We start from the raw sequence: 213,197 nt of genomic DNA, 5'->3' as shown, positions 1-213,197 counted from the left end.
CACTAAGATTACAAGGGAAAAACAATTTCCGTTTTCAGAGGACAATTCTGTGCTCCCATTAGCTTTGCGTATTCATCCGTTCTTGATTATTGGTGTTAGTTTTCTTTTTCTTTTTCTTTTTTACTTATTTAAGAGAGGGAGCAGAGACAGAGAAAGCAGAGAGAGAGAGAGAGAGAGCACACAAGTTGGGAGGAGGGGCACGGGGAGAAGGAGAAGCGGTTCCCTGTGGAGTCTCCATCCTGGGACCCCCAGGCTCATGACCTGAGCTGAAGGCAGACATTTAACCAACTGAGCCACCCAGATGCCCTGGTTTTAATTTTCTTTCCCATTTTTATTAATATGTTAATATTAGTGTGTCACACCAAATTTCTTTAAAAAAAAACATTTTATTTGTTTATTTGAGAGAGAGAGAGCACAAGCAGGGGAGGGGCAGAGGGACAAGCAAACCCTGCTGAGTGGAGAGCCCCACTTGGGACCCTGAGATCATGACCTGAGCTGAAGTCAGATGCTGAGACACTTAACCTACTGAGCCCCTTCGGGCCACATTTCTATCCTGAAGAACCTGTCTCATTTTCTTTAAGTTTTTGTTGAGTAATACTGAGCGTCTACCTTTTTTCAAGAAATGTCCTTTGAAAAAATTACAGGGCATAAAGAAGAATGAAGGAATGATACACACTGCAACTTGGGTGAAGCTCAAGAGCAATACGCTAAGTGAGAGGAGCCGGGGCCAAAGACCACAGTGCACAATTCCACTAGTGTGAAATGTCCATGTAGGCAAATGTATAGAGTCAGAAAGTCACTTAGTGGTGGCCAGGGGCAGAAGGGGGCTGGAGTTGGGAGTCAGTGCTCATGGGTATGGAGTTTCTTTGGGGGATGATGAAAATGTGTCCTAGGATTAGGTAATGGTTATGGTTATACAACTTTGTGAATATATTAAGAATGACAGAATTATATGCTTAAACATACATGAGCCCTGAGAAAAGACAGTCAGATATACCAGTAGCCATCGTCTTGCTTCAGGATGGCAAACACACAAACAAACGTAGCCTCGCATGTTGGCAGACTGTATCAGATTTGGCCACTTTCTCCCAAAACTCTCATGGAATTGACAAAGAAATATGAACCACCATGTGGTCAAACTAAAAAAGACATCTTGCTTGCTTTGTCTACACCCATGACACTGCAAAGACCAGGATGAAATTTAGTTTCTGTGTCAAGACGACTGTTCATGTATCTTTTATGAGTATGTGTTTTCGAGATTATTTTCAAGGGACTTTGATTGATTTGTACGAAACCAGCCACATTGTCTCGTTTAATTTCCCTCGTGGCCAAGAGCACAGCTGGTCAGACTTAGCTCCACCAAACTCTGTGCCAAGCTACCTTTTCATATAAGGATGGAAATCCAACTTAGAACTTAATGGCATCATGCTTTAGCTATGTGGTGGGGAGAGGGAGGGAAGTCAGTTAAGAAGGTCAGTGAACATCTTCTACAGAGAAAGACTTTTTTGAACCACATAGGGAGGCACAGAACATTGTTTTGCTTTTTCAGATATTCCTTTGCTCTGAGACGCTAAACAGATAAATGTCAGCCAGAAAACATTTTGTCATATAAAGTTGGAAGTGCCTTGAAAGAAAGTGACTTTTTGTTGTTGTTGTTGTTGTTGTTTCCTGTGTCTACTATGAGAATATCAATTAAAAGAAGAAGCAATTAAAGAGGCTAGAATCTAAAGTCACACCCTCGGGTTCTGTTTTTCCACCTATCATTAACCAGCTGAGGTACTCTAAGAAGTCAAGTGGCCTTTCTAGACCTCGGTTTCCTTTTGTGTAGGAGGAGAGGCTGAAAAAAAAAATGACCTCTGAGTCCCCTCCTAGTTTTAACATCATGATTCTAGATGAGTAGTCCCTACAAAAGAATCTTTTTTTTTTCTTCCCAGCATTCTCAGCACACTGTACACCACACATGTGATGGACATAAGGACAAAGTGTTCATGTTGCAGAAGAATGTCCATAGTGATGGGCAGATTTCACACATGCCATGTAAGAGGTGCCACGCCATCACTGGCTTCTGCAGAAAGCCCATTGGGTCTTTAATGCACTGATCATTTTACTGAAGTGGACACATGCCAGGAAATACTGCAACCCATGGAGAAAATAATTTTATGACCTGGAAAACTGTTTGGCAATATAGGACTTGATTAAAAAAAGACAAAAACTTATTGGAGGAATTGGAAGTATGGACAAATTCTGGGATAAATGGCTATGAAGTGTAGAAGATGGTTGAAGTAAGATCTAAATGTAAATAATAATCAGATATGTATACTTTTTCCAGGACTGTATTGTTTTAGGAACACATAACCCTCATTCCAGATCTTCTATATCGATCTTGTAGGTTACAGACTTCATCTCCAACAACACTCTCAGGAAGTGGGGAAAAATGATCAACAGGGCTCTTTTTTTTTTATTAAATACTTTTTTGAGCTTTTTCAGAGTTATATTTATTATTCAGTTATATTTGAATGATTATAGCAGTAATATAACAACAGTTACGTGAAGATAGAACTGTTTCTTGCTCACATAAAGCAAGTTCAAAAGTAACTAGTTTAGAGTCATCATAGTGGCTCCACAGTGTCATCAGGACTCCAACCTCCTTCTCCTTGCTCCACCATCCTCCAGGTAACTTCATGGCCTACTATGGCTGCTAGTGCTCTGGCCATTACATCCACCTTCCAAGCAGCAGAAAAAAAAAAAAAAAGAAAGAAAAGAAAAGAAAAAAGGACTCACTTCCTCCATTTTAAGATTTTTTTGAAAAATAAATAAATAAAAAATAAAATAAAACAAAAAGATAAATAAATAAATAAATAAATACTTATTTGAAGTTCTACACGAAACATCTAATACATCCCATTGGCTAGAACTTGGTTATATGGCCATGTTTGGGTACCAAAAAAAGCTGGGAAGTGTAGTTCTTTTTAATTCTCAGTAGCAACAGACTTCTACTACTAAAAAGAATGACGAGAATAGATGTTGGGTAAACAAATATCAATCTCTGCCTTACCTTCCAAAACAAAAGCAATAGGGATCCCTGGGTGGTGCAGCGGTTTGGCGCCTGCCTTTGGCCCAGGGCGCGATCCCGGAGACCCGGGATCGAATCCCACGTCGGGCTCCCGGTGCATGGAGCCTGCTTCTCCCTCTGCCTGTGTCTCTGCCTCTCTCTCTCTCTCTCTCTGTGACTACCATAAATAAATAAATTAAAAAAAAAAAAAGCAATAATGTTCCCTTCCCTAAACAAAGAATACAGAGAAATATAAATATAAGCCCCTTCCTCTTTCCAACCTTATTCTCACTTCATGGTGTGAATTAACGTCTAAGTTCTCTTGCGTCTCAGAGGGCAAACTTATATATTCATATGCAGGGAGTTATTTATTTTTTATTTACATTGTCCTTCAACTTGTTTTTCCCATTTAACCTTCATACACGTGTGCATGCATATATATATATATATATATATATATATATACACATATATGTGTGTCCGTGTGTGCATATATGTGTATGTGTGTGTGTATATATATATATATATATATATATATATATATATATATAACAAACTTAACCTTTTTTATAGCTGAATAATCCCTCATGGTATGGATGAGCCATAGTGTGCCTTATTTTTTCAATTCACTTCCCTTTAGATGGACATTTAGGGTATTACCAGTGTTTTAGCACCACAATTAATACTGTAGTAAACATCACAGATAACCTTATATATTGATATTTTCAAATTAATAGGATAGATTCTTAATAGTGACCTCATAGTGCAGATGCATAGTTTGAATCTTAATGGATTTTTACTAGAATACTCTCCCAGAAGGTGGCCTGTGCAACAGGTCAGTCAGCAATATATAAGTCTGCCTGTTTCATATATCCTGGATGTTATCATTAAAAAAACAAAACCACATCAACTTAATGCTTGTTGACTTAATGTGTGAGATAATACTATTCATCATTTGAGTTTCCATGTTTCCAAAAGGTTAAGCCACATTTCATGTTTATTGATCTCTGTTTCTTTTTCTGTGAATTACTCTTTTCTAAATCCTTTAGTTTTTTTTATTATTTTTTATTTCTTTTTATTTATTTTTTTATTGGAGTTCAATTTGCCAACATTTAGCATAACACCCAGTGCTCATCCCGCCAAGTGCCCCCCTCAGTGCCCATCACCCAGTCACCCCAACCCCCCACCCACCTCCCTTTCCACTACCCCTTGTTCATTTCCCAGAGTTAGGTGTCTCTCATGTTTTGTCACCCTCACTGATATTTTCACTCATTTTAACTTCCAAAGAAAAATTTTGATTTTTTTAGCACTCTCTTCTGCTATCCACAGTGAACCCCTAGCAATATCTCTGATTTCTCCTTCAGGAAAGTTTTAAAGTTCCCTTCAATATGGGCCTTATATTCCCCCCCCCCTTTTATATTGGAGTTTAATTTGCCAACATATAGCATAACACCCAGTGCTCATCCCATCAAGTGCCCTCCCTCAGTGTCTGTCACCCAGTCACCCCACCCCCTGCCCACCTCCCTTTCCACCACCCCTTGTTTGTTTCCCAGAGTTAGGAGTCTCTCATGCTCTGTCTCCCTTTCTGATATTTCCCACTCATTTTTTCTCCTTTCCCCTTTATTCCCTTTCACTATTTTTTATATTCCCCAAATGAATGATACCATATAATGTTTGTCCTTCTCCGATTGACTTATTTCACTCAGCATAATACCCTCCAGTTCCATCCACTTCAAAGCAAATGGTGGGTATTTGTCATTTCTAATGGCTGAGTAGTATTCCATTGTATACATAGACCACATCTTCTTTATCCATCATCTTTTGAAATGTTGGAGAGGATGTGGAGAAAGGGGAACACTCTTGCACTGTTGGTGGGGATGTGAACTGGTGCAGCCACTCTGGAAAACTGTGTGGAGGCTCCTCAAAGAGTTAAAAATAGATCTGCCCTATGACCCAGCAATTGCACTGTTGGGGATTTACCCCAAAGATACAGATGCAGTGAAATGCTGGGTCACCTTCACCCCAATGTTTATAGCAGCAATGTCCATAATCCTTTAGTTTTTGTTAATGATATGAACTCTGTAACATATGTTTCAAATAACTTTCCCTTTTTTGCCTTTTGATTTTTTGACCTTCTTTGCAATAACAAATTTTTTTAAGTTTATATTTATTCAAATCTATCAACTTTTCTTCTATGGCTTCTGGGTTTCCTGTTTTACTTAAAAAAAAAAAAAAGTCTCTCCACTCAGGTTTATTCAAATACTCTTATAAATTTTCTTCAAGTATTTTTAAATGTTAAAATATTTTTTATTTTGTGAATTAGGGGACCTGAACTTGTTTGTGATCCCACCCCCCAGCTTAACAGGGCCTCTTGTCAGCACCATGTCATTGTTATTCTATTACTGACTTGAGATGTTACCTGGAGTTCCTGGGGGGCTCAGTCAGCTTGGCATCTGCCTTCGGCTCAGGTCATGATCTCAGGACTCTGGGACCCAGCCCTGTGTCGGGCTCCCCTCTCAGCAGGGAGCCTGCTCCTCCCTCCTGTGGTGCTCTCTCTCTCTCTCTCTCTCTCAAATAAATAAATAAAATCTTAAAAAAAATTTTTTTTTAATGAACCCATTCCTCCTCTGCCCAGCCCCCAGCAACCAGCAATACATTTTCTGTCCCTCTGGATTTACCTATTTTGTGAATATTTTATACAAATGGAAACTTACAGTGTGTGACCTTTTGTGTCCAGCATATTCTGTCTGGTATTGAGCCTAAACTCTGTCCCTTTCTGACAATAAATAATAATCAACTATGAATAAATAAATTAATTGGGAAAAAAGTATTTTCCACCTAAAAGATACATTTTCAAATATTATTTTGTGTGGAATAATCATTATCTAGTAATATCTTTTATGCTGCTTTACTCAATCGTGTATAAATAATACTTGTAAGAATAACTTAATTCCAAATACATTGTTAACACTGTAAGGCCTTGTGGTCACAGAAAAAAAATGTTTCAAAAAATTTCTATTTATATGACTTTTGAGGCAGAGAATATAAGATACAAAATTCTTTAAAACTTAAGACAGGGATTCCTGGGTGGCGCAGTGGTTTAGCGCCTGCCTTTGGCCCAGGGCGCGATCCTGGAGACCCGGGATCGAATCCCATATCGGGCTCCTGGTGCATGGAGCCTGCTTCTCCCTCTGCCTATGTCTCCGCCTCTCTCTCTCTCTCTCTCTCTCTCTCTCTCTCTGTGACTATCATAAATAAATAAAAATTAAAAAAAAACAAACTTAAGACAAAAAATATCATTAAATGGGAAAAGAATCTCTTAAGGTAAGTAGAACGAAGCTATTTACTCAAGGAGAAAGGGAATGATGTTAAATTTCCAATGGTTAAAGAGTTTATTTATATGTTTTGAATATAATATGGTAGGTGTTATAGTGCTCTGACATTTTTATCCCATGGAGATGCTTGAAATCATGAGGTTATAGTTTTATTTTTGTTTTCATGCCAGTTTTTACAGAAGGTTGGAAATGACATTCTTTGCAACCATTTAAGCTTAGGACAGAAAATTTTAAATAGCAGTTGAAAGGCATGCCTGGGTGGCTCAGTTGCTTAAGCCACTGACTCCCTTTTTTTTTTTTTTTTTTTAAGGAAGAGAAAGAGAAAGAGCACAGTGTGCACTGGGGAGGCACAGGGCAGGAGAGGGGGAGAGAGAACCCAAGTGGGCTCCATGCAGAGATGACTTGGGGCTCGATCTCACAACCATGAAATCATGACATGACCCCAAATCAAGAATCCAGACACTTAACCGACTGAGCCACCCAGGAGCTCCCAAGTGTCTGGCTCTTGATCTCAGTGGGGTCTTGATTCAGGGTCATGAGTTTAAGCCCTGCACTGGGCTCCACATTGGGTTGGAGCCTACTTAAAATTTTTTTCTAAAGAAAGCAATTTGAAAATCTATAAGGATCATCCAGAATTTTCTTTGATGGTGGCATTAGTTAACTCAGGTGTCCATAATAGAATATCATAGACTGGTGTCTTAAGCAACAGAGGTTTATTTTTCATGAGTCTGGAGGCTGGAAGTCTGAGATAAGAATACCAGCACAATCAGGTTCTGGTGAAGGCCCTCTGCCCTGCCTACCCATAGCCGCCATCTCTTTGTGTTCTCACATGGCAGCGAGAGACAGAGAGCAAGCTCTCTGGTGCCTCTTTTTTTTTTTTTTTTTAAGATTTACTTATTTTAATTTTAAAGACTGGAGAGGCACAGAGGGAGAGGAAATCTCAAGCAGACTCACCAGTGCAGAGACTTTGTGGGGCTCGATCTCCCAGCCCTGAGAGCATGACCTGAGCCGACACCAAGAGTTGGACACTTAATCGGCTGAGCCACTCAGGAGGCCCTCTGGTGCCTCTTCTTATAAGGGCACAAATCCCATCATGAGGATCCCATCTTCACAATCTTATCTAAACCTGATTACCTGCCAAAGGCCCAATCTCCAAATGGCATCAATTTAGGCTTAAGGACGTAGCATCTAAATTTTGGAGGCATGCAATTCTGTTCATCGCAAAAGGTATGTGAACAAAATAACTTCAGGGCTTTGTTCATATTGCCTGTTTCAGAAGAGGGCAGTGGTCAGGAAGAAGGGGCCCCTAGATCTGAGTGGCAGGATACAGATACTGCTTCTCCCCCTGCTTTTCCTCTCTTTTTTTCCTGGGCCCTGGGGGTTTGGGGATGGGGGCTTTCCCCACGATTCTGCTCCCAGCCCTCTGCTCTCTCCGTACATTCTCTCCCTTGGTGAGCTAATCCCCTCTCACATTCTCAGTTATTACTGTGTGAATGATTCCCAGAGCCCATCTCTGACCTTATTCCTGAGTTCCACTTCTGAACCTACAACATGCCTTGAATATTAAAAATTTAACCCATTAGAGATGTAATAATTACTAAAATTATTATATTTCCTTCTGTTTTCCCCTTTGCATATTTTATGGTATGTTCTGAGTTTTAACTAAGTCATGAAAAGCACAGGCCCAGTATCCAAAATGAGTTAAGACAAAATACAACAGAGAGCAGATTATCTAGTCATTTAAAATATGAAGCCTGACTGCACAGAATTATAAAGGACATTCTCGGGTCTATCAGTTCTCCCCATCCTAAACCGTCACCTCATTGTACGTGAAACCAGAAGGAACAAGTGGCAAAGGTGGTGAAGGCTTCGGGAATTTGTGAAATTTTAACAGAGTTTTGCAAAGCAATGTCTAAAGTGAATTTTATTTCTCTTTCATTCTGTGTGCATGTTTGAGTGTTAAGCTTGTTCTATGTGCCCTTGCAGCTACCAGGACAGTGATGTTTCCACCCACAACATTATAAATTGATATTATGAATAACTGATCTTTAAATGTAACCCACTAACGAACAGATGGTGATAAAATGGAAGATGCTCCCCCTCAAATACTCTATGGGAATCTATTCCATTTTTAAAAACTTTCTTGCACAAAATGTTCCTGTACTCATCATTCTTGAAATGAAAAAGAAAGAAACCTGCCTTCTTGACATTCCTTAGTGTGACTTTGAATTTCAGCTCACACCGAGTACAAGTTCATGCTGGAAGCCCTGCAAGCTATCAATAGAACTCTACTCACCCGCCTTATTTTAAAGCAGAAGCATGTTAAGCTCTCTAAGCCTCCTCTCATAAGACATACCCTTCATCTCCCAAATTAGTCCTGGTGCCTTTGCTGGACCCCTTCCAAGACTCAGATGTTCTTTTAAGCTTCATGTCCTACCACACACCATGCAGTAGACTATAAGCAGTGAGGGCTCCTTTGCCTCAAAATCTCCTTTAATTTATGAACCCTAACAATTTCCAGCCTCCATATCTCCTATCTCCTACTCTGTGCTTACGGTGCTTGTTGAAAACACAAAAAATCCTTCCTATGTTTGATGACTCTATATTATGTGTGCAATACATTTATTATTAGTAAGAAAGTAAAAACGAAGCAAAACAAAAAACAAATGTAACTCAGAGGTCCCTGACCTTGACCCATCATCACTTCCTATGAGCAGACCCTCCTTCTTACTATTTCTGGCAGCTGAAGCAGAATTCCTACCCTTCACAGTGGCTCCAAGGCTGACCCATTTTGGAAGGCTAAACTCAAAGACTTCCTCCACAGAGTCTTCTCTAATACTCCAGCTGGAAATTACCTCTGACTTCTCTGAGTACTTCATATACAGTCCTTGCATGGTAATGACAGTTTTGTTTACCTCATACTGTCCATATTTGTATGTCTTATGCTTAAGCCAGAGATTACAACCTAGTAGCCTATGAGCTAAATCCAGTTTGCAGATAAATTTTACTTGGCCCACATACTTGTTTCATACAAATACACACACACACACACACACACACACATATCATGTAAAATTTGAATTTATAGGGATTCCCTGGGTAGCGCAGCGGTTTGGCACCTGCCTTTGGCTCAGGGTGTGATCCTGGAGACCCGGGATCGAATCCCACGTCGGGCTCCCGGTACATGGAGCCTGCTTCTCCCTCTGCCTGTGTCTCTGCCTCTCTCTCTCTCTCTCTCTGTGACTATCATAAATAATAAAAAAATTAAGATATTTTTAAAAAATATGAATTTATAGCTTCCCTTGGAAATATTTGGTCCAGTTAGAAACACTATGGTGGAGCCTGTGGGGGCCAGCCCATTTATTTCTTGGGACTTTTCAGTCATTTGTGTTACATGCCTTGTCCAGATGGGCATTTGAACTTGCAATACTTTGTCTAGACTATAGTATTCCTGAGGCAGGATCTTGTTTTAATCATATTTTCAGCTTACAGCAGACACTTAGTAATTTGCAGCTGAAAAAACTAAATGTATCTGGTCTGAGAAGCAAGTCTTTTTTTTTTTTTTAAGTGACTTTGAGGTATGCCATTGGGATCCGACCAATTCTTCCCATCATAATGTTGTTGGAACTCCATCAGTAAGTATCTACTCACCTTCTACTATGTGTTGAAAACTTGGAGATACAAAATAAACAAGCAGCACCCCGCCTCATCACAGAGGGGACTGTTTGAGGTAACAAGCAATATACACATGGAATAACTTGTGAGCAAGAGATCATTGCAATTTCAAGGCCACACAGCCAAGCGTTAAATGGATGAGAGGCTGGAGCTAGACAGAATTGGGTCTAGATCTTGGCCCTGTACTTAGGCTCTTCTAATATTGAGCAAAGTATTTACCATCTTGGGCCTTAGTTTCCTCATCTTCTGCTGGCTGCCTTTCGAGAGCTAGGCTGGGATAATAAGAACATCTGCCTGTAGAGATGCAAGAGGATTAGACGAGTGAACACATGTGAAGTCCGAGGCACCGTGTCTGGACCTGCTGGGTGTTCTACAGGTGGAGGGGTTATCACTGGCAGTGAAATGATTCAGAATCACCGATGGTAGTAGATACAAGAACATTTCATCCCTTCACAAAATTGGCCAAGCCCTCTTTCCCATCCAGTCTGTATTATCAGTCAGGCTACTAGATTCTACTAAAAATATGTGGCTGCTTAATATTCAGATTTGACTCCTACAGTCAAAGGAGTGCTGACGCTGTGTGGGGGCATGATGGAAAGGATGAGTTTGTCCTTGCGAATCCCTTCACACTGTGGACATGTAACGGCCAGCCCTGAGTCTGCAGCTGCAGCTGCTATTTGCAGCCCCGGGGCCTCTGAGATGAGATTCTGGGGCTCAGATTTATTTTCTGCCCCATGCCTTTGTTTGAAAAGGCTCTGGTCCCGCTCAGCTGCCCTGACTGTTGCTGCTGTCCCGCAGTGTCCTAGTTTGCCTCCCTGAGTGAAGGTGTGCTTCCTCCCTCAGCTGTCTCCCAGAAAATTCAGAAAATCACTGTCATTATTTGTTAGTAAACATTTATAGTATCCTGGGCATCTTGCTAAGTATTTTGCATATATTTTTCTCATTTAATTCTCATAAAACTCTATGAGATAGGTAACACTGTTATCTTCATTTTAAGATGAGGAAACTGAGGTACAAGAAGATTAAAAATGTTCCAAAGCTCCCAGTAACAAGTGGAGCAAATATTTGAAAGCAGGTATATTTCCCAGAATCCATAATCTTTTCGTTTTTTTAAGAGTTATTTATTTATTTGAGAGAGAGAGAGGGAGCTCTTAAGTGCACGCAGCAGGCGGGGTGGGGGAGGGGGGCAAGCAGACCCCTCTGAGATCTATCTGAGGCTGATTCTGAGATCACGACCTGAGTCAAAATCAAGAGTCGGTCACTTAGCTGACTGAGCTAACCCAGGCGTCCTCAGAATCTATGGTCTTAATCATTAAACACTACCTCCTTAAATAAATTTTGGTGAACATCTTTCCTTTGAAAACACATTTCTTCTAAACCTCAGTTGTTTGATATTACCTTAGCATGACAAAGGGGGTGACAAAGAGGTTCCCTCTGTAGGTTCACTTCATAGATCTCCCAAACATCACCTGCAACAGTTCTTTAAGAACTCTGAATAGCATTTGGGTTAAGTGAGGAAAAAGGAGTGATGGATTAGCAAGGTCTGCAATGGACTTTCCAAATGTGTATCTATTGACTATGAAGTGGAAAGGTCTTCAAGTAAGAGTCTTTGTATCTTAGTTTTGAGGGAATGTATCAGGAGAATGATTTCATAAGTTAGGACCACATGTCAGACAAAGTCATAGCATCATCTGAATATTCCTGAAGGGTATATTGTCCTTAGTTTCCATCAAGCAAAAGAGAGAAACGTTTTCATATCTTAGGACTTTGTCAAGTTCTAAGCCTATTTTCTCTTTCTTTCTTTCTTTCTTTCTTTCTTTCTTTCTTTCTTTCTTTCTTTCTTTCTTTCTTTTTCTTTCTTTCTTTCTTTCTAGTGAGAGAGAGTGCTTGCATGAGCCTGGGATCGGGGAGAAGGAAGGAGGGACAGAGGGAGAGGGAGAGAGAGAATATCAAGCAGGCTCCATGTCCAGAGCAGAGTCGGGCACGGAGCTCATCTCACAACCTTGAGATCCTGACCTGAGCAGAAATCAAGCGTTACATGCTTAACCAACAGAGCCACCCAGATGCCCCAAGCTCTATGTCTTTTAAGAAAAAAAATGTATGTATCTTCAAATTATATCAAGTCCAAAAGTCTTTAGATATAAATGAGAAACCTATGCACATATCTTAAGAGCTGAAGAAACAAAATGCAAGCATCTGATCAGCCTGGTTCAGAGTTAGTCCCTGGGTCCTAGAGGAATTGAGTCCCACATCCAGCTCTCTGCTCAAAGCCTGCTTCTCCCTCTGCCTATGTCTCTGCCTCTCTACTGTGTCTCTCATGAATAAATAAATAAATTTTTAAAAACCCCTAGATCTATAATGTGCAATTACAATAAATTGTTTACTCCAAACTAAATTTCTGAATAATCTTTTCTGCATATAAAAGCCTCCAGCACCCCCTAGACATTCCACGTGTGAGAAGCACCTCTTACCTGTCATTTGATTCATTACAGTCTCTCGAGATATATAAGACTCCTATGATTAATCCTCTTAAAGGACCTCAATCCTATTCAGTTCAAGTCTATTTATTGAGCTTCTCCTTTGGGCCTATCACAGTAAGGTATTCAGTAATGGATACTCAATAATGAAAAGACCCAGTGCCTGCCCTCAAAGAGCCTACAGTTTGATGGGGAAATGGACACTAACAATTTACCTCATGGCAATTCACCATGTTACCACATGCATGGTTCAGGATGAATTGACACCTCTTCAATATCACCTAGTAGACTAGAGCTCCCGTTGCTGATGCCACTGTTGGTTTAGTATGATTGTTGGAGACACCATGAAACTATTTAAGAAGCCAGATATGATTTCTTTCATTGACTGAAGAAGACTCTGTCCCCACCTGCATGAAGGACTTTTTACAGTCAAATTTGCATTAGCCACACAGCATGGCTGTTGCTTCTCCCATATTCCTTACCAGGCTTAGTAGCTTTGCCATCAACCCAGCCATCCAAGCCAGAAAATTTGATTTCACATTGTCCCCACTATTCCACCAAGTTCTGCTAAGTCTATTTCCACCATAACACAGATCATTTGCCCTCCTGTATACAAAGGGAGATCATAACATTGCACATATAGATCAGGTCTGCTGTTACATCCATCTTTCTCTCTTTGTGTACGGTTTGCTTCCTAAAACATATTCCCAAGTAGAAGATCTACAAAGTCATATCCCGAAGTTATATTACATAAATTACCTAAACCTCGAATAACATTTTTAAAATCTTAACAGTTTGCATGTATGTGATCCTAGGTCCTCCACACAGGACCTGGGTTAGCAATCTCTCATGAAGTTTGGTCTATTCTATAATCTCAATTAGGAAATTAAACATTTTCTCCAAAGAAAGTTATAAAGAGAGAGGAGGTTCAAATATGGTATCTAAGAGCCTCTTAGACCTTCCTTTGTAGGGATTCAGAACTTTCCCACACAGACCCTTCTGCTCCTGAGGACTGTATGGATGAGTTCTGAACCTCTTAGGCTAATACCACAATACAAATATTTAAAAGCTGAAATTAGAACAACCAACTTGGAAAAATGCTTGGCAATATTTACAAAAGCTGAGTGTGACCCTGCAATCTCACTCCTAGTTACATATCCAACAGAAATGCATTTTTATGCACACAATAAGATAAATAACAGCATTTGTCATAAAGAAAACTGGAAATAATCCAATTGTTCACCACCACTGTAATGGATAAGCCATGATGACACACTATTGAGCAATGAAAATAAATGATCTGGGTGCATATTACAAACCTAATGCTAAACAAAAGCTGAGAGAAGCAAAAGACACAGAGAGAACATACTACACTCTTCTGTCTGTGAAGAACAAAACAGGCAAAGCTAACCTATGCCGTGAGAAGTCATAATGTTGTTTCTCATATAGATGCTGGTTACACCAATGCACTGTTTGTGAAAATAACTGAACTAGATATTTATAATAAATGATCTTTTTGATATGCAAATACTTCAATAACATTTTCTAAATGAAAACAATAGAATACAGTATCTTAGCTATGAAAGAAATCACCTTTGAGAATATAGAATTCGCTTCAAAATAATATAGGAAGCAAGGGGTGTATAGCATATAAACCAAAAAAGATTGGCTATGAGTTGATAATTATTGAAACTGGGTGATGGATTGTTATACCTATGGAATGAAGAAGGTTCATTATCAGATTCTTGTGTGTGAAGTTTTTGATAAAAATACAAAAAACAGAGAAAAAAGCTGACTACCTATCTCAGGTTACTTATAACTGGAAAGAGGCCTCCTGGAGGAAAGGAAATCACCTTTCCCCACTTTCTCCTAGTATGAAATCTTTGGAAAATGATAAGTAAAATTTCTGTATTCAACAGGATAAGATAGTGGGTTAATCAAAAATATCTGATAATTTTTTTAATGAAATGTACCAATGTTTTTATGTAAACTTTACAAGGGGACATTCAGTCATCAATCTTTTTGTGTAAGACTGTCTTTTTCTTTTTTAGATATGGTGACTAGAGACCTTTGTTATATTTATCACATAAATGACATTCAAAGGATATCCAACATTTGTTTCTCAAAAGCAGAGCCAAAACTTAGTCCTAAGTTTCTTCTAGATTATTACCAGTTTCTAAGTTTTGCAGTTTACGATTTCACCACTTACTTTGATATTGGTTTTTACAATTTGTATTAACTTATGGGTTCCGCCTAGGTATTACAGAAACAACTCTCCACTTTCATATTTCATCTATTCACTTAACACTTAAATTCCAATTATAAATGGCATAAACAAGTTTGAGAGCAAACAATATCCTTGATAAGGTTATCACTCCACTGGTAGGAGAGGTAAGCTTGTGTGGTTTAAGAGTATTCCAGGGTGCTAGGGGCATCAGTCAGCATGTGGTTCTAGAGAAAATAAAGAGAAGAGATTAATTTTGTCAATTAAGTGGTGTTGGATAAAGATAGTTAAGATAGTAATATCCAGTGGCGCCTGGGTGGCTCAATCATCTGTCTTTGGCTTAGGTCATGATTTCAGGGTCTTGGGATTGAGCCCCACATTGGGCTCCCTGCTCAGCGGGAAGTCTGCTTCTCCCCCTGCACTTCCCTCTGCTCATGTTTGTGTGAGCTCTCTGAAATAAATCAAATCTAAGTAGATAGATAGATAAATAAATAAAAATATTTTTTTAAAAGATAGCAATATCTATCATTTCTTGACTATTTAGATATGGTATCTGACTCAAGAGCTATGCTGAGCATTTTGCATACATTATTCCATTTAATCCTTTATTAAAGATTCTGCATTCATTATTTCATTTAATTCTTCCGATATCCCTGAAATCGTCATCGCCATTTCACAGATGAAGAAAACGAGCTTCAGAGAAATCGAACCATCATCCAAATATATAAATTTTTAGGACGTAGAAGAGTCAGAATTTCAACTTGTGTGATTCTGTTGCCAACACCCCCCCCCCCCCCCTTAACTGCTGTGGTCAGTGCTTCCTGTGTTCAGTCAGCCACGAAGAGCCAGGAAGAAATGGCAAGACATGTCCCCATTACCTAAGGGAGGAGAACTCCATTTGACCAGAAAAGTCCTCCACTTGAGAGGGTCACAGGCTCACATTGTGCAGGCTTACTAAATAGGGGACAGGGCAAGACATCAGAGGAAGCCAACTGTCTGGCTTCATCCTTTCTTAGGAAACTGGTCCTGAAGGAAGAAAAAGACCTTGGGAGGTACATCATAAATAGTAGCCATGAGGCACCCTCCATAAGACAAGTTCACTTTCTTTAAATAATTTCTGTGGGTATCTTTACATGAGTCAGATTCTCTTCTCTCCCCAACTGTCTTGGTTATATCATCCAGTTGCCCCCTTCTAAGGAAGGGAGGGTAAAAAAAACTTCAAGTTCTAAGCAGATGCTTGCAAGTTGCTCAGGGAATTTGAGATAGAAAATCTTTCTTTCAGATTTAGGTGGTTTGCAACCCTGCTATCCCCATCAGAATCTCCTGGAGAACTTTGAAAACAAAACAAAACAAAAACAAAAACAAAAACAAAACAAAACAAAAAAACCTGTACCAAAAAAAAAAAAAAAAAAAACCTGTACCAGGGTTTTCATGGCTTTGCTCAGGTCCACATTCAGATTTCAGAGGGGTGGGTGAGTCGGAGCTCCAGCATCAGGATTTTTTTTAATTCACATTTCCTGGGTGATTAAAATGCACAGCCAAGTTTACAGCCACAGGTCTCAACAGTCAGACTTTTGAGGATCGAGTGGGGTAGTTGATTGGACCAAAGGACGGAGTCCTACAGGTGTGGCTCACTTTTACCATGGGGGTGTTCCTGAAAGGCCACTGGAACTATAAACACCTCCTTGCTCACTAAGTTTATGATTTCAAAAGGCCGATTTTTTTTCTTTTGTGGCTGCTCACAGACACTCCAGTTTCTTTGTCAAGGAGCAATGATCTAATTAACAACCATCACTAAATTCACCAATAAAGCTCATATAAAAAGAAATCTGTAGCGAACAGTTTTGTGATTATTTTTTAAAGCCTAACACTGAGCTGTGTATAAAAAGTCATATTCTTTTATAAGTCATACAAAAGACCAATTTTGTCCTCCATTTCCTGTAAAAGTTATCATGTATCTTTCCTTTAAAATCGCAAGTTAGATAAAAATGGAATTTGGGTGCTGTCTCTGACTTACTATGGACAAGAAGATTTAAAACCATAATGTTGTAGCTAAAAAGGAAGAAAATACGGTAGCAAAACATTCTGTATTTTGTAACTTTTTTAAATGTGCGAAAATTCACCACCTCCTTCCCCTCCAATATCAATATCGTGATATTCCAGGTGAGGAGGCCAACATTATGTTCAGCTAACTTAGAACAAAGCAAAGATATTTTTGTATTTTACTAACCTACATCACCCAATTGTTTATGAAATACTCTGTTAAAGTTAAGATCCTAACTTTATGTTTTCAAGTTGATTTGAAAGGGAAAGAGGAGAAGGAGAGACAGAAGATTTAGGTATTTTTTAAGGACTATACTTTGCAGGTTATGCTGATGATAAGCAAACCCTGTGTGTCAAAGTATAAAATCATCCCCAGAGGGACCAAAGTGAAATTATCGCAGTGCTACATAGTGCAATTGGCCAAATGTGTCATAAATTGATATTTTCCTTTTCCTGCCAAACCCGAAAGCCCATCTTATCTATTCTGAGAAAATCCCACATGCTTGAATTGTTCTTTAAGAGAGACAAGAACTCTGTCGGGACATTTCCATATTTACAGAAAAGGGAAATCATACATTTCCGGTTCTCTCTTATGTTTCTCTTCAAGGTTTATTCAAGGTCATATTAATGGTTTTTTTTTTTTTTTGTAAGAAAAACTTTACATTCACTTTGATCAAAATGGCTTTTTTTTTTTAAAGAAAGTAAAGTATTAAACTCTTACACTGAGCTTTTCCGATATCTTTATTTTGAAAGAAACTGATTCCTATGCAAAACAAACTGATGTGTCATCACATTTTTTAAAAAAAAAATCAGAGTTTGCTGTTCCTTCCTTCCTCCTTGGGCATTTTAAACACGTGTATTTATAGGTTTAATGAAATGCATACTTGGTATATATTTATCCTGTCAACCCTACATACTTGAGGAGACTTATGGAGAGTCCTTTCTCAAAGCACAGTGAACTGAAACCGCTCTTCGTGACCTCTCGATGTCCCTGCAGCTCTGTATTACCCTCTCTTAGCTGAGCAACCAACACATGAGCCTGAAATTTTCTGAGAGAAAGGGACAGTTCTGCAGATTAAAAAAAAAAAAAGGTTCTCCCCTTCAGAATTTCCCAGTTTCTAAAGACAGAGAACTAGAGACACTGGTTTAGAGGCCCTTCTATGGGGGAAGATTCTTCATCCCAAAATAAACTCTTCCTGCTCAAGTTAGAGCCTCGGGCTTAAAGTCTCAGCGTCCTGGAACCAGAACAATACAAACATGGGCTAAGTGGAATGAGCCAGGAGCATTTGTACGTGATGTGATCATCGCTTTGTTAGTGCAGAGGCCCAGTGACGCACACTTGAGGCTGGGGGGCTCACGGGCCACATAAAGGAAGACCAGGTGCCCTCTACCGGTGAAGAAGCCCAGCACTTTCCATTTTTCCAACAAAACTCTGTCTTTTCAGACAATGCTGTGCATGGAAGCTGGTCATATGATACAGAAACTGTTACCCTGCGGTCATGATAAGCTGGAAAGGCAGTCATTACCCAGTCTGTGCTGGAAGCCTAACATTTCCATTTCTAAAAATTCACTCTACAAAACTGTGCATGAGCTGGTAAAGAATACATAAGAGGATATTTACTGTGGCACCATTTCAATGACGAAGAAGATGAGCCGAGGGTCCATAACACGAGTCTGATTGAATATATTATATGTGTCTGCTGCATGATGAGGAGGCGCCTGCGAAGGGACGTGTGGCCATCAAGAAGAAAGAAGTAGAGTCACACAGCTTGTCATGGAGCACCATGTCTGAGATACGTCAGGGGGGAATAAGAAAGTTGCACAATATGTTTATAGTGTGATCCTGTTTTGTAAATAATAATAATAATATGGAGGATTATTCAATAAAGTAGTGACTTTTTATATCATGCACCATTTGGAACCAGGATTTAAAAAAACAACACAAATGATTTTTAAAGGAAAATAATAAATTTGCAAGGGTTAGCTATGGAATATTTTCGTTTAAATTTTACACATTTCTAAAGTAAACGTGGTTTATGCCCTTTTTAAAAATGTTTAATTTACATATACACTTCCTTTTCTAGGAATTTATTGTACAAAAAACACTCGCATGAAATAGCAAAGACTATGCAAACTCGTGGAGCTATAGAACTATAGACATACAGAGGGGGAAAAATCTGACGTGATATAGAAAAGAAAAATCTAAACCACCTGAAATCCCACCACCCAAGTACTCATTGTGACTGGTGTATTTCTTTTCTTTCGAGATGGGTTTCACACTATTCCTTGCACACAGGTTGTACATGCTGCCTCTCTGCACCACATCACAGTGACTCTCAAGACTCCCTGGTTTTAAAGACCCTCGTTTTCATTTCCTCTGCTGCATCTTGAGGTGATTTCAAACACAGCAGTCACAGCTTAACCCTCCCAGCTCAGCTCCTTCTCTTTGTTAACCTCCTTTAAATATTGTTTTCATGCTGTCACTAAGGATAAAACTCTAGCATCTTCCAAAATAGAGACCAAGGAAACGATCAGATTTCTTTAATGCTCAACTCAGCATAATAACTTGGCTGATGGAATAAATACATGCTGAAGAATGGCACACAGAGCCTCGTAAATAAAGGGCTGCTTGCAAATATCAGGATTCTTGCAAACTCTGACCAATTAAGAAAATAAGATCCTTTGGTGAGATGAGACCAACCCGGAAGATTGACTTAATCTGGTTTGAATCTGAGTGAAGAACCCATGTAAGCCGCTAGGAAAACTTATTTAGAGAAGTACTAAGTCTGGCTTATGTACTTTCTCTTGAACCGACAGGGAGGCTCCTCGTAGACTTGGGAAAGCAAAAAGCAGGGGTTTATGCAACCCTGAGTGTTGACGGAAAATTCTATTCAAGTGCCTGGCTCGCCCGAGAAAGGAGAAGAGAACAATTGGGGTGACAATGACAGTGAGCTGGAGGCTTGAGGGTTTTGCTCCATGAGGCCCCACTGTATTACACTCTGAGTTATTTTGGGATGGTCACAAGAGTACTTGAACCCTGAACAAAGAACCTCTCCTTGCCTTATCCTGTTGCAGATGGGAGTGAAGTGCTTCAAGTGCCCAAATCTGAAGCGACTGTGAAACTCCAACCAAAAGGCTAGGGGTTGGGGGGGTCTTCCCCATTCTTGTGGCCTGCCTTTGTCCCCCAAAGCTACAACATTTCCAAACCCATTGAGCCCCATTTTCTCATGGCATTTTATAATTGTCTGCTTAAGGGGGCATTTGATAGGTCTGATGAAACAGTGAGGGCATCTGATACGGCTGGTGACAGGTACAGTAGAGAAATGTCACTAACTCTGGTTACACTTGCTTTTAGCCAACTTTGTCCTTAGAGCACTGCCTTGGGTACGAGTGGGAGTTGAATTTGGAAAATGAAAAAGAGCAATACCTAGAACACGCACCCAAAGTCATTTTCCCTTTCTGGTAAGCAATTCAGGAATACTCAAGCCTTCAAGACTTTCCTACAGGAGAGTAAGTTTTAAATAATAATACAGAGAAAAAACACTTTTAATAAAAAAAACCTTTTTAGTTAGTTAACATACAGTGTAATCCTGGAATGAGAAAAACACTTTAAGATAAAAAACAAGTGGGACACCTGGGTGGCTGAGTGATTGAGGTCTGCTTTGGCTCAGGTTGTAATCCCCGGGTCTTGGGATCAAATCCTTTAGGGAGCCTGCTTCTCCCTCTGCCTATGTTTCTGCCTCCCTCTGTGTCTCTCATGAATATTACAATAAAATACGATAAAAAGATAAAAAACAGGCCGTACTGTGGTTAGTTGGATGATATTAACTTCCCTTCAAAGCTCAGCCTTACACAATATCTGCTCTGGAAAATATCTCTGAAACAAGTTAAAAAATTGATCCCAAGCCCTCTAGATTAGTGCCAGTGACATGGAATCTTTTCCCCCTTCCTTCATTGGCCTGAACTTGACTAAGATCCCAAATGAACAAGGACCTTTCACCTCAGCAACAGACTTCCAGGGCAGTTATAAATATGGGCTCAAACTGCCCTCTTCGTGGGGTTAGATTTTACTTCTGAGACACGAAGTGCTGCCAGTCTCAGTGAGGACCTAGCAAAGTCTCTGCTGTGCTCTCCCTCTCCTTGTACTATATTGTGATTCTGTTATCCACGCTAATTACAACTCATTCTGGTGGAATTTCCTCCTAGCCCCTTTGCTTTCTATCCTCCTCCCACTCAGATTTAACTACAATGCTCAAGTTCTATTTCATCAGAACATTTCCTATTAGAAAACCATTCCCCTTGGGATCCCTGGGTGGCGCAGCGGTTTGGCGCCTGCCTTTGGCCCAGGGTGCGATCCTGGAGACCTGGGATCGAATCCCACGTCGGGGTCCCGGTGCATGGAGCCTGCTTCTCCCTCTGCCTGTGTCTCTGCCTCTCTCTCTCTCTCTCTCTCTGTGTGACTATCATAAATAAATAAAAAATTTAAAAAAATTTAAAAAAAAAGAAAAGAAAACCATTCCCAACTCTCTACTTCAAGAGGCCTAACGTCATACGACTGTGCATCATGCATGCACACAACCATCCCATGTGGAAGGTAGTATCGTCATCCTCATTCCTCAGAGGAAGGGACTCCTTTCGCCCAAGTTACATGGCTAGTAAGAGGTGGGAGATGAGCTCTGACTCTGGGTTGTCAGGAAAATATAAGCTAGCTAACACCCTCAAGTCTTTCCTTTTATCTTCCCCACTCCACATCCGTTTGTTCATATATATTGAGCACAGCTCAGTGATGTGTGTGTTGCTGATACAATTGTTCAATGATTCACGTCCACACATAACACTTAGAGATGTAAACAATAACACCTTCAAAGATATCAGATCATCCTACACGTATGAATAGAATTCATTCATTAGCTGTGCAGATTCTACCGTAGAGTAACATCCAACAGCCCGATCGACAAAGCAAAAAAGATATTTTAAGTTACATCAGGTGGCTGGGTCACCCCTTTCTCCTTTCCATCCTGGCAACCCACCTGCTGTTGTTGCTCATTCACATGCCTTTCCACTCCTAACTTGGTTCTCCTCTTCCATTTGACTCGGACACATTCCTTCCTGCAGGTTGCCAAACATCCTGGTGATGGGACAAAAAAAAAAAAAAAAAAAAAAAAAAAAAAAGTCATGTAATAGTATCCACAACTTTCCTTTCCTCCCTGCCTTGCCAAAGAGAATTCTTCTTCCCAAAGCCCTAAAGAAAGAAGGATTCTGGCTTGATGGGAGAAAATATGGGTTAATTCAAGGTTGAGGAAATGGAGTCAGAGGGTTTGCTTTCCCTAAAGTTCCTTCTTCGGTTAAATGATAACATCAAGTTGCTAAGTCTAAATGTCGCAAGAATTACATCTCACGATGCTTGTATTCCCATAGAAGGGTGCTAAACATGGTAGCATGGTGCTTGGTCAAAAAGTGTGTAAACGAAACGGGTAGAAAGAAAAAACAGGAAAGAGAGAAGAAAAGTGGGGCATTTGGAGGGGAACAGTTGGTTAAGCGTCTGACTCTTAGCTTCAGCTCCAGTCATGATTTCAGGGTCGTGGGACTGAGCCCCACATCGGGCTCCACGCTCAGCAGAGAGTCTGCTCAGGACTCTCCCTCCTCTCTTCCCTTCCCACATGCATGTGTGTGCTCTCTCTAAAATAAATAAATAAATCTCTAAAAAAGAAAGAGAGAAGAAAAGAAAGCAAGTATATTGCTAGCATTAGCAATAATGCAGTATACTGCTATACTGCTAATATTAGTATAGTATAATATTCGTATAGTATATTATTAGCAATAATAATAATAATTAGCATTAGCAGTATATTGCTAGCTATTAGCAAGTATATTGCCAGCAAGTGGCTTGGACTCCTGGAAGGTAGAGATACAATTAGGTGGAATTGTTATTGTGGTTGTTTCTATGCTTCTTTGAACTAGAATCCCTTGGGGGACACCTGGCCATGACCTCAGCTTGTGCCTAATTCTGTGCTAGAGTTAGTTGAGTAATAATGAGGTATTGAATTAAGATGTCCCTGGGTGTCACTGAATACCCAACTTTCTTTCTGGGTTTTCATTCCCCACAGATTTTTGCCAACCAACAGATTTGGAAGCTTGTTATTTACTAGTGACTGTGCAGGGCGAAAGAGGAACAAAAAATGCATAGGGATGATAATGTCATTGGGGGCATGACAATATAGAAGCGAACAGTCGCAGTACAGGTTGGCAGGTAGTCTGGTAGAGAAATGTACCCGCTGCCGGGCACAGTGGACAGTCGTTCCATCTTCTATGGAAAGAAAGAAATACTCAGGGAAAAATTTTCAGGGGAACCCTTGGAGGGTATGAAGGACATTCCTGACGGAGAAAGCAGCCAGGACAAGGGCACTGAGGCAGATGCGTCAGGCCAGCTGACCGGGCTGGTGCAACACACGTGGTGGCACCTGCACGCTGCCAGAGGAGAGACCAACAGCAGGCTGAGCCACATTCTGAGGGGCCTTCCCTCGCTGCCAAGGAACTCAGGCTTCCTCTATTTTTCTTTGTTTTGTTTTAATAACCAGACTTACACAGTCTTCTGGCATAGGTGTCCATGTGATCCTTGTTCTCCAGTCTCCTTCCGAGAGCACCTGCTTCAAGTGTCTCCACCAGCCTGTGATCAACCCTCTGGCAACACATCCTAAGGAAACTCTGTTTTGATAAGACAGCAACCGCAGCTTGATGAGAGCCCTGAACAGCTGGAATGTTCCAGAGATGTGCGTGTGTGAAGGGATGTGGGGAGAGACGTGGTGAATGTTTGTCCCAAGTCACCACAAAGCATAAGTTCTGTTGTCAGAGGATAAACCCCTAAGAAATTTCATATCTTATATTGGCTTTCAATGCTACACATGTATTTATACTGTTATGTAATTAATTAATGTTAAAGTAAAAGGTCAATAAAAATTTTTTTAATTTTTTAAAAATTTACTCATGAGAGACACAGAGAGAGAGGCAGAGACACAGGCAGAGGGAGAAGCAGGCGCCATGCAGGGAGCCCGATGTGGGACTCGATCCTGAGACTCCATCCCGAGACTCCAGGATCATGCCCCGGGCTGAAGGCAGGCGCCAAACCGCCAAGACACCGAGGGATCCCAATTTTTTTTTAATTTTAACTTATTTTTAATATATTTTAAAATTTAAATTCAATTAATTAGCATATAGTATATTATTAGTTTCAGAGGTAGAGGTCAGTGATTCTCAGGCTTATATGATACCCAGGCTTATATGATACTCATTATAGCACGTGTCCTCCTTAATGTCCGTCACCCAATTACCCCATTGCGTCACCCCCGCTCCCCTCCCCTCAGTTTGTTTCCTAGGATTAAGAGTCTCTTTTGGTGGGGTACCTGGGTGGCTCAGCAAGTTGAACATCTGCCTTTGGCTCAGGGTGGAATCCTGGGGTCCTGGGATGGAGTCCCACATTGGGCCCCCCACAGGGAGCCTGCTTCTCCCTCTGCCTGTATCTCTGCCTCTCTCTGTGTCTCTCATGAATAAATAAATAAACTCTTAAAAGAAAAAAGTCTCTTATGGTTTGTCTCCATCTCTGATTCCATTTTGTTTTCTTTTTCCCTCCTTTCCCCTATGATCCTGTTTCTTAAATTCCACATATGAGTGAAATCATGTGATAACTGTAAAAATTCAATAAAACTAAAGAGGCAAATAATTCTCTTTTTTAAAGAATTTTATTTCTTTATTCATGACAGACACACACACACACACAGAGGCAGAGACAGGCAGAGGGAGAAGCAGGCTCCCTGCAGGGAGCTCGATGGGGACTCATCTGGGGACTCCAGGATCACATCCTGAGCCGAAGGCAGACACTCAACCAGTAAGCCCCCCAGGCATCCCGAGACAAATAATTTCATGTTAAAATACCAACTACTAGCATTTACAATTTTTTTGACTTTTAGACGTTAATCATTTTTTATACAACTAATATAAAGCACACATGTCCTGTTCTTTTTCACTTAGCAGAATCTCATACAGAGTTCTCCATTTGTCGGTTCATTTGCTTGTTTATATTATAAATCATTGAGTAGTTACTACTACAAGGAGGATATGCATGTCTTACTTATCTAATCCTCAAAGCAACTCTATTGGTTAGATACTATTGTTAACCCCATTTCAAGATGAAGAAACAAAAGCCGGAAGATGTTAACTGACAAGCTTGCAGTCACATGGCCAGCGAGCAATAGACCCAGTAGTCACACACAGGCACATGCATACCTAGTTCTGGCCTTTGCAATTCTACTGCAATGTTCTCAGTACATTATGGTTTGCTTCATCCTCCCTAGTGTTTAGCTGTGTGGGTTTTCGATTGCATTGTTGGAAAAAAATTTATACAATTTTTTAATTTTTTTGATTTTTTAAAAGATTTCATTTATATTCATGAGAGACACAGAAAGAGAGGCAGCAACACTGGCAGAGGGAGAAGCAGGCTCCCGGCGGGGAGCCCCACGTGGGACTTGATCCAAGGACCCTGGGATCGCGATCTGAGCCAAAGGTAGACACTCGCCAATGAGCTACCCAGATGCCCCAATACAAATTCTTTTAAAATAAAAGGGGCCATAAAGAGGGGAGATGGAGCTATTTCTTCAGGATCTATTCCCAAAGTGAGTATCATTTATTCTAGGAAATTTGTTTATGAGGCTCAGCTCCTTTCAACAATGAGTCCACTGATTCTTGCTGCCCCCAGTTACCTCTCAACATATCGTCTGCTCATCAGTCCTGACAACAATGATGGATTTTCCCCTCACACTTCATTTGATTTTCTTTTCAAATCTCAGAAGAGATACCTGCTTTTTTTTACCACAAGCCAACCATACAATGAAAAAGTGAACGTTCCTCTCTGCAGGGTTTCCTCTGTGGCAAGTCTCATCATCCTCCCTCCATTCTCAAGTGACTAATAGTAACTGTTGAAACACAGCCTGCCATACCTTTCTCTGTCACATACAAATGTATTTATACATGCAAAAGGTCTTTCCTCTTACCTTTTCTAACTTGAGTGGACTGAGCTATTCTCACTGTATTGTGAACATTATTTAAAAAAAAAAAAAATAAATAAAATAAAATAAAATAAAATAAAATAAATACATACAGCATTATCTTAACTAGTATGAATATACCAAAAATTTTCTTTTTTATATTAATGGAATATTTTTGCTCAAATAATGCCACATTAAACATTCTTGTATAAATATCCTTATGTTCTGGTGCCTTTATTTATTCAGGAGAGACTCCAGAAAGAATAAAAGGGTATGAGTGTTTTTGATTTTAGTGTGCACTGCTCTGCTACATTTCTTTCTCTGAAAGTTGTAATAACTCAAAATTTTTGTTTGGTAACTCAAATTTTGAATAGCAATACATGGCAACATCTATCCCCCCATATCCTTGTCAACACTGGATATTACTAATATTTTTAATATTTCCCTAAATATTTCCCCCCAAAAGGGTATCTCATTGTTCTAATACACATTTCCATGATTACCAGTGAGGCAGAGCATCTTTTTAGGTATTTATCGTGTTTATTAACCCTTGAGGGAAGTTTCTCTTCTATGAATCCATTTTCATTTATAAACACTTTATAATGCATTGCTCTATTTAAGAATTCACGCAGGAGAAACAATAGTCTTTAGAAATCTTTATAAATTGATAAATGCAAAAGTGCTTATTTCAGGTGGAAGAAGAGTTATGAAGATGAATTGATTGTGAGGTGTTTCTATTTACCATTTAAAAATTTTTATTAGGGGCACCTGGGTGGCTCAGTCAGTTAGATGTCTGCCTGTCATTCAGGTCATGATCCTGGGGTCCTGGGATTGACCCCTGAGTCGGGGTCCCCACTCAGCAGGAAGCCTGGTTCTCCCTCGCTTGCTGCTCCTCCTCCACTCATGCTCAACTCTCTTTCTCTCTCAGATAAATAAATAAAATATTTAGAAAAAGATCTAGAAGAAATAAAAATTTTAATAGATATTACTCTGTGTGCACACATGGAGTTGTTTCTGTGTTCTCCTCTTCATTTTGCTCTTCACTCTGCTTTTCTCTTTCTTCTGTCACAGACCCAGTTCGTGCCCTCCCCATAACCCGTGGGCACTAGCCATTCCAGTGCATGCCTGTAGGAGTCATCTCCACTTAAGGGCCTGTTCTTGGTCCCCTGGAAGCAGGCCAAGTGGTGGGGAACTGGAAGATAAATACCTTAGCTTCTTCCTTCCCTCTGGGGAAGGCAAATAATTCTGAGCTGCTTCTGAGATGGTCTCCCAGAGTTCTCCAGTGTGATTGTCTCCAGTGCTCAATGACACACCATTATTGGCCTCCTCTCCCCTGTCTCTCTTCTCTACCTCTTTATTATTGCTTCCTCCAGGAATATCTACTTCAAGCCAGCCACTTCATGAAATGCTGGCCACATTGCCTAAGGTTCTTCTCCATATGAATGTAGTCCTATTTTTAAAAATTCTTTATTTCTGAAATTGTTGAATAGCATCAGCAAGTGCAAGCTGCACAAAACAGATGCTACAGGGCCCAACGTCATTTATAAGGAGGTATAATATTCAGATGGTGTTGGAGTGAACTCTAAGAGGCAGAAAACTCAGAATCTGCTCCTTTTCCCATTCTTTGCTAGGAATTTGGCAGGAACATGTCTATCCTGAGATGTTTCCATAATTAGTCCCAAGTTTACATTCCTTACCCCAGACCTACCCCAGGCCCATCTGCCAGTTAGGAACCCAAGCTGACTGATATGTAGGTTCTCAGTCACAGGAGATCTCAGAACACAGTGTTGATCTTGACTTCATGTCCTGTTCAATGGATTGTAAGGATTCCCCTCTACACACACACACGCACACACACACACACACACACACACACACACATTATCTAAATGAAGAGTCAGAGTACAAACTCCAGAAAATTTCTCTTTTAACCTGTGGGTTGCTATGGCAATGGGAGGGTAGCACAATTGGAGAGGAGCTTGTGGAAGTGACTACAAATGAAGCTTAAGTAATTTTCAAGAACATTTTCCTCTCTGAGTCAGGCTTAAGCAAGAGCATCACAGCTCCCTTGGATCCCTTGGCTTGTAATGAACACATTTTTATGTTCATTCATTTGATAACTTCACATGGTAGGTAATCAATCTACCATGGTGAACAGAAGGTAGAGTTTAGTGATGGGATGAAGAGTGGGGACATAGGGTTGAAGTTGGAGGTGGCTCCTGGTGGCTTCATACCATGTGTATTCACATGTCTGTCCCTAGAAGATCATTGTCTCACTCCTAGAAGTCTCTTAAACTTGGATTCTCTGTGCCTCAATTCCCTCTCTGAAATATGCACCGAAATTGAGAACTGGAACACCTTCTTGGGAAAAGATGAACCTGCTTTTGGGGAGAGATGATTATACCAGGAAGGAATAAAAAATGGTGTGTGCCAACAATCCCACTAAAGCTTTGGGAGTGTATCCCCGTGTTGGTATTTAAGACCACTTGCCAGAGTCACCCACATAGGCTTTCTGTGCTTCCTGAAACACTTCTGTCCCTTGGCTCCCATGACCAGTGCCTCTTCTGCCTTCCTCCTGTGTTGACATTTGCTCCTTTTTCTCCTTTGCAAGCTCATTACTGACTCTGGAATGATGGGAGCCCCTCACAGGTCAGCTCTCATTTTTGCTGGTTGGCACCTATTTATCACACAAATATCATTCTAACCATCAGTTCTTTGGTAAAGGGCTTTCCTGCTCTCCTTGACTAATCAAACCCCCTTGTGGACTGAATGTTTGTGTCCCTACAAAATTGATATTTGAAGCCTTAACCTCCAATGTGATGGTATTTGGAGGGGTTTGGGAACATAATTAGTTTTGGATGAGGTCATGTGAGCTCAGACCCCTTGATAGGATTTAGTGTCATTTTTAAGAAGAGGAAGAGCCCAGAACTCTTTCTCTCTCGCTGCCATGTGAGGACACAGAGAAGGTGGCCATGTGCAAGCTAGGAAGAAGGTTTTCACCAGAACCCAACCATGCTGGTGGCACTCTGATCGTGAACTTCCAGCCTCCAGAACTATAATAGATCTCTGTTGTTAAAGCTGCCTAGTCTGTGGCATTTTGTGGTGGCAGACTGAGCTGAGATATCCCCTCTTCCAGGCATGCAATCATGCTCCTGTCCTTCAGATGTCCTTACAGAGTCACATTTTTCAGTTAATTGGTGTGATTAATGAATTTCTTTGCAGAATTTTCTCCATGAATACAAATGCTTATTTCCTAAAGCTTATCATAATAACTGGCTTCACGTAGTGTAGCCGTATATCCCCCATGCTCAGGAGGGCCCCATGCTTGGTTTAATACTCTGCTGCCACCATCTTGAAACTCTTAATGCCTTTTGAACAAGGGGACCCGTGTTTTTTTTTTTTTTTCACTGGCCTCACAAATTATGTAGCTAGTCCTGCTTATCATTTTATCTCAGCACTGAGGACAGTGTCTGGCACATAGTAGAGCCTCAGTAAACATTAGTTGAATGAGTGAGCGAATGCATAAATAACCAACTGGTTGACTATAAAATCCCAGAACTAAGAATTACAGCCAGGTCTGTCTGATGCCAAGACCTATGCATTTTCTGCCTCCCCATATACCACTATGTGCACTTACATGTGGGGCTGGGTTTGACTAAATCTGCCCAAAGACCTTCCTCTCTCATTTATTTTCCAAATTATTTTCTCCTGGGGCATCTCTGGGGTAGTGTTGCAGTGGCAGCATTCTCTGGCATAAACATCCCTCTGAGTCATAGAGCAATGCCATCGCTAGGGGCCGGGACAGCTGCAGCTGTCAGGCATCTGTGAGTTACTTTGATGGCATGAAAAATATCTCCTGATTGGTTAAATCTACCTTATGTCCTGCCCCCAAATCTGTAGGATTGACATTTCCAGAGAATACTTTGATATACATACGAAAATAGACCATCTGCTGCTGAAGGGAATGGATCTTCTCAATTCAGTGAAGAGAACCCCTCATTTCAAAATTGATTCAGAGTTTATCTGAAGCTCTTTGGTATGTCTCTAGTCATACTTAATTAATAGGAGTAACGTGAAAGAATTACACTTGGGATCGGGAAGCTGGGGTAGTCCAGGAGAATTGATTCAGTTTAAGTAAGGGAATTTGCGAGTTGGCTTGCCTTCTCAAAGCCAAGAAGTCTGCCTCTATGGTTAAGTGCACAGCAAGATAGATTTGCAAAATCCTACCTCAAAGCAACCATCAAAGCTAAAAAGCTGGGGCCGCCTTTGGTGCAGTGCCCATGGGGCAAATATTTAGCTCTTTCAGCATTCCAGAGATGAACTCTATGCCCATAAACCATCCTCAAATGGCAAGCTGGGGAGAGGTTCAGGCTCAGAGAATTAGCTGGTGTGCTCTCAGTCATGCATAAATCACACCCTGGGTGAGGGGCAAGGGGCAAGGGTGGCTGTGCAAATGGATCAGCACTAGGAATAGCAAGGCTATTAATTATTAATCTATGAGAGACACAGAAAGAGAGAGACATAGGCAGAGGGAGAGGGAGAAGCAGGCTCCATGCTGGGAGCCCGACCTGGGACTCGATTCCAGGATTCCAGGATTGTGCCCTGGGCGGAAAGCAAGCACCAAACCGCTGAGCCACCCAGGGATCCCCCGAGGCCTCGCATTCTTTAAATAAAAATCTGACCAGTGCTTTTTTATGTGAGATTGTGCTTTGCTGCATTAACAATGTCCCTTACCCTATCACAGTCATGCCACCTTTTCTTCAGTTTGTCCCCTTGGAATTAAGACGTGGGGATGAATAACAAATCCCATCTACTCTGGGCTCCTTTGAAGGGTGGAGGCTATTATCTTTGGGATTGATAGGTTTAAAGGGCTGGAGGTTAGAATCTCAAGGGATCTTAAGTCTTCTTGGTAACCCTGCATACCCTAGGAAAAGTTTCCAGAGCTGTGTTCAAGGTCCACATGAATCTCCAATGGGGACAGAAGCACAGAAGCACTGTAGTACATTGGTCCATCCCATACAGATCAGGAACTCTCAAAGACCAATGCACTCTCCCTTTCTGAATCATCCCAAAAGAACTCTAGACCAGAAATGTCTCCTACCAGCCACTCAGCTCTTATATAATAGTTTTGATAATAAAAGCAAAGAAATCACTAGCACTTTTTCAGTGATTACAATATAAAGAACATATTCTACATGTGTAGACATTTTACATGTATTGATTGATTTACTTTATGCAACAGCTGTCTGAGGTATTATTGTTTCTCTTCTTTGACAGACAAGGAAACTGAGGCACAGAGAGTTATGTAGGATCTCTGCCTAGGGAAGGGACTACAGTGGTTTTCCTCACCACATTTTCAAGACTCTGTTGTAAGAGTTTGCAAAGGTGACTTGAAAAATAGGTTTCAACATAAGACATTTGACGGGGATGCAACCATTCAGTCGACCGCAGTGTTAATTGCCAGGCAGGGTTGTGTGGTAATTTTTAGATACTCCCCTATGAAGCCAGGCCTACATTTACTTCTTTTTCTCTGACACTCAATAGAAATGTTAGATGAAAGACTTGAAGAAATCTTTCAGACAATATGTCAAAAAGAAAAAGAGATGAAAAATAGGAGAGTACATGTAACATGTTAATAGTCAGAGTTACAGTAAGAAAGAACAGAGAAAATGAAGGCAAGGAAAGGTTCAAAGAAATAATTCAGGAACATTTCACAGACTGAAGCACTTGAGCTTCCAGACTGAAAACATCCATCAGGGATCTTGGGAAAGGTGTATCTCTAGTCCCAGACCTTAACACCCACTGCTTACACTACATCTTCTCTCAGGTATCGTCAAGGCATCACCAACTTCACAAGTCAAAAATTGCACTCAGGTTGTTTCTCCCTCAAATCTTGTTCTCTCTGTGCTCCATAGTTTGAGGAAGAGTCTGACCATCAATCCAGTTACACTGCTTAAAATTCTAAGAGTTATGACATCTTCCTCTCTCCTACTTCCTATATCCGTTGCATCTCTAAGCCCAGTTGGTTTTACCTTCTCTCTTTAAGATCCACCTACTTGTCTTCACATTTCACATCATCTCTTGCCTGGGTAATAGCAATAGTGTACTTGTCTCCCTACATCCTCTCTTAACTTTCTCTAAACTCCCCCCACCCTTTTCCCACCTTATATCTAATTTTCTTTTCTTTTCTTTTCTTTTTTTATTTAAGTAATCTCTACACCCAATGTGGGACTCGAACTCACAACCCCTTGATCAAGAGTCACATACTCTTCCAACTAACCCAGCCAGACACCTCTCTAGCTATATTCTTTTTCAGAAGGCAAATCTGATTGTGTCTTTCCTCTGCTCTTAACCAGAATGGAGATATATTGGTCAGACTTAAAAAATGTAAGAACTTCACTTTGTTTTCTGGAACAGTCAGTTTCTTCAGGGCTTCATGTATAAGCTGTGATCAAAGTTCCTCTATCATATGCTCTGCTAAACACCAAGAGAAACATGAGACCAAGGCTCACAATTGTTTGGATAACTGAAGAAAAGCAGCTAAAGGGAGGACCAGAGGCAAGAGTTAGTGCGGCTGTTGTTTTGGGTTGAACTTGATAAGAAATAAAAACCATGTGTAGCCCTTTGCCTGGTCTCTATATCTTAGTGTCCTGACATTCTATTTAATCATAATTAGAAAGAATCAAAGTGAGGTTTGACCCAGCAAGGAAAAACATCCCCAGGTTTTGGAGACCCAGTGACAACTTCCCAATGATCTTTTTTTTTTTTTTTTTTTTTTTAGAGATTTTACTTATTTTTTCATGAAAGACACACACACACAGAAAGGCAGAGACACAGGCAGAGGGAGAAGCAGGCTCCATGGAGAAAGCCTGATGTGGGACTCGATCCGGAGACTCCAGGATCACACCCTGGGCCAAAGGCAGGCGCTAAACTGCTGAGTCACCCAGGGATTTCCCCCAATGATCTTTATGTAACTATAAAGATGTCTGGCCTGACCTACTTCTAGCTAAAGCTCAGCCAGTCTGCCCTCACTGTTTCAGTGTCTGTCCCTGACCATGCCCCTGCTACTCCAGGACTTCTATTCATGCTATTCCCTCTGTCTGGAACGCAGTTCCTTGCTCTCTACCTGATTAACTCCTGCTCGTCCAGCTCTCAGCCCCATCAGCCCTTCCCTGGGGAAAATTTCCCTGACCAAGTCAAATGCCTTCCTCATAGGCTCTCAAAGCAATCCTTTCTCTTCTCAATAGCAATTATGTCAGCTGGCAATTTTATTTCTGTGACTATTTGGTTAACATTTTTCTCCCCCACTGGATGATGAGCTCACGGGGATAAAACCTGTATATTCTGTTTACTGTTGACTCCTCAGGACCTAGCATAATTTCTGGCCCCTAGTAAGTCCTCAATATGTATTTGTTGAATAAATGGATAGTCCAATGACTGCATCTGTCAATGAATGAAAAAATTAAGATTTAGAGACATCTAAAAAATATTTTTAAGTGGCCCAAAACAACTGTTGTAGAATTACTTCATTGTTTGTTCAAAACCTGCCATAAAAGTTACCCAGATAACAATTAATATATTGTGGTTCTTAGGACTTCAAATATAATCCTGTAATATTAATATGGCTTTGTAGCTGTAAGTTGTAGTTTCAAGAAGGCAAGTGCTATGTTCTTACTATAGTGAAGCATGGTTTCGGTCTCTTAAGAAATCATCAGAAAGCAAACTGGGATAATTTTATAGCTGTGCACCTAATTTTATATTCCAATAATAATATGGTATTGCTTATTTGGAAAATTCAGTAAGAATCTATTTGCAGGGGCGCCCGGCTGGCTCAGTTGCTAGAGCATGTGACTCTTGATTTTGGTGTCATGAGTTCAAGCCCCATATTGGGCATACAGTACAGCCTACTTAAAAAAAATCTATTTGCAAACTTAATAGTATAAGGAACTTAAAAATAATAATATAAGGAACTTTGTCGAGTTACAGGCTACCCATCTTTGTGAAAGCACAGCTCAAGATCAAACTCTTCCCTGATAACCTTTGAAGTGTGGTAGGAATTCTGGAGTGGCATATGATTTTTATCTTCGAAAAATGTCAGACAAAGAGTCCTTATTTGGAAAGCTCAGAGCCAGATCTTGTTGAAAGATTGCTTTGATCATTATAAGGGTGTGGTAAAATGGCATTTACTGAGTGCCAACTCTGTGTCAGGCAATGTACTAAGTGCTCATTTAACCCATGTATAAATTCTAAATTAAGTAGGGACTATCACTTCTCTCAGTTTGAAGCACAGAAGTTATGTAACTTTCCCAAGATTACACCCATAGGTACTCTGACTGTGAAGTACCCACACTGCCCAATACGGCGCTCACTGATCCATGTGGCTGTTGAGCACACGAAATGTGGCCAGTCAGAATTGAGATGTGTGATATGCTAGATTTTGAAGACTTAGTATGAAACACATATATCTCATTAGTTTTTTTCTATTGATTACATATTGAAATGATATTTTAGATAGGGTTCAATGAGACATGATTAAAATTAGGTTCATTTATTTCTTTTTCTCACGTAGCTATGAGAAAATTTTCAATCATATTCATGGCTTGTATTCTATTTCTATTGGACAGCATTGATCCACACTCTTACACTGCATTATACTGTCTTTTTATCCAGTAGCAAAGCATTACATTGTTAATGGTTGTATTTTGTATAGGCCTACTAGTAATGCAAATGAACTTTCAGCATGAGTAATATGGTGAAGATTGTGGAAAGAAACAGAGAAGAGAAGCAGAGATGTCACCTGAAATTACAAGCGGTAAATTCTTGAAGCAGTGAGACATGTTGGCCGTTGTCTTCAGGACATATAGCTCTGTAGCACTATGTGTTGTTTAGAATGCCTACTCATTTCTAGACTCTGTCCTGATTAAAGCCTTTAATGGGCAGACACCAGGGCAAACAATTAACATATTCTTTGATCCTTTGTTGAAAAAAAAAAAAAAAAAAAAAAAAAAAACCCAAAGCAAACCAAAATAAGACAAACAAAAATAACCCCACACAACACAACAAAACAAAACATCCCTCTTGATGATTTACCTTGGGGCCCATCAATATAACATTTCCCTCTACCTAGAAATGGCATTCATTCATGGATTTGTTCTTATATTCTCAGGTCAGATGAAATCCTTGCCCTTGATATTTTGAGGAAATACAGCCTCCTTCTCTCCCCTTTTTCAGACCCTAAGGGGCAAAGGATGTGGAGACATGGAGAGAGGAAGAAAGAAACAAGAAGAGAGGGATTCCAGATGAAGAGGGAAGAACCATGGTGGTCGCAACCCAGGGCACAAAAAGATCAAACTTTCCTTGTTTCTCTGTCCAGTGGTCACAACCCCTCATCACAGTATGAGCTTTGCTCTCTCTTCCTTATTCACCATGCTCCTCAGTACTTTGACTTGCAAGCCTCTTTAAGTTTTAAGTTGTTTTCATTGGAGTCTACAAAGGGGCAGAGTAATTAGCCAGGTTAGTCATGCAGGAATAGAAGAGGGTGAACCACAAACAACATGAGCCCTGATAACTTCAGAAAAATTTCTTTGTAAGACTTAAAGAAATGTTTCAGCGTCACAAGATGAAACTGTGATGCCTGAAGTGCTCAGAAGAATCTGAGATGTGAACATTGAGTTCCAGACTTGGGATTTTCTAGTTCTCTGAATAGGATACTCCAGGATACACAGTATGGGGCCTTCACTGGACAATCATTAATCTTCTAAGAACACTATGCCCAGGCTAAAGTTCCTTAAGACATAACTTAAGTATTTTTCTTTTTCCCCAGCAAGCCCCATGTGTTGGCTCAGCAGGCAATGGATGCTAAAGACAGAGCTGCTTAAAAAAACAAAAATTAGAAACTGCTCCCAACATAATGGAAAGTGAAATAAATAACAAACAACATATACATAGTATAAACAACATTAGCCTGATTAAGTTTTTTGATTTGTATATACATTTTACTGAGTCTTCATCCACTAGAATGTAACTCCATGAAGGCAGAGATTTCTGCTAGTTTGTTCATTGTTGTATTACCATCACCTAGAAGATGCTTGGCCCATAGCAAATACTGGAGATATTTGTCAAATAAATGAATAAATTAATATATAATTGGAAAAAATGCTTCAGAATGTTAATGAGATGGAGAGATTGTAGACCAACTGTATTTTTTCCGCATAATATTTTGCATTTTCCTATTTTAAAGCAACTATGAATTAGAATTAGGACAAACTAAAGATTAAAAGACTTCTGGACATAACTTTTAAAGGCAGGGCCTCCTGGGGGACTGGGTGGTTGAGTATCTGCCTCTGGCTCAGGGCGTGATCCTGGGGTCCTGGGATCAAGTCCCATATTAGGCTCCCCGGAGGGAGTCTGCTTCTCCCTCTGCCTGTGTCTCTGCCTCTCTCTGTGTGTCTCTCATGAATAAAGTCTTAAAAAAAAACTTTTAAAGGCATATTAGTGTGTTTAAAATAATATAGATATTTTTTAAAAGGGGAGGGTGCACTTGGCAGTCTGAGTCAATAGTGCATGTGACTCTTGAGCTCAAGGTCATGTGTTTGAGCCCCATATTGGGCATGGAGTCTACTAAATAAATAAATAAATAAATAAATAAATAAATAAATAAAGTAATATAGATATTTCTTCCTTTTTACTACATGTCCTGGGGCACAATACATGCAGGCCAAACTAAAAGACATTCAGCATAGGGGTGGCATTTTAACTGAAGACCTATGATGTATTGGGCACTGTGGACACAAAAGGCTGAAGATGATAAAGCCATTGCCCTTAAATCAGGTCATAGGGAAGAAAAGCTAAAGGAGTGGTATAAAGCTTTTAAAAAATCCTGGCAATTATATTACAGTTATGATTTTACACTATCACAATAGAACACATGGAGGATTTCTGAGGAATCAGGGTGAGTATTATTCTCATATTACAGAGAAGGTTGTGTTGCTGAGAAATTGATTACTTGCTTAAGGTAGTTAGAAAGTAGTAGATACACACACACCCAGATCTTTACATTGCCCTGCTTTTGTCAGCTTTCCAAAGAGCTGTCACAAGGAGGCTCTGCCCAGATCAGGGAGGAGGAACTCTAACTAGAAATTTGTGCTTTTCTAGCTAGATGTGTTATTTAAATTTAAATTAATCAAAATTAATTAAACATTAAACATTCAGTGCTTCAGCTCTATTAGCTATATTTCAAATGCTCAATAGCCATATGCAGTAGCTACTGAATGGGACAGCACACACAATAGGACATTTCCATAATCTCAGAAATCTTTATTGGATAGCACTGTTATAAATTCATTCTAATTGGTTTTGGGTAACAAATAACAAATAGCAATCAAATAATAATCAAACAATCCATATGAGTATGGATTATATGGGTATAACATATAATATTATGTATTCCATAGTTAAATAACTGTATTTCACTGTTAAATAACTGTGATATATAAGGCCTCATTTAGACCTCATAGCAACTTCTAGAGGAAGGCACTCTTATTATCTCCACTTGGATATAAGGAAACTGAGGCATGAAACAGCTCAGTCAAGAGCATATATCTAGTGAAAAGAAGTAGTTGGGACTTGAATGCAGCCCATCTGGCACTGGAACTGGTGTATTTAACTTCTGTCAGTCATTCTCAAAGTGTGGTCCCTGGACCAGCAGCATCAGCATCACCGGGCTTCACCAGACCTCCTGAATCAGCAACTGATGGGGGCGCACAGCCCTCTTCATCTTCACCAGCCCCCTAGCCAATTTGAGTGCATACTTGAGTCTGAAAATTACTGCATTCTGCTGTGCACCCTCATTTTTAAGCACCTCTGACCTACCCAGCCCTCTGCTGAGTGTTGGCTACTGGTGTGTCTTATTTTATTTTATTTTTTAAGATTTGTTTGAGAGCATGTGCACGTGAAAGTTGGGGGAGGGGCAGAGGGAGAGAATCATCAAGCAGGCTCCCTGCTGAGTGTGGAGCCCAACACAGAGCATGACCCCATGACCCATGAGATCATGATCTGAGCCAAAATCAAGAGTCAGACACTTAACCAACTGAACCACCCATGTGCCCCATTACTGGTGTATCTTAACTTGCCATTGTAAAAGAATCTTTAGCAGATTAAAAAGGATAATTAATTAACAGGTACTGAGCACTTACTCTGTGGTAGACTCGGGAGGCCATTCTCACTCAAACGGGCTTGGAGCCATCCTCTGACTTGTCTACAGTAACACTGTAGACACTGTAGTGTTAATGAGTGGTGGGGCAGGGATGTGAATCCAGGTTCCCAGCCCCAAAGCCCATCCCCTTCACACCCTTACTCAGAGAGAGGATGGAGATGTAACTCCTCATGTCCCTAAATGCAAATGTGTTTTCAAATTCTCTGCTGCTGGAATGTCCTCCTCATTGCTTGTCTCCTAAAAGACACCAACTCTCCCTTCTCCTACCCAAGTCATGTTCTATCCATTTTTTAAAGTGTATCCCAAGGGGAGGCAGGTGGGGGAATGGGTGAAACAAGTGAAGGAGATTAACAGTATCTTTATCTTGATAAGCACAAAATAACCTACAGAGTTATGGAATTACTATATTGTACACCTGAACCTAATATGACATTGTATGTTAATGATACTGGAATTTTTTTTTTTTTACAAAGTGTATCCCAACATAAAGATAATTTTCACATTGAAATATGTCTGTTCTAAACTATGCCAACCTGGGGTTCAGAGTTTTTCTACTCCTAAAGGTTTTGAAATAATAAACATTCATTCATTCATTCTTCTGTATAACAAATTATGAAGCACTTTCTATATAACAGGCACAGTCCTAGACAATGAAGATCAAACAGTGGATAAGAGAGAAGGCTCCTGTCTTAATGGGGTTTGTGTCCTAGTGGGAGAGACAGAGAATAGGCAAGCAAATCAATAGACACAATAAACACAGATTGTAAAAAGTAGAAGGAAGGAAATAAACAAGGTGCTGTGCTAGGGAATAAGCACTGGTTATTAGGCATAGGGATGACTTCTCTGAGAAGGTGATCTTCAGGCTGATACATGAAGGATGAGGAGAAGCCTGTCATCCAAAGAGCCTAGGAGATGGCATTCCAGATGGAGAGAACAGAACATGCAAAGGCCTGAGGCAGAAAAGAGATTAGCTGGTTCTAAGAACTGACAATTTACGGAGCATCAGGGGGTCCAGGGAGAGCTAAACTGAGATTGGAGATGCAAAAAGGAGCCAGGTCATGCAGGGCCATGTAGGCCAAGGGAAAAAATTTGCATTTTATTCTAAATGAGATTTTATGTGTTTGCAAAGGAACTGCATGATCATAGTACCTATTTAATAACTATTTGCTGAACAAATAAATAGGGCAAAGGCATTGTAAAACAGATTCTAGTAGGAAAAGCTCTATTTTTTCTTCTGAGAATAATAAAGTGACAGCTCTAATTTATGAAACACCTTTTATATGCTAATTGTGCATTCATCAAATGGCCCTCACAATAACCTGGTGAAGTGGTACTATTATTATCCCCTTTTTACATCTGGGGAAACTGCAATTCACAGACACAACTTTAACACATTTACTCAAGGGTTAATTGAATGCGTTATGTGTCAGGTCTCATGGATAATAAGTGGCAGATCTAGTCTTGAACTTCAGATTGTCTGATTCTGAAGTCCATGCTCTTTTGTTACATTCTACCCTGTCTAGTGAAAGTTGAAGAATTGAAAAGTCTATAATCTCCCTAGATTTGCCTGTAATTTGTAGGTAACAGCAAATACAAAATGAGAGCTGGCTAGATTGGGTTTAGAGCACACCATAAGCCTGTACTCCTGACCTTTTATCCCTAACTCGGAACACTCCTATGCATGACACCAGGATCTCTTGTCATGGGTGGAGACAGGGAGCTGGCCGGCTCCATGTGTCTACATTCCCACTTGCCGTCCCAAAGGCCCAACTGCCTGCAGCTCCCCTGCATTATGCCCTGATTGCTAAGTCTGGTCTGGCACAGGGACAGTGGGACTCGGAGGCCGAGGAGTTGAGAATTCTTGCTGGCCGCTTGTGAGGGCCAGATAACACAAGTGAGACGCTGGCATGCTAAAAAGAGGGAGCTCTATTTTGAGAACCTGTTCAAGTAACGTTTCACAGTGGAAAAATGGTGGCACTCTGCACAGGATGTGACCCGACAGGAGTTAGGTCTCAGGCGTCAGTGCCCTGGGTTTCTATTTTCATTGCTAAAACTTGCAATTTGAACCTGATAAGGCTGGCCCCTAAGAAATAAGTCAAGATTGGTATGAAATCTGGAAAAATTTCTGGAAATGTCATAGATCAAGATTGGAGGGTCTGTCTATTACATGCATCATGCCATCTACATGAGGAATACCATGAAGCTATTAAAACGATAACATGAAGCTCTATTTACTCACAAAGAAATATGTTCATACTACATTTTTCTGTATAAAGAGATGATTACAGGGTGTACACTATGGCATCATTTTGTAAAATACCTATATGCATATGTATATGTGTATAAAAAAGGTTTAGAAGGAGATATTTTTAAAAAGTAATTCTTGGGCCTTTATATCTACATTTTATGAACTTTTCACAAGGAATTATGGAGTATATGTGTGCAACCAGAAAAACAATGAAGCAATTATAATTTTGAAGAAAAAAGATGGTGATCAAAGGAGTCCTTGCCCAAGTGATTAAGGGTAATCCTGTGGGGTCAAAATTAGGTAAGAAAGGGCCAAAGTCCTTAGTTCATGCTTTGTTTCTAATATTACGAAAGAAAGTGCTCTATTCCCAAAATTATGCCAAAATTACTGTGATGATTACATATGAGATCAAGATTAGATGTGTAGTTTTGAGTTCAAAGAATATATAAAAAGTCAGTGAAGGAAAAAAGAAGAAATAAAAATTAATCAGCCATCATATCCACAAATTTATAGCCAGTTCATGGGAACTAATTAACATGGAAAGATTTGGCTGGAACCAGGACCACTATTTACATCGGGGTAAGAGAAGTCTTCCAAAGACGGGAAGCCCTGTGGGAGAAGAAACTAAATGCTGCAAGAGCTTTAGGCATCTTGACCATGAGAGTTAATATAACATACACATTGCAGAGAGGAAAGAAAACTTATCTCACCATGTGCCGGTGTCACATTCATCTGCCATGTTATTTTCTTAGCTCTTCAACTTAGCAGGAGGGTTTTCTCCTCTCAAGCCCCCCTTGACTGGATGTTCTGCCTAAATGCTGATGCATTTAAATCACATTACATTTTGAGTAAATATTTCATTAGAAAGAGGATCTTTTTCATTAATAATCTATGGAACATATATTAAATATTATGCAAGTATCATTTGTAGTACAAAATTCTCTATGCCTGGGTTATGGGTTGAATTGTGTCAAAATTCATATGTTGCAGTCCTAACCCCCAATATCTCAGAATGTGACCTTATTTGGAAATAGAGTTGATATATACTTAGTTAAGATGAGGTCATACTGTTTAAGAACATTAAGACAATAAATTTCTGTTGTTTTAGCCACCCAGTTTGGTGTACTTTGTTACAGAAACCTTAGCAAATGAATGCAAGAAGCAATTATCTTAAGGATATGTGTGTGTTAAATTCTACTAATAGGCATTTGAGTTGGGTCATCATATTTTCCTCCTTTATGAGGGATGTCACCAAAGCTCAAAGTGAAGAACATGCCCAAGGTCAGTCAAAGTTGGAAGTCATCTTCATGTTCTTTCTATATCTAGGTTCCTCCAGAAACTATTCTCAATCCAGTCCTTAGAAGGACATCACAAATGGTAAAGCCATTTATCCCAGGCAAACCAATCTGCTGAGGAGTGCAGACTTCTACCCATTAATATCAGAAAGAGTGCTGGATCAATTATTAAGTTACCAGGATAAGTTTAAGGAAGACTTTGTGCTTGCTGAGTTTTCTCCAAGGAAATAAAACCATTATCTAAAATGAAAGATCTTAGGGATTTATTAGCATTGATGGAGCCCCTCTCCAGCATCTTGCTTTTATGTTCCAAGTTTTAGTTCTCTTCGAGACACTTAGGACATTTTTGTTTGTTTATTTATGATCTATCTCTCCCTTCTAGAAAGTGAGCTCTATGAGAGCTGAGACCTTGTGTATCCTGTACCCCACTGCATCCTCAATGGTGCCTAGAGCATAGCAGGCTTCAATAAATGTTTGCTGAATAAACAAATCGATCTTTTCAATGCAAATTAATAAATAAGTTGGGCAGTTTTATAGGACATTGCAGTCAATTCTGTTGATACCAATTGTTTTTTTTTTTTTTTTTTTTTTTTTTTTTTTTTTTATTTATTTATGATAGTCACACAGAGAGAGAGAGAGAGGCAGAGACACAGGCAGAGGGAGAAGCAGGCTCCATGCACCGGGAGCCTGACGTGGGATTTGATCCCGGGTCTCCAGGATCGCGCCCTGGGCCAAAGGCAGGCGCCAAACCGCTGCGCCACCCAGGGATCCCGATACCAATTGTTAATGCTAGTGTAGGGGTAGGAAGATTTTTAACAAAGTCAAGCACACCGCATACTCTATGAGAGGCTGAGTGGTTTCTTCCTTCCCCCTATATGGAAGGATATAATTGAATGATTGCTCTATGTAAAAGTAGAAGAATCTACTATGATGATGCAGTTTGGGCTTGGAAATATGCCACAGTCAACAGAAAAGAAATGTTTCTACATAAGTCTAGCAAATTAAATTTCCAAGTTTATTCCTAGGCCTAATGATTTATTAGATCTTCTCAGTACCAGCATGATAGGTAATATCAGAGTCTCAATAGTCAGACAGACTTAAATTCCATCTCTGCCCCTTCTTAACTGTGTGACCACGGACCCAAAGTCAAATGACCTAAATAAGTTATTCAGTATGGAGGTAATAAGATAGCAAAAATATTTTTATGAGTTTGAATGACATATTCCTTCTGTCACTCAAGGGACATGATAGGATATTCTTGCTTTACAAAAATGTTTTTACATCACCCTGATATCATGTAGTCCCTACATATAAATGCTTCTAAAAATATCCATAATAAACATTGGGTTGTTTTTGACTTTGAAGTAATTTACATAAGGAAACCTAAAAGAAATACTAATTCCTTGTGACCAAATATATACAATTAATGGTTTTCCTTGTATTTGAAGTTATCTTACATATTTTAAAGTACAGCAATATAATAATTTCATTTGAATAGCCTGCAAAACACTAATGTCTCTTATGATTTCCCAGTGATTTTAATAAAAATGCCACACAAAATTGATAAACATGTCATTGTCTTTTAAGAAAAATTCAGTTAGTTTACAAAAAAAGTAGAATGAATAAAATAATGTAATAAGTAGATAGATAGATAGATAGATAGATAGAGTTTATGCCCCAATCTACCCAAAAAAGCTATAAAGAAGCAAGTAATAAATACACATAAAAGTGTGTTTGATAGGGGTGCCTGGATAGCTAGGTAGGTTAAACATCTGACTCTTGGTTTCAGCTCGGGTCACGATCTCAGGGTTGTGAGAGAGCCCTGCCTGAGGCTCTGCACTGGGCTTGGAGCCTGGTTAAAATTCTTTCTCCCTCTCCCTCTACCCCTCCCCACCCTGCTTTGGTGTTCTCTCTTTCTCAAAAAAAAAGTGTGTTTGATAAATAAAGATAAGAAAAAACAAAATAAACATATACAAAAGATGGATAACTATATCAGAAATCATGAATAAGGAGTGTTTATTTTATTTTATTATTTTATTTTATTTTATTTTATTTTATTTATTTTATTTTATTTTATTTTGAATAAGGAGTGTTTAAATGGATAAATGAAAGGGACTGAGTTTTATTGAATGTCTATGATGTTATGTTCTGAATTTCCTGGCCATTGTAGCAATAAGGAAGGAAGAAGAAGCAAATTAGTTGCAATCACTGCTTCTCAAACTTCCCCATTTAAGTTCAAAGAGGACGATTCCTGGGGTACATAGACTGAAATAATTCACCAGAAGTGAAAAAAATTGCTTTATGATTTAGTATAAGAATTAATGGAAATATTGTGTTCTATCATTAATACATTGAAATTTGTTTTAATAAAAAATAATTTTTCTTGTCCCTATCTGCATAGAATTTGTTCTTCAAAATGAAGTAGCCTGTTGATCTTAGCTAAATACCATATTCTCACAACATCATACATTTTCTCTTACTCTTAGGAAGTTAATATGTAGTTTGAAAAACATATGTTTACAAAACTCTCACTATCTGATTTATTTGTTAAAATTACTCAACAGTCGTTTTAAGTAAAAAAAAAATTAGGGCTGCCTGTGTGGCCCAGTGGTTGAGCATCTGCCTTTGGCTCAGGTCGTGATCCTGGGATCCTAGAATCAAGTCCCATATCGGGCTCCTTGTAAGGAGCCTGCTTCTCCCTCTGCCCATGTCTTTGCCTCTCTTTCATGAATAAATAAATAAAATCTTTAAAAATCTTTAAACAAATAAATAAAGTAAAAAAAATAAATTTAAATATAATGTATATGCGGGGTTATATCCTAATAAATAATATTAAGAAGAAATAGTTTGTAACTCATGAAGACTGAAACTCAGTCTTGAATTGCTCTTTTAGATAGATAGATAGATGATAGATAGATAGATAGATAGATAGATAGATAGATAGATAGATAGATAAAAGGTTATTTGAAGATGTTACTTAGTAAAATGAGAGGAAGCCTGAATTCCTATAAGTGGGACCCCAGAATAGGAAGGTGCAGGCTGGTAAAGTTAATTGATAATGTCTAAAGTTGGGAAACCAAGACATAGTAGCATTAGCATTTATTGAGACATGTATCATAAATATAAAAGAAATAGCTAAAAACATTATAAGTGGTTGCCTCTTAAATGGACCTGCGTTCAAATTGACAATGAGACACTCGCTAGGCAGGATGACTTTAGAAAAGATACTTAAGTTCTTCTGGTATCAATTTCTATAAAAGGGGGCCACTAACACCCACCTTGACTCATGGTCAAGAGAAAGGGAAAAGAGGGAGAGAGGAGAGAGTAAACATACTGGTGTTTTAGTAAAGCCTATCTTCTGGTCTACTGCTGTCATCCAGAATTGATACAACTGAGTGTCATAAGTAACTTGATTCAGTCGATGGCTCATATTGGGTCTTCCTCTCCTCCAGAAGCTGACACTGAGACAAGAATGTGAACGTTAATAGTCTGAAAGGTAGTTCCAGGATCCAGGTTTAGGGGAATGGGGAAGTGCAAGAACATTTCTCAGCGTTATTCCAACTATGGGATGAAGAAGCAGAGGGAAGTATCTACCAACTCTCATCTCATTGATTGAGAACTGCTCCTGAGGGGCCTTTAAGCCTTGAGCACTTCTAACGTACCCCTCACATTCTCAAAGCAAGCTCGGGCAACCAGAAAACGCTCTTGGGGAAAAATCAGTATTGGTTATCTTATATAATTGTAACTGGTTGATTATAATAATATAATCATTTTGAGTTCTTCAAACTTAATCCTAATGAAATTAGATGAAACGGTAACGTTATAAGAGCTCTTTGAACAAAGGAAAACAGACATGAACAAAGCCTCCAAGGCATGAAAGTTAGAAATTATAGACTTCAATTTATTAGATTAGCATCACTTATGGAAATATAAGTTAAAATTTTATCTAATATTTGGATAATTTAAATACCGTGCTGAAATTGCCTTCTCAGAAAGATAAGGAAAAGTTGTTCAGAGACTATTTAAATTCCTATGAGCATAGAAGTACCGAGAACAAAGAGCATTTTTGGAGATTAGCCAGGTAGGGCAAAGGTCTTTAAAAATTAAACTATACATGCTCTGATCCTTGTTACTGAAGTTAAAAATTCTAATGAACTTTTGTCCTTCTTTTGGCTGCCCAGCATCTGAACCCCATTCTATGTTTGGGGAATTTTTAGGCTTATAAGTCTCGATAGGATACAGAAACAGTCTCCCAGTATAAGAATTGAAAATTCCAGATAATCACTTTTCTAGTCTTCTTTGCAGTAAGTTATGGGCACATGACCAAGCATGAGCCAATTAGAAGTTCCCTTCCCAGAATTTGAAGGGAGATCTGGTGATTTATAGAAGCAAGGATGGTAGATAACCACCTATGATTGCAATGTCAGTTGCAGCAAGATCGTTTCTGGGGGCAGTAGTGGTGCTACAGTAGATCTTTTTGGTGACACACAAGATGACAGAAAGTGAGCCATCTAGTAATTGGTAACACTGGCAGTAATGTCCTCACTTGGCCAGATTTTTGATGCGGTTTAGGGCTTTATGTCTAACTGCTTGTTCTGCTTCCTCTGAAATTCTGTAAGCAGTGTTACTATACATCCCAGTGAATACTTCAGTGAAGTAAATCTTCAAAGCTGATTTCAGTTAGCTAAAAAGAAAAGAATTCAAAATTCAGTACCAGGAAGTAGGGTGTTGTCAGTAGCAAACGCTAAAAAATGTGGAATTGGCAATCTCAGACTTCTGAACCTGTATTAATATACTGTTGCTCAGTCCTAAGAAAATAAATCTTTTGAACACCTATTTCATATATGACCATAGCAAAAATAAACTGGAAGATTATTCCAAGAGGCAGAACTAGGGATCATGAAAGACATGGTGAAGGGAATTTCCTGAAGGGAGTGGAAATAGGATCCATCTCATTAACTGACAGGCACTTACTTACTAATCTCCCAGGCAGGAATCACACCATCCCAGTGTAGTGTGGATGAGATACGTGTTATGGGGAAGTTATTGGGAGTGGTTTTCTGCTCTTGCCCTTTCCCAGTCAGCCTTTATATTGTAGTCCATTGCTGAACCATGAAGAGCAAACACAGTCATGGATCAGAAGACACAAATGAGCATTTGTATGAATCATGTTTCTAGCTTCTGTAAAATTGATGCTTCAACGTCTGCCCTGCATGCATACGCCAGACACACCCGGTTCTGGACAACTCGGTAATATGCCTGAGTTATCTTGCCTTACCTTGCCTTACCTTGCCTTATCCAACGGCCTCCTGTGTCACCTTCTCCATCCCCTTCCAGAAGAAATCCTTCTCCTTGGGGTGTGATTTTTAAATGCAAACTTATCAAGCCAGAGTCTATACCCCAACCACTTCTCTTATAGGGTTCTCATGCTCTGGGCCAGGTACTATATACCCATCCTAAATACTCCAGGGCCAGATACCAAGCAATGAGGGGAAGCCTCTTTGCCCACTAAATTATTCAAAATAGTCAATCCTAAGCCTGTTAACTCACCTCACCCATTTTTACTTACAGAAACCACAATACAGCCTCTTGCCCACAGTTCTCCCCTCCATCTGCCTCATGACTGACCCAAGTGTTTCTCCATGTAGCCCCCTTGGCATGATGTATAGTCTTTGGAACTATGAGTGAAATAAATGATCTATTTGAAGGCACTCTTACCATGTCTAAATAATAATAAGACATATTAAAACTACATTATCCAACAATCCTGGAGTTGGATATAGTAACCTGATGAAACTTGATGTCACTTCCCCTCAGGGAGTACATGAATAATTTCAATAAAGGCATGAGCACCTTTTAAGTGTATGTAGAGATGTTGGGCAATCAAAGTGGTGGACTATAGCAAACATTGTTGATTTTCCATTCAACATCCTTTACTATCTCTTTTCAGGCAAAACACTAGTTTTATTCAGGTAGTCATCCTTCTCTACTGACTCAAGGGATCATGACTCTTTTCCTCTTTCAGCACTAAATTCCATTTGGACTGAGCTAGTTCACAGTGGTCCCTTTCCCCTTGCCAGTGAATGATTTAGGCTTGAGCAGGGATCCCAGGTATGGACAATAGGACATGAGGAAAGATGTTCTGGAGGAAAAATGTTCCCCTGATTGCAAAGAGGACACTGGAAGATGTGGTTCTTTCTGTTGCTGGACATTACTGTGCTGATAGAGATACAACTGCAGTAGTCATTTTACTCCTAGAAAACCCGAGGATAAGGCCAATGGCAAGAAATTATAACAAAAAACTCACCAGAAAATGAAGCCAGAATGATAATGTATCATGGTTGTGGCCCAATCTTCCTTTGGATTTCTTGATCTTGAGTTAGTACATTTTCTTATCATCTAAACCAGTTTGAGTCAGGGTCTTTTGTTACTTGAAGCCTGACTCTAAAACTTATATATGTGATCTTTCATCACATGACTTGCTACATTTTAATTACTTATGTAAAGCATGATTGTTAAATAAAATTTTATTTGTCCACTTATATCATAAAATGTTGATTATAGGAAATTCTGCTTGTTCACTTAAGCTGCAAGTGAACTCATTGGCCTTTTGTTGATTAATCCCTCACTACAAATCCTGGATAAGTGTGCTTATCAAAGAAAATCTTCACTAGCTCCCACAGTTGTCAGGAATAAAGCTATCTCTGACAGCAGATACAAACATTGTACAAAGCTTTGTCCTTGCACAATTTGCAAATTTCTCATATTTGAATCACATCTACTTCTTTGACACCGATTGTTGACTCATCAGATCATTACGGAAACATTCATGTGCTCTCTATATTTGGATCTCTGATTCTGGGGCCCACTACTGAAAAAAAAAAAAAAACCCTAGATGCTCTAGGATTCTTCTTCCACATTTAGTCCTTTATTTAACTAGGTCGTGGCCAAGCTAAGTCAGGACTGCTCCTGACAGATAATCCTTGAGGCAGTCTATTTCACACATTTATATACGCTTCACTGTGCTTGCCTGAAAAGCCCATACAAGCCCTACCTGCAGCCCCTTTTCTTTCTAGTAACTACCCACTTCTTTTAAGATTCATCCAGGGTTAAATTAAAGAGGCAGCCATCCATCAAACTCAAACTAATTCTTCACCATATTGCCAAGGCAAACATAGGGTATCCTCAGTATCTTCAGCTTTGAAATGGGGGACAAGAAAGTTGAAGAAATATGGTTTTTAAAAATATTTTCAGGGATCCCTGGGTGGCGCAGCGGTTTACCGCCTGCCTTTGGCCTGGGGCGCGATCTTGGAGACCCGGGATCGAATCCCACGTCAGGCTCCCGGTGCATGGAGCCTGCTTCTCCCTCTGCCTATGTCTCTGCCTCTCTCTCTCTCTCTCTCTCTCTGTGACTATCATAAATAAATAAAAATTTTAAAAAAAGAACATTTAAAAACATAAAATAAAAATATTTTCATTAACTTTCACCAATCTATGAAAAAAAGGAGTAAATTACTTTAAGCCTATTTTGTATTAATATCTTCACTATCAAAATACAAATTCAAATTCCATCCAGATTATATGCGTTGGGTAAAAATGTATGAACCAAAATATCTAAATATAAATTTAAAAAAAATTTATTTATTCAGAGAGAGAGAGAGAGAGGCAGAGACACAGGCAGAGGGAGAAGCAGGGACCATGCGGAGAGCCCGATGTGGGACTCGATCCTCTGTCTCCAGGATCACACCCTGGGCTGCAGGCGGCGCTAAACCACTGAGCCACCCAGGCTGCCCTCTAACTATAAATTTAAGTTGTAGTTATATGAATGTGTGTATCATTCCAACTCTGTGGAGGACAGGCATCAATGATGCTTGATAATAAAGGGACACTATTGGAATGCCCAGGTGGCTCAGTGGTTGAGTATCTGTCCTTGACTCAGGGCATGATCCCAGGGGTCCTGGGATCCAGTTCCGCATCGGGCTACTCTTGGGGAGCCTGCTTCTCCCTCTGCCTCTTCCTCTCTCTCTTTCTCTCCCTCTGTGTGTCTCTCATGAATAAATAAATAAAATCTTTTTAAAAAAATAAACCAACACTATCCATGTGAGTATAAGAATATTCAGGGTCCGTTTTATATTTATAAAGTCTGGAGATTAAAGAAATTTTAGGCACTTTCCTTTAAAAATCAGGAGCTGAATAGCAAAGAAAAAGAATAAATTCCTCCTATATCCAGCAATATTGATGAACTCCATAAATATATTGTGGGAAACAAAAGCAGATGCAAAAGAACACAAACTGTATAATTCCATTCATATGATATTCAAGAAGGTGGGCTTTGAAAGGGAGTGAGAGAACCCTGTGAGATGCTGAAAGTGTTCTGTGTCTTCATCTAGATGACAGTTAAGTGGGGATACAGAAGTCTGTACAGGTTAGATATAATTAATGTTGCTACAGTAATGCACTTTACATACTTTATATATGTGTGCCCAATCAACCAATAAATTGCTCTTCAGCAATTTAAAGTATTAGGTAAATCTTGGTTAAATATTAATAGAACTTATTAATTTACAAATACTGATAGAATTGAAGTTTCATGACAAGGAACCATGTCTGTTTCACTTAGCACTGGACACCTTCTCACTGGAGAAGAGTTTAACGGAGTCATTCAGCCAGATGACAGTGACGAGATGGAGGTGGGATACCATATCCCAGGAAATGAAGGACCATGAAGAGTCTAACAAGTCTCTCTTCCCTGTCCTCAGATGGTGGCAGGGAGCAACACCTTGTTTGAATTAGGGTACATGCCACACAACATATGGAGGGTTTAGTCTTTGAGCAGTTGGAATGAACATGTCTTTGTAAGGACTGACTTGCTTGTGAAAATGGCCTGTGGTCAGGCCACTTTGGGTAAAAGGCAGAGCCCAGATTTCCACCCAAGAGAAACCTACTCTCTAGAAAATACAAAAAAAAAAAAAAAATTGAGACTGACCAGGGGCTTTTGGGGCAATTGTCAGGATGAACCCCTCAAGCTGGCATTGGGTATAGGAGGGACTATGGAGAGAAGTAAAATGTTAATGGAATTTTATCAAGTTGTTGGCTGAATATGTGGTAAAACCTCTTTACCACTTCCTCTTTGCATTAAGTGAAATTTATGTTGTTTATTTACAGAACATATTTCTTTGTAGGAAAATGAGTGTAAATGCTGGGTCCTACTCTTAAGGTTTGCACTGATTGAAACTGTCTTAGTCCCTTTGGGCTGCTGTAACAGAAAACCATAAACTGGGTATCTTATAAACAGAAATTTATTTCTCACAGTTCAGGAAGCTGGGAAGTCCAAGATCAAGGTGCCAGCACATTCAGTGTCTGGTAAGAGCCTGCTTCCTAGTTCATAGGAGGCCGTCTTGTGTTCTCAAAAGGCAAAAGGGGTGAGGAAGCTCTGGGCCTCTTTCTACAAGGCACTAAGCCCATTTGTGAGAGCTCCATCCAATGACCTAACTACCTTCCAAAGATCTCGCCTCCAAATACGAGGGCACAAAAGTTCAGTCTATACCAGAAGCCCAGACTACATGTGCAGATGGCCAATAACATTGCCTTCATTTAGTCTGCCATATTTTTAAGAATCTCTGAGGGGGAAAGAGATCAGGAGGACACAAAGAAAAAGGGAAATGATGCAAATCAAATAGGGTAGGCTCCAGGAACTCTTGGCCTGAACTGAAGATGGCCCATGTAGTTAAACTCTCCTGTGTCACGGTAATACTGATGGAATATGTATGAACCTGCCAAGCAGGAAGTAAGAAACAGAGTTTCTTTGTTCATTCCTGATGGAATATTGAGAATAAACCATTGCTTTCAAGTTCTGGTTCCTCTCCGGATTTATTTGCTAGTCTCTATCCTTTATAAAAAAAAAAAATTTTTTTTTTCTTTTTCTCCAATTGTTTCAGCCTGGTCTTAAGCTGGGCTAGTTCAAGGCAAAAGGAGGTCCTGTTCTGAAGTTGGGCGAGAAATAACAAGGCAAGAGCACCTTCTTGTGGCTCAGTGGCAGGATAGCAAGAAATGTTAACTCCAGGATCTACCCTAGGGGAGAAATGCCAGGAAATGATTGGTGGGTAGTGTAAGCTTTGGAGTTCTATTAAGGTAGGTGGCACTTTCCTTAGATCATTTCTTTAATGCCATACAGTTACAGACCATGAGGTCAGAAGTGCAGAGAAAATACAGTTTTTAAAGCCATGAATGTATTATAGCACTAAGACTATCATATGCAATTATTTTGTTGTCAATAAGCCATCAGATATATTAGAGTGATTTGTTTTGTTTTGTTTTGCCTAAGTGTGTGACAGGAAAACAATGTTTAAATTGATATAGGTCATCATCTTTACTAGCATTGTTGATCTAGAAGTGTTGCATAAACAATAGTAAGAGCTAGGACATTATTCTATACTTTCAAATTGGGTCTCGAACATTTAAAAGTTTTTCACTGGCAGATTTTTTCACCATCTGTATAGATTACAATCTATTTAATAAAAGATAGAAACAATGAAATTAATTGTTTTGCCTTCTCCAGAATTTAAGAGAAAAATCCTGAAATTGGTCCTGATTTCTGATGCCAGGAAATCAGGAAATGTAAGAGAATATTTAGCAATCAGAGTGGCTTATCTCATGGTAATTGGCATATGTGCAATTATAATTTGCATTCCAGTTACTGAAGCTGAGAAAGCCTTGCTCAGGTTGAACATACGGTGAGTAGAAGATCTCTTTTTCTAAGAAATAAGATGGAGAGAGTCTTTGGAGAATGGCCTCACTGAACTGGTAAGTTAGCTTTCTCCGGATTTTGGTGATTTCCCCAGTTCTTCCATAATTCCTCAGTGCTCTGGCCATTTTCTGGTAAGTCATGGTCTTCCGGTTGCCTTTTCTTTTCCCCCAAAGTTGGGCAAGTTTTTCTTTGTTTTTTGACACAAACTGAAAGATGCCTTTGGTTTTATCTACCCACTGAATACAAGATGCCATCTCAGGATTGCACAGGGATTCATGAAGGTATTCGAATAGTCGGAGCTTCTTCCTGCCTAAAATGGAGAAAAACAACGTCAGACTTCACTGTGGCTACGCATAAAGAACATCCTCAGGAAGGGTTTGTTGAGTGACTACAAAATTCAAAGCTGCATTGGGACTTGAAAGTCAAAGGTCTGTTTGGCCTATTGAAGTTTTTTTTTTTAAATAAATTTATTTTTTATTGGTGTTCAATTTGCCAACATATAGAAGAACACCCAGTGCTCATCCCATCAAGTGCCCCCCTCAGTGCCTGTCACCCAGTCACCCCCACCCCCCGCCCTCCTCCCCTTCCACCACCTCTTGTTTGTTTCCCAGAGTTAGGAGTCTCTCATGTTCTGTCTCCCTTTCTGATATTTCCCACTCATTTTTCTCCTTTCCCCTTTATTCCCTTTCACTATTTTTTATATTCCCCAAATGAATGAGACCATATAATGTTTGTCCTTCTCCAACTGACTAATTTCACTCAGCATAATACCCTCCAGTTCCATCCACATTGAAGCAAATGGTGGGTATTTGTCGTTTCTGATGGCTGAGTAATATTCCACTGTATACATAAACCACAGCTTCTTTATTCATTCATCTTTCAATGGACACTGAGACTCCTTCCAGTTTGGCTATTGTGGACATTGCTGCTATAAACATCGGGGTGCAGGTGTCCCGGCATTTCATTGCATCTGTATCTTTGGGGTAAATCCTCAGCAGTGCAATTGCTAGGTCATAGGACAGATCTATTTTCAATTGGACCTTTGTTAGAGATGTTGTAAAAATTTTTGTACTGTCCTTCCCTGAAGAAGGAAGCCTAAAACCTTTATCTGGATCTCCCATCTATCTGTCAGGTGGTCTCTCTTCACAATTAAATCTTGACTACTAGTTTTATGTTCTATGTCGGAACAATAAAACTGAGCAAAATGAACTGCAAAGCTTAGTGGTTTTAAATAAAGAGAAGCCTCACACTTCTTTCTGATAAGAAAGCAAATCATTTGAAAGGGCTTTATTCAAATGAGTTAAGTCAAATGAGGTAAGGAATGTGAATGTATTTTGTAAGATGCAAAATAGTATTCAAATATAAGGTAATATTAGTGAAAATAATAACAAAGACAGGTAAACAACAACAACTGTAGGTCTACATTATGTGAAAAATAAAGATTAGAAAACACTGGAGTGGAAAAAGCCAAAACATCTTCATGACATTTTGACATAATTTATGAGCAATGACAATGGGCATTGTGACATTTTTCATTGCTGTGAAATAAAATGATACTACCAGAGTTTTTTTCTCGTTAGAAATACAGCCCTTTATATTTCAGAATGTCTAGACAGAAAACTTTAGGAAGATTTGCCATTTTGATTTTTGTTCAGTTGATTGGATGTCAGTGGACAACAGCCCAATTTGTGACTTGGCATTGGCCTGTAAATATGATGCCTTACCAGATCTGTCAGTAGCTAACACATCCATGGCCAAATTCCCTTTTTCCTTAGAGAGAGTGGAATAGTGGATTCTCAAAATGCTTTGAATAGTCTCTGGAGAGTAATACTCTTGCATCAGTCATCATTCATCCCAAAACCTCAGAGGTTTTTAAGATTATTTTTTTGCCTTATATTATCTTGAATTTACAAATTGAGAAATGGAAGGGACTTACCAAAAAAAAAAAAAAAACACATTATAAATTAAAGTCATAGTCTTAAACAAACACTGTCTCTTATCCCGTGGTCGAATCAATGATAATGGATCCTCACCTCTTAAAATTTACTTTCAATTTTGAAAAAAAAATTGTTAATTTTTATTAAAAGGTATTATGTGCTCAGAGTAAAAGATTCAAACAGAAGCACAAAGTGAAAGTAAAATTCCAGTCTATTCTGCTACATATTTTTTAAAATTAAAAAAATTTTTTTTGCATATGAACATATGCATATCTTTTAAAAATACCAGTGATATCATATTATTTTGCACTTTTTTTCCACTAAGACACATAAATTAAATCAGAGGACCAACACAGAAATTAGCTATAGATGGTAAAATACCCAACTGTTGACAACGGTTACTTCTGAGACATAGTATAGGAAGAAAGAAGAACACTTACACTTATTCCTTGTGTATTTCTGAATCCTTTGAATTTTTAATAATGTGCATTATTACTTTTAAGTTATGGAATTAAAAAGGTTTAAAACAAAAAATGTACTTTAGAGTTCTTTCTTTATCAATACATAAGATATGCTTTCATGTGTTTTAATAGCTATGTGTTCTGTTCTATGCATGTACTAGTTTTCTCTAGATAAAGAATCCCCAAATTTTGAATTTCATTCTGTTTCAAATGTATCCTTTTTTCAGATAGAAGATGAAACTTTAAGAACAGAAAATGGTGGATGATATATGTCCCATGCTGGCAAAGCTTCACAACATAAAACATCAATGAAAAGATAGAGACTTTACATCCTGGAGTGAGTCTGTATATTTAGAACTTTGTTCTAGGATACAGTATTCTAGGATGCAGAATATCAGAACAAAACTAGTTTTCAAAAAAAAAATTGGAAAAAATTTAGAAAGTATGATGAAGTATCATTTTAAAAATTTCACTATAAAATTATGATGCACCTTACACATCTCTGTACCTTATACAGACTAGGTAAGTTCCATTCTTTTACTACAACAACATTGCAAGGAATATCCTAATGTATATAGGGTACACACACACACACACCCCTTATGGTATCTTGAGAAATTATCCAGTGATAGGCTACGAGCATAATGTCTTACATGGGCTTTCTCACTTAATTTTCACAGCAATCTTACAGTGTTTGTACAATTATCATTATTTGTTCTTTGAATGAGGACACTGTGGTACAAAAGGTTAAGTGATTTTCCCAGGCTCACACAACTCACCCAGAGTTTACACTCAATCACTCAGTTACATAGTCTTTAAGAGTCAAAAGATATTAACATTTACATTTTTGATCCTTATTGCCAAATTGCCTTAAAAAACTTTGTGCCAAGTTACACAAGGGAGTCCTCCAAGAGCACATATACACGTGTGTGGCCCACAAGGTAGCCATCAGAGGCTACTATCCTGCTTTATCACTTTACTCATCTGTTAGGTGAGATCATCATCATCTTAAATTTATGAAATCGACATTTCAAATTTATGAAATATTGAATAGTTATGGGACTTTATTTGCTGAAAACTTAATAGAGAAGACAACTTCTATACCAAGGCTGTCACAATTAGAATAAGATTGCTAGGGATCCCTGAGTGGCGCAGTGGTTTGGCGCCTGCCTTTGGCCCAGGGCGCGATCCTGGAGACCCGGGATCGAATCCCACATGGGGCTCCCGGTGCATGGAGCCTACTTCTCCCTCTGCCTATGTCTCTGCCTCTCTCTCTGTGACTATCATAAATAAATAAAAATTTTAAAAAAAAGATTGCTAAAACTACTTTTGGAAAAGTTCCCCTTTCTATACCCTCAAATATATACACATTATCTTGAGTACAGATTTATTTGACTGGAGTGACACTTTGTAGCTTCACAACATTTCTATGAAGCAATAGGAAGGCTTCCCCAAGATGAACGGCTTAGAGTGGTTCAATCTGTCAGAGGTAAATTTTTCTTAATCTCAATATGAGAATATTTTGCAAATGCTGTTCTACAGTCAGATATGAAATACCTTTAAGGCTGCTTTGAAGAAGATTTAGTTCTTTTATCTATAAAAGGAGTAATGGATCCACATACCTTTTCCTCCCTTTTGATGGAGAACAGCAGGTTGTACCAGCTGGTTTTCGGGGATGTTTGGCAGAGACTGATGAATATTTCCTTCAAAATAGAGGTCTGCAGCACTGTTCTATATAAATAATGCAGCAGGATGTTAAGTGGGACTTTTCCTGTGGCCCCCAATTGATGGCTAAAGTCAAAAGCTGAGAACAAAAGGAGTGCTAAGCATCTCCCAAATTCTAAAAAGCACAATCCTCAACTGCAGCCAGATATCTCCCAGGGCACACAACTAGCCTCACACCCACATAAAGAGAAGACCAAGGAATGGAAGGTACTCTGGCTTTATGAAGACTTTCATATCATCCCTTCCCTGTGAGAAAGAAGATGGGGATGCTTCCTTCTTCTCCATAAAAACCCCCAGTGAGAAAGAAAATTTAAAGAATTATTAGTACAAAATTGAAGTGCCAGCAGAAAGAGGAAGATGGGCTTCTGTTCCTCTGTTGGATGCCCATCTGAGCAAGAGGAGACATGAGGAGAAAGATGGTAGCCAAGGGAGGGTAGAGCCAAGAGAGGGGGAGGAGGAAGCAGCCTGAGCTGTTACCATTGCATAGAGCAAGGATTCGTGGGTCTCTATGGATTAATTCAACAAAGGTGGACTTGAACCATCTTACCATACCCCATATAAGAGGACTTCCCAGAGGCCAAGGAGTCCCCAACCACAAGAGGCTGTGATACAGACTGAGAAGTATGAACTGAAGGAGAAGCAGGGTTGCCAGATTTAGCAAATGAAAATATTTGGCATGCTGTATTTTACCGGCAACCCTAACTGGAAGTAGAAGAGGTTAAGCTGGAACAAACTCCCTCTTCAAAGAAATGTCTTGTGGAGAGGCCCTAACAGAACAATTTAGAGGGTCAGGAAAAGGACATTTGACATAGCACAGTTGAAGGTAATGACTGAAAAAAAAGAAAGAAAGAAAGAAAGAAGAAAGAAAGAAAGAAAGAAAGAAAGAAAGAAAGAAAGAAAGAAAGAAAGAGAGGAAGAAAAGCCATTTCATATTTACTCTGCACCACGTTAAGACAGGTGGCAATAAGAAAGCAATATGGATGGTGCAGTCCAATAACCATCCAACTCTTGGTTTTGGCTCAGGTAGTAATCACAGGTTCATGGGATTGAGCCCTATGTCAGGCTCTGCGCTCAGCACAGAATCTGCTTGAGTTTCTCTCTCCCTTGTCCTTTGCCCCTCCCCCCACTCACTCGCTCTCAAATAAATAAATAAATCTTTCTTTAAAAAAGAAAACAATAAAAAGGACACATTAATAGAAAGATAGATGGCAGGGACACTTCGTTTGCAAGGAGTTATAACACTATCCCCGAGAGTTGGTCCAAGACAGGTGTAGCTAGCTCTGAGCTTGAGAAAGGAAACATCAGGTTAAGACAAGACTGTAGGTAAAGCCAATGCGGGGGAAGTTTGGGCTTTGCCCTATGGCTTATAGGAAAACCATCCTTTTTTGCAATTTTCAAGATAGATGAGAAGCAGTAATGAGAGAACCCTAAAAACACATCTTCATAGAGGACATTCTATGATGCTGGGCAATGACAAAGGGCAATTTCCTTCTTGACAGCATTGCTGGGAATCACCCATGCTGATGGTCAAGTCCACACCACTGGTCTGTGAGTGCTTGCACAGTCCCTGCTGTTGCTAAGCTGGGTTTCAGCTAGCAAAGACCAAGCGGAAGGCAGATGTGAGTAGGGAATTTGCCTGTTACTGGGAGATGGCCTTCTGGTACATGTACTCACTATTACTGTTCTCCAATTATAGACAGGTTCCTCTGTAGGCAGCACACCATAGCAGTTAGAATTTCCTCTGACATGAGAGCAGTGGTTGATGAAAGCCAGGTAATTTTTGTAATCTAATTTAAAAACAGAAACTGCAAAAGTCAAAGTTTATAATTGCATGTGTGCATGCATGCAATGTGTATGTATGTTTGTGTATGCATACATGCTCATGTATGTGGTTGCTCCATCATGTGTTCTCCACTACTTTGCATTTTTCTACATTTATTGCATCATGCTGGTATCACAGGCCTCTTACATATCCCATTTCCCTTACTGGAGCACAGATTTCTTGCAAGCAGAGATCCCATGATTTCTTTTGTCTGGGAACTGCACGCAGTGCCCTGTATAAATGCAATATGCAAGATACTTGCATTTCACCTACACTGTCTTCCCATAGTCTATAGGGCAATAGGTGAGGAATGATAAGAATATTTATTCTTAAAAGAAAAGAATATTTATTCTTCTGAGTAGAATATCTCTTTTATGGAGGAAGGCCTAGAAGATCAATAAGAATTAACTGAAAAGCCCGTTCTGAGCAGTTAAAATTATCTATTAGATAAATATCAACCAGACATGCTTAAAAGCAAATTTTAGGTGCTAGTATTCCTATGTGAAATGCCATTCTCTGTTTCTTTGCATTTTCATATGTGACACTTTATTTTTTATTTTTTTTTTTTCATATGTGACACTTTAAATTTGCATAGGCTAGGTAGCCCTGGAAGATTTTTGCCTTTGTTAGAATCAGTCCTAGATGCACTAATAAAAATGGTCTTCCCTTTTCTGATAATCATTCTTATGTCTGTGTAACCAAGAAGACTTCTGGTGTATCTGTGAGAGAAGGGCACTGACATCTTTACCTGGGGAGTACTGAAGATCTCCGGTTGAATGTTGCCTCAGTACCTCAAAAGCATCTTCAAAGGCTTGTCCCAGCTTGTCTTGTTCAACACAGGACTGCTAGAACAATAGGAGAACCCTCAAGTTATGAAATTATTGATTGAACTTAATTTCTCTGACATACATGAGGGTTTCTCACCCATAGCAGTATTGACCTGTGAGGTTGGTTAAGTATTTGCTGTGGGGAGTCTGTCATGCGCTGTAGGGTATCTACCAGCATCCCTTGTCTCTACCCACTGGATACCAGCAGCAGATCTGACCATCGAAAATGTCTCAGACATCACCAAATATATCTCAGGGGACAAAAATGAACCCTGATTGAGATCCACTGCTCTATAATATGTAGTATCTAGAGAACAGGATTAATTCTATAGTATTTAACATTCTTGTGAAACTTTACTAAGGAGTTGTAATAGCAGGAGACTGGGAAAAGGGATCAAGGAAATAGCTTTAATGAAACAGAATCTGAATCGCTGCTTAAAATGGAATGCTCCTGATTTCAAAAGCATGTCTCCAAGACTAAAATTAAACTTTTTTTTAAAGATTTTATTTATTTATTTGAGACAGAAAGGGAGAGAGAGAGAGAGCACATGAACAGGGAGAGCTAACGGGAGAGGGAGGAAGAATCTGAAGTAGACACCATACTGAGTATGGAGACCCATGTGGTGCTTGATCCCACCTCCGTCAGATCATGACCAGAGCTGAAACCAAGAGTCCAACCCTTAACTGACTGAGCTACCTAGGTGCCCCCAAATTAAACTGTTTTGCAAACCATTTCATACCCTTATAATCTGATCCATATATTTTATTTTCAAAAGAGGATACTCATCCTTCAAAGAGGATGTTCATCCTCCAAGTCATCCAAAGATTTTAAAATGCCAACTTACCATGCTTCATTAATATATATATATTGACAATTCTGAAAAAGATTAATAAAACAAAATTAATAGTGTATTTAATTTACCTCTGAATTAAAAGATATAATTTCTGAAAATAACTCTTATGAACCAAAAAGTACCATCTGAAGTCTCTTTAATGAGTACACTTTTTTCTTCTTAAAAAATTCCCTACAAACTATTTTTTGCTTTTTTATTATTACAAAACTGTTTTGGATGTTAAAATAGCTAGAGCCAATTACCTAAATTGCCTAACTTATAAGAGAATATAAACATAACTTGGGAGAATATTTCAAAATTCTTTTAAGAGAGTGCCTGGCTGGCTGAGTCAGTAGAGCATGTGATTCTTGACCTTGGGGTTGTGAGGTTAAGCTCCAGGTTGAGTGTAAAGATTACTTACAAATAAAATCTTTAAAAAAATGTGAAAATTCTGAAAATCAGAATCCTTTTTACCTTAGCATAACTCTCCATTTATAATGGTGATTTTTTTTCCTCCATCTTTCTGGTGTCAGCCTACTAATAATCTGGTGAATAGGCTTTTTCTCTCTTGAAATGTGAATCTACATTACAAATAAAATTTACCCTGTAAAATCCATCCGTTGACTTTCTAAAATCCTAGGATAGGAACCCTGGTCTACTTTCTTATCCCTGTAAATTAGATTTCGCTTTAAATAAACAATGATCACACAGACCCACGTTAAATGTTTTTTCCTAAAAAAAGATTTAAGTCCTACAGAACTAAAAACAAACAAATCTACATAAGAAAGCGCATGTGGTTGGTCCAACATTGCTTACCATTTTATTTAGCACAAGCAACTCTGTTTACACAAGTTAAGATTTACTGTGTAAGCACAGTGAGCTTACTCATTAACACTGCAGAATACAAAGAGATGATATAATCCAACACCCGATATTATTATACATATCCATCAATATAATAATTACATCAAGTAATATGTCGAACATTGAAATTCTGTTCTGCTCTTTGAAATCACAATATCATGTCAGTTACAAGAAAACATGAGAAAAAAATCCCTAAAAAAGGTAACTGTGTGAGATGATGGAAGTGTTAAGTAATCTTACTGTGGTTATCATTTCATAATATATTCGTAGGTCAAATCATCACATTTTTTCACAATTTTATATGTCAAATTATATCTCAAAAAAGCTAGAAGACAGCTTTCTAATGTGAGAGATGTTGAACAATTTAGCAAAAACTTAAAAAAAAAAAAAAAGAAAACCCATAAGTCATTGTCTGAGCTATGGTCCCTAATGAATATTATAAGTATTATGTATTTTCTAAAAGTCGTGTCAATGACTTTCAATTATGCCTCAACTCACAAGCACCGAAGCAAATATGAGTATTGTACTTTGAATCAAATACATAAATGACTTTGACTAAAATACTCCACAAAATTATCACAACTGTCACAACTGTTAAAAAGTAGCAAACCCAAAGGGAAGAAAAAAGCTCAAAAATGTTATTGATTACTTGAATCACTTAATATTCTTGTATCTGAACAGTCAACGAAAAACATTCTTTAGGCCAAAGGAGAAAATTATCACAGGGTATTTTGAAAAACAGAAGCTAAACACTTACCAGGAAGACACTTCAACCCTTCACGAAGATGTTTCATTAATATCAGAATCGTTAAGACAGAACTGTCAAGAACTCACTGGCAGAGTTGCATTAAATAGCTGTTTTTAAGGAAGTGCTACAAAAGGGGATTTTTTTTAAAAGATACAGTGTCCTCATGATTTCTATTTCATGATACAACCAATAGATACCACGGGCTATTATTTTGAAGAGACACATAAAAGTTTATATCCCATGGGCCAGAAGCATCCAGAACAATCCCCATGAATCCCCCACCCAGCACAAACTGCAATGCCTCTTGCCTCCTACTGCCCACCGGGAAACTCTGACCTACACAATTCTCATCTTTTTTTTTTATTCCTGGTTTCCACCACCCAGCCCCCACCCCTAATTCTAGACCCTATGTTGCCTTTCTCGCTCTGGACTTCCCTAATGGGTCTCTTTCCTCTCAAACAACTTCACTCATCCTGACCACCTTAGTTAGAGATCTCAAAGGCGTAGGCTCTTATCCTGGCATTTGAGGCTCCTCATTCCAATCTTAGCCTTATTTACCACCACTCGTTTAGGAGAAGGAAATAGAGTCCATGCTATGGTCTTCCGTCTGTCCTTAAGTCTTTCCTCCATACCTAAATCTAGTAGAGGCTCCCAAACAGTCAGGAATGGTCTGTGCACGGTGATCGTGATACACCTGAAGCTGCTGATCTGTAGAGAGGCTTGGTTCTCTTACTTAGCTAGAAGTTCTACTGGAGATGGGTTTTGGTAGTTCTGATGGAAATCACGAGGCGCTCCCTCCACCCATAATGTGGCTTTCCCAGTCCCTTCATCTGCCCAGTTACCCGTTCCATTTTACCTGTCCATCGGAGTCTGAACTAGCGTCCACATGTACCAGGCAGAAATAACTTTCCCTTCTGGAACACGTCTCTGTCCCAACCTCACCTAACCACAACCGTCTACCATTTTAAGAGATGTCACATTTCGCCAGGGGGAAATCCACCTAAGAATTTTTTGTAAACCTTTTGGGTGGGGAGAGAGATTTTCTGTTTTGCATTGTTGGAATCTGAGCTCACCTTTGATATGGGACTATTGTTCTAGACTATTTACTTTTTTGACCCAATTTGTTATGCAAATGTAAACACATCCCCTCTTCTGAAATGTAGATGTTATAGTAACTAGTGTATAAAACTGTAATCACTAATGTTGATGAGGTTATCTCTACCATTGCCAAGTCTACGCCCTCTGCTTTGTTCCATTTGATTAATTTATTTAACAAGTATGTATTTCTGAGCTTTTTTTCTCTCCTGGACACTATCCAGCGTCCAGGGACTATAGCCCTGAACAAAGTATAATGAAGAGAAATGATATTTTTTTTGAAATGATATTTTTTTAAAGCAAACTAAACAAGTGTTAAATAATGAGGACCAAGAAAATGATAAGAGAAAGGTGATAGAGAGTATGCAGTTGTGATGAATGGTCACGAAAGGTCTCTGAGGAGAGAATGTGTGTGAGCTGAAATCTAGCAACAAGAAAGAGTGAGCAAAAGAAATGCAGGGATGCAAAGATCCAGGGAAGTACCTCCTGGCAGAGGAAACAAGGTATTAAAGACCCTTAGATAGAAATGAGTATGGTGTAGTCAAGGCATAAGAAGAAAGCCATGGGAGCTCAACAAAGTGAGCCTGGGGGCTGAGAGAAAGGATCCAGATCAACTACACAAGCCAGAAGAACCAAAAAATATATCAAAAGAATCTAAAAACATTGCACATGACAGTAGTTGGCCTGCTTAGCTCCATTTTACAGATGAGCAGTCTACACTGAGGCTCAAAAAGGCTTCATGATTTTTCCTAAGGTCCATTGCTGGTGAGAGACAGTTTGCGTTGGTTCTAGATTTGGACCCAGGTAACTTCACGAGCACACTTTCAACGGCCACTCTGGGCCCTGTGTCTGCAGTTTAGGTTCCATTTGACCAGGCTTCTTGGTTTTCATGGAAGGCTCCATAGCACCCAGCAGATACTCACAGGGGTGCAAGCTTGATACAAATTTGGAATGAATGGAAAAAGTAAGTGAACTTTCTAAGCCACTATTTTCCCAACTGGTGTCTCCAAAGTTTTATTCTGCAAAATATTAATAAATGGATGTTGAAAAAGAACTGAGTGGTAGTGAGATTCGCTGTTTAGAGCTTCTTTAGCCAGACTTAGTTTATAGAGTATATGACTCTTGATCATGGGGTTGTGAGTTTCAAGCCCCACATTGTGGGATAGATTATACTTAAAAAAATCTGGGGTGCTGGGTGGCTTAGTTGGTTAAGCTTTTGGTTTCAGCTCACGTCATGATCTCAGGATCATGAGATTGAGCTCCATGTGGGACTCTGGGCTCAGTGTAGAGTCTGCTTGACATTCCCCCTCTCCCTCTTACTAAAAGAGATAAGTAAAATAAATCTTGAAAAGGAAATCTTTAAGAACTTCTTCAACCAAAGCAATGAGCACATTGATATTTTTTTTTTTTTTTTGGACACAGCCCAATATTAAAGAAGAGAAAACAGAAACAGAGTTTTGGGTCTTTGTAGGGCTGAGATGTAAAAGCACTTTCAGCAACTTGAAAAGATGATGCACGTCCTTTTTGCATTTTAGATGGCAAGGCTTCTATTCCTTGAGAGTCTACTGAAAGCTGGGAGTTCTGTCCCCAGGAGATTGCTTTCAGCACACATTGTCAGGCAACTCTTCAAGTAGGGCCAACAGACTTCAGTTTAGGAACTCCTGCTATAGTGTATTTTCAAAACCTTCTTATATAAGGTCTAAGTACTGCTTCTGAAGACATGTGTACCCAATAAACACACATACACAGAACATCTTTATTGAGGCGGACAGCAACGGTTCCCTGAACACCAGAAGTGAGCTGAGAAACAGGAGCTCAAAAGAGAGGATTCCTGATCGATGAAACCTCTTTTGCAGAAGTTCATTGTCCTGTGGTAACTGAGATTATTTTAGAGAATCTTAAGCAAGAGATGTTCTGAATTCTAATCATATGGTGCCAGGCTTCAGGTAGAAGACTGCATTTTCTGAGAAAAAAGAGCTTTATATATATATATTTGTTTGTTTAGTTTTGGGAGAGTATGTGTGTGCTTGTGAGTGGGGTGGAGGGGGGCAGCGGCAGAGGGAAAATCTCAAGCAGATTCCATGCTTGGCACAGAGCGTGATTCAGGGCTTGATTTCAGGACCCTGAAATCATAACCTGAAAAAGGGAGACTAAGTTAAAGCTTTTAGCATTTTTGCTGTTTAAATAACTCCATAGTTAAATAACTCAAAAATTAAAAATAGAACTACCATATAATCCAGTAGTTCCACTACTGGGTATTTACCCAAAGACTAGGAAAACACTAATTCAAAAAGATACATGCACTACTATGTCTACTACAGCATTATTTACAACAGCCAAATTATGGAAGCAGCTCAAATGTTCATCGATAGATAGAGAATCAATAAAGAAGATGTGGTGAGTGGTGCATTGGTTAAGCATCTGACTCTTGATTTTGGCTCAGGTCATGATCTCAGGGTCATGAGATCTAGTCCCCAGTCGGGCTCCGTGAGGGGTGTGGGACTTACTTAAAATTCTCTCTCTCTCCCCCTGTCCATCCACACTCCCCCCACTCCTGCTCATGCTCATGTGTGCTCTCTCTCTCTCTTTCTAAAAAAAAAGAAAAAGAAGATGTGGTGCATATATATATGGTGGAATATTAGCCATAAAAAGAATGAATTCTTGCCATTTGCAGCAACATGAATGGATCTGAAAGGTATAACTAAGAAATAAGTCAGAAAAAGACAAATACCATATGACTTCACTCATGTGGAATTTAAGAGGCAAAGCAAATGAACAAAGAAAAAAAGAGACAAACCAAAAAACAGACTCTTAAGTAAAGAGAACAAACTGAGGGAAGGTAGGTGGGAGGGACAGTGAAAGGTGAAGGGGATTAGGATGAGCACTGAGTAATGTCTAGAATTGTTGAATCACTATATTGAACACATGAAACCAATATCATGCTATATGTTAATTATATTGGAATTTTTAAAATAATAAAAATAACAAAGAAATAACTCCATTGTTTAGGAGATTAAAGAACTGAGTCTTTTTTTAAAAAATATTTATTTATTTATTTATTTATTTATTTATTTATTTATTTGAAAGAGAGAGCTAGTGAGAGAGAGCACAAGCAGAGGGGGTAAGGAGAAGCATTAAATTTAGTAAGATATTGGGGCACCTGGGTGGCTCAGTCTGTAAAGTGTCTGCCTTTGGCTCAGGTCATGCTTCTGGGGCCCTGCAACTGAGCCCTGAGTCCTGCTCCCTGCTCAGTGGGGAGCCTGCTTCTCCCTCTTCCTGCTGCTCTCCCTGCTTGTGCTCTCTGTCAAATAAAGAAATAAAATCTTTAAAAAAATAATAAAACTTATTAGGATCTCTGAAAACCTAATAAGCAAATAAGATTGCTAGATTTGGAAGAAGGTGCTAGAAAATTTCTCACATCAGAGTAGGTTAATTCATAGAATCACAGATTATAAGACAAAAAACTAGCCCTCACTCTCATTTAATAATTACTTACACTAGATTATTCTTTGAAATTTATTGAGACTTGTTTTGTGACCCAGCATAGGCCCTATATTTTTTTTAATAAATTTATTTTTTATTGGTGTTCAATTTACCAACATACAGAATAACACCCAGTGCTCATCCCGTCAAGTGCCCCCCTCAGTGCCCGTCACCCATTCCCCACCAGCCCCCGCCCTCCTCCCCTTCCACCACCCCTAGTTCGTTTCCCAGAGTTATAAGTCTCTCATGTTCTGTCTCCCTTTCTGATATTTCCATTAATTTTCCCCCTTTCCCCTTTACTCCCTTTCACTACTTTTTATATTCCCCAAATGAATGAGACCATAAAATGTCCTTCTCCGATTAACATATTTCACTCAGCATAATACCCTCCAGTTCCATTCACGTCGAAGCAAATGGTGGGTATTTGTCATTTCTAATGGCTGAGTAATATTCCACTGTATACATAAACCACATCTTCTTTATCCATTCATCTTTCGATGGACACTGAGGCTCCTTCCACAGTTTGGCTATTGTGGACATTGCTGCTAGAAACATCGGGGTGCAGGTGTCCCGGCATTTCACTGCATCTGTATCTTTGGGGTAAATTCCCAGCAGTGCAATTGCTGGGTCGTAGGGCAGGACTATTTTTAACTCTTTGAGGAACCTCCACACAGTTTTCCAGAGTGGCTGCACCAGTTCACATTCCCACCAACAGTGCAGGGAGGGTTCCCCTTTCTCCACATCCTCTCCAACATTTGTGGTTTCCTGCGTTGTTAATTTTCCCCATTCTTACTGATGTGAGGTGGTATCTCTTTGTGGTTTTGATTTGTATTTCGCATAGGGCCTGTATTGATGAATGTTCCATTTGTATTTGGGAGAATGTATATTTTACAATTATTGTACATAGGGCCTGATAAATGTCAGTTATATCTAGTTCACTGATAATATTGTTCAAATTTTCCATATCCTTACTGACATTTTTGGCCTGCATATTTTACCAGTTACAAAGATTACAGATGATTACAGAGTTTACAAGGAGTAATATCCAACTATAATTATGGATTTGTCCATTTTTGCCTTTAGTTCTGTCCATTTTTGCTTCATGTATTTTGAAGCTCTATTATTAGGTGCACAGTCATTTGGCATTTTGTGTTTTTGATAAATTGAGACTTCTATCATGTAAAATTTCTGTATTTCTTTTTGGTAATCCTCAAAGTCTACTTTGATACTAACCACACTAGCTTTCTTCTTATTATTTTTTTACTTTTGACATGTCCAATCTGTCTGTGTCTTTGTATTTAAAGAATGTCTTTTGGGTTGTCTGGGTGGCTCAGTGGGTTAAGCATCCAACTTTTGATTTCAACTCAGGTCATGATCTCAGGGAGCCTGGTGTCGGGAGGGAGTCTGCTTCTCTCTCTCCCTCCCCCTCTTTCTCTGTGTTCTCTGTCTCTTCAAATAAATAAATAAATCTTAAAAAAAATAAAGAAATGTAAGTCTACCATCTTTCTATTTGTTTTCCACTTGTCTTAATTATTTTTTGTTCCTTTGTTTCTTTTTTGCTTTCTTTTGGATTAAACAAGCATTTCTTTTCCTTTATTAGCTTTGTATATTTTGATGATATGTCATGATACAATATACTTCTGTAATTTTTGAGTTGCCATTATAGGCATTTCACATGTCATGTAAGAACCTCATCACAGTATACAGCTGAAGAACAGAGGTTTGAACTATGCAGGCCCACCTATACGCAGATTTGTTTTTGATAAACACAGTACAGTGCTGTAAATGGATTTTCTCTTCCTGATTGTCTTAATAAGATTTTCTTTCCTTTAGCTTACTTTATTGTAAGAAAACAGGATGTAATACAAAAAATGTGCTAATCAACTGTTTATGTTACCAGTCAGGCTTACTGTCAATAGTGAGCTGTTAGTAGTTAAGTTTTGAGGGAATTGAAGTTTATGCACAGATTTCCCACTACGTAGGGGTACTTGGCACTCAATCTCTGTGTTGTTCAAAAGTCGACTGTAATTTCAGTTATATCTCCTTCTATCCATTGTGCTAAATTTTTCATATATTTATTTCTACATATGTTATAATAGATTATTTAACCTCACCCTAATGCTATGAAGTGGTGTTACTATCTATGAGTTCTGATTCTGGCTCCTTATCTCCTATCTGTAAACTGGGGCAGCTTACTTACTCCAAACCTTTCCGTTTTCTCTCTGTAAAATGTGAATAATGACTATTTACCACATAGAGTTTTGAAAATCTAAGGGAATTCATGTAACATACATTCCACAGTCCTGACATTTCATAAATGCTCAACAAATGTTATGTCCTGCTTTATAATTATCCTCCTTCTACTGATGAAGCAACAGTGGCTCTGGGAAGCGAAGAGCCTGCCTCAAGGTCACAGGGCTAGTGAGTGGTAGAGGGGAAGGTTTTCAAACCAGTTCTACCTGACTCTGACTAAAGACTTAACCATTCAACCAGACTTGGCTTCCTTATCTATGGAGTGAAACTGAGACAAAATGAGAATGAGAATAAGAATTTGATAATGGTTGTTAAAGGTGCTGTTGAGATAGTACAGGAGAATAGTAAACATGTGCTATGCTAGCTGTGCCATCACCACAACTGTGCGCCTTCTACCCACCTGGGACCTGCAGCCTCGCGGGCAAGCTGCAGAGCCAGGACTCAAACCCAGGTCTTCCCTTGCCACTCGTCTGGTGCCCCTTTCTAATAACCAGGTAACACAAATATTCTCCAGAGTCTCTATATATTTACCACAATGAATAGCTCCTACCAGTGTTCATACCAATGGAGGAAACTCCTCTGATACAGGACTAGTGACAATCCACCCGGCTCCACAGAGAGGGGGACACAACAGATCTAGTCTCATGGTCTCTGTGGGGTGCTGCAAGGGTGTAATTCTCTGTTTTAACAAAATCCATTTACAAGGCTACAATGTCCTTTGTTATGAAGCAGCAGCAACTCATTGCTACAAAAGTTAACTGGTTAACTGATAGGAAACTGGTAAAGTGAGGTGGGTGGGCAGTGGGGTACTCTGAGTTCAAAACAGTTTGGGAAACTGAAGACTTAATGAGATTCCAAGTTACAGCTAACTGGCTCTAAGTTTCTAGAACCCATTGGCATGCATTATGAAATATATTGTCTCTCTATGTTGAATTTTTATCAGATAACTGAAATTAATAATGAAAATACTCAGTTTTAAAAATCTGTCAAGTGCCTGGAAAACACTACGGAGGCTCCTAAGGAAGTTGAAAATAGAGCCACCCTATGACCCAGAAATTGCACTACTGGGTATTCAACCCCAAAATACAAATGTAGTGATCTGAAGGGGCACCTGCACTCCAGTGTTCACAGCAACAGTCCACAGTAGCCAAACTGCAGAAACAGCCCAGATGTCTACAGATAGATGAGTGAATAAAGAAGACGTGTCCATATATACAATGGACTACTACTCAGCCACTGAAAAAAGTGAAATCTTGCCATTTGCATCTACGTGGAGGGAACTAGAGGGTATTATGCTAGCAAAATAACTCAATGAGAGAAAGACAATTATTGTATGATCTTACTCATATGTGGAATTTAAAGATCATAGAGGAAGGGAGGGAAAAATAAGACAAGATGAAATCAGAGAGGGAGACAAATCATGAGACTCTTAATCATAGGAAACAAACCGAGGGTCGCTGGAGGGAAGGGAGTTGGGGGATGGGTAACTGGGTGAAGATGTTAAGGAGGGCACGTGATGCAATGAGCACTGGGTGTTACATAAGACTGATGAGTCACTGACCTCTACCTCTGAAACCAATAACACAGTGTATGTTAATCAAATTTAAATAAAACTTTAAAAAAATTCTATCCAGTACCTTTGGTATGGTTAGTAAAGAGAGAAACCGCTCAAAGATCTTTTTCAGGGGATTCGCAATATTTTTTGCTCCAGTCTTTCACTTTTATAGCTTTCACACGATCTTCGTGATAGCCACCACACTCACCAGGACTGTATAACCTTCTGCTTCCATAGGGTTCTGTCATTCTCCGCTTTCTCTGCCGTATTACTTTGCCAGCTCCCAAGAGGAAAGGAAAAGACGCGTTCTCATATGTCTTTTGCTTTCCTGAAGCAGGTGGCAAAACAGTATATAACCCTACAGGGACCTTCAATGGGATCCCTGGGTGGCGCAGCGGTTTGGCGCCTGCCTTTGGCCCAGGGCGCGATCCTGGAGACCCGGGATCGAATCCCATGTCGGGCTCCCGGTGCATGGAGCCTGCTTCTCCCCCGGCCTATGTCTCTGCCTCTCTCTCTCTCTCTCTCTATGACTATCATAAATAAATAAAAATTGAAAAAAAAAACAAAAACAAAAAACCCCTACAGGGACCTTCAATGAAGGCCAGATGAATAAGTGCGGGCATTCTATCATACACTCGGGAAAGCCCAGGAGGCTCCCAAGGCAAGTCTTATAACCATTTTGCCGGTGAGGAAGCTGATTCTCAGGTCAGAAATCGCTCAGTGAGTTAGTGTTACCTGGATTTCAGGTCTCCTCATTTTTAATTCAGCTTTTTCAGATATCATCTCTGGAAAATGTCGGCAGATAGCAATATTGTCTTTTATTTTTTTAATTTTTTTCATGTATTTCATCAATGTCTCTTTATTTGCATATTTGGCTGACTATCCTCTTCAGGCAAATATGTAGGATACAATGCTCAAGTATCCTGGTTTATGGTTTGTGTTTAATTCAGGGTGTTGATCTGCTTCTGTTTTAATTATACACATCTTAATATGTTATTATAACCTCATGAAAACTTCTTTTCATTCTATGAATGGCTAGAAGTATATACACACTTGTATACATCCAGGACATCTGTACGTACAAAAACACCGTTAGCAACCATGTCTATAATGGAAAAGATCTGCAAACAACTCATATCTCTATGGAGAGGGAGAGAAAGAGGTATTTATATGCACAAACACACACAAAGATAGGTAGATACATACACACACGTATACACAGCGGGAAGAGAACGAATAAATTGTGGTATGTTTGCATAATGGAATCACATAGACGAGTGAAAATGAGTTAACTCCAGCTCAATGCAATGGCAAGGAAGAATATCGACTACAATGTTCAGTGAAAAAAAGAAAAAAGAAAAGAAAAAAAAATGTTCAGTGAAAAAAGTAAAACCTAAGAAACCACTTAAAATATGGTAGGGTTTTTTTGTATTTTAGATTTTTAAAGTTCAAAAACAACTAAATATGTTTTAAATCAGCTTTTCTTTCTTTCCTATTTTTTTCTTTTAACTGTCATTATCGATCCATCACCTATCTATCATCTATCTAGCCTCTCATCTTTCTATGGGGTGTGTGTGTGTTTGTAAACCAAGGGAGTAAATAAGCACAAAGTTTAGAGCAGAGGATACTCCTGGGAATGGAAAAGCAGGTAGATTGTCAAGGAAGTAGTACATCATTTATTTAAAATGTTTTAGTTAAAAAAAATAATAAAATAAAATAAAATAAAATAAAATAAAATAAAATAAAATAAAATGTTTTAGTTTCAGGGGAGGGGGCACCTGGGTGGCTCAATCAGTTGAGCTTCCGACTCTTGGTTTCAGCTCAGGTCCTGATCACATGGGTGGTGGGACGAGGGCTGCACTGGGCTTGGTGCTCAGCGTGGAGTCTGATTGAGATTCTCTCCCTCTACCTCTGCCCCTCCTGTTTGTGCTTTTTTTTCTCCCTAAAATATATAAATACACCTTTCAAAATGTTTTAGATTCAGGACCAGGAGATAAGTTAATGTATGTTTATCTTATTACAATGAAAGCATATATGCTTTCATGTGTTTCAAACAACATAAAATAAACTGAAATAATAAACAATAGACAAAGGCAACAAATGATATAAGAAAGTCATCTAACAAAGCCAATTCCAAAAAAGAAAATTCTAAGAAAATAATTTTGCTTTGATTATGAAAATACTCAGTAGTCAGTGTTGCACAGTCACATTTTTTAAAAGTCCTTCGTGATTTAAATATACTCTGTATACATTTATGACAGAAATTTAGAAATAATGAGAGTAATGAAGAGGTCTGACAGTTTAGAAAGCCAGTTCTGTCCCCCTCACTTCAGGCTCCGACCTCAGTGATGTCTCTTGTCTGAACCCCTACACTAAAAGGGAATAACTTCGCCATCAGGTAACACCACACTTTACATTCTGACTCTGGATTTGTGTTTGTTGACATGCTACTTTGGAGAAATATAAAAGCAGACCCACCTGATTAAATATATCTGGTAAGGCGGGACGCCTTGGTGGCTCAGTGGTGGAGCATCTGCCTTTGACTCAGGGCGTGATCCTGGGATCCAGTCCCACGGAGCCTGCTTCTCCCTCTGCCTGTGTCTCTGCCCCTCTCTGTGTGTCTATCGTGAATAAATAAACAAAACCTTTAAAAATCAATCAATCAATTAATCAACCAATCAACCAATCAATCTGGTAAGGCAATGAAGCTCTCTTATTTTTTGTTTAACAAGAAACCAAAAGGCCCAGTTATTTTTCTTCTGCGTTCATGGTGCCAAGTCCCACGGTTTCTGTGGAAAAGAAGCTGAAGGTTGTGTTGTCTGAGTGGAGGTAGGATCTGTACTACCCTGCCTGCATGTGGTGTGCCTGCCAGGATGGCCATGGGAGGGGAGGTTCGGAGTGAGAGTGTCCCAGGGCCTTGGGCAGAGGAAAGAAGTTGTGCCTGTTCAATTAAACAGCAAGGAGAATCTCCGCCAGAGAAATGGGTGAGCAGGAACTTCCAAAAAGGAGATGAGTCATTCAGGAGAGAAGGCTACTAACCCAGAAAACTCAGAGGAAAAAATGCCTGTTCTAGAAGAATCCAGAAGGAGAGGTCAAGTGCTTGTGGGGAAGGCTGTGGCTACAGTGGGGACAGCACTGGGGGAGGTAGCAGGATGCCCTAGGAGGGCATCCTCATGGCAAGATGCAGAGCCATGAAGGGCAAAAGGCAAAGGGCGGCGGGCTGGAAGGTTCCAGGAGCCCCAGGGCACAGCATCCAGGCCCACTCCACCTCCACAGATGGAGGGCAGCAGAAGGACCGGTGCACTTGCATGCCTCCTGAGGACAGGGCTGTAAGTACACACTTGGGGGAAATACGTGACCAGCTGCAGGCCAGTCTGGGGAGGCCAACACATGGACGTCGCTGGGACACCGTCCAGGCAGAAGCAGTAGCGGCCCAGAGTGGGTGCTTGGGGCCACCGGCTTCGTAGGAGGGAAGGCCCGGGCCACTCCTGGATTGCACTGGCTACTTGGAAGCATCGAAGAAAATGATTGGCATTTGACCTTTCCTGCAGTCAGACCGCAGTTCTCAATACTTGAAATGTCAGATATTTATTTATATATCTTAAATTTTTATGTATTTATTTAATTGAGAGCAAGCAAGAGAGCACAAGCAAGGAGGAGAGGCAGAGGGAGAAGGAGACTCCCCACCCAGCAGGGATTCTGAGGTGGGGCTCCCTCCCAGGACTTGGAGATCATGACCTGAGGGAAACACAGATGCTTCATCTACTGGGCCACCCAGGGGCCCCTGACAGTCAGGTGTTTTAGGGATATGGATTTGAGTCTATGCCAAGTTAGGAGCCTACCAAGGATGCCCATTTTGTTTTCATCTTCTCTGATGCCATTACAAACATTCGAGGGGGCTTGCTCTGGGGATGGGAGGCATTCAAACTTCCCCTCTAGCAATTTGGGTTGAAAGCCCTCAGGCCTTTACACTAGGCGTAGGTCAAAACCAAAGGTAGACTTGCTCTACGAGGCATAGTGGCCCAACTTTGTACCTGCCATTTCAATCCCTGAAATTGGATTAAGGCAGTCCTTCGTGTTGACATCCTTAGGCACTTCTCTGTCGAAGATTACATCATGACCTCAGATCACTTGTAGGTTGTGTCAAGTACAATGTTCAGCACACATTAAAGATCACTAGGCACACTGATTAGGCAACTTGAAGGAGAACCATAGTTCAGGACAGGAAACAGAGATAACTATGCAAGGGCTTCTGACACTGGGTTTTCAGCCCAGGCTTACAAATAATTTTAAGGAGATAAAACAGGAGGTTGAAAATCTCAGCAGAGAACTAGCAATTATTATTATTTTTTTTGTTAAAAGCAGAGTGGGGGTGGGAGCGTGGCAGATATGAAGGACTAAATAGAAATTCTAGAATGGAAAACCACAAATAAGAACTCACTATATCCATTCATGTTTTCTCTATTTTACAAAACAAAACAAAACAAAAAACCAATTTTGTTGACCTTTTCAAAAAATTTTGACTCTGTTGCTTTTATTGTTTGCTTCTTCGACTCATTCTCACATTTAACATGACCTTCCTTTATTCTCTTTGGAATTATTTTGGTTTGCTTTCTAATCTCTTATTTGAGATACGTATTTGTTTTTTTAAAAGAGATTTTATTTATTTATTCATGAAAGAGAGAGGAGGATATACAGGCAGAGGGAGAAGCAGGCTCCCTGCCGGAAGCCTGATGTGGGACTGGATCCCAGGACCCTGGGGTCATGCCTGCCCTGAGCCAAAGGCAGACACTCAACCAGCCACTCAGGTGTCCCTATTCAATGAAATGTTATGTAGCTATTACAATGAGGTACTTTTTATATCAATGTGGAATTCTAAGATATAAAATTAAAAGATGCACAATGCTGGTGTACATCAAAGAATTTGATAGTATTTAAAAGGCAATGTTAAATATTATATATGTTTACATACACATAGAATACCCTGGAAGGATGCATAGGATACATAAGAAAATATTAAAAAAAAATAAGTGTCTTGGGGAACTAACTAGGGGTTGGGCACCAGAGAAGGAAGACTTGCTTTTCACTATGTAGTGTTTGATACTCTTTGAATTTCTTTTTTATCATATATATCACCTAGTTAAAAAAATATAAAACCTTTTCAAAAATGAGAGGCTGGCATTTTTATCAGATAACACATGTTTAATATATATCTTCCTCCTTTATTCAGAAGAAATTTTTCACAATTTGTGATAAAAGAGGGGTTGGGTAAGAGTATACTTATTGTGATGAGCACTGAGTAATGGATAGAATTGCTGAATCACTATTGTACACCTGAAACTAATGCAGCACTATATTAACTATACTGGAATTTTTTAAAAAGGTACCGTGAAAAGAGGTAAGAATATTCCATTAACACATAGTCTCCATAGAATAGATATTCTTAGACGTTGACAAAACAAAAGAAAAATGAAAATCTTCTTTCTATATTCAAAAACTTGTTGGGTGTGGCCTTTAAAGGTTACATTTTTTAACAGAATTACCTCTTGCCCCAGGTTTATTGTTCGTATTCCAGAAGAGTATAGTTCTTTTGAAAAGGAGAGTTCAGTTGACAAAAGTTAAAATATAGCAAAAAATAAAAATAAAAAGTCTAAGAGACAAGAATCCATCAAAATCCTAGAGGAGAATAGAGGCAACATCCTTTTTGAACTTGGCCACAGCAACTTCTTGCAAGATACATCTATGAAGGCAAGGGAAACAAAAGCAAAAATGAACCATTGGGACTTAATCAAGATAAGAAGCTTCTGCACAGCAAAAGAAACAGTCAACAAAACTAAAAGACAACCTACAGAATGGGAGGAGATATTTGCAAATGACCTATCAGATAAAGGGCTAGTATCCAAGATCTATAAAGAACTTATTAAACTCAACACCAAAGAAACAAACAATCCAATCATGAAATGGGCAAAAGACATGAAGAGAAATTTCACAGAGGAAGACATAGACATGACCAACACGCACATGAGAAAATGCTCCGCATCACTTGCCATCGGGGAAATACAAATCAAAACCACAATGAGATACCACCTCACACCTCACACCAGAATGGTGAAAATTAATAAGACAGGAAACTACAAATGTTGGAGAGGATGTGGAGAAAGGGGAACCCTCTTTCACTGTTGGTGGGAATGTGAACTGGTGCAGCCACTCTGGAAAACTGTGTGGAGGTTCCTCAGAGTTAAAAATAGTCCTGCCCTACGACCCAGCAATTGCACTGTTGGGGATTTACCCCAAACATACAGATGCAATGAAACGCCGGGACACCTGCACCCCGATGTTTATAGCAGCAATGTCCACAATAGCCAAACTGCGGAAGGAGCCTCAGTGTCCTTCAAAAGATGACTGGATAAAGATGTGGTTTATGTATACAATGGAATATTGCTCAGCTATTAGAAACGACGAATACCCACCATTTACTTCAACGTGGATAGAACTGGAGGGTATTATGCTGAGTGAAGTAAGTCAATCGGAAAAAGACAAACATTATATGGTTTCATTCATAGGGGGAATATAAAAAATAGTGAAAGGGATTATAGGGGAAAGAATAGAAAATGAGTGGGAAATATCAGAGAGGGTGACAGAGCATGAGAGACTCCTAACTCTGGGAAATGAACAAGGGGTAGTAGAAGGGGAGGTGGGTGGTTGGGGTGACTGGGTGACGGGCACTTAGGGGGGTACTTGATGGGATGAGCACTGAGTGTTATACTATATGTTGGCAAATAGAACTCCAATAAAAAAATACAAAAAAATGTCTAAGAAACAGAACTAAAAACAAATTAGAAAGTTAAACTTTAAAAGAATCATGAGAGAAGCAATAGGGTGCAGGGCAAAGGCATAAACTTTGCAAATCCCTAGTATCAGCTGTCGAAATTTGGGTAATGTTTACCCATTGGTCTGTCTTCTCATCTGTAAAATAGATAAACTACCTGTCTTCCTTGGGTGTTATGGATCAACTGAGAACACACATCCCACAGAGTATTGAACAGGTGTTGATCTTCTCCTTTTTCCCTTGTCACATAGAAGGAAATATGGTGATAGAAATGCTGCTTTAATTTATTTTTAAAGTAGGTTCCACACCCACCCTGCAGCTCAATGCAAGGCTTGAACTCATGACCCTGATATCAAGACCTGAGCTGAGATCAAGAGCCTGACACTTAACTGACTGAGCTACCCAGGTGCCCCCATTTTTTTATAATTAGAAGAAAATGAGAAGATAATTTGTCCAAGCCATTTTATTTTATACTCTATATAACTGATTAAAATGCAAATGATTGTCAGGTGTTGTGAAAAGGAAACTAAATAATGTAAGAAGGGCTTAGTTGCCCTTTATTTCCCCCAATCTCTTTGCAGCAAGGCCAAGCTTATACAGTTGGTGGGAATGTGAACTGGTGCAGCCACTCTGGAAAACTGTGGAGGTTCCTCAAAGGGTTAAAAATAGATCTGCCCTACGACCCAGCAATTGCACTGCTGGGGATTTACCCCAAAGATACAGATGCAATGAAGCGCTGGGACAGCTGCACCCTGATGTTTATAGCAGCAATGGCCACAATAGCCAAACTGTGGAAGGAGGCTCGGTGTCCATCAAAAGATGAATGGATAAAGAAGCTGTGGTTTATGTATACAATGGAATATTACTCAGCCATTAGAAATGACAAATACCCACCATTTGCTTCGATGTGGATGGAACTGGAGGGTATTATGCTGACTGAAGTAAGTCAATCGGAGAAGGACAAACAGTGTATGTTCTCATTCATTTGGGGAATATAAACAATAGTGAAAGGGAATATAAGGGAAGGGAGAAGAAATGGGTAGGAAATATCAGAAAGGGAGACAGAACATGAGAGACTCCTAACTCTGGGAAATGAACTAGGGGTGGTGGAAGGGGAGGAGGGCGGGGGGTGGGGGTGACTGGGTGGCGGGCACTTAGGGGGGTACTTGATGGGATGAGCACTGGGTGTTATTCTGTATGTTGGCAAACTGAACACCAATAAAAAATAAATTTATTATTAAAAAAATAAAAAAATAAAGTTGAAACTTCTAACATAGCGAGTGGGATTGCTATTGTTCTTAGTTCATAGTTCGAGGAAGCCAACTTTATTTTTACTTCTACACGCTGTAGACAATATATTAACAGAAAAAAAAATCATGTGCCAATGTGGTTTAGAAACCAAAAGTCAGGAACACCTGAGTGCTCAGCTGATTAAGCAGGGGACTCTTGGTTTCAGCTTAGATCATGATCTCAGGGGTCCTAAGATCAGCCTGGGGTCAGGCATTGTGCTCAGTGCGGGGCCTGCTTGAAGATTCTCTCCTGTCCCCCCCATCACAGATGCATATGCTCTCTAAAATAAATAAATAAATCTCTAAAAAACACAAAAGTCAGAATTTAATCTATATATTTAGGTAAATATTATGAAAGTATACACTTGGAGATTAAATTGCAGACACAATATTTTAAAGCAAATCAAGATATTAGCAACTTTCCAAAAAGATAAGTTTACCTGTATTAATAAAGAATAGGTTTTTAAAATCATTCTCAAGAACTCCTCATTTATTGCTCTAACCCCATTACAGACAGCTCCTTCAAACATTTTCTAAAGTGTCAGAAGTGAAATTACCTTAATTCTTTGTTATGCTTCCTATGCCACCATCATCAAATACTTTGAGAACCTTCAATGTTTTTTCTTTCATCTTTTTCAATCATTTTCACACTTAACACAGTAAGAAAAAATTTCCAAGTCAATTTTCCCAATAATTTCATTCTTCATTTTAGCCATCATTGTTTTCCTTTTATTATTTTTCCAGATCAAGATCAGGAATTGCAATTTTCAACTCTTTTTCATCTGTGATTCAATGCTTGTCACATAAAAAAAAGGCTTCTTTAGCTTTTGACTTTTGTGATACATTCAGTTCAATTTAAAAAAAAATCAGTGTTGGGGTTCCTGGCTTGCTCAGTAGATCATATGACTCTTGGTCTAGGGTTTGTGAGTTTGAGTCTCACCTTGAGCACAGAGCCTACTTCCAAAAAAAAAACAAATCAGTGTTATTGAGATACAGATAAACTGAGGCACATTAAAGATTACAAGAGTCTATATGAGCAAATACTGATTTGAATTGGGCAGCACCAAATCAAAAGTGGTTAAAAGCACTCCCCTGACAGAAGCTGGGGGATAGGCCCTTAGGTTCCTATAGAGCAGATATAGGAGCAGAGCAAGGAAATGCTTTTAGTGGCTACAGCTTGAGCAGTTATTTTACATGAGGAAGTCTAGTTAGCTGTTTGTGATTGGTTGTTCTTAAATTTCATTCTCTTGGACATGAGTGTCTCTACAATTGACAATGTCTTAGGTTTTGGTTTGCTTATGTAGGTTATGAAGGCCTGAGAGTCACCTCAGTCCAATGGTCTCTTTGTTTAATTGCTTTAACAAATACAATTTACATACAATAAAATGTACCCACTTCAACTGTGTGCATTTCAAGTGTGTCCAATTGCCTCATTTAACTTTTTTTTTAGATTTTTTTAAAATTTTTATTATTCATGATAGTCACACAGAGAGAGAGAGAGAGAGAGGCAGAGACATAGGCAGAGGGAGAAGCAGGCTCCATGCACCTGGAGCCTGACGTGGGATTCGATCCCGGGTTTCCAGGATCTCGCCCTGGGCCAGAGGCAGGCGCTAAACCGCTGCGCCACCCAGGGATCCCGACTCATTAAATATTTTAACAGAGGTCTTAACCAGTGTAATAAGGCAAGAAAAAGGAATAATAAGTGTGCAGGCTGGAAAGGAAGCTGTAAAACTGTCTCTACTTAAAGATGATATGATTAGCTACATATGAAATACTAAGAAATCCATAAAAAGGCTACTGCTACTAATAGATGAATTTAGCAAGGTGGCAGGATATAAGGCTCATGTAAAAAAATCAATTGTATTTCTATATATTGGCAATAAACCATTGGATATTGAAATTTGAAAATAGCATCATTTATAATAACAATTTAAAAATGCAAAATACTTAAAGATATGTAAGACCTGAACACTGTAAACATTGTTGAGAGATATTAAAGAGGATCTGATTAAGTGGAGAGTTATATAATGTTCATGAATTAGAAAGCTCATTACTGTTAAGAAGTCAAATTCTCTCAAATTTAATTACAGATTCTAAGCGATGCCAATCAAAACGTAGCACATAACTTATAGAAATTGACAAGCTGATCATAAAATTTATACAGAAGTTTAAAGAATGTAAAATAGCCAGTTACACAAAAGAAAAACAATGTTGGAGACATACTATAAAGTCTCAGTAATCAATATCATAGTGTTATATTAGCATAAGGATAGACATAGATCAGTGGAAAAGAATAGAGTCCAGAAATAGATTTACACACACATGATTGATATTTTTAAAAGTGAATCTGGATGAATTTTTGGATTTTTTAAAAAGTGAATCTGGATTGAATTTTTTAAAAGTGAATTTGACATACAGATGGAAAAAAATAAACTCTGACTTTTATTTTATAGCACATATATAAAAATTAATTCAAAATGACTCAAAGATTTAAACAGATAAAACTCAAAAACTGCAATATGAAAATATAAGATTTTATGCCCTTAGGTTTGGCAAAGGTTTCTAAAATAGGATGCAGTATACACAGAGCCTAAAACAGTAAGAACTGATAAGTTGAACTTCACATAAATTTATACCTTGGCTCTTCAAGAGATCTTGAGACAATAATTACAAGCCAAGCCACGAACTGGGAGAATGTATGTGTAAAACTTATTTTCGATAAAGGACTTGTATCAAGAATATTAAAAAAAAACTTTAAAACTCAATAATAGACTAAAGCCCAAGTTTCAAAAGGATACAGAAGATTTGAACACATACTTCACTAAAGAGAAAATACATGAACAATAAATACATTAAAAGATGTTCAGCATCATTCATCATTGGGGAAATTCAAATAAAAATCACAATGAGCTACATCTACACACATACTAGAATGGATGTAATTTAAAAGATTGATAATTACTAAGTGTTAGCAAGGATATGAAGTAATTGAAACTCTCATACATTGCTGGTGGGACTATGAAATGGTATAGCCATTGGGAAATAGTTTGTTAGTTTCTTATAAAGTTGAACATGCACCTACCATATGACCTAGGAGTCATTTCACTCCTAGATATTTGCTCAAGAGGAATGAAAACATGTTCACACAAAGACTTGTATGAAAATGATCATAGCAGCTTTATTCATTATATGCCCAAAGTGGATATAATCCAAATTTCCATCAACTCTTGAATGCATAAACAAATTGTGGTATGGCCATGCAATGGAATTTTACTGATGAGGAAAAGGAACAGACTATTTTACACGCCCACTTGACATGGATGAATTTCAAAAGCATTTTGCTAAGTAAAAGAATTCAGATACAAAAGACACCACACTGTAAGATTCAGTTCATATGAAATTCTAGAACAAGCAAAACTATAGTGTCACAGACCAGATCTACAGTCATGTAGGGTTGTCCTCAATTTAAGAAATCAAGAGAAATGGTTGAGAGCTCAGACTCTTAAGATTGGAGACAGACTCCTTGGGTTGAAATCCCAGCTCTGCTGTTTTCCAAATTCAATTTTTCCTATGCCTAATATCAATAACACTAACAATGGCATCATGGAAATTATTTATGGTATGGCACAGAGGGGTTCAATAACTTGCCCAAGGTCACATAACACTAACTAACTGAGGAAAAGCCTCATCTTTATGGTGACAGTGTGCAGAGACAAATTAATCCTGACCCTCCTCTTCAAAACTTGGGAGTTCAGCAAAATTCAGTTCAACCCATTGAGTGAGCCTCTACAGAAACAGGACAAGACTTCCGTCCTTTGGGCCCTGCAGATCTTTAGGGAGTTGTATGAGGAAACAGCCAGAGTAGTTGTGCAAGAAAAATAGACACAGGAAAAGAATTTTGAAAGCTCAGTTATGCATGGATATGAGGTGAAGGTCTGCATGAGTCAGGAGAAGCCAAGGGACCTTTAAAACATGGCATTCAGAACTGTCCTCAGAAGAAGTTCTAGGTCCCTATTGACACTGCAATGGGGCCTGATTTATTCCCATATAACCATGGTTTAGTGGGAGTCAATCTCAACTCTGGGCAGCTAGTAGTTTTTATCTCTTTTAAAAATTAAGTTATGGGGGAGGGGGGCATCTTGGTGGGTCAGTCGGTTAAGCATCTGCCTTTGTCTCAGGTCATGATCCCAGGGTCGGATCGAGCCCCAAATCAGACTCCCTGCTCAGTGAGGAGTCTGGCCCTCCCCCTGCTCATGCTTATGCTCTCCCTCTCTCTTTCTCTCTCTCTCTCTTTGTCTCTGTCTCTCTCTGAAATAAATAAATCTATAAATAAGTCTTAAAAAAAGGTATTGGGAATATAGTATGTACCTAGCATTGTTTTGCACACCTTGCCCATGTTAAATCATTTATTCTGTATTTCCTTTATTAATCAGAAGCATCTATGCAGAAAAAGAGACATTCAAAATCTTCTTATCCTCTTTCAGAAATGATGATGGCTGGTTAGATGGAACAAATCTGTGGGGAATTGAAAATATGCTTCAGTATTTCTCTTGTATATAAGTGATTTTGTTTTCTCACAGCTAATCTGCGCTTGGCAGTGTTCTGATTTATAACCTATTTGTATCCCTTTTAAACACAATTTTAGTCTTCCCAGTTTGAGGTCCTCTACGGAACTGTTCTTGGTGATTCAGAAACTCTTCTGACCTGGTGGAAAGGAGATTTGGAAACTTTGCCATTTGTTTGCTTGTTTGTTTGGTTTTTTAAAGATTTTATTTATTCATTCATGAGGGACACAGAGAGAGGCAGAGACACAAGGCAGAGGGAGAAGCAGGCTCCATGCAGGGAGCCCAATGCGGGACTCGATCCCAGGACTCCAGGATCACGCCCTGGGCTGAAGGCAGACTCTCAACTACTGAGCCCCCAGGCATTCTGTTTGCTTGTTTTTCTCAGGTAGTTATATGCCCCCCATGCAAGGGAGGACGGAAAGCCTCCAGCATCTGTGGTTTTTGTTTAGTGTTTGATTTAGTGCATCTAATGCTTTGAGTGAGAGTGAATCTGAATGGCAGGCTTGGTTTTTTGGATTCTCACCCACTCCACCAGAGCCTTGGATTTCTGTTGCCATGATGCCTTTGCTCTCAAAGGAGACTTCCATTTCTCCTCGGTTTTTGTATTACCATGGAACTAGTGGTTACAAAAATTCAGAGGCCCTTCTGACTGCCTCACTCAGAAACTTTGTTTTTTCCTCCTTCAAAACCTCCAAGGAGGGAAAAAGCATAACTTTGCTTTGAAAAGCAGGCCTAGTGAATCAAAAGCCTTTATGATAAAGAAAAAGGCAATCACAGTTTGGATTCTATCAGTCTTATCTACAGTGAATTATATTTATAGCATTCTGCACATATCCTTGCCCAAAACTTACTTTTCTGTGGCCAGAGCAGTGCCTGGTACCACCCAGGCTATGAATAAATGCTTTTTTTTTTTTTTTTTTTTTACTTTCTATTATGAAATAAGTCAAAGTTTAAAGAATTGTAGGATTAGTACAGATTCAGCCATTGTAAAGGACTTGCTATATTTGCTTATCTTTTTTGCTTGTATATTTATGGATCCTTTGAAAGCAAGTTTAGATATCATGCCCCTTCATGCCTGGGTAGCTCCACGTATATGTCCTAAAAACAAGGACATTCTCTTACGTAACTGTGAGATCCTAGGAAATACATATTGGTCTCTGCCAACAGTTCCGGACACGGAGCTCCTGATACTTTTGTACATTCCTAAGTGATAAGAGCAGTAGGAGCATCTTTTGTTCTATTGAGGTGACTCTGGATGGACTCCTGGGTGGCTCTTGGGTAAGGGTAGCTACCAGAAAGACCCAGCCTTGATTAGGAGCTTGGCACCTTCAGCCCCAACCCCCAATTCCACAGGCGGCGGCGAAGGGCTAGAAGTAGAGTTAATATTTGATTATGCCCACTAGTGTGAGGTTTGGTGAGCTTCCAGATTGGTGAACATATCCACACCAGGAGAGTGACACACCCAATGCCATGGGGACAGGAGTTCCTAAACTCAGGACCCACCCAGGCCTCTCCTTGACTACCTCTTCATCTGGCTATTCATCTGTATCCTTTATCATATTCTTGAGTGAATTCATAAATGTTAAGTGTCTCCCTGAGTTCTGGGGAGCCTCTCTAGCAAGTTAATCAAATCAAAGGAGGGGGTCACTAGAACGTCCAATGTGTAGCTGGTTGGCTAGGTAACAGTCTGGGCTTAAGACTGGCATCTGAATTGAAACTTCATATGTAGGATTGACACAAGCTCTGGAAAAATAATGTCAGAATTGACTTAAATTGTAGGACACTCAGCTGTTGTCACAAAGAGTTTTTGGTGTGGGGGAGAAAGTCTCCACAAGTCTGGTGGCCAGAAGTGTTTTGTGCAAGCAGTGAAGGAGATTCACAGGGAAGAAACACATAGGTGGAAAACAGGTTTCCCCCTTTTTAAAAACCATGGTATAATCGCTCCATTTGGAAGTTTATTATTGTTATAATACTCATCGAATACATTGTTCATATTTCAATTTCACTAGTTGCTCTTGAAATGTCCTTCATAGCTTTTTTAAAAATTAAAGGTTCCAACATGGGACTTGAACTTACGACCTCAATACTTGGGAGTCATGTGTTCTACTGGCTGTGCCGGCCAGGCATTCATGGCCTGTGTAGCATTTTTGACCCCTGCTTCCCAGGATTCAATTCAAGATCACTGGTTGCACTTTTGGGTTCTCTTAACCCCCGTATGTCTGGCGGGGTTCCTCAGTCTTTCTTCTTCTATCACAGTACCAACATTTTTGAAGAGTGCTGGCCAGTTATTTCATGGGCTGTCCCTCAACTCAGGTTTTCTCTCAAATTCGGATCTTGAACTTTGGGCAGGGATGCTGCACGTGCTGTGTTCTCAGTGTGTCTCCTCTGGTTACACATGGTCTCAGTTTTCTGTACTACTTATGACATTAACAAAAGACTCTTCTACCGAATGGCTAAGTTGAGGTTATTTATCATAACACAAATGAATTTTATTATTCTTATCCTCTATTCTTTTTTTTTCCTCTATTCTTCTTATTAAAAACCAACCTGCTGTTCTTCAGAGCCTTACTCTGATGAATCACATAGGTGAGATTAAGTCCGAGTGGCTATGAGCTCAGGCTTTAGCACCTGACACATTGGCTCACATCTCTGATCCCACTTAGCCATCGTGACCTTGAGCAAATGAACCAATTCCTTAGTTTCTTCCTTTGGGAACTCATTACATCTCATTATGATGAGAGTATCTGCAGTTCATCTGGCTGTAATGAGGATTAAATGAAGCAGTGAATGTAATAATTAACCAGTGAATGTAATAAAGCACTTACTAACTTTTGACCTAGTACAAAGGAATTGCTCTATAAAAGTTAGTGATTGTTATTATTATCCTTAGCCCATACAATGGTAAGCACAGGCAGCCAGTTCTCCTGAAAACTTTCTCATCCTCTTTCATCATGGGCATGCGGCCATCTGATCAATTCTGGCCACAGGATTACAAGTGGAAGTGCCATATGCCACTCCTGGACTGAGGCTCATAGGACCTGCTGTGCTGCCTCCATCCCGCTTTCTCACTCTGCCGTCATGACCTTGGAGATTGCATGTTCCAGGTGGCGGGGGCGGGGGGGAACTATAAGGTGGAGATCAGTCACCTGGCACATATAGAATTTAAATGAATAAGAAGTAAACCCTTTTGCCTTAAGCCACTGAGATTTCAAAGTCTTTATTTTACTCTAGTAGAATCTAACATTTCCTTGATTAGTGTAAATAATGTCCACATAACATGTGAACAATGACTTGACAGTTATTCCAAGGACTACATATGTTTTCAATTCTATCTTTACTGATAGTTGATCTGTGTTACTGGTATTCAACAAATAGGTATTGAGCACTGACTCTGACTATAAGGCTGACTATTCTGGTAAGTGGCAAACGAACCCAGAGTTCTTCTAATCATGAAGGTAATAGTCTAGTGGGGAAGACAGGCATTAAATTGAATGATGACATAGGTAGTTGCAAATGCTCTGCTTGGAAGAAGGCAGAGTCCCCAGGTACTATGAGAGCCTGTAACTGAGAAATGTGGTCTGTCACTAGCTGGCTGAGCTCGGGTAACTTGGCCTGGCAGCTGTAGTTCTCTCTGTAGTGAGTACATTGGCCTTGCTTATCCTAAAGTTCCCTTGTGGCTCCATTATCATATATTTCTTGGTGAATTCTTCCTTTTTTTTTTTTTTTCTTGTTTGTATGAGCACTTTAAAAAAAGAATTTATTTATTTGAGAGAGAGAAAGAGCAGCAGCAGGGGTAGTAACAGAGGAAGAAGGAGAGGCAGACTCCACACTGAGCAGGGGGCCCAATACAGGACTTATTCTGGGACCCTGAGATCATGATCTGAGCCAAAGTCAGCCAACTTAACCAACTTAGCCAGCCAGGTGCCTTGTGTGAGCACTTTTGAAGTGAGGGGAAAAAAAAAACAACAAATTTTGCAGAAATGCTGGCTAGCAGATAAGGCAGCACGACTTTTTTTCCAACCACTCATTTAAATCTAATATTGTTAGGCAGCCTCTCTCAATGTTTTTGCTGAAACTTTGGAATAATGCTTACTAATCATCCTCGGGAGAACTTTGTGAGCCATGAGTAAGCAAGTTTCATTGAGTTAGAAAGGCAGGAGGCTTACATTCATTTAGCAAAGATGATCCTTTCTGGGGTAGAATTTAAAAAGTATCCATAGAAAGCTCAGGAGGGGGAAATATTTCTCCCTCTAGCTGCCCAAAACCCCGTATTATTCATGACTTCAGAAAATGTTTAAATGACAATGAAAGTGTTTACTGGCGAGAACATTTACCAATAATTTTTTTAAAAATCTGATACTTGAGTGTGAATGTCTTATAGTTGCTGGAAGTCACTAAGGGATGAACAAGGGAAAGAGCTAAGATTTAGAACTTGAGAGACTTGGGTTTGAGTGGAGAGATAAGTGTGCTCTAGGAGGGCCCATGCTGCGAGGCAGGAAAGACAACCCAAATGAAGGATCAAGAACAATAACTTTGCTTGACAATGTTGCCAAGGGCCAATAATCAATACCTGGCATGTTCATTACCAAGTAAGTTCATTACCTGATACGAAGAACCACAATAATGTGGAATACTGCTCTTACATAGTCTAAGGAAAGAAATATAGTCTAAGGACTTTAAGCAAGAGAAGAAAGGGGTATGATTTTTGCCCCCGAAATGACTGGAGATCTTTGCTATGAATTTCATAACATCTGTATAACCTAGTAGGTGTCAAAGAGGAAAAGGACAGAAAGAAATTAGCACTAACTTCAATTCATGTGACTTTGTTTCCCACGTTGATGCCAGCGAAAAAGCCAATACATAACTGCAAAATAACTTAAAAAAATACATGACTAAGCAAAACTGGCATTAATAAGCCAGTTCTTCTTTTCTGTAAAGGACTCGAAACTTGCTAACATAATAGGAGCAGTTTTCTCATGCCCAAAGCACCATTTTCACATCCCACATCTTGCCAGTTTGTTATTTCCTTCCTTATTGCCTAAAAGATTATCAGAAATTTTGAAAGGAGGAAAGAATTCAATCAAAATGCATGCAGTTTGTCCTTTAAGAATTCTCAGAGGACAAGGAGAATTTTAAAAATCAGAAACAATGGGTGACGGGCACTGAGGGGGTCACTTGACGGGATGAGCACTGGGTGTTATTCTGTATGTTGGCAAATTGAACACCAATAAAAAAATAAATTTATTATTAAAAAAATCAGAAACAACTGAATATAAGAGTGTTTTGTTTTGTTTTGTTGTTTTTGTTTTTGTGTTTTGAGAAGGTGAGGGACTTCGGTTAATGTTTTGTATCCTTAGGAGAAAATGTTGTATTCGTGTTAAAAGTAAATACGATTTTTTTCATTCATTGAAGCATAGTAATTCACTTTATATCATATTATTCTTGAGTTGTCTCAAATGTAACATCAGCATGTAGCCTGTAAGGAATTTAAGGAAAAAGAAAAAAAATTCCCCATAATAATATTTGTCTAGTTTTACAGAATGGACTTTGGGGACCCAGTGATTTTCCAATCTTTTTTCTTTCTTTCTTTCTTTCTTTCTTTCTTTCTTTCTTTCTTTCTTTCTTTCTTTCTTTCTTTCTTTCTTCTTTCTTTTCTTTCTCTTTCTTTCTTTCTTTCTTTCTTTCTTTCTTTCTTTCTTTCTTTCTTTTTCTTTCTTTCTTTCTTCTTTCTTTCCTCCCTCCCTCTCTCCCTTCCTCCCTCCCTCCTTTTCTTTCTTTCTTTCTTTCTTTCTTTCTTTCTTTCTTTCTTTCTTTCTTTCTTTCTTTCTTTCTTTCTTTCTTTCTTTCTTTCTTCTTTCTTTCCCTCCCTCCCTCCCTCCCTCCCTCCCTTCCTTCCTTCCTTCTTTTCTTTTTTCTTTCTTTCTTTCCCAGTGGAACTGATTTCTATAATAAAACTCTCATTTGGAAGGTCAACATATAAAACACATGAAAACTAGCCTGATTAGAGAGGAGACTAAAGATCCCAACCCAGTGTCAATCCAGTACTCATTTCAAATGAACTTTCTTTGCTTCATTACTTTATCACCAGAGTTCAGCAGAGGATCTGGCATATAGTAGGGCCTTGATATATATTTGTTGAAGGAATATATTATGTTGCCTTAGTCAATATCAAATAGAGGCTTGTCATACAGATTAGAAAATTTATATAAAAATAAAGTATAATAGAAATTATTATTTAGTGTATTATCTTTAATAGCAATTGGCCAGTAATAGTTGGCCTTAAATATGTTTCAGTACTTGGCAAACCCATGTGAATTACTTTTCATTTGAGAGGTATATTTTGAGTTCAACAGTGTGTCGTGTTGAAGTGAACTGGAAGGATCAAGTAGCTGCTGTCCACTTTGCCCAGACACTGTTCCCCAGTCCTTGTATGACTGGCTCCTTCTCATCTTTCACCCTTCAGGCTTCAGCTGAAATGTCACCTTCTTCAAGACCTTCCCTGACCCTTCTATCTAAAATAGTCCCTTTTCCCTACTTAGTTACATTTTATCACACTACCCTACCCATTTCCTCCATAGCATTTATTGCAATCTATACATAGCTTGTTTATTTATTTGTTAACATGCTAAATGCAACATGTTCTTCTCCTTTGAAGGTAAGTCTCCAGGACTTAGCACAGTGGCTGGCCTATCACCAGGGATCAATGATATTTGTTCAATGAAGGGATCAATAAATAATCAAACATGTGTAGCACTCAAGAACACACACCTGCGTGTGATGAACTTAGAATTTAAAAGAAGGGGCATCTGGCTGGCTCAGTTGATACTCTTGATCTTGGGTCATGAGTTCAAGCCCCATGTTGGGTGTAGAGGTTACTTGGTAAAAGGAGGGAAAGAAAGAATTTAAAAGGAGTTTGTGTTCAGGTGATGCTTGAAATGGCTATGGATGGAGAGGTTCCCCAACCCTAGGGAGGCAATGTGGAGAAATACAAGACTTTTAGGTCAGTTAATATCAGCTCCCTGCTGGAACACCACAGACCTACTTTTTTTTCCATCTATGATACTTATCCTCACTTTTCTCAGCTATAAATGACAATAACATCATTTTTGAAGTCCAATTAATAAAAGTCAATTTTGGGGTGCTTGGCTGCTCCAGTTGGAAGAGCATGTATCTCTTGATCTCAGGGTTGTGAGTTTGAGCCCAAATTAGGTTTAGATTACCTTAAAAAATAAAGTTTAAAAACAGAATAAAAGGGGCACCTGGGTGGCTTACTTAATTAAGCATCTGACTCTTGATCTCAGCTCAAGTCTTGATCTCAGTGTTGAGTTCAAGCCCCGCATTGGGTTCCTTGCCCAGTGTGGAACCTACTTAAATAAACAAGCAAATAAATTAGAAAACAAAATAAAACAAAAAAGTCAACTTTGATGTCCATTATCTCATCCTGAGCTAATGAATATAGTTTCATTAAATGGAATGAGCCACCTGGGAATATTTGGACTTTAGGTGAAGAGGGTCTACTAGAGATTTCTGCATGAAAAACCCAGGACTTCATAGAAAGACTTATTCCAAGGGAATTACTGGAGAAAAAAGTGAATTTTGAGTGTTGCATGTTGTTTATCATTCAGATTTGAAGGGCTTGTGCATCATGTCAAAACCAAGAACTAGATAAGTTGCTCTGACAAAGTTCTAGTGAAACTTGGTAGGAGAAGAGATGTCATGGTGTCTTACGTTGTGCAGGATAGCATGGTATGAACTTCTCTGTGTGATGGCATCAGAGGGTTCACATATACCTCTCATCACGTGGAATCTGAGAGGACATATCCATGGGATTTGCAGGGTGAGGGGCTGGATATCTTCCAGTCACATCTACAGGATAGAGCCCAAGAAACACTGTTCATTGATGTTAGTGAATTTCTACCTTTTCATTTCACTTTTCTTCCCTATTCTTCCCCAATAGAACATTTTGCCACTGTTTAAAAAGAATAAGATAAATTTGTGTGTATTGATGTAGCACATTTGCCAAGATACATTATTGTTAAGTGTAAAAGGATATAGAACAGTGTGAATATTATGCTATCATGTAGATTAAAGGAAGCATATATATACGGGCATACCTCAGAGATATTGCAGGTTTAGTTCCAGACCACTACAATAAAGCAAATATCATAATAAGGCCAGCAAAATGAAGGTTTCGGTTACCCAGTGCATATAAAATTTACATTTAACTATACTATAATCTACTAAATGTGCAATAGCATATGTCCTAAAAAACAATGTATAGATTCCACAAACAAGGAGAGGCTTAGGGGCACCAACCTCCATATAGTCAAAAATCTGTGTATAACTTGACTCCTCTAAAATTTAACTCCTAATAATATATTATTGTCCAGAAACCTAAATGACAACAACAATCAATTAACACATATTTTTGAAAGTTATATCCATTATATACCCTATTCTTACAACAAAGTAAGCTACAGAAAAGAAAATGTTATTAAGAAAATCACAAGGAGGGGTTCCTGGGTGGCTCAGTTTGTTAAGTGTCAGCTCTTGATTTTGGCTTAGGTCATAATCTCAGGATTGTGAGATTCAGCTGTACATCAGGCTCACAGGCTGGGTATGGAGTCTGCTTAAGATCCTCTCTCTCTCTTTCTCAATAAATAAATAGATAATCACAAGGAAAAGAAAATACATTTACAGTACTATACTGTATTTATTGAAAAAATCCACATGTAGATGGACCTGTGTAGTTCAAATCCATGTTGTTCAAGGGCCAACTGTACATACCTTCATCAATAAATACTTTATTGCTAAAAAATATTAACCATCACCTGAGCTTTCAGCAAGTTGTAATCTTTTTCTTGCCTTGATATGGACTACTGACTGATCAGGCTGGTGGTTGTAGAAAGTTGGGGTGGCTGTGGCAATTTCTTAAAATAAGGTGACAATGAAGCTTGTCACATTGATTGACTCTTCCATTTACAAATGATTTCTCTGTAGCACATGATGCTGTTTGATAGCATTTTACTCACAGTAGAACTGCTTCCAAAATTGGAGTCAATCCTCTCAAACCCTGCCATTGCTTTCAACTAAGTTTATGTGATATTCTAAATCCTTTTCTATAATGTCAACAGCATCTTCACCAGGAGCTGATTACATTTCAAGAAACCACTTTCTTTACTCATATGTAAGAGGCAACTCCTCATCCATTAAAGTTTTACCATGAGATTGTAGCAATTTAATCAAATCTTCAGGCTCCACTTCTAATTCTAGTTCTCTTGCTATTCCTATTCTATTTGCAGTTACTTCCTCCACTGAAGTCTTGAACTCCTTGAAGTCATGCAGAGGGTTGCAGTCAACTTTTTCCAAGCACTAGTGTTCATATTTTTACCTCTTACCATGAATTCTAACTGTTCTTTTTTTTAAAAAAAGATTTTATTTATTTATCCCCAAGACACACACACACACGCAGAGGGAGAAGCCGGCTCCATGCAAAGATCCCAACATGGGACTCGATCCCAGGTCTCCAGGATCACACCCTGGGCTGCAGGCAGCGCTAAACCGCTGTGCCACCAGGGCTGCCTGAATTCTAACTGTTCTTAATGGCAACTAGAATGGTCAATTCTTTCTAGAGATTTCTCAATTTACTTTGCCTTGATCTATCAGAGGAATCACTATGGCAACTATAGCCTTGCAAAATTTATTTCTTAAATAATAAAACTTGAAACTCTAACTTATTACCTGATATACAGGCTGCAGAATGGATGTTAACAGGCATGAAAACATTAACCCCGTTGTCCATCCCCGTTAGTGATTTGGGGTGACCGGGTGCATGTCAATGAGCAGTACTATTTTGAAAGGAATCTTTTTCCGAGCAATAGGTCTCAACAGTGGGCTTAAAATATTCAGAAAACCATGCTCTAAACAGATAGACTGCTTTTCAGACATTGTTGTTCCACTGAGTACAGGCATAGCACATCTAGCATAATTGTTAAGAACCCTTGGCTCTTCAGAATAGTAAATGAGCATTGGCTTCAATCTAAAGTCACCAGCTGCATTAGTCCTGAGGAAGAGAATCAGCTTGTCTTTTGAAACATTGAAGCCAGACATTGACTCCTCCTAAGTATGAAAGTCCTAGATGCCATCTTCTTTCAATAGAAGACTTTTGTCTACATTGAAATTCTGTTGTTTAGTGTAGTCAACTTCATTAATTGTCATGGTTAAATCTTCTGGATAACTTGCTGCAGCTTCTACATTGGCACTTGCTGTTCACTTTGCAACTTTATGTTACGGAGATGGCTTCTTTCCTTAAATATCATGAACTAACTTCTAGCTTCAAACTATCTTCTGCAGAGCACTGGGTGTTCTACTATATGTTGGCAAATTGAATTTAAATAAAATATTAAAAATATTTTCCTTCTGCAGCTTCCTCACCTCTGCCGGGCTTCAGAGAATTGGAGAGAGTTAGGGCCTTGCTCTGGAGTAGGCTTTAGCTTTAGGGAATGTTGTGGCTGGTTGGATCCATTCAGATCAGTAAAACTTTCTCCATACCAGCAATAAGGCTTCTTCATTTTCTTATCATTTGTGTGTTCACTGGAGTAGCACTTTTCATTTCCTTTATGAACTTTTCTGTTGCATTCACAGCTTGGCGAACTATTTGGTGCAAGACGCTTCACTTTTGGCCTGTTGTGGCTTTCAATATGCCTTTCTCAAGAACCTTAATCAGTTCTAGTTTTTGATTTAAAGTGAGACACATACAACTCTTCCTTTAAATTGAATGCATAGAGACCTTTGTACGGTTATTAACCAGCCTAATTTCAATATTGTCTCAGGGTGTAGGAAGGCCCAAGAAGAGGAAAAGACATGCAGGTTGGTGGAGCAGTCGGAATGCACACATTTATCAATAAAGTTGGCTGTCTTGTAAGGGCACTGCTTATGGGGCCCCCAACAATGACAATAACAACATCAAAGATCACAGATCACCATAACAGATATAAGAATAATGGAAAAATGTGAAGTACTATGAGAAATACCAAAATGGGACACAGAAACACAGAGTGAGCAAACACTGTTGAGAAAATGGTGCTGGTAGACTTGCTCTATGCAGGGTTGCCACAAATCTCAAATTTATATAAAAAAATATCTGCCAAGTGCAGCAAAATGAAGCACAATAAAGTGAGCTATGCCTGTATATGCATTTTGGAGGATATACAGAAATAGGTATAGTGATTAATTCTGAGAAGGTAATGCTGGGTATGGAGGTCAGGGTAGGAGAGAAACTTTTCATTTTTTACCTTTTGGCACTGCTTGAATTTATTATTATTTTTTGGATATATAAATATATGTAACTTTAAAAAAACTATGCATTGCAAATAATAAAATTAAAATTGAAAATGACTGATAAATTGGTCAGAACTTCCTCATATTGACTATTACTATCTATCCCAAATAAAAGGAAAAGAACATCATTTAGAAAATAATATATATTTTCATATATATACATTTATTTATAAGTAATAAGGAAATTTACTTTAAGTAGATCAGTTTCTTTCCCAGAAGCAGAAAACAAGAATTCTGCTTAAGAAGTCTGATTCTAACACCAAAGAGCTTGGGATCCAATCTTAGCTCTGCCAAATACTACCTCTGTACCCTGGATAAATTACTTAATTTGTCTAAGCTTAATTTTTTTTGTCTTTAAAATGTTGGAAAATAACAGTATGTATTTTATAGGGTTGTTTATGAAAATGGAATGAAGTAAAGCAGTTGAAATGATCAGCACAGATCCAAAGTAAGCATTTGATAAATTGTATTAGAAAGTACATACGATGAAAATGAAGGGTAACAATAGGAAAAATTCATGGAGGAAGTCAATATTTGTTTCCCTTTTTGAAAAATATGGATATCCAGTGACAAATACAGATAATAAGATATCTTTAGAGAAGTTCCATTTGTGTAATTACTGTCTAGTCATTTCTAGCCAGTGGTTGTTGTTTGAGTCTCTTAAGGATAGCCAACCATTGAGAGCTAAGTGGAGTAATGGATAAAAAGGCAGGGCTCCCCAGCCAGCCTAGAAGAGACTGGGCCACCTCTTTCATCTACGTGTGTTTCTTGATGCTCTCACCATTTGTAGTTTTCCCATGTCTCACTTAAAAGGTGGAAAGGGCCATGGATTGAAGAGAAGGAGAAGAATTCAAGCCTGACTCCAACTACAAGCTGGGTAACCTCAGGGTTGCAATATCCTCACTTGTAAACAAGGAGACTGGCCCCAAAGATCTCCAATGGTCTTCCAGATTCTATAGAGATGACAATTTTTTTCCCCAAAGATTTCATTTTAAGTAATCTCTACACTCAACGTGGGGCTCGAACCCATAACCCCAAGATCAAGAGTTGCATGCTCTACTGACTGAGACAGCTAGGAACCCCAAGAGAGATGACAATTTTTAAGAGTAACAAAAGCTCATGCTTAGTCCTGTGGTCTCCATCAATTGTATATCCTGTGTTGCTCCATTCTGTTGAACTCAGATTGGGAGGTGACAGAGCGTTGCAAAGTCCGAACTAAAAGTAACCTCTTCCCATAAATATTTTATCAGAGAGCAAGAGAACTAAATAGAATAAAGACAATTTTTTTTAAAGTCTGCTTTCTGAGACTTTTCACTTTATTATTTATTTTGCAAGGAGAAGTTTCCATCAGAGTTGGGTAAACTAAATTAAGAATGGAGATTGGAGTTTAAATAAAACAAACTGACTTAGATCACTAAAACCTACTAAGAATGAGATTCATTGTGATTAACACCTCCATTCAAGTGATACAGTACTTTTACTAGGTGTACTCACTTAGCACATATTTTCCAGCATTTTGCAGAAATGTTATACCTTATACGTAATAATGATTAAAGTACTTTACATTTGTGGAGCTGGCACTTCACAGCCTACCAAGAAGATTTTACAGTTTGATAACTTACAACCAAAACATCTATCTGGTCAAGAATTTGATAATACATAATACATAATATGGCTCTTTTCTCTTGTTAAAAATAATAAATTGATATTTGAATTAAAGTCTATTTTACAAAGCAAATATTGCAAGTTAAAAAAGAAAACTTTAATAGAAATACAAAATAGGGTACTATGTTCTGAAATGCTTCTAACTTTTTTCCCATAATAGTGAGTTAAGCAATATTCAAAGAACTTCCTTATTTTAACTTTAAAATGTAAAACAACTTCTCTATATCAATAATAAAGACTTTGTTTTTCACCAGAGTTCACTTCATTATTTGATACGCAACATGGTATTGGGTGCAAGGCAGGTTATTTCACCAGGCTATTGAACTCATGATATAATTTCAATTCATATTCTCTAAGACCAATCTCTTATTCTATTTAATGCCAAGTTCTCACATTTATTATGCATATTTGGTTTTGGAAATTGGGACAGAAACAGTCGTAGCAAATTTCACAGAGAGAAATTTGAATTTTAATATAAACTCATTTTAGATATTTTAATATCATTTATTTTTGAAAAGATCAAATTGTTGTTTAGATTGAATTGCCTCATGTAAATAGACTGGGGAAGTTCTATACTGGATCTTTCCTCCATAATCTGGAAAACAACAATATAGTATAGTAAAATATGTGATTTCTCTATGTAGTAGTAATGCTAAAGTGATTCATTCATTCATTCATTCATTCATTCATTTAACATGAATTTTTGAGTACTGCCTATAAAGAGGCATTGTGTTAAGCCTTATAGGAAAGAAAAAGAAGTATATAACTGGGTACTCGCATACACACAATAATAAACAATAATTATTTGTAGACTATGGGTCAAACACCAAGCACCAGCGATAGATACTTTACAGAGTGAAAAAAAGATTGAGTAGGGCACTAGAGCAGTCAGAGAAAGCATTGCCCAGGAGTAAGTGCCTAGAAAGATGTGTTGGGTTCATACAGGAGAAAATAAATGGAGAAAGTATCACTGGGAGGAGAAGCAATATCAATATATAAAATGTTATAGTATCAGTCACGCAGAAGGCATGTCCAGAAGATATAAAAGGTTGTAGAGAACAGCTTTATAATTCCCTGAAGGGCAGTCTGAGGACCAGTAGCATTAACATCCTGAGGAGCTTGTAGAAACACAGATCAGAATGATCCCACGTGTTCAAGGTCTTTGGGTGCTTTGTGTATGTACACACATAGAAGGCAGTGGGTGGCTTCCCTGATCATAGAGGTAAACTTCATTTCAGAACCGAAATAGTGAGTTTCCCCCCAATTCACAATGTTTGACTAACCTAGAGAGGGGTAGTACATTGATCTGACCACGGAAGTATTTGAATGCCAAGAAGCTCGGGCCTCATCCATTCATGAATTTAACAAACATTTACTGAACTCCAATGTAGTAGCATTGGGGATACAGAAAATAAAAAAGGCCTTGACCTTACAAGCCTCACAGTCTTCTGGAAAAGTAAGTAGCCAACAATTATAAACATCTTGTGCAATGAATTTTCAAGACTTATGATAGAGAAGTCAGTATGAGTTTTATTAACATCTATTGAGTACCTAGTACATGGTGGGCTTTTATTAAATGTAATTGGTGGTGTTCAGGGGTATTTGAGAGTGGGGAGAAAAAGATCAATCAGTTAAGTGGCTACTGTCTCAGAGTACTAAGTAAAGAATGAGTAGGGTTTGGCCACTGTGAGTTTTATTAATATCTATTGAGTACCTAGTACAGGTGGGCTTTTATTAGATGCAACTGGTGGTTTCAGGGGTATTTGAGAGTGGGGAGAAACAGATCAATCGGTTAAGTGGCTACTGTCTCAGAGTAGTAAGTAAAGAAGAATGAGTAGGGTTTGGTCACTGTGAGGCTGATGGAGGGCCAGAGAAAGAAGTAAGTCTGCATGGACCAGATGTGGTAAGGTGAGACAGAATTTGGATCACTAAGCAGAGAAACTGGGAAGCTGGGAGAGTGAACCAGATTTGGGGGGTTTTGTTTTACTTTTCTTTGAGAAGAAAATATAGGTGTAAATCTTCGTGAGCTTGGATTAGGCAATTGTTTTCTGAGACATGACACCAAAAGTACATGCTACAAAAGAAAAAAAAAAATAGGTAAAAAGGATTTCATCAAAATTAAAAGCTGTGCATAAAAGGACATGATCAACAAAGTGGAAAGACAACTCACAGAATTGGAAAAGTATTTGTAATCATATACTTGATAAAGGTCTAGGATCCAGAATATATATAGAAAACTTTTACAACTTGACAATAAAAAGATAAATAACTCAATTTAAAAACAGGCAATAGGGTGCCTGGGTGGCTCAGTGGCTGAGCGTCTGCCTTTGGCTCAGGTTGTGATCCTGGGGTCCTGGGATCGAGTCCTGCATCAGGCTCCTTTGGGGAGCCTGCTTCTCCCTCTGTCTGCGTCTCTGCCTCTCTGTGTTTCTCGTGAATTAATAAATAAAATCTTTAAAAAACCCCAAGCAATATATTTGAGTAGATATCTCTGGAAAGAAAATATACATATAGCCAATAAGCAAATGAAAAAGTGCTAGCATTGTTAATTATCAGAAATATTAAAATCAAAACCACAATGAGAGACCACTCTACACCTACCATGTTGGCTAGAATTTAAAAAGTAGAAAATAAGTGTAGGTGAGTATGTGAGAAATAAGAATCCTTAAACATGAGTTGGTGCAAATGTAAAATGGTAGAAAACGGTTTCAGCAAACAACGCAGCTGGAAAACAGTTTGGCAGTTCCTCAAAAAGTTAAACATAGAAAAAAAAAGTTAAACATAAGAGTTACTATATGATTCAGCAATTCCATTCTTAGGTATATACCCCACAAATCTGAAAACACATATTCCTACAAAACTCTGTACACAAATGTTCATGACATCATTATTCAAATAGCCAAAAGTGAGAACCCAAATGTCCATCAACTGATGAATAAACAAAATATGGCATATCCATATAATAGAATATTATTCAGCCATAGAAAGGAATGAAGTATTTGATAAATGCTATAACATGAATGAACCCTGAAAACATTATGCTAAGTAAAATAAGCCAGACAAATATTGTATAGTCCCACTTAGATGAAATATCTAGAATAGTGATAGAAAATAAATTAGAGGTTATAAGAGGCTAAGGGACAGGTTGGCTGGGGGATTTTTGTTTAATGGGTACAGAGTTTTTGTTTGGGGTAATGAAAATGTTCTGAAATTGGGTTATTATTGCAAATCTTGTGAATATACTAAAAGTCACTTAATTGTACACTTAAAAATCATGAATTTTATTGTATGTGAATTACATCTCAATAAGAAAAAAATCCTCCATTTTTACTTACTTTTTAAAAAAGATTTATTTATTTTGAGAGAGCATGTAAGGTGGGGGGGGGAGTAGGGGGGGCAGAGGGAGAAGGAAAAAGAATCTTCAAGCAGGCTCCTCAATGAGCATAGAGCCCAACATGGGGCTCATTATATGACCCTGAGATCATGACCTGAGCCGAAATCAAGGGTCCGGCACTTAACTGAGCCACCCAGGCGCTCTAAGAAAAGAAAAACCTTTAAAGAGAAATTCTTCTCTGCAGGCTAAATGCATGTCATTGAAAGGAAACATACCTGAAGATGTGTTATTATACCTTGCTTTGTGAAAATCACACATCTAGTTATGATTTCGAAATGTTCCTTAGTTTAAAATTATAAATGCACACTATGATAAGTCTTTCCGAAGCTTATGTTTATTATTTATTTATATTATTGTTCATATATATTGTTTCATATATAAATACTGTTTCAATATTTAATATGAAATATATAAATATATTTATATTTCACAGGTTTCCACTTCATGGAATGCGATCTGAGCAAAAGAAGGTAACTTCTGCTAGGTAATGGAACATACAGAAATGTTAAGTTTCCAACTCAGATTCTTGAGTCATGGTCATGTACTTGAAAATCGATTTACCAAATGTATATAGATCCTGGGTCAGTCACAGAAAGCATTGTTATCTAGTTGCTCCAGGCCTGGAAGTCAAACGATCACAATTGCTGTCCTGGCTCTGTTTCTTAGCTTGTTTCTGTCTCTTCATCTATAATTGAGGTGGTTGGAATTAAGGTTCCTAAAAGGAACTCTAAAATTCTGAACTTATTTTATCTTATTGTGACTTTATAGTCAAAGAACTTGACTCAAGTTCTTTATAGTCAAAGAACTTGAACTTTTTTACTTGCTTGGCTACATTAAAACAATCATATTTTAAGATTTAGTAAATTTGTATTGAACCATGAGATTTGAAAAGGATTAAATTATCCACTCAGCTTTTTTCTCTTTATTTTTTAATTAATTAATTAATTAATTAATTAATTTTTTATTGGTGTTCAATTTGTCAACATACAGAATAATACCCAGTGCTCAACCCGTCAAGTGCCCACCTCAGTGACCACCACTCAGTCACCCCCACCCCCCGCCCACCTCCCCTTCCACCACCCGTAGTTCGTTTCCCAGAATTAGGAGTCTTCATGTTCTGTCTCCCTTTCTGATATTTCCCACTTATTTTTTCTCCTTTCTTCTTTATTTTTCCACTCAGCTTTTCATCGGACCAATTGAGCTCATTCTATGGACAATCAGCCTGAAGCAATGCCACCACCTGGTGGCCTCTCCTCAAATAAGACAACCTTGAAAATGATCGTTTGGCCTCTATCAAACTATGTATGACAGGTGGTTCAGACAGTACCTATTTAGGAAAGTTTAATAATGCTGCACAATATTTGTTTAAGTTAACTAATGCTTATGGAATCAGCCTTAAAAACTTATAATTCAACAAATTCTCTCAACAAATATTTTAGTGCCCAAGAACAAGAGTGAGCAAAATAAACAAAAATATTGGCATTCATAGACCATATATAGTAGGCATAACAAGTACACTATGGTACGTTTAGTGGCAAGTTCTAAAAAATCAAGATAATGATGATGTTGGGTAGGTTGTAGTCTTATTTTTTTTAAGATTTTATTTATTTATTCATGAGAGACACAGGCAGAGAAGGAGGCTCCATGTGGGGAGCCTGATGTGGGACTCGATCCTGGAACTCCAGGATCATGCTCTGGGCCGAAGGCCGATGCTCAACCACTGAGCCACCTAGGCATCCTGGGTAGGTTGCAATTTTAAATAGAATGACATTTGAGCAAAAACTTGAAAGGCGAGGTCAATTTTATGTGGTTGTCTGAATAATAAAATCCCACAGCTTTAATCCTAGCATGCTGCTATAATTCAGTTTCCTCAAGTACTTCTTTTTAGTAAGCAGGAACTGTAATACCAGGCCAATATTAATAGGAATGACTACATTTTGAAAAATGATATTGGCCTAAAGAATAGTATCTTTCCTATGTAATGACTGTTTTTAGTTAGTATCAGAAAAGACACAGGAAGTGGAGGTTTTGTTATCTTTCTTTTCACAACCTTAACATTACCTTTATACATTGAAAACTGTGTTCCTATGAAATTAGGAACTGTTCTGGTCTTAGGAATTGAGAATTGAAAGAAGGGAGAAGGAAGAGGTACAATGTTGTCACCAATAAAGATTAAGTTATTCTAAGCTGTTTATGGCTTTGCTATTTATAAATTTGTCTCAGCACCATTTAAATTTTTGTCTTAAACAGGCTTGGGTTAATGAGTGCCTCTAAAAGTTAGAACCTTGAGAGTAGAGATTGTTTTAGACTAATAGGCGTAGTGTAAGTGAACATAGTAAGTTGAACATAGTAAGTGGTCAGGAAAGTTACCTAAGTTGTCCTAAAACTACATTAGAAAAAACTTAGAGGTAATTTCTTAATATTTGGGGATTTTTCTTTAGATCAAGTTTTCTGAGAATGGAGAAGAGCTTTTGATGCAACCAGGAAATGAGATCAAATATGAATAAAGCAAAGAGTTAAATGAGTAAATTTAAAAAATAAAGTTTTGGGGGCACCTGGATGGCTCAGTCATGAAGCGTCTGACTCAATTTTGGCTCAGGTCATAATTTCATGGTCCCTGAGATCCAGCCCAGCCCTCGGCAAGGAGTTGACCTGGAGGACTCTCTCCGTCTGCCCCACCCACCCACTCAAATAAATAAATAAATCTTTAAAGAAAAAGTTTTTGATCAAATTGCCAACAGGGTTTTTATTTGTTTTTTTTTTATCACATTGTTTCCATAGGGACTTGTAATTAGGTGCTTAATACACATTATGAAAGGCTAAAATGCCATTTAATAGCATTAATAGTGCTTTTTAATCTGCATATAGCACTTCAGTTTACACCGCATCCTCGCACAGGTCTCATTTGCTTATTTCGCTCAGAACATTCAGTGCAAATATAAAATTTACAGCGTAAACTTTCCTTTTAGTTATCCCAAAGGGAATTTGTATTTTCAGAGAACTATGTGCATTATGCTGGCAACTTAAATCTGACATGGGCAAAATTTGAAGTGGCAACGGCCAAGATTTGCCAAGTGGCAGTAGCTAATTTTGGCGAAGATACGGACCTGGAGGCAGATGAAGAACAGGTGAAAAGGGTCCATGGAACCTGAGCCCACTTATGTCCAACACCTTGGGACGATGGAATACTTACAAAGCACAACCTTAAAAAGGTCCAGGTGTTTAAATACAGAGTCGCTCAACTGTCTCCTTCTAAACAACAACAACAAAGAACAAATAAAGCCAAACTTTTCCTTGCGAGTAAAGTTTCTGTGAATTTATGATTTAGAAGCGGGGAAGAGAGGCAAGGGCAATAGGCAAGTCTAGTTCAATGCCTAGGCAGCTGGAGAGGTTTAAAAATTGAAGTAAAAAAAAAAAAATAAAAACAAGTCAATGAACTTCTGTTGAATGGATGAAAAGCTCTGCTTTAAATAAAAACAAAATAGGTAAAAATTATATTTGTAAGGAGACCTAAGAAAGGGTTTACAATGGTGACTTCTACGGAGAACTGTGGGATCTGAGGCTAGGTATGGGTTTACTTTTCTGTGTACCTTTTCGAGTTTTTAAGATACGCACCCTCAACCTTTATAAAGATTAGGAGAATCCCTTCTTTCCATCGTCCAAGCGTCGCTTCCTTCCTCCCAAAACAGTTTCCTATCAAGAAAACTCTCAACAGACGCCCCTCGAGCGAGCGAACAGGTCCTCAGTCCCGTTGATCTGAATCAGGTCGTTCCTTACTGCCGACCCAGATACGAGGCCAGGTGCTCAGGTGGAAGACAGGGATGCAGGGCTCTCACGCTGACGCTACGACCCTACAGGCCACCGCGCCTCCAAAAACCTGCGGCAAGCCGAGGCGGCTCTAAGGCTGACTCGCATTGGCGGCGCGGGGCTGTTCCTACTATTATTACGCAGTCTCACTTCCGTGCGGGAGAAGGCACCCAGAGAAAGGTGCTTCGCCCCCGCAGGGCGCTGGACGACCTGCAGTTAACTCCTCGGACGCTGCACCCGGTGTCTGCGTCCCGTTGGGCGGCTGCATCGAGGCCCAACTCGAATTCTTGGGTGGCAGATTCGCCACTATCGGGTGTCACAATTTAAAAGGAAAATTCGAATTTCCCCATGTTGGAAGCCCTTTCAGTACAAGAAAACAGAAACACGAGAGATTTGGGGTCCTTGAATATTTTTATCTTCTGGCTTCCACCCAGCGCGCCGCGGACTGTCGTCGAAAGCGACGACGCGGACGCTCAGGTCGCCGTTGCTGGCGCGTAGCCGCCGCGGCCCGTCGCTCCCGCCCCCGCCGGGAGTCCGACGTGGAAGTTGCTGGCGGAGCGGACTTCCAAGGGATCCGCCTGGAGCCGGAGCCGGAGCCGGAGGCCGGAGGCCGGGGCGAGCAGGGGCGGCGGCGCCGAGGCTCGAATAGCAGTCGCTGCCGAGGCCGGGGCCCGTCTCTGACCACCGACGAGGGCGGACAGGCGGTTCATCATGGGTGAGGGTCCGAGAAGGGCTTCCGGGAGCGCTCGAAGGGCTGCGGCTGAGGGCTGGGATCGCGGTCGGGGGGCGGGGGGGCGGCGGCCTGGGAAGCCCAGAGCAGCGAGCTTTTCAGGGGCGGATCCTTGAGGACTGAACTTGCCGCGGCTCTTCACCTGTGGCGCTGGACGCTGCCTTGAGTGTTCGCCCCTGCCCTCGCTCTTGTCCCCTTCACCTCGGAGGGGTCAGGGGGTACGGGCTCTGCTGCGGCCTGGGAACCCAGCCCCGAGTCCTTTCCCCTGAGCAGGAACTTCTCCGTCACCTCCTCCGACCCCCCTCGACTTGGGGCAGGGGGCAGAGTTGGCCTTGCGAGGCTTGGCGTTTGCCAGTCGCAGGTGCGCCGAGGGATCTTGCGTGACAGAGGAGGTCTGACCCCGCAGTGGAAGCCTGGTTCTCTCTTCTTGGACCCTGGGATTGCAGCAGTTAAAAAAATCCAAAGGGAATTGTTGCTCATATTTTATAGACCACTTGGCATTTGCCTGTTTCTCTGTAGCTTTTCATGTAGATAACATAGTTGAGGTGGAAAAAGGGAATGGGGACGGTACTGGTCATTATGGGTCAGTGAATGAGATTTTTTTTTTTTTTGAGGATCTCACTTAATTTTATTAATTTATTTTTAATAATAAATTTATTTTTTCAATTTTTCAGTTTGCCAACATACAGAATAACACCCAGTGCTCATCCAATCAAGTGCCCACCTCCCAGTCACCCCCACCCCCTGCCCACCTCCCCTTCCACCACCCCTAGTTCTTTTCCCAGAGTTAGGAGTCTTCCATTTCTAATCTCAGTATTTGGAGTGCTGGCTGAGGGCACTCCCTTGTCATCACAAGTGCCAGCAGTACCTAGCTTCCCTCCCTGCTGCAGCCCGGACGAAGGTGCAGTGTTTTTAACTGGTTTACAACTAACTGGACACATGATGCAAATTCTTTGGCCTATTTTTAATTCCTTTACGATTTTCTGGGGGATTTACTTCCTGCCCTGGAATATCACAAGCACTTTACTTTTTTCATTTCTGTCTTCGGTATTTTGTTTTGTTTTGGTTTTCATCGAAGATTTTATTTTTAACTAATCTCTACACCCAAGATGGGGCTCGAATTCAATCAGCAGTTGCAACCTTTGCAGCTCCAGTCAGGCACCCCAAGTTCTTTTCTTTTTACGGTGTAAAAGGTAGAAAAGATTTTAAGTTATACACCTATTACACTTTCCCAAAGTTCTCTGGCCTGTGGTGTCTTCATTTCTCCAGACTTGGATTCCTTAATTGTGCCATTTCTTTGTCAGATAACCATGTATTGCATGTAGCATCATTTTTGTTGTCTGCTGTTTTTTTATATTGTTAATGTAACTTCCTTTTATTCTTCTCTAATGGCTTTTAGTGTGGAAGGGCCAAAGTGCTTTCTTCTGGCGATCATAAAGAAAAAATGTATTTTAAAAAAGCTTCTGGGGCGCCTGGGTGGCTCAGTTTGTTGAGCCTCTGACTCTTGATTTGGGCTCAGGCCATGATCTCGGGGGTCATGAGATTGAGCCTCACGTTGGCTCGTGCTGGGTGTGCAACCTGCTTGGGATTCTCTCTCTATCCCTCCCCCTTTGCCCCACACCACCCTTGGGCAAGCTCACTCTCTCTTACTCAAAAAAAAAAAAACGCTGCTTTCTTTTGTTGTAAAAAGAATAATAAAGATTCTAAATCACTAACTCCCCTCTTAGGGATTTTTTATTTAAATACAACCCAAATGAGTCAACACATAAATCTGTTACCAAGAAGCCCTGCTGAAACAAAGGATAATTTTAATTTTTTTCCAGATTTCTTGAGGTATGAATGACAAAATTGCACGTATTTAAGGGGTACAATATGATGTTTTGATATACATTGTGGAAGGATTACCACAATCAAGCTAATTAATACATCTGCCACCTGAGCTTTTTTTGTATTTAGTGAGAACACTTTCAGACCTACTCTCTTAGAAAATTTCAAGAAAAAAAAAAAAAGGAAAATTTCAAATATACAGTATGTTGATTTTTTTTTTTTCTTTGTAGTTACCATGCTGTTCATTGGGTCTCCAGAACTTACTCATTTTATAAGGAAAGTCAGTTCCCTTGTTTGACATCTCTCTCCTTTTCCCCACTCCCCCAGCCTCTGAGAACCACCATTATATTCCACAATACCTTACGTATAGGAAACTTTTCTGGAAATATTTCATGATACATTGAGTGAAGCTTTATTATTTTTTTAAATGAGTTTTCTCTCAAAAATAGGTTTTGTTATTTTGGGCTTCTGTGTCTCAATTTCTTTTGCAAGTAGTATTACAGAGAAATCTCAGTGATTGAAGGTAGTTAGGATGTTGGTTGTACAGTGATAATAATTGCTTTTCACATGTGAGGACCTCATTGTTTCATTGTCCTTTCGATTTGTCGTATGGTGTTTGGGGGTTGTGAGATCACGCCAACGTATCCATATTCTCATGAGCTCATGAGGGCAGTGGTTCTGTTTCTCTTATTCTGGAATATATCTTCTGTGCCTTCCTGACACAGTATGCAGGACATGGTGACAATCAGTAATTATTTGTTTGATGTTGATTAATATATATCATTGAGAGCAAACTTATGTACCTAAGTTTTGAGGAAGATATTACAGCATTATTTAATTTGGTGTAGCTTTCAAAGGGCAAGATTAAATGTTTTGTGGGCTTAGTTTACAAAATGATGTTTTTCTTTTATTATTTTTTTCAGGTGGCTTTTTCTCAAGTATTTTTTCCAGTCTGTTTGGAACCCGGGAAATGAGGATTTTAATTTTGGGATTAGATGGAGCAGGAAAAACTACAATTTTGTACAGATTACAGGTTGGAGAAGTCGTTACTACTATTCCTAGTAAGTATTGGTATGATAAACTAATTGTAGGGTTTTTTTTTTTTCCATCTAACATAACTTTATTTCTGATAAGTAGTTCATATAATGTAATTTTATTTTTATTTATTTATTTTTTTTTATATAATGTAATTTTAATATAGTAGAGTTTGTAAACTTCCAGTGTGGGCATAATATTAATTACATTATTTTTCATAAATTTAGAGGCAATTTGGAAACCCTGTGCATGGCTGGGTTTTGCTGTTTAGAGCTTTTTTTTTTTTTTTTTTTTTAGAAGGTTTTATTTATTTGACTGAGAGAGAGAGAGCCTGCAAGCGAGCCCGTGCACACACCAGCAGGGGCGTGACAGGCAGAGGAAAGGCCTAGGGACAAGCAGGCTCCCTGCTGAGCAGAGAGCCAGAGGTCAGGGTGGCGCTGGGCTGGATCCCTGGACCCTGGGGTCGTGACTTGGGCCAAAGGCAGCCACTTAACCAACTGAGCCACCCAGGAGCCCCTATTTAGAGCTATTTTTAAAGTTAGCTAGAGTTAAGCCACTTAATCTCATTGAGAGCCCATATCTTTATGGATAAAATGAAGGTAATACCCACTGACTTTAAGGGAGAAATAAGTATATAAAATACCTTATAAACCTGTTTTAAAGAATTATATGGATGTTAAGTGGCATTATTGCATCCGAAGTGCTTTTTTTCCCCTGTATTACTATTTTAATTAAGACTTGTTTCTCTTAATTTTATTGTTTGTTTGTCAAAGAACTGAGTTGAAGAGACTATTGAATTAAAATGGTACCTAAAAATATCAAGAGACACCTCAACTTTAAATCAGCTGTCGATATCTTAGAAGAATATTTTCAAACAGTCCTGTTTGACTACATGAGAATATTCTTTTTTATACTTTTTAATTTGTTGATCTGAATTTACTTAGAAATTATATATAAACTAAGTTTAACAGTTTGTAGAATTTGCTCAAGAGCGTTAAATTATGCCTCTAAAATCACTCTGTCATGCAAGGTATTTCTATATTTAGTAATATTTAAATTTCCAGATTAAAAGAAAAAAAGTCTAGTTGTTATGAAAGAAGAACTTTTTAAACACCGTGGCATCTAGTTATTTCTTTATGCCACCTTCAGTAAATTTCAGTTCCCTTGGTTTTTGCTTCGCGGAATCACCCATCTCTGCTGTGGTTGTCTAGGATCCTGCAGTGCACGCAGCCCAGTGTATTGCATTTCAGCGAATACACTTTATAGCATACTCTTGTCCTGTGCATGTTAAACAGTAATCGTAATTGAGATAAAGATGGCGATTACACTCCCACCTAATTCTAAGGGAGACATCATGAACTTGTGTTTTAGTTTTTCAGTCAGGTTTATTATAGCTATGTTTTAGTTGTGATAGGGAATACTTAACCATACACACATTAGCATCATTTACCAATATAGACTTAAATTTAAAACAAAAATCAATTGTCCAGTTATAACTGTAAGGCATTTCTTACTTGGATTTTTTTAAGTTTATAGAATCTTAGAAATAGTTTTTTCAGCATCTTCTCCACCCTCCCTAATGAAAATAAGTATCCTGCCTTAGTATAATGTGGTACTAGAGTTCTACCTAAAAAGGATAGGGAAAAGAGATGAGATACCTCCCCTTTGACCATCCAGCCATGACCTTAATACAAATGAGCTCTTTGAGGAAGTCTGCAGAGGGTCTGTGAGATTGCCACACTTGGAGAACCCAGTTTCCATCAAGGGGTATATAGCTATTGCTGAGTCCCTACCTGCTGAAGTTTAGAATTTAGGCTTTCTTGGTTTTATTTCCTGTTTACTTGCTGCCTATCAAAATTCCACTTTTTTTGTAATATGTCTACAGCTGTTCTTTCTAAACATAACTTTCTAAACACTTGTATGCCAGGATTGTATTATATGGGGAGTTTAACACGGTAGGTTTTCCATTGTGCTAAAAGTTCTATATTTGCAGATGTGACTGGGGATTCTTACACACCTGAAAGTGGTGCTGATCTTGCTAATTGATGGTGTGTATATGTAGCACAGAAACTGTTTTGTCTTAAATGAGATATTTCAATCAGTAATGTGATTCAGTAATAATTCATTAAGCGCTAAAAATTAGATTGGATACTTTGAAGCTAGAATGCATTAGTCTACATATACTACTGATTTTGATTTATCTTCTAGCTATTGGATTTAATGTTGAGACAGTAACATACAAGAACCTTAAATTCCAAGTCTGGGACTTAGGAGGACAGACAAGTATCAGGTATGGTACATCGACCAGATTACTTTGTAGTATTGAATATTTATTGGCCCTTTTAAGGTTAAGAGCAATTAACCCAAATATGTTTTCTTTCGTAATTTAAATGGGAGACACCTAGTTTAAAATGAGGTAAAACTCCTTATTCTCTCAATTGAATTAAAATTAAAAAAAATTTAAGGAAGCCAGTTCTTCGGATATCACCTAAATGAATTTTTTCAAGAAAATCTCAAGGTCTAATTACTTGAGTAGTTTTTAACTAAAAAGAGTCTTCCATTTAGTTCTTGTCAGTCACTTTGTGAGACAGACTGTTTTGGATTTTATAAATTAACTTTCAGCCTGCCATTTAGGGCTAATGTGAACATAGATGCCTTTCAGAACTTAGCTCTCCTGTCCAGTATTCTGTGCTTGGCATGGGACCTGTGAATATTTGGTGGGTGCTCACTATTGTACCTACCATCTTAAAACATAAGTGGTACATTCTCCAGACATCCTGCTACCTTTTAACCTACTTTTATTTTTGAACCACTTTTGAGTCCCTCTCTAAATTTAGCCATTTCTACTAAATGAAGTCTTCAGTAATCAGTTAAATGTCTGGTATATAAAAATCATATTAAAAGTATTAAAAGTTTTCTTTAAGGGACTCTTGGGTGGCTCAGCGGTTAAGCGCCTGCCTTCGACCCAGGTGTGATCCTGGAGTTCCAGGATCGAGTCCTACATCAGGCTTCCTGCATGGAGCCTGCTTCTCCCTTTGCCTGTGTCTCTGCCTTTCTCTCTGTGTCTCTCATAAATAAAATCTTTTTTTAAAAAAAAATTAAAAGATTTAAGAACCCATTCCTTATTTTTTATTTATTTCAAAGATTTTATTTATTTGCGAGAAAGTGTGTGAGCCAGAGAGCACAAGCAGGGGGAGTAGCTAAGGGAGAAGGAGAAGCAGATTCCCCACTGAGCAGGGAGCCCGACCTGGGGCTCAATCTCAGGACCCCGAGATTATGACCTGAGCTTAAAGGCAGTGTCTTAACCAACTGAGCCACCCAGACACCCCAAGAACCCATTCCTTAGGGTCCCTAGTTAGAGACTTATTAGATGTTAACAGTAAGGTCTGTGTATAACGTACATTTAGTGATTTTTGTAGATTGACTATAAACTATTTTCTTAAAGTCTGAACTCATTTGGAAACTTCTTGATCCTGTGATTTAATGTTTATCATTCCACCCTCATCACATCTGAAGGATATGATACATACCCATCAGAAAGAATGAATCATTATGGCATTGATTCTAACATGGAGGGGACAAGATTGGCATGTAAACCCCCCACCCCCCATCATTGCCAGGTCCTGGCTTATAAATTAACATAGCAGGTTCTTTTACTTTCAAATAATAATATATTTTCCCTTCCTGAACTTTCTTTAGGCCATACTGGAGATGTTATTATTCAAACACAGATGCAGTCATTTATGTAGTAGACAGTTGTGACCGAGACCGAATTGGCATTTCCAAATCAGAATTAGTTGCCATGTTGGAGGTAAGAAAACTTTATTCAACTGTGGGGAAATATTTTTTTTTTAAGAATTTATTTATTCATGAGAAGCAGAGACACAGGCAGAGGGAGAAGCAGACTCCATGCAGAGAGCCCGACGTGGGACTCGATCCCTGGTCTCCAGGATCATGCCCTGGGCGGAAGGCGGCGCTAAACCGCTGAGACACCAGGCTGCCCGAAATCTTTTATGTTTGCTTGCTGTTTCATTGTTACCACATGCAGGAATAATTAAAAGGAAAGCAGAGATTTTCCTTCCCAAGCCTTTAGTATCATTTTTTCTACGGATTACTTCCTCTTCCAGAAATTCTGTTGGGAAGAGGAATGGAGAAAAAAATGTTCCAGCTGTGTAACTTTGTGTTTTAAGCTAGATTTCTTGGTTTCTAGGAAGCTCAGAGCTAAACTCTTTCCAAACTGAAAGAATTATTTTAAGTTACTCCTGTAAAGTGTTTTTTATAAAATGTCTTTATTTCTAGTTGTAGAAATTAGCTTATGAAAGCAGATAAGGATATAAACAATAAGGAGGTCTGTTTGTTTTAGAATTTCTGGGTTTCTGCCACACCTCTGGCCCTTGTTTATCTCGTCCAGCTTTTTTCATTCTTTACTCTTCCTTGTATTCACAGTCCTTCAGCCATACTAACCTTTCTGTTCTTTGGATACACCAAGCTTACACTGGACACTTGGCTTAGGGCTTCTTGCACTTGCTCATCTTTCTGCTTGAAACGCTCTTCCTCCAAATCTTTGCATGGCTACCTTCTTGACAGGTTTTACCTCATGTTTCTGCCCCAGAGAGCAGCCTCTTTTATTTTCTAACACCTTATCCTACTTTACTTTTTGTACCACTTAGTGTTTCCATTATTTTATGTGCTTGGTTCGGCAGCACGTATACCATCTTTCCATTATTTTAAAATCTATTTCTTTGTATAAGAAAGGTCTTTCTAAATCAAAAGATTGGAAGGAATTATGAAAGAAAAGATACATTTAATTATATTAATACAAACAAAAACCCCACAAATACAAATTAGGGTGTAAAAACAGGAAATCTGGAGTTTTATAACCAGTGACTGAGGATTAGTGTTCTTAATTGTATCAAGACAGTTGATTCTTTTGCAAATAAATAGAAAACTGAGCATGAACTTATAGTGCAGAGGAGAAAACTCTTATTACTGTTAACATTTGCATTTTGAATACTTTGATAATAAGTATTTAATGAGATGCTTTGGAAAAATATGTAATTTCTAATTCTTCCAAGGTTGCACTGAAGAATGTTACTGTCAAACGTTGGTGGAGTTTAAATTGTTATAACCTTTCTGGAAAGCAGTTTATTAGTATATATAACAAGAACCCCCCAAAAGTTCATACTTTGATTCTATTTTTAGAGAATTTGTTAAGGAAATAAGAGATTCATACAGAGATTTCTGTGTAATGACTGTGTCCCTGTGGTTTCTGTTAATAGTCAAGTAAAAAGGATCTAGTAAGAGTCTAATACTGAAGAACAGTTAGTATACAGTATATTTAACTATTAAATTTTTTTGGAAAAAATTTTGATTGTTTGGAAAAATGGCCATGATTTAATATTTTTTAGAGCAGGATATAGGTCTGTATGTAAATGTGACTTTAAATGTGTAAATGGGGCAGCCTGAGAGGCTCAGCGGGTGGCTCAGTGGTTTAGGGCCGCCTTCAGCCCAGGGTATGATCCTGGAGACCCAGGATGGAATCCCACATCGTTGGTGCTGCCTGCATGGAGCCTGCTTCTCCCTCTGCCTGTGTCTCTGCCTCTCTGTGTGTGTGTGTGTGTCTCTCATGAATGAAGAAATAAAATCTTTTTAAAAAATGTGTAAATATATTTATTAATAAACAAGAAGTATCTGAATTATAAAGCAGTAGAAAATACCGAAAATGTTAACAGCGATCATGTTTGGGAGGTAGGACTATGGATGAAGCTTTCTTTTCTTCATACTTCTCTATAATTTCAAGTAATTTATAATGAACATTATAGACTCATAATTAAGAAATACACTTTTAAAATAATATATTTGTTGGCATTTCTTTCTAAACTTAAGGGAGCAAATTGACTAGAGAAAATTAAATACTTTCTCTTTTATTTAGGAAGAAGAGTTGAGAAAAGCCATTTTAGTGGTGTTTGCAAATAAGCAGGACATGGAACAGGCCATGACTCCCTCAGAGATGGCAAATTCACTTGGGTTACCTGCGTTAAAGGACCGAAAATGGCAGATATTCAAAACTTCAGCAACCAAAGGCACTGGCCTTGATGAGGCAATGGAATGGTTAAGTATTGTATTTCCAGAAGCCATCTGTGCATTGTTTTTGTGTGCTTCTATTTGCACACGTGTGGTTTCCCTTTAGTATTAAGGATGAAATTCAGATTACTTAGCAGCTTATCATATTAATAAGTTCCTCCAGTCTTCTCTGCCACTGGTCTTCATGTGCATTGGCTTTTATTTCAGTCACACTTACTGATTAAAGTTAGATAAGCCAACCCCCCCCCCCCCCCCCTTTTTTATACTTTTTCCCTTCCTTACTGCATCCTCCAATTCCTTATACTTCAGGACTTAGGTTAGGACTATCTTCTCAAGAACCTTCCCTTGCACGTCTCCGTGCCCACTGCCTTACCACACACATAGCTGGATGTCCCTGTCACAGAAGTGGCACAGTAGGGACGTGGCCCTGTAATTGATTTGTGCATCTACTCAGATTTTAAGCTCCATGAGGACCTTGACTAGTTTTCACCTGAGTTACCCACATCTGGCCATGCTGCAGAAGTTACAGCCTGGAAGGAAGATAAGCTGGTCTTTTTGATTATTCATTTAGAACATAGACAAAATTGAAAGCTAAAACGCCTTCATGGAAATTGAGTCCATAACATCATTCTTCAATATAACTGTCTTAGCCTTCATCATTTAAAAGGAATCTGCTTTGGAATCCACTTCCAGTATAAAACTTTTATACCTCAAAGTTTGAAGTTAATTTTGTGAAACTGTTCATTTTTTTCTTTGCAGGTTAGTTGAAACATTAAAGAGCAGACAGTAATTCAATCACTTCTGCCTCTGTGAAATGAAGCTACATCACATATTCCTTTGGAAGCAGTTAAGTATGCTTCATGCTACTAAATGTTAAAACTGTGTGATTGTTGGCATATGCTGAACTGACTACAATACTTGTAATAAATATAAAAAATAAGTATTTGGTTGGAAGGGTAGCTCACCCATGATTGAACCAACTGAATGTTCTGTGTAATGTAAAATCCTTCCTTGCTTTTTTGTGTTAAGTATATATTCTATTTGTATGGAATTCATATTCAAATAGATTCCTATTAAAGAATGTACTCTTATTGAGGAAAAACCCTCCTATTTTTGAATTAGTGGTTGCATCTTGTGTGTATAAACACTAATAAATATCTTAACAGATTTTTTCCCCCTAAAATGATTATGTTTTTCCAAAGATTAGACTCAGTAGAGGGGAACAAAGCGTGGGTAATATAGTCTTCATTTGCTAAATGACCATTTTATTTAAGCTGTTTTGTTGTTTGTTTTAAGCTTTTGGGAATAGGCATGAAGCTGAAAAATTATTTTGGTGGTTAACCTGATACCTGTAATTGTCATTTTATAGTACTTTATAGTTGTTGAAAAAATTTTACATATATACAGGAACCCAGTGATGTAGGTAGGACAGGTTGTAATGTCTTTATTTTATGGACATGGACCCAAGGTTCTGATAAGTTGGCTTGCTCAGGATCACCTGCCAGGTGGGAACAGGCTCAAAGTGAGATTTCAGGGTCAGAAGCTTATCCCATAAACTACACCATAAATTCCTGAATATGTCAACACTGGCAACACAGACAACCTTAAGTGCTTAAGTAAAATTATGCTAATTGAAGTAGATATAGTACATTCAAAATAATTTCTATAAATATGCTATACCAGTAGAGGTAGTAAAAACAATCCTAAATGGTTATATTTGATGGAATCCACAACATATTAAAGGAAATTTTAAAAATCTATTTTAAGAAGCATTGTAAAAGATGTCATTACTGTCTTTTCATTTTTTTTTTATTAACTGTAATTGGATTTATCAATTTGGTGAAAAGTCAAAACAATACTGGTCATACATGGAGAAATGGAACAATCCTGGTTTTAAAAAGCAGACGTACTGATAGGGTCAAAAACAATTATGTTCAAAGGAACTTTTCAAACTCTCCAGTCTACCACAGGATTGGCTGCAGTGGGGACAGAATATGATATGGTCCCTTGTATTTACTTACACTGGGGGGAAATCTTGAAGTTAAACAACCAGCAGTTAAAAAATGTGATGCCATCACTGGTGTTCCTGGGAACACTGTGGTCCACTTCCTGTCCTGCCACTGTCTTCGCAGACGTTGGCCTCTAGCTTCTTCCTTCATACCTTTGGTCAATCAGATCAAATGAATGTGGCTTTGTCTTTTCACCTGTGGGACTTCACTCTTTTTGCCCATACCCCAGCACCCATTCTTAGTTTGGTCTCTGAAGTCTTGTTTGGAGACCTTCTTCTAGGCCCAAGTGTTCTCAGTGCTGTACCTATAATATTACTTAGCATGTAATTATTGTTTCAGTTTCCAAATCACTCCTGAAGGACAGATTGTTTCATATTACTATCCTTAGAATCCAGTGTGGTGCCTGGCATCTTATGGCATCTTAGAGTAAGAGTGTGGTTGAGATAGTGGGTTGTGTTTGCCAGCAAGGAAAATAGTACCTCTTTGACCTAGGCTTTGGTCCCCTTGTCGTCAGTGGCTGGGTTTGTACTTCAGTAGCTAAGTGTCCCCCTGGCCCCACTGCAGCACTTTAGGAACACTGTGAAGCCTGGGGGAAGAGAAGCCCTGGCAGGCAGATGCTGCTCAGGACATAAAACTCTTGCCATCTTCAATACTGAGCACACATGAAGTCATAGCATACACTAGCACTTGAATGAGCATGGTCTCTGTTTTACCACAAAGACTAGAATGGGGTAAATAAAGCATTCACTTATTTTAATATACATAAATTATGAAGTCTTTGTCTAGTAGGAAACAACTATATAGGTAAGTTACAGGCATTTGAATGATACTTATAAAAATGTACTGAATATTGTTTTGGAGAACCTTGAAAATGGGAAAAGCTCCAAACTTAAAATCTGAACACATGAGTTCTAGGCCCAAGTGGCCATTCCTTCAGTTTATTTTTTTTTTTCCCCATAAAATAAGAGAATTGGACAAATCCTATCAAAGGTTTCTTTTAGCTCTAGTACTCTGTTTTATAACTCTGGTTCGTAAATGTGCTGTGTCATGTGTTCACATTAAAAAGAGAATGGTGGAAATTTGTTATTAGAATACTTGAGATACACTTTAAGTTGTGAAAATGTAAGTTCCTTGAGGGTAGGGACCATACCTTATTTACTGTTAGTATTCCTTGCATCTAGTGTGGTGCACTTGGCATACAGTAGGCACTCAATAAATATTTACTAAATTGTGCTCAATATCCCTGAGATATTTGTTCTTTCTGATTATTGCCTTAGTGTTAATTTCTGATTTTTTTATTTAAAAATTTTCATAAAGGCAGTACATGCACTTTAAATCACTTAGAATTAACTGAAATCAGCCTTCTGTGATGCGCACCACATTTATGCTTTAGGCACATTACAAACCCCTTGGAAGTATGAGAACTCTTGTCTGAGACCAACTACATCAAAACACAGATACTAAAGTTCAAGAATATTTGAACATTTGATTTCTATGCCATATGCTATATTCTGACTCCATAATTAGAACTGATAAAAAGCATGGGCTTTTTCAGTCCTTGCTGTGAATCCTGATTATGCCACATGCAACCCGTTACCCTTAGGTAAATTATTTAACTGGAGTTTTAGTTTCTTTATCTGTAAAATAAGAACCAATTTTAGGCAGCTCTCAGGATACTATGAGGACTAAATAAAATGTCAGCAAAGTGCCCGGCACATAGTATGGATTCTTCTCCCCGCTCCCCCTTCAAAATATATTGAGCACTAAAGAATATTGCTTCCACATCAGGTGTAGATGGAGACAAAGATACCATATGTATGAAGGAGATAACGCCAAACTGTCTTTCAAAGTTGTTTATAGGAGTTCCCTTTGTTTACCAAGCTAGCGAGCATCTAGCCTTATCAACCTTACCAGCCACTTACCAGGTTCAAAGTGGAATTTCATTCTGATGTTAATTTTCATTTTCATAATTACTGAGGTTGAATACAGGAGTGATTGAGAATATTTAACAGCCAGACGTAGCTGATGCAGGAGGTCCCCCACTAGTCCAGGTGTTGATCCTGTGATTTTGGTGTGGGGAGGTAGGGAATCTAGGGACTCACATAGCCAGGGTGGCACTTGCGTGTCTCAAGGCAGTGACTGCTTACCACCTAGTACATTAAGTACATTTTAATATTTAAGAACTGGTATCGCCATATCAGGTAAGTATTAATGTTTAAGGGCCATTTATTTTTCTTCTGTGCAATGCCTATTTCTCTCTTTCGACACTTTTTTCTACTGGACTGTCTGTTGATTCATAGTTATCCTATAGCGTGGGCACTGTTAGGTTGATTATCTGTAATGCTGTACACCATACCCCAGCTGTATGTGCACAAATTAACTTTCATGTAGAACTTAACCCATGTTCACTATAGATAGCACTTTTTGTGACTTACTTCTGGTATCTGACAGGGAAAACTCCTCACCCTTTTAAAAACTCATTTTTAAGAGCATCATGACTTGTTTTCAATTAATCTTCAATATAAATTTTAGGATCAGCCTGTTAGGATTATATGAAGAGCTCTTGGGATTTTACACAGATAGGTCTTTAACAAGTGGGATCCAACTTCTTAAAATACTAGATCTTCCTGTCCAAATAACATGGTTATTTTTCCATTTGTGCAGATTTCTTTTAATGCCTTTCAATAAAGTTTTCTAGTTTTCTCCATAAAAGTATTATAAATCACTTATTTCTAACTTCTACATTCTGTCTTGCTATTTTAATGTCTTAATTTTTTATCACTACTGTCACGTTTTTTAGACAGTGAAGATACAGAATTATGAAAATGTTTTAATTTAAAAAATCTGAGCATGATTCTATTAAACTGTATAATATACAATATATGCCAGTTTAACTTAAATAATAAAACCTGCTATGATTTCAGACCAGCAGATATCCTGAGAAATTCATGCTTTGGGGTAAATTGAGATACTTTATCAGTAGAGGGGGCACATCATTCCACAATTGCTAAATCTTTCAGGCTGTAGCTCTTTTGTCTCTTGGTCTTACAGCTTGGACGCAAGAACTCTATTTTTCTCTTCTTGGCTTCACTTTTATTTTTGTGTTTCTTGAGCTTTTTCTTGGCAGCAATATCAGGATTTGTTACAAACTTGAAAAAAATAGAAATTTTATATTACTTTTAAAGTAAATGTTAAACCAATAAAAATCAAATGCAGAAATGGGCCACTTAAATATCACATGCACACAATCCCATTAAGGAGAATGTGGAGCCCTAGCTGTAAGGTCCCATCTCAAACATAGCCAATCCCTCCTCCTTCCCTGGGTAAGCGTGACACACATGCATGCATGCACACATGATTCAAAATACTGGTTCAAAATACTTAAGTCTAATGAACACACCACATTTTCAAATGGCAAACGTACCTCTAAAGCCTTCCTCTTTTTCCGGAGTGCCCTTTTCTCATTAGCCTGTTTCTGTACAGAGGCAAAGGCTAAGGAGAAGCTCTCAAGCCCAACCAGCTTTTTGAGTAACTCTATGATTTCCTGGGATAGATTCTTCAGCAAAGGATCTAATCACAGAGAGTAATAATCAGAGATAATCACGAGGAAAGGACACATTTAAACATTGCTAAAATCAACAACATGCAAAATTTAAATTCCTGCAGAATTATCACTTTTATTACTTGAGCATTAAACACTGACCTCAAAGCAAGCTCTACGTTTCTGAGATGGGAGAACAGAGTGTTGGGCATGACCCTCCCAGCCAGCACCCCTCTGGATGTGCCAGGAGACCACAGTCTGTGAAGCCTGTTTTCCAGAGAAATCCTGGCTCAGAAGATGCTAATTTGAGAACCAGACAGAAACATTTTGGGTTTCTTTATTAACCTGCTCAACTCTGTGCAGACAGGGGAAAGGTAAGTGTGACTCTAGGCCGTCTCTAATTCACAGGTCACAGGTGTTTAGCTGTGTCCATAACCTTTTTTTCTTGAGGGGGCGGTGGGGAGCAAAGACTTCTCAGAGACAAAAATCTTTGTTTTCCCACTCTTCCCTGCCTTCTGTCTCCCAAATGCAAATAACCCACTGATTTTTGTACTCAATTTCAGGAGCTGTTCTAGATCACAAATTTCTTGAAAATGGCGACTAGGTCCTTTGTACCACTGAACCACCAGTTGCTCAATAAATGCTAGGTGATGAGAACCAAAGCCGACCCGGACTGGACCACTGCTTTCTCAGGGTTGTAAGACTAAAATAGCTGCTGCTTTGACATTCAGTTCATTTTATTTTAAAACTTAATATCTACTTTACCCCCTCTCTTTCCAATCCCCAATTCTCTCTTTTCCTATTATCAAAAGAGACCATTTAGGATCAGGGAAGGAAAGACATCAAACACCCAGGCAAGAAAAATGAAAAAACAGGAAAAGTAAAAAGATTTTAAAAATACTTTACACTTTTTTTATGTTGGCAAATCAAATTTAAAAAAAAAAAATTGTAGCTGTCTTCTCCCCCCCAACCAAAAAAAAAAGAAAAAGAAAATATCTCACACTTTTGCCTTATAATTCACAGAGAATATTCTGACATATTGTTCATTATTGTCCACAGACCAAGGTTCAGAACTACCTCCACTCCAGGTACAGTTTTCTTTGCTTAGGAGTAAAGCATCTTTTAGGAGAGAAACATTCACTCTTAAACATGAAGAAGCACACAGAAGGCAGTCAAACAGAAAAAATATGCCTCATTTGCTATTGATTGTTTTGATCTCTAGCAAGTTTTCTTAAAATGAACTCTGGCAGAGAGGGTGGACAGAAAGGAAAAAGAAAGCACGGAGGAGAAAAGTGAGGGTTCCTAAGGTGCACGTCTTCAAAGACAGGCTGTAGTTACCCTGGTCCGAATAGGTGCTGTTCAGCTCTCGGAACAGAGGAGCTAGGATCACGGGGAGGTACGGCTTCACCTTGTCCGCGCCAAGATCCATGGCTAGAGCGCCAAGAAACTTAAAGATGCACGTTCTCTGAAAGTACAGATCATTCATGGTCCTTTGAGGCGCTTCTCTTACTGCGGCCATACAAACAATTTAGAAAACAAGGTCTCCTTTTGGGTTAAAACTTCTGAGAGACTCAGGAGGATTGCTCTTACACGCCTAGAATGCTTTTATAAAGAAACCAGCGCCTGGAGTCACGAGGCACTCACTGTACCTTTAAGGGGTTTCTAGGTGAATAGGCAGCCTCCAGCTTCGCGATCCGGGACAACCTCTGCACCAACCACAGCAGCGTGGCCGGCCTGCTGTGCTCATCCTTTGCCGCCTCGGTCTCCTTTTTGTCAGGGTCCAGCGTCTCCTCGGCACAGGACCCTCTGGCCACACCATCTCCTAAAGCTGCTTGTTCCTCCCTCTCACCTTGCTGATCCTCAGATTCAGGTTCCAGTAAATATAAGACTTTGGCTACAAATAACAAATTCTTAACAACCTTTAGAAAAGGGGAGAGAAAGGAGGAATTGGGACTTTGATTTTGAAATAAATATGGCTTAGGAAAAAATAGGTTCTACAATTAGAGAAAAAAACCCCATAACTGGGCATTGCACTATTAAACTGATGATTGTCCTATATTTTGATCATCTTCAGTTCTACCTCATACTGTATCCAAACCCATTTCCATGTAACTCATCTACTGGGTCTAGATCTACCTTCAATGTACCAGTAAGTACATGATTTTATTCCAGACTATCCATTACATTTTTTAAAATTTTATTTATTTATGCATGAGAGACCCGCAGAGACACAGGCAGAGGGAGAAGTAGGCTCCCTGCAGGGAGCCGGACATGGGATTTGATCCTGGGTCTCCAGGATCAGGCCCTGGGCTGAAGGCACTTGACCACTAGGCCACCCAGACATCCCCCCTATACGTTACAATTTTTAAGAGGACTTTTCATCCCTCCTCTATTAAAGCTCTTCATTTATTGAGCAATGACTGTATATACAACATTCTAATTTAATTCTAAAATATCACTATTAAATACTATTATCAAGAGAGAAAACCAAGATTCAGAGTTATTAAATGACTCACCCAAAGACAAGTGGTCAGTCAGGATTGAAGGGTCTTTAGAATTTAATCCTAAATTCTTTTTTTTTTTTTTTTATTTACTTATGATAGTCACAGAGAGAGAGAGAGGCAGAGACACAGGCAGAGGGAGAAGCAGGCTCCATGCACTGGGAGCCCAACGTGGGATTCGATCCCGGATCTCCAGAATCACGCCCTGGGCCAAAGGCAGGCGCCAAACCACTGCACCACCCAGGGATCCCTAATCCTAAATTCTTAAAAACAGATCTCAAATTCCATCTAATCCAGTTAAACAGCCCAGGGACCAATTTTAGACTTATAATAACAGGCCCCAATACTGGGTCCCTAACTCTGACATCCATGAAATCTTGGACATAGGTATTTCACACTAATTATGAGAAGGAGGAAGCCACGTTGGTTTTGAGTTCCTTTACTATCGTGGATGCTTTGTTAGAGGTGCTGTGTGCCCAGAGTTTCCCCCAAATGTAGGACACAACCCTGCACATTATCTGAGGCTAGCCTGTCAGGAATTCATGTGAAGATTATAATTTCCTTCTCCTGGAACCTTGGCCTTCCTGAAGACAGTCCCAGTTTTGGAGGCCTTGTTCCCTATGGCAGCCACTGCACCCTAAGACTGGAGTGAACCACATTCTATAATTTCTTTCTTCCTAGGTCAGTACTAGTAAATCCCTTCCTGTCCTGAATTTCTATGGTTGTATCTGTCAACCTCTATCAAGACTGATACTATGTGAGACCTCACCTGCTACTACTCAGGCAGGGTTTCTTTGGTCTCACTTCGCTATCCACTGAACAGCTTTCCGTTCTTTCTCTGATCCAGCCATATAATGAAGCAGGCTGTATTTTCATGTAAAAAGTGATGGCAGTATTAGGGTTAATGTTAATGGCATGCTACTTGTGATCACTCTTTGGATACAGCATCCACTTAGTTCCCATTCCATCTTGTCCATAATGACAAGAGTCACAATCAAGTGCATTGCTCATAACTAGGCACTGCATCTGTGTCATCTCTACCAACAGCTTTATCAAAGGAGGAAAAAAATAAAGGGAACGGTAGACCCTATTCAAAGGTAATTTACATTTACTGAACATTTATAAATGCTTCTATTTACATTTTACTTATAGTTACATTTTATAATATAAAATACATGGAACTTTTTAGTGATTTATCTGCCTTCTGTTCACCACAGACAATTCTCAGACCACCCTGTAACATGACCTTTATTACCTTCTCTTCAAGCTCCAGGGGTAAGAGAAAGAAATGTAGTAATAGAGTTTAATATAGGATCACAATCAATCGGTCAAGCAACTAATGCCCTTCAAAGCTTTGGTCACAATGTGGGATAGATGTTAAAACTGAACATGAGAAGATTAACAGCCTCTCACTGGGAATTTTAAATGGAGCCAAGAGTAACCTCAACAGGGACCCAAGTGCTGATGAGATTTATGTCACAAGTGAACATGTATTTCAGTGTATGTCTGTATTTCATTTAATTCCCCAAGCATTAGAATAGGAAAAGCATACACAAATACCAAATGTAAGCCTATTCCTAGACTTGGGAGACTAGATCCTTTCTATTCAACCAGGAGGATGCTACTCACCTGCTCTCCTAGAGACTGATCTAAGAATTTGGAATGCAACTGATGGCAAGAGGCTAGGGAGATACTTTTCATCTGTGAAAACAAAGTGGACATTGGCAGACACAATGCAGGCATTTCTCATTGTTCTTAAAAACTCCAAGTCACTAACCATTATAGTAAACTAGGTGCTAGATTTTGACTTGTATAGGTCTGGAGAAGGGAGTTCCACGACCAGAAAGAAACTGTCACTGTTTCCTTCTACCTGCCCCAAGTACATTAGCCCCACCCGCCCCCAAAAGGGGGAATACTTTCAAGCTCTGGGGCAATACAGATAATCCCTCAGGTTATCAGTAGAAAACTTGACAACATCCTAATATATTTTTTTCCTTCTTTACTTCCCTTCCATCTTCTCATTCAGTGTTTACGGAGTTGCCACTATGAGTCACGCATTGTTTTAGGCCCCAGGAAATCCAAGATGGATATAACATGGTCTCTAACATTTCCATGAACATGATCTCATTTACAAGGCAGGACAGACAATATCAATTTCATTTAAAAATATGTATTTTTTTTAGTACTGATAATCTGAAGCGGTAAAAAAAAACAAAAACAAAAAAACAAAAAACAAATCATAGAAGATGAATGTTCTAAATAAGACTGACAGTTTACAAATTCTCTTTGGAAAGCCTTGGCCTTGAGGCCCACCCTTCTGTAGTGCCCACTACTCCTATAGGATCCATGTGCAACAAGTCAGATGTAAGAGTTTCTGCCGAGGGCCAACCCCAAGACGGTTACAAGAAGCAGAATGAACATCCCACACCAACCTCAAAGAAAGGTAAAAGTTTTAGGGAAACCTTACCTTTTGTTCAAGGTCATTTGTTAGAAATCTTACTGCTACGGGTACTGAGAGTTTCTTTTTAGTTTTTTTGGTCTTCTGTTTTCTAATAAGTTCCTCTGGTTGGCAAGAGGCGAAGAGTAATCCAAAAATCTGGGCCGCAGTGAGCCACACCCAGCTGTGTGGATGTCTCAGGTGACAGTGCACATAACCTAAGGGAACCAAGATGCACCTTCAGTATCTTAGCTCTCCTGACTCTTTGGTGGTAAACATGATTAGCGTAGGCATTATCTATTATCTGCTTGGAGCTAGGGAGAGGTGAGGTGGTGAGAAACCGAAAACCACCAGATAAGCAGCTCCTAACATGGTGAGTGACAGAAGTATGAGTAAGCCTAAAAACACCAGTTCCATCAGAATTAGTTTCAGGCCCAAGGGAGATAAGGTGGCTGTGACATTTATGAGTTCTAAATTAAGTAATATAAATACGTATGAAGGCACACGCTTGTTTCTAGTAATTATTGAAATCGGGGGGAAGTCATCATTTCTTGAGGCTTTCTCTGTGCCAAGCACGGGGCTAAGTGTGCTACATACATTATTTTGTTTAGACCCCACACCAGTTCTGTAACATTAGACTTATCCAGTCCATTTCTCAGGTAAGGAATCTTAGACAATGGGCCAGGTGAGGTGCCGTGCTTTAACAGGCAGAACCAGGCCTGGGCCCCAGCTTGACCTGGCTGGCCCCAAGCTTGTACTCCTGTGTTACGTGGCCACTTTGAAAACCTTGTGGGTTTTAGGGAACATGATTAAAATTCTGGAAAACTATGGCATATCTGAGTTTTAGTCTATGCTGCTTTATTTCATTAACAGGGTTTTACTTTTGTTCTTTGTGTATTTTGTAATAATGTGGCCATGGCTCGGTGGAGTCATACCCACAGTAGGCTTATTATAGTAACTTAGTAACTGTAGGACTTCTCAATGAACCCTGAATTCTCTTAAAACAGCTGGGTACTTAAAGCATTCATTCCAAAGTCTATTTCCTACTGACTAATCAAAATTGAATATGTTAAGTTAAAAATATTAGGATCTTATTTTTCATTTAAAGAGTGATATTAATAATTTAAATGTCACATAGAGGTTAAACGGTTTACTAATCACGGCACATTTGCATGGGAGGCTATTTATAGCCATTTTAAGAAAACTACCTACTAAGTGTGTTACGGTACGATGATATTCTTATTTAGGTACAAACAATATATGAGAGTTTATGTGGAATTATGTAGCCTGTTTACAGAACCCTATGTCTATTTAACAAAAGACAGACTGGATGGAAATAAATACCAAATTATTACCAAGCAGCAAGGAGGACTCTTGAGAAACTTTTTTCCTCTTTTACTTTCCCATAATTAATATTCCTTCTTTTATAAATGAAATATATTACTTGTGTAGTCAAGAAACATTTTCACTGTAATTAATTTGAAAGAGTCTTTTAAATCTTTCTCTTATGGACTTTTCCCTTGACATTATATACTTTCTAAATATTCATATGCTAATTTATCAAAACTGTTTTCAATAATTCTATCACAACTAGTATGTTTTTATATTTAAGTTAAAAAGGAAACACTTACTCCAGATTTTATTCAACGTCTCAGAGGGCTTGGTAAACTGAATAATATTACATTCCTTGATGAGTTTACTAATCAATGTAAGAAAACTAAACAGAAGGCGATCTGCAGCTTTTTCTTCAGTCTCCTCCATGATCTAAAAACAGGATGGACAGAAATCAATCAAGACAATTTCAAAGTCTATGATGGCTGTTTTTACTCCAGCATGTAAATTTATACCAAAGTGTCTCAACATCAATGGACATTTTGGGTCAGATAATTCTTTGTTGTGCTGTGGGGACCTGCCCTGTGCACTGTGGGATGATCTGCAGCATCCTGGCCTCTGCCCCACTAGATGCTAACAGCACCTTCTACCCTCCATTTGTGACAAACAAAAATGTCTCCAGATGCTACTAAATGTTCAGAGTGGGTGGTGGTAGGCTGTGAAATCACCATGCTGCAGAAATTTCGATCTTCATGTACTACAGAAGATAACTTAACTTAAACCTCATTTAAAATGAAGACCCAACTGTACTATAAATTCTTGGCTTCGTTAGTAAATATTTTTTGAACACAAATATTTATTAGCTAAGTCACCTTAGGTTAAACTATAAAAATAAGCAAAAGTTTTATTCTCTGGCAAATTACTTACATCTTTAAAGTTTTCAGGATCAATTTCCTTTTCAATCATGGGAAGAACAGTTCCAAGTCTTCTCTCAAAAGAGACTCCTTCACTTTCCACAAACAAGCCACAGATTAGGGCAGCCAGCTGTCTATTTAAGCTCTACCAAAAATAAACCACCAGAAGACAATGTTAATACAACTTGAGAGGCCATTTACAGAAAGTACAAAATGAAGGTGGGCATGACTCTGTCCTCAATATTATGGGTCATCGGTGGCCAACATGAAAAATATGGAGAAATACTCATACCCAAGATTATAATTAAAAAAAATGGAACTCACCATTATCCATAATTAACATTCCCTCCCCCCCAAAAATCATTGTGAGTACCAAGTAATGTACAGAATTGCTGAATCATTATATTGTATACCTGAACTAATATAACATTGTATGTCAATTATACCTCAATAATAAAATTTTAATTAAAAAAATGGAAATAAATTTCATACAGTACCCCCACTCCCATTCTAAATTTATTACTGTATATAATCATTAATAGAATGATATTTCATTACCTGAATAAGCAAAATTGAAAACAAAAATATTCATGATCCACTCATGTAGCCGTGTAATTGGCTGACGATCATGGACTATATCATGAGATTTTTGTTACTCTATATAACTTATATGTCCTGGAATTTTACTATAAGAATATACATATATATATTTTAATTAAGTTTTTTACTTTAATTCCAGTACAGTTAACACACAGTGTTTTTAGTTTTAAGTGTACAATACAGAGTTGATTCATCAATTCTATATATTACTCAGTGCTCATCTAAGTGTACTCTTTACTCTCCACCTATTTTACCTATTCCCCCCACCCAGCAAGAATATATTAACATAATCAACTAAAAATAAAATTGAAAAAATTCAACAATGTATAATATGTATTCTTATTTAAAGTGAACACCAAAAGCTAAGACTTTTCATTGAAATATGACTAAAAGCAACCTTTACCTTTTTTGCTCCAAACCAGGTGATAACCATATCAAAGAGCCAGTCTTTTTTCTCAAGGTTGATTTTCCTGAGTAAAGATTTGATTGTCATGGATGCCATCTTTTTGCACATGGCAGAGTCATCGTTCACCACCATTAGACAAAGAGGAATAAAGAACATTCCACAGTTCTCATGGAGCAGCCCCTAAAAGAAAGCAAAAGCAGGAAGTTATGAGCACACTCAGACTGGAATTCTCAGAGATGCCCAAATGGGAGGCCTGCAGGCACCCAGGGAACACAGCTACCGTTTGTGATTCAAGTTACCTGAGGGAATGTGTCAAAGAGGTAGGAGATCATTTCCAAAGCAGACTCTCTCCCGGTCTCATGTTCATAACTAGGGCAAGAACATGAGACAGACTTGTTAGTATCTTAAATTTACCAGTAATTCTTGAAAAACTTTTAAACATTGTTTCAGGGCATCCATCTATTTCTTAAAAAGTGGAAAAAACTCCCATTTTCCCAATTTTAATGCTTTTATATACATATCATGCTACTACGAAGCTTTGAATGTAAATGTTAGATTTTTTTTTTACCATTCTCTTTAAGTAGACTCTAATGAAAATCAGTGCTCAGACTGAATTTGAAAAGCAACCTACAGAATTGTCATATGAAGTCATGCATATCATTGGACAATCAAGTCAATGACGCACATCGTAATACCCTTAGAGAAGGTGCCATTATGTTTAGGATTGATTTGTCACTTTCAAATGGCTGCCACGTTAAAATGAGAGAGGTTACTAACCCTCTGCCTGGGTGTAGTTTATGGCTTAAACTTACTTCAGTTGAGCAAGCATGAATTCCAAGTTTGGTCTCAATTTGTCACCCAGGGGATAGTCAAGAATGTATTTCAGAAAAACCTAGAAACAGAAGTCACACAGATGATTACTTGGCTCTTGTCTGTCTCCAGGATTCCTGCTTCCTAACCTGCTTTGAGACACACTTCCCTAGAGTGATCAACCAGGTGAAGCTTGCCTTCTGAGTCAACTGTGCACTTCTCCTTTCTCCTCTGACCTCACTTACTCAGGTCCTGCCCCGCATGCCTGCTTAAGACTAAATGCTGGCCTACCACTGGCATGGTTGTTTTGGGCTCCAAAACTTAGCTCACATGTAGGAAACACCTCTCTCCCATAGGGTATCGTGTGGTGGACTCAGTGTGGACTACGGTTTAACCCTGCATTTCCCCTTGAATGACAATGGGGGTAAAGTTAATACTGAGAATAGTAACTATTTCATTAATTAAATATCTTCTATATGCCAAGCACTGTGCTAAGTGTTTCTCAGTTAATGGTCATCACTCCACTGGAAGACAGGGGATATTAACCCCATTTTACAGACCAAGAGAACGATGCTTGCGCAGAGAGGTAAGTAACTCGCTCAGGTGACAATGCCAGAATTCCATGCCTAGTCCAAAGTCTCTGCTTTCAAGCCATCATACTAGTCAGCCTCCTCTATTAATAAACTGCAAGAACTGAGGCACATCATGAAACTTTAAGGCCTGTTTCTTCCCAGCCATAAAATGGGGATACCATTTCTTCGGAAGGTAACTACAAACAGAAGTCATGTATATAAAGTGCTGGGCACACAGCTAGTGCTTAGTAAGTGCTAGCTGGCCCTCACTCTTCCTAACATTATTCAAGGAGACTTTCTCTAGAGACATGCTCCTCCCTTTCCAACGTGGCTTCCTTGGGAGCCCACACCTTCCTTCAATCCCAAGTTCATATTTCCCATTCAGACCTTTCCACCTCCTGGGTGTGATGTGCACTCATATAATCATAGGTGAACAAATGTAAAAATACACATCTGCTCATGTCACTCTCCTCCCTCAATTTTAGGGATTGCTATCAGAATAAAGCCCCAAAATATTTAACAAGACCATAAGGGCTCCCTTCCCCACCTTCATTTAGCTCCTCCAATAAGTGAGACCCTGATCGATCTCAAGTTTTATCCTCCTTAGGCATTGGCTACCCCCTTCCCCTAGAGAGCTAAGCCTTAATCTTCCTTACAGGCCAGTCCTCAGGAAAGCCCTCCCCGATTCTAACACTAAGGTGGTCCTCAACCATCATATGTGCTCCCATATTTTCTCAATTCTGAGCACAGTTTTTCACATTTTAATATATCTGAAATTAGAAAATGTCTTAAAACTGATGGCATCTTACCACTATGTCATAGATTTTTTTCTTTCTCTAAATAATGGTGTGTCTTGTAAAAGATGAAATATGACAGTGCTTTCCCCCTCCGGGCACTTAGGATGTCTGTAATTTTAACTGTGGACTTTTTGCTTTGTGCTTGTCTCTTGTAAAAATTTCACTGATAGAGACTATAGGAATCTTTTTGACTGCTTTTCCAGCAGCACCTGGCACACAGTTATATGCACAATTAGTTGGTTACTGGACCCACAGATGGAAAACCTTTGGTGCAGGCTACTGTGCTGCAAAGGGGAAACAAATGTCTTCACCCATTTAAGACATCTCATGTGTGATGGGCTATACTCAAAATGCTCTTTGTTAACTGAAAATGCCCTGTGGACAAAGCAGAGTTGCTGCTCACACTGGGTAAGTAAATGGGTTCCTGAGTCTCAGAATAAAGCAACAATGTGACATAAAATCATCTGCAGAATTCAGGCAGTGTTGACATGTCTCTTTCTAAAAACCAGAGAAGACAGGACCCAGCCCTTCCTATGGGAATAAGGTCTCTCCACAAACCTGTCTGCACTGGACTCTGACAGGTTCACTTTGTGCAGAAATTGCCAACTTGGATACTTTCCGAATGACATCATCGATTTCCGGGACCAATAACTTTCTGGATAAAATGGCCTAAAATACAAAAGGAAAAGACATCTCATTTCCTGTTCTACTGCAGATGGGTGTAAGCCAGCCTGATGTTAAGGCAGTCATAGGCAGCTTCAAAAATAATGAAAGTAATCTCCAAAAGAAAAATAACATATCCTTAAAAATATTTAAGATCATTGAATTTTAGGTTTTATATATATTTTACAATAAAAAAGGGAAAAAAAAACTTAAATGTCCAATACAATAACTACAAACATGAAATATTTTTTAACCTCTATTTATTTTCCTATATTTTTGTATAAGTCTCTGGAAGTGTTAATAGAGAGTTCATGTTCAGTTTAATAATTAGATATACTAGCTTATAATTAAAATCCACCAAAATCATAACAATGTTTATAAGTTAAGTTTGGGAATCTAAAGCTAGTCAAAACACTGTGTCCCACATTATTCTAAGTATCTACCCTGAGACTCATAAACATTCTGCTGACACCATACCTTAAGAAGACCAAATGCAGTGGCCTGCCTTGAAGAATCATAAATGTCTTCCTCAGCATATGCTAGTAGAACTTGAAGCTGCTTTTCGGTTATCTGGTAAGATTTCACTTTCTTGACAAGTATGGTCACACACTGCAAATTACAATAGTGAGGTTAATAGCCAGGACATCCTACAAATGAAGATCCATTGAAATGGTATGGACTTAATACAACATCAGTGTTTTGTTTTTTTTTGTTTTTTTTACACAGGATACCAACCTTCTGCCCTTAGCAAATTAATCTGGAAAAAATTTTGACTTAGACCACAAAGGACAATGGGGACAACTATGACTCTGATGGTAATTCTCGTCCTGGCTATTTTATGCACAATTGAAAATACCTCACCTTGAAACAATTTACTACCAGGTGGAAGTTCTGGCCCCTGGCAGCTCCCAGTTTTGCATAGTCCTTCAGCAACAGGAAAAGGTGTTTGGTCAGCTGTTCTGCTTTTGTTTCTATGGAAGGCAGAGGGAACCTCATGACCCAGATCAGGCATTGTAAAGCACCTGTGATCACCTGAAAAACAAAAATAAAACCAATCAACTTATGTAGTGACCAAACCCAATAACCCAACACCCGAACCCAAGGCTGTGTAGATTCTAAAAGTGATCAAGTTGAAAGAGTAAAATACTTTGCCCAACGCAGGCTGGAAGAACTGTACCAAACATGTAAGAGGATAAGGAGGTTTTCTAGTCTCTGTGATAGAACTTATTGCTTCTCCATAGCAAGGAAAGATATATTGCAAGCAAATAAGAAAAAGTGGTCACTGTATTCTTACTCTTAGGAGTAAATGACTGGCTGGGTTGGTCAATTTTATCAACTTTGTTTTGTGTGTGGAAAATACATTATAAAGGACTTTTCTTTTTCTAGAATGGCACTGTAACCATTCTAAACATATGCATGTAAGACATTCTAAGTATTAAAAATATAAAGATAGAATCTCATCTCCCTATTTTTTTTTTAATTTTTAAAATTTTATTAAGTAGGCTCCACACCCAATGTGGAGCTTGAAACCAAGACCTGGAGATCAAGAGTTGCATGCTCTACCAATGGAAGACAGGTGCCCTATACCATTCCACTATTTAAGGAGCAGAGAGCTGGCTCTGAAATCAAGCAGAGGAATAATACACTGCGGAATTCCAAATAGCTAAGTGCTGTGCAAAAAATATGAAAAACATATGCTGGGACCTTAGAGATTGCTGAGATCAGCTAGTTCACCTAGTTCAGCTCTACCTAACAGACTCATGCTGCTCTGGTGGCTGTAACGGTCTTGGGCTGAATCAGATGAAAACACAGAGGAAAGGCTTTAGGAGTCACAAAGGCCAGGGCTCAAATCCAAGCTCTGCAGTTTCTTCCCTATTTGACTACAGAGATGTTACTTAACCTCCTGGCATCTTCACTGTAAGACAGGCAATCAGGAAATGGGAGTTGTGCAGGCTCTGGAGTCTGGCTCATGTACCAGATCTGTCATCTAGGCCAAGTCACTTAGCCTAAAGCCTAGTTTTCATGTTGAAAAAACAGAAACCTTCATAATATGTGCCTCATGGGTCGTTACAAGGATTCACAGCTGTGGCGGGTAGCAGCATCAAGGATGATAAAAAGAATTAGTGCTGACAGGGGGACCCCACTACTCACCTTCATAACACTACCGTGAGGATTAAATGGAGTAAATAATGTACATTCCAGGGCTGGTAAAACTGTTAAAGACTATCCAAATATATTGGATTATTACAATGGGAAGGAATGTAATGCAGGGAATAATCTCTAAAAACTCAATCATCTTGTGAAGCACAAGCCTAGAAGTTCTGGAGATTTTGCACAACATAGCTCTTGTCAAAGAACAGAAGCTCACCTTCACATCCACGGAGACAAGGCAGTCTATGAGAAGAGAGACAAAAGGATCCAACATTTCCAGAACAGGTTCACTTGAAGACTTGATCTTGGAAGTCTTCAGACTCAGATGCAGCAGCTAAAAGATTCAAAACAATATTTTATGCCAGGAGACCAAATGGAGTTGGGTACAAGTGAAATGATTTGAAGAGACCCACGTAACATGTTAAGATGCTTCTGTATGAGGTGACAAAAATTTTGAAGGTATTGGGAAAGGACCTGGGAGACTGTCAGTAAATGAAGAAAGAGGGAGCTCACAGTGGAGCTGAGATGCCAAGTTCATTTACCAAGTGATTCCTCAGCATTTACTTAGGCACTGGCTCCGCAATATAGGACACAGCAGCGATCAAGATGAGCAGGGCCCCTGCTGATGGAGCTCAGCCAGGAAGACAGACTAGCTAACTGTTAGTTGTAAAGGCAGTGAGCTTGGGGACCTGTGGAATCCAGGTGGAGGGAGGAGCAGGTGGTAAGGTCTCGGAGTCGGAGGAGATGGGGACCACAGACCTGAAATGAAGCCAGTGTGGCAGGGATGGGTGTTGCAGTGGTATGACAGGAGGCTACGCCCTTACAGACCGGATGAAAGTCTGGGTTCTCGGGAAAAATGGGAGCCAGTGAAGGGTTTTAAAGGAAAGAAATGATCAAATTTGTGTTTTTAGAAGCTCACATATTTTTAAAAAAAAAATTAAAATCAATTTAGAGAAGTCCATGAGCAAAACAGTAGTGAACCCATAAATGTTAGGTCAGAATCATTAATTCTGAGACAGGTAGAGCATCAAAGGAAGTATTAGAAAGAAGGAATGGTAAATGGATCGACACACCTTTTTAAATAAAAAAATCCTATGATTTATTTATAGTAAGGCAATTAGAGTGGAAATGAACGGGACTGGAAATTTAGCAGAGGATTAAAAGGCACTCCCCCATGGGCAGCAAATTGCACCTTAGGGTTAATTCTTACCCGAAGCCCAGACTCAATAAATATGTGCATGTTGGTTTTCCTGCTCACAACAGCTTTCTGCCCACCTCGCGCTGGAGTTGGGGGCAGCAGAAGACAGCTCTGGGGTGGAAGGCGTGGGTCCGCTGTAGGGGCTGCTGGGTTTCTGTCAACCACAAAGGAAAGATAGGGAGAGGAATCCTGTAGCTGCGTTCCAACAAGTCCCCGCTGCCCTGTCTGCTGACTGCAGCCCAGCACTAAGTAACGTGCTGTGCACTGTGGGCTTTTTCTCTCCTTTAACCATGAAACACAGAGATTATCAGGTTGTTCATCAAGGGCGTAGAACAACTCCAGAAAGAGATCATACTGATGAGCATGCATTTAAATTAAGATGAACAGTGAGGGGATACTTCCTTTGGTTTTTGAAAACATAAGCCAACCCAGAAGCAAAATCCAAAGGAAGGTATTTTAAAAACCTTTGAAGGTCTAAATATCTGTTTAATCAGAGCAAAAGGTGTATATTTAAAATCTATCCTAACTTTGATTCAATAAATAAAACAAAAAGGTCTCAAGATGAAATTTATCACTTAGAAGGACTTTAGCCCAAACACCAGAAAGCAGTACCATCTTAAAACTCAGATATGCAACTAAGGTGAATTACTAAATTCATCCACTTACGAGTAAATAAGAACTGAATGGTTTATCAGAAGCAAGTACTTAAGGATAACTTTTTTTTTCTTTCAAACTTACTTTTCTTTCTCTGTTAACAGGGGGAGATTTTCACTGACCAAACCATAACTGAGCAACAGGATGGATTCTGCTGTCATTTCTTGATTCACAATTAATCCTGCGATGATTCGGCGCAAGGTTTCATGAACCTTCCGGGCCAGTTTTAAACTTGTGGTATTTTGTAAGACCTAAAGGCAAACATAAAAATCAGGCTGAGGTGATACAGAACTGCATTTTCATTTGTTGTAATGGTAGTTTTTAAAACAGACATTTGCTTTTTAATATTTTTTCCTAATTAAAAAAGAAACATTCTTAATAAGAAATTTCAAACAGAGCATACAAAGTATTAATCTACATGTAACATCAATCCCAGAGACAACCACTGTCTACAGCCTGGGGATTTCTTGCACTCCCTCCTATGCTCTCTGCTGGAGACACCTGAGGATCTAGGGCTGGAGATCTGATGTGACACTTGGAAGATGTCACTCTCCTCATGCATCACAGGCAAACACACACACATATACGACAGTGACAAGATTCAGTCACTACTCCTCTGAAACCATGCTAATAAAGTGCTGAAATGGCCACGCCTCAGGGTTGGATATTAGTAATTGGGCCAAATCAGAGGAACTCAATGGCAATCTAGGACCATCAACCCCAAAAGAAACCTCAGCACTTTATTTGCTTCCCACAGGACACAGTATTACTTACTTTCATTACCTTGGAGGGATTTGATAATATACACAGAAGATTCATATGCTCTGTTGACTCTTTTTCATCCTCAAAACATAGCTAACATTCTTAGGTTTAGTAAGATTAATGCATTCTAGGAACAATTATGGAGTTAATCTCACACCAAAACATTTGGAATTATGGCTAATTTATGTCATTAAATAGTGCTAGTTTTAGTACATAAAATTGTAATAAAAGGAATTAATAACATTTATTGAATGACCACCCCTGCATCAGGCAGAGAACATTATGAAGGTAAGTAAACTATAGTCTCCACCCAATAGGAGGCAGAATGAAAACAGTGCAGAACTTTGGAACAGAAAGATCTACGACTAAATCCTTACCTTCCTACTTATCCACGAATCTTCTATCTTTCTGAACCCGTATTTTCTTATCTGTTAGTTAGATGGATATACTACTGATCTCAGAGTGGTTGTATGGATTAGAAGTGATAATGAAACACAGTGCTCAGAACATAATACATGTTCAACCAATGTCAAGAGGGAGAAGATCTGGCATTGACAGCAACCTGGGAGTAGCAATGTGACTCCACCAAAAGCTGTGTTCTAGCTGCTGACTTGACTCAGCTATAAAATTCACCTGGATTTCAATTTTTTTTTTCGCTTCTGCATCACATGGTTTATACCCAGAACTCTGGTTCATGGTTTAGAATGCCCAACTAAGACAGCCAGCTAGTGGCTATGTGGTACAGGTGTCCTTAGCACCAGAAAAGATCCTGGTTGTCAAGTGCAGCATTAAGGTTTATCCTGCATGGCTCTTTTTAAGAACTCATGATAGTGTAACATGAAGATCACCTGCACTGCACTTAAGTCCTTACCTCTTTTAATGGAAGGATAAGTTTTGTAACCTGATCTTTCCCTACAAACTTGCCCAGGATTTCATAAGAATCATAACTCTTGCTTCTTCGTGCCTCCATGACTTTGGAGAGGATCTGCTTCACTTCCTTCTCTTCAGCGATGGCACCAAACAACTCATGGTTAAAAATCTTTGAGAGAAAAAAGCCAAATGGCAATTGTCTGCAATTAACAAGGTATGTCAACAGAAGCAGTCTCTGATACATCCAGATCAGGGGAAAGAAGTTGATAGGACTGAAATCAGATGGTGGAGTTCTATTAGATTACACTTTTTCAAGGTATTTCAGGGACCAATTACTGAAAGACAACCAAATACAGAAACACCTAAAGGTTTGTACTAAGGGGAAACAAAACAAGAATACTACACAGATTTACATATATAATCCTATAATATACAGACACTTTTTCTTTGATATTACCAAAGAGTAGCTTAATTTCTCTTTAAAAAACTCATATGATATTTCCAACTTAATTATCACAACTGATGTGTTTAATTTAAAATGTTTAAGTGTCTACATTTTTTTATGAATGAACAAAGGCTGTGTGGCAAATTTAGTTTCTTCTTAATCCTACCCCCCCCAAATGATCACATTATCCAATTTTAAAAGTTGACTGTTCATTGTTTTTCATTATTATAAGTAAAGCTTTATACTTTAATATAAACCCCAGACTAAATATATCTGTGATTCTTTAAAACAGATTCTTGGAAGTCATTGAAATTTTGCTTATTTTAAAGCCCTTAACACACAACATCAACTTTCTTTCTAGAAAGGTTATACTAAAACTCATAACCTACTAGCAATAGCAGAATGCCCATCTCATGTCACTTGAATCAGCTTTTAAACCTCTGCTGATCTAAGAGATGAGACAGTACATTATTTTCATTTCTATAGGCTATAATTATTTCTAAGTTTGTGAACTGATTTTCTGTCCTTTGCCCACTTAGACAGTGAAACTCCCCTTTTCCAAATCTTACCTCAATCATTATATCTAAACAAGAGTCCAAATCCCCAACTTGTAGCTTGTGGGTGAGGCCTTGTAGCAACATGTACACAGTGAAAGTTAGCACATGGACCTAAAATGAAATGTACAGTAAAAGTATGAGTGGTTTTTTTTTTAAGATTTTATTTATTCATTTGAGAGAGAGCGAGAGAAAGAAAGAGTGCGTATGAGTGGGCAGGAGGGGCAGAGGGAGCAGCAGACCTCCGCCCCGCTGAGCAGGAATCCCGATGCAGGGCTTGGTCCCAGGACCCTGGGATCATGACCTGAATGAGTCAAAGGCAGATGCTTAACTGACTGAGCCACCCAGGCACCCCCAGAATATGAATAGTTAAGAATACCACACTAGAAAAAAGAAATAAGGTCTAAGTATTGTAGAGAGCACTCAAAGTTTATATCTGTCATTACTGTACGGAGAAGCTTTGACAAATACTACCATCTAAAAGATTTTAACCAATTGATCACTTTGTACAAAAGATGCTCAGAAACACATTACAGTGCTTGAATCTATTACTGTGACTAAAACGGGCCACTGATTTATAAAGAAAGGCATGAGAACCTTGAGCCAACCTGTGAATTAAGGAGCCTACCAATGCTGAGTGTAATCAAAGCTGTCATGAAGGAAACAGACCAGTTTTTGCCCTTAATAGTAACCACAGCTAACTTTACTAAGAGCTTACTCTGGGGCCTCAGGAACCAGTGGGATGAAAACAGAAACTCTAATACTCATTTCACTGGAGTTTCAGGAAAGGACAGAGTATAATGCAGAAAAAGTATCTGGAGAAATAATAGCTCAAAACTCCCCAAATTTGGTGAAACTCAGCAAATTTCAAATAGGGTAAGCAAGCTCAGACACATCATAATCCAACTACTGAAAAATAAAGGCAAAGAAAAAGTCCTTAAAGCCGCCAGAGGACAACAATGCATTACTTAGTTTGGACAGTGATTCGACTAATTGTGGAGTATTCATCAGAAAGTCTGGAAGGAAGTGATACAACATTTTTAAAGTGCTGAAAGAAAAGTACTGTCAATGAGGACAGAGGACTAAAATCATTTGCTGCCACCATACCTGCCCTACAAGATTGCTGATGGAAGTCCTTTAGACCAAAGGAAAGTAATCACCAGAAAGAAACATGGAAATTGAGAAATGAAAGAATAGCAGAACTGATAAATATCTGGGCAAACACTATTTTTCCCTCTTGAGTTCTTTAAAATATGTCTGGCAATTACAAGCAAAAACTACTATTGCCTGACGAAATTTTCAATATACAGATCTGTAATAGACAAACTACTATAAAGCAGAAGAAAGGTGAAGGGATCCATATGGTGGTAAGGTTTCTATATCCCACTCGAAGTCATAAAACATGACTTCTAAGTACACATGTATATGGTAATTCCTAAAGCAACCATTAAAAAAAGAAAACTTTTCAGAGAGACTGTTAAATTGAATACTGATATTTTGTGTTAGATTTATAACCTATAGTTAGAAGCTTACCTTTGAGCAAATCTAGATACAGAAAGGAAAGCTACCTCCCAGGAGTCTTGACTGGGTGCTTGAAAAGAATAAGCTACAGTGTTTCTCAAACTTGAGATCACTCAGGCATCTTACTGAAATGCAGATGGTGTAGGGCAAGTGTAGGGCCCTAAGCTGTACATTTCTAACAAGCTCCCAGGTGTTGCTTATGGCACTTGTCCAAGAGCCACTCCTGGAGTTAGTGAGGAGCTAGCCAGCTATGTCACTACTCAAAGAGTTTTGTATTCCACCTGGAGATCCTATTATTATTACTTATGTCATATCATTTAACTCCTAAAAAATGTTTATGTTCTTTATTATTCACGTTTGTGGTAATACATTCGGTATGCATTCAACAAGGATATTTTTAAGAATTCAGAAAATATAAACCTTCGTATCAAATGGTCTGGGAAAAAAAAGAGGTTATATAACCAAGGCCTAGAAGCATCTTTATAAAAATCAAATATAAGAATTTTTTTAAAATATATTTTTATTGTTTTTTAAAGATTTTGACAGACAGAGCAAGTGAGCAAGCACAAGCAGTGGAAGTGGCAGGCAGAAGGAGGGAGAAGCACACTCCCTGTGGAGCAGGGAGCCGGATGCGGGACTGGATCCTAGGACTCTGGGATCATGACCTGAGCCGAAGGAGATGTTTAACCAACTGAGCCACCCTGGTGTCCCTAAAAAATAGGTTTTTACAATGCTGATTAGAAACTTGTGAATATTCTTGATTGCTATCTTGGTGGATCAACTTTACTGAAGATAGACCCAAATCACCATCACTTAGTGCTCAAATTGCAAATACTTGAACTTCAATTCAACTTGAATGACTGCAAGGCACATAATGCAATTTACCTGATATCCACGGACAAGGGTAGTCTGTAATTCTTTTAAAATGTATTGTAGGTAGCGCACACCCAGATCTTCTATTATTTTTGCTAGAGTGCTGCGTGCAATATCTCTGATTTCCTGTGCTCTGTTCTTGAGGAGGGCACATACTTTCAGCAAAATACTAGAAAATGAAAAATTGAAAAGCACTAATCAAAAAGCAAGCAAATAAAATTACAAACATCCTTTTGTCTCTTATTCAGTACCCCAATTTCCCAATTGGGATTCTAAATCACAGCAAATTGTGACAGTACTTCTCTTCCTCACAAGAGTTTCAATAGTCAGAAAGAAAGAAACACTTTTTGAGTTTCACTGAACTTTTCTAATTTGTCACACAATATACCTTGGCAGATTAGCCTCCATAACTTCTTGAGGAAGGGACTGCATCAGTTTAACCATGGCAAAAGCTAAAGGAACTCGAACTACTTCCTCATCATTCACAACCTTAGATTTTATGAGCTTGTGTTCTTCTTCCCTTTTAGTCTGTAAGAAAAATTTAGGTTAAAGTAAAACAAAAATAAATGGATGGGGGACCTAGAAACACTTGTGCAACCTTGCAGTTGAAAGATAAGCTCTTTTGATACATCTTATGACCATTTCTAAGTTTATCATCTGAAAAAAATAAATTATGCAGTTTGAGAATAACCTTTTAAAATTATAAAAATAGTAGGAATAAGGTTTTTTCCCCAAAGAAGCAACCAGAAAAAAATAAAGCCACATTTTCACCGACACAGATTAACACTGCTGTGAAATATATAAAAATCCTAAGAGATTTGTATCAATTGGGATTTTTCAAGAGTTTACATGACACTTGTTGGTATATAAGAAATACAGCACCTCAAATAAGTTATATCTACAAATATACAAAATGATCATGTCAATATTTTATACTAGGTGCTGGTAAACTTCTGTAGAGGGTCAGATAGTTAATATTTTTGGCTTTATGGTCTTGGATGAAGCTATTCAACTTTGCTGTGGTAATGCAAAAGCAGAATTAGACAATATATAAAACAGTAAGTGAAACTGTGTTCAATAAAACTTTATTTACAACAGGCTGCTGGACAGATCCAGTCCATGGACCACAGTTTGCCAATCCATGTTTTACAACTGAAGGAAAGGCTCTGACTTCATGAGAATCCACTGTTAACCAGGAAGAAGATGAATTTTGAACATCAGAGAAGTGCCCAAGATGTTGATAAGGGAAACATACTCTAATTTTTAAAAATTTTCTTTTCTTTGGAAATGAGATTCATCTAATTAACTGCTTTGGAGATACAGAGCATTTATCTACCACATGAAAATCATAATGAAGGAACACTGATGCTTAGCTGCAACAGGAGAGGAACCCAAACATGATGAGACAAATCAAGGGAGGTAAATTCTTAAAGGTTGAGGTAAAAGAAAATCCAAAAGCTGAAATCAATTAATGGTTAGGAGTCTCAGTCTGACAGGATCCCACAAACATCCTGGTTCACACAGACCTCCTGAACCCCAAGCAGAATGATTACCGTAGATACGAGGCATTTGTGGAGTCTGGGTAGGATATCCCCAGTTATCGTTCCTTGGATATTTTTAATTGTTCTCTCCAATTCTTCCTTATTCCGAGGAAGGAAAGAGATAGACTCCATGATACACTCAGGTTCTTTAGCTGATGTCTCTTCACGACTAGCTGGATCAGGGTTTTCTAATTCCTTGTTGTCGTCTGACAAAGTTTTACATTCGTTTTCCTTCTCTTCCTCATCCATTTGCTCTAATTCCATGGTTTCATGTTCTGGCAACTCAATCACTTCTATTGTGTCTATGTTTAGTAAACAACAAAAGTCACTTTAAATCAAATAAGGAAACAACACAGTTGTGTTACATAGTCTTTCCCACCAATATCTAATAAAAACTATCTAGTTATCAGTATGGGTAGGTAGGCCGGGTAAGTGATGAGGAAACAGCACTAAATGAAAGGGTTATGGTTTTTTGCTTTCTTACAGTTTGGAGCCTAGTGAGGAACAGAGACAGGTAAATCAACAATTATGAGTGTAGGACAGCAAGTACAGGGTACTTTGGGAACACACCAGGAGACTAGGCCGGAAGGAGATTCTTAACCAAAAGAAAGCTTCCAGGGATGCCTGGGTGGCTCAGTGGTTGAGCCTTTGGCTCAGGGCATGATCCCAGGGTCCAAAATCAAGTCCCGCCATCAGTCTCCCTCTGCCTATGTCTCTACCTCTCTGTGTCTCTCATGAATAAATAAGTAAAATATTAAAAAAAAAAAAAAAGAAAAAAAGCTTCCAAAGTACTGTGGGTGGAGGTTTCCAAAAACAAAAACCTATATTTATGAGCATGAAAAACATAATGACGACCAACAATTCTCATGCAGAAATGTCCCTTACTATATAGGGTTCAGTTTACTAAAGAAAATTAGGCAGTGCAGTACTATGGGGCAAGTCTAGGCTTGGCTCTGCTAATAATCCATGTGACCACAGTCAATTAACCTAAGCCTAGTAGGCTTTGGCTTCTTTATCAATAAGATGGAGATGGCACCTACCTTGCAAGGCTATTGTGAGGATTAATTGAGATAAAGTTTATAATGCACCCAAAATATGTTTGACAATGCACCGACTTTCAAAAATGGTAGCTTTTAGTCTTTATTTTGTTTACTGGCCATGTAGCTTTAGGAAAGTTACTTTACATTTTTGAACTGTAATTTCTCATATCAAAAATAATGGGGTAACTAACAACTAAGGTTCTTATAAGATTTTTATGAGAACAAATGAGATAATATCTATAAAAGGCCCAGGTCATAGTAGGTACTCAATAAATGTTTCAAACTTCAGTCATATCTAAGAAGAAAGAGACAGTTAAGCAAATTAAGTATTTTAATTTTTAATGTTTCTTTTTATGCAAAATTGCAAAATGTAGATCCCACTGCCTGAAGATAAACCATTGAGGGGCTTTAGTACATCAATGGTTTAAAAAACAAAATAGTTCCTATAAATTCAAACCAGTCTTTGTTATTAATTAGCGTGGCTCTATAGTAATTTTACTGTGAACCAAAGAATTAGAAAATTTTGAATAGGAAGGAATGTTGGGAGTAGTGCAAACTGAAGGCCAGAATATTTCAATGTCTTTAGCAAAAACAATCTATTCACCCATTTAAGTGTTCATTTTTTTCTTTTAACAGGTTAAGGAAATTTCTAATTATTCCTTATTTGATATCATGGATACTGAATTTAATCAAATGTTTCCCTTTTGTCTCTTCAGATGACCACATTTTTTAATGCGTTCAATTCCACTAACCAGTTATAACAACTTCGTGAGTTTGTGGAGGCTTCCTCTATCAATCGTCTCAAATAGCAGGCATAACATTGAAATTATCCATTCCTTAAATATTTATAGAATTTGCCTATAAACCTGTGAACCTGGTATGTTCATCAGGAGAAGTCTTTTAATTATAGAGTCAATTTCTTTAGTGGTTAGAGAGAGATACACCCAGATTTTCTATTTCCTCTAAAGCCACCTTTTGTATTTTATTTTTCTAAGAATTTGTATGTCTAACTCAAGTTTTCAAATTTGTAAGTACTGGGACACCTGGGTGGCTCAGCAGTTGGGCGCCTGCCTTCGGCCCAGGGCGCAATCCTGGGGTCCCAGAATCGAGTCCCACATCTGGCTCCCTGCATGGAGCCTGCTTCTCTCTTTCCCTGTGTCTCTGCCTCTCTCTCTCTGTCTCTCATGAATACATAAATAAAATCTTAAAAAAAAAATTTTAAGTACAAAGATCATAACATTATTTTACCTTTCATTTAATTGTGACCTTTTAAAGTTTCTAATGTTGTTTATTGTGCCTTCTATTTTCACTGACCAATCTTGACAGAGCTTTGCCAACTTATAATCTTTCAAATATCTATTTTTAGATCTGATGATCCTTTCTTATTATATCTACTTTATATTTCATTAACTGTTGCTCCAATTTTTAATTCTTTTAAATTTTGCATTCATTGCTTAATGTGCTTTCCATACATGCAGGTGTAAAACTGTATTTCTACATAAGTAATCTACAGCTCAGATTTTTTGGACCAGCCTTTTCTACTGCTAAATAAGTTTTTACACAAATTTTCAAACCCTCTGCTTTAACTTTCCCCTGACTCATTCACTGGTCACTGCTTATAGGAGCAGAAAAAGATGGTAAGCTCAATTCTGTCATCTTTAATTAATTATCATCAATTATCCAAAAATAGAATGGAAATTTAGTTTAAGAAAGTTTTAAAAACTTACTTTCCTCATTCTGAATTTTTCTCATTTGTTCTTCAAGAGTTCTGTGGTCAAAGTGGAATGCTTCTAACACAATTACTAGCAAACTGTTAAAAAAAGGTACAAAGAAATGTTTGATTCACAATATCATTTGACGATTACAAGGAAACATTTAAAGACTTACAGACATTAAAATTATTTTTATCAGCTTTAGTTATTTTTGACTTTAACAAACATTAGCATAACTTCATTAACAGAAGGTAAAAGTAAACCGAGATTAAAGAGATTGCTTTAGGAAATAATCCAAAATTGATTATTTTCTTTTTCTTTTTTAAAGATTTTCTTTATTTGATAGAGAAAGCAGGCACACACAAGCAGGGGGGAAGCAGGCAGAGGGAAAGGGAGAGCCTGCCAAGCAGAGAGCCTGATGCGGGGCTTGATCCCAGGACTCTAGGATCATGATCTTTGCCAAAGGCAGACGCTTAACTGATGGAGCCACTTAGGTGCCCCCAAAGTTGACATTTTAAAAATAAAACAAAAATAAGTTTGACCATACATACCTAACACCCAACTTTTGATTGATCTGTCCTGTCTGTAAAACATGAATGAAATGTTTCAAGTAATATACATATGCTGACCAAGAGAGATGTCTGCAAATAGCTCCAATAACTTCTGTGGCAGCAATGGTTATATTTTCATGCTGTAAAACAAATCCAGAGCATCAATACAAAATAAACATTTCCTAACAAAATATAGGGCTCATTTCATGTCTAAGCTACTGTCTAGCTTAGACAGTAGGTGATCAGCAATTACAGCAGAGTGCCCTAACTATACTCCATTTCCCCTCTTAGCTGTAGGAAAAGATGCCTATTAAATTAAAGGAGTGACACTGTACTTTAATATGCTTAAGCCTACAGGCTGTGTATGAAATTAAATTCATGTGTAAAAAGTTGACAAATGCTAAAGTTAACTTTAATGCACAGCTCAGCATTCAAGAGTACACTGCCTTGGAGACAGCTCTTTCATACCATCATAGAGAATAGGGACTGGATTTATCCTCATACCTTAAAACAGAAAGATAGACAAAAATATATGAAACAGCAGTTTTCAGATTTTGGACATCAAGCAGTACAGTTCAGTGTTCCCTGAGAGAAAGGCAAATGAAGTGTGTCTTATAATTGCCCTAATTCACTGTGTGAGAAGAACTGTCAGGTTCTTTTCATAGGAGGAGAAACACACAAAGGGCTCAGTGGTCTCCCTGATGTACGGAGGCAGAGTTGAGGATGTGGCCAACTAGTGTCCAAAGGGCAGAGCACCAGAGAGGAGAGAGCTACACAGAGAGGAAAGCTGCACAGGCATACCAAGAAGCAGCAAAATACCTCTCACAAGAAGAAAAACCAACCAGTTGAAACAGATCCCCAAATGACACAGATGACAGACCTATACTAGACAAAGGCAGTAAGACAAATGATGAAATTACATTCTATAAGATCAAGAAGGGAGAGGAAAGCAAGAACATATTAAGCAGAGAGAGATAAGAAATAAAAAAAAAAGGCCCAAACTTAATGTCTAGAAATGAAAAAGACAGTTCTGGGAGGGAAGACACACTGGATGGGATTAAAAGCAAATTAGAATCTGCAGAAGAAAAGATTAGTGAACTTGGAGATATAGTGATACAGAAATGAAACAAAATGAAACCCAGAAAACTAATTTAAAAAAAAAAAAAAAAGAGCCTCAGTGTATTTAGAACAAGTCTGAATGACCTAATATTCTGGGGTCTCCAAAGGCAAGAAGGGGACCCAAAAGTATCTTTGTAGAAATAATATCCAAAATTTATGTTTGAAAAACATTACAACTCAGTAGATCCAAGAAACTCAACAAACCCCAAGCACAAGAAACAAGGAAACTACACTAAGGCACACTGTAATCAAATGATTTAAAACTAGTGTTAAAGAGAACATTTTCAAGGCAGCCAGGAAAAAAAAAAAAGATACACTCAGAGGAACAAAGACAGGAATGACTTCTTGTTGGAAATTATATAAGCCAGAAGGTAGTAGAGCAATTATCTTTAAAAAACAGAAAGAAAAAAAAAAACTTGTCAATCTAGAATTGCATACCTAGAAACAGTCTATAAAAGCAAAAATGAGAAAAGATAAATAAAAATTGAAAGAATTCATCAACAATAGACCTGTGCTACAAAAAAATTTAAAGGAAGTTTTCCTGTAAGAGTAAAATGATACAAGATTATGTCTGGATCTACCCAAAGGAATGAATGGAAAATTGTAAATAATTGGAAGAGACCAGAAATTATAAATAAGTAAGCAGATATAAAAGATCTTTCCTTATTTTGAAAATCTCTTTAAAAGATAATTGACTGTTTAAAGCAAAAATACTAACAATGTATGGTATGGTTTAAAACTGATACAGAGGTAAAACCTACAAAAAAACAGCTCAATGATAACTAATAAGCCAAGAGAGATAAAATGAAATCATTTTAAAAAGACAACTAATCCAAGGAAAAAAAAAAGAGACAAGCGGGAAATAAATAAAATCAACAATTTAAACCCAACCATATTAATAATATTAAATGTAAATGGCCGGGGATCCCTGGGTGGCTCAGCAGTTTAGTGCCTGCCTTTGGCCCAGGGCGCGATCCTGGAGTCCCGGGATCGAGTCCCACACTGGGCTCCTGGCATGGAGCCTGCTTCTCCCTCTGCCTGTGTCTCTGCCTCTCTCTATGTCTATCATAAATAAATAAATAAATCTTTAAATAAATCTTTAAAAATAAATAAATAAATAAATAAATAAATAAATAAATGTAAATGGCCTAAGACCAATGAGAAGGCAGAGATTGTCAGATTTGATAAAACCAAGACCCAGTTATACACTATATACTAGAAACCAACTGTAAATATAAAGTGATAAATGTTAAAAATAAAACACTAAAAAGATACATCATGTTAACATCAATCAAAATAAATATAATTTATGTTTTCCATCTACACCTTTTCCTATTTTGCTGCCATCAAAGTATAAGTTGGTTGTGCTTACTGACTTTAAACTGGAATTTAGGGGAGTACTTTTTATTTAGGTAATTCTTTAAAAATTTTTGAAACAAGAGGAAATCTAACTTTGCACAACACCATGTGATCAACACAGTGTAAATTCAAGTCACAAATCCTGATATCACCTCAAATACACTTAAATTTCTGGGTACTGCTTTTCATTAACCTAATCAATAAATATCTATCAAGGCCTTACAACATGCCAGGCAGTTTTTGGTACTATGTAGTAAAATAGTGAAGACAATCCTTAGTTCAAATACTGATTCTCATTCTGTACATCTTTGAGAAAGTTAAATATCTCACTTATTCCCAGTTTACTTTCCTATAAAAGAGTAACAAGAGTCCCCGCAGGGTTAAGCTGTGGTGAGGATGAAGTAGGATTATTCCTTTAACTGGTATAGTGCTAAAGAAAAGGTAGCTATTGTTTAATTCATTTCTTATGAGCCATTTGGAAAAATAATGATTGTTAATGCTGATTAATGGCATTTACCATAATTAAGTCTTATGATACAAAAATAAAAGTATGCTATGTTGTAATGTGATCATTTATTTCTAAGAGGGGAAATATTTTGTGGTTGGCCTTTCTGAGCTAATAATAGTTAAAATAAAAATTATAGCTATCATTTATAGAGCATTTACAATGTGCCAAGTACCATTCTGAGGGCTTCAGAAATATTTTAAATCTCTAATTATGGTGACAACATCAATATGTATGTTACCAACTCCATATGCATTTTGGAAAAGTGTGTCCTGGTATGGGTAGAGGTTTAATGGTTTCTAGATCTCATGTCCTACCTTGAGCATTTTCTCATCAAAAATTGGAGTCATGGCATAAGGCATGATGTAATTCTGAAGAGTTTTAGAAGATAGTACAACTTTGCCTTCCATTAGTTGTTTTGCCAATTTCTTCAAGGCTCTTGCTCTTCTGTGAATCTGTGAGTTAAATAAAGTAAGAATTAGTTACTGAACACACTTACCTACAACTAGCTCCATTTCAGCATGTTCCTTTTCCATGAAAAGATTAAAGGAATGAAATACAGGCCATGTGTTATGTAAGCCTGTAACACCTGTGCCTTGATTCGCTTCCAGAGATAGAATCCATGGCATTTGCTTAATGATAGATCCTAAAGTATTTATACATATATTAGAAAATGGCAGAGAAATATGACGCTATTGTTTTGGTTTGTAAACCAAAAAAGAAAACAGACCCCAAGAAAATGATCATTTCCTGCACTAATTTGACTGACAATCGAAGACCAAGGAATGAGAAGCTCAAAACTTTTTGGAAAATTGTATCTTTTTAAATCTTTTTAAATGAGCAGAACAGTTTGAAATTCTTATTTTATACACAGAAAAAAAACAACACAGAAGTGTCTTCTACCTGAATGTGTTTCATATTCTCAAAGAAGTCCATTTCTGGATCATGGCAATCAGTAAGCTGCACCAAGTCTTTAAATTCTGGTTGATATGGAAAGGTTTGAATTAAACAGGAAAGCACTGTGGTATAATCCTGTTGAATATTCTGTAAATGCCAAGTTAAGAAAAAAATTTTTTAAGAATTTGCTATCTAGGTAATACTAAGAAACACAGGAAAAAAGCTACTATAATTTTTTTTGTACATTTTTTTTTAAGTAAAACATTCCCACTGTAAACACAGAGGGGGTCACTCTCCTTCCTATTCCCACTCTCAAGAGTTTGAAAGTATTGATGCAATGAAGTATTTTAATTAAACGTACTAACCCTGACTGCTTTTCAACAACAGCATAAGTAGGGAAAAATAAAAACAAAACTAAAACCCATAACAGAAGTACGTAAGAGACAAAGATACAACTGCAAACCCAAATACCTCTATCTGGTTCTTTAATCCTTTCCTTAACTTCTCCAGGAGTGAACGATGAATGATTTCCCTGTATTCTTTCTCTGTGACATTCAAGGCAGCTAGCTTTTTGATGATACTCATTAGGCACATGCTGGCATTATCACTTAAAGACATGTCTCCTAACTGGAAACAGGAAAAAAAACCCAAATTATTCTGTGTAATAACTATAATATGGCATATTACTTTCCAATGGAAGAGTTTACAAAATGTTGCCTCTCTTCTATGTAAACTCTCTCCTAAGAAATGTCCCCCAAGTACATCATACCTAAGGAAGAACCCGATGTAGGGCTAGGCAGGCATACCTCAGAGGTACTGTGAGTTCGGTTCCAGACCACCACAGCAAAGTGAAAATCACAATAAAGTGGGTGAAATGAATATTTTGGTTTCCCAGTGCATATAAAAGTTATGTTTACACTATACTGTAATCTATTAAGTGTGCAATAGCATTATGTTTAAAAACACAAGGTACATACCTTAATTAAAAAATACTTATCATGATCTGTGATTTCAGTATGTAATAATCACTGATCACAGATCACCATGACAAATATAATAATAATGAAAAAGTTTGAAATAACTTGAGAATTGCCAAAATATGACACAGAGATATAAAATAAGCAAATGCTGTTGGGAAAATGGCACTGATAAGACTTGTTCAAAGCAGGCTTGCCACAAACCTTCAATTTGTAAAAAACAAAAACAAAAAACCCCCAACAGTATCTGCAAAGTGTGATAAAATGAGGTATGCCTATAGTAAATAACTTTGAAAAATCATGCTTACTGAAAAATAAAACTCTGATTTGGAAAATATGATGAAGTAGACTTTTCAGTTAGTTTTATTTCTCAAAGCAAAAAGAACAAAAGCACTAAGCCAGTTTTCAATATTCAATATCACATGATCACTGAAAATAACAAAGTTGGCTGATATAATTCTGGTTAGTTGTGTTCCAGTTTCTGGTTTGAGCAATGTAGGTAGTGAACGTGGAAAAAGTATTGCCAGCTCAGCCAACCAGGCAGTGATGTGGAATTCTCTGTGCTGGAATTTGACATGAAATATGAAGAATTAGCCCCAGATGGGGAGATTACTTTTTCATATATTACATAATTATATAATACCAGAGAATAACTATAAAATGCCACCAAGAGATTACGGATACCCTTATATAGTTAACAATAAACCAAGGGTTTTATTTTCTCCAGTTTAGGTTTTAATTGAGTGACAAAAACATAGTACTTAATATCGTCCAAACCCTTTATATTTATCAATAAAAGAGGGCACATTGTCAAATAATATAGAAATGAAACTTCAAAAAACTGATATAATTGAAATACTATAAAACTCATCCTTTTAAAGTGTACAATTCAGTGCTTTTTTAGTATATTCACAAGGCTATGTAACCATCACTGCTATCCAACTTCAGAACATTTTCATCAGCCTCAAAACAAAACCCTGTACCAATCAGAGGTCTTCCCTCCCCAAGCAGCCCTTGGTAACTACTAACTTACTTTCTATCTCTATCAATTTCCCTATTTTTCTTTTTAAATTTCCTGATTTTACTACACAGCTTTCAGATTTTTCAAGGTGCTTCCACATGCATTATTTTATTCGAGATATTGGTCTTTTAAATCATGAGAATGTAAAATCAATCAATCAATCAATCAATCATGAGAATGTTATTCTCATATGGTCTTCACCAAACAAAATAGCCTGCAACTAAAAGAAAATTTAGTTATACTATATGTTGGCAAATTGAAATTTTTTTTTTGTAAATTGAATTTAAATTAAAAAATATTTTAAAAATTTTACACAAGAACTCTTGTCTTGCTCAAAACACAAATTAAGAAATCAGGTCACATAGTTGTGTTATCAAAACAACGAGAAACAATTCATAAATTTTTTGCTATAAAAACCTACCTCCATATTATAGAAACAATTATGCATAACTGGAATTAGGTAGTTAACATCCACAGTTTGCATCTCTTTAATGTAAGAGGTGATCGTCTGGAATGCTGAGAAGCGAACATCAAAGTTGATATCATCAAGATGTCTTTGATCAAAAGCGTTAAGCTACAAGAAATGAAAACATTGAAATACAGAAAACAGATGAAGGTATATAAATCTTAAGCAAACAAAAATGATAATACTTTTGAAGCAAAAGAGAAATAAGACTTTCTCTCTTACCTTGACAACATCAGTAATATATTTTAATCCATTCTCAAAATCAGAAAGTGTCTAAAAGGAATCAAAATAGTATATTATTACTGAATAAAATCTTAACTTTTCTGCCCCCCTCTCTTCAACTCCCTCTTTCCACTTAAATTTATATGAAACATCATATTGGCACCAAGAAAGCTGTTAATATGTGTTATATGTCAGATATCTTTTTTAAAAGGGGTTTGGGGTAAAAATGAGTATTACAGACCTGGAAAACTGTACAAAGCAACTGTCTTGACAACTTATTCTTAATAACCGAGAAGAGTTTTGCTAGAGGCTTGAGGAAGCTTGTAGGCTCCAGACAATGTTTTAACAGGTTTTGTACTGTCACCAAAATATCAACCTCTGTATCCTTAAGAAGAAATATTAAGAGAAATCACATTTCAGTAATTTAGAAAACTGGTCAACTTGACTTTGTTATATACCACAGACACTCTGTCTCAAATAAATAAATAAATTCTTAAAAAGTGGGGGGTGGGGCCCTCGGTGGTTCAGTTGGTTGGGCATCTGCCTTTTGGCTCTGGTCATGATCTCAGGCTCCTGGGATCAAGCCCTGTGCATCAGGCTCCTTGCTCATTGGGGAGTCTGCTTCTCCCTCTGCCTCTGCCCCTTCCCACCCTTCATGGTCTTTCTCTCTTTCTGTCTCAAATAAATAAAATTTTTAAATATGTATTACTGCATAGAAAACAATCATGAATAAGAAGCACAAGTAGTAATTATAAAAGTTGTTTCACAGGCCTTTAAAAGTTCTTAGCATCTTAACATAAAATCCACAATAATGTCCATTAAAAATTTCTTCCTTTAATTCTAATAGAAAATAGAATAAAACTGTCTACTGTCTAGTCCAAAGAAAAATCCACACTTCCGGTTGTCTATAGATTTGTGGTCTCCCTACTCCTGAATTACTGTGTGGTAAGAGATAGTGTAGCTACTAAAGCTTCATTAAATTTGAGCCACAGGAAGACTTTTTTACTCGAGATTGAACTAAGGTTTGAAAACCATCTTAGAAACTCAGCTACAAGTGATATTAATATAGTCTGACTTTTCATTCAGTTCTACAACTGTGATCCATATATACGATGCACTTCTTGGGATCCAGATTTTTTACTGATCAAAGTGAGAGAGGGAAAAGAATCGTGAAATGCATTGGAAGCTAAAGAAAGGATTGATGATGAATGCTTCCACCCTTTTGCTTGCCCCCATTCCTACTTCTGTTCCAATGTTTCTCCTCTGTTTTTAATTTTATATCTCTGTGTAAAGTCTTTTCACAAATACATCACAGAATCTAACCACCGAAGTTACTGCTCGCTGATTAATCTTAATAACAAAGTGCCACTTTAAAGACAAAGCCAGGGTGTCCCTGGGTGGCTTAGTGGTTTAGCGCCTGCCTTCGGCCCAGGGTGTGATCCGGGAGTCCCGGGATCGAGTCCCACGTCGGGCTCCCGGCATGGAGCCTGCTTCTCCCTCTGCCTATGTCTCTGCCTCTCTCTCTATGTCTATCATAAATAAATGAATAAATCTTTAAAAAAAAAAAAAAAAAGACAAAGCCAATGTCCTGTGAATTTATACCTGAGCAATATTGCCACGCTGGAGGAAAGGAAGGAGAAGTGTAATGAGTAGAGAACTTTGTTCTTTGTCTCTCATGAACTTGCTGATCCTAGAGAAGGGGAAAAACTGATATGTAAGGAAGACATACAAGTTAAGAATACTTCTCTAAGAAATTAAACATTTTGTAGAAAAACATGTAACAGACACAGACGGTTTTTATGTGTTCATGTAGGAACAGTTTAACACACTTACTCAGCAGTATCCACTTTCCAACTTCAGGTTCACGGCTACTAATCTATTTCTCTTATAATGTCTGATTTTATAGGTGGGTCAGAGTAAACATCGATGCTATACTTTGACGCTATTTCTTTTACAAAGAAAATGACATTAAATGCCACTTTTTAAAGGCTTTATGTGCAGTATTTCAATTTAACTCCCACAATACCCTTCAATGTAGGAATTATATTTAGCCCCATTTTGTCCAAAAAATCCTGAGACTTAGAGAAGCTGATGTCACATGGCTAAGAAGCAGTAGAGCAGGCCTTTCAAACGTTGGTCTTCCTGGTGTCTAATCTCTTAGCCTCTTTTCACTAGCATACAGCCTGCGATAAAATTTAATGAGTGTATTTTGTGTGGTTTCCCATTCTGAATAACTTAGAAATGCAATAGTATAAATAAAACATTTCAAAGAAGTTCTTGAAAGACTCTAATATATCATTTTTGTCATTGTTGGGGTAACAGAAATAAACTGTAACAATTTAGAGCTTGAAATAGAAACATTTTCTGCACTCTTGTTTACCAACCTTGCTACAGAAATCACAATTCTATATTATTAGGTCTACTGCCAAAGAGTATCATTAAAAATCTTTGGAAGATCTCCACTCTTAAAAAACAAAACAACCACAACCTGCTCTTTTAAATGAATTATTTTTATCAATTAAACTTAAAAAAATATGAAAACCAAGTGATCTCATGTAATTCAAAATTCTAACTGAACAAAATACACAAATCTATTAGTCTACTTTAGAATTTTGAAGACTGTTCTTTTGTAATAAGATGAAGATGCCATAAAAGTTTTCTAATGAATATTCCAGGAGAGAAAGGAATTCTACATTAACTTAAAAAGGGAGGGCATTTAAAAATACTGAAAACCTTTTCAACTTGTTATTAAAATAATTGAAAAACTAGATAAAATTCAGCAAAAATTAAAACCACGGATGGTAATGTTATCTTTTAAGGACCAGTGTATCACTTACTTTGATAGAATGCCAAGTTCCTTACTGACTTGTGCCCTATTCTTTTTCTTTTTCACCTTTTCTGCACTTATTGTGGTTTTGCTGAGATACTGGAGAATTACAGGTACATGAGGCAGAATTAATCGTCCTCCCATCGTGATAGATTCTGAAAAAAACAAAACAAAACAAAACAAAAAAACAAAAAAAACAACAGTGATGTTTTGATTTTAATTAACTATTCTCTTAAAAGATAATCACACACTATCTTCATAATGACAAAGCACTCAAATTTTTATAAATATTTAACAAATTTAAACTCCAAAGATTAAATTACTTATTTTCTTAGTCATAATAGATGTATTATTAGCTAAATTAAAAATTATGTAAGAGATCCCTGAGGTTTTATTTAAACCATTTTTGGTAGTAGTAAAAGAACTGTTAGGATAATATGACAGGAAGAATTCAGAGACACAGCAGTGGAAGTCCTTTAATAATTTCCTGATGGATAGTTGAGTGTTCTGGAGCATAAGTAATCTAAATTTCTACTACTGCAAAGAAAATTCAGTTTATATAAATTGGCATTAATTCCTATTATCAAAAGAAACTCTTTTGATAATATAAGTAATTAAAAGAGTCAAATTGCATGGACTTTTTCCTTTCTGAGGGCACAAACGCTACTTCAAAAACCTAGGACTCATTTGCTTTGTACAGCACACATACCATCTGCACTTTCTGTGTATACGCATCCAGTTACTGGCAAGCTCAAAAGTGTTTCTGTGGGTTCAAAATCTGGAAGGTTAAGAAGGTCATCGGCTATATCCATCACCATAGAGGCTGTGGCTTCAGAGAGATTCTTTGCTGAGAGAATTGCAAAAACGTTGGTTAGGATATCATACTCTGGGTACCCAGGTTTCTGTTTAGCCAGGAAAGGGAAGTATCTGCAAAGAAAAACATTGAAATTGTCATCTTATTTCTCAATACATTTATTTCTGAAAACATATTCCATATGAATTTTCATATTGAGTTTTTATATATATATATATATATATATATATGAACACTAATAAGATTATTCAAAAGGGAAATTACTTTAAAATCTAAAATTGGATGGATAATTTTAGGCACCTCACGAACATTACAGTATTTAGGCACTTTATGTATATCTCTCATTTAATCGTCATAACATCTCTATAATGTGGTAACACTGTACCCACATTACAGATAAAAACCTGAGACTTGTCTAAAGCCACTGAGCTAGAAGTAGTAAAGCTGAGATGTGAGCCACAGTCTAACTCCAAAATCTAAGCCTTTTCTAAAAGAAATGTATTGAAGACAGGCTATTTTTTTTTTATTTATAAATAAGCCTTCTAGAACATGAATGTTCATACACTCACATAAAAACCAGTGCTTCAAACATGAGAATCAGGAGTACAGACCAAAGAAACATTTGCTGTATCAGGATATGCAACATTCAGAGATCAGGATCATTTTTTGGGAGAGGTGGGTGAATCCATTCCCAATTATCAAAGATGAAAGACTCACATAAATGATAGGAGCATCCTACCCAGAGGAAACACACACCAACAGGGTAAAGAGCACAAAGGCTTTCCACCAGTGGAAAACCAGCAATTGTTTTACGTTAAGGATGTAGTCCTCTTAACAATCAACAGGAAGGTAAAACCAAAAAGACTCAGAGTATGGCTTCACCAATTTATCACTGTTGGAAAAACAGCTCAAGCACTTATAATATACTTAGTAGTAACAAACTGAGGAAAAGTTCTAGGTGGTTGTATTCATACATCTTTGTCCAACAGGTATTACGCAGAGCGTGCGCAGGAACCAAGCAGGGTCCTTTACATGTTATCATCTCTATTATCAGTAAGGTAGGTACTGCTATTATTTCTATTCTACAGATGGTGAAACTGAGGCTCAGAGAGGCCAAATTTGTCAAACAACCTGCAGTGGTGCTAGGATTTGAAGCTAGGTTTGTGTGGCGTTGGAGACTGTTCTCTTAACAGTATGCAGTACACTGTCTTAACATTTTTTCAAGCACAAAAGGTGAGAGGATTGCTTTGATTGCTGCCAAGGTCCTAGCAAGAACCCATTTAAACTCAATGCAACTTCTAAGTGACCGTACTGTGTTTACTAAACAGCAGTATAACCAGATGCCAAGGTACACTAGACATGCTCCGTGTACAGCGCTGTCAGAAATTTCAGTCACTCTTTCAAAATGTAATGAATACCGGGCAGCCCAGGTGGCTCAACGGTATAGAGCCGCCTTCAGCCCAGGGTGTGTGTGATCCTGGAGTCCTGGGATCGAGTCCCACATCAGGCTCCCTGCATGAAGCCTGCTTCTCCCTCTGCTTGTGTCTCTGCGCCTCTCTATGTATCTCTCATGAATAAATAAAATCTTAAAAAAAAAATGTAATGAATATTGACTAACCACGGATTAAGAGGGGCACAAAATCCCCTGTGGAGGGAGATGCGGTAATAAATATTGAACAGTCTCTGCCCTCAGGCAGCTTTAGGTAGGTCAGCTATTAAGAGATGAGTGTACTAATGGTGGCATGTGATCATAGGCCCTTCCAGGGGTGGAAAGCTCAGAGGAAGGAGAGATGGAGCCTCATGGAGGCCATGGCAGTCAGAACCAGAGCAGCTATTAGTGGCCAGGGACACTCCTGGTCTATGCTGGTTGTTCTGGCTTAATTATTTATAGCATCTCTTTTCGCCCTCAGGCATACAGTTGGGATTATATAATCACTCTAGTTAGGGAGCAAGTTTTTGTTGTCCTGAGTTCACTTCACTTCTGAGACAATTTAACCTTAGTTATAAGCTTGAAGATACTGGCTATAGTTCAGCTCTACTTGCATCTGTCCAAATACAAGGTAAAATGCTCAACTTCTCTGTAGATGAAAACCTGCTTAAATGTCTGGCACTATGTAAACTGTAACCATCCTTCAAAATGGATTTTTTTTTTTAACTTAAGAATCACATTCCAATGAAGGGGTTCTGAAATATTCTTTCTTCAATTCTCCCACACACAACAATATATGCACATCAGCTGTTGGAGATTTCAAAGAAAGTCAATCCATCCAAAGATTTCTTTCACGTATGAAAACATTTTTTCACATACAGAAAAATTTTTAAAAAGTTCTGCAGCATACCTCCTCTATTGCTCTGTGGCTTCTATTTTTCTCTGACCTATAATGAGAGAGAAACTGCAGAACATATGATGAGGTAGCATCCAGTGATGAAGGTCTGTACCCTAAGTAATGAACGATCCAACTAATATAAAAGGGAGTTACTATTGCCAAGTCTTCTTGGATGAAATGTCCTTCATGGGTCATTTGCATACAAATTATACAACTATAAAACATTCCTCAAGCATGCCTATGAAGTGCTGCTTATAAATGTCCAATTACAAGACAAGATAGGAAACTACTTTCTCAAGTTGGGAAATAAGAGAGTCCTTACTACCAGTAAAAATATTTTAAACAGGTTTTCCTGAGGAAGATGATGTCAAGGTCTTTGGTTTGTTTCTGAGGACTATTTAATGACGTGGGGAAATGTTCATGATATAAAGGTACATAAAAAATAAAATCAAAAGCTGGTTATATAGTATGATACCAATTTTGTAAAAAGTGATGTCCAAGATATTAAAATGTTGGAATTTACTGAATCAACAGTAATTTTTTTTTTAATTCTACCTTTCATTCTTCAAGACAGATGAGGGCAAACTTAAGTCTGTTTCCATCACTGAGATAAACAACATATGTTTCTACACTCTTCAGGAAATGTGCATTAGGTCTGTGACACAAGCATCTCTGAACCATCTATGGAGGAAGGTCCTGTGAACAGCTCATAATGTCCTCAAAAGGATGTTGACTTATGACCACGAAAGCTCTCTATATATTTGGATGTAGTTTCATAAGAACAGGAGACATCTAGGAAATCTAAATGGCCTGTGAAAATTTTCTGATTTTAAGTGGTAACTGGGAAAAAGACATAGAATGCCAATTACAAATCAGTTTTTATTTTTAAGCAAGGTTCCAAAAAATAGTAATATTTATATGCTGGCATAAATACAGGTATCCCTGGCTTTTCAAAAATTCATGTTATAACCACTTTGCTTTTATGAAAGAAGGTGGTAAGCTAAAACAGACTTCACCATTCGTTTTGCAGCAAGCCGTTACAGGGACAGCATGCACCTCTTGAGCAGTGACAGTGGCCCCTGTCAGGTTCCTTGCCTAGAAACTACACTCAGTGTGTCTGCATTCAGCCACCAGAGCTGTGAACTGTGTCTGGGAGCATCTGTGCTTTATCTAGATTTATTTTGTGCATCCCTTAGCAAGATGTGACCTAAGGTATTGGAAAAGCTTAAAAGAAGTAATTTTTTGGATCTAGGAACACTAAAACATTCTTCCATTTAAATTAGTAGTAATTACCTCTTTGTTTGATGCCATTTCAGCTTATGAAAGGTCTCATAGGAATGCTCTACTTTCAGAGAGCAATGGGAACCTGTATCTGCCATGTTTTACGTTCTGTTTTTCCCTTTTCTGGGCCAAATCAAACTACTGAAACAATTACTACACATTAGAAGAACATCCGTATCAATTCCAATACTTTTGATTTTTAATGAAACTGTAAAACTAGTAAAAATGTATAAGTTTTGCTATAATATATACCCTACAATCTTTAACTTAAGTTGTAAAATGTTATTTTACCTATATTTTCTGTTTTTTAAAATTATAAATGAACACCCCAAAGATATATCATAAAAAGTACCTCTTCCCTGCTCTGGGGTACCCAAACCTCCACACTTAACATTAGTAGTTTCTCACATATTCTTCTAGACATTTTCTACTTCATTTTATATTTATATGCATGCACAGGTATATTTCTTGGATTACATTGTTTGGCAACTTGTATTTTTCTTTAAACTGCATATTTTGAAATTCAGCTGCCTTATTCTCTTTAACTGCATCTTTGGTATATCACCACAAATTACATTATTAGTAACCTTGACTCATTTTGGTCAAACCTAGTCCTTTAAAGTCCTTTAAAACACTGTCCTGTTCAAAGGTGGGAGAAAAATGGTCATACCTTGCATTTCTGCTCCAGATACTAATTAGTTTCAGCAGAGGAGTAGGAAAATACTGACTCTCAGATCCAAGCCTTCTGATCTAAGACAAAATTAAAAACAGAATACAAAATAAAAACATATACAGAATTGTTGGGAAAATACAACTGAAAAGCATGACCAGTATAGAAACCACACCAGAGGGGACGCCAGGGTGGCTCAGCAGTTGAGCGTCTACCTTCAGCTCAGGGCATGATCCCAGTCTGAGGATCGAGTCCCACAATGGGCTCCCTGCGAGGACCCTGCTTCTCTCTCTGCTTGTGTCTCTGCCTCTCTCTCTAAATAAATAAATAAAATCTAAAAAAAAAAAAAAAAAAAAGAAAGAAAAAAAAGAAACCACACCAGAGGATAAAGAGCCAAGGGGCAGAGATTAACATTTAAAGGAAAAAAAAATAAAGGAATCCAAAATAATATCTACAGGGGAAAAACAGCAAAGATGAGCAAGAAGTGCTAGACATTTAAAAGGAAGGAGGTACTATAGGTTTCAACTGGTTAGAAATGACAGAGCTAAAGCAGCTAGAATTCCTAAAATCAAGTCTCCTCTAAACTCTTTTTAGCTATAGTTTCATCACAAAATGGTTACAAACAAGGAAATATGTAACAAGAATATCTGTATTTTATCTTCTCAAAATCCAGAGACACATCATTGAGGTGCTACAACAGTTACATTCCATTTGCTTAAGAGACACAACCATATTCAAATTGACCTTAAGTATAAATGTCATGGTATTACAGAAACCAGCTCTTGAGCTTTAGGTGACAGTGGAGGCAAGAAAACAGTTCTAAAACTTCCAGAAGCAAAGAAAGACTCGCCGTAAAAGAAAAGACCAGGACAGGCACTAGTGTCTGGGTGTGGACTGCCCTGGTTAAATAACACAATAATAAAGGAAGAAGCAGAAGGTATCCATGCAGAGTGTAGTAACAAAGCTCACCTGGGGCCAAACTGCGCCGTGAAAGACAGCATCAATTTCTTCTGTTTTGAATTGGTAAGACTCCCAATCCAAAAAGATGTCAGTTACCATTTTGATTCCAAGACGTCTTAAATTTTTCAGTGGGTTAATAAACCTGAGTTGTATCTGTAAAACAAAGATCTTCCCTTAAAAAAAAAAAGTTATTTCATTTTTTATCTTTGATTCCTTAAAGAGGCACTATTGCTCAGATGACTAAAAATCAAACTGGAAATCCTATTATTAAGTCTTGTGACTCTGGCTCTGAATCACATGGAAATTCCACTGAGCATTATAGTATTGCTGTTCTCATTGAACAAAATGGGAAAGGAGAGACTTAAAAAGATCAAATGGTGAGATGTGCTCCATTATCATGTTAAAGTGTCTGTGAGGAGGGGGGATCACAAGTCAAACAGCTGTCTTGTGTCCTACATTGTTGTATTTCTTTCTTTTTTTTTTAATTTTTATTTATTTATGATAGTCACAGAGAGAGAGAGAGGCGTAGAGACATAGGCAGAGGGAGAAGCAGGCTCCATACACCGGGAACCTGATGTGGGATTCGATCCTGGGTCTCCAGGATCGCGCCCTGGGCCAAAGGCAGGCGCCAAACCGCTGCGCCACCCAGGGATCCCCATTGTTGTATTTCTTTATCCAACTAATTGTCTCAAATAAAATCCTGATTTCTTCCTATGAACAGAACATTCTAAATAAAACAAATTTTTTTTTTTTTAGTTTTTGACATCACAATGCTTTAGATTAGGGGGAAAAACGAAACGTTTATATCAAATGAAAGTCACTTTCTTTTTTGTTTTCATAACTTGTATTATTATTTTTTACTTTTTCTAAAGCTAGGAGTTTTCAATTATTCTTGTAATTTAGTCTAGGAGACTAGTTAAAAGAATTTATGGTCTTTCTATATATTAAATACTTCATACAGTATAAGAGAATGAGGTGCCTGAATCAAGGCATGGGAAGATCTCAAAATATATAAAGAAAAATATAATTTGAAAAAAATCAAAATTTGTCTGTTTAGAGGCACAAAGGCTGGATGGAGTGGGTGGGAGTCTGAATTAACAGCAAACCTCTTTCATAACATAACTACTTCTAGTGGCACCCCCCTTCCCTATGAGTTACAAAATCATAAATATGTGGCCAGTTTGTTCAGGCTCTGAGTAGAATAATTTACTCAGGCCCCACCAATGACCCCAATGGCATGACAGCCATAGTTCTGACTTCAGCTTAAAATCTCACTGAAGGAAAATGTATTAAATTATGTGACAGACTAAAAATGACAAAGATACCCAATAGGAGAGGAATTATAAATTTGAATAAAGGAAAAGCTTCATGAAAGAGGTAGAATTTCTAGTGGATCTTAAAGGAATGTTGTAAAAACCAAATATATGGGGAAAGGTGCAACTTCTGATTGTTTTTCCATTTGATTAATATACTGTGGGCTCTGGATATATAAGTGGCAACTTATTTTTACATGGGACTTAATTATCTACACCAAAATCTAAACACCACCCTGAAATTTATGAAGACAACACAATAATATAATGAACATCAAGTTTTATGGCCATAATATCATGAAAAAAATGAATAGGGAAGTTATACTGTCAGGAAAACTGGATACTTTGATCAATGGAAGTATCTGAATCTAGGACAACACATTTTAAAGGCAAGTGAAAAGGAATAAAAATGTTATTAATATGCCATGCAAGGTCTCAGGTATCATCATATTTCATGTACCCATCAGGCTTCTACCATCTACTTTTGGCTAATTATCTCTTTATGCAAGTTACAAAGACAGGAGATAACAGGCAAGCCCCAGGGGATACAGCTGCAGGTCACTGTGCTTTGCTTCATTTCTAGGGCAGGATTTTCATTATCAGCTCTGTCATGTTCACTGAAAGATAAAAATTATTACTGCTTTTGAAAAAAAAACATGGTATCATGATCCCCTGGAACAAGTTTAAGAAACTAACCTTAGTAAAAATATGATATCAAGTCAGACACCCCCACCTTCTCCCTCTTCCCACTGCCCTGTGTAGGATCCACATCTGTTACTATGGTGCCAGCTGCCCAGTTTAATCAATAATTTTCAGTAAACTTGAGAAAAGCCCAGGAAGCAATTGTAGACTCTAGTTCCAGAGGAATAGTCCATATGCCTGAGTTATTCCATTGTTTAAATGTTCCAAAATAATGAAAGCAAAACCAAAACAACCCCTGTGATATACACTTCAGTGTCAGTCCATGACTTGGAGGAACTAAAAGAAAATGTAAATGTGTAACTTAGCTCAAACCCACCACAAAGTTTAACTTACTTAAGCAGTATTACTATACAGTAATTCATTACGGTACCTCAAGGAATTCTTTGAACTTGTCCAATATTTTTTTTTTAAAGCTCCAAACTGTCAAAAAGTTTAGCACCTCACTAACTAATGATCTATGAAATTGCATAAATGACTTTTTGAGTTACTGACTGTTGACTCAGGAGTAAAGCTGCATTACTGAGTAACATCTTCTAAGTTAACCAACAAGTCAGAGAACTTACATGGTTTATAAAATCTCTAACCTTTCATGATTTAATATATCCATGTATAGATAAAGTCATTGTCACTCACTAGTTGGCACAAAATGAAAATTCTCAGAGTTCTTCCTGTGGCCATGAAGCTCTTAAATAACAGAGAGAAAGAATTTCCCAAAACTTCTTTTCAGTTTCCACTGTTGCCTGCCCCCCCGAGCCTCTTTCCCACAGAGTAATCAGAGTGAAATTTTAAAAACATCAGAGAGACCTTATCCTGGCCTCAAACCTTTTCAGGTTTTCCAGTACACTTTGGAGTCAATCCATGTGGAACCCATAAGCCCATGAGGCCCCACCTACCTCTCGACCTTATCTGATAGGCTTCTTCTCGCTCCTTGTGCTCTAGCTATCTTGCCCTCTGTTCTTAGAATGTGCCAAAGCGGTTCTACCTCCACAACTTGGCAACACTAGTCATTTTTCTCTGCTTGAAATGTTCTTCCCATAGCTGGGTAAATACATGAGTTCAAATACCACCTCCTCAGACACGACACTGACCATCCATTCCCAGTTTGGTCATTTCCTATCACATCCTCTCATTTTATTTTAAATTCTTCACATCCTCATGTCTCTCCTCAACATGCTCATGTTTTCCTTTACTTTTGTGAATCTATGGAGTATACTCCAAGTATACTACCTTTTTTAAGTTTTTGGCTAATTATATCATCTGTGCCACTGCTGGCTGATTTTTCTCCTCAGTATGAGGAAAATTTTCATCCTTCTTAGCATGCCTGGTAAAACTTGACTGGATGTCAGACATTGTGAATTTTGTTTTCATTTACATCATCTGAAAGCTTTTTTGTTCTCAGATGCAATTAATTTGCTTGGGAAAAGTCTGATCTTTGTCAGCTCTGTAAGGTGTTGCCAGGGGAGCCTTTACTCCAGAGCTAATCTGGTTCCCCTACTGAGGCAATCCCCTGCCTAGGAATCTTCCTGGTGCCTTGGGTATTAGGAGGATTCTGCTCTAGCTGTTGAGAACATGAGCTGTTCCTAGCTTGTGTGAGTCAGAGGACTGTGGCTGCTCCTCTCTCATGGTTTCTCCATATCTCTTCAAGGTGGATCAACAGGGACTAGATTTGGCCTTCCCTCTCAAGCAACTAAAAACTAAAGGGAATACATGAGACAATGATTTTCAGCTACTAGACAGCAGGCAGCAAAGGACAGTCAGTCCTGAGATGGTAAACAGATGAGGTAGAGTCCTGTACGTCCCCCAGATTCCTGCGGGGAGTTTCAGGCATCAGTGTGAGAAGGAAGAGTCCAGGCACAGGTCAGTCAATGGATATAAACCTGTCTCATTCCCCACCTAGAATGATGTCTGGTAGATAGGAGGTGTGAAATAATATTTATTGAATAAATGGACAGGAATTTTTGTTTGCTTTGTTCACTATTCCATTTCCAGTGCTTAGAACAGTGCCTGTCACATAACAGGGGCTCAATTAATATTTGTTGGAGGAATGAATGAAAGAATAAAGAAAACAAAATGGTGTCTAACAAAACAGAAGATGTATTCTAAATCCCTGGAGCATGGTAATCAGAGATTATTTACCACTAAAGCAGATTTATAACCGTGTGTGGCCCAAAAAACAGCCTAAAATTTTGGCTGTCAATTTTCAGTTATCATGACCATATCTGAAAGGCAGTTGACCAGGCATATCCATAAATCAAATGAAAATATTTTATCCCAATTAAAACCATGCCTATTTATCATTAACTGAGAATTTACAGTAAAATCTGAGTCTAGATCTTCAAGTCCCACTAAGAAGCCTTTAGTCCATAAGGACATTAAATTTCCCTAAGCTCTCCAGAGAGTATACTTATGTCCACATACTTCTTCCAACAGAATATAAATATATTGCCTTTAATGCAATTCAGAAAATATTTACTGAGCACTAACTTGTGAGGCCTCTGGCAATTAGCTGGCTGCCAGGTCTTGCTGCTTCTCTTTCTTTATTCAAAACGTTGCACTTATACCAGGCAAGCATTTATTTTAAAAGACCTCTGGGCAACTCTTATCTCAAAATAACAAGAATGATATTATTAACAGTATTTTGTTCATTCTCCAACCATTCTGGATAGAGCTGGAAGATATCCTATACCTCTAAGCTCTTGAAATTAAAATAAGAAATATCAGCTCAACTATCCCTGACTTTAGCTTCTGAGATGTGTACAGAACTAACTCACATCCTATTATTTGAATCTCTTTAAAATATACAAGTGATACACAGCTGACCCTTGAACAATGCAGGGGTCAGGGGCACTAATCCCCTACACTGTAAAAAAATCCATGCATAACTTTTTATTCCTCCAAAACTTAACTACTAATAGCTTACTGTTGCCTGGAAGCCTTACTAACACCATAAATGGTTAACACATACTTTGTATGTTATATTTACTACATACTGTACTCTTACTTTATAATAAAGTCAACTAGAGAAATGGTTATTAAGAAAATAATTAGGAAGAGAATGTATACTTATGGTACTGTGCTGTGTTTATTGGGGAAAAAATCCCATTTATAAGTGGACTCACAGTTTAAACCCATGTTGCTCAAGGGTCACCAATAATTTGCATTCTCCAACTACACATAAATATTTAGAACAGTGAAGACTGCGAGATATTCAGCTCCCAACCAATTTTCCAAGTGAAATGCAGACTCTTACTGGCCCAAGAAGAAAGCAACTGCAATGAATCTCTCTCACCTTTTCTCGTTGGTCGAGGACGTGTGATGCAGTTGCTGTCAAGCATAGCAGTATCTGCAAAATCTTTGGTAAATATGCACTGATCAGATGACTAATGTTCTTCAATACTATTTCAAGGCTATTTAGGATACCATGCTGACGACCTAAAGGCAGAACTTTAGACAAATCCAAGTCTTCTACTGCTTGAATGACAGCAGAATGGCATTCTCCTAGATAGCATGTAAAAGGAAATATTAGTTACTCTCTAATTACAGCTTCCTTTTAACTTCCCTCAATGATACAGTATTTTCTGTTCTAATGATTTATAGATGATAATATACTTTCCTAATGTATTTGCTCCTGATTCTCTTACCAAATATTCAATGAGCTAGGCATGTTGGGTTTTAGTATTAGCACTTTGTAGATGAGGAAACTGAGAATAAAGGAGAAACTTGTGCCAGAACTAAGTCTCTAAGCCCCATTCTCATCCTATTTAGATTACTTCCCCAAACCTGAGTTATCAATAGTCTTTTGTTCTACCTAGGGACTTCCTATACATTTTTCTCATTCTCAGCTTTCACTATGTTGACTTGAGCAGTTTCAGAGAAAATGTCCTGTCTGCTACATTAGAAGCTTCTCGAGTGCTGAGAATCAAATGTTTTCTCTTGCCGCCCCTGGTGAATGAATAAAACAATAGTCCTTTATAAACAGGTACCAAATTGATTCTATAATTTACTTAAAAGACTTGAATTGTTATTGCTTGAGCTTTACTTGAAACCAACCAGTATGGAATCATGAGCTTGCTAATTAATACACCTAAATAATCTAGCCAATAAAGAGTATCATTTATAGCTGCCCTCTTACAATGGAAGTTGTTTCACTGAGCAAAAAGCCTTTGTCTTCATCAGGGCCAACTTCCTTCACAAGGCAGTATTACACTGAACAAAAACATTTTAACAGCTGAACCCATTATCACAGAAAAAATACAAAACTTCATCCAACACATTAATGTACAAATACCTGTGTTTGCCCAAGGCAAAGCAATTTTGGGATAAGAGTAGAGATTCTGTAGTCAGAAAGATCTGCCTTTTTTTTTTTTTTTTAAGATTTTATTTATTTATTCATGAGAGATACAGGGAGAGAGAGAGGCAGAGGCACAGGCAGAGGGAGAAGCAGGCTCCATGCAAGGAGCCCAACGCGGGACTCGATCCCTGGAGCCTCCAGGATCATACCCTGGGCTGAGGTGGTTCTAAACTGCAGAGCCACTGGGGCTGCCAGATTTGCCATTTTCTAGCTGAATAGTCATAAGCAAAATACTAAACTCTTTAAGGCTCAGTTTCCTCATTGGTAAAATGGGAACGGTCAGGTAATGATACCTCAGGAGGCTGTCTTAAGGATCAACGGAGTTGTACGCAAAAGGGCCCATTATAACATCTGGCATGAAGTAAGCACTCAATAAATGTGAGCTATTATTATTGTTAATTACTAACACTGCATACCAGAGAACAGACCATAGAGCTGTTGGTCTATGGCATTCTCCTAGATATGGAGAATCAGCTCACTGTACCTACTTATTACACCTACTTTGTTTAGATGGTGAGGTTGAGAGCATCAATTCTTACTTTTCTGCTTTCAAAAGTGAAAAGTGTACAGGAGGTATTCAACAAATCATTACTCCATAGATAAATGACTTTGTGAATGGATAAATATTAAGACAATTAAACATGCTCTAAGTTTCTAAGGAAAAATCTATTCATTATATTTGGGTAAGTAACATTTTTCAAATGCCTAAATGCACAACAACAATACATGTTCCTTTTCTTTCCTTTTTAGTTTTCTTTCTTTTTTTTTTTTTTTTTTTAAAGTAATCACTATAATCAGCATGGGCCTCAAACTTACAACCTCATGATCGAGTCACATGCTCCACCAACTGAGCCAACCAGGTGCCTTCCAAAATACACATTTTCTAATTAGGGGCTTATTGATCCATGGATGATGGTAATCTCCAGGATCAACTGTGAGCTCCATCTAATTTAATCAAAATTTAAAATGATTACACTTTAGCCAAAAGGCCGCCAATGAGATTGGGAAGAATAATCCTATTAGAAGATGTCCAAGAGCATGGGAAATCTACCCTGAGACATTCAAAGTCTACAGCAGACAACACACATTCAGAGTAGCAGGAAGTTGATAGCTACCATTCTTGAAGTGCTTCACAGGTTCAAACAGCAAGTCTAAGAACATCTGGATCTCCTCTGGTTGGGTCCCAGCGAGGAACCTCAGAACAATGGACATACGAGTGCCTGAAGCAGATTTCCCCTGAGTTTTACTGCCAGTCTTATTCTTCATTCGGCCATACAAAATTCTAAAAAGTCAAAGAACATTATTTTGTTTGCACATTAATCCTAAAACATAATGCTAGTCATTTTGTTTTCCTAAGAGGTTAGAATAGCAATTCAAAAGACTTAAAATATAAAACAAGGAAGGATGAAAATAGAAATTAGATATTGAACATACAAAATTTAGAAAAACAATGACAACAACAAAAACTATGGCTTAGGGAAACAGGAAGAAGAAAATAATAAAAATAAAGGCCAAAAGGTGGTTCTTTGTAGAAGGAAAAAAGTAGTAAAATAGGCAAGCCAAATGAAAATGAAAAAAAAAGGAAAAAGAAAAAAGAAAAGAATATGTAGATTAAAAGGAAATAAGTGAATACAACTAAGTAAAATAAGGAAACTGGAAAGTCTTAAGTGGGTAATTTTCTGAAAAAGAAAAAAACAAAACAAAACAAATAAGGAAAAGGAACTTAAGAAGGAAACCTGAACAGAAGAGTAATCATGAGTAAACATGGAACTCAGATGAATTTTTTAAATTTTTAAGGAAAACTAATTCCCATACTATGAAGTTTCATAGCTAAGAGAAAGAAGGAACAGTCCTTTTCCATATATGAAGGTGGTATAACTGTGATACTGAGATGAGATGATGAACGAAAATAAAATTATATACCATTCTTGCTTATAAACATAAAACCCATTTCTAAATACAAAATCCAGTGCTGCATTAAAACAATATTAAAGCCAAGTAAGGATTTACCCCAGGAATGCAAGAAACAATCACTAGCAAAGTCTAATGAGTTGATATAGATCAATGGCTCATTGGAAAAATTAATATTATCATTTTAATCCATGCTTAATAGACATTCTAATAAGATTCAACATCCATCCCTGATAAAATACTAAACCCCCTAGTCATAGGACTTACTTTCTTAGTACAAGTGTTAATTTATAACAAATGTTATTGCTTTAACATTCAAAATTTAAACACCGTGGTTTTTAAACTTTTCAATATTAGAACCCCTTTATACTCATCAGCATTTTTGAGGTCCCCAAAGGGCTTTTGTGTGAGTTTTATTTACTGATATTTATCTTGGTAGAAGTTATTTTTTAAAAATATTTTATTTATTTGAGAAAGAGAGCATAAGAGACAGTGTGTGTGAAGACATGTGTGAGCATGCACAAGCAGGAAGGAGGGGCAGAGGGAGAAGCAGGGAGTCTGACGTGGGACTGGATCTCAGGATCCAAGGATCATGACCCAAGCTGAAGGCAGACACTTAACCTACTAAGCCACCTAGGTGCCCTCTCTTGGTAGAAATTAAAATGAGTTAATGTAAGTAACATTTTTAATGAAAAATTTTATCTTCCAAACCTCTCCCCACCAAAAATTAGTAAGTCTAAAGGCATACTTTAATTTTTCCTCCCCACCTTTTTTATTGTCTTATTAGAAAATAACTGGATTTTCCTATCTGTTTCTGCATTTAATCAGCTGCATTATGTTATAGCTGCAGAAAAGCCAGCCGTAAGCAAATATGCAGTTGGAGAAGGGAAAAATATTTCATAAACTTTCAGATAATTCTGGATATTTCACTTTGATACTATACCAGACCTCAACAAGTGGTAGTTTCTTAAAGGCTAGTTGCAAGGCAGATTCCGGTCTTATTAATAAGCTTTGTGATCTCTGTTACATTAAAACCTATCTATCTTGCACTTTGAATTGATCTTTAGCTGTGAATGATTCTGTAGCACGCATTGGTTATTTGGAAAACATGCCAATCAATGGGTAACTAATATTCAGAAGTGCTTTATGCGCACTTCCCATTTTGTCATATAAATCAATACAAAGACAAGCACTCAAGGCTTAAGATTCACCAAGAACATGAAATGAAACTAGCGTTTGTTTTTTCTTCTTAAACACCAGCTGTGTGACAATGAAGACTGACTTGTATAGTTTGGAGCCACTGTCGTGATTAGTGCTAAGGCACTGGCAGTTTTACACTGTTGTTTTTGCGTTGTCAGCAAAAATGTTGGCAGAGTGGGAAAAGGTGTCTGAGTAGTACTTTTTTAAAATTTTTTTTAATTGGAGTTAAATTTGACAACATATAGCATAACACCCAGTGCTCACTGCACCAAGCGCCCCCTCAGTGCCCACCACCCAGTCACCCCAACCCCCTGCCCACCTCCTCTTCCACTACCCCTTGTTCATTTTCCAGAGTTAGGTGTCTCTCATGTTTTGTCACCCTCACTGATATTTTCATTCATTTTCTCTCCTTTCCCATTATTCCCTTACACTAATGTTTATATATTCCCCAAATGAATAAGACCATATAAAGTTCGTCCTTCTCCGATTGACTTATTTCACTCAGCATAATACCCTCCAGGTCCCTCCAAGTTGAAGCAAATGGTGGGTATTTGTCGTTTCTAATGGCTGAGTAATATTCCACTGTATACATAGACCACATCATCTTTATCCATTCATCTTTCAATGGACACCAAGGCTCCTTCCACAGTTTGGCTATTGTGGACATTGCTGCTAGAAACATCGGAGTGCACATGTCCTGGCATTTCACTGCATCTGTATCTTGGGGTAAATCCCCAGCAGTGCAATTGCTGGGTCGTAGGGCAGATCTATTTTTAACTCTTTGAGGAACCTCCACACAGTTTTCCTGAGTGGCTGTACCAGTTCACATTCCCACCAACAGTGCAAGAGGGTTCCCCTGTCTCCACATCCTCTCCAACATTTGTTGTTTCCTGCCTTGTTAATTTTCCCCATTCTCACTGGGGTGAGGTGGTATCTCATTGTGGTTTTGATTTGTATTTCCCTGATGGCCAGTGATGCGGAGCATTTTCTCATGTGCTTGTTGGCCATGTCTATGTCTTCCTCTGTGAAATTAATGTTCGTGTCTTTTGCCCATTTCACGATTGGATTCTTTGTTTCTTGGCTGTTGAGTTTAATAAGTTCTTTACAGATCTTGGATACTAGCCCTTTATCTGATAGGTCATTTGCAAATATCTTCTCCCATTCTGTAGGTTGTCTTTGAGTTTTGTTGACTGTTTTGGTGTGCAAAAGCTTCTTATCTTGATGAAATCCCAATAATTCATTTTTGCCTTTGTTTCTCTTGCCTTCATGGATGTATCTTGCAAGAAGCTGGTGTGGCCAAGTTCAAAAAGGGTGTTGCCTGTGTTCTCCTCTAAGATTTTGATGGATTCCTGTATCACATTTAGATCTTTCATCCATTTTGAGTTTATCTTTGTGTATGGTGTCACATGACTGTCCAATTTTCCCAGCACCATTTATTGAAGAGACTGTCTTTTTCCAGTGGATAATCTTCCCTGTTTTGTTGAATATTACTTTATCATAAAGTTGAGGGTCCACTTCTGGATTCTCTATTCTGTTCCACTGATCTATGTCTGTTTTTGTGCCAGTACCAGACTGCCTTGATGATCACAGCTTTGTAGTACAACTTGAAATCCAGCATTGTGATGCCCCCGGCTCTGGTTTTCTTTTTTAATATTCCCCTGGCTAAAAAAATAAAAAATAAAAAGAATAAAAAAAAATAAAAATTAAAAAATCCCCTGGCTATTCAGGGTCTTTTCAGATTCCACAGAAATCTTAAGATGATTTGTTACACCTCTCTGAAGAAAGTCCATGGTATTTTGATAGGGATTGCATTAAATATGTACATTGCCCTGGGTAACATTGACATTTTCACAATATTAATTCTGCCAATCCATGAGCATGGAATATTTTTCTATCTCTTTGTGTCTTCCTCAATTTCTTTCAGAAGTGTTCTATAGTTTTTAGGGTATAGATCCTTTACCTCTTTGGTTAGGTTTATTCCTAGGTATCTTATGCTTTTGGGTGCAATTGTAAGTGGGATTGACTCCGTAATTTCTCTTTCTTCAGTCTCATTGTTCGCGTATAGAAATGCCATTGTAAAATCAATGCCCAATGATTTCTGGGCATTGATTTTGTATCCTGCCACACTGCCGAATTGCTGTATGAGTTCTAGCAATCTTGGGGTGGGGTCTTTTGGGTTTTCTATGTACAGTATCATGTCATCTGCGAAGAGGGAGAGTTTGACTTCTTCTTTGTCAATTTGAATGCCTTTTATTTCTTTTTGTTGCCTGATTGCTGAGGCTAGGACTTCCAGTACTATGCTGAATAGCAGTGGTGAGAGTGGACATCCCTGTTTTGTTCCTGGTCTTAGGGGAAAGGTTCCCAGTGTTTCCCCATTAGAATGAGATTTGCTGTGGGCCTTTCGTAGATGGCTTTTAAGATACTGAGAAATGTTCACTCTATCCCTACACTCTGAAGAGTTTTGATCAGGAATGGATGCAGTATTTTGTCAAATGCTTTCTCTGCATCTATTGAGAGGATCATATGGTTCTTGTTTTTTCTCTTGTTGATATGATCAATCACATTGATTGCTTAACGAGTGTTGAACCAGCCTTGCATCCTGGGGATAAATCCCACTTGGTCATGGTGAATAATCTTCTTAATGTATTATTGGATCCTATTGGCTAGTATCTTGTTGAGAACTTTTGCATCTGTGTTCATCAGGGATACTGGTCTATAATTCTCCTTTTTGGTGGGGTCTTTGTCTGGTTTTGGAATTAAGGTGATGCTGGCCTTATAGAACATGTTTGGAAGTACTCCATCTCTTTCTATCTTTCCAAACAGCTTTAGTAGAATCGGTATGGTTTCTTCTTTAAACGTTTGATAGAATTCCCCTGGGAAGCCATCTGGCCCTGGACTTTTGTGTCTTGGGAGTTTTTTGATGACTGCTTCAATTTCCTCTTGGTTATTGGCCTGTTCAGGTTTTCTATTTCTTCCTGTTCCAGTTTTAGTAGTTTGTGGTTTTCCAGAAATGAGTCCATTTCTTCTAGATTGTCTAGAAGACAATTGGCATATAACTGCTCATAAGTTTTTAAAATCGTTTGTATTTCCTTGGTATTGGTGGTGATCTCTCCTTTCTCATTCATGATTTTATTAATTTGAGTCTTTTCTCTCTTCTTTTTAATAAGGCTGGCTAATGGTTTATGTATCTTATTAATTCTTTCAAACAACCAACTCCTGGTTTTGTTGATCTGTTCCACAGTTCTTCTGGTCTCTATTTCATTGAGTTCTGCTCGAATCATTATTAATTCTCCTCTTCTGCTGGGTGTAGGATCTATTTGCTGTTTTTTCTCCAGCTCCTTTAGGTGCAAGGTTAGCTTTTGTATTTGAGTTCTTTCCAGTTTTTGGATGGATGCTTGTACTGCAATGTATTTCCCCCTCAGAATGGCTTTTGTTGTATCCCAAAGACTTTGAATGGTTGTATCTTCATTCTCATTAGTGTCCATGAATCTTTTTAATTCTTCCCTAATTTCCTGGTTGACCCTTTCATCTTTGAGCAGGATGGTCCTTAACCTCCACATGTTTGAAATCCTTTCAAACTTCTTGTGATTTAGTTCTAGTTTCAAAGCATTATGGTCTGAAAATATGCAGGGGACGATCCCAATCTTTTGGTACCGGTTAAGACCCAATTTGTGACCCAGTATGTGGTCTCTTCTGGAGAAAGTTCCATGTGCACTTGAGGAAAATGTGTATTCAGTTGCATTTGGTGTAAAGTTCTGTAAATATCTGTGAAATCCATCTGGTCCAGTGTATCATTTCTTTGGACATGTTGTGCTTAGAAGATCTGTCGATTGTAGAAAGCACTATATTTAAGTCACCAAGTATAAGTGTTATTATCTAAGTATGTCTTAACTTTAGTTATTAATTGATTGATATACTTGGCAGCTCCCACATTCGGGGCATAAATATTCATGACTGTTAGGTCCTCTTGTTGGATAGATCCTTTAAGCATGATATAGTGTCCCTCTTCATCTCTTACTAGTCTTTGGGATAGACTTTAATTTATCTGATATGAGGATGGCTACCCCTGCTTTCTTTTGAGGACCATCTGAATGGTAAATGCTTCTCCAACCTTTTATTTTCAGGCTGTAGGTGTTCTTATATCTAAAATGAGCTCCCCCTTGGATGCTTTTTTCCATCTATATTTTTTTTTTCCATCTTCCTACCTTGATAGAAGCACAAACTCTTCTCACTGTAGCATTCCAGCTGTTCTCTCTTTAAATCTTAGACCGAATTCGTAGGTTTTCAGGATGATTTGAAAGTTATCTAGGTAAGTTGGTGGGGACAGGTGACTTGGGGACCCCACTCTTCTGCCATCTTGCCCCGCCTCCCTGGGTAGTATTTTGAAAAAAGCTTTATTTAACCTTGTGGGCCCCTGAAAGCATCTCAGTGACAGCCCCCGCCAAGAAGGAGCAAAACAAATTTTAAGAAGGGCTGCAACAGAAACATTACTGTTAAATCCAGCAGCAAGACAAGGACAACCACAAACACTACCACCACAGTCAATTCTCAATTCTTCTATACTATACTGTGTGGGTAATATGCAAATTAAAAAAAAAAAAAAAAACAGAAAAAAGAGGTTTTAAAAAAATCTTTATGATTAAAAATTAATTAAATTAGATTAATTAGGCTTAGATTCACTATAGGCCATGGAGTTTACCTTCTGGCAGGGGAAACAAATGATAAACAAGAGGCTATGTCAGACAATTGTGAAGAAAAATAAAGCAAGGTTAAGGGACTAAAAGGTGATTAAAGGAAGGTGGGACTTTACACAAGGTGGTGAAGGGAGGCAACCTGACAATGACATTTGAGAGGAGACTGAATGCAAAAGAAGAGCTAGTGCTCACGTGTTCCAAGCACAGGGACCAGCAGGTCCACTGACTTTGAGGTGGACTCCAAGGGGGCCAGGGAATGGAAGCGGTGTGGTTGGACAAGAAGTCTGCAGCTAGGTCATACCAAGCCCTCAAAGAAGGAGCAAGGATTCCCTACTTTATTTTCAGTAAAATGTAACCTCAAAGGGTTTTTTAGAATAGGAGACTAACGATTTGATGACTGTTACTGACTATTGCTTTTTCAACCACGAAAATTCAATGAAAACAATTAAAGCTAATAACAAAGGTTTGTAATGTGAATGTTTAAATAATCAATACCAAAAATCAACAGCTTTTATACCTCATAATTAGTTATACACCAAATGAATGAATTATTTTTACTATTTCTCAATAATAATACTTAAGAGGAATACAGGATTTAATTTTAACATTATTATTAAAATAACTGCATGGCAAGATCTTTCCTTATGTTACAGACAAAATATTTTAAAATAAGTCTCTGTAACAATTTGACTTTGTTAAAAAAAAGCAAAATAAAATAAAAAATGGAATATTCCATTATAATCACTGAATGAATCATAATACCATATTCACAATTACTTTTGTAATTAACTTTTAAAAAAATTCAGTTTTAAACAGGGTAAATACCTCATCAGAACAGGAAACAGAGCTGCTCGGTGGGCCGTTTTCACTACCGTATTATCTTCAGAAATGCTAAAATGTACTATCTCTTCCTTAAAGCTTCTGTCTTCAAGCAATCTTTGCAAGTTTTCCCTTTAAAAACGGAATATAGAACAAATCATCAGTTAATAATCAATGGTATTTTTTAAAAATGCAATATAGTAGTACAGTGATATGTATAATAGAAATATGAATTAATATATTATAGTTGACATTCATAAAGGAAAATTTTCAGGAAATGACAGGTTTTCAAATTTTAAAAAGTAAAGGTGATTATGAGGAATTAAAACTTAGTCAACAATTCAGCCATTTAAAAAAGATTAATACAAAAGCTTTCTTCAGTTCTTATAGAGAGTGATCATGATTCCCTAAGTAATCACAAAGATTCTGACATCACTGAAGCAACAAGAAATGATATAGCCTTCTCTTTTCTACCTTATCTTTGGAGAAGCACTCTTAATACACAAATATACTTTGAGTTTTCATTTTTTACCTGAAAATAGCCTTACGATTATAGTCAAAAAGGGAAATTTCCCAGGCCTTCACAAAATTATTTTAGAAGAGGTGCTCAGGTAGAAAGGTAAAAATCAGCCAAAGAAATAGCATTTCTTTAGCTTCAAATAACTTACCTGTAAGGGAGGATATGTGGATGTTTATATGTCATTATACAATCCAGGGCTATTTTTTGCACTGTTTGATCTTGATGTAGCAACAACTAAGAATAATATTTTATAGAATAAATTAATGAAGTCACATATACACATACCATGGAATAGTAATTTACTTGGGTTAATGTAAATTAGATTTCTTAGAATCTAAATTTTTTAGACGTGGGTTAAAGGTGATCCCTGACAACAGCCTTACATTTTCCCAGAAGTGCAGCATGAACAGAATATGTGCAATGAACTAAGTGGAAACAAAACTCTGACCCCTGAATCCTACATGCCAGACTCTCGGGTTTATCAGTCTTCTGGTCAAGGCCAATTCCCTACATAAATTTGGGTTCATACCAGCTGGGCTGGTCCCATGATGACAGAAAGCTCCCATAATGCCGTGAAAGTAATGGCAGTCAGTAAGATGCCAGGAAAGAGGGCCTAGTACAGAGCCTCTCAGATCAGATGGTTTAGAATTTAGCTTCCTACAGATTTGAGCTCTGGCTTTATAAACAAACTGTATCTGAATTATGGGCATAACGAGGATAAATTCTGCTGAAATCATATAAGTTCCATCTAAAAAAATCCAAATGAGGGGATCCCTGGGTGGCTCAATGGTTTAGCGCTGCATTTGGAACAGGGCCTGATCCTGGAGACCCGGGATCAAGTCCCACATTGGGTTCCCTGCATGGAGCCTGCTTCTCCCTCTGCCTGCATCTCTCTCTCTCTCTCTCTCTCTCTGTCTATCATGAATAAATAAAACCTTTAAAAAAATAATAAAAGACATCCAAATGAAAAAAGGAAATCTTGTTTCCCCAGATGGCTTAGAATGACATCCAATGCTTACTCTGTTTCTGATATTAAATTTTTTTCTGCAATCTTTTCTATAACTGAAGATTATACATGTGACTGCAAAAGATACTTACTCCAACTATCAGCTTTTACTCAGTGTAATAGATCCTGAAATCCCAGCACTCTGTAACGTTACCTTACCTAGAAGTGAAAAGTAGCTAGCTTCTTTTGACACAGCCTCCACTGTTAATACAGCTGATCAAGGTTTAGACACCTGAAATGTGTTTATAATCAACAAAATAGCTAAAGTCTAAAACTGTTTATCAAGATACAGAAAATAGTTATTAATTTTTACAACACAGTACTTAAAATGTAGACATGGGCCCTATTCATCAACAATTATTAAAAGCCTAAAAGTTATTTTGGTAAACAACAGAGAAAAGTCACAAAGAACTGCAGTGGCAAAAATTTATTTTACTTACCTGAAGATATAGCTCATATAATCTGGATTCCAGATATAGGGCGCGTGGATTTGAAAACTTAGAGAAAACTTGCAAATGAGCAATTAACTGCCTAAAAAAGAAAAACCAAAAACCATAGGGTAATACAGAATTAAAGAAAAGAGATTTTCTTTTTTTTGGAGGGGGGGGGGGAGAGAACACACATGTTGGGGGTAGAGGGTGGTGAGCAGAGGGAGAGGGAGATGGAGAATCCCAAGCAGGCTCCACTCCTAGCATGGAGCCCAACATGGGGCTCGCTCTCATGACCCTATGATTATGACCTGAGCCAAAATCAACAGCTGGATACTGAACCAGCTGAGCCACTCAGGCACCCTCAGAGATTTTCTTAAGATGATAGTACCCACCAATTTTAGTCTCTCTGACAAGTATGCCAAATGCCCTGACTATAGTTTCACTGTTAATTAAACAAACAAGTTTTAACTATTTGCATTTAGGAACTTATTCTCCAGAATTCTAAATCTTAGGCAGGACTTCCTCTGAAATCCAGGCTTCCCTACCCCAGAGAGTCATTCAGGATGTGCTTAGAATGGTTTAAATTAAACCAGACACAGGAAGAAAGTAATCAAAACAACGAAATATTGCAAACCTGAACACAGATAATTTTTGGAATGATTCCTTTTCTAGGTTCTATGCAGGAGAAAGGAAGATTGGTACATTGTACAAAAAGGTACATTCTTCCTCACTTTCATATGACATAAACACTGATGTCAGGAGCCAGAGGTCCATATGTAGATAACCATAGCTCTTGCTTAAACCAAGAAGGAAAATGAAAGAACAACATTCTGTGGTCAAAAGTTAAACACAGAGATGAGACAGCAAGCCAATTACATCACCCACTGAAAGAGGTCGAGAAGAGAGCTTCTACAATAGCTACTCACTCGACTTCTTAATCCACAGGCTCCAGGAAGCTTTAAAAATATTTGGGAAACAAACTGTTTTATCTCTACATATAATTGATAAGAAGTATTAAGGCTTAAAAAAAAACAAACAAACCTTGAATGAATAAACAGTCACAATTTGGGGGGATTTTATTTGCCTATCTCAAGAACAAAAGTGGGGAGAAGTGAGGAGACAGAAAAAACAAGCTGTGTGTGTAGTACTGACTCAGGGGGATGGGACTGAGTGCTTCAGAGCCTCATCTTCCTCATCTGGACAAAGACAAGACCCCCTGGACTTTGTGCAAAGACTGAACAACAACAACAAAAAAAGTTGTGGGGCCTCTGCTCCACAAAATAAATTGCTCCTGGGCACAAAAATGCAAAACTGTAAAAGTCCTACTAGTTAATACAGACAAAATAACCTGGCCATTATGACCTTCTTATATATGATAGAGAAATACGGTAGCACTTTTGCTTATATTTAGCTTATGTGCCAACCTGTCTACATTATGTGTTTGGTTTTGTTATCAAACACTAATTTATGTGATGCAATGAAAGTATTTTGTAGATGTTCGTATTTATAATCAGCTGACTTTAAAGGGGATTGCCCTCAATAATGTGCACTGGCCTCATCCATGAAGCCCTAAGCGCAAAACTGGGTGTCTCCCAGAAAGATGGAACTCTACCACAAGACCAGGACACAGAAATCCTACTCTGTGAATTTTGAATTCAAGGCTACAATAAAATCCTGCCTAATTTTCCAGCCTGCTGTCTTGCCCTACAAACTGTGCACCTACTGGGTGCCATAATCGTGTGAGCCAATTCCTTACAATAAACCTGTTTAGTCATACATATGTACACCCTCATCGTATTGGTCTGCTTCTCTGGAGAGCTCTTATATAATTATCACCAAGCCCTTGCAGTTTTACAAAGTAACTTAAAATTTTCTTTTGAAACATCCATTCTTTTCCAACATTTATTATTATTATTTTTATGAGCTATGTAGCCTTCAAGACCCAGAGAGGGGCGCCTGGGTAGCTCTGTCAGTTAAGCATCCGACTCATAGCTCACTCAGTTAAGATCTTGATCTCAGGGTCGTGAGTTCAAACCCTGTGGGGGGCTCCATGCCCAGGGTGGGGCCTACTTAACAACAAAATAAAAAAAGAGTCAAAGAGAACAGAAGCCAATTTACATGTTTTCAATAAATACTCGTCATCAAGGAGCATGTTCTATGAAGGATTATGAATGTATTGAGGGGACACTAGGAATGTGATTACCCATTTACTCACATTTTCAATGGTGTATGTTAGCAGTATTCTAATTTTGGCTACAGGGGGCAGAAAAATTAAGATGCAGACCTTATCTTTGGACTTTCTGATTTACCCGGCAAATCTGTAAAAAAGTAACTAACATCCAAGGTAAGGAGAAGCACCATGCTAGAGGTGTGGACACCTGTTCTGACAGTCTGAAGCTGAGTTACTTGAACCTGCAGTCTAGAAGACAGGAGAAACGTTGGTGAAGAAGTAGCACAGGAACTGTTTCTGGAAATAGGAGCAGAATTTCAGTCAGCAGAAATGAGGCAGGGCCACAGAAGGAGGGGAGGACATAGCAAAGGTCCAGGGGTGAGAAAGGAAGAGACATGACTGGTTAAATAGCTTATTCAATTATTCAGCAAAGAAAGATGAGGACTAATCTTCTGCTAGCTATCTGCTGAGAAAGCAGAAAACAGCAATCTTTCTCTGAAAGGAAGCAGCAGGGGATAGTTCGTTCGCTCAGGGTTCTATCAGGTAGAAACAGGACGGAGCTACAGCATGAGGAAGCGTGGCCATGCTCCTTCGTGCCCCTGTGCTTTGCACACTGCTTCTACGAGCTGGCAGGGGCCTTCCCTGCCCAGCTGCCCTTTGCCTTTCAGCCTCAATGGGGCCCTTCCCTTGTAACAGTCTTCTCGTTATGGTGGAGTTAAGTCATCTTTTAGTATGCTCCTAGAACTCCTCGGTGTTTTGGTTGTTTCTCTATTTGTCCTCTCCTAGAACTCCTTTAAAAACACTTCTTCTATAAAAATATTCAACCAGGCGTTAGACTGTGCTTCCTGTATAGCAGAGGCTAAGTAAGTACCCTTCATCTTTGTAGCCCGATACTTAGCAAAAGGCACCCAATACAGCTGCTGATTGGATGGACTAGTAAGTGGCTCGCGGGAAGACTGGACAGGTAGGTGTATCAGATTGAGATCTAAAGTGTTAAAATAACACAGTAGGACGGATACACGGGTCCTTGTTGCCCTTAATTCAGTCTTCAAGGAAGCTGCAGTAACTTTTGAAAGCCTGATCACTCCTACTTTCTCTAAGGTTTCTTAACAACTTAGGTAAATGAACAACCCAGAGAACAGGAAAGAGAATGTAAAAACATGGAAACAAAAAAGGCAACCAGACAGAAGTCAAACGGCAAAGTAAAAGTGCTGATGCATGCATTTGTTTTAAGAGAAGGGATATTCCATTACGTGTTCCCCTAGAACACAACCTTAACACATGGTGCCATGAAAGTGACGGGCAAAGGCCAAAGAGTATTCAATCATTCCAGGCCCAATGCTCTATTTGTAAAGAGAACTTACGATGAGAGAATCCTAAAAGTCCCAACTCTGAGTCTGAGACCAAATAAAAAACAAGTAACAACAAGCAAGCAACCAAACAGCTCTGAAGGTAGGATGTTTTCTTTGGGCTATAAAACAAAATCCCAGGGGGATGCAGCACTTCAATTAACTATCTGAAGCCTTGTCCAAGGCCTTGTCACACATAGGCCATCAGAGGTCTCCCCATTTCTCCTAGAGCCCTGTATCTGTGCGCTTTCAGCAACACTGAATTTACTTTGCTGCAGCTCTTCTGGTCTTTTTCTTCTGTGAGGGTTCATCTACGGGCACCGCCTCCTCCTCCAGCTCTTCATCATCTCCAGCAGCAGGTTCCTCTTCTACTTCCTCTGCTGCCACCCCCTTGGCTTTCCTTCGCAGATCCTGGGTCGGAGCAACTTGCAGGTCTGCTGGGTAATACTCATTGCTACAGTGAAAAGAGATGAAGGTGAAATGTCCTCATTCTGTTTATGACAGATGTGTGACCATGGTTCATAGAGTCACATGCCGAAAAGTCATCAATGGCACCTTAGCCAAGCCTCCTCACATTCTTTTTTATTCAGCCCAGCTTAAGTACCCTACTTGACAAATCTATTGCTAACTGCAGTTATGCTTTTAAAATCCCACTGTTACACTGCCATGAAAAGTCCCTTTTGGACTGAATTGAAATCAGTGTCCCTGTTTCTGGAACCATAATTGGAGGAGGGTGGGTGTCGGACTGGATTATGTTAAATAATTAAAGCATAGCATTAAGACCATGCTGGTCACTCTGCACCAGCCGCTTTCTACTTTGCCAGTGTTCTTTTGCAAATACAGTGCCACAACAGAATTCCGTCCTCTGGACGTGGTCTAAGACAGACGGACTGTCAACTCCGTGGCTATGGGGACAGTCATGACATAACACAGACTCAAACTGGATGTCCAGGCAATGAAAATCAGTCAGTCTTTATCTTCTGTCTCTTTAAACTAAGCTTGTATACTTGGTGTTCACATTTATTTCATGACATTCCATCCCTTTGTGACCCACTATTCTAAGGAACTACTATCATCTTGAAGGCTGTCACAGAGTGCACTGGTTTTGTGTTCCTTTAATTCATTCATCCAACAGTTATTCATTTGTTGTCTGTTTTGTGCATGGCACTGGGCTATGGATATAAGGAAACTGATCAGATGGACTTTAAAGTCTGCATCCAAAAACATACTGGTGAAACATGTTTGCGGATAGCACCCTACCAACCTGGAAGTAACCCCAGGTTAATTATGTTAAACTCCTGGTAAATATACTAAACTGCACCTGGAGAGCTGGGAAGCTACACCTCATTCACCTTCGTATTCTCACCCAGCACGGTCTAATGCTTAACACATAAAAAATGGATGAATGAATAAAATGAGCAAAGTTGCTGTGTCAGTTAACAACCATACCATCATCCATTTAATGACGTCTCTGCTGTATTCTCAACACTCAGTTAACCATATAGGACATATTTGTTTAAACCTTTTCTCCATGCTCAGCATGTTCCCTCATGTTTATTAAGTAAGATAATTCAGAGCATTTACAAGCATGCTCCCAATACGCAGCAAGTACTCCTTAGATGTCACCTATTTCACAGTATTGTTGCCATTGTTGGTCATTCCAGCTTCTGGTTTGCTCCTCTCAAAGAATGCTTACAACAGATTCACGAATTAGTTCTAATATTGAATTGTTTGAAACATATTTAGAAATGCAAACTTCTAGTCAAAAAATAAAAAATAAAATAAAATAAAATAAAAAGCCTAAAATATATTTTGAAGATGGAATTAAAGGTGATATTTAAGTTTTCCATTAGCTTGGATCATCTATAAAAGTATTTGCTTTAAAAACTGTGTATCTTTAGTTTCTAAGTCTTCTTAAATGCAGAAACTACTTCTTTTTCAGGCTCCTTTCCCCATCTCCAGTAATCCATTTGTAACCTACTTCTTTTTTTAGGGAAAAATTTGGAAACTCAACATAGTGAGAAACTGATTTCCTATTAACACCGTTAGTCCTAGCTTGCATATGTATAGCTCTTTGAAATTCACAAAACAACTGATAAACATTATTTTGCCTTCAAAACAAGGCAAGGAAACTAAATATCACTGTCTTCATTCTATAAATACAATTAAGCCTGAAGAGTTACGTGAAAAAAATCACTACTCTTCTACCACAGTATCGACTGACCTGCCTGAATCTTTGCTTCAATTAGTCACATAAACTTTTCTACTTATGCACTGGATCCTATCTTCTTTTAACTATTCAAAGACAGCACTCCAACAATTTTATTCCCTTTCTTGCATTACGAATTTTCCCTCCCTTCTGGATCATTCATACCAGCATGATACAGATTTATGCTGTTTAAATCTTAAATAGCAACCTAGCAACAGCAGCTCTCTCTGCTCTCACATCTCCCTCCACCTGTCTGCTTCCTTTTTCACAAGAAGTGTCCATACTTGTTTTTGTTTTACATTTCCTTTTAAGCTCATTTTAATCAAGCTTTATCCCCTACCCAGTTAACCAAAACAACTCTTGTTAAGGTTACTTCTAAAGCCAATGGTCAAGTCTTATGCTTCATCTGACTGGTGTCTCAGATACGTCTGATCCAAGTCATTACTCCATTTTGAAATACTTTTTTAACTTAGCTCCTGGGATACTACGAGGTCTTGGTTCTTCCTCTGTCACTCTGTCCTGGCTTCCTTTGCTGGTTCCTTATCTCCAATCTCTAAATATCATTATTAGTCCTTGGAAGTCTTCTCTCTCTACATATGCATTTAGGCATGGCCTCATTCCCCATCTCCTAATTTAAGAAATCATCTGTATACTAATGATTTTCCAATTTATAATCTTTAGGCCAATATTCCCCTTGAGTCTATACTCCAAATCCAACTGTCTACTTATTACCCCTACTTAGATGTCTATTCAGTATCCCAAACTGAACACATCTAAAAATGAACTATCTTCCCTCACAAATCTGCGAACCTCTGCAATCCTCCAATCTCAGTAAATGGTGACTCTTCTTCCAGTTGCTCAGATCAAAACCTTAGGGACATCCCCAGTTGCTCCTTTTCACCTTCCTCTACCACTCCCCAGCCCCCCCAAGACCCAGACATCTGATCTGTTGGCTGACCAAACCCCACAGAGGCTGATCTGGTTGCAATCCTTCAAAAATATTTTTTACTGAGTTGAAATCCAAGAATATCTAGAATTCAACCACCTCTCATCAGTTGCACTATGTACAAGGTATAACTAGTACCTAGTACCTTGGTACCTTGGTCAAGTAACCATCATTTCTTGCCTGGACTTTTATAATCTCTGAAACTGGTAGGTCTCTCCGCTTTGGCCAACCTACAGTCTATTCTCAACATGACAGCTAGAAAAATCCTCAGGAAAATTTAAGTCATGTCCTGACTGTTGAAATCTTCTAATGGCTTTCCATTTCACTAACAGAAAAAAACAAAGTCCCTTACTATTACTTAAAGACCTCACACAATTTGTCCTGTAAGTTTTTGCCCTCATCTTCAACTACTTTCTCCAAGGGTCACTGCTGCAGCCACTCAAATCTCCTGGCTGTTCCTCAAACAAACCAAGCATGCTGTGGTTTGTAGCCTGCTTACTACACCAAGAATATTTTCCCATATGATGAAACACTAATGGAAAATATATATTTTTATTGAATAATTAGTACTGCTCTTTACAATACATCCCTTATCTTTAGTTTTAAAGCAATCCAACTATCACACAACCTATCTAGTCAAAACAAAACAATGCTCCAGAAAGTTCTTGTTATCCTTTGAGAATACATTCCATCAGCATCCTGGGAAACATTGGGAGGCTCACAAAAGAGTGGCAGGGGTTGTGTTACTGGAAAGTACTTTAAAGCCTCAGGCAGGCAATAAAATGACAAACAGGGCAAGAAATAACAAGGGCTTTATACATTGATCTAATATGATGGCCTTTTTTGTTTTGTAACCTGGAATTTTTAGATTTTTTAATTTAACCTGGAATTTCTATTAACAGCATTTATAGGCTGGTAAAATCCTGACTCATATAAAATCAAGTGGTGAATAAAACCAGTTGTTCTCTGAGAGAGCCAGTGCTTTATAGAGGTGTCAATGATCTGAAAACGTGACAGACATATAAAAACACTGAGGCTACTTGGGAGCTTAAGACTTTGCATCTTCTCTTCCTCACACCCTACCAGGATGTTCCTAGAAAGGAAGACTTACTTGATAAATCTCAAGAAAAGTGGGGAGAGTTCCCTGGACCGTGGCTCTATCCTCTCTGGGAATTTTGCCAGAGCTCGCCAGAGCAAAAATCGAAAGTTGGTGTGGTCCAATCTTTCCCGACAGTCAGTTTTCGACACTAACTGCTCATGATAAAGAGCTCCAACATCTCCTTCCTGAGTCTGCTCCCAACTTTCATCTCCAATGGACTTCTCATCTCTGACATCATTTTGTAGCTCCTTCTCTGCAAGGAAAAGGTCAGAACCATTAGAGAAATGTAAACATCTGTCCTATGTGTTTCTTCAAGTGGGTGCATTTCTTTCTCTAGTAATATGAGGAAACAATAAACTATATCCAAAGATCATCAAAATAATAAATTTCTCATTTGTTTTCCCATTCATGTGCAATTAAGCAGGAAAAAAATTAAACAATCTCTTTTCTTCCCAGTCCCCCCTCCACTTCCGCTTACATACCAGCATGTACAGCTGCTTTTTCTAGATGTTCATAGTAGACCTTCCAAAATTGTTTATTTTCCATTTCGTGTGCATGAGAACTAAGAGAAAAGATCACAAAACAAAGTATGTGGAATAATCCTTTTTAAAAGATCTCTTGCAGGAAAAAAAAAAAGGTGAAAAGATATAACTAAAATTTAATTAGGTTATCCCCAAATATGGGGCTTAAAAATTTTGTACTTCTTTATATTTTTTAAAATGCCTGAACTGAGCAGGAATTATTATTACTACTATTATGATTATTGAGTATAGTTGACACACACTATTAGTTTAGGTGTACAACTTAATGATATGACAAATTTATTACATTGTGCTATGCTCACCACATGTGTAGCTACCACCCGCTCCATTGCATTGCTATTACAATGTCACTGACTATATTCCTTAAACTCTGTCTTTTATTCTCATGACTCACTCCGTAACTGGAAGCTTGTATCTCCCACTCCCCTTCCCATTCTGCCCAACCCCTTCACCTCTTCCCCTCTGGCAACCATCAGTTTGTTCTTTGTACTTGTAGGACTGATTCTGCTTTTTGTTTATTTTTTTTTTTAAGATTCCATTCATAAGTGGAATCACATGATACTTGTCTTTCTCAGTATGACTTATTTCACTTAGCATGATATCCTCTAGGTCCACCCATGTTGTTTCAAACGGCCTGATCTCATCCTTTTCTATGGCTGCATAATATTCCACAGTATACCACACCACATCTTTCTTAACCATTCATTTATTGATGGACATTTAGGTTGCTTCCTTATCTTAGCTATTATAAACAATGCTGCAGTAAACATATGTCTTTTCAAATTAGTGTTTTTGTTCTTTGGTAAATACCCAGTAGTTGAATTACTGAATCATGTGGTATTTTTATTTTTAATTTTTTGAAGAGGAATTATTTTTAGAGTCATAAAATACTAAATAACATTTTTGAAAGCCTATAGATCCCTGTAAGAACACTTTTAAAGGTACAATAATGGGAACAGAGCATCAAGTATGAAGCATGGCACATTAAAGAAAGGAGGGAACTGGAGAGAGAACTTAGTTTGTTCAAAACTAATGTTAAATATTGGTTTTTCTTCACCGAATTAATATACTTATCATTAACAAAAAGGCAAAATAAATAATTACATGAAACATCTTTCAGAATTTGAAGCAATGAATCATTTAAGTGTTTATATAATCTGGTATCATAAAAACAATAGTCTCAAAATGTTTATAATCTTTCTGCCATTAATTTTCTAAGAATACTTTTTTTCCCCCTGTTCCTAATATCTTACTGGTCACCTCTAGCTCTGTGCCTGACCAGACAGGCTCCAGAGAGAGGATCAACAATTACCAGGACCCAGATGGAGCATGAGAAGGCCTTAGCCTAGCTCTTGGGGATCACTGACTATGGAGTTTGAAGGAGCAGGTCTGGCCCCTCCCGATCAACACAAGGCACCAAACCAGGGGCACAGGTAAGGACCAAGAACCTTCTTTTTCACATTTGGAGATTGGATATCATCTTTAATAGTAATCCCCCAGCTCAACACTCTTTTTACTGCCATAGAAGGTTGTGATTAAGTGTGTGTGTGTTGAGTGTGTGTCTGTGTTCCCGGACAGATGAGGGGCCAGTAGAGACTCTCAAGCAGGTCTCAGCCAATAGCTCTACTGAGGAGCAGCTGGAAGACAGTCTCCATAGAGACACAGGCTGGATTCCTGCCTCCCTTTTCCCTGAGCTGCTTTTCATGCATTCTGAGCCCCATGCCAGCCCAGATTAAAGGGCTTCTTAGTAAAGATCAGTCTCCAGTTCCCAGGCGTCACTCCTCTGACCACAGGGATGTCCCTGGGCAAAGTACAGACTGCTAGGCAAAGGTGGATAACCATTATACAAGACATGAACTATGTATGTTGTTGACTATACGTGACAAATAAATGTACTTAACTATACATGACAGATAGATGTACCCAGCAAGAGGACAGCCTACCAGCAATGGAGAACCATTAAAGGCATTCAATAACTGAGAAACCAACATTTTTGATAATGGGCTATTAGAAACACATATATCAGATTCTTCCCCCTAAGCACAATAAAGAAAATTATGAAGTTGATGTTAGAAGGCCTTGTCGTCATCATAATGGTCTAATGGTTCTAAAGGGCAGTAAAAAGAAGACAAATTAGTTCCAAATAGGAAAGAGATTGGTTTATTCTACTTCTGTCAGATAAAAACTGATGGTTAGGGTTTTGAGAGGTCACCCATGTTTCTAATCTGACAAAAAGCCAGATCAGACCATCTGAAGGCAAATGCCTGCAAAAGGACAGACTACATATAAGGCATAATATATGTATTTTCTATGTGATTATTAAGGTCCTTTTTAGAGCTATAAGGGAATTTTGGACACTGGACAACTAGGATTTTAAAAAGTCCTTATTTTTATTTTTTTAATTAATTTATTTTGTTTTTTTTTAAGATTTTATTTATTTATTCATAGAAACAGAGAGAGAGAGGCAGAGACACAGGCAGAGGGAGAAGCAGGCTCCATGCAGGGAGCCCGACGTGGGACTCGATCCTGGGTCTCCAAGGATCATGCCCCAGGCCGAAGGTGGCGCTAAACTGCTAAGCCCCTGGGATTGCCCAAAAAGTCCTTATTTTTAAACTAAAGTTTGGCTCACTGACTCACTATATAATAAAATTTTGCAATTATTATACAATATCCTATTACTCTAAAAAATAATTCAGCAATAAAAAATGTTTCATAAAAAGTAAAAAGACAAAGTCCTCCAAAGTTATTTCGAAGCACAAAGAAACATACACAGAACAGTCAAACTGTTGAAAAACTTGGTATTAGAGAGTTAAGTGATGTTTACTTTTTCTTCACTTTGTCCAAAGGACTGGAGCTACAGATACTATACCTACCCATTCATTTAAATCACACCTAGATGGAGTATAATACTGGCCTGATCATTCTACAGTAGTTAAAACATAATAGTGTCATCATTGTAACCCATGTTTACCTTATTAGTTCAATAACAGGATCCCAGAGGGCACTGAAGTTAACATACAACATTCCTAATAAATAACGAAGTGGCACCTGCAATTATAGGAGACTAGTTTAGTAAATGGGTAATAAAGCAGAATAGAAGGCGTAAAGATACAAATATCCCAACTCAAGACAACTGGAGGTTGGAAAGAAGCCTGTGCTTTAAAGGAAAAAGCTGTAGGTACCACTCCAAACTTCAGTATATAATAATTTTCCAACTCTACCCCAAACGTCACTCGCTATTTAACAGAGAAGAATCCCTAAAGCAAACGTACTCAACACTTGCTCCAGATGTTCACAAAAGATGTAGAATTTGAAAAGACTTGTGATTAAATTCCCACCTAGCAAACACGTTCTTCCTGTCCCCTTGTAAGACAAAACCTAAAGGGTAAGCAGTAAGGCACAGATCCCCAAGAACCCAAGATAGTACACTGTAAATGGCAGCGAGGGTTTTATAAGCAGATGGCCGAGTTTTCAAACTCTAATGCATTACAGGCATTCAGTTCCAAAGGTCTAAAGTTTTCTCAGTTGCCTTGAGAACAATTGTCATTACTCACATCCCCATGTGTTAGGGAGGCATTATACACAATGGTAGCTTTATTATAATTGGGGGCGAGGTGTTTGTGACTATTTTAGCAGCAGAGCCCTTTTTCCAAACGAAACGTAGCAAAGGACGATAATATATAAAACAGGTTAAGGGCGGAACTGCTCTGATCTAAAGGGAATTCCTCTACTTGGCCTTCCTCCCAAAGGCATCTCTGATCCACATTCAACGGTCATGGATGAAAAATACCATACAAAAGGTAGGTGTGCCTGACATCCTGCGGTAGTGAACAGACCTGGAGAAGAGCATCAGGTTTTAAGCCTGATGTTGAGTGCTCCTGTTGCCATGTACTTCCTCCCTTCACGTATTATGTACATACTCAGGAGAATGGAGGAGGGTAAATTATTTCCACTGTTGAATAGGCTGGCAGAGCCATTTAATTCAAAGCATCTAAAAAAACTGTGGAGATTTACATAGCTTAAAAATTTTTAACTACTTGGTAGGTTTCTCTTTCCAAAAGCCAGCAAAACAGATCATAAAGCATAATTAAGTTCAAAAAACATGGACACTTTTTTATACCTCCTGCAATGGCCCATCAGGGACTGTTGCCTGCACCACATCATGTCTTAGTTTTCTCAAGTGAAGAAGTTTCTCTCTGTAATCACTCACAGTTGCTGGAACGAGTTCTGCCTGGCGTAACACAGCAAAGGCAGACTGACGCTCTGAAAGCCCATCATCCTGAGTGAATGGAGAAAACCAAGGAGGCAGGTCAGTACTTTGATTTCCCAAAAAAGACCATGAAATGGAGCCAAAGTTCTAAAAAAAGAAAAACTGGGATATGTTAATGTTTGAAATTAAATAAGCAACACTTTTTTGAGTAAATGATTAATTTTTCCTCATATCATTTGTTTTTTTTTTTTTTTCTTTTTTTTTTAAATTTTTATTTATTTATGATAGTCACAGAGAGAGAGAGAGAGGCAGAGACACAGGCAGAGGGAGAAGCAGGCTCCATGCACCGGGAGCCCGATGTGGGATTCGATCCCGGGTCTCCAGGATCGCGCCCTGGGCCAAAGGCAGGCGCCAAACCGCTGCGCCACCCAGGGATCCCTCATTTGTTTTTCAAGAGATAATTTAAGATTAATGTTTAGCACAGAAATGACAAGTAAAAAATGGAAGACTAATTCTCAAAATGACTCAAATTGATTGGCCACATTTGTTGAAATAAAAATGTGTATATATACTTCACTCTACAGTTCTGCTTTTAGAAGTAGTAATCTGCATTATGGGAATATTTCCCTATTCAAATACATCAGCATAAGGATGTTCACTACCCTTTTATTGGAAATGCTGAAAAACTACAAACAACCCATGTTAGAATCCGTCAGCAGAGAACTGGTTATGCAAGATATCTTCAACTGTGGTATAATGTTGAAGCTTCAAAAGAAATGAAGTAGCCTACAGGTACTGATACGGAAAAACCTTCCATGAGGCCATTTGTTTAAATTATACATGTGGATACAAAAAATCTGAAAGAATATTCACCAATTACCAGTGAATTTTCAGTGTGGGCAGAAGTAAAAATTACAACAAAGAATTTCAGTTTTTAAGATAGACATTTGTACAACAGTGTTTGAACTTTCTGCACAAGTGTCCTTTTGGAAATAAAAAAAACTGAGTAATGTTTTTAACAAGTTATTCAAATTAACAGTGAAAATACCTCCATCATTTCTGGAAGTCGAACCTCAAAATGGTTTAGGATCCTTATTGTCAAGAGCCGAATCTAGACAAGGTAAAAGGCATGTTTCAAATTCCAAAGTTTACACAGAAGAAACTGATTTATAGACAGTGAGATTCCATGTTATATAGGACTAAGGAAAATAAACCACTTGTCAGAGAAATACATGTTATTCTATCCCTTATTTCATATTGGACACCAACCAAGACCTCATTCAAATAGTACATGGATCAGTTTAATGACCAGACTAGACTGAGAAGATAAAGTTTCCCAGAGAAGCACGTTTTCCTTTCAACTATGACACTATGAGCATCTCTGTAAATAAGTACAAAGAATCTCAATAAACTTACAATCCTGTTGCAATTAGTGATTTTTATTTGTATGTATTTGTGTATTTACGTACACTTGACCAAACAGCAGAATCACATAGGGGGCTTTAAAAAACTATGCAGATTTTTCTGTTTCAGCCCTATTGAGTCAGAATTCTGGCCTATGAGGATCTAGAATTCATATTTGTATTTAGCTTCCCAATTAATCCTGCTGCAATCAGCTTGTAGGTCAGTGTTCACGAATCACTGTTTTAAATAGAAATCACCCCACAGCAGCACTTTCTGATTAAGGGGCTTTGATAATGATGGGCAATACATACATATCAAAAGATGAGAGACCGAGAACATGTCACAAAACACCATTACCTTGGATAGACCAGTTGAAATGTTTGCTTGTAACTTGGGAAATAATTCCATTAAGGCTTCCTCAGAAAGTGGCCCTTTGCAGCCACATAATGATAACCTCTGATAATAGAGATCAGCTAACAGCAACACAGATGGCTCCAAGGGAAATGTTCTGCAACAAGATATTTATTAGACCCAACCTGCACCATACAGCCGACTATTTAGACTATAACAAAAACCACAGAAAATCATCACTGGTGAAGGGAATGTACAAGGAACCAAGTTAAAGCTTTATGTAGACATTTAGCTTCATTTTAGAATCTGAGGCCTTGCAACAATGAGTGATGTGCTCAAGGACATACAGCTTAAGCGGAAGCATTCACATATATCCTATCCCTGTGGGAACTGCAGGGGGATGTCTCCTCAGAGGAAGAACACAGAAGCTGTGGCACCTGCCATAAGCTAACACGCTCCATTCGTAAGTCATTCTTATCATGACATACTTCAAGGATTTGAGATGGCTGAGGTGGCCTCACACACACCAAGAAAACAGCTCTTCCCTGCGGCTCAGAATCATAGTTTTGACTACATGCAAGGACTGTGCCTGCTGGAAGTTGGCTTGGTGTTGCAATCAAGAGAAAAGTTCCACAATGGCTCCTTGCTGGGCAGCCCCTCCCAGTGGCAACGCTCAGGTCTTCTGGGACAGGAACGCAGGGAGCCTCAGATCCCAGATCCCCCGATTTACTTCCTTGATGCTTCTCCGTTTCTGCTCAAATGTCTCCTTCTTGGTGAGGCCTTCCCTATTTGAAAGTGTCCTTGTTTCTAGCCCTTCAGACTCTCCCTATCCCGCCTCTGCTTTAATTTTCTTACCACTGTCTAATGTGCTATACAGTGTATGTATTATTTTGCTCAGTATTTCTTCTTGCTAGAACAGCAACTCCATGAAGGCAGAGTACTGTGTGTGTCTCACTCACTGAACGTGTCTCCCAGTGCCACGGCCTGCTACATGAGAAAAGCGAGTGAATATTTACTGAATGAAGGAAATGAATAAACCTGTTTTAAAATGCATAAAATGGATTAGAGTCTAGAAAAAGAAGTCAACTACTTTACCAGGTTTTACTTTAAGAAGGGGTACTGGGCTGAGTAGAAAACAGCTCCCCAGTAACAGCTCAGGGCTACTACCAAAGTCGGGAACAGGGTGACATCAACTTGCAAACAAACAATGCACTGGGCTGTGTTTGTATGCAGTAAAAGGACCACAGGAAAGTATTCTGAAACGGTGAACGTGTGGAGATGAGACTAAGTGTAGTAGAAATATGTATGCTGGAAGTACTCGGGAAGTTACAGAAGGTCAACATGGGGAGATGCTAGGGTTGGGGACAATCTACAACACTAGTTTACACACATGGTAAAATACCTCTCCACAGAGATGGATCTGCATTTAAAGACCGTGTAAAGGATGGACTTATTTTAAGGATTCAGATCGATAACAAATTTCTAATATGAACACAACTAACGTATAAATAGATCAAACCAAGGACTTTCATTATGCCCAAGTTTTCACAAGAACAGAAGCTTTTATATTTTATTTGTGAGTAAGATAAACCGGGGGTGTATTTACTTACATTACTAAATTCTTCACGCGTTCCACAGGAACCAAATGAAGGAGTTCAGAAGATTCTTCCAAACTTAGCAGAGTATTTACAGCTTGACAAAGAACAAATAAGTTTCCTGAGGGCAGAAAAACAGGACTAACCATATAACTTATTCCTTTGACAGATTAACTACTAGACATCTCATTTATCTAATACTTGCTATTTATAGAAGTTGTTAAAGTGAATTTGTGCCTTCTAAAGAATCATCTGTCCAATATTCAGAATGTAACAAGAAGGAACTAAAAAGACAAGGTTTCCAAGTCATGTATTTTAGCTTTTTTAAGAAAAAAATATTCAAAAACAAAGAATACATGTTCCATTAATTAAGATGAGGAGGAAGTTCAATGGTCCCACACAATGGCATTACCCAAACTAGAAGTTTTAAGGAGATGCACTTGTACTTTTCAAAAGCTAATAAATTATTTTCCTTTAATTCGACATTCATTTATTCCTAGACCAGAGGCTGGCAAACTTTGGTCCACAAGTCAGACTTTTTGTAGCCTTCTTTCTATATGGCCCACAAGCTAAGAATGCTTTTTACATTTTTAAAGGGATGTTTGAAACAATAACCAAACAATAAAGAATATGCCACAGGGACTGAATATGAAAACCTATTTACTCTCTGGTCCTTTACATAAAAACTTTGCCAACCCCTGCTCCAGAGATGAGGAAAGTGCTGTCCAATACAGCTTTCTCCAAGGACAGCAGTGTTCTGTACTTGTGCCAATACGCAGCTGCAGTCCAAGCCACATGTGGCTATTGAGCACTTGAACTTGTGCTGAGTCTGCAGTGTCTGCTTAGTATCTAACAGAGAACCTAGCACAGTAAATAAACGAACTGCTATACATGATGTTCAAAAAGAAATAACTGCGCTAGGATGAAACAAAATACCTACTTTCAAACTGCTGTCCTAGGCTAGTGAGAGGAGATGTTCAAGTATGTAACTGGGAAGGGTGCTCCGGGCAGGGCAGGCTAATACTGCCAAGAAAGTCACGTAGGCCTTCCCAGAGGAGGCGTGCTTGAAGTGAGTTTTGAAAGAAAATCTGTAATCCAGAAAGGATTCCGGCAGAAGAAAGAGTCATGAGGGTAGTCAGAGGGCTGTAAGAGATAGTATCTCGCTCAGGGTAAGCAAATGGAAGTGCCTGGAGTCCAAGGTGTATATAGGGATGGCATGCGCATGGGACATTTCAAGGTGTGGCTTGAAAATGAGGCATCCTGGGTACCGGAGTGTCATACCCTCTGATGCTCCATCTTCAGATTCGGCTTGCCCTCATGCCACCCTGACCCAGTCACCCTGTGATGAGGCCCAAACGCAGCACCTCCAACCTTACTGTCTTTCTTCTGGATTTACCATAAAGGGGGTGTGTGTCAGAGCACAGTGTGAGCCCAGTCACTCTGGGTGTGCCAGACAGGAAAGAGAAGAAAACAAAGGGAGATTGTAACTGACCTTTTCCAAAGCTGCCTCTGTCAACATTCACGAAGAGTGACTCTATGAAGCATGTGACTAGTGGTATCACTTTCTCCTTCTCTAGAGGTCTGTACAAGAAGTTGAGAGACAAAGGGAAAAGTTCAAATTGGCATTCAGTGGCTTTGTCAGGGAATGGCAAGGAATGGCTAACAAATACTTAAATCAGCACACTAAGTGCCTCTTTCAAATCTAACCATAGTTTATTTTCTCACCTAATATGAGGTAACACGACAAGGGCTGCCCAAGACTGTGAGAGGTAAGTAATATCTTTATGTGGGGGTAGCTGAATTATAGACAAGAGATGGTCCAATACTGGGATCTGTTCTTTTCCTCCCTTGGGTCTAGTCTTCTTCTGCCTTAAATAGGATCTGAAGGAAAAGAAAAACGAATGTTTGAAAGAGGAGACAATATAATCGCTCTTGCCCTCTGAAGTTTGAAATAAACCTGGTTCCTCTCCATGCATGGAACATTTGTCCGGGGGAGGGAAGCAGTGGGTGAACATAAATAACTAAACAAATGGGACTCATTTACTGATTTTCAGTGAGAGGCTTTTTCGATGGCTTTGGTTCTACTTTCTTCTAATTTTCTATTTTAATTTGCTTTGTAACTTAAAGCCAAGTCTCTTCTGGTTTTAGCTGCTATTTCTGAATTTTCTGATTCATTCTGATTCGGTCTTTTCTGTTCACTCTGCTGATGGACATGTTTTTTGAACACTGGAGAGGTAATATGTTGTAATTAACAGACTTCCTCTAGTCCCTCCTTCCTTCCTGACACAAATTTTACTACTTTACAAATGTCACTGAAGTGATTACGATGGAGAAGTAACTTTCTCCACTTCTTAAATCTCATAGATGTTTACTCAATGACATTTTCTGACATGACATTTGGCTTTAGGTATCTGTGACTTTGGCACTATTCTTTGTTTGCCTCTTTTCCTTTTTGCCAATGAACTGCACCTAGGTTCTATTTGAAAGACAGAAATCTAATTGAAAGAAAAGCCAAAGAAACAGTACGTAAAATGATTTGTTCTGATTAATTTATCCCCCATGTCCAGTTTGGTTAGCTTGTGACACATGAGAAGTGGAAGATCAGGTTTCTATTCTTGTGTCTTTGTGATCATGAAAATTAACTTAAAAAGTTCTATTCTTTTTTGTTTCAGACTTACCAAGACATTGAATGTTTGGAAATTATAATTGTTTAGTTAATTTCACTGATAATTTCTGATAGTCATTATACTTTGATATAGTCTTTCTAGTAGTAAAGACTCAACAATCTACAAAAATCCTACGAGAAAACAGACGCTTTGAAAAAAAGAAAAAAAGTGGGTCATTGCCCTGCTTCATCACACCTGCCAATGAGCTCCTCCAATAAAATCCACACTCTGAATCTCACCTTACAACGCCCCATGTGATCTGATACTGGCCTGCATCTCATTCTACTTTCCTCCTTGCTCAATGCTCTATACCCACACAGGCTTTCTTTTTGTTCCTCAAACATACTGGACTTATTCATATCCTAGAACTTTTACACTAAGTCTTCCCTCCACCTGGAAAGCCTTTTGCCTAGATCTCTGCAAGGCTGCATCCTTCCCATCATTACAATTAGTCCAAAGGTTCCTTCCCCCAAGAGAAGTCATGTTGCCTTCCCATTCATTCCCCCTCTCAACACCTTAGTTTTATTTTTCTTTTTATTATTAAAATTTCCTTGCTTATTTATCTCACATCCCAAGAATGTCATCTCCTCAAAAAAAGGTAAACTCTTATTCATTACTATATCCCAATGCCTAGAACACTGCCTGATATAATTAGCGTTTGTCAATTGATAAAATAAACGTATCTTCTAAAGAATCTTTTTCATATCCATTATCTCTTTCTAGTCTCACAACAAATCTGTGAGATAGGTGAATGGAGTATTACTAAGAATTACTGAGAATATTCAGACAAAGGTGACCATTCACACATATCCTATCTCTGTGGGAGTTGCAGAGGGATGTTTTCCCAGAGGAAGAACACAGAAGCTGTGCAAATGCCTTAAGATAACATGCCTCCATTTATTTATTTATTCTGATCATGACATACTTCAAGGAGGACCTGAGATGGCTGAGGTGGCCTCACACACGCCAACAAAGCAGCTTCATTTCCACTGCTCAGAAGCCACAGTATGGGCTGCATGCAAGGAATGTGCCTGTTAGAAGCTGGCTTGGTGTTGCAATCAAGATAAAAGTTCCAAGAGAATAATTCTACAGGAGTTACTAATTATTCACTCCTCAGGAATCAAAGCTCAGTAAACTGAAAAACCAACAAGATTCTATCAGCATGTTTTGATACAGAAGCTACTTTTAAGGTCAGTAGAAGAGCAACATGTGAAGAAGATGAGTTCTTCCAGAATCTCAAGCTGATCCAGAATCATAAAGTAACTCTGCATGTGTGACTGTGGGGACAATAACATCCATCTCAAAGAATACTGTGATGCTTGAAAGCTGAGTACTCAGCAAAAACTCAAGGAATGTTCATCTATTCCTACTGCCCCAAAGCACACCACAAATGCAGCAAGTCTAACAAATCCCAGAGAAAAAAAGAAACTTAAGCATAAACATATAGGAATTTGATAAGGGAACTGATTTCCTAACCTGTAACTTCTAAAAACACAACCACAATTACTGGAAAAGTGATAAGCAGAATCCTCTCACATATTTATATAAGTCTTCTTTTCAACATCTAAGGGTACAATTTATTTTTAATGCAATTAAGAAAGTAATCCATGGCTCTTTTAACAATTCAAACAATGCAAAGGTATATAATCTAAAAGTTAACAGTCACTTCTTTCTTCCCCTTCCCAGCCTCCTAACATAAACAAAGTTAAAAGTTTTGTGTATCCTTAGGGAGATGCCAATTCTCCCCCAAATTGATCTGCAGGTTTAAGGTAATTACAAATAAAATCCTAGCAAGTTTTTTTTTGTAGACATAGAGAAGATTCTTCTAAAATTTATATAGAACAGCAAACGACCAGGAAAAGCTGAAACAATCCCCCCCTCACCCCCCACCCCCCCAAAAAAAACCAGAATCGGAGGAATGAGGATTTTTTTTTTTTTCTTCAGGATTTCAAGACTTACCTTACAGTTATTGTAGTAAGACAGTATGGTATTAGAGGAAGAGAATACATGGATTGATGGAAGAGAATAGAGAACCCAGAAACAGAACCACACATTCATGCCCAACTGATCTGACAAAGGTGCAGAAGAAGTTCAATGAAGAATAGTCTTTTCAACAAATGTTGCCAGAACAGTGGGCATCCACAGGCAAAAACAAAACTTGACCTGAACCTCACACCTTATATAAAAATTAACTCAAAATGGATCATGGACTTAAATGTAAGACATAAAACTATGAAACTTTTAGAAAAGTAGGAGAAAATATCTAGGACCTACAGCTAGGCAGAGTTCTTGGAATTGACATCAAAAGCCTGATCCATTAAAGAACAGTTGGTCAACTGAACCTCATCAAAATCTAAAATGGTGGTCTGTGAAAAATCTTAAGTGAACAAAGACAAGCTATCAACTAAAACAATAAATCTGCAAACCATTTATCTGACAAAAAAAAAACCTTTGTCTAGAATATACGTGTCCTCAGAATCAACAGTAAAGAAACAAACAATCCAGTTAGAAAACCGGCCAAGGAAATGAATAGATATTTCACTAAAGAGGATATACACATAACATAACACACACATAAACCCAGGAAAAGATGGTCAACATCATTAGCCATTAAAGAGATGCAATTTATTATTTTTCTTTTTTTTAATTTTTATTTATTTATGATAGTCACACAGAGAGAGAGAAAGAGAGGCAGAGACCTAGGCAGAGGGAGAAGCAGGCTCCATGCACCGGGAGCCCGACGTGGGATTCGATCTTGGGTCTCCAGGATCGCGCCCTGGGCCAAAGGCAGGCGCTAAACCGCTGCGCCACCCAGGGATCCCAAAGAGATGCAATTTAAAATCACAGTGAGGGGATCCCTGGGTGGCTCAGTGGTTTAGCACCTGCCTTTGGCCCGGGGCATGATACTGGAGCCCCAGGATCAAGTCCCACGTCGGGCTCCCTGCATGGAGCCTGCTTCTCCTTCCGCCTCTGTCTCTGCCCCCCCCCCCTTCTATGTCCATCATAAATGAATAAATAAAATATTAAAATAAAATAAAAGCACAGTGAGATTTCACTATATCTTATTGGACTGGCAAAAAATAAAGCCAGTGATAATAACAAATGCTGGAGAGGATGCAGAGAAACTTGATCATCCACACTGCTGGAGGCATATAAAATGGCATAAGCACTCTGGAAAACTGCTGGCAGCTTCTCATCAAACGGAGACGTACTTATGATGTATAACTTAATTCCACTTTTGGGCATTTATCTCAGAGCAACAAAAAGTTATGTACATGAATGTTTGTAACAGCCTTTTTCATACTAGCCAAAAACTAGAAGTGACCTAAATATCTTTCAACAAGTCCATCATTACATGGACTATGCTACATCCATGCCACTGTTCTGGGCTGCTACTCCAGAACAAGCACATGAAAAGATGTTCAACAAAGGGATGGACTCTTGATATACACAACCTGGATGGGTCTCAAGGGAACTGCATGACTGAAAGACAATCTCAAAGGTCTACTCTTACATTCTATTTATATAATATTCTTAAAATGACACAATCATAAAAATAGAGAACAGATCAGTAATTGCCAGGGGTTAAGAATGGAGAGTGGAGTGTCAGAGTGACTGTGGCTATCAAAAGGTTGCATAAGAGATCCTTGTGATGATGGAACAGTTCTATATCTTGACTCTGGCAGTGGTTATGAATCTACACGTGATAAAACTGCATAGCACCATACCGCCATATACACACAAACCCAGAGATGAGTGTGCATGTAAAATTGATGAAATTTGAAAACTGTCAATTTTATGGTTGTGATATCACAGCTAACTTATGCAAGATGTTACCACTGGGAGAAGCTGGATAAAGACTACACAGGACCTTTCTACACTATTTCTTTCAATAGCATATGAATGTACAATTATTTTAAAATAAAAGATTTAAAAAATTAATAATCATCTCTTTCTTTCACATACCATCCTCCTGACATTAACTAGGTTAATCTGTTTGTGTATCCTTCCACATCTTTTCCTTTTAAAAAAAAAAAATTTAAAGATTTTATTTATTTATTCATGAGAGACACAGAGAAAGAGGCAAAGACATAGGCAGAGGGAGAAGCAGACTCCATGCTGAGAGCCTGATGCGGGACTCAATCCCGGGACTCCATGACCATGCCCTGAGCCGAAGGCAGACAGACGCTCAACCGCTGAGCCACCCAGGCATCCCTTCCACATCTTTTCCTTTGTTTATTTACACTTTTTGTTTTAACTCTGAAAAATGAATTCATACTCAACAACCATTCTACAACTTGCTTTTTTCACAGAACAATATATCATGGATATCTTCCCAGTTAATATGTAGAGATCCTCATTTTTTACAGTATTCTTAATGCATTATAAAATGGGTAATCCTACTAATATTACAGGGAATAAACACTTAGAACTTACCCCACCGTCTGATGTGAAAAAACCAGAGGGTACTTCTCAATTGCCATCGAGCCAGCAGTGGGAGGTGCTGCTTTGTTCAGAATGAGCTTAGCCAAAATGGCCAGAGCTTCATCTTTGGCAGTAGCCTCATCAGTCAAGAAGCAATTTTCAATATACAAGAGAAAGCTGGGTAGAAAAAGCTAAAAATAAGAAAGGAAATCACATTTATTAACAGATATACATTGCATAACACTAAGGAAGAGAAGATTCTAACACGTCCACAGAGGGAAAAAAAGATTATAAACACAGGATCAGAAATCATAAAGGCATTAGACCTCTCCACAGAAACAATGAAAGCTAGAAGACCATGGAACAATGCGTAAAAAAAAACTGAAGGAGAATGACAAAATCTATAATTCTATAACTCATTCTACTAGCAATATGAATAAAGACATTTTCCAAGGTAATAAGTCTCAAATTTTTATTTCTATTTGTCCTTTCTCTAGAACCTCCAGAAAATGTCTATCATCAAAATAAGAGAGCAAACTAAAACAAGGGAAAGGTTTGAGAACCAGAAAATAGGAGAAAAGCAAAAGAAGTCCTGTTATGACATCTGTGCCATGGGTTGAGAAAGCAACCCATTCAGACTTGCACTGCTCCAGGAGGAATGATTCCAGGAAAGGAAAGAAAAACAAAAACTTGAGCTGATAAGTTTTCTGACATGTGAAAAGCATTTTAGAATGCTGTTGACAGACAGACTCATTGACCAGCTATTCAGGGAAAATCATTTCTAGTTTTTAAAGGATGAGGTAATCTATAACTTCAGGAAAAGTGAAAATGTATACCAAAAAAAAAAAAAAAAAAAGAAAGAAAGAAAAGAAAAGAAACATAAAATACTCCTTGTTTTTAGAAAGGTTAACTTTATGGTGATTAAGAATCCAACCAAAATTTGTGATGTAACTCTATTGAACGAGAGGTATAAAAGAACCAGAACACATCCACCATAGGAGGAAGTCTACAGAAGAGTACTAGAACTAATGGATCAAGGAAAAGCAGTGCATTAGAAAACATAAAGGAACAGAAAAATATAGACAAAACCCAAGAAGAGATGTGGTTGTTCTCAGTGAGGAAGAAGTTAATAGAAATCAAGTGACTAACTTTGTGCCTCTGACTTTTAAAACTCTATACAAAGGGTACTCTGACAAAAATAAGATGTTTATAAAAAGACCAGAGTGAACAGGAGTGAAGGAGAAGATGTAGTTGGTAAGAAAACCAGAGCAAGGTAAAGGGCTCTCACCAGATAGTACAGAACAGGGCTAGGATATGCATGAAGAATGTTTTTCTTGAAGCAAATCAGAATATATTAATGACTACAGGGAAAATCAGAGAACAGACATAGAGACAGGCTTCAATGAGGTATGCAATGGATGATCAGTTACAAGAAGTGGCAAATATTTGATGGAAGGGAAGGGAAAGGGATAAAATAAACTCAAGATTTAATGGGAAGAATTTCTACCTCATTACATCAGGTATTTACTCAGTAGCAATGAAGTGCATTAGCAACCTTCCTGGAGTCCAAATGTTTCAGAAACAATTTTCTATGCTTCAAATTCACATGAAAATTCCTTAATGTCTTTTTTCAATTTTACCACATGATTCTATTAACTTCCTAAAGGATTATTTAAAAATAAGTTGATTATCTAATGTCATTTTAAATGCCCTAGCATCTGGAATAAAGTTTTACTTATAAACTAAAATTGAAACATAACTGCATTAAAAAATATGGACTAAAATATCAAGTACTTACTCTATTCCTCTCAAAAATCATAGCATTTTAAGTTTATTTTATCATGACAGATTCATAACAAAACAAATTCAAAACTTGAGTTGCTCACCTGCTCAAACTGCTTCATGACAAACATAACTTCAGAAAATTCCAAAATTAAACGTCTTTCAAATCTGCTCTCAAAAGTCTGTAGACCACAGGTAAAAAACAGTAAGTGCACAGAGAATACTTTCCCTATTCTTGAAAATAAAAAACATCCCACACCTTCAAGGTCCTCTAACTTGCAAGCAGGAAGTAGTGGGATGCTTGATACAAGTTAGTAAGAGTCATGGGAGGCAAAAAGAACTTGATGACTGAATTTGCCACCACGCAGAGGGGCACATCAGGGATGAGGTACAGGCACTGAACCCTTCTCCTTCGGAAAGCAGCTGGAGTAAGGGAGGGGCAGGCACACTTCAACCAGTTTTCTGTATAAATGCTCTGCCCTTCAGCTGAAAGAACTTATAGACATTAGGGGCACTGGGTTTTTAGAGATCATGGAGGGCTCTGCCTAAGAGCTGCTTGGTCACTTCACAAAGAGAATTAGGAAAGGGCGAGCAGCACTGTTTTACACCTTTCTCCATACTGCTTACTGCTGCACTGCAGGAACCTAGGATGAATCTAACTGGTTTTTCTATTTTCAATCCCACTTCCTTATAAGCCATTTTCTAAACTCATCAAAATGCAAATCTTATCAAATCATTACCCTGCTTAAAATTTCTCCAGGGCTTTTCAATACTTGCAGGATAAAACTCAACCTAACTTTTCAAAGTCAAGCAGAGCCTCGCTAATACACACCACACTTCCTTATGTACCCATGTGCTCAGCAGGCATACATTTTTGGACTCCAGGTATATTTAACCCCTTCACTGACTGGCAGATACTATTTAACCTTCAAGGACTATCCCAAATATAAGTCCTTTGAAAAGTATTCTCTGCCCTTCAACCTCACGCAGAATTAATCATTATGTTTCAATATGACATCAATAGATTAATTCAACAGATTATAACAGCTCACTCCCAGGGCCCCACTTCCCTAACAGTCAAAAACCACAGGCACTATAATGTCCATCCTGAATACCTAGTCCATACCCAGCACATGGTAAGTGATACACATTTGTTGAATACTTGCTGAACATTTATTTTATCACACTTTGCTTTGCCTCTTCCTATTACAGCGTGCAACTCACTCCTTAAAAAGATTATAAATTTCCTGAAGGCAGAGCCTTGCTACACTTCATTTGTATTCCTGAGGAAGCTTACTCAATGCTAAATATCTAATTAACTACTCAATATTTGTTGAAGTAAATTACTTTTTGAATGGTTTCTCTGATAAGGGTCTCTGGCAAGGAAACATTTTCACCCAGGATTAAGGCAGAAATTACAGCCAAGAGGGTTTCCCGGCAAGTTGTAGAAAGATTGGCTATTTGTAACGTCTGAGATAACACCTGTAAAATAAAAGAAGAAACAATGCACACTTAGAATAGCTTTTAATGAACAAACTCAAAGCAAATGAAGTTGGGAACTCACCTTACAAACATCAACAGGTTTGGTTATCTTTGATCCATTCCCATGTTTCACAAGTATCAGATATGTTTCTAACAACCTTTTTATCTGTTCAGAACTTTCCTCACAGTTAGCTGTGGTTACTTTTGTATGTAGATCTAAGAGTGATTCCTGCCAATGAAGAAATTAACAGAAAGAATAACTATAAGATATCAAACTCATCTGTTAACCTAATAATGAAAGTATTGGGTGAAGCAGTTCAAATTTTCACATTCTTTTATTTTGAAAGAAAGACATATTTACCAGGAGTCACTAAGGATACTAATAGCTAACATATCTGAGTGCACGGCTGTAAAGTGCTTTGTAAGTATTTACTCACAACCCTCATAGCAACCACGATGTATTGAATATTACTGACCCATAGTCTCACCAGATGAAAAAACTGGGGAATAGAGATTTAAGTAACTTTCCCAGGTCAGTGACAAAGCCAAGATTCAAAGGGAGGCTGTCTGGCTCCAAAGGCTGTGCTCTTAACCATTATGCTCTACTCATCTCAAAATATCAAAAAAATACAGAAGATGGGGGGCTGGGAGGAAGGGGTAAAGTACAAAGAAAACAATTATAAAATATAATCTCCAGGAGTGGTCTGCTAACCTGAGAGCAAGAAGAATCAACTCTTAGGCCCCCAGTTACATACGAATCCTTAAAAATTAGAACTCACTTGCAAACATTCAAAAAATGTACCAAAATGTTCTTTGTAGATGTAGAACACAGTGGATTTGACCATGTTTTTGAGTGTTTCTCCAACTAAAATCCATGGTAGTTGAGTTTCTGTTTCAGTAACAGGTCCTAGTTTTTGCAAAATTAGTTTCACTGCCTGTGGGAATCCAATAATTATTAAAATGGACATGTACACTCTTATTTTTAAGTAATACACTGTTATTTCCCACTCTGATTACTCCCTGCTCTGATTAAGCTATATTGAAATCTGATCTGGACTAATCAAAGATACGGCAGCTTTGACGGTTGAGCTAACTACATGTCCCAAAAGGAATTTCTAAACTAGCATGGAGAATTTTACCATCCAACTGTTCACTCTTTAACTCATTAATAAATTTATGTTACCTTCTAGGATCCAGAATAAAGAAAACAGCAATGATTCTATAAGTAAATATGCCTAATTACTTACAGCCTACATTAGGTAATAAGCATTCTTATTAAAGCTCTAATGCTCCCCATTTAGTGCTTTTTATTTATCCCACACTATGCTCTCTCTACACCATTTACATAAACCTCATCTATTTTTTTTTTTTTTTAATTTCTTTCACACAGACTCAAAACATCCTCCCGGTCATTTACCTTCCCTGTACAGGAATGAAACATGTTTCTAACTCCTTTGCACATTTCAAAGAGCAACTGTCCAACTCCTTCTACCTTTTCTGGATGTCCATCAAGATCAACAAACATTAAATTGAAAAGTGCATTTTTATCAGAAACCTAAAACACAAAATACAAATGGAAAATTGTATTTAAAACACAACAAATCCAAATGAAGACATATCTACTATTCCACAGGTTCACAGTTAAATGTAATTGGGATAAAATTCTAAAAGGAAGAGACACAGAGATTTCAAACTACTATAATGATATATACCACTTCTAATTTCACACACAACACTGATTCAGGAAATAATATGAAGGTCTGTGCCAAGAAAAACTATAGAAGACAACATTTTATCTTTTAAAGTAAATCATATACTTATGAGTACAAAAGAAATGAACACCAGTGTTTCTGTTTCATTACAAGAACCTTCTAAAATCTACTATGGAAACACATGCAACATTATGGTATCAATTTCTTCCAGGAAATTATTATAAAAGTTTCTATTACTCTCACCATTTATTTACTGACTTGAATCAGAGGGCACTTCTGATATGCATACAATGAAAGCTACCAAAAACCTAAATAACAATAAAAGAATGACTCAAAATTTTTCCCATTAGTGAGCAAAGATAACCTAATGATGAGATAAACTCAAAATAGTAATAGGTTTCTTCATATATATATATATATATATATATGTATATATATACACACGCACACATATATACACATATGTATTTATATATATACATATAAAAAATATATACATATATAAAAACGTTAGTCCATAATAACAACTTGATAAAAGATATCTGCTTCTCTTCATCAGATTCTTGATTAATGAACAATAAATAAATAAGATCTCAAAAATAAGTAAATAAATAAATAAGATATCAGACTAACCTTTCTCATCAAAAAAGTAAAACTTTCAGCAGCAAAATTTCTTATATGTAGTTTTTTATGAGCCAGGAGTGTACTGTACATGCTATAAATGAGAAAATAAGACATGTTTAATTTAATCACATTTTAATAAGTATACACTCCATGTCAACGATATGCCCCACACTGTGCTAGGTATGCAAGGAACACGCTGCAAGTATAAAGCAAGTGGTTTAAAATCTCATTCAGTTACAAGACAGAAGATGAAGGTAACAGACATGAAAAATCCTAGAATTGGTGGTGCAGGCCTTACAAAAGACTCCACGAATAGCTAAAACTTGTAGTGATTCCTGAATGATGAGAAAAATCCAGGTGGGTACTGGAAGGCCTATGACTAGAGATAAAAGTGAAAGCAGACAGGCAGGGCAGAAATGATCACAGCCAAAGGACAAGGAGGCTAGAGTCCATCTGAAGGAGAAAAGGTGATGTGGTTGGGGAGGGCTACTGCAGACAAAGCTGCCCAGGTAAACAGGTGGCTCTGAACACAACACAGAGGAAACTAGACGTTGACATACACCTATGTCGCCTCCTCTAACCAACAAAATCCCCTGGAGTATAGATATTGTCACTCTGGCTTCACAGATAACAAGCCAGAAAGGCCAAGCAACCTGCTCAAGGTCACAGAGCCACATAGCTATAACTAATTACTTGTATAATCACGTTGTTTAAACTGGTCTCCCAAATGACAGGAGAGCACAGATTAGATCGCTCCTATTTTTACCATATCCCCAGTAGCTTACACTTCCTTGCCCACAGCAGGTACTAATAAATATTGGCTTAATAAAAACTGAGTATTTCAGAGAGATTAATTTACTAATAGTATGCAGGATGAAATAAACGAAGAAGCTGGCAGTCCAACTAGAAAGCTGCTCAAGTCATGGGAGCGTGGGCAAACATGGGCATGAAAGAGGCTTGTGGCAGAGGGAAATGCTGAAAGATGGACCCAAGAGACATTTTAGAAGCCCTTGCAGTGGCAGCAGGCCGTATAGTACCCACAAAGCGCTCATGATTTGGACCCTACTAATAAGACACGGCACTGTCTAATTACTCTCCCCTTATACACACTGCGGCACGACCCAGGACTTGCTGTTCCTCGCACATACCAGGTATGCACCTAACATGTTCTCTTGCTAAAGTATAAACTTTGGACAAAGAGGGATTTTCATCCATTTTATTTGCAATTTTACTACAAATGCTGTATGCACAGACAGTGCTCAATAAATACTTACTGAACTGAGTGAGCACATGAATAACAGAAACAAGAGTCCTTGAAGACAATGGCATCAAAAACACCTCTAAGACACCAAGCCTCAGGTGACAGGAAGAAAAATGGAATCACTGTTGGAAAATGGGCAACTAAACAGGGCCTAGCATAGAGTGTATATTTACTGAACACATGAATGAATGAAGAGTTAGTTTGAGTAGGAATGCATTGACTTTGGTTTCACTAAGACTTTAAGAGAAAATATCCAGGCTATTGAAGATGTCACACCAAGAGCAGATAAATTTAGAAGTGGAAAGTCTGACTCAGGAGATAGGATATAAAAGAAACAACAGAAGTCATGAAACCAAAAAAGCTATACAAGGGTCCCCACCCCCTTATCTGTGGTTTCACTATCCATGGTCTCAGTCACCTGTGGTCAGCTGCAGTCTCGAATCAGATGCTGCTCCTACTCATCATCGTCAGAAGGTCCCTAGGAGCCCAGCATTAAGCCGTAAGGCCTACGTCACTGTTCACCTCACTTGATCTCATCATGTAGGCATTTTATCATCTCGCATCAATATGAGAATCGCGAAGACGGTACAATAAGGTATTTTCAAAGAGAGACCACATTCATAAAACTTTTATTACAGTGTGGTGTCATAATTGTTCTGGTTGTTGTTAATTTCTTGCTGTGCATTTATAAATTATACTTTACCATACGTATGTATGCATAGGTAAAAACCACATATAGAGCTCAGTACTGTCTGTGCTTTCAGGCATCTACTAGGGGTTGCAGAACAAACCTCACACATGATGGGGTACTGCTGTGTTACCTAAGTAGTCTCGGTTTCTAATACATTTTACCAAAAGCTTCACAGAGAGCTAGTAAAGGCTGGAAAAATATTTCTTTCTCATTCTTTGTTCAAAGGAGGGTAAAGGGCAAGGTTCAACAAAGGGTAGAGTGAAGGGGGAGTTGATACAAAAACAAAATCTATAGCCCTATCCCATACCCATACCTATGTTTGGGAGGAGGGTGGTAATCTTACACATTCCTGTGGCAATGAAAGTATGTAGAAATAATCAGTAAACCAAGTGGGAAATTCCAGCAAGCCCCAGACTGAAATCAATCGTAAACAACCTTTCTCTTAAACAGAAAGCAACCATGGAATTCGTCCTCTTTCCCTGTCTATATCTGCTCACAATGTTCCCTAAGTGTCTCTTTGGGCTTATTAAATAAGTTAGAGGCTGGGTCAATGCAGATATCTAAGACTGGATTCTTTAAGAGTTCACAGGTTTGTAAAGGACATCGTTATGTTGTGAACAAACAATCATTAACAGAGGTTGTGTGATATAAGTGTAGAGAATGCCAGAGGGGTTCAGAGTTCAAAGGTTATACCTCTGGCTAAGGTGCCCAGAAATATTTGTGGAGGTTATGAAAACCAAGCTTGGCTTTGACGGTGAGAGGCAGTATTTTGGTAGCTGGAGATAAGAGAGGATCAGGTCACTGTACACTAATAGAATAGACCATAGACCCTTTTGGCCAGAGAACCAACTTCGTAGGATGAGAGACTAAGCTGGAAAGGCAGTATAGAGTCAGACAGAACCCAAGGAAAAAATCATCAAAAGGCCATGTCAGAGTCAGGCAGCTATGTCGGCAGGTTTGCATGATGGATACTGTGCATATGGGATGGGAGTGAGAAATCCTGGTTCTCAGTATTGATAAAGACTGCACTTGACTGAAAAATAAAAAGTTGAAATGTAAATGCTGGAAAATTTCATTACTGTGGGGGACTGTTCTAGTTAGAAGCCTCAAGCACACACTGTGTTCACAAAGGCTATCTTGAATATTTAACAGGTGTATATTGCTTTTGCTCTCAAAACTGATGCAGATTGGGAGCGGGACTGATCATAGACAGACTTTAGAAATCTTTTTGGGATTATGGAAATGTTCTTAAAATGGATTATGGTGAGATTTGCACAACTTCATAAAATTACTAAACAGCACTGGATTGTAGATAAGATAAAATAAAACTCAAAAGCAACAAAACAAACTGAAACCCATCTTAGAGAGAGGAAGAGTCACCTGTATATATTGGACATGTCCTTCACCATTTGCCTCCACAGGTACTTGTAAAGATAGGACAATGAGGTGAAAGCCCATTCTAGTAACTCCGTGTCCTGAGTCTCCAGGATTGAGGTGATAGTCAGGAAAAAGTCCTGAAAATGTGGATAGAAGTCCATCTGCAGATCTCGTGCCAACTGTACAACCAAACTGGATTAAAAATAAGTAGAAGTAACTGATTGAGACACATATGTCAAAAAACAAAGACTGCAAATCTATTTCACAAATGATAGCAGACTGAAACCTTCCAAACCAAGTCTAAAGAGACATGAAAAATATTTCACATTTTAAGGGTTTAGCAAAGAAATCAGGCTGGAACAAGAAGGTGCACTTTATCACAAGTTATGCTCAGCCATTCCTGCAGTGTGAAAGAAAAATGGGGTTTTCTTAAATGTATAAAACAAAACCAAAAAAAAGAGGATACCTCTAAGATTCTGTTTTTTGGCAAGGTACTAATGTTCTGATCTAGCGGAAAAGGTAAAATTCTTGTTTTAAATTCAAACACCAGATCTGAGGCAAATGTAGCAATAAAACAACTTTTTTTTCTTTCTAAAGATTATTTATTTGAGAGAGGGAGACAGAAAGAGCAAGCATGAGCTAGGGAGGGGCAGAAGGGGTGGGAGAAGCATTCTCCACTGAGCAGGGAGTTTGATGTGGGGCTTGATTCCAGGACCTCAGGATCATGACCTGAGCCAAAGTCAGATGCTTAACCGACTGAGCCACCCAGGTGCCCCATAAAATACAACCTTTCTTAAAAGTGAGATAAATGTCATTGAGCTTTCTCTCAACATACTTACTCCAAAAGGGGCTGATAGGCAAAACTGTTCTTGATTTGCAGGTGAGTCTTCAAACTCTGAACTATCTCATTTTGATGATAGACCAACTGATTGAAGGACTGGCATTTGTCAATAACTTCTTTGTAAAATTTGCCTGGGGGTGGGGAAGGAGGGAAAATAGAGAATAGGTTCTGCTTTTCTATCATACCACTATTTAGTGAATTTGAACACAACAAGTACAAATGTTGGGAGAATAAAATAGAAACAAAATAGAAAATACCAAAGTGTTCTGTAAGGTTCAATTCTCTCCATTTCAGCAGACCCTCAAAAAAGTAGGTTTCAACTTCCTGCCAAGATTAAAGCAGACCATTAATCAGGCAACTCAAACATTATGATCAAAGTAAACAGGAATTTTGATATATTAATACCTCAAGACAATGATAATAATCAAGAGTTTAAAAACATTTCTTTTAAAGAGCATTAACACACTTAAAAAGCAATCAGGTATACAGTATGGGCATACGGTTCATAAAAATAATATTTTATTGATTTGGTTGCAACAAATAATTCTCTAATACCTATGTAATAATCACACTAACGAGAAAAATTTTTTTTTGTTTTCTACAATTTTAGGCCCAGAAAAAAAATATGCTGACCCCTACAATTTTTTTTGGAAATACGAATTACAACTCTGTGAAGTACTCTGGCAATTATTAAAATGAAAAACAATCAGGTATGTCTTCTGACTTATCAATTCCTCTTTGGAGATATTTCTTATAATATTTACAAACACACCAGTATAAAGATGTTTATTCAGCTTTCTTGTAGTGGGGGGAAAACATAAAACAGCTTCAATATCTAACAATAGGAAAGTGCTTGATGTAACTTATGGTCCATACATACTAAGGTATATTATGTGGCTATTAAAAATAGTTCTATCTTATATTGAATTAGAATGATGCTGATGATAAACCCCTAAAGTGATAAAAGCAAGTTATACAGTGAAGGATATAAGAGGAACCATTCTTAAAAAAAAAAAAGACCTCTATAAATCACACATTTGTACATATTTGTCTAAGAAAAAAGTACAGAAGAATACATATATACAAAATTGTCAGTATTAGTTTCCTTGACAATAAGGAGTGGGAAGGGTGAGATAACAGGTTTTTCTAAGTTCACAAATATGCTGTCATGTTATTTAGCTTATTATCACAGTGTATTTTACTTTGTACTTTGAAAACTAAAATCAATAAATTATTACCCTGTGTGTGTGCGTGTGTGACAGAGAGGGAGTATGGAGAGAGAGAGTACAAATTAGTACACACACCACACACAAGCATGTCAAATCTTCCATACTCTCAAAAAAAAGGGCAAACCTTTAAACTGTGCTGTGCAATTCTTGAAAAAATAAGTGAAGGAAAATCAATAGGCAGAATAGAGGGAAAGAGAGGATCCCATTAAATTTTGTTGTCTCTTAAGGCAGTAGGGAAATATGTCTCAGTTTAAAACCTAAATGTAGAAGACATTCCCAGACTAGCAGAGTAACTGGGACCTATCAGCCGTTTGTCCCTGTCCCCTTGCAGTGTGAATCAGGGCTCCCACCACAAAGGGATGGAGGCTATTTCCTCACTCCTTGAATCTGGCCTAGCTTTCTGACTTGCTCTGACCATAATGCACAATAGAAATGATCTCGTAACTGCCAAAGTTAGGCTCCAGAGGCTTTGTAGCTTCTGCTTTCCCACTCTCAAAAAAGATTCTGCCATCATGAAAGAAGCCTAGTCTACCTTGCCGGAGAATAAGACGCCATGAGGACAACCACAACTAACAAGAAGGTGACTGAGACCAATGTGGACCATCTAGCCCAAGATCCTCTCCTAGACTTTCTTCTCTACTAACGTGACATTCTACCTCTTACCCATCTACCTCACCTGTGGCTTAACCTATAAACCATACACTGAATGCTAAATCTGTAATTCCACGTCCAAAGTCATCTGTACTTCTCCAGATCCATATATCCAAATATCTTCTGGACACCATCACATAGACAGCCGTAGGTATATCAAATTCAACAAGCTCCAAATGGAACGAACCCTGTGCTTCTCTTCCTATAAATCTATCTTGATAAGTAACATCCTCAACCACCCAGTTGTTAGAACCAAAAACCTTAACCCCCTACCAGCAGATCACAAGTCCTATCCACCCTACTTTTTTAGTATCTCTGGAATCCTTCCTTCTCTCCATCTTGACTCCTGCTACTACAATAATTTCTTACTTAGATGACTACCATACCCTCACACCTGGCTGTCCTGACTCCAATTCCATTCTTTCTTTCACAGTAAAGCCAAAAAGATCTAAAACTTAAACTTGATCATGTCACTCACTCGTTTGCCTCAAAACCCCCGAAGGACATCCCATAGCTTCAGGATAAAATGCACACTTAGCTTGCATACGAAGTCCTTTATGCTCCTTGACTATTTCTTCAGCTTTATCTCAGCTTTATCCCTCCCCTATCCCAGTCATCATCAACACAGACAAACACCATACATACAATTATAACCACATTGAAATGTTTTGGTTTCCCAGTTTCTTGAATGTGACATGTATTTTCTAGCCTCTGTTTATAAGGCTTTTCTCTCAGTTTGAAACATCTCCTGTCTTCTTTGCCATGCTGCATCCTATACAAATAACAAGACTCAATTCAGCTATCATCTTGTCTACATTACCTTTTCAACACCCTACCATATACTCACAAGGAATTTAGGTTAGCCTCCTTTGGGATGAGTTGCCAAAGCATTATGTGTTTACCCAGATCGTATCACTTAATATGCTACATTGACACACAGGAGATAAGGCATCCAAAAGGACAATGAGCAAAGTCTGACCAGAGCCAAGTGAAGAACTAAAAACCAAGTGAAGTTGAATCCCTAAGTGAAAGGCACGATATACAGGACCTTAAAAGGCAAACAAAGAAATAATGACTTGATGTGGGAAAACAAGATTTTTAAGTAGAGGTGTGACTGAGTTAAGAGCACGGTTAGAACTAGAAAAAATTATCTTGTGTAGCCCCTTTCTTTTTATAAAGGAGGAAACTAAGCCCCAGGAAAGTGATGTGCTCAAAATCTCTTTAAAATGGTAGCTTCAGGGGACGCCTGGGTGGCTCAGTGGTTGAGCATCTGCTTTTAGCTCGGGGCATGATCCTGGGGTCCTGGGATCGAGTCCTGCATCGGGCTCCCCATAGGGAGCCTGCTTCTCCCTCTGCCTGTGTCTCTGCCTGTCTGTGTGTCTCTCATAAATAAATAAATAAAATCTTAAAAAAAAAAAAAGGCAGCTTCAGGAATATGAATCTGCAGCAGAGCTCAGAATGCCCATGGGAAAGGGAGAGGCTGGAATCACAGAAGCCATCTAAGCATCAAGTTAACTGTCTAACACAGCATTACCCGATAGAACTTTTTGCAGTGATGGAAATATTCTGTATCTGCACTTGTGCAACATTGTAGTAACAAGCCAAGTATGGCTATTGAGCCTTTGGATTTTAATTTCCTTTAATTTACATCTAATTTACCATGTGTAGTAGCTACTGTATAAAAATCACATAGGTCTAATGCATTTCATTTTCCAAAAGGAGTGGCCTGAAACACAATTCATTTCTACTAAGAGGAGAGACTAAAAAACCCAACTATGAATATTTGAAGATTGGCTAATACAACATTCTCTTACCTCATCATAGTTTGTAGTTCTATCAATCCGGTGAATAATATCAATATTCACATTCCCCAGTCGTTCAGCAAATGTAAGAAACTGTGGGAGGGGGATAATAAACATACAATCATCATTCAATACATATGCCATCTTGAATACCCATTTTGAGTGCACTGTATACTAATCACATGTTGACCATTTCCTTGTGAAAACAAAGTTTAAAGTTTCAATAAACCTCCTCGTGTCCTGTCATTACAAATAAGGGTATGGTGTACTTGCAATGTCAGATTTGTATTTTTCAACCAATCATAAAATATAATTGTGTTTTGAAACTCGAAGTAGACATCACTGATGAGCCACAAAAGTGTAAAAACAAAAAGACAGTCTTAGATGCCCTTCACAACTTAATGAAAATAATTAAATACTTCCATGAGTGTATTTGCAAAAGTTCAGTTATGTCTTTTCAAATAAAATTTCCATGCTAGACTGTGATAGGACCCAGGTGAAAGTTGGCGGTGTGGCCTCACCAGACCTACTGCTAGGTTTCAAGACCCGCTGCAAGCACAGGGATCTGGTTAAGTTGTTGCAACAGCAGTGTCATCAGACAATGCAGACACACGGTTGCACAGTAACAGAAATTCTCAGGGAACCGGCTGAAAGTGAGGTCACAGCCCATTAGCTGGAAATCATTCACCTCCTCTCGCCGGCTCGCTTCCCAATCTAGTCTTTAAGAATAAAGGCGATGGAGAGCATCTCCTAAGCAGTCGGTGATCAGGAATTTAATTCTGGGCCAAGGGAATCCCAGACAGGCCTGACCCCACAAACCAGCGGCGGTCTACTGCCCGGACGTCGTTCCTCACCACATGTTTACTAAGCCTGGCAAGTCTCCCTCTTGAGCCCGATAAGGGACTCAAGCTGGGCCCAGACACCGCAGCCAGGCCCAGGCGGCAGACACCCACACCACGGTTCCGGGCCCAGGTTCCTTCGCTCACCCTGTACGTGTTCTCGGTCTTGTGGGAGACGGGCTTGGTCTTCATGGCTGCAGAGAGGCGGGGGCACGCAAGGACCTAAGTGGGGGTGACGGAATGCAATCCACGGTACGGAGGGAACCCCGCTGACTGTTCTGCACACTCCGGCTCCCACGAGCTCAGACCTCATCACATGCGGCTCGTACCCCTGGGCGCCGCCATGTTGGGGGACGGGGAGGAGTCTGGGAGGATCACGTGGACGGAAGCAGCGCCAGGGCCGGCGCAGCCTACGGGGACCCGCGGGGCCTCGGGCGGTTCTGCGGCTGAGGGCTTGGGTTTATTTTTCTCCTTTCAGGAAAGCGCTAGAATAAAAATGTGTGTTTTTATTATAAAAGAACACTTGCCTGTCGGCATTGTCAGCTAGCAGCCTTACCCTTCACTATGCACCCTGCAAA

At 38.3% G+C, this 213,197-nt stretch overlaps 3 protein-coding genes and 3 long non-coding RNA genes across 11 annotated transcripts; 3 read left to right on the top strand and 3 right to left on the bottom strand.

Moving 5' to 3' along the window:
- Window positions 1-50,882: 50,882 nt before the first annotated feature.
- On the bottom strand, window positions 50,883-61,675 carry SPIC (Spi-C transcription factor). 5 transcript variants are annotated; one of them, XM_025439351.2, is made up of 6 exons: window positions 61,575-61,675; window positions 59,966-59,997; window positions 59,042-59,138; window positions 58,146-58,276; window positions 56,369-56,477; window positions 50,883-52,658 (listed from the first exon to the last, which is right to left on the bottom strand). In XM_025439351.2, exons 2-6 carry the CDS (start codon window positions 59,966-59,968, stop codon window positions 52,231-52,233), a joined length of 768 nt encoding a protein of 255 aa, XP_025295136.1. In that variant the 5' UTR covers window positions 59,969-59,997; window positions 61,575-61,675; the 3' UTR covers window positions 50,883-52,230. The 5 variants fall into 5 exon arrangements, with proteins under 5 accessions (XP_025295136.1, XP_025295137.1, XP_035555218.1 ...); XM_025439352.2 differs by having other exon boundaries at window positions 59,042-59,135; window positions 61,575-61,674; XM_035699325.1 differs by lacking the exon at window positions 61,575-61,675 and adding an exon at window positions 60,428-60,512.
- Window positions 61,676-71,604: 9,929 nt separating this feature from the next.
- LOC125752522 (uncharacterized) lies at window positions 71,605-103,308 on the bottom strand. The gene is made up of 3 exons (XR_007402256.1): window positions 102,649-103,308; window positions 72,430-72,572; window positions 71,605-71,893 (listed from the first exon to the last, which is right to left on the bottom strand). It is a non-coding gene; the product is annotated as an uncharacterized LOC125752522 (long non-coding RNA).
- ARL1 (ADP ribosylation factor like GTPase 1) lies at window positions 103,308-114,276 on the top strand. Of its 2 annotated transcripts, none has more exons than XM_049094036.1 (6): window positions 103,308-103,555; window positions 106,321-106,458; window positions 108,641-108,722; window positions 110,132-110,243; window positions 112,365-112,548; window positions 113,281-114,276. In XM_049094036.1, the coding sequence occupies exons 1-6, from the start codon at window positions 103,552-103,554 to the stop codon at window positions 113,304-113,306; spliced, it is 546 nt and encodes a 181-aa protein (XP_048949993.1). In that variant the 5' UTR covers window positions 103,308-103,551; the 3' UTR covers window positions 113,307-114,276. The 2 variants fall into 2 exon arrangements, with proteins under 2 accessions (XP_048949993.1, XP_025295116.1); XM_025439331.3 differs by having other exon boundaries at window positions 103,326-103,555; window positions 112,365-112,543; window positions 113,276-114,276.
- A 3,062-nt stretch (window positions 114,277-117,338) lies between these two features.
- On the bottom strand, window positions 117,339-212,990 carry UTP20 (UTP20 small subunit processome component). The gene is made up of 62 exons (XM_025439330.3): window positions 212,767-212,990; window positions 211,793-211,873; window positions 208,356-208,422; window positions 208,097-208,229; window positions 207,261-207,449; window positions 203,938-204,019; window positions 203,010-203,147; window positions 202,372-202,527; window positions 201,675-201,821; window positions 201,458-201,592; window positions 200,215-200,292; window positions 198,341-198,519; window positions 192,963-193,118; window positions 192,730-192,818; window positions 191,253-191,358; window positions 189,649-189,799; window positions 188,936-188,998; window positions 187,798-187,956; window positions 186,649-186,725; window positions 183,618-183,697; window positions 183,148-183,388; window positions 179,150-179,335; window positions 175,372-175,462; window positions 174,074-174,159; window positions 173,412-173,537; window positions 165,897-166,063; window positions 163,720-163,928; window positions 158,425-158,568; window positions 157,456-157,535; window positions 153,073-153,290; window positions 152,374-152,518; window positions 151,139-151,226; window positions 149,778-149,921; window positions 149,537-149,587; window positions 149,270-149,422; window positions 147,322-147,477; window positions 146,857-146,997; window positions 146,271-146,408; window positions 142,971-143,110; window positions 142,435-142,517; window positions 139,680-139,969; window positions 138,515-138,654; window positions 138,139-138,295; window positions 135,748-135,846; window positions 134,735-134,902; window positions 133,186-133,352; window positions 132,460-132,601; window positions 131,467-131,583; window positions 129,960-130,130; window positions 129,576-129,707; window positions 128,994-129,104; window positions 127,069-127,148; window positions 126,556-126,625; window positions 126,254-126,436; window positions 125,264-125,395; window positions 124,636-124,768; window positions 123,035-123,222; window positions 122,197-122,268; window positions 119,716-119,985; window positions 119,405-119,531; window positions 117,950-118,095; window positions 117,339-117,674 (listed from the first exon to the last, which is right to left on the bottom strand). The coding sequence occupies exons 1-62, from the start codon at window positions 212,809-212,811 to the stop codon at window positions 117,519-117,521; spliced, it is 8,349 nt and encodes a 2,782-aa protein (XP_025295115.1). The 5' UTR covers window positions 212,812-212,990; the 3' UTR covers window positions 117,339-117,518.
- On the top strand, window positions 122,264-139,143 carry LOC125752521 (uncharacterized). The gene is made up of 3 exons (XR_007402255.1): window positions 122,264-123,010; window positions 129,825-129,913; window positions 133,206-139,143. It is a non-coding gene; the product is annotated as an uncharacterized LOC125752521 (long non-coding RNA).
- On the top strand, window positions 153,448-186,383 carry LOC112654725 (uncharacterized). Its single transcript, XR_004804958.2, has 4 exons — window positions 153,448-154,235; window positions 183,123-183,401; window positions 184,944-185,110; window positions 186,126-186,383. It is a non-coding gene; the product is annotated as an uncharacterized LOC112654725 (long non-coding RNA).
- Window positions 212,991-213,197: the final 207 nt, after the last annotated feature.

This window comes from Canis lupus, chromosome 15 (genome assembly GCF_003254725.2).
Source record: "Canis lupus dingo isolate Sandy chromosome 15, ASM325472v2, whole genome shotgun sequence".
NCBI classification, from domain to species: Eukaryota; Metazoa; Chordata; class Mammalia; order Carnivora; family Canidae; genus Canis; species Canis lupus.
Note: the sequence above shows the minus strand (reverse complement) of the source record. Positions and strands in the feature narration are given on the sequence as shown.

Excerpts from the sequence above, each read along its gene's own strand:
- SPIC (XM_025439351.2), bottom strand. Across the intron at positions 58,277-59,041 it reads AGATCTTCAGTACTCCCCAG|TTTCTGTTTTTAAATTAGAT; the intron begins GTAAAGATGTCA and ends TGACTTTTGCAG. Across the intron at positions 56,478-58,145 it reads ATAATTGGAGAACAGTAATA|AACAGTGCTGCAGACCTCTA; the intron begins GTGAGTACATGT and ends TTATTTATATAG.
- ARL1 (XM_049094036.1), top strand. Across the intron at positions 106,459-108,640 it reads AGTCGTTACTACTATTCCTA|CTATTGGATTTAATGTTGAG; the intron begins GTAAGTATTGGT and ends TTTATCTTCTAG. Across the intron at positions 108,723-110,131 it reads GGAGGACAGACAAGTATCAG|GCCATACTGGAGATGTTATT; the intron begins GTATGGTACATC and ends AACTTTCTTTAG.
- UTP20 (XM_025439330.3), bottom strand. The coding sequence starts at position 212,811 with ATGAAGACCAAGCCCGTCTCCCACAAGACCGAGAACACGTACAGG. Across the intron at positions 211,874-212,766 it reads AGACCGAGAACACGTACAGG|TTTCTTACATTTGCTGAACG; the intron begins GTGAGCGAAGGA and ends CCCCTCCCACAG. Across the intron at positions 192,819-192,962 it reads GTCGTGTTACCTCATATTAG|ACCTCTAGAGAAGGAGAAAG; the intron begins GTGAGAAAATAA and ends CTTCTTGTACAG.